The 288,358-nt window shown below is 37.2% G+C and overlaps 2 protein-coding genes across 2 annotated transcripts in view; both read left to right on the forward strand.

Annotated features, from left to right (window-relative positions):
* Nucleotides 1-13,009: 13,009 nt before the first annotated feature.
* CLSTN2 (calsyntenin 2) lies at nt 13,010-208,819 on the forward strand. The gene is made up of 16 exons (XM_050902833.1): nt 13,010-13,161; nt 113,146-113,341; nt 115,082-115,290; nt 121,997-122,146; nt 136,441-136,626; nt 142,129-142,377; nt 142,968-143,089; nt 178,324-178,486; nt 193,508-193,674; nt 197,174-197,322; nt 198,775-198,998; nt 201,735-201,905; nt 202,521-202,666; nt 204,131-204,254; nt 205,899-206,083; nt 206,732-208,819. Exons 1-16 carry the CDS (start codon nt 13,125-13,127, stop codon nt 206,939-206,941), a joined length of 2,688 nt encoding a protein of 895 aa, XP_050758790.1. The 5' UTR covers nt 13,010-13,124; the 3' UTR covers nt 206,942-208,819.
* Nucleotides 208,820-281,101: 72,282 nt separating this feature from the next.
* Nucleotides 281,102-288,358, forward strand: part of TRIM42 (tripartite motif containing 42) — a 9,201-nt gene continuing 1,944 nt past the window's right edge. Inside the window, exons 1-4 of the mRNA XM_050902634.1 lie at nt 281,102-281,457; nt 283,495-284,201; nt 285,507-286,327; nt 287,034-287,261. Of these exons, the coding sequence (XP_050758591.1) occupies nt 281,102-281,457; nt 283,495-284,201; nt 285,507-286,327; nt 287,034-287,261 (2,112 nt within the window). The remainder of the gene's footprint in view (nt 281,458-283,494; nt 284,202-285,506; nt 286,328-287,033; nt 287,262-288,358) is intronic.

The following is a 288,358-nucleotide window of genomic DNA, read 5'->3' on the forward strand; positions in this document are numbered from 1 at the left end:
AGGCAGCTGTAAAAAAAAAACCCTACAGATTAAGCCAATGTGGTGATTTCTGTTTGTAAATTGCAATTGCAATGAAATAATTCTGTTGTAAAGTTTCTATCAGGTTTGAATGGAATTTTGAGTTATTTAATATGACCTTTATTAAGGTCATTGTATAAAACACAGTGGTCTTAGGTTTCATCATAAATGTCCTGTTTAAGTGAAGAATCCAGAGAACAAGAAGCATGGGCAGAGATCCCAAGAAATCTGATCTTAGAAAGAATGTTATTTAATCTCTTGAAGAGAGGACTGATGGAACAAAGGAATTTTCAGATACATGAAAGGGTTGATAAGAGGAAGGTAGGAACATGCTTCTCTGCTCCTCAGGACTAGGACAAAGAGTAGTATTTTGAAATTATAGCAAGGGAAGTTCTGATCTATTACTATTTTTATTTTATAAAAGCCTCTGAGGTACTAAAGATGATTAACTATTAGACTAGATGGGTTAGGGAATTGTGGCATTTCTATTATTGGAAGTTTTTAAGTAGATGTTGAAAACGGTTTGTGTTAGAAATATATTTGCTTAGAGGTACAGCTGGAGTAAATAACCTCTTAAGACACCTTCCAGCCTGCTTCTGATTATTTTATGAAGGATTTGAAATTCATCATATTAAAGGGTTAAAAGCATATGGCAGGGAGTGTCCTGTGTGGTGTTGAGCAATGCAATTTCCATGACAAGAATAGAAATAGCAATTTGAAGTCTCACTGTATTAACAGCATTTTTCCACGGAAAACGGTTGTCAGTACATCACAAGAAATGAAAAAACCATTTAAATACTACAGCCTTCTCTCTGTTTTTTATCCAGTTTCCAAGATACCACACAGCAAAAAATGTAAAGCATTAAGAAAAGGCTGTTTGGATATTTCAGCATCTAATTGATTGTCCTTAAGATAGATACCATTCTTCTGTTTTAAGAAGTTTTCAAATTAGTTAAAAAGACATTTTTACATCATTTACTTTATAAAATATCTGTTTATAAAATGTCATGCGTGTCTCCATCTCCACTGTTTTTCTTTGGTGTGAGTTTTAGAGAATCACTTCCTATAACTGTATAACCTAGTTCTAATGTAACTGTGTTTTGTTTTGTTTGCTGTGTTTGTCCTGTTGTGTCATTCTGTAAGATGAGCTGTTTATCTGTCTTTCTGAAGAGCCTATGTTTTGAAGGCAAACTGCCTGGAATATTTTAATCAAATAGAAATGTAAATAGGAAAAAAAGCTATGCTAGTCTTTTTTTTTTTTTTTTTTTTTGCAACGTAAAAGTTAAAATCTCTTTTCTTAACCAGCATAATATTCAGTAACACAGTACATACCTTGAACATTAAGTCTTGTCTAGGTTTTCCAAAAGTAAATCTTGTACTTACAGGCATCTTACAATTAATTCCCTGATATTAGAACTATGGCTGTTGCATTCTGTGTTCTATCTGCAAGGGGAAAACCCAGGTATACCCCAAAGTTCCTGTCTGTTGACTGAGACATAATTTTCTCAGGAGCTTTGGGTCATTCTCAGTACAGTCAGTTAAATCTATTGAGGACTTTAAAGATGAGAAAGCTCTTGAATTTATCATTATTCAGAGAGAGACTTCTGGCAGTACAAAGCATTGGTGTGGCATGCTCTTAGTGCCCTGTGTAACTGAGCACGTCAACTTCACCGGGCTGACTTTTGAAGTGTCAGAATCTTTAAATGTCTTTATTTTTAGGCCTTTCAGTTGCGGGAACAGCTTGCTATCCTATTTGAAAGGTGTTGTATTTGCTGCTGGTCCACTGGGTCTCCACATGTTGTTTAGGATGTGGTGTTGTTTCTGAGGGGCAGAATAATAGTTCTTTCCCAAAGGTGGCACTGAGTTATAGTATTGCCTGTAAGCACTTCAGGTTGACAAGGCAATTCATGATTGAGATTTATTCTGCAAAGTGTGATTGCAAAAAAAGCACAGAAAACATCAGTGTTTTTTTTTCTTTTTGTGCAATTAAAAATGATGCTTCATGTAAATGCAAGAATTTCTGCCAATACCAGTGTCAAAGAACTCAGCCTGACATTAGGATATTTGTATGTCTACCTGAATTCCAATGTACTCTTCTTTTTTTTCCTCTTAATTTGAGCAGGGACTGGAGTATAGGTATCTCTTGCCCTTGTCCTCAAAGTGTCTATCATTTGATGACAAAATGCATCGCATTTGCAATTTCTGATCTGAGAAGATGAATTTTTCAGCAAATAAGCCAGTCAACAGGGAGATGCGAGAAATGTCCAGCCATGTTTCTAGGACATGATAATCTTGATCTTTCTCATAGTAGCAGTTTGCATTTCAATCAGCTTCTTTTAAAACTGGTAGTTGTTGAAGGCTATGATTTTGTTCAAGGCACAAGCTAAATTTCTGTGGGTTTTTTAAAAGCTCCCCACTGCAAGTAGAAGAGTCTAATTTCTTCTGCATATGTCGTGAGACTTGGTGAGTAACAGAGAAAGGTTCAAACAGATCCTGCCAGACACGCAACTAGCTAGATTTCATATTCTAAGATGGAGAGTAATAAGAGCATAGCCTATAGGCTTTGTAACAAGGACGTTGTCCTTGAGATGACGATTAGGACCTGGCTATTCTTGAAATTCTTATATTTATCTTGACTTCAGAGAATGGCATTTGCATAACTGCATTTGTTTAGAATAACTTTCTGAATTATATTGTTCATTTACTTTAGGTATATATTGTCCTAAGAGCCAAAGCATGTGTAAGAGGTGATGGCTGACAGAAGAGGAGAATTGCACTGGGAGACTGCTGAATAAGGGCTGGCTGGATGTTGTACTAAGCTATTTTTGGAAGGAAAACAGTTACTGAGCAATTAAAGATCTAATGCAGTATGGTAGGGAACTGAGTCATTTTAAAAACAGAGCTAAGTGTAAGCCATGCATATTAAGGACAGCAGCAAATACTCTTCCCTTGGTGCAATGAGAAAACCCTGTAAACCATTCCCTGGGACAGAAACTTTTGGATTCAGACCAGAATCAGATCCAGATTCAGAATCCATTCAGGGTACTATGGCTATTTTCTGACCTTTTTATCAGCTGTGGCTAAATATCATAGTCTAAAGCTTTGTTGGCATGACTTTTATAGGTGTGCTTTATTCAGACATATAATTACCTCTTAACTGTAACTATCTAAAGTAATTTCTTATGAATAGACTTAAATAATACTGTTCTTTATATTTTACTTTATATTTTACTTACTGTTCTTTCATGTTGTCTTATCTTTTAGATATTTTTTCTTTTGGTTATCCTTCACAATTTTTCTTAGCTCTTCCTGAAATTAATTGATACTAGTTGGGGAGTTGATTAGATTTTCCTTATGATTATGCAACTGTTTAATCTTTCTGGCAGCTGCTAGCCAACCCAATTGCTTATAAATTATAATGCATTATAAAGCCCTGGCTCAGAAACCTTTGCGTATTTTATATAGGAAAAAAAAAGAACATCATTTCTTCTGTATATAGTAAATAGCAAGGGTAGTTTCCCCTGAGGGCTCCCACTTATATGATAGTGGTTCACTGAATGTTTATATCTGATTTAGTAAATGGTTGGATGATAGCAATCAGGATGCTGACTGGTTGAGTAATGAGATTCTGATGACTACTAGCTCCCTGATGATAAGTGCTTCAAAACCATTAAGTGCTGTAAGATTCGTAACATGTGAAGAACGTAGAGAGCCCGTAGTATTTAAAAATTTTAGTAATTGTTTTTAATAGATTTTTTTTAATTATTCCAACAAATGAAGCTTAGTTTGCCTTCTAGTTTGTAAACTCTTGAGAATAAGGATTGTCTTTTTATTTGTGTTCTTCTCATCACTGATTAAGAAATAAGTAATAGGGTTTCTCTATGAATGCAGGGGGATCATGGCAAAATGGTGGTTAGCGTTGGCAAGCATTACTGCAGATGCACAAGCAACCCACGCATCACAAAACTATCACAGTAGTTGCATGTATTCTCTCAGATTTTTGTTTCTCTTAATGACCTTTCTGCAGAGTGGATACATTAATACAAACTTTTCCATATAGACGTGTTTTACAATGTTACCACAATTAAATATTCGATGCTATGCAGCTAGCCCTAGTGCTTGATTTATCTGTTCCTTTTTTATCAAAGTTTAGTCAATGAATACACAGTTTAAAAAAATCTTCTTAAAGAATAAATGGCAGAGATTGTGATTGCTATATATTCTGTTTATATATAATTCATTTTATCATTAGAATGCCATATCGTAACAACTAGTGAGAGCTAATTCCCTGTAATCTATTTTTTAGGTTTGCAACTGAATTTTTTACTACTTTCTTCATTTCTGCTAAGCCACACATTTTAATATCACATCTCTTGAATGTCAGGATCCTCCTTAATTTGCTAGACAGACTGTAAGAACAGAAACAAACTAAGTGAGAGAGACCACTGGTAGAGAAAATGCTGGCATTATAGTTTTTGTTTAAATATTAACTTTTGTCATTAAAATTATTTCATGCTTCTTAATTCAGCGAAATAGCTTTATGTGGTCTTATTAGGAACAGCTATTGTTTACAAGGACTGTCAGCTGCTTTTATGAACTCTTGAAGCCTTGCTGATGTAGCAGCAGACAAGTTCAGTGGAGTTTAATTAATTTTAAAAAAACAATTAAATTCCCTTTTATGAGATTATTAAATTAATATAAGTATTTAATTCATTTTAAGTTCACAAATTAATAAAAATAAAAGTGAGAAGATTAATGGGTTCCGCCATATTCCTAGACTTTATGACTTTACATTAAGCTGGGTAGTGAGCACTGAATGTCAAAATAACAGTACTTGAAATTAAAGCAGCAAAAAGGATGAACTACTGTGCTTTAGAAAAATGAGGCATATCAGCCTTTCTTTATTGAGCAGAGACATTTTAGAGTCCCAGAAATAAGTTGCATCACTTATGTTTGTGTTATGTGATGTTCGATTTTATGTGAATTATTTTTAAGGTAGCTAAAAATTAAGTCAGTTATCATATAACTACCCCTGTCTGTTCTGTCTTCAGAGCACCATTAACTACCAGTTCATTCCTTTCTTTCTGAAAAAATATTCTATAGGGTTCATACATGTACCATGTTCATGAGCTCAGAAGTCCATTTATGCCACGATACAGAGATTGAAGCTGAAGCCTAGCCCTCTTATTGAACACACTGTTAATGTCTTGGGATGCAGTCTGGGTCTGGACTGGAGTGAACCAACTGTTCAATAAATGAAGGGAGGGACTGTTTCACACTCATTTTTGTCCCTAAATGCAATAATGCCACAAGTGACTCAAGCTACTTGGCTCTGCAAACTGAAGGCTGAACATGAGCACAGCTATCAATGGCCTCTACTCCATTCAGTTGCCTGATTTTGCAGGCTGGCCTTTCTGATTGATGGCCCAGGACCAGTCTGGTTTTCATGGCTTCATGAAAAAATTAAAGTCAGAGGTTCTGTCAGATAGTTTGTTACACTCATGTACCTGTGTTGAGGATGATGGTATTAAATTAAACATTGCTGTCCTCTGGAAGCTGTCCTACTTGTGTGTCATGAAAAGAGATTGGAGTGCTAACAGCTTTTAGGGCTTCTGCATTGGCAGCTTATTGTTTAGGTGAGAGATTTCTGTGTGACCTTAGCAAAATATTGTTCTACGCTGCAGAAGGAGGAAGATAAACACTTCCTTGGTTCTTTTCCCGGGGCTCTGATAAATCTCACAGTGGATAAAGCTCCGAATCTGGTAGTAGTCTGGTGTTAGAGAGGTGAGCTAGACTTACTAACCTGGTGCTTTCAAGCCTGTAAGATGTTCCTCTACGCAATCTAACTTCTTTGGTAGAACTATTAGCTTGTGCTTCAGAGAAATGAAGAAGCAGAACATGGCATCTTTCATGTAGATGGCCCTAACTTTGTCTGGATACTCTATTCCTTCTTTTTGTGGAGACAGTATTATCTTTATGAAGTAAAGCTACCAAAAAACCTCTCCAGCTGCTCACACGTTCAGTGTTCATTTAGCTAGCTTTACAAAATGGATAATCTTTTATTAGGAATTACCAGAAAATCAAGCGATGAAGGCCAAACACCTGCAATATGATATAATGATGATATATGGGATAAAAGTTTCCCATTTCCCACTTAAAGTCTGTAGCTGGAGACTTGGAGATACTGGCTGGTTCAGCTCTATTTGAAGCATTAAAAGAGTTCTTCCCTCCCAGGAAAATCTTTCAGAAAGACTGCTGCTAGCAGTTCTCTGTATCGTTTGCGAGAGCAGGAGGCTTTACACTTAAATCTGACCTATATGTTTTTCCTGTCCTATTTTGCATTGAATACAGAGGATAGAGTTAAAAAATTAATAACAATAAAGAAAACTTGAGCCTAAAAGACCGAAAAGGAGCAGCCATATTTTTGGGAGACTCAGGCTACATAGTCCTTCCAGCTGAACAGTCGTAACCTGTTACTAACTGGCAATTCACCAGCTTGGAGTGATTTCTGTTGTTTGTGTGTGAATCAACTGCTTGTTCATAGGCAAAGACTGTATTAAAAAGTCATTGTTTGTAGAAATTGCAGGTAGGAGTATGGAGAGCATGCATTCTTCAAGGATAGTAGAGGCTACCTACACTGACAAACACTTTTAGGATTCAAGGGAGAAATAGCTGACCTCATTACCTCATCCCAGTCTACCCCTTCCTTTCCTTCAAGCATGCATTGGAGGACCAGTAGGTCTTCACTTGCCCACTTGCCATAATGCCAGATGTAGGACCCTCTGCTTTTTAGTGAAGCTTGGTGCAGATTTCTGTCATGCTGACTGCAAGTTCTCAAATAGCCCAGGTTATTTTCTGTGAATCCCGTTTTTGTATTTTGTAACCTTTAAGGATACTGTCATCCTGTTTCCAGTTAGCTTTATCACGATATTAATACTGTCAATTATCACCTGTCCTAATTTTGCTAATGTAACGTTTGGAGCTCACTAAAACATTAACACAGAGATCGTGTCGTACTTTTTCTTACAGGTTTTGACTTGGCCTATCAGCCTATAATCTTCATGATAAATCATCTGCCTGCTGTTGTCATTACACTCCTTCCCATTGTCTTATGATTTCTAATACTAGACCTGCCAGAAAAGAATAGAGAAAGGCAAAGAAATTGTGCTTCTGGAATGAAAGATTGTAAATTATAGATGTAACAGAAAGATAAAACAGAAAATAAACTTAAATAGGAGGAAAAATCAAGCAGAAAATAGAAAGATGCAATACAATGGTGAAGGGAAAATTATAGAGGGAAAAGATAAAACATTGATACCATTCTAAGTAGAGTTGTGGAAACCACTATGTTCCATTTTTTCTTTGATATAAAGCGAAGGATTTTTTTCTTTTGTTTTTATTGAGATAGATTTCATTGAGTATTACAATACTGTGCTCTTGTTCAGGCTGACATATTTCCAAGAGGACATCAGTTGAAAGCAAAGAAGAATAACAGAAAATGTTGTAGAAACTCCAGCAGTGAGGTCATTTAAGAGGTATTAATACTCTCACAAGTTTTTAGGCTGCTAGAATGTCTTCAAGTAGACCATGAATTAGGACTTACATTGAATCTAAATTCCCTTTTGTTTTTATGCAGTTGCAGCTTTCACTAACAGTACTAGTGGAGAAGCTGGAGTTTTTGTGAAGCAGCTTTAAACTGGCACTAGTACTAGCTTAATCTTTCACATGGAACAGATTTTTAGGATAAGGTATCCACTGTTTTATAACAGGTCCCACATCTCAGTGAACATGCTTGAAACATACTATATGAAATGGGCTGAAGTACAAAAGAAAAATAAAAGTAAGTGTTTGAATAGAATAACAAGGAGATGGAATGATAAAGGGTTTTATAAAATCTGGTAAGACCAACTCTTCCCCTCTCCCCTTTTTCACATGTAAACAGTCTTCTATCATAGTATAATAAAGATACTTGGATTACAGAACACTGTCCGTATGGTCCTACATCTCTCATTGACAAATGGCAGTGTATTTTAAGAATAGTGGATTTAGAGGACTTAAATATATTTCCTCCAGTTTTGGCTATACTACCGTTCTTCTCTTCTAAGAAGAACCACATGAACAAGTCATAGTTTCTAGGCTGCATCACTGTTTCCCAGGTAATAACACAGGAAATTGCAACATCAGTCACTAAGCCCTCCTTGGAGCCTGTGACAAGCAGTCAAATTGCCTTAAACCCCAGCTTTTTCAAAATAAAACATAATTGATGCAAAGGTACATATCAAGCAGAAGCAACAGATAACAAAACAGAAGTTTACATATCCAGGCCTATCTAAAGTGCATCTTTTGACTGTAGTGCATTCAAACAGCATCGCTGGCTTCCTGTAGCATTTTCTTACAACTCCTAAAGAGATTCATTTCCAAGCATCTTTACCCCCTCATTGTGTACTTTCTCTACAGAGGGATCTCTAGCAGTTTTATATTTGCTTTTATCAAGGTAAAGGCCTGGGAAGAGACCAGTTTGCTGCCCAAATAGGCAGCTAAATTATGGTTAATCTGCCTGTATTTAAGGTTTATCTCTTATAACACTTTATCTCTGTTATTGTTTTGATTGTTATTTGTATCTTCTACAAGGCTTGTTTGAATTAATTGTGCACCGACAGGCAGAACTGAAATGCATATTAGTGTCATAAAAAAATACAGATATCTACTCTTATTTCCTGAAACTTTTAAATAGAAATAATAATATGAAATATGTATTGCACTTAATGAATAATAAAAAAGGTCAAATAACCCAGTCAATATAAATAGGAGTCCTGAAGGTTTTTAGTGTTTGTGCCATCTTAGGTTATGTTTCTTGGCATGATTTGTAAACTGACCACAGCAAAATCGAGAAATTTCATGTCAGAAAAAATAAAAGCTATCTTAGTCATATCTTAAGCTGAAAATCACAAAGTCTTATGGGTTTAAATGAAATTTCACTCATTTTAATTTGAATGAGTAGTAAGATAGCCAGAGATGTCTAAATGCATTACAACTCCTGTTGACTTCCAGGAAGAATTTTGATCCTGAGGGACAGCAGCTTTTAAAAAAATTCAGTCCAGGTTCCTGTATAGCTTTGAAAATTTCAGCCTTTGTCTTTATAATGATGTTTCTACCAACACCATATTGGAAAGGCATCCATCTGAAAAGTTCCTATATCAAGTCATAAGAGTGAATCCAAATTTAGCTAATGCTACAAAAGTTTAGCTGGACCTTTTGAAGTGACCTTGTAACAACTCTACTATGTCTTTTGGAAACAGATTTAAAGCATGTTTTTTGTTCCATCTCTTTTGCAGTTAAAAGGTATGACTTTGGTTGCTTAAACCAAATTAAAATAATGACAATGTTTATTTTGAGTTGTAAGTGCAGAGAAAAGCAGGAATCTTTAGCTAGATACGACAGAATCCTGTTTCACATAGTACCCCATGATACCTGTGTTTTCTTTCCTCTACAAAGCATAGGAGAAGGGAGATAGTCCTTAAGCAAAGGGTTGTGAAAAATCCTAAACGAATTAAATGTATTTGTGTGGTCTGATCTATACTGTGCAGCTGCCACATTCGCAGTATATTAATTTAGACAGGTAGAACCTAGAAAGGCAAAGTTTGGGGCATGTGTTCAGCACAGCATTATTCCTCGCTAAATAAGTTGGAGCAAGGGTTAAAATAAGATCAATATTTTCTCCTGTTAGCTTTTCCACTTTCATTGGGAGTGTGTGTAAGCTTGTATTTGGTAGACCAAGGTAGGGATACAAACCTGATTCAGCGTTGGACTGAAAGAGAGAGATCTCGTCACAAAAGTACTGTGTTAACAGCTCAAGATTGCTTAATTTCTGTCAAATCATATTGGCAATTTCCTAGACTGGAGGTTCCTGTCAGATCATAAACCCTGCCACAGCCACACTCTGGCTTATCCTCCGAATACAAACGTGCTTCAGAGAATCAAAGCTCCAGGCCTTCTACGTGAAGGAAAGCATGGTGTCTCATGATGCTAAGCTACTGTAATGCTGCCAAGAGGCCAGAGAAATATAGAAAGAGTAGGAGCAATTATTTATTCCAGCTAAGAATTGGAGCATTCTGCATCTTCTAGAACACATGGAAATAATGATTGTCAAAGAATTGTCTAACTTTTGATGTTAGATGGCAAGGTTAAACTCCAACATTCAAGTTCTGCTTGAATGCTCTTGTAACTGAAAGTGTGTGCCAGGGAGTTAGTTACAGGTGTGCCTGCAGTTTTTTGTGTTCCTTTCAAGAACCAGTCTCACTGACCTTTAACCCTGGTGGTTGAGGGGTTTGGAGTTTTTTGGGGTTTGTTTTGTTTTGTTTTGGGGGGGGGTGGTGGGGTTGTGGATATAAACAGCTAAGTCACCAAACATTTCTAGGAGGAAAGCTTTTCATCTTGCCTAGAAGTCTGAACACCTAACATCTCTGATCACTGATGTAATAAATAATATTTTAAAGAGATTGCTAACATAGTTTTATCAGCTATTCAGTCTTATCAGCTATTCCATGTCTGAATTAAAGCATTTGCAAAAGCGAAAAGGGGAGAGCTACCTAGTCTTTGCATAAGGAATTGTGAGGGAGGAATACCTGTAAATAAGAGGTATTCCGGTGTTTTCAGATGTCTTAGTGTACATCCAAAAGGCATGTTTTTTCCTCAATAGAACATTTCTGAGTGTGGGATAAATCATTCCTGTGAAATCAGGTTAGCAGTAGGCAAAGGCAAATTAAGCTCCATCAGAGACTGAGGTATGTTCCTTCATACGTGCCAGAACTGTCTGCTCTATAGGCAATTCGTGGAAAACAGCTGACTTTCTATACTGCTTTACTTGTCATCTGAAGGACACCATGTGTATTTTAGAGATATTTTCTTCGCTTTGTATTCAAGCTAAATTCATTTAGCCACTGTACACAATGAATGCAAAGGTAAGAATTTACCCACCTTTAAAACTTCATTAAAAGTAGAGCTGTGGTGAGAGTTAGACATTATATCTGTACAAAATTGCTCTCTGTATAAAACCACAGATTTGTATAGCGAAAGTCAGTATTTTTTAGAGACGGGGAAAAAAATTTTGAGTATCATCTTTCCTGAGTTTCTGATGACTGCATTCAGACTATCACAATAAGGAAGGGGTGTGCATGTGTGAACAAACCTTTAGATACTGTTTTAACCACTAAAGATTCTTTCCTACAAACACACCTTTGTTGCCTACAGATAAGCATACATACATATTTGAGAATCCCTTCAGTCTGCTTGCAAAGATGAGTATAACTGTATTGAAAAATTAAAGCTGGTGAATGCTGTGAGGAATTTGTTGTGGAAGCACTGCAGAATGTGTTCTGTGCCAAAAGCACCAGTAACAAAATAGCACTTAGTCTGTGTGCAAAAGGGCAAGCACCCTGGAAGAATAAATGAAAAAAGAATTACATCTACACATTTATGATCATTTATATAGCAATAACACTGCTTTGACCAGCCAGTCATCTAACTAAAAAAGTCTAACATTAAAAGTGCCTAACTGCTCACCTGTTTCAGTTGCATTTAGCAAAGTGTTGCTGTGACGATGTAAAAGGCATTCCAGCTGTGATCACCTTGTGTTTTCCCTCTCACCCAACAAATTTCACTGAGTGGTAAGAAGTTAAAATATTACAAACATGAAGACTATTTAGAATATTTAGAATATTCAGGCTTCTTTTCCAAGAAGCCTGAATGAAATCATTGTAGTTCTAAAAAAAAAAAAAAAAAAAAAAAAATTCCAGTGTATGTTCCTTCTGGAAGCAGTAAGTAAAGCATACTTTGCTCTTTTCAGAGTAAACCAAAGATATGTGACACATGGATATTTGAGGAGTAAGAAATGAATTTAGTGCTTCCAGTTAGCTGTTAAGTATTTGTAGCAATCTATAAACTCTTTCTGACTTAAGAGTTGGAGAACCTCAACATTCACGGACTATATTGGCCTCCACGTAGCAAAATAGCTTTGTTTCCAGAGGGCTCCATGCCTGTCCTCAGTTCCGATTTACTTCCCAAGCTAATGGGACCCTTGGTTCATTCAAGCAGAAATATATGTTGGTTGAAGAATCTTTAACTTACATTCCCATCTCAGCACCTGTGATCTTTTCAGAAGCTGGTGCACCCCAGTGTGCCCACAGTAGGTTGGTTGTGGGGATTGGCCTTCAGTGTCAGCATGCTGCTGGTGGAGCTGAAGAAATTGGGGCACGTACTGCATCGCTTACATTGTGCACAGCCTAGAGCAGTTGCACTTCTTGTAGGACAGTTTTAGCCTGCCATTTCATGCTATCAAATATAATGGATATTGCAAAATGTGCGTGCTGAATTCTTAGTTCCTATTAATTTGGAAAAAAAATATTTAACCCCCTGCCCACTTGGAAATAACAAGGTTTATCTCTGTTATCTGAAGAACCATCACTAGTGGCTTTGCTGTAAAGCATTAGTGTAGCAAATGAAGCAAACAGAGCATTTATGTTAACTAAATTGATTGTAAAGTAATGCTTTCTTAATGTTTCATCTCACCTCTCTTCTGGGACTGACTGCTATTAAGTGTTCTGGTATTCATACATGTTTTCAGTGGAAATAAATGTGCCACAAAAGCTGTTTGTTCTGGAGAAGATTTTGCACTCAGCAGTACCAGGTGCAAATAAGACAGTGTCAGCTGGGTATTTCCAACAGACGAGGGCTCCTCCTCCTGCAGTGTGGGACACCTGGGCCCTAATGAGGCCAGGTGTGCTGGCTGGGCTGCCGGGCAGCTCAGGGAGTCTCCTCGTCCTCACAATGATGTAGCTGCCCTCAGCATTGTTTGAACCTGGGTTTCAGTGCACCACATTGAGCACAGGTGAGTCCTCGTGTATTTTCTAGACTTTTCTTCCTAATGTGGGAGGGTGTAGGAGGAGAGTTGGGGAGGAGCAGTCCCAGGACTCTGAGTGTGGGGCAAGTGCTGGCTACCCCACAGCACCCCAGGGGCTCACTGGCTCCATTTGCTGGTTGGAGGCAAGGCATCCTCTCTGGGCATTGGGGCACCTTGCACTGACCTGGAGCCGAGTGTTTCGTGCTTAATGCTTGTGCCAGCAGACGTTCCTGTTCAGCCAGGCTGTGAGTATGCTGGGGAGACTGGGCTGGGGGGCAAGAAGCAGGTTAGCTGCTGTGTGGCCCATGCCTCTGTGGGGAGCCTTCTTTGCTGAAGACCCTGAACTGTGTTAGCTTTGTGTGAAGGTAAAGCTCAGGATGGATGTTTGTCCTCAGCATTTCCCCTGAACCTGTCTTTTAATCTGCTGTTTTACTGGATTGTTTCCCCATAAAAATGCAGGAGAAAATCAGACCTACTACATTATCCTAGCAGTACTAAGAACCTGTGAGAAAAACTACCATTGCGTTTCAGGGAGCTTTAATTGAACATTATTATGTGGTCATTTTAAGGACAAGAGAAGGCTGTTATCCTTAGAAGATGAGAAAGCAGTCAGTAGTAATATGTTAAGTACAAAGAGAATGAAAGGGTAAAAGTTAGGGGAATGTATTTTTTCTTGGGTTTTTTTTTCCTCAGTAATTTAATGTGTGTCAGTTATGTTTTTTTTTTTTTTAAATCTTATTTTTGCGTTTAGGTTGTTGAAAAGGGGAGAAGGGAGTGCTTTTTGGAAAAAACAGCACTGCTGTATCATAGTAATGTTTTGTAGGTTATGAGAAAGTTTAATTTTAAAAGTTTCATGGGGGTTTTTTTACTGACTTTTGCTGCAATTTCCTAAAGCTGTTATTAAAATGGATGAAGTGCTATATCTGAACCTTTGAATTGCTTCAAAGGGAAATGTGTCATAACTTTGCACTTTCTGCAAGCTTTTCTTCATCTTGCCAGCCCTAGGTTATGGATGAACATACTTTAAGAACAACTGTGTGGTGGATTTTAAATACTTTCATCTTTAATTGGAGGAGGAGGGAGAACTGTTTAAAATGGTCATAAAATTTTTAATGTAATTTGCAGCCCATTTAGTACATTGATTTAGGCAACAACAGAAGCACAGATTCAACTATGTAGGGTGCTAAGTGACTGGAGTTTCCACACTGGGATGTTGAACCAGAAGCCTGTCATGAATGCTGGAATATTTGGCTTTCACACCTACCTAGAGAAATTCTCTTTGTAGTTTCACATGGCCTTAATTTTGGTGCTCTTGTGATACAAATAATATGTAACAGTATTAATGTTGAAATATTTACCTCGCACGAAATTAGGAGGTACCCTGGAGTGCTCTGTGATAATTCTTGTGCTTATAGTGAAGGTACGTGTTGGCTTCATGGGATGCTGCAATTGTTTGTGAAGAACTTGATCGACAACATTGTTAGACTGTGATCTAGTTTGTGTTTTCCTTCACCAACCAAATTCAAAGCTGGCAAATGTGTGTGTGTAAAACAATAAGCTTTGGCATTCTTTGATCAACACTTAACCAAAGTTCAGGCAAATACATTTCACAGTCTGAACACTTGAATGTATTTTACTTGGCTTTTTTCCTCAGTACCCATACTCATCTGCAGTGATAAGCATGAGTAAATATCAGCATTTGATGTCTATTAAAACAAAGGAAGTGGACAGAAATTTAATATTAAAGCTTGCAGTCTAAGACTTTTCTCTATTGCTAACTGCAGCATTTGTTGTTGTGGTTGACCACCTTACATTCCCAGACCTATAGCTTGTGGTTCTTGGTTTACATGACTACACCTGACATTTTGTCTTATGGATTTCTCATCACTGTACTTCAGTAATGAAAACTGATAACTTTAGAAGAGCAAGCTCTTGCTGCTCTGCACTTTGACGTTCCTTTTGACTATTTGTTTCAATCTTGGTTTTTTTCCGAAATATGATGGCCTGCTATTTGTGTTGAGGCTTATGCAGGATAAACATAAGACATGCTCTGCTACATACTCTGAATAATCTGACAACTGCTTATAGGTTTTTTTGAACACTGGGAATTTTGTAGTCCATGGTGTTGATCAGAAAAGTTTACATGGTAAATGGAGTGTATTCAGTGCAATGTTTCCCTTTAGAGTCTGCAGACAGGCAGTAGCACAGTAGCTCATTGATTTTTCAAGATGTGGTATGACAGAAGTTAGAGCCATCCCAGGATCCTTCAAAAATTTCACAAAATTGAATTTTGCAGCATTTCTGATGAGGAGCGAGATTCCTTCTTCCAAGAAAATTGAAGCAGCCAAGTGTCAGGAACAGGAACATGGGAGAGTTGGGCATGTTGTTGTGCTGCTGCAGAGGAAAGGGTAGTTAGTGTCTGTTGCCTGAGAAGCGCTGTATCCCCAAATGCTCACTGTCCCCTTACTTGGACTCACCCTTTCTTTTACAACTGGGAACCTGATATCCCTGAACTCTGGCATGGGCTAAGCAAGCTCCCCTAAGTAATGGTTCAGTTTGTCTGCGGCATAAGTTTTCTCTGGTTAAAATCAACAAAGTGTGCTTTAGAAACTTTTGTCAGCATGAATGAACCTGGCAGAAATCACCTTGGCTTCACCCTGCTGTTACGTGGAAAAATCCCATCTGTGTTGGAGCTTGTGAGACATGCTGGAGAAGGACTTGGAGAAGAACCCAAACACCAGTAGCAGGCTTTCTTCTCCCCCAGTCATGGCAGCAATAAGGTTGGTGAAGGAAAATAGGAAGAAAATATTTGCATTTTGTCAGTTAGCAGTTAGAGAGATTTAGCAAGCTTTACCAGTAGTTAGAGGGATACATATTAAAAATGAAGCCCAGAGCCTTCCTTTAAGAAACCTTAGTATGTGCAAGCAGCACAGCATCTGGCTTATCAAGTGAATAATAGCCAAAAAAAGGACAGATGCTTTGCTTTGGGTAGCAGGTGATCTGCTTTGCTTCTCTGTGATTAGCTGGGTGTCAGAGTGGACAGAATATTTGAATGAGAGAAGAATGGGAGGAACTGTTCAGAAGCAGCAAAAACTATAGCAAATTTTCTGTACTGAAGAAGTGACTGAGTGAAGTGTGAGGTAAAACTCAATAAATGGAAGTGAAAGGAAAACAGGTATTTAGATTGGTGTAAGCAAATACATAATTTGAACTGGGGAAGAATAAAAAGTGGAATCTTCATGAAGGAGGAGATAGAAGAAAAGCAATAAAATATAGCAAGTTGCCAAGTTTTTAAAACATTTATTGGCAATTTTATTTTTATAATGTGCAATAAACTGTAATCATGTTTGTAGTCTCTGGAGTTGTGGAGGATTTGAGCACAACAAGTGTGGTAGCAAATGCTTTTTTCATTTAGGTGGTGGGTATCTTTCCCTGAATCCTGTTCTGTAAATTAACCCTGGCACTACTTTAAGAAAAAACTCACCTTGAAAAATAGGAAGGTTAACACAGGATGGAGTTTTAGGTTTAATTCTGCTGTACATAAGTGTGTTTTACGGAGTCCTAATGGAATACATAAAACTAATCGTCTCAGTCATTCAGTTAATTATTTTATTTGTAACCTACCACTTTTAATATACTTCTCTGCTAAAAGTACAGTGCTAATATCAGGAGACAGTGTAAGAGGTATTCTTTATCTATAAATTTTTAATCATTGATTTTAATGCTTTATTATTAATCTCACAGACAGTAAACATTGGACATGAAAATTAAGATGCTCCTATAGTACTTCAGAAAATACTTCATTGACAAGAAAATATGTGTATGGGCAAATTATATACCTTAGTCAAACACTTTAGGTTCTTTTCCAAAGAATGGATAACCGATGCTTAATTTTGTACTTGTGAGAGCTGTTACAAATGTAAAATATATAACAAAACAATTAACAAGAATCCCAGAAATGTAATGGTTTGTCTATTGTATGTTTAAATTAGGTGCAAAAGCAGCTCCTTAATAGTAAAAATAGGTTCCCTGAAGGCTCTTTATGTCTTTATGTGTTTAGTTATTTTTCAAGCCTTATTGATCTGAACAGAGATATACAAACATATTGTCTGTTCTCTTTGAGGTATAGTACAAAATTACCCGTATAATTCATAGTATGCTATGCAGTGTTTTAAAATTAGGCAGAAACATTTACAAATCATCTTTGGAACAATTTGCATTCATTGAATTACTAATAATATTTTATATAAATACTTAACATGGTGGTATGCTGTGAGTTGGGTGCTAGTGGCTTCCCAGTGTTGCAGAGGGGAATGGGGTTACATATGTCACCTCTGGGGTTTTTGCTTGGTTTTAGGGTAAGGGATAAATGGTACGGGGGATCATAAAGTACCTATTTCCAACCCTAGTGTTTCTGCACATACCTCTACATTTATGTGTACCCTGTACATGCTTCAAGTATCTGATATAGACATTTATAGATGCATTCTGTTTTGAAGTCCTGGGGCAAAATTTCACCAGGAAAACTATATGTTCACTGATAATATTATCATCCACTTATTGGTTATAACTGAATCTGAACATACAGTGTTATGTAATCTGTGGGTTTCAAGCCTTTCTGGTTTCGCAATAGAACCTCATTACTTTGTTAGTTTTTGCTGTCATGGGAATCTGTCATATGAACACAAATAAAATTCAGACTTCTGCTGCACTTAATCAGTGCTGAATTTTGCAAGGATGTGGATCGTAGGCCAATTAAGCTCGGTTTGCCTACCATGTCACTGCAATTTTGGAAACTTCTTTTAACTACTTTGGAGAGTATGTACTGTTAAATAGATGTTTGTGTTTATCCCAGAGGTGGCTGCATTTCAGTGAAATGTAACATGATGCTGGCGTAGTCCTTAATGATCTCTTAGAAATACTTTGCTGCATAGTCTAACTTGTTTAAGATGATGTGAAAGATGCCTAAGGTAAAGCATCCTGTCGTCCCAAGTAGCATTTATTTATTGCGTCCTCCTGCATCTCAGTTTTACTGTTTTAAATTCTAAAACTTAGTTACAGGTCAGAATTAAAACTGAAAAAACAAAGGTATATAAGCTTGAATTTTTGTATTCCTTTTAAAAATGTGTTATCTGTTCCTTGAAATATGCATTACTGCATGCACTTCATGCTATGAATTTACAGTAGTTGTGGCTGTATGTTGCCAAAATAGCTAGTAAAGTATATGCTGTTAATATATGGGGTAAAATAAGCAAATATTACGGACATATCTGACTTCTACAGTACAAGAGAACTGAATTTTGTCTGTCCTTAAGGATGGAGTGACACCTGCAAACATAACATATCAGTGGGGATGTTTTTAAAATTCTTTATAGTATCTCTTCTAGATGTCTTCAAGTATAGTCTTACTTGTGTGTCAAGTGTTGGTAAACAATGTTGAAATGAGTATTGGTACTGTAAGTGTTGAGTTTATCTGTAAACCCAATAGAAATCTTACGGGGGGAAAAAAAAAAATCAATGTTTTGTAACTGTGTTGTAAAAAGCTTATAAAAGGATGTTTATGCAGAAGAGCAGTTTTTAAAATGTCAGTATCTTTAACGATTTTCTAGTGGCATGAGTGCTGCATATTTCAATCCATGGAGCAAAAGACATGACCTCTTCTGTCCAGCTTGCTTGTCTTGTAGCACTTGGAAAATCAGTTTGATGTTGGCATTTTATGCACCAGCACATCTCTTTGTTTTTAGGATTTTTTTTTTTCCTTTGTGACAACATCAAAACTTTGGGTGAAGTCAACTTATTTTTGCCAAGCTATAGTTTTTGAGGACTCCCCTCCCTCTGCCAAATGCAGAAAGGGGGATATAAACATTTTCCTGCATGCACATTTGGCATGTTCCACTGAATAACTGGCATCCCTAGGAATGGTTCCAAATTTTATACTAACTTTAAAGCAGATTCTGTAGAACTGAAGATATTTTCACACACATTAAATGGAATGCATACATTTAAAATTTTTTTAGGTCAGGTGGAAATCTTCATATTGTTTTCAGTGGCAGCGTGTTTCCTGGTTTTATTCTGTTTTTCCCGTTTCCTATTTTTTCTCTTGTCTTATGTGAATATGAAATTCACATTATTATTTTATTTTTAATTGGAAATTAATTCCAGGTTGACTGTATTCCAAATTTATGAAATGAAATTATTTGAAATTAAATGAATGAAAGCATCTTGAAGCTGAAACTCCAGTTATGTACAAACTGCCTCTGAATGTTAGTTAAACCTTAATGATAATAGTATCATTGGGGATGTAGTTCTATCATAGAATGCTTTAACAACCACATTTTTCAACAAGGGAAGCTTCAACCATAAAGCAGGACCAATCAGAGAAAAAGGCTCAAAGAGGGTTTGAGAGGTAGTTTTCAGCTAAGCCTAAAGAGAGAAGACACCTGTTCTGCGCTTCCATTATACTAGACATGGAAAAGTAGATTTTGCAATGCACAAAAGAACAGGAAAAATGCTTTGAGGATCAGAACATTAGGAGATAAAGATGTTATTCATTGTATCCTGTCAATATTTGATTTTTATGCCTCCAAATAGATGTAGACTGTTATGTCTTCATTTTACTAGTAACTTAGTTGTGATCCTAATTTGTTTACTATTTTCAAGTTCTTCATGAATAAATCAATCTGTATGTCTTCTGTGACAAGAAAAAAAAAGGCAGTGGACACTTAGATTGTTTTCTACTTAAATACATGTTGCAATCTCCTTTTGTGTGACAAAAACTATTCACTTTTAACTATTTTTATTACTATGTGATAATAAGCCCTATAACAGAATTGACGCACTTCCTTAAAGGAGATGTATCATATCTTTCTTGCAGTATCTGGTGGAATAAAGATTTTCTTTTTTCTTCAATTTTATCAGTTTGACCCTGAACCTAGAGACAGTCTGAATAGATGGGGTTAGAAGAATGTTTAGGCCAAGTTCTCAGAATCTGAAAGTGACAGGTATGAAAGGGAAGGTCAGTGGTCTTTTTGGCAGAAGAAATAGGTGATGTTATTGTACACACTGTGAGCATACTTTCAACATTCTGTGCTTAGTTGTATTTTATATCAGAGGAAAGCATTCAGCTAAATGCTTGCTGCTACAAAAGACTTGTATTCTTGCTCATATCTCTGCAGATGGGAGCACCATTATGAGTTCACAGAATGGTTTTCTGAGTTGAAATAACTCTGCAGCACTAAAATAAATACTTGGGGTTTTGATGTTCATGAACTTAAAGTAGGTACAATTATCAGCCTTCAAAAAGCACATTTATCAAACTGATAAAGAATTTGATGTTGGCCCTTATTTGAATCAAACATTAAAAACTAGAAGTGTGACTCATTTTTCCTTGCACATTTGACACTGGCTAAGGACAGAAGGCCAAGAAATAGGAAAGCATTAATTTTCAAGGCAACATGTTCTCTAGAAGGCTCCATCTTGTGAGTATCTTCGAGGATTCATCCCAGTGTACTTAGTGCCCATCTTGCAAGATGAAGCTTTGCATTTCACCAAGTCTTTTTTCCAAAACAATGCAGAAAGCATAACTTTTTTTCCCTCGTCTCAGAATCTTCCCGTATGCTATTTAGAAGTCACAATGTTATATCCATTGAAACATATCTTTAAGCTGTGGGTGTAAGAATTCTGGAAATTAGATCAGGGATGTTGATAATAGGCTTTGGATGATTTAAGAGAGAATGTCAGAATAGAATGTTGCAACGGGATAATGTCCTGCCGCTGCTAGATGCATGTCTTAGCATCCCCTTGGCATTCATAGGAAATAAATGTTGAGGTGAAGCTGACACATTTGTTTCCAAAATGGGAGTCATTTATCCTGCTAAAGCATTGTATTCCAGGGACTCTATTTCCATTACACCGAACAGTTGATGATGGAAGATGCTGTCATTTGATGGATATTGATATTGTAGAATGACAGTTGATCTTCATGTGACTTTTATGCAAAATATGCATATGTAGTTAGAATAAGAGAAATGTTGTTTCCTAATTGTCTTGGATGACAGCTCTGCATTTTGCTTTTAGCCATTCAAAATTACTTTATCGTAATACAGTAAATTTAAAATTTTATGTATTTGTCACATTGATTGAAGTACAGTTAGAAGCATCAAAGTTTTGTCATTTAATGGGTAACAAAAATATTTAATATAACTGTAGCATGTAATAGAGATGTTCTGTCGCTTAATGTAGTAGTGGCTTCCAGTAGTTCACAAATAGCTTGAGCACCGACTTGCAGCTGAAAAATTATAGCAAAGTCAGGGTTGCACTTCAGCCTATGTGAGTTCTGAATCTGATTTCAGAGCTGGACAGGCCATATTCAGCTATATAATATTAAATGATCTCCTAGTCCAGGTGTGGTCTACATGCTTGTGTCACTGATGTCTGAAGGTAACAGAAGGTAACTCAGTGTAATTTCTGTCCCAAGGAAAATCACAGGTTGAGTCCTCTTGGAAAAACATTTCTGGGTACTTGAAGGAGAAGAGGTGATTGGGAACAGTCAGCATGGGTTTATCAGGAGTAAATCATGCCTCACCAACCTGATTAACTTCTATGGTAAAATAACTTGATTTGTGGACAAGGGGAGAGCAATGGATGTCATTTACCTTGACTTTAGCAAGGTATTCAGCATTGTTTCTCACAATACACCTGTATCCAAGTTAGTGTGCTGCAGTCTGGATGGATGGACAAATAGGTGGGTATGGCCAGGCTCAGAGCGCAGCGGTCAATTCATGCTATTCTATCTGGGTAAAGTACGAAAGGGAGTATTGCCAGTGTCTGACCTGGGACCTATCCTCTTTAACATCCATAGCAGTAATCTGGTGGAGATCAATGAGTGCACTCGCATGGAGTTTGCAGATGAAACCAAATTGGAGGAACCAGTCATTATGCTCAAAGGCAGGGCTGTCATTCAGAGGGACCTAGACAGGCTATAGTTTCATACCATGGATAACTTTCAAAAAGACACATCTAATTCTACATTTTACAAAAGAGGGATGTTGTATGTAGGCGGTGGCCTACAGGACTTGTACAGTTAGTTTAATTTTTTCTTTAAAGAATATATTGTCAGGTGGAAGGCCAGGCATGCATGTACCACTCTGCCATACCACTCATTCAAGAAAACTAAGAAATCTTGTAGGATTCCTTTTCAGAAATATACTCTGATTAAATATTGCACATGTGAAAATTCTTCTTTACATTCTAAAAGGCTTAAAATAATACATAAGTTTGATAGTATACAAATTGCTTTAGAAAGTCTACTTTTCAACATTCAGTGTAATATACTGAAGGCAAGACAACTTCAAAAAATAATTATTCACTGAAAGCATATGGTACTGCTTACCTTATAATGTTCTCCTAATTAACATAACTGTAAAAAGATGACTATTGAAATTTAGATAGTAACTCTGATTGTTAAAATCCTAATTGCAGCAGTGTTAACAACTGCAGTGTGGTAATACTCTTTTATTATTAGTTCCACATCTGAGAATCAGTTCATTCACTTTCAAGGCATTTACACACCAATTTCCATGCACTTTTTTGGAAGTGAATGTGTGTAATGACTAATGAGCCAGCTAAAGCATTTATGCAAGATGACTGTTGCTATTAGGAGAAAATGGAATATCCATTTCCAGTTTAAGGTTCTGGAATATAGTGAGTTTAGGAAAATAAACTAGGTAACCTGGTTTAAATGTGTAGATGTTTAAAAATAATTTACACAGTGCTGCGTTAGAGAAACAGCATTGTTTTGAAGGGAGAAACACTGAATACAAATACAATTACAGATTAAGAGAGTTGCAGGTAGCCTGCTTATGACACTAACCAGCTAAGCATGGTTTGCAGTGTCAAGTATACAGGCTTTTGGCCAGTTTAATCCCAAGGCTAGTACAAGATTACGGATATTTTAAATTAATTCTAAAGATACAGGGAAAGAAGGAATAACAGTTTGTAACAACAACCAGCTTGATATATCTTGAGATGGTAACAACCGTTCCTTGTAGGGATGGTTGGTGAGGGAGAGTTAAAAGAGACAGTTATTTGAGAAGGACTGGAGCTATTACTGGAGTCAAGCCTACCTCTTTTATGAGGAAACAAGACAAATGCAGGTAAGGGGAGAAGAAAACAACAGTAAAAGAGAAAAAAAAAAATCCTTTTTTTTTTTTTTTCAGTCAGACTTTTACTGTAATACTACTGCTGGAGAAACATGGGCTCAGCTCACAGTCTTATCAGAAATTTTGTGATCTGACAAACTGGAATTAATGTCTAACTGTTTAGGTCAATGCTCTTGACTGCCTCATTGGTCACAGGCTCAGAGCAGTGTTGTGAAAGATGGTCTTGTTTGGATAAACCTGACACTTGCTAAACAAAAGGCAAATAAAGGATAAAAGGAAAGAGAATAGGTAGAGAAAGAAAAAGGACAAAGAAGGGAAGGTAAACCAAACTGATATTTTTAGGTCTTTCTGACTTCAAATTGAGATGAATATGTAATCTATTCACACAAGCTGTTTTGATCAGGACAGTAAAAATTCAAGGGTGTTATGAAGAATCCAAGGAGACTGGGGGAGTGGCAGCTATGCTGATAAGGCTTTCCAAAGGATTCTAAAAAGAATTAATATGTAAATTGCTATATGCCATCTTTGCAGATTGGGGTCCAATGTTGGACCTAAATCATAGATGCCAATTTCAGATTCCATGCTCTTCTGTTTAACATTGTTTCTGTGGTTTTGTCTACGTGGTACCTTCCTTGCTTCCAGTTGATATAACTTATGTGAATTTTAATAATTTTGAATATGTTTCTGTGGTAATTACTGTTATAAAGATTCCATAGGAAAAGATACCAGAGGAAAACTGATGACTGAATTGGTTGAAACAAAAATATCAGTTTTATTTTTTAATTTAAAATTAAAATTTTGCTGAGGTACAGAGTGATGATATTGGAGGACAGCTGACAGCAAAGATTAATTTTACTTTGGAGTTTTTGGTGATAAATTCCTATATTATTGAAGAATTGGCATCACTGGGGTAGCACCTGGCTATTCAGTGGATATATTTGGTAACATGTGATTAACAAAGAAGATGTACCTTTTGTTGGTATCTACAGTGCCCCCTCCCCAACATAAACTCTTCCTTTCTCTTCATTTTCTCAATCTCAGTAATTATCATTTTGTAAGATCCTTTATTCTCAACTCTAGTGCCACTGAAGAGCAGACAGTATTTAATGACCTTCTGCATCAGCAGTTTCATCTCTTGAGAAATTAAAATTGATTTGTTTTGTCTTTGATATGGAAAATCTAAAGCAGACCTTTTCTTCCTAACTTGTGTAATAGTAGCACCTGCAGTCAGGAAAGATTGGGGAAGAGGACAAAAGTTCACAGATACATTGCAGAGTTAAGGCTACTTTAAAATAAACTATGTTAACTAAAACATGGTCAAAAAAAAAAAAAAAGAAACCCCACCAACCCCACCCCCCCCACCCCCCATCACTAGATAGTTTAAAATATGTCCCTGGAAAGAATGAACACTTTTTGTCATCTCTGTAATTTTGCAGGGGTTATGTCTGTGTAAAGAAAAAAAAAATTGTTTTCATATGACTTTTTGTTGTCCTGTGTATTTCATAGGACCTAATTCCTGTTTATTTTTACCCATCCTATCTTGGAAAACTGCCAGGTTAACCTATAGGTATAAGAAACATTATGCTCCCTTAAAGGATAAATTAGCATTTGACCTCAAACACTCTACTATTTTCTGTGATAGACTGCAACTTTCAGTTTATTATTTTAACAGATCAATAGATACATTAATTCTAAGAGGAAGCTCAGACTCTCTGCCTGAAGTTAAATTTGCCAGTTTTTTTAATTAGTTTTATTCTCCCATAAGGTTGAAATTTCTTTAGGAGAATCAAAGACAGGAAAGTAATTCACTGGAGAAAAAGCAAATGATGCAGAAAATGCCAATATCAATTTCCTAAACAAGTCATAACTTGAATGCCAAGAATCTTGTTTCCGGCACTAACTCTAATAATATGAGTAATCTAAGGCACTGATCGGAAGGCACATTTTACAAACTTGTGATTTAACTTAAAAAGATGACTGAGGTAAATTAAACCTTGCTGAGCTGTGTGAGATAATGTCTTGAAGAAAAAGACGACCTTTACTCTAGAGGAAGTAATGTTGCTTGTAGCGTAATTTGTATTTTAAAGGCATTACCAACAAGGTGGATGGCCAAGTGCTGAATATTTAGGGACATTTCCAGTTGTGTTTCTATACTGCATAGTATATTTGAAGTTGGATGGAATCTCAAAACAGGCTTTTAAAATGAAGAAACTAGTTAACACAAAATAAAAATTCCTTTGTGTCTTCCACCTCAACCACTTCATACATTTTTAGAATGCATAATCCATCGCATTTTGTGGATCTAGCTGGAAATTGGGTGGCTATAATAACTTGTGGCTCAGTGGTAGAAGAATGAATGTAAAAATACTGAAGCTAATGTTGATTTCTTCAAAGACAGATGGAGAGTGTATATGAAGACAAATGTAAGGTTTCAGGTTAGCCTAAACCAATTTTTTTGTCTGCTTATCTTCTACAAACTTCACTTCTCTGTACCTTAAGAAACACTGGAAATTAAACTTTTGTTGCTGTGTAGGCTAATCTTGTGGAAAAGTGTATCTGCAGTCTTTAACCTGAATTGGCTTCTCCACAGAATGAGGAAGTGCCGTCTTCTGAGGCTCATTGACAAGAGTAGAATGTGGGCACAGTTAGCTGAATATTTTGGTGGTGTTCCTAAAAGGGGTGAAATAGCTTTGAAGAAGATTAAGATACCATTGGAAATAGATTGCTGGTGTAATTCATGAAAAGGAGGAATTCCCCAATGACAAAAAAGGTGGGGGAAAGAGATTTTCTTACTGTGTGTTAACATTTTGGAGCTTTAGGGTATTATCTGGCATAAATAGTACTTCCAATAACACAACTCACTCACTGTGCCTGCCTTCCCCCACCCTGAATTACTTCACCATTTAGTCCTACCTACATTTTTATCTGCTCTAGCTGAAATCCAGGAAATGAGAAACGTTGCAAATCAGAATTTTTTCTCCTTTTAGTTTATTGATCACCACCTTCCACAAAGTGCAGTTTTATTTCTTGTGCTTGAGCAATCTCTAAGGAAAGAACAGTTGTCTCCGAAAGTCAAATGGATCTGATCCAGTAATCCATAAGGGTATTAGGAAGTGTGCTAAAGACAGAGAGATAGCTACTGGATAAGACATAAATTCTAAGCATTTTTGGTTGCTAGAGTGCATTTTTCACAAGATGCAGTATCCTGGCCTGCTGCTTCAGTTTGGGCTGCATTTTGGCCAGAGCAGCTGTCTTGCTCCCTTCCAGTCCTTAGTCTAGAGCTGACTATTCCAGCCATAGATGAAATCCAACCTTTATTTCTCATCACACATGGACATCATGAAATGGAAATATTTCATATTAACAAAGCTTGTTGACATCCTAGGGTGAGATGTGCTGAAGAAAGCTAGATAATTTTTTTTGTACTTCATGTTATAAGAGTGCACAACAGTCATATTAGTCAGAATATCTAGATCAGCCTTTCCTGGACTAGCCATCCAGAATACAGTCATTATTTCTCATTCAAAATACCCACTGCAGAATTTAGCAGACTTTGTGTTTACATTTGTAATATTTCAGACTCAAGGGATTCTTCTGTGTTCCAGAAATTTAGACTTGCTATCAAAGATTTTCTGTTTAGGTAATATTTTTCTAGCTCTGTTTTCCTTATCAATTTTTATTGTTTTCAATTCCTTCTTGGTACTTTTTCTCTCTTTAGCAGAGGGCTGTCATATTCTGTCACACAAACAGATGTCTAAAGTCTTCTGTTTTTAGAAGAATATTTTTGTATTTGTGTGCAGAGGATCTTTATCCTCCTATAAAAAAGGTGGAGTCCTTTTCGGGTTATGTTAATAATCCCTTACGAGGAAGAGAAGCAATTCTTTGCTAAGAGAATCTTTTACTGATTTATTTTCCCATGTCATGTACTGTTCCTTCTGATGTTATTTTCTTCCAAGTTTTAGAATATAGATACATACATAGAGATATCATAGAATCATAGAATATCTCAAGTTGGAAGGGGCCCATAAGGATCATTGAGTCCAACTCCCTGCTCTTCGTAGGACTACCTAAAAATAAACTATATGACTAAAAGCGTCATCCAGATGCTCCTTGAACTCTGGCAGGCTTGGTGCCATGACCAGTTCCCTGGGGAGCCTGTTCCAATGACCAACCACCCTCTCAGTGAAGAGCCTTTTCCTAATGTCCAGTCTGAACTTCCCCTGACACAGCTTCGTTCCATTTCCTCGTGTCCTATCGTTGGTCACCAGAAAGAGCAGATCAGCACCTCCCCCTCTGCTGCCCACGTTGAGGAAGTTGTAGACTGTGATGAGGTCACCCCTCAGCCTTTTCTTCCCCAAGCTGGACAAGCCAAGTGACCTCAGCCACTACTCGTAAGTCTTGCTCTCCAGACCTTTCACCATCTTGGTCACCCTCCTCTGGACACACTCTAGTAGTTTGATGTCCTTATATTGGGGCACCCAAAACTGCATGCAGTACTCAAGGTGGGGCTGCACCAGTGCAGTGCAGAGTGGAACAGCTCCCTTGACCAGCTAGCTATGCTGTGCTTGATGCACTCCAGGACATGATTGGCCCTTTTGGCTGCCAGGGCACACTATTGACTCATATTCAATAGATCTCTTTCTGCAGGGTTGTTCTCCAGCCTCTCAACTTGTACGTATAATCAGGATTGCCGCATCCCAGGTGGAGAATCTGGCACTTGCTCTTGTTAAATTTCATACGGTTGGTGTTTGCCCAGCTCTTTAGTCTATCCAGATCTCTGTGTCTCATCATTAATTTTCAAATTAATATTCCCCTCTTTCATCTACCACAATTCTAATGGCACTAAATCAGTGCAATTACAGATGACAGTTGCTGTATGTTGAGAAATATTCAGTATAGTATCTGAAGTACCTAGCAGCCTCATAGCCCCTTTAGGCGTTTATCGTAACTTTGTGAGGCACTGGATGCATGCTAGTCATGGTTTAGTGTTGGAGACCTGAGATACAGGGCTCGCAGCTAACTTCCACCCGGTGGACCTTCCTATTTTTCTGTGAAGAGTGTAGTCTCACGTTCTGCTCACTTTCATTTCAAATCTTTCACTTACTTTTGAAACATCTCATAATGTGTAACTTATCAGAGGGAAACCTAAGTTCATTATTGCCCCTTTTTCTCCTACAAGTTTGTGAACGCTTCTGCTGTCCCATCTAAGCTCAGTGTACAAATATAGTAGCAAAATCTGGACCCTGTATCAGTTGCACCCGATGTGCATCTCTGTCCTTTTCTTGATCAAATATGGATATTGCTACAATTTTCTACAAATATCATATACATGTAAATTTCTTGGAGTATAGTTCAACTGTGCATGCTACAAGGCAATATTTAACATGGTATTGCAATGAAGCCCGTGTGATGCAGTGATCCAAGAGCAAAAATAATGCCCAATAAAGTAGCCTAGAAAATGCTTCTCCAGTCTTTTCTCCCGTTCTTGTATAATTTTTTCTGCTATAAAACAATGCTTTTGATATGCTTGCTATAAAATTCCCTTCAGTGAATTCTATCTTAAAAGGATAGAATTCTATCATAAAAGGATGTCCTCTCCTCAGAAGGACCCATCACTAAAGCCAGCAAATGCTAGCTAGATGCATAAAGCTTATATAATGTACTAGAAGGGAACAGGTCCAGTATGTTTATATTTACAGGTAAAGATATTTTACAAATTATTTCTTGTGTCATTGCAAAATCTATTATGACTGAAAAAAGGGATCTAAGAAATCTAAAAACAAAAAGTGACTTTTCTGTTACCAACTTATAAATGTTTACCTTCAGGATTCCAGATGTTTGCATTAAAGAAAAGTGAAACTGCTTTTACTTCTGTTTGCACTGTTTTGCACTGTGGCTTAAAGTTTAATCATATTTCAGTTTTAAAATATATTGTGTTCATATTTTATTTTTGAAGAGGCTATGTGTTGGATCTTTACTTGGAAGAGGAAGACATTTATAGATAGTTTCATTATTTTACCATCCAAGCAAAATGCCTTAACGATTTATTTTTTACCTTCTAATTATTGCAAATTAAGTTTTATTACAAAACAGTGTTCAAGATACTAATCACTTAGCATTATAAAGGCAACCAGTCTAGTGGAGATAGATTAGATACGATTTATAAAAAGAAAACATAAATAGGGTTTTGGAAAATAATCCTGGTTATATATGTGCAGCAACAAATAAAGTTCAGGACTGTAAGTATTCATCCCACAGGAATAAATCAGGACAAAAGGCAGCTAAGTGGAATAATTTGTAAGGTGTGCTAGTGGAAAGGAATTTTCATTGCTTTATAGCTGAAAAGCAAATATTGTTGACAGAAACTTCAGTTATTGACTTGCAGCTAATTAGCAGCTAGCAGACCAATTAGTTGGAATAGAATGGAATTTGAGAAACAAAATTTAAAAGTTTGAAGCAGTCATTAAAAACAAGGTGTTGTGTTTCAGTTTCTAGAAATACACTAGCATAATTGTCAGCCTGATGTGAGTGTTCTATACATTTAGTCTTAAGTCTTTTTCACTTACATATATAGAAGCATATATGTATAAGTAAACATATACCTGTTTAAAGAGAGACTTTAAATGAGAGAGTGTTGATTTTTTGGGGGGAAGAATTTTGGGATTATTTCCTGCCACTCCTCTCTCTTTCCCCCAGTGGCTACAGCTTCCATTGAAAATTAGACTCTTTAATCAGGTAATTTAAAAACCTACAGATTCAGAGCCAGAGATAAGAGGTTTTTCTCATTCTAAAAGTCAGGGAGATTTGATGGCAAGTAATACGTGCAGAGCATGGGAGGCTGCCCTGAAGGGTAAAGAGACCCAGGACAGCTGGTTGATCTTTAAGGATGCCCTCCTCAAAGCACGAGACTTGTCCATTGTGCAGGAGGTCAAGGAAAGCGTAGATCTGGTTTTGCTGATATTAATATAAGCTAGTGGGCTTGAATTACTCCTGCAACAAACTGTCCCGTATTAATTTGGAATTTCCTGGACTGAGCAAAATAGCTGTGATTTTGATCCCACTCGTGTGGGATCAAACAGGAGAACTACTAGGTCCACTAGTACTAGGTCAAACAGGAGAACACCTGGACCAGATAGATTGGGTCAGGCCTGATCCAGCACACGTTTGGAGACCCACTCTGTTTCAAAAGATGCCTACTGGAAAATAAACCTGTCCTTCCCAAGCAAAAACCTAGTGAGGTTAATATCGGAGGCCTGGCATGAATTCCAAACAGAGTAAGTGACCTGTGTGGATGTTTGTTGGATGCAGATTGCATTCAGATGCGTAGCAGAATGAATTTAATTGGAGGCACAGATAACAAGGTTCCACTTCACTACAAATAACACACAACTCACCTTGTGTATGTAAACTCCATAAAATGCAGTGCACAAGTGACCAGAGTACACAGCCTTTAAAAGGTAATGAACTGAGTGTGAATCAAAATCTGGTACAATCAATAACAGCACTCCAATTACACAAAATCTGCTATTAAAGTGAATGCAATTAACAATGACTTCCATATCTCATATAGCACCAGAAAAACAAATGGGCAGAAAATGTAAATAAACGTAAACTCTTCCTGATCTGTGCAATGAAGCTCTTCCATTAAAATATCCGTGGGAACAGGCAAAAAATAGTAAGAAATAATAATTATAATTTCACTCTGTGAAAATGAGAGTATTTACTTGCATGTTGATGGGAAAATTAAGAGACCCAGAAACCAAAGGCAATGCCAAGAAAACACAGGAACAGTTTAAAGTCTCATGTTTGGTTTAGGTAGTCATACCTTTAATATCTATCTTATTGTGCAATTGCTTCATTTGTATGACCAGGTAAATTTTTTTGCATGTATTTGCTCCAAAATATTGCTCCTTTAGGTTAATGACAGCTAAATTATGACTTTTGAAAAGTTCATATCTGACTGTGATGTAAACAATCATAGTCCATATATATGTAATTTGCAGGAAAGCAACAGAAATAAATAGTAACGACTACTGATACATAGATATACCCACATGCACTCACTCAGAAGATAGTAGTTGTCTTTTACCCCTCTTTTGTGAGCAGTGGTAGGGTTTAGCTGTGATTATCAAGAGGGCCTTGTGCCACAAAATCCTTGCCTGTGTCTCATGGACCTTGTATTTTCTCATGTGAGTAATCTTTTTTTTTTTTTTAAAGGAACAGATTGCTCCAAAACCATTCACTAATTATATAAGCTTGGGAAAGGTGTAGACTCTGATGTATCTGAAGCTGAATAACGTGACCTTTGCAATCAACCTCAAAAACTCTGGAGATATATGGTAGTTGAACTCTCTACCAAGGAACTAAATTTGTGGCTATTGAATACTTTCAATATTCAATATGCAGTCATAGTGGAAGCTAAATGTTTCCTCAGTCTTACAGAAGGACTAGGGGAATCAAGTTCAAATCTATAATAAAGTATTACTAATATTCTTGATGATGTACCACATTTCTTAAAATCTGCTAGTGGGTTCCTGAAGCCTTAGTGGAGATCCTAGCTGGCAGCGTAGTATGGAAGGAGCTAATGCTCACTTAAAAATTTCTACCATAATATGAAAAATGGGAAATTTTGGCATAATCAGAAAAATGAAACAGGAGGCAAGCACAGACCCCCAAGAGTGTAAAGAAAAAAGAAATTTCCTAATAATCTTTATTCTTTCCTATCAGCTTTGAAAACAAAAACTCTTGGGGAGAAAAACAGACTCATCTTGTGATGCACATTACTCAAGTACAACCTCATTGACATGGTTCCTCTTTTTTACTCCCTAAAGCTAAAAATACACTGACATCAAGTAATTCTGATGGGGTATGTGTAATTTGCAAGTACATTACAATTGAGACTAGAAGGAAACTACTGATTGTCCAGCACAAAGATCATGTTGAAACTGATGTGATCTATGTGCCTGCCTGCCCACTTGTTGAGAGCAGAAAGTTTGTTGGAATAGATACCAAACAAATGACTATAATAATACTGTGAATATTCTTCTCACTGGCAATGTACAAAGCTCCAGGAACCTAACCTTCCTGAAAGTCATGCTGTGTGTGCAGTGACATCTACAGAAATTAATTGAGAAGAATAAGGGGAACCAACTTTCTCATGAAAACAACTGATGGAAAAATAGTGTTTTACCCTGCAGGAAATTTTTTCATTTCTTTTTGTCCCACAGAACAACAGAGTTAAAGTGATGGTAATATTTTTTTTAATGTGTTTGCTTCAAGTTATTCCAAAATGAAATGGTCTGTGTGTATTAATTAAGTCAGTGTTCATCTCTATATGAGGTTAGCACTTGCATCATTGTGCCTCCTGCCTTTCAGTTCTGTGGGCCACACTCTGGAAATGTTAGTGATGCAGCCACAGAGACAGGCCAATGTCTCTATTTTGAGATACAGTTCTGCTAGGGAGGTCATGGATCCCCATCAAATAGGATTGTGAAGTTTTTCTTAGTTTTTACTGTATCCAGGTCAATTTGTTAGGCTCACCTGAAATGGAAGTTACAGTAAAATGACTTAGTTCTTCACTGACTTGCACTTCATGTTTGCATTTGGGCAACTCTCTGCCCAGCTGGAATTCTGTATTAAATAGCAGTCAGGTTTTACATTTACTTTGTACAGATGTAAGTGATTATGGCAGAAATGAAGTTTCTTATCATACCTACCACTGCCTAGCAAATAAGACTAATTACTTCTAATCATGTTGATTTTCTCATATCTGTGTATTTGGTGATGTCAGTTAGCATAGTATTTGAGCGTAACTAAAGGAATGAGCTCCTTTTCTTTGTTTTTTCTCCTCCCTTATTCCGCAATGCATCTTCCCTTTCCTCTTAATGTTAGCAATAAAAAAAATGAAGTTGTGAACTAAGCATTGCCCTAAGAAATCTATTTCTTTTGATCCCTCAGACATAGTTATCTTCAGACCAGAAGCTGTGTATGATCATAGGAAGTCTCAAGTTATGCTGTTGTTTTCTCTGTCTTGTACTGGGTGGATCACAAGCTGGATCTGTAATGGTAGTTGTTCACCATTTGCTTAATTTCAAGGCATTATTTCATAATGCTTTTTTCCCCTGTATTTAAACTTGTGGTGCAGCTAACTTTTACAATGCTTGTAGCACTACTTGTACACATGCAGCAAAAAAATTTGGAAGTGATGGAGGTATTCATTGGGTGGCAAGAATGCAGGCAGTGTTATAAAGGATTGTCCTAGTTAGAACAGACTAGATAGCTTTTAAATAATTACGAACAAAAAAAATTAAAGTAGTAACTTTTTTCCAAGGAGGCTGTAGTTGTGTGTCCAGTGTGTGTGATGCTATGAAATGTTACAGATTATGAGGGCTTGTCGTCATGTTTCTTAAACTTAAGCATGATTTACAATAAATGTTAAAAGATATTGTATTGATGTGTATATTGTAAAAAATCATGCTATTACCAAAGATCTCTTTCCAAGTTATGATAAAGTCTGCAAGTTTGCCCACTCAGTGAGAAACAATGTTTTTTTCCAATTTTGTTATACTTCGATGCAAAACATGTTGTTTTGTTACACTTATTGCTTCCTTGACTTACAAAACAAACATTTTAAAGACAACACTTCTCAGAGAGCTGCTACTAGAACTGTGCATTAATAAGCATCTAAATTACATATCTTGCCATGTAGAACAAATTGGATTTCTTTTCATTAATATCAAGGAAGCAGAAAACAAGCTGAATCCCAAGTGAATTAAATGAACATAATTATTTGCCATTTCTTTTGCTACCATAAACCAGTCTTTATTCAATTAAACAACTCATAATCAGGTACCCACTATTTCAGTGGAGTTCAAAACAGCTGGTGTCAAAATTAAGTAGTTTTTGTATACATTGTATACAGTAGTTTCAGCTGTCTATTACCCTAATCATGGCAAGTGTTCTAGTACATTTTTTTAGGCCTGAACAAACCAACAAACTGCTAGTGGTTCTGCAAAGTTTTTCCTCTACGCAAGTTTTTGAAATGATGTGGTACAATCTTTAAAACATGAATGTTTCTTTCTAAGTTTCATTGAATTCAATTGCAGTTCTAGATTAGGCTGCTAGGAAATAATCTTAAATATTCGTCCCTGTAAGGAATGTGGAGAAAAATGCAAAATAAATCACAGTCAAGTTGTGATTTCTTTTTTTGTTGTTGTTTGAGGAGCTTGATGGGGACTAAAAATCTCATAATCCCCTAAATCTTTAATTACTAACTGTGCTACTGTTTCATTCAGAGCTTTATATTACTGCCGTGGTGTCTTTACTGGTCTAATCAGTGTTGAAATGGTGAGATATTTTATAAAATACAGAACAGAAACACTAATATTTTAATCCTCAGAGATGTTTTTTCCCCTCCTTCCAATGATATGTGTCTAAATGGGGCAAGTTCTATTTTATGAGAGACCAGAGAAAAACCTCTCATTTCTGCTTCTTCAATCAGTATGAATGGGTTTGTTAATTTTTTTTGGAGAATGTTTTCCCAGAACTCCTCATTTTTGTCTCATACCTTAATGTTTCTAGCTGGTAGTTAATTGTTTATTCCTTTCAGTATCACTCTAGAGATCCTTGATGGATTAGAGCTTCAGTGCAAAACATTAACATAATAAGATAAGTCTCATAATGATACAGAAGAAAGTGTCCCAAAGTGATGAAAGTGGTTTTCCCTTAATGTTGTTATATGCAGAGACAATTTGTGATATAGCTTTTTAAAAACATATTCTGCTACCCATACTACAGAATCACAGTTAATTTAAAAAGAGCAGCTATAGCATTAGATGAATCTGCTAGGAGAGTGAATGCTTTAGCCATAAGATGCAAAAGAGATGAGAAATCTCTCCATAGCTTGGAGCCCTCCTGAACAGCTAAGATTGCAATACCAAAGCCATACAGCTGTGCCTTGGAAAACTTAGTGAGATATGAGAAGTGTTGCCATTCTCTACAGGGACAAATGGACGACTTCTCATTCTGATTGCTCAGAAGGGAGAGAGGAAAAGTGACTTGCTCCTCCTAAATCAGTTCAATTCCCTGGAAGTTACAGCATTTGGATGAAATATAATTCCTGTTTCTTGATCAGGCTACACAGACAATTGCTGTAAAATATTATTGCTCTTGAGACGTTGTTCACTGCTCTTCCAACTGAGGTTACTGCCTCCACAGCTGAATTGATGGAAAAGTTAGTTTGAATATTCTTAGACTCCTCCACAGACCAGTGGTCTTATTATTTACTTTTGAAACTGTTTTTCTTAAAGAGTAGCTGCATGAAAAAGAGTATGGTCTAATGTATACTTCAGTGATGATGACCTGAAAAGGATGCTTGGAATAATATGGAATATATCTGTACATATAGCAGTTCATTAAAATCCAAGCTTGAACAAGTTTAGGTTCCGTACTAAGCCAGAAACTGATCTGGACTTTATGTGAACTGAAAAGTTAATCTGCTTTGTTGTTATCTCTTCTATCTCTTTCTTAAATTCTTAAAATTATACTTTTTGGATTTGTTTTTCTACTCCTCTGACTTCCAGTTAGGTTCAGAAACAAAACAACATCCTAAAGCATGTGCCATCATCAATTTTTACCATCCACTATAAATTACCTCTTTCTGAGATTTAGTATCGAATAATACAATGGAGATTCTTTTTATGTGTGAAAGGACGATTAACTCTTTTTGCTTGATTTGAGCTGTTTTCTTACATGGGCAGAAATAGAATACAAAAGCCATCACTGTAGACCAGTTGTCTGCTTTTGAGTTCTGCATATTCCATAAGGGAAAAGTGTATTATTTTTTAAGATGAAAGATAAAATAACGTGAAACTGAGTATGCAGCATTATAGCATTTGATGTTTGTTGCAGGCAAGTGCTTCTGGGATAAACTTGTTTAATTTACAAGTAAAGCACTTCAGGATTTCTTGTTATTGTTGTTTTGTCAATGCTACAAGCTCAGCTTGAGATGTAAATCAAGCTGTGTTCATTCTGGTTCGTGCACTGTTGCCAATAAAATGTTTTTGGAACTGAAACTTAGCTGGCATCTCCTGGTTATTTGGAGATGGAATCCAGCTCACATTTCCATAATGGTCCTGATTCTTCAGAGCTATTGCAATAAATAGTAAAGATGCATTTTTGCTGTTTGTGCAAACAGAGCTTGAAAACACTGAGTTGAGACAGTTACCCCCAAGAGTCCTCCCAAAGTCTGCGGAAGCTGTGGAGGCTGTGTCCTCCCTCCCTGCTGCCAGCATTTGCACCAGGGTTGTTTGGAGGGCTCAGAATCGCCCAATAACCATATCGGCTGGCTGTTGCGTCAGGTAGCCTAGGGAAGTTGTTTTGTTGCTACATCATCTGAGAGGAGGTTGTGTGTGGAGTTTTTTTTGTATGGCTGCTTTTGTTTTCTGATTTTTCACAAACTGCTGAGAATGAGTAGTTGGAAATCATAGAAGCATGGTGGTTATGGTAAGGTTTGGAGCCCACAGTACTGCCAACTGGAGAGTCTATGGGTCTACGGCCAGTGTCAGTCAAGACATCAGCTTTACGTTGTCTTTGAATCTCTTTGAAAGAGATTGCTTTAGCTAGCAGACTGCTCCTGGAGGAAGGGGCCTCTTAAAAATGTTTCAGTGTAGTCACTCTTGGGCGGCATAATAAGGTCACCAGTCTGGTATTACTACTTTGTGAGGGTATATATTTAGATTTACCCTCTGAAATTATTTTAGTAATATCCTTGTTATAAAGGGTTTATGATGGGAGTATTTGGGCGTCTCTTTAAGGCTTGTGGCTTAAAATAATTTTTAGTGAACACTGAAAGAGACCCTGAATTTTCATGGAATTTATTCTGTCACAACAGTGGGGGTTTTTTAATAAAAGACCTAATATTTCTATAAAAGCATTTTATCAATAGCTTATGAAGTATATTTTTCATTAACCAGAATAAACTAGTTTCTCTTTCCAATGCCTTTGCAAAGTTCTAATGAACACAGTCTGTAGAGTCCTCAGCATTAAACAGCCTTTTGATTCTCCTTTTTAAAATGCCCATAATTATATATTTTTTGATAGTTCATAAATTGAAAACTGTATTTTTAAATCAGTTTGTTATATACTTGCATAAAACTAAAACCAAGTTTCTTGTAAACTTGTGTCTGTGTTGTGTGAATGAATATGGTACTGTAATATTTTCCTATGCCTGGTGGTAATTTTCTTCTATTTAACTTTCCTCCTAGAGGCACCCTAGAATTTTCTTTGTTGTATGAAATTAAAATGCCACTCAACCGTCCTCTCAGACTACCTTTTCATTGTGTGATGCTATAAATCAACATCATCAATGTTTTATATCATCAGGAAAACTGAGCCATAGTTATCTGTAGGCAGTTAATTATATGTAATACATAGACGTTGCGTTGAAATACTCAGATTAAAACAGAATAAAGTTAACAGGGAGTAAGGGAGGGGGAGCAGGAAATTTTTTCACCTCTCAAGTAGAGCTTAAAAAGAGTAATTGAAGCCTTGAATAATACTGTTTGACTTCCTGCAGCTTTTTCTTATACCCTCATCCTCAAAGGGCATAGAAAGCAAAAAGACAGTCCCTCTTACGGGACAGATCTCTTATGTTCTCTATGATAAGAATGAATTCTCTTAGCACTCAAGATGAAAATATTGGTGCAATGGGAAGTGATCTTTTGCAAAATAGCTGGATGTCAGTAGTATTTTGTCAGTTGGTATGCTTACTTTAATTAATAGAGGTGACTATAGTATTTTGGGATATTTGAATGGATGTTTCTCTCTTTAATAGTACACTGTTACCAGCAGCAACCCCAAATTATCCTGACTTGAGCCTGTTGCACTTGTGGAGTTTGATCCTACAAGCATAAAAATAGTTGCAGTCACTTGTCTTTGCTGAACTCTACTCATTTGAAGTCCATGAAGTAAGTCAAGGGGATCACTGAAGTGACTGGAACTTTGCTGGAATGTTTGATAGTTGTCCTAAGCTGTATATGCTTCTGTTCATGTGCCAGACAAGCTGCTAAATGCCCTCTCCATCCAAACTGCAGCTGTATCCAAAACTGGTTCGCTTGTGGTTGCAGAATCAAACTCCTAAATAATAGCCTGTCAAAAGGGGTTAATTTTCAGATCTGATACTCATGACTAAACTGTATAGCATCAATTTAAATGTCCAAACATATAAAACAGTTTGCCCTAGAAATTAAAATTAGCATATAAACTGACAAAATGTGTACTGACATGTAATTACGGTGCATAATAGGGTCTTGTTCCACTGTACTAACACTTCTTTCATTTTTATTTTTTCAGATCTCATTAATCTGGACACATAAGCTTTGTTCTCTTTTGGACTCTCGTTTGCTAAGATTATAATTCTGCTTCAAAATTCTGTTAGGGCTGATTAGCAATTTTTACTGAAAACAGTTTTCTAGTAGGTTAAGAAAGAACATTATCCAGATTCTGTCTTATCTTCATTTAAATATTGAAGCCTAAGAACAATTTTGAAGACGATTCTCTTTAATTGAAGTATCCTGGGCTGTGCCTGTTTAGCTGCCGCTTTATTTTCTGTTAATGTGCTTTCAGTAATAAGAGCCTTAGGGTGTCATCTTTTGGTTCTATCCTTTTTGTATTTCTGATTGATGGCATTTGTAGGAGTATTGATTGCATTTAGCCAGACATCTGCCATGCTGCTGCACTAGTGGCGTTGTGGGAGTTTCATTTTCACTTACCCTTGGAGCGTCTGAGCCTTGGTGATAGAGGTTACATTTCTAGAAGAGCCTGAGATCCCTAGTTTCTACATGTGATAAAAGCAGAGAAATACTATGGAGTGCTGTTGATGAGCGAGAAGGGGTGCTGTATTTTATGGCATTGTAAGGGACTGTAACAATGTAGTTGTCTGCTTTTTACCATACTTGTCTATAAGAAACATTGTTAGACATAGGTGGACTACCAGACTCATCGTAATTCTAAGATGGCTTTATTCTTCTTGGTGGGGACAGAGCAGGGTCACATCAGGGTGTTGAAAGATGAACACTAATGCTTCCCCTGAAGTCTTTAAGGACTTTTCTTAGTGACTTCAAAGGAACTAGAGTTTAATGCCTGGTGGGATATATCACTTTCTGGAGTGCATGGGCTTGAAGATTGAAGGAGCATGAATAGAAAGACATGCAATGCCATACATTTGGGAAGAAAATCTCAGGGAAACAGTCTGGGCAGGCAGATATCTGATAATTACACTTCAGGAATTAAAAAGCAAAGCAACAGTCCAATTCAGAGATGAAGGATTAAATTGATGCTTCGAAAGTGACTCCAAAGGAGATCACCAGAGCTGGGTAGGGTAGACCAACTGTGACAGATTGTATTGGACTTCTACTTTAAAATGTTCACAAGTTTCAGGAGTGATTTGCCCTGTGTTCAAAGACAAATAAACAGGATGTTATTAAACGTGGTTCAAGAGTTGTAATGACTGTGATTACCCAAAGAAATGCAGTTTTATCAAACTAATTTGAACATCAATATTTGCCCAGAAATCTACCTTTAGTAATGACAACATTTACTTATAACGTTCACAGACGTTATAACGTAGAATGAATGTGTTTACTGTGGTCCACTATAGTGAATTTAATTTCCATGCTTTCTGTTGATCTTAAATAAAAGTGGGCACTGCTGAATTGTCATCATATTAGCTGAAATACTTGCAGTAAAAATATGCCATACCATTATAGGGTGCCTAGGGCAAAATAAGTTAGAAAATAGTAAAGAAAAAAACCCAATCAAAATTTCAAAGACTATTCAGTTACTGTAGAAGGAACTTCTTATTCTTATACATATTATCCATGAAAAAACATATGTTGATATAGGACAATACTTTTATGTGTGTCTCCTAAAGCTTATGAACTTGCATAGTCTTAAGTGCTGGTATTAGAGACTTTTCCATTCTGCTGGGTATTTCTAAGACTTTGTGTAGAAGTCAGTCTGTAGCTGATACATTGTTATGTAATTCAAGTTTTTTAATGTTCATGGTAATTTCTAAGGAACTGCACCCAATTACATTCTGTAACAATTGATGATGGTTATTTGATTGTTCAAGTGAATCTACTGCAGCCACTGTCTTTGAAATGACTGTTTATGGCCTTCATTTTTGTTGGAATATAATCCAACTAACCCCCGTGTAACACCACCAGCTGGAAAATCCACATATTCTTCAGCATGATACAGTAACTATTAGTACAGCTTCCTTATGCTGGATCTGTAAAATTACATTCATTGAACCACAAGTTGGATTTTGACCTCAGAGTCATTCTGTCATTATTTCTATTTTTGTTCAGTTTCTCCTAAGAAAATGTTATTAACAGCTCATCCTTTTTTGTAATTTTGCTGTTTCCCAGGGTTGTGTCTTAAATACAGATTAGATGACAATATTTACAGTGTCTGATGAGGGTTGTAATTCTGAGGTTTAACATCTTATATTAAGACTTCTGGTTATCTGTAAAACTGGAAAGAAGAGGGGAAAAAAGAAAAAGAAAACTATCTTCCCGGAAGCCCACTTGGGGTCTCAGAATACAGTTTCCTTCACGCTATTTTTAGCTGGTAACATTTACGCTCTTAACTCACTTGGAAAACATTATTATCTTTTTTCTCATGAGTTTGTAGACTACTACTGATTTGATACAAAGGAAAGTCTTTCTTTTGTAGGAAGATAGAGTTACTAGGTTTACCATGGTTTTCTTATGTGGTTTTGTGCAAAAAAGGTGATAGGGAAAGGCTAACAGTAGTCCAAATCTTTATTGTTGATACAGAATATTCTCATCTTCTTTAGAAAAATGAACATGTAGACCAGACCATTAATGGAAAATGAAAATACATAGCCATATAATCTCTTATATATCCATATATTCTCTTATTTTCTTGATTTAATAGCCTTGGACGTTTTTCTGTGTTTTAAATAATGCTTGCAATTTTCCCTCTAATCTGTTGCATTTACAAAGAAAGTGCAGCACAGAGGTGTTCTGGAAGTATGTAATGGGTTTGCGTGGCAAGGTTTTGGTAGCGGGGGCACTACAGGGTTGGCTTCTGTGAGAAGCTGCTAGAAGCTTCCCCTATGTCCGATAGAGCCAATGCCAGCCGGCTCCAAGACAGACCCGCTGCTGGCCAAGGCCGAGTCAGTCCGTGATGGTGGTAGCACCTCTGGGATAACATATTTAAGAAAGGGAAAAAGTTACTGCGCAGCAGCAATTGCAGCTGGAGAGAGGAGTGAGAATATGTGAGAGAAAGAACTCTGCAGGCACCAAGGTCAGTGAAGAAGGAGGGGGAGGAGGTGCTCCAGGCGCCGGAGCAGAGATTCCCCTGCAGCCCGTGGGGAAGACCATGGTGAGGCAGGCTGTCCCCCTGCAGCCCATAGAGGTTAACGGTGGAGCAGATATCCACCGTGGAGGACCCCACGCCAGAGCAGGTGGATGCCCGAAGGAGGCTGTGACCCCATGGGAAGCCTGTGCTGGAGCAGGCTCCTGGCAGGACCTGCGGACCCATGGAGAGGGGAGCCCATGCTGGAGCAGGTTTGCTGGCAGGACTTGTGACCCCATGGAAAGGACTCACGCTGGAGCAGTTAATGAAGAACTGTAGCCCGTGGGAGGGACCCCACACTGGAGCAAGGGAAGAGTGTGAGGAGTCCTCCCCCTGAGGAGGAAGGAGTGGCAGAAATAACGTGTGATGAACTGACCACAACCCCCATTCCCCGTCCCCCTGTGCTGCCTGGGGGGAGGAGGTGGAGAATTCAGGAGTAAAGTTAAGCCCAGGAAGAAGGGAGGGGTGGGGGGAAGGTGTGTTTAAGATTTAGTTTTATTTCTCATTACCCTACAATGATTTTGACTGGTAATAAGTTAATTTTTTCTTTCCCAAGTCGAGTCTGTTTTGCCCATCACAGTAATTGCTGAGTGATCTCCCTGTCCTTATCTTGACCCATGAACCTTTTGTTATATTTTTCTGTCCCTTGTCCAGTTGAGGAAGGGGAGTGATAGAGTGGCTTTTGTGGGCACCTGGCATCCAGCCAGGGTCAACCCACTACAAAGTATATAAAAGAGGATTTAGAAATCGGCAAAATAAATGAAAGGAAATCAAAAGGCAGGAGTTGAATTGTTATCTTCTCTTTTTATGGATGCCTGGAAAGCAGGCTCAGTACAAGTAACTGTGTTTGCTATTGGAAAGTTCTGCTGTACTTATCCTTGATCTTCACTGTTTGGCCTCTTCCTATTCAGAACTGTTCCCTGACAGTTCTGACTATTCTAATTTTTATTCCGTATTTTTTGTTCTCTTTGATTTAGGTAATTTATGTTCTCAAGGCATTTTACCAGTTGTTTACCAAATGCTAGATGTTAATGAAATGGACAGTAACCTTAATTTTTTTAAATTATCCTGTCCTGCCTTTCCTCTAGAAACAGTTTAGAGCAAACAGTCCAAGTATAGGGCTGGGTATTGTAAGTCAGTCCTTATATATAGATTGAGAATAGAAGAAGGTGTTATCCTGTATTTAGAATTTTTACACATGGGAACAACAAAATCAGTAGAAATAGAAGATTTTTTCAGTATCTGTGAGAGCAGGAACATTCTATACTTTGAATAAGAGGGAAAAAGTAGCCTGTAGCTCCCTTATCAGTCAGATTTAGCTTGATATAGTTGATATAGAATCAAATCAATATAGTTTATTGAAGTCTTCAGAGTTTTCCAGACTATGGGATGAGTTCAAAGTCTAATCCATCTGTATCTAGTTATTCAGTAGCTCTAGATTAGTTTTTCCATTACAAATTCATTCTATACAATTTTAATGGCAATTTTCTACTTTCAGTGGAGAAGTTTCTTTGATCTTGAGTTGTCCTTCCTGGTCACAAGAGGGCAAAGAGAGTCTTAACATGAAGGATAGCACAGGCATAGTACGCAGTGCAGGCAGGCAGGAGGCTTAGGGTCAGGAGACTTTCTTGTTATGGAGTACTCAGATGAAGTCTCCAATATAAGTACCCTGCTCCATAGAGTAAGTTTTTTATCACTTTCTTCCCGTGTTATATTTTATAGAAATAATGAAATATTTATTGGAACAGGAAATTGAACCTTCCCTTCCACTATCCCAAATAGGTGCCCTCACCAGTGGACTGTAGAGAAAGTTTATATTTCTCTTTCTCCTCAGAATTAACCAAATAAAAACATCTTCAGCAGAAGAATGTATAGGACAAAGAAAATTATATTGAGTCCAGTGCTGAGAGATTTCACTTGGAATGCAGGAGACTGAGTTCAAAGTTTCTCATCTGAATCAAACAGAGGTGAAACCTGAGACTGAATTATTTATGTCACCAATTAATATGATGGTTCTTTTCTTCTTCCCCCATCTGTCTTTTTTTTTTGTTGTTGTTGTTTTTTTCCCCAAAGCATCTGTTTGGTCTCCATTTCATCCCTTTACAAGGCAAGGAAAAGTTTGCAATGTCAAAGACTCCTTCCTCCTACAGCACTCTCTCACACGTTAGTTCTTATTTTAATAGGCAGCACACAGTAATACAACAGACAGTTCTAGGCATATACAGATTTTCCAGAAGAAAAGTTAAAAGATAGCAACTAGTTTACAGCATCAGTCTACTGGAATTTATTTAATTGCACCTGCTGCAAATATGGTCATTTTTAGATTTAGCTGTGAGTGATATATGATGATTATTTATGTCTTCATGGGATCTTTTAATTCCTGAGAACCTCAGCAGCTGGGAAAGTGGGAACTGGAGTACAGTTAATATTTCTTGTCATTGGATACATTTGGAAATAGAAGTTTATGAGAAAGAATATATCCTGCTTTTTTGTTCTTTGTTTCAGTCTGCTTCCTTAGGGGAGCTTATCGAATGAAAAATGAAAAGGATATCTAGGAGCTGCTAGTCTAATTTTACACTGTTAATGTCCTGTAAATACAGGATCAACCAAAAGTTTCAGTGAAGACATTTGAGAGATGGTCTTGCCAGGTTCATGCAGCAAGCAGGAGCTCCCAGGTAACTTACATGACAGATACCTCAAGATTTTCTTAGGTTTCCAGGCAGACTCGGGTGTTACTGTGTGTATGATGTCATTGTTCAGGTCTCATAATAGTGTGAGAATATATGTTTCTTATTTCTAAAACAAACACAACAGAGTTCCTAGGATCTTTATTCAGATTTTTCAGTTGGATTTGAAGAATGAAATGAAAGATGATAAGAAGGAAATTTAATGGTTAAAAAGGTAGTTGTTTCCTAGTGAAGTGTTTTTATCTCTGTATGAAAGTTAATAGGCTATTTCATAGAACTTCACTTTGGGACAACCTTTATGCCATGTTCCTTCCCCTCCTCCCGGCACTTTGGAAAAAGAGGAAAATTTCATTTTGAGTCTCTAAATCATAGGGAGTGCTACTTTAATGGTAAAAGTGGTAGTAAAGACCTGAAACTGTTAAACATTTGAGCTGAAGTCTCATTGGTGAACCAAATATTATGATTTTTCAGGAAGAAGGCTTACGTCAAACTAGAATGCACAGCCTCTAGAAATAACCATTTGCTCTGTCCTCAAGGAATCCCTTAAAGAGACCATCCACAGGCAGTTTACTGTAAGACTGTGTTCTCCATCTGTTACTACTGAATATAGCCATCTTACTTTCTCTACTGTGATAGTAAAGCTATGATATTGAATTGGAAGAGTCTTCTAGAACAATATCACCAGGCTTTATTCTTGCAGTAGGCTTTGAATTAGTTGAGTACAAAGATGCAACATTTTTGTCGGAAATGAGTGCTTAGCCTAGCCAACTTTTTAACTAGATTTGATCACAAACATCCCAGGAAATTAATAATTCCAATAGTAAAGAGAATCATTATAATATTGTGGAAAGTCCTTGTGCTGTGTAATAGTTTCTTTTATTAAGCCATCTGTTCTTTCTTTGATATGAGCATATTTTGGATAGGGACACTTTACTAGTCATTCCAGCATCCCTCACTGTGGCTTGTCTATTACACTAATTAAAGATCAGCTTTATAAAATAAAAATATCTAACATACAAATCTGGAGCTCAACTCTCCCTTCGGCATGAAGGACCAAATGGCAGGAAGTCTTTTCATGGATTTCAGTGCAGATTTTCCTTCCCACTTGTTCTGTTTAATGTGAGGGTGATTTAAGGAAACAGCACATACAGCATAGTCGGCAATCTGTTCTCTGATTGTTTAATCCAGGCCAGGGCACACGCACTTTCTGTGCAGTAATACTTTGTATCACAATCTGCACTTCTCAGTGGGTGAGCTGGAGAGCTGCAGGCAGTTAAGAGTGTTGCCTTCATACCCAGGGAATCCTCTTCTGCACGCGACAGCAGAGTTCTGCCTCCATCAGAGCCAAATCGTGAGACCTTGCATATCAGATGTACCACAGCAGGTCATAACACTGATTTAAAGATTTGATGAGTTTTAATCCAATTTTGGAGATGTTTGGATTTTTGAACTGTTGGTGCAGTAACTACATATGCCCATGCATTTGGGGAATTTGAGCTTCTACGTAGAGTCTACATGCTTAAGAAAGGAGGGGAGACCCTTTCTTAGTGGAGGTGGGGAAGAATCCTTCAGCACCACCTTTTCACATCCAACCAAGCAGCTTCCCAGTAGGCTCCTGTTTCTGCTTCAGGAGCTTCCAGCTGTCTTCTCCTTGGGGCTGTGCCATGCTGCTGTTTTCTTCCCTGGGACACTATGCACCAGGGTGCTGATAGTGGTGAATTCCCTTTAAGTGCCTTTGCTGTTCTGATCAGTGTTACTCTCCAAACAGGTCCACGCCGGGTACCATTTCCTCTCCTACAGTGGTATCGCTTTCATTCTGGCATGCTCTCCTCACATCATATGGTGGCCTTAAACAGAATGGGAGGAGAAGGACTACAATAGGCTGAAATGACCTGGTTAGAGCGGTTCGGAAAACATTTACTGAAGCAGGTGCCTGTCAGCAGGTTATATAAGGATAATCTCTTCCCCGTATTGTAGAAGCGTGTTGATTCTGATGGTATTATTTTTTGGAATACGGGAAGAACCTTCTCCAGGTTGATAGTTGAAAGGTTGAGCATCTCATAAGTCTATGAAAGATAGCAATGCTGTGAAATCATAAGGCTTGTAAAACCATTACAAGTTTTAGCAATTTTTACATACAAAGAGATTACGTGACATTAATTCCTTTTGTCTCTTCACCCTTACACTGTGATCGAAGGATATCTGCCTCACTGCAGAGATGGAATCCCTGGTTCAGCATAACATGTACGCACTTGAAGAAACATATATGATTAAATGCTTGCCTGAATCAGAACCTTACTGAAATCATTATAAATTTTGCCTTACTGAAGGATAAATGATTTCCTATTATCTCTTCTCCATCCTGTTCAAGCCTTCCTGTAACTCTAAATCTTGCCATCTGCGTCGTTTTTTTTCAGTATTATGGTCACATTGTCATCTTTGATTTGCTCTTTGGGGCTAAACAAAGCGAAGTAGGGCAAATTGTATTACTGTCTATGTGCTTTAAGTAATCTTTTCTTCACCTCCCCCAGCCCATGAGAGACTGTGGTGGCTGCAGATGGGCAGAGAAGGGACAATTTCCTGTGATACAGTTTTTGTGTTCAAAATATTGTGGGCCATCACACACCATCCCTGGGATGTGCTGTGTAGGATGAGATCTTCAGCACGGAACTGCCTAGAAAATGCTAAGCCTTCCTCATCAGACTATACATTTTAGGATTAGAGGGTGAGTGCTCTGACACTCAGATGAAAACCAGCTTTTCTTTTGAAATAATGTAGCTCTAAAAACCACCATGTTTTAGTAGCAGACCAGTATTTGCAGGTATTTTATTCTTCCTCATTCCTCCTGGTCCTCCTTCATTAAAATAAATTAATAAATTAGACAAAGTAGATTGTAATGAAAAAAAGAAATGGCTTTAAAATGGAGATCATTCTTCTTGAAATGACAGTTTAGTTTTGTATCCTTTGAGATTACCATAGTGAAAAATGGGTCACCTGAACTATTATTGTTATGTAGCTTTCTGGAATTAGAAGTTGTTCTGGACCCCCTACTGTGAATATTTGTAGGGCAGTACTGAGTCTCGATCACTGCAATTCTTTTGCTGCCAGTAAAGGAAACAAACCATAAAATAATTAATGTGAGACAAGACACAGAGGAAACGACAAAGTGATTTTGAGGGGTTGTAAGTGACAGTATGGAACAAAACTTGATTTTGACACTGGTTTTGAAACCACTCTGTGATGTGAACCAAAGCATAGTAAGATAAGCCCATTGGGAAATTCCCTTCTAAAGCAGGCTCCTAATCTGAACTGAAATGTTAATATGAAACTAAAATAGTCAATTTTTAAAAAATAATCCCTGTAATGTAATAAATATTTCACTTTCTGAAATATGCCAGGACATTTATTACAGAATTTTTTTCTTGGCATTTTTGTGTCTCGGTACATTTCCATCTAGTAAACTTCTCAGACAGAATAGACTAATTGGCACTAAATCTTGCAAAAAGCCAAGATTTATCCTAATTTCCTGCTGATTTCATGGGAGATGAAAACAGGCAGGTAAGTAGCTAGAGAAGACAAACACCTTTTTTCCTGTAGTATTCTGTGAAAATTACATGTGATAAAAGCAAGGTATTTTATTGACCTGGAGACTCTTCATACAGAGTGTTTGATATATATATTTCTTTTAAACTTCCAACAAAATGAATTAACTTCACTCAAAGGCTTTGCAGAAAAAAAAAATCCCATTTTGATACCAGCAAAATTATATGGAAGGAGAATTAAATATTGTAAAAATGCTAAAACCAGAGTGTTCATTGCATTGAAGAGAAGTGATAAAATATAGTGCAAGTCACATCCTTTAGCAGCTGTTATATTTTATTGGATCAATGACTCTGAAGAATGTTTATTGCTTAAGTACTCTTTTGCTGCCCCTCTTCTTCCCTCCATTATTCTTCCACATTGCTGGGGAAGGAAAACCCACAGAACTTGAAATGTTATCATTGTGTTGAAGCAAAGAGTTTCATGGCAGTAATGAAATGAATTCCATTCCTATTAATAAAATGGTGTTTAAACCATTTTACATACTAATCATTAGGACTCAAAATTATATATCTTTCAAGTGTGGCAAAACTTGACAGGGAATTGTCTTTAAAGGTCAGCTGCAAGGAAAACAAGTGAAGGTTCTGAAACTCCACCTTGTAACTTTTGCAAATCCTCACTTCTCTCTGTGGAGATATAGCCTCCTTTTGCACTGTGGAAAAAGTGCGTGCTAGAATAAGGTGGGTATAAATCGTATTATGAGCTTTTGTGACTCTGTGACCTTAAGCTATGCAATACAGGCAGTCTCCTGGGGCCCATTGTTAAATGCAGTAAGTGTGCGATGTACCATATATAAAGCCTTGTGCAGTGAAGTTACAGTGAGGTTGTACAGTTTCCATTGAATCTTGCCTGGCAAGATTTTAAAACACAATAGAGAGGTTTTAGGTGTGAAATTCAAGTATGATGTATGTATGTTGCTTGGTATAGTTCATTACTTATAAGACTTACTGCTGGGAGTGAAGAATTTGCTATGAACAAAGGTATTCGCTAGGAGCACTGTTCAAGTAGTGATATTCCATGTCCCCCTAGAAGCTGAGACAGAGCTACCTGAAGACTTTGTGGCACCAAGACGAACATCTAGTGACACAAACTTTTGTAGTACTTTGTCACTGACTACAAAGGGACTTGTGGTCCCAGCAGCCTGCTCTGATTCCATCCGGGAATGCAGAGTGGTATGGACAAAAGATAGTCTTTCTGAATACCGCGGGAGTACTGGGTTGCCTCCTTTTCTTCCTGGCCTAGAAGTAGTGCTCTTCTCCATAAAGATGGAGAATCCAGTGTTGTTTCAGTAAGTCTCTGAGGTATGTCACTACAAATACAATATAGTGTGTGTGATACAGAGTTCTGAAATAGTGCCACGTAGCTTGGTATGGCAGTGTGACATGTTGCAGTGCTGGGCAGAAATCTGAAGCTCTCAAAGCAGTGCTAGTATGTAACGTCTCACTCCCATCCAAAATGCCTGCAGTCTATTCCTGCAGGCTTGGTAGAATGAATTTGCTACTAAAGAAAGAAGTATGGAAATAATAAAATTGTGATTTTAAATTCCAAATTGTTTTTACGAATGTTACCTATGTATAGGAAGCTTTTGTAAGGTCATGACCTTGTTTTAATATATGCTTAAAATGTATCTTTTAGTATATATTTGTGGGTAACAGTACAAATAACTTGAGATTTCCAATATTATGACCACATTGGATGTACAAAGATGCTTTTTCTCTCTTGATAGTATAACACCAAAAATATTGCAACAGCTTGTCTATGATTTCTTTTAAATATGTGTGTTTGTCTATTTATATATTTATATTTATGTATTTTAATCTCAGTACTTATGATCTTAAGTACTTTTTTTTTAAACTGTAGAATGAGATTTTATGGATAGTATCTACATATTTAGAGGTAATACTTTGCAATGCACAAATAGCCAAGCTTGAAATAAATGTGGCTTGGTCTGCTAGTTTTTATGGAAATTAGGTGATTGTATTGATCCTAGTAATAAGTTGAGAGGGGAAGATATTAAGATACTACTGGTGACTTATGCAAGTGTAGTAATTCCAAAGAATCTACTCTGAAAGCAACTTTTATCTAAGATTTGTGCTTTGGTCCTTTTGATTTAGAAATTGATCTTTCAAAGTGAAATGTATATGTGTGTATATATATGCATATGTATAAATTTCATGTCTTTCATATTTAATTTATATACTTCATATTTACAAAATATATAAATTATATATAAAAGTGAATTTTGGTTCCAGGGATCTTTAAAAAAAAAAGGGGGGGGGGGGAGGGTAAAATTTCATACTGAAGTGAAATAAAACACAATCTATATTCTTAAACACCTTCATCTAATCCCATTTGTGAGAAGTATTCACATTCCTAGGGTTGGATGTTAATCAGATGTTGCTAATTGGATCTACAACTGATTGTTATATTCAGTCACTTCAGATCTTTGGAATAAAATGCATTTCTCAGATTTAAAATGAAGGTATCTGTTCTTTTCATAGGCATGACGTGTGGGAGTCTTAGGTCAATGCCAAGGTCAGTGTAGTATCTTCTGCCTTCTTCACCCTTCCTAGTACCTTTTTTCCATTAAAGTCAGCAGGATATAGTATGATCAGGACTTGGCTTTTTTATTCCATTTGTTGCTAATATTGTCAGAGATGAAAGTGCAGATGTTAAGAGAACTTTTATTGAACTCACTTCTTTGTGGGAGGTTGCAAGGCCTACCTCTCCTCTTGGTTTTCCACAGATGAGAAGAACACTATAGCAATGCTAACAGTAATAATATGATAGTGTGGTTGGATAGTCCCCTGCAGCCGTCTGTGGAGTACTCTCTTCTGCTCACCTTACATTACATAGGTTTTGGTTGCAGTTGTCAGAGATTTGTTACAAGTGTGTGTGTTAGTGGTTTGGGGTTTTGGGGTTTTTTTGAGTTCTCTCTGTGTTGTGAAGTTGATCTTCATTTTATTCTCTCACATGCACAATATTTTGGAGGTGATGGGACAGAGAAGTGTGAAACAATCTAATGTGTATATCTGTAATGCTTAGTTCTAAAGTTTTGCTACCTGGAGTATGAATAAACAGTGGATGTGGTAACTTCTGTAATCATTAGTATTTGGAGTGGTCCAACCTTTTATTTCAGTTTTCATTAAATCAGTTCCACACTATAAATAATAAATTTAAAAACCAGGTTTACAGTGCTTTAGCAATGCAAGTGCCAGAAACTTTCCCATTGTTTTCCACTGTTACTTTCACCTCTTTCTTATTTTCTGCTTTATTAGCTTCCACCATATCCATAGCAATGACAGTATGGCCAAACTGTGTCTTTTATAAGCTGCTGCCTGTGGTTTATGAAGACTTTTTGGAGTCAAAAATATGCAGTTAGTCCATGTGTCTCTTCTTAAATGTAGATCTGTTAGAACAGTAGAAGGACAGGTGCATATGTATATTTTCTTTTCAAAGAGTATTCTGTTGCTCTTGTAAGTTTTTGAAAAATAGATTAATAATCTTTCCAAATATATAAAAAGTATAGCTAGAAACCAATATATTTACACATATAATATGGTGCAATTCAAAGAGATCTGAACTTCGTTGTTTGCTTAGCGTAATGTATCTGCTCTCTGTCACAATTCATTGCACTGTGTACTATAATAGAGATTTCCTCCATCATTTCTTTCCCTAGAAACCCATTTGCTGTTGGTTTCCTTTGCCTGTTTTCATGGGCCTTCTCCAGTGCTTTTCTGGGAAATCTTTACCCTCTTACTTGCTAGTGGCCATACTGACAAATGCTTGATGAGGAATGGGAACTGCCATGTTAAATTATTTTTTTCCACTCCAAGAACAAAAGAGGAATATATAAATAAACACACATATTAAAAAAAAAAAATCATAGACAAGTTGTTGCAATATTTTTGGTAAATGTTACATTTTCCAAACACAGAGGAAATACCCTCTTTGCATTGAGTAACCTTTCCAAATTTCCACAGATAAATTGTAAATGATTTAAAAGTTTGTTCAGAAGTTTAAAATCAAATGTGGTTTTTGGCCTTTTTTTATACTCTTTTCAAAACATAAAAGATAGGAATTAAGTGTCTCATACGTGTGGAGAAATCGGGGATATCCACAGTTTATATTCCAGTCTGTAGCATTTTAATTTTTAACTTGGTGTATTTCTTGATAGTTGGATATGAATTCTGCAATTAGTCAAATTTTAAATGCTTGAGTTTGTGTTTAAGTTCACATTGAAATTCAAATTCTGAGCCCTAATAAAAGTTATTTGTGGTGATCTTTACCATCTTGAAAAGATGGACCATCTTGAGTTTAATTGTGACAGTACATTGAGGCTGGCAGACGCATGTGTCTTCATGAACAGAAACTGTGTGTGAGAGGCAGCTTCCACAGAAATTTTTATAATACACCCCTTTATTCTTCCCTGGATGGTTTTGACCACTTTAATTGTGGGCATTTTGCAAATAAAAGCTGATTCTTAGAATAACACAGCAGTGGGAAATTCCCTGTAAAAGCAGGCTGGTTTGTGATGACATCTGGGCAGGGGAAGAAAAAAAAGAGACAGCATCTGTGCATATTTTAACTTGGACAGAAGACTGACTAGAAATTAAAATGGCGAATAAATAGATATTTAGATGTGTTCATGGACATATTGTCTTTGAGTGGCACTTCGGAGATTCCTGTCCTTGAATATAAATGTAGCCTATGAGAAAATAAAATATAATATCTTTACAGCAGTACATGAATAGGTGGTTACAAAACTATGCCTCAAAGTCCAGTGCTGTTGTGGCTACTTTTAGTAGAAGCTGAATTTTTGTAAATCTAGCTTTTGCCAGGTCTTTGTCAGATTCTAGAGGTTTTGCTAGGTATAAGCTCTGTGTTCCTGTACTATAATGATTCTAAAACTATGACTGTCACAAATATGAAGTATTTCTCAGTAGTATTACATTTACCAACATTATCTCCAGAATTAAAATTTGTGTTTTATGCTACTGATTTGGGCTGTTAAATAAAACTTACCATAAGCATACTGTAACTCCTAAGGATCATCTTCTCTAGCCATGTGAACACTTCTTGCATATTTAAAGAAAAATGCTTCTTCAGACATTTAAGAAATGTAGATTTCTGAAGAGTCATTTCCTTATTTTTAGTTTTCACCTTGATTTCTTCTTCTAGACATTTAATAGACATTTGCATTTTTAAAAAAATGTTGTACACGTGTAAAGTATGTAGAGTGGAGTGTAGTTTAGTAGCTTTATTTTATCAAAACAAATTTTTGCTAAATTGGGAAACAATCAATCTACATAGTTTCTTTAATTTTATATGTAAAGTATCCTGATGGGGATATAAAGCAATAATGGGGGAAAAAAGTTTATTTCTGACTACTTCTGTAAAATTCTCTGTCCTAGGATGTGGTAGATAGCATGTGGTGACACAGCACTAATTCAGCAAGAGTTAGGAGATTTTTCAACCAGTTTTGAATGAATAATTAAATGTCTGACTGTTGAGACACAGGGGCTGTTATGCATGCAGTTCTCTGATACTGGGTTTATGAGTGAAGAAGAAAGCCCTCAGTGACATAACTTTCCAGATATCATAAGATATGTGATAAAATTATCTCAGGAATGAGAACCTTCTCAGGTTATGCAGAGATAGTCAATTCTGGCCTCTTCCAGTCCTGTGGCTAAATAGAAACTTTGTGTATTCACAGAAACCTGTTAAACTTAGCAATTTTTTACAAGACCGTGAGGGCCGATCAACAGAATTAGGGCTTCTAAACATGATTCAGATGGCCTTGTCAATATTTTTTTACATTCTTCTATTCCTCATTGTTTTAAAAATTTGTAATGATTTTGGTAAACTAAGTTTTTATTTTGGTGTTAAGAGGAAAAAAATTCTTTGTGGTAAGCAAATGATTTCCCAGAGTAAGCTTCTCCTGTTATTCAAAATCCCCAATTAGGAGTCCATCAATTATTAAAATAATCACAGGGAATTTCAGCTTCCTTTTTTCAATATTTTACATAAACATATGATGTTCTTTATCTCGGAAGTATAAGCTTTTTGCCTAAATGTTTTCTGATACTGTTAAATTTTGCTGGCAGACAGTTTGTGTGTGTGTGTAAGCTATAATAGATCACATATCAGGTCTGACGCTTTACACAAAAGACAGAGAAGGGCTGGGAAAGTAAGTCTTGTTTTTTAAACAGGTATTTGGAGTGATTATAGGTGTTGCCACAAAACAAGAACTGCAAATGCTGATCTTAAACATCGTGTTTGTCCAGATATAATTAATTAGTTAATTTTTGTTTTGTTTTGCCTAGTTGTTAGTTACTAGTGTCCTCCTTGTTGATAAAGGCATTTCTGTTGACTAACTTGAGGTAACTTCTCTGAAGAACCACAGAGAAATAATTCTCAGAAACAGATTCTCAGGGTTACACACCTATTTGTGTTTCTTGGTACCAAGCATCACAAAGTGCTACTATTTTGGGGGTCTTCAGTTTACCAGTTCTTTCTTTCATAAAGCTGGTTTGCTAAATGTCATCCTCCTCCATGTAGAAAGATCTCTGTTACAGTAAACATTTGAATTTCTTCAAAAAGTGTTAGTATGTGTCTAACTGCAAGTGTACAGCATTTTTATGCAAAAGCTTCCTAGTGAATAAGTCAACAGAAAGGTCATTTCTATTTAAAGTTCCTAATCTTTCAAAGGCCTGAGAATATAGAATCACCAGACTGGGGAGAAACACATAAATTTTAAGCATACAAGTGCACTTTGTTTATTCCAAGTATAAAATAGTATAGTAGCAGAGCAAAACCAAATATAACCAACCACTACTTTTGATCAGTCTCAGATGTTGAGACTTCTTTATGATGATGTGTTACTGTTGGGGTCTCCATTGGAAAGCACGAGATTAAAGAGCTTAAGCCTTTCTGGCTGTTTATCTCCACCTTTCAGGAGGTGAGCTACAATGATCTGTGGTTATGGTAGCTAATTTCAAAAGGTCTCCCTACAGCTATGGTTACATCGCTTGTCCCTGCTTTTTACCCCCCACAAATAAAAAAAAAAAACCAAACACTTTGAGGGATGAGCGCCACTCATTGGGAATTTCTCAGGTCTTCCTTGGCAATGCAAAATGTAATTGCTTAAATAACTGTAACTGCACTGAGAATGCCGGTTGGATGGGTAATGTTTGCCTCTTGAGCTTCAAATTGTTTAATGCCTAAGCCAAAGAGGCAAACTGAACCCAGCCAAAAACTAGTTTCGTTACTATTATTTTGCTTCAGATGAACTATAATCTAGACCTGTTACTTCAAGTCTCTTGAGCACAACCTTGAATTGAGGACTGGTTCAAAAAAAGTTGTTTTTTCCTCCTGAATTGGAACTGAACCTGACTTCTTACTTAAAATTGTTGTTGAACTTGAGCCAGTCACAGGTGATCCTGAAAGGGAACTCAAATGATAGTATGCTCTTTTGAGTTCATGACTAAGCAAAAGCTTTATCTCCATCAGGAAGGTGTATTGTACATTCTGGTTAAGAAGTACGGTTCAGTGAGAGGCAGCTGTAGCCTAAGTTGACTTCATTTCCTAAGTGATTTTAGGATAAAATTCTCTGTACACCTTAAGCTGTCATCTAGCATCAGTTAAAATTCTGCATGGATTACTAAAAGAAAACATTTTATCATCACAGAATGAACTTGGCTGTACTTGCTATTTGGAAATCTAGAATGAGTCCAGAATTAAAAAAAAAAGGCATGGAAAGTAGCACTGATATTTTGGGCAGAGTTCTGGATTATCACAGTAGTAGGAAGAAGTGGAGAGGGATTCATAATGGCAGAAACTTCAGGTAACTTCTACATTTTTTAATGAGAAAAGAGATCTGTGCATTAAGAAAACTGAGAGGTTAGATGCAGTGCCTGGCTTGTTGGTTCTCTAGAAAATACATGAAAAGCTGATGGCACTGCTTGAGACTTCTCATTCAGTAAGTGCTTTATATTTTTAAGAAGGATGGACTCAGATATTGCAATACATCTTTCCCAGGTCAGATGTCAGGTTCTACATGCCCATAAGCCTGAAAAGTCAGATAACATTTGAACTGACCGTGAAACACCGCTAATTGATATTTCCAGTTCAAGCATGTTTTGAGTTTTGTGAGTTAGAAGATATAATAAGCAATCCATATGCTGACATATCCTCATAAATGTAGCATAGCAGTAGTGTTTCTACTTTACATTATTTTAAAGGTACTGAACTGAGTCTTACATAATGCAAAACTGTACAACAGTATTGTTCCTCAGTTCTCTTTTCTGGTCTGGATTAAAAACTACATTTTATTTTCTGAATCTTGATATTCTCATCAGGAAAGAAAAGAAACATTTGCCTAAGTGCTCTACTGAATGGTGATGTTTTCTTTTCTCTGGTATCAAATAAAAGAAAGTATCTAACTGATTTATTTTGAATACTGTACTGCTGACTGTCACCTACTGTATTTGACACAACTGCTGATTAACTGTGCAGCTGTTTACTTTCAGTCCTTTCTATGAATATCTGCTTGAATTCATGCATACAATTTGGTCTACAGTACTCTGCTATGTTGCTTACACAAAACTACTACACTTTTGTACTCAGATCTTAAAATGTGCGTTCTCTGTAGATATATCTCTGGGAAAAATGGTTTGGAAATAAGTCTTTATCAGCAATTGTTGAAACCACGTTCAAGCACCAGCATCACTGTTAACATCAGTTAATTCTACATTTTCATTGCAAGGGGCAAGTCTTCAAACTGCATAAAGTGGGAAGTGTTGAAGCTATCTTTCTACAATTAAGACAGACAAAACAGAATCAGTCAAATAGAGTAAGTTGCACCTAGATAAACCCCAATATTTACTTGGTTCATGGTCTGTGCTCTGCTATGGGAAGATGATCTATCTTGTCAGTGAACACAGCAGACAGTAATCTCTGTCTCCTATGACAGTGCCTTGGAATTGTAAGCAATCTTTATATTATAAGGCTGGTAAATAGAACCCATTGTGAACATTTAAAATATTTTTGAATGTCAAAATAACAAAAGTACCTTTGTAAGCTGAACTCCATTGAGGATAAAATTCATGTGAGCACCTTAGTGTATTGAAGGCATTATGTGGGCGCACTGAAAGCAGCAATATAAATCATGCCGTAGTGATGCGTAAGTATCCACTAGTGCAAAACTTGATCATTAGCAGTCATGGAAACAAAACCAACAAAGAGGGCACAGTAGTTGGGTATTCAAAAGGTACTGCTCAGCTGTCATTGCACTAACTCAAAAACAGTTTAATTAATGAGGATAATACAAGAAACTCAAATGAAGAGGCAGAGCTAAGTAGAATACATAGCAGCTTTAAATCAATAGCAGTCAGGTTGCATTATGAAGGAATTGTGAGGTGCTGTTGTTCAAGGTCTGTCAAAGTTTCTTTTGTAAACTCCTATTTTCAAGGATTTAAAACTAAGTGTAGTATCAGCTTTGAAACTTGAAGCTTGGACGTGATGGTTTAACATACCATATTTGGGAAAATATAAGGATAATCAGGGAAGCGTGTATTTCTTGAGGTTTCATCTTATTTCGAGCTGTCTCATTACCTCTAGCCTTGATTTCGTAGGGAATGTAAGTCAACTAACATCTACATCTGAAATAACATACTTCATACTTTAAGAAAGAATTGATTCGCAGGATCAAATGTTGCAACTCACGTGCATTATAGAACTTTGTAAGAATTTGACTTTGCCTAAATGGGAATATATAATCTTGAGTTTATTTAAGTGGCAAATAATTTTATCTACTTTACTACCAACTTTTAAATGTCTAGTTTTATAAGACCCTACAGGTATGAGGGCATGCACCTCAGATACTTCTAGAGCTGGGTGACAGATATCATATCTAATAAACTTTAAATTTTATGAAGAAACTTAAATTCAAAGCTTTTTGGCTTTTACTTTAATAGAATTAAGAATTTTCCCCAGGTATCTTTCTTATTCTGTCTTCATGCCTAGGTGCTCCCCATCCCCTCCTAGGCTATGTTAATTGTCAGCAGCACTTTCACTAGTTGCGAGATCAAGTTCCTCAACTTCAATCATCATCTTTTTAACTGGAGCTTATATATGCAGCGCCATACACCTCTGCTGTGGAAGTCAAGCCCGCAGTGTGCTGCCTACATGTTTTTCAGGCAAAGTTTGATGAGTGCTGTCTGCTGAGTAACATTCCTCATGCTGTGAACAGTCTGTGCTGTACGTGTCTGCATGTGGGTGTATCTGAATACGTAGCCAGCATAGTACTAAAGAGTTTCAAAATACTCTCCTTCTTACACAATTCTGTTTTAATTTTTGGTGAAGTGATAATGCTGCAGTTGATTTGTAAATATTGAGTGAATTTTTACTTATGATTTCCTGACCAGAAAGAAATGGCTTGGCTAAAATTATTTTGAAATAACGAAACAATAAATCAGATCACTTATTTAAAAACAAACAAAAAAAAATCCATCTGTTTTCAGTGATTTTTTTTTAAAGAATAAATGCATAATTTTTCAGTTCAACTGCTTATGTTTAGATTTGGATTCTGAATCAACAGACATACATTATTAGCCTTAGCATAAAACATACAGTAGCTCTAGATTTTCAGTGATGTCTGTATCGCTTATATAAAATGATGTACTCATTGAGCCTATTTGAAAGTGAGCAACATTTGGAACTGCTAGTCTGATGAAATACATAATGCTTTTTCGATAGTAATGTAACAATTTTAGGATCACCTTAACATTGGTAGTTTAAATTCCTGGTGACCTCATCTGGAGTACAGGTCAAATGCTAATGTGTTCTGAATCCCCAACTTTTGCCTTTATGGTAAGGGAGGGAGAACTCCTAAAAGAAATTAATAAGCAGGAATATTAAAGTCAAGTTTAAAGAATAGATTCCTTTATGCTCTCTATCTGTTTTACTACAGTAAGACCTGCTTTACCTGTTGGTTGTTTATTTATCAAGGTATTTATTTAATAACACTGTAAATAAAAAATGACAAAGGCTTCTTTGTCTGTTCTATAAATGCTGGTAGAACTTCAAAAATATATATGTACTGTCAAAGAGCATGTTACTGATAGCAATGGCCACATTGCTACTTATGTTAAATATTGGTGGACTTCATGAATAACAGTGTTGCTTCAGATAGATCCCATGGTGCAAAGGATGAGAGGGCAGATCTGTACTGTGTGTAGAAGAGTATCATATTAAATATAAAGTGGTTTTTGTGACATGCTTGACCAAACCAGATGGCTCAGTCTTTTGATTCACAGAAGAAATGAAAAGTTGATTCATGTTTGTCCATTGCAGAGGAAGGTAATTGGAAGAGAATATCTCTCTCTCTTCTGCTTTCTTTGAGAACCATTTCCCACTTCCTGGAAGCCAGTGTCATATGCTTCCCTTTGAAAAGGCACATCAGAATACACCGACTTAGCAAGCTATTCTATAAAGGAATATAAAGTTCTGATCTCAGTAGAGATCTCTGATCACTTATCTTTTTTTGAGCAGGCTCATACTAAAAAATGAAGAACAACAAATATGTATTTATCTTCTATTGACTTATTAGGGCTGGGCTGGGGAACAGCTACCTACTCGGCATTATGTCTGTCTACCCATAGTCTTCTGTCAGCCTGAAATCTGAAGCTGAAGGTCATGCGTACATGTTTCCATAGCCTCCTATTAGCCAGTAGAACTGGCAAAAATAATTTGGAGGGTTTTTTTCAAGATTGCTGCTTCAGGATATAAAGAAATGGTACTAATCTGTCAAAAATATTTCTGCTTATATAATTGCTTTTTTTTTTTTTTTTCCCCCTTCTGAACTTGTCCCGGTAGAGATCATGTGCCTCGGTCCCCTCTGCTTTTTCTTTTTACAGAAACAAATGTCATCAGGACACCATTTGCAATTCCCCTTGGTGGCAAAGACAACTTCTGGGCATCAAAGTCATTTTCTTACACATGGTTTAACATGACATTGTGTTTCTGCTGCATTTGCAATAGATTTTAATGTGTGGTGGTTCTTTGTGTTGAGATGGTTGTCTCTTCACATTTGTATGTCTAATTGTCACCTCAGAGACAGCTTCTGGGTGTCTTGCTGTGATAAATACTGAATCGCAGAATGGACACAGCTTCCAATTTCCTGCATGCAGGATATTATCCTTGAAATTTCTAACAACTTTCAAATAAACAATGAATTCATTATTACACTAATCTGGTTCTCTGGTCTCAAGTATAACATATCCATTCGAATATTTCTGTAAACTTGAAAGGGAGCCAGCAATTCTGTTTTCTGTCTCAGCTCATTAGTGACCTTGCTTGTTTATAGTTACAATTTAATGCCTACATAACTCATTTACGGTGCAGTCTACTGTTAGTGCCCATACAGTTACTCAAGTTTGAAGTGTATGTGAGGTGTGGTATCTAATATTTAACACCATGATGTATAAATACATAGAATAGATTTCCTTAAGGCAAATGATTGAAAGTCTGCCCTTGCTACACTGACGACTGGAAAAATGCTGACTGACTTCTATTAGAGCAAAATTAAATGTGGCAAATAGTAAGTGGGCACTATGCATAATACAGAGCTTTTAGTGTTTGAGGTCTGTTAGAACAAGTGAGGATTTCATGTTAAGCATGCTTTGGATCTCTACGAATTTACAGGACCTAGATAACCTAAATAAGGTGTTCACCTTTTAATTTGGCTAAAATGTATGATTGAGTTTGCATTTCTAGCTCCAGATTTTAAATCTGTATCTCCTTGTTGATATAATACAGAACAATAGATCAAACACATCTTCAATGGACCAAATCCATAAGCTTCTTACTGCTACATGCTACAGAGATAAGCAAGTTGCAGTAACTAATTGCAAGATAATATTACATGAGAAAAATCCAAGAACGTGTTATCCTTCCAGGCTCAGGTATGCACGAGTGAAGCAACTACATGTCATTTTGATTAAGTGTCGTGAATCCTGCCTGTATACTAAAGTGCCTGAGAAAAAATAGAGCTAACATTTACTAATGGCATATGTTTTCCTTTATAAATTTACTAAATTAATGTAAGCCTTGCTGTGAAGTTAAAGTTGTCTGCAAGCAGCATGTATATCCAGAGTAAGAAGACAGAAACATCATGGAAGCTGCTGAACAACCATTTTTCATCTTGTAGAAATGAGGATTGCCCTCATGCACGAGTATTCTCTTTTTGTAGCGGTAATGATTTACTGAACAAAAACTCTTTTTTCACATCATCCCTTCTTTCTGCATTTTTGTAAATTTTTGCCTGCTCGCCACTAGTAACTTGTGAGGCACAGATTTGAGAAGTGGTACCCATCAGTTGGATTTTCTTGAAGTTTAACACTGAAGTATACAATATCAACTCCTCAGAAAAACAAAGAAGAAAAATCCTTAATTTTGCCCTGCCATAAATGACAGGCTTTAAAAGTTACTTTAAGAGTAAGAATATGCAATATTTTCTCTAACAGAGGTTGGTTATTCTGTTGTCTTCAACTGTGGGAAGTTGTCTATCAGATAAGGAAATAAAATTTAAAAAATACCTTGAGACTCAGCAAATGAACTTCTGTAATCCTAAGCTCCATATATGATAACAGGAAAAAAGAGTGGTTGAGGAAAAAGGTGAAAGCAAAATTTTTACAAAACAGTTTTATATACAACTAGTGCCGTTTCTGTTTGTGAGTCTCTATAATCAACACTGCTTGGTAAGTAGATATGTTTTCAGAACAGTAAAATCACAAAAAAGAAACCCCAACACCAAAACCAAATAGCACTTTGTAACAGCATTGTGATAGTTTGTCTCTATCAAGTCTCAAAAACGTGACAGAATAAATGGATTTCAGATAACTAATGTAGCCTGCAGCATCGCAGGACAGTGGGCAAATTGGTTCTTGTGGGAGAACCCAAAATGACTGGACAAAGATGTTTGTGGCTCATTGCTTATTATAACTTTGTTATGTTTTACCCAATCTAGCATCACAGTACTGGTGAATTCCAGTTCAACTCAGGAAAGGTGTTTCAGTTTGTTTGTCTTTAAACAGAGAAAAATCAAATTCAGAGTCTCTTCTTTAAATGTTTCAGAACTTGATGCCATTTCAGTTGACTATAAGAAGGGAATGATGAGAGCTAGGATGACAGAAAAAGTATGTAAAACATCCAGTTGTGCAACACTTAATGGCAGGATGCATAAACAACAGACAAGAAAGCTGTTGGGAGGGTAAAATTCCCCCAAGGACTCTGTTTGGAATATCTTGCCTCATTTCCAGCTCTCTTAGGTTTTTTGCTTTCCAAATTACATGTGCAAAATGTATGAAGAATAGCTTCCTTTCTTGCTTTCATGGTCTTAGCATACTGTATACTACAGAGATGAGCAATGTGTGGTGAATAACAACAGGATGTGTTGCATGAGAAAAATGGAGGCACATATTATTCTTCTGGGCTGACATATAAGAGCAACTTCTGCTCTGTCTTCCACCGTCACAGAAATCCCAGATACGTTAGGCGTGTATGTAGTGCAGGATGTCCAGAAAGCAGAATTGGAAGTATCATCATGGTACTTACATTCTTTAACTTCTAATATGAATCATTAAACTTAGGAATTTCACAAAATGGCAGAGGGGTACAAGGTTAATAGGGCCTACTTCTGTTTCTGGGTTGCATTAATATCTTCACATAAATGGCACTGATAAATAGGAAATAAATGATAGACTTCATACCTAAAGAGGGAGTGTGTCCTTTGTTTCCTGACAGTGGACACTTCTGTAAAACACTGAGGGCTCCACAGTGAATTGCCTTTCCTCGTGATAGGAAGTATTGTCTGCTAAATTCTGCCACTACGGCTGTATCTGACTGGATAAAAGGGAAAAATTCCCCTCCAGACTCTCCCTTCCTTTTCAGATAGCTCAGCTATTAGTGTTTTGGGGGGCTGGAATTAACTAATTAATTTGAGTGTTCAGATGCCAGTGAATTTATCAGTGTTTAAGCTATAGTGTCAGTGATAGCAAATTGTTAGACAGCATTTGTGGCTATATCAGTATCTTCAATATTCGTAATAGCAAATAAAATTAACCCAAGAATAGTTCAGGTTCATAAAATCTAGGAGCAAAATTTTCTTGAATTTCATAAGGAGTAGAAAGCACCTTCTGTTTCTTAAGGTGAGTTAAATATGTACTGGAATCTTGAGGTCTCTTCTACTAGCTTTGCATTTGTATTATCTGGTATATGTTTCTTCTGCTCTTTGGTAAACTGCTTAGTGTTTGTGGGAAAGGGAGGAGGGGGAAAACTTCTAATACAAAGGGATACGTCCTTCCACTTTTGAATTGCTTCAGGTCTGTCTGTATTCAATGCAGCTGATGTCTTTGCTTTGGAAAATCCCTTTGTCAACTCTGTAGAGCATCTTTTGAAAAATGTTCTGTCTTTCCTGCGGCTCGTTAAATGCTTTACTCTGTAGTAATCCTAGCCTTTTTCAGATATGAAAAATCTGACTAAACTGTATTTGTAATCCAGATATGTTCCTTGAATTTTGTCATCACTGATAAATAAAAATTTAGGTATAGAAAATTTGTATACAAAATTTGGTCTTATACCTCTGTAGCTATGGTACCAATCTAGCAGGATTTTTCTGCATAAATTACAGAAGGACAGAAAAGCAACCCTGAAATATTTCATGAAGAATCTACAATTTGAAAAAAAGAGAGCAAAGTAAATAGGCATATAGCTAAGCGATCTACTGTACACCTGCTTGATACAAAGATTGTATCTAGATGGGAGATGAAATAAGCTTGCATTTCCCTAGTTTGTGGAAAATATCTGACCTGATGTAAGAACTTGCCTAAACTATTGCTGCTTCTAGTCAGCAGTATTAGACCCTCTGATAGCTAATCTCCCTCTCTCTACAAGGTGTAATGCTGGTAGTATTAGCTCCAAATATAGCCTGTGAATATTCTATACACTGAATTCATATGCCTGAAGGAAAAGAAGTATTACCTTGCCATTTGCAAACCTGTTGCTACATTTCTTATTATCATTTGTTTTCTCTCATAGATACATATTGCAAACTTGGTCTTGTAAATAGTAATTTGCATACTGCCTTGTTTGCTTCTAAGTGGGTCTATATGGCCTTTACTATGCCCAAAGGCTTGGAGGGGTTGGGATTCTTTTAAATTTTTTTTTTTTTTTTTTAAAGACTTCAATCTTTATTCAGTCAATACAGAGTGGCTGAGACAGTTAAACTCCTTTTTCACTGAGAAATTCTCACTTTATTGAGGAGTTTAAAGAAATAAGTACTGTTGTATTTTGTGTGATTTACAGTAAGTTTATTCAGGCTGTAAAATATGCCTTTCCATTCTCTGTTGCTGATGCTTTTTTTTCCCCTTAATGCAAGATTAAAATTCTATTACTTTTCTCCATGCATATAAAACTCATAATTTGTGTAACGATGTTTTTTTCCATGTCACTCGTGGGGGTTTTTTTGTTGTTTTGTTGTGTTTTGGTTTGGTTTTTTTAAATAAAGGAAACGTCCTTTCTAAAATGGCCCTGGATTAAACTAGGCTCCAGTCGTACTAAAATGTGAAGGAAAAGATGGTTTTTATTCCAAAGAGCTTTTCAGCAGACTAGTACTTCTAAGTTGCATGATGCTAATGACTAAAGGAAAATCTCCTTTGGAATAAAAGGTCATCTGTTTTTTTTCATACTGTTGCCAGAATTTCCAAATGGTCAAAAGATTACTAGGAAGCTCTAGCTGAGCATAGCTCTGTTGCAGTCCTTTCTATAAATAATCTTAGGGTCAAAGAAACTAACAGTACCTCTTAAGTCTCCAAATGTTGCCACATTGTGTTTTGCGGTTTTGGGGGTGGGGGTGCGAAGGTTCTCATTGTTAGAAATCAGGCAGAAAATCCGTCACTATCTAAGGACATTACTGAAAAACAAAAATCTAAATGAACACCTGCCCAAATATGACCTTAATTTTCTCCATTTGAATTCCATTCATCCAGCTTGACAGGATTAGACTAGAAGAACCTTTTAACATATGGAAATTTCAAATGTTGAGTGTGAGTTTTCTTTCTGCGGTATATAATGAATTAAGGAGTTGCATTTTGACAGCTTTTTTCCAAAGTATACATCTGTGGTTTGAATTCAAAGAAAAAAATATCCCAAAAGTTAATGACAGAGAAAATACTGGAGGTTTTTGTCTTTGGTAGCCATGGATGAATAAGCGATGTCTAAAGTTCTGCCTTTGAGGGAATATGGATGGATGCTGTGAGGGCCTTTTTGATGCTGATATTAACATGTTTCAGCATTTCTTTATTTATTTATTCTCTTGCTACCAATTGTAACCTGGATGTTTTTCCTTCACTGGTTTGAGCTTTGTTCCAACCTCCTCCCACGCTGCACCTTAAAGCCTTTTCAGTCCAGCCTCATGTTGCCTGTGCTTGCTTTCTTTCACTTTTTTTTCCTCCTTCTTAGTCACATCTGCCTGGAGAAATAATCCTCTCTGCCTCATATCAAAAGAAGTATTATCATGCAGCTCCATCCTTTGTACTGCAGACTATCTGATTATATTATTTTTCTAGATTCCCTTTTCTATTAAAATAGTTTTTTGTTTACTTTGTGTCAAATGAAGGATTTTATTTGATCATGTTCAGAGAGGTTGTTTCTGATGGGCCTGCTTAGTCAGGAAGGATTCCTTTAGTTTATGGTAAGATTCCTATGGTAGGAACCAATGACAAACCAAAAGTGAATCTTGGAAGATGCTTTGTAAAAATGAAGGTGGGGGGGGGAAAAGAGAGAAAAGTTGTTCTACAGGTGCTTTTCTATCAGTTAAAATCTGAATATCTGAATTTGCTTCGGAGGGGGGTGAAGAATATAATTCTTTAGTTACATAGCATGTAATGGTAGTAAGTGTACAATTTTCACAGCTTTGTATGTATTGCAAATGCAGTTCCTGTGTCATTAATTAATTCCTGCAACAAGCAATGTGCTGATGTGCCTGTAGTTACAAGTCAAATAAAATTATATATTCTTGATTCCTATAATTGACAGTCAAACTGATTTCGATGGATATATTTAAGAGGATTTATGACCTTTCAAAATAATCTTTTAAATAATTGTGATCTCTGCAAGTTTGATTTCTAGAGATAAAACTATGTATTATAGTGGTACTGCTCAAAACAATTAAGTTAAGCTTTTGAAATAAACATCACTGCACATTTATAAATTAAAGGTGAAAGTTCTTGCTAAGTTAACTTTTATTACACAAGATCTATGGATTTTAATCTTCACAACAATTCAAATGTAATGTAACAGTTTTCATCTTGGGGGGGGGGGGGGGGGAACAAACCGAAAAAACCCAACCAACCAACCACTGTCAGTTCTTCCGCTCTGCCACCTGCAACCCTGTCTATTAAACACCACCTTTTCAGTCTGTGACTGAAAAACTGCAAATACAGGTCCCTGAGGCTGTGAGATAGGCAAATGTACTTGTTGTGCTAACTATTCCTTTCCTTACCCAGGTTTCCAAGCAAGTGAGCAAAAGCCTTGTCCAGTGTCTAACTGATCTGTATAAACACATCAGGTTTACTTCCCAGGAGAGTTGATTAATACAGCTTCATGTGATGGTTTGGTGGCACATGTCACATACTGGGACTAGGTTTAAATTAAGTGGAAGATTGCTTCTTTGGGTGCATCGTGGATGGTGTGTGTAAACACACAAATACATGTAGGAAAACCACAGGATTTGGTGAAGGGACAGAACTGGCGAGCTTTGACTGGAACAAACACAAAAGAACAGAAGAATAGAAATTATTGGAACACAAACTCATAGACTCAGGACCCCTCTCTAATTCATCTTCCTTTGGAAGCTTATAAGAGACATCAGTTACAGGCAGGCAAACAGGAGAATGAAATATGTTCTCTTACTGACCTGGGGGCAAAGCCAGGGCACATAGCTACGCATCTTCCCTTCTTTTTTGGTACACAGCTCCCTGTGTGACTCTAACTTGCTTTATTATGAGTGCATTTCAAAAGGGCGTGTTGTCATCTATTTTTGTCTTTTTCCTGACAATTTTGCCTCTCCCTTTAGGCAAGAGAAGGAAGTATTGTCTTTTAGCCTGAGCAAAACCTCTAGCCTTAGTTTTCTTGCCTTGAGTTACTAAGTCTAACAAATTACTACAGTCGCTCTTCTGGTCAGTCTTGCCCTGGCCAGTTCATACTGGAAAGCAGAACAAAAAAATTCTACGCATTCCTATCAGGATAGTAAGTAGGACAGATAAATTGTACAGATTCCTACCATATGGTATTATGGGCTCAATTTTCAGCAGACTACTTAAAAAAACGGCTAACTTGTTTTTTATTAGATTTGTAGCAGTTGTACGTCCCGTTTTTCGCAAATATGTAGGAATTAAAAGCCTGATGAAAAAGCAGTTTGTGTAAATTTGTATTACCTACAGTATCATTGCTGCCTACAAAAAGCCCAAATATTTGGCTTTTGAAACTGATTTTTGCAGGCAAAGCAAGAACTGCAGTAGAAAGTTTTAATCTGGGATAGTCTGCACACTGAAATGTCATGCATTGTTCTGTCCTGATTATTTGCCTGTAGGAAAGCTGTGAAGTTCACTTACAGGATGCTTTCAAAGATACACAAGAGGACAATACCAGATTTCCTCGAATGGGAGCTCTGAGTCTGCCCAACTCTGCACACGTAACCCCTACCTATTAAGCTCCTTTAGAACCTCCACAGTGTGTAAGGTGTCTCTGAGGTTACTCTTTATTGAAGAACCTTAAAAAGAAATAGTTGTAGAGAAAAAAGTCGTAAAATTAATTCACAGTCCTAACTAGTCAGTAATCCTCATTTTCTGATATCCACTTATAAAAGATGGAGGGGGAGTTCGGTTCCAAGGATCCAAGGAGTTTATAGCCTGTATGTGTGATAAGCTGGAAGAGCATTACTAGCAGCATGGCACGTTGTGTTGAATGCTGTTATGGCGATTTTTTTTAATAGGATTTTGTGAAAAAGCTCTGCTCCGATGAGTGGTTTATTAAAACAGTAAAGCTGGGAGTTTGCACAGATTCACTTTTCAGGCCACGTTTATGAATTCTACACTACCCAAGAACTCCACATCTTTGGTAACTTCTGGCAGTAGGTAGTAATTGCTGTGCATTAATACCTCAAAGGTTTCATAACTCCAACTGTGACCTGAAGCACCAAAAAAAAAAAAACAAACCAAACCCTAATATGTGAGTTTTATCTTGTCTGTACCAAAAGGGAAAAAATAGCCTACAAAAAAAAAAAAGCAGAGAGGTTGTTCAGTGACTTAATCTGAAGTAACCGTGTCAATCTTTTCCATTAATTTCCTTACACTGAGGATTTCAATCTAAAGTGTAATATTATTAAAATCAATTAGTTGTTTTTTTCTCTCTCTTTCTTTTATCTTGTTCCTTTTATGGATTTATTTTTTTTGTTACCAGAGACACTTTAGTGGATACGCATATATAGACTTTATAAAATACCTAAGTATTTCACTGTGGGAATACAATTTAAGGTCACTTCTTTGATGGTGCAAATAATTGAAGAGTTTCAGATTGTATGTGAATTGGTCTGTAAAGATCCATTGTCTTGTAGTTACAGTGAGGATGTGTAAAAACAATATGAAGGCAGTAGAGATGGAAAAATACAGTCCAGTTTTGTCCTGTCCTGCACATGTAAACATTTAGTAAGAAAGAAAAGTACTTTCAGAGTGGTTTTATCAAGTGATATACCAGCATGCAATGAAAGAGTTACTGTATTTATATGTAGGATTATATTCAGAACTTCTAAACTTACATGCATCCCTAGTTTTGCTGATTGTCATTTTCTCTTTGTCCTGATTTGTGTACATCATGCTTAGCAATCTTTGCTGTCATTCATTTATCATCCCAGATCACAAAAAGCTATGTGGACAGTATGTGTAATTTTTACGTACTTGTGTGTGTCTGAAAGAGAGATAAATTGCTTACCTGTAACTGTTGTTTTCTGAAAATATATAGCAGCAGTAGGGTTCTTGCATAAAACCTCCCTGTTAAAAGCAGAACTTCCGTAATTTTAAGTTCAGAGATATTGGCAGTGATGTTTACTCTGTGTATATGCAGAATGGTCTTGTGTTCTAACAAACAGCCATCAGATAGGGAATTGGATGCTATCGATTGGCGTACCACACTGAGTGAGTTTGCATTCACCTCCCCACGTACTGTGTATATATAGATTTACCGTAAGTTTATCTTCAAAAGTTAATAGAAAATAATTAGTACCTTTCTGGAACCATTAGCTCTGTATCCCTTAGCACAAAGGCATCACAGTCTTTGGGGTTAAGCACCTAGAAATTGGCTTCTGCTTCTTAACTACTGGCACAGACATTTGGATGCTTTCTTTTCTTTCATTGGGGGTGCGTGAGGGAGGTCAAGTAACCTGACTAAAGTTGGTTTATTTGGTCCTTTGACACTGATGGAAGAATTTGAGTACCTGAATTACTGATGAACTGAAGTGTAAAATAAATGTAACAACACCCGGTTAAGTTTTCATATTCTTGGATATAATATATAGTTTTGGTAAGGATATATCTTTTAGGAGTACTTCAGTCTATGTTTTTCTTAGACATTTAGGAGGAAGAAAGATTCAGAAGTAATTGTAGGATAATTCCCATAGAAAGGAACTTTCATTCTGTGTATATATATATATATATATATATGACTAACGAATCTTCGTTTTACAATTTTGCTCAAAGATTCAATCATTATTACATAGTAATTATACCATTAGAAATTCACAGAATGCAAGTTAATATTTTAGCATTAAGTAAAGAATGTAAATAAGAAAATACAGCTTCATTCACTAACAAAGTGCCCTAATCAGTGTACTCATTTCCTGCTCTTTTGAGTCTTCTGCTTATTTCAGGGGAAACGAGTCACTGATTTACGTATCTGATGCATTTCTTTTTAAGTATATTTGATGCTTTTAGTTAGTTTGGAAACTTGCCTTATTTTCAGACCTAGTTTTAGCATTGTATAAGGTATAAGATCTAAGATTTCAAACCTTAACTTTTTCAATAGAATTATCTGTTGTACCAAGGGGATTAATGGTTTGACTTTAAATACCACATGAGAAATAGCTGGAAATCATATTTATATGTGCTTGGGAACTGTGTCAGGGTTACGTTGTGTAGAGAGATAGTATGAGATTTTGTTTATTTAAAGGTTTAAAAGAATACATTTTTGAGGAAAGAAAATCTAGTACTATTTGCATTCTCTTGGCAAATAAATGGCAACTACGGGATTACTTACATATATGAGCTAAAACTTTTAGGCCCTGCTTGATCAGGGCCTAAAAAGGTAGCTTTTAGGTAAGAATCTATACCCTTGCAGGATAAATTTTACAGCATAATAGGTACTAAGCCTTGTAAGTTTGTCTCCCCAGCAGTCAGTATTGACCACAAAACCACTCTCCAGGTAATGTATTCATTTCAGTCTCTCTGGCCTTAAATATAGCTGGTACTGCCACTCCAATGTGAAGAACTACTTTTATCTAACCTTAGTTTGTCACCTGCAGAGTAACACTGAATACAGCTTGCATCCTCAGATTTAGAAATAAAGGCTGTGCTGCAGTTGTATACAGGAGGCTTGATTTTTACTTTACTGGAGTTTTCAATGTCTTTAAAACTCTTGGAATACAAAAAGAATGTTGGAGGGTTTTTTATTCGAATAGCTTTTAATGTGCTTTTTGTCTGTGTAATTTGTCTTGTTCAGACTGTATTTTATGTACGATGTCTGTCTTCTGAGTTTTAGCTTTCAAAGTACTAATCTAAAATCTTTCCACTCTGTTTTTAACAAAGAGCTGCAAATGCTGCCTCCCCCACTCAACTGATCATGCAATTTACTGTAAATGTGTGTTTGTCTGTCTGTTGCATTCACCTACAAGAGCATAAGTTATGGTGGTTAAACACACACCACACACTGGTAAAGCATGAGCTTGTCATTGCTCCTCTCTTGCTTCTGTTCTTTCCTCTCTTTTTTGGCCTAGTGTTGCCCCCATTTACTTCACTGGCAGGAGGACTTTGTCCCAAGAGAACCGTCCACTTTAGGATGTCAGTGAAAGACACCCGGAATAAAGCGAGTGTGGAAAAACAGCATAGTTTGATGTGTGTGTCTTTACCTCAGGGCTTAATCTTTGCTCATGTTACACCTGTACCATCACTAACCAATAATGAGATCAAGGACCCATGCCCATTGAGCATAGTCTATTGCATTTATAGGAAAATATTGCGCAAAGGGGAAATATGTCTAAAATTGTGAAATATTGTTCAAAGCCATAGCGGATATGAAAGAAGCTGTGTCTACAAACAGTTCATTTTTTAGCTTATCTGCCACTGCTGCCACAAAAAGAGTCCCTTTTTACCTCTATTCTAAGACCATGAAAAGCACTTTATTGATAGTTGGGTTGTTCAGAAAATAACCACAGCATGTTGGTGGCACCACAGCTGGATTCATTTTGTTTTATCCCTTCAGAGTCTCCACTGTTTTGCTAACGTATTTTTTACTCAGTACCCCATTGAGATTATGGCATCTGAGCTCAGATATCAGTACATGCCTTTTTCCCCCCTTTCATTCACTCATCTGTCCTGTAAGATCCTTCTATCCTGCTGTGTGAGACAGTGTTATCTTCCCACTCTGGTTTCGAGCAGGATCTGTTCAAAAGTGTCAAGGCAAGAAGCTGTTGTCTCTGAATCAATTGCTGCACTCCACTGTCTGTCCATTTGATGCTCCATTCAAAAAGATGATTTACTCATTTCTTTTTGGATATACTTTTAATTCTTATTTAAGATAAAAAAATTTGTAAATCTATTAACTCAAATAACTGACAAATTTTACAATAGTTAGTAAAGAGATACAAAGGGGCTTTATTTGAGAATGGGCATTTATAGTAAGATGGATCCAAGCATTTGAAGGTAGTGTTTGACTAAAAGAATAGATCAGTTCCTAGACATGGAAAATTCAAGATGTAACTCTTGGACATTGATAGGAGAAAGTTATTACTCCTTTAATACTGCATAAGGCTTGTAAAGCTAGCAACATTTTTCCTCCACACCATTATGAGTTGGACGAGGAATTGGAATGTGACTACATTAAACATTATGAAGAAGGGACTTAACTTGAAACTCTGTACTGCTGATAGGAATCCCGAGAGCAAGAGATTACATCCTGCCTCAACTCAGTATTTCGTATATAGAATTTATAGTTCCCTGTGTCTTTTAGTAAATTAAATCAGGGAGTTGTTTGCTTTATTTACTCAATGGTAAACTGGCTTACTTCCTTCTCAGTTTTTTATTGCTGTCATTTATTGTGGATGGTCCTCCAGTGCTAAATGAAGTGAAAGCGTAATAAGTCTTCACAAAATCTAGTTTGTTTTCTCCTGCATCTACCAAACAAGACTGTCTAAGGCCGGTTTTGTTACTGCTGGTTATGCTTTTTTCTTTCTTCATTAAATAATTATTTATGTTCAAGTAGGCTTTTGTTTTTCTTTTGATACAGTGTAATTTCCTATTTCTGCATTGAGAGGCCGTTAAAAAGGTAATTGAAATTAAATGATGGGTGAACATGCAGAATACAGTGGATTGACTGCAGGTGATAGTAAGCAGAGATGTACTGTAAGATATCTATGTGCCAAAGCAGGATCCAAAGTGCCATGTTCTCGTATAAGACTGTGTTGGAACAGAGAAGAGGGGGAGAGATCCTGAGTTATAGCCTGTAATGAACAGGTATTTGTAAGTTTAATCCTGCTGACTGGAGAACATTTTTCTTCTGTATGATTATTTACTGCAGTGTCGTGGTTTAACCCCAGTCAGCAACTAAGCACCACGCAGCCACTTCCCCCTTCCCCCTCCCAGTGGGGTGAGGAGGACGAAAGAGGGGAAAAAAAAAGTAAAACTCGTGGGTTGAGATAAGAACAGTTTAATAACTAAAGTAAAATATAATACTAACAATAGTAATAATGAAATATAATAATAATAATAGTAATGAAAAGGAATATAACAAAAAAGGAGGGGGAGGAAGGGGAAAAAAAAACAAAAAAACCCCACCAGTGATGCACAATGCAATTGCTCACCACCCGCTGACCGATGCCCAGTTAGTTCCCGAGCCACGATCTGTGCTGCCCGGCCAGCTCCCCCCTGTTTATATACTGGGCATGACGTTCCATGGTATGGAATACCCCTTTGGCTAGTTCAGGTCAGCTGCCCCGGCTCTGCTCCCTCCCAGCTTCTTGCACACCTGCTTGCTGGCAGAGCATGGGAAACTGAAAAGTCCTTGGCTTAAGATAAACGCTACTTAGCAACAACTAAAACATCGGAGTGTTATCAACATCATTCTCACACTAAATCCAAAACACAGCACTGTACCAGCTACTAAAAAGAAAGTTAACTCTGTCCCAGCCGAAACCAGGACATGCAGGATTGTCTTCTCTGCAGTATTTGCTCAAGTTAATTCTTGTTGAATGAGCCTTGCCTGGTTGAAAACTGTCACGTCTTATAAAATGACACTTGAATAACAGGATGATAGGATAAACAACACAAGATGTTTTGCTGGCAGCAGATATTAGAAGACAACTCTTCCTGACATTACTAAGTTTAGTCTGAATAGCACTTGATCCATGTTCCTGACAGGTCAGCTGACTGGTCTTTGAAGTACCACTTAAAGCAAGCTAGAGACTTTTTTTGTGTATGAAAAAGTCAGATATGCCTTGTATTCACACTACACTGAAAAGGAGATAAGAGTAAGTAGGGCATAGTTTGGCCCACCACACTACAGGGCTTCAAATCTGGAAAGCAGACCAGTGCTCATCAGAATGACTTTCTTTTTTTTCTGTAGTTGATTCTCCCTTCTCAAAAGCAAAAGTCTGGAGCAAAAAATTCTGGAAGAGACTGATGAATATTTAACAAGCTATTCATGAGTGTGAGGGAAAGCTGCCTTTGTTGCTGCCTCATCATTTGCCAAAGTGCCATTTTTGGAAGTGATATAGGACTTTGCAGCTCTGTGGCTCATAAATATCTAGATCAAAGGGAAGCACAACCTGGAGGGGCTCTCCCCATGTGTGGAGGTTTTGTCTCAAGCAAGTTTCAATTTGCAGACTGTCATAGCCAGAGCTGGGCTGCAGCCATCAAAAACAAGTCCTTCACTAGGAAAGAAGAAATGGGCAGATGGCAAGTACAGTAGTGAAGGGACAAGCTGATGGCTCTGGCCAGTTATTATACACAGTGAAGCCTCATCTTTAGTGATGTGCTTCCCCAGAGATCTCTATGTATAATAGACCAAGGCAATATATGCATATATAGATATGTTTCATTAAGCTATATCCTGCTTTGTGAAGATATTGACATATCTTACAAAAATACAGTGTGTACTGATAGAAATAGCTTCCCACACAAACAGTCCAAGGGAAAAGAAGGACTTTTCACCATTATTTTTTATTACACTAGTCTTACAGATAAGCAAACTGTCTTTACAGTATAGTTATAACCAGCAAAACTAAATTAGGCTCTGAAATTGAGAGACGTTTCTTCAGCACCTTAAGACATAATCAGTGAGACAATTGCACCTTAGTACCTTCATTCATCAGAAGTATTCAGCCTGGATCCAGCAGCTGAAGGTCTTTACCAACAGTGGTCCTCAGCTACGGTGAATAAAGTTTTGTTAACTGTCCTCTGCCCTCAGACACTGATTACAGTGTTCATTATAAACAAAAAAGTGTAAGCAGAAAAGATGTTAAGGTCTTGAGAGTGAGTTTCTGAAATGGGTAGTTAAGTAAATGCTAGCACTGTTGTAAAGAAAAGGTAGTCGGCAATTTCTATGACGTAAGCACAGAGGCTGGATCTGTTGCTCAGTGCATACCCAAGTAGTGCTTCAGACAGTTTCTTCTTAGAGCCCTTGATCCCAACCATTCATCTGTATAACTATTTGTCTATCCATCTGTACTTCTTATCAGGAGTAAGCTTGTTCTTCCTCCTGAAGATAAGAAATAGTATAATATTATTGTAATAAAAGGCTTCACTGTCATAGGAGACAAAATCAAGCTGAGAAATTTACTGAGGTTTCAATGCAGAGAGAAGCTGCATCTATTTATGAGATATGTTGATCATTTCACATATAATAAACTGTTGGATTACATTTGCAGAAGTGTTTAATACCCTGTATATACCGATTGTACATTACAAAACAGTAGCAAAGAATTCAAACTTACAGCCTAACAAACATATTCATGTCTAAGAGTAGACAGAGACGAGGAGCTTTTGTTAAATATCTGTGGAAACAAATATTAGTGTTGCTGTCTAATTCAGATATGAAGCTATATGTGCTAAGAGACTTTTAAATGAGAAAGTAACTTTGTTATCTCAGTTCTGACACTCTAAGATCCATAACCTCACTGTTCTTTTGGTTTGAGTTTTTCATATGGAGTATTGAAAATAGAGGTAAACTTATAGGTAGGATAGTGAAGGAATGTTTATAATCACCAAAGAGAAGCTAAGAGAAAATCAATTATACAGACTTACCTCTTTGGTTGCTGAAAACATGAAGACCAGTACTCCATGTCCAAGCTCAGTAAATAGGAGAAAAGCAAGCACATGTGTATACTTGTAGTGTGTAAAGCAAAAGGTGCAGTTCATTGCTGGCTCTGTGCCTTGTAGTGTAGAAGAATAAAAATGCATCAGCATCATTGTTTTACTGTAGATAGTACACAATAAAAGGACATAGAGAATAAAACTGAAAACTTCCAGCAGCTAGTTGATTTTCCTGCACCTTACAATATTTGCATACTGTAAAATAATATATGAAGTGATGTAACTAACTAACCAAGTGAAGAAATTATTAAAACGTACATAACATTAGAGTAGAAACCTGGGTAATTTTTTTACAGTAGTTTGCATGGTATATGTTAATTATTTAGCAGAATGAGTTCCCTGAAATGTGTCTAACAGAAATACTTGAATAAAGAAATGCTAAAGACAAAGAAAGGAGGAAGAAAGGCAGACATTTTCAAGAGAGAAAAAGTATATTAAAATGTATGTTAAAGTATACACTTTACATATAGGGAAGCAGTGGTATAGCTGAAGTATCATTACATTTCAACTGATTTCAAATCTTAACAGTAAGCATTTTTTAACAACACTGTAACTTTAATGGTATAGGCTGTGCTTTTTAAATGTTGTCCAGCAATCCCTTCAAAATATACTCTTGCAAAATGTGTTCTAAGCATATTTTTGACAGAAAAAAGTAAAAGCAGGCCCTGTGTTTTTCCAAAAGCGTGTTTGAAAAAACACATAACCCACATTTTAGCCTTTCTGCAGAGTCCAGGAGAGACAATTGCAAAATTGATATAGGCAATATCTTGTTCCATATACACAGCTGTTCACTACTACTGAACGCTTTGAAATACATCATTATACTGGTGCTTCTATTGTTTCTCAGTCTGATATCTTTCTTGTTTTACATATGCTTTTTTGGTGTCATTCTGAATAACTTCTGACTCCCAAAACCAAGATCTCTAATACCCCTCCTAGTAAATGAATGCTCTACTTCCTCAGAGAGCAGTAACAAAAAGACAATACATGCTTTCATCCAGATTTTTGATAACTAAATTCTGTAGTGCCTGGCTTCATTTTCTTTCATTATGGTATTCATCAGAGCTGTGTGAAACTGCTCAAAATGTTTCTTTGAAGTTTTTTCCCCACAAAACTGTTTGCTATTTCATGCAATTTTGCCTCCCCTCAGATCCACTTTTCCATAAGATTTGACAAAATTGCCTTCTTATTTTTTACATCAAAAATACAAAAATGGCAAAATCAAATTCTTTATCTTGGTTTGGAATGAACAGATGGTGGTCTAATTCTACTGGAAAGGGACCATTCTACTGGTAACATACCAATTTAAATATAAAAAACCTTAACATTTCTTAATAGCATGGAGTTCCTTTGTCTTCTCACACATCCTTTAAAATAGTAATTTTTTTTTTACCTCTTTAGGGAAACGTTGTGATGTTTTAATATATGTTGAATCACTACATGCTCACACTTTTTGCTCAGTTTCAGAATATCTAGTTCCACATATTTTATACAGGATACTAAATTGTAATACAGTCTGGTCATATTTCAAGTCCAAGAAGACACATGGCTTATTTCCTACTTAAATGCCTTTCCAAGAAATCATACTATTAAATAATGAACGTGCACACATCACACATTGCTGAGGAGCTCTGCAATATTTATTTTCTCTGACTCCTTTGCTTGGCTCTGTGTTATTCTCTCCTGGTTTCCTGTTAATTATTTTCTTTCTATCCTGATAGTGAAGTGAGTCTTGTCAACACACCTGAAAAATTGTTTCTCTTTTGCAAGTTCTGACTGTCTGTAACGTCTTAATATTCCTCTTCTAAGCTTAGATGTTTCCTCTCAGTGATATAAAATGTTAGCCAAATGTACATGTGGGATGAATCCCAGGTCTAAAGTGACCACTTCAAGTATTTTATTTATCACATGCTAAAACCAATTTTGAACAGAAACGGATGGGACATGGAATTAGGTCCAAGGGGATGGATTGATCAGTTAAGCTATCTAACTTGATTATAAAGCTGAACAAACTCAGAGTTCAAACATTAAATCTAAGGTTATGAATAAACTTTCATTGTGGAAGAGGGGCAGAGGAGTCTGGAAACAGGTAGTCTTTAATCTGGCTCTCTAAATCAGAACTGTACATTATCAGTAATTCTTACCAAGCACTTATCCTGTGATGATAATTTTTAACATTATGGTCTCAGTGTTATCTTTTACATACTGGATTTTAGGAATAGCCTTCTCTGTCAACTGTTTAATTAACACACTGCCAGATATCAGGATATGTCCATTTCGTTTCACATTAAGTATATTAGCAAATGTATTGTTAAATAACACCTGACTTCAGAGATTTTAACTGAAAAGTTGTAAATTCATGTGGTTTCAAAGTCTACCACAGATGAGCAGGATGTGTGTTTTGAATTTACTTACAGGGCTTTACTATGGAAAAGGACAAGAAGGATGTGAACTTTTTTAGCAGTAGAAACTTCTGAAGAGACAACATTTGCTACAGATATTTAGTTAATTTACAAATTATTTTAAGTCAGATCTCCTACCAAGATAGATGAGTACAGTTCTTTTGCATCAACAGATCCATCAATCAGAAGCTGATAGATGATCTGGCTTATGGCTCTTTTTGTATGTACAAGGTTTTTGAAAATGTGTGCTTTTTAAGGGGAACCGTTTTGTAGGAATTGCATGCATCCCTATTCTGAAAACGTAAAGGGAAAAATACTTCAGGTAGAATAAGAACTAGATTTGACCTTTTCCCATCCTTTAACCATATCGGAGTTTTCCAGCATCACCATGTAGTTCTTGATTCCCTTCACTTCCAAGTTCTGCAGAAGAGGGATTGTGAGCTGCTGGTAAATCACAGAAGCTGCTTTAACAGTCAGCCTGCTTGTTACAGATTGAGGAAGTTTGAGATGTTTCTCCACCCCTACTGTATGTTAACATAAGTTATCTTCTTTTAAAACAGGATTTTGATAGGGAGCAGAGAGTTAGGCTCCTTATTTGCCATTTTTGTTTACTGTGCAGTAGGTCAAGTAGATCCTTCTGGGGATTAACCGAATCTGTACCTGGAATAGGTTTAGAGAGCAAGGTAGGGCATGCAGTAAGAATGGAGACTTTGAGATACTGCTTTGATAAGAGCAGGAAGCAGACACACAAGTTAATGAGAATAAGAAAAGATGCTTTACTGAAGGGGCTGGGCAAGGTTTGTTTGCAATGCAGAAAAGCTGCTAAATAAAGAGCAAGACTGAAAAAAGAGATCTACCCTGTTGTCACATGGAGAGAAAGGAGAGTTTTGTGTGCAAGTCCTTTTTACTTTCTTTTGCTTTTAAAATTTAAGTCAGAGTAGAGCAGCTTGTTATGGTTGAGACTGTCAAAGGCCAACTCTTGCTTTATTCCTGCTATTCTGACTCTGTTTTGAAGATTTCATGGAATCACAGACTGGTTGAGGTTGGAAGGGACCCCTAGAAGTCATCTAGTCCAAACTCCTGCTCAGAGCAGGGTTAGCTGAAGTAGGTTGACAGGGCCACATCCAGTTTAGTTTTGAATACGTACAAGAATGAAGACTCCACAACCTTTCTGGGCAAGCTGTTCCAGGGTTTGACCACCCTCACAGTGAAAAAGGGGGGTTTTGTGTGTTTAAATGCAATTTCCTGTATTTCAGTTTATGTCTATTTTCTCTTGTCCTTCCACTCGATACTCCTAAGAAGAGCCTGCTTTTGTCTTCTTCGCTGAGCCTTCTCTTCTCCAGGCTGAAAAATCCCTTTTCTCTCAACCTGTCCTTGTATGTCAGGTGCTCCAATCTTGTAATCATCTTTGTGGCCCTTTGCTGGACTCGCTCCATGTTTCTCTTGAACTGTGGAGCCAAGGATGAACATAGAGCTCCAGATGTGTTTCACCAGGGATGAGTAGAGAGGAAGGATCATCTCTCTTAACCTGTTGGCAGTCCTAATGGAGTCCAGAATGCCATCAGACTTCTTTGTTGCAAGGGCATGTTTCCGGTTCCTGTTCAATTTAGTGTTCACCAGGACCCAGAGGTCCTTCTCTGCAAAACTATCTTCCAACCAGTTAGCCCTCAGTGTGTACTGGTGCCTTGGGTAATTCCTCCCCAAGGGCGACTTTGCTGAACTTCATGAGATTCTTGGTAGCCTGTTTCTCCAGCCTCTCAAGGTGCCTCTGAATGGCAGCACAACACTCTGGTGTATCAGCCACTCCTCGCAGTTTTGTATCATCACCAAACTTCCTGAGGGAGCACTCTGTCCTGTCGTCCCTGTCATTAAGGACGATGTTGAACACCATTGGACCCTGTATTGACCTCTTGGGTACTCCGCTGACTGGCATCCAGGGGGACTTTATGCTGCTTATCACAAGCCTTTGAGCTCAGCAGTTCAGCCAGTTTTTAATACACCTCAGTGTCTACTTATCTAGCCTGTGCTTCATCAGTTTGTCAATGAGGATGTTATTGAATACAGTGTTGAAAACCTTCCTGAAGTCAAGATGAACCTCTACTGCTCTCCCCTTGTCTGTACTTAGGAAATAGGCTTATGATAAAGGTTACGTTGCAGAGAAATCTCAAGTGCCTTCTGTGACCTAGGAAATAACTATCTCAAATCTAGAGTATTGATTTGGAATTATTCATTAATTGTTTCTTTCTCCCATGAATGAATTTCATCTGGTTAATGAATGGTGGTGTTATGTTTGTTTATTGGAATTGGTTCATTTTTCCCATGTAAAGTTGATATTTAAAATCAAGGACTGATGTTTAAATGTCTGGCTTAAGCCAGCCTTAAATGTTTTTACAGTGTAACCGCTGTATGTACAATCTATGTGCAAACTTGAGGCATTTTTAAGAAAAATTGAAAAAAAGGGGTTGGAAGAACTGCATGCAGTTCATAACAATTTAAGTAGAAATTCTATGTGCTAAGTAAAGATGAAAGGCCAGGTGAAAGTCAAATGGCTGCTTTCTCTACTGCAAAAGCACACTTATGTACCATACTTCTGTCTGCACTTCTCTTAGCTTTTTTCTTTTTTCCCTATCTGTATTTTGTTGCACATGAGTACAGTGTGATTGTAGCAGTATTTTTCTGTTTCTTTTAACCCTGAACACTTGCATACTACATGATCAGTAGGAACAAGTTTTCTGCTCCATAGTTACAATGTATCCTATCCTTAAATTTTGTATCTTGCTGGGGTTACCATTACTGTGTTTTCTGATGTACAAACTGCACATTTGTCTCTTAGAAAAGGATGCCTAGAACTAAGGCTGTGTTTTAAATACTGAACCTACACACCGTCAGCAGCTTTCCTGCTGATACCGCTGTGCCACTGGCATTGTCAGAGGCAGCAGTCATGAAAGCAGCAGGAGCAATGGCAGCAGCAGGTGTGTGATTAACACAGTGCTGCATCTTTACACAAGAGCAAGTGGTAAATTTATAGACTTATGAAGTCTTATCTCTTTACAGTCTAGCTCCAAAGTAGGCTAAGAATTGAATTGTCTTGCTTTCCCCCGAAAAATGCTACTTAAATTTATGAGTGCAATGGTAGTAACCAAAGGGGAAGAAACACTATGTACAGGCATGAAGAATTTGCAGAAGGCACTGGAAATCACTTTGTGCTGTGGAGCTGGAAGGCTGTCCTTAACCGTGCGGTATATGTGACAAGCCCTTTTAATAAACCACCACTGTAGTTGTATGACTATTGAGTCCCTTCGTAATTTTCATGGTACTTGCTACAGAAAAGTAGAGTTTCATTTTCAGCTGAACCAGAAAGATTTTGCAGCTTCCAGACATGACATAAAAAAGAAAATAATGCCATGTACCTACCTTTACAACATTAGGGAAAATAGGTTTCATAAGAAAGTAACTGAAACTGAAAAGAACTTTCATCAGGCATTTTGCAAATATTGTCTCTCTTAATCGTATCCCAGCTCCTGCTGCACCAAACCTAACAGTCTCCTTCAGTTGAAAACTGGGCTTCTGATGTTTTCCCCTTAGTCTCATGGAGCAATCAGCATGGTGTTATGAAATATATACCTTGAACTGTGCTGATACCAAAAAACACATATTCAATTTGTATTTAGCTTTTAGGTGTACAAATACAGAATTAATGTGTTCCGCACTCGTTGCATTGTGTAAAATGTAGTTGAGGTTATTGATGGCTATTTTAATGTTGCTTAATGCATTATTAAAAGAAAAATTTTAAATAACATTTTAGATCATATATAGTATTGTTTAATGCAAAGTCAGGTACTTGTCTGAAGTTTACTTACAGGTTTAATTTGGATATATGTGCTCACAAGCCAAAATGTTTTGCTATGTGTTTCTCAACTTTTTATTTTCAATGCATTCTTTTAAGCTAAAAAGTAAAAAAATTTAAAATTAAATCCTGTATGTTTAAGCAGCACTGAGGCAGTAGCAAATGCACATCAGAATGAGTGTGTTTTTCTTTAACCTGTAGAACATCAGTAGGTATTAAGAAGCCATGGTATGCTTGCATTTAAAAGTAAAATATACCAGTCAATTCTATCTGATTATTATTAAACTTCTGATTTAACATTTTAGCTAAACATATTTTTATTGATAAATATACTTGTAACTTGCATTTTGGCAGATACCTGTAATTATCTTTAGTTGGTGTTCCTGAGGAAGAAAGGATTTTGTAATCAGTCTGCATCTCTGCCTGTCAGCCTAACAGTAGTTTTTTGGCCAGTTGTAAACAAAGTTAGTAGGGGAGTAATGTCTCAGAGACAGGAAATCTCACAAGTTTATGAAACCTGAACGTGTGTTGTAGCGTAAAATTTGGGGAGGTCCTTATCATTGCAAGGAACGTTTGAGATTCTTCAACCTTGCATGAGGACTTGCAGGCCAAACCCTTACTCATTTTAAATGGATGCTGATGCGCTGTCTTCAGGAGATCTCAGTAAATGCTGGGAGTGGGTGGGGTGGGGTGGAATTTTTAAAAGACTTTCAGCTTTAAGAAACAGCACAATGAATCATCAGGGCCACCAAGTAGCTAGGGAAAGGTATGGATAGACAAGTGGTGGAAAGGATACGGATTGGTTTTGTTTGGTTGGTTTTTGTATGAGGCAAGGAAAAGTAATATGCCCTTACACTGTAATAGGAAAGACGGAGACTTATCAGGCTGGGCAAGAAATTTGCATCAAGGGACATAAGGGGATGTGTTACTGAGGCTGATAAAAGGCTGATAAGAAGCATGTCTCTGCTTTGTGATCTGTGATGAAAGAAGACAAGGACAGAAGAATAACAGGGTAAAAAACCTGTGAGATTCTCCTGATAATATGTAAGATGGAATGGAAAATTGTGTTAGGTATTGTGAGGGTGTCAAAGGTGTTTAACAGAATTGGGGCAGTTGGCACGGAATTAAACTGATGTGAAAAATTAGAATGGCACAGTACACTTTTTGAAATAGAGCAGTACATGTCCATTTTGCTTGTTGAATTGAGAAGATTTACCGTTAATTCCCTCTATTATATATTAGACAACAAATATGTTAATATTAGGTTGTAAGAATTTAAGATTAAAAAGCCAATACAAACCCAAATAATTCTAATATGACTTTCATTAGGAAGGCACATTAGGAAAAACCCGCATTTTTATAAAGAGCATAATGTCTCTACTTCAGAAGAGTTGAAGTTTTTCACTAATAAAATATTGGATGACTTAACATTTAAAATCAAAACTATCTTAAGCTTTTAGACTATGCTTGCCTTTAGGGCCCTTGTTACTTATTTAATCCCAAAATTACCCATGATTGACACAAACATGGCATGCTATCGTTCTGTAGCTCAAAATTACAGATGCTGGAAATAGGGCTATTTACACAGAAGTAGTGAATTGCCCATAATTTTGCCATTTCCTGCTTGGATATTACGAGTTTTATCACAGATTGTGTCCCATATCTGGGCCTTGGCAGGTAGGAGTGCAAGGTTGGAATAACTCTGGTTGCTAGGAGCTGCTGTTATAAAAGTGGATGAAAGACTTTATGCCATCATCACAATCCAATTAAGCTTTTTAATACTTCTAAGAAATCATCCTTGGTTTCTTTGTAAATCAAATAAATTTTTGGCCCTCAGACAGGCACTACTTTTTATTGCAGAAGCACTACGATGAAATGTTGTTTTTACCTGTGAGACACAGACACACATGCACACATACATATTTTTTGCATCTACTTGCCATAGGTTTTCTGTGGAGTCCATTGCTCCTTTAAATACTCTGTATCTCTATGAACACAAAAAAAGAAAGAATGAAAAAGGAAAATAATGGAAACAGTGTTTTGAGTTTACTTGGATTTTGCAGAGCTAGAGGGAAATACTGGAGCACTGCACAGCTGATACAGGTACCTAACACTAAATTGCATAGGACCTCCCAAGCCAAAGAGCTGAGGATGAGCAAGCACCTATTGGACTTAATACCAGTCCTCTGTAGCAATGTACAAAAGTTGCCTTGCAGCATTATTCTCTTCCTGTTTACCCATCCCCAATTGTTGTTGTTCCTGATGAAGTGGTTCTTGAATTAGAATTTATGGATGCTTTAAATCTAAGGGCAGTTAGAAAACAGCAACAAACAACTCAAAGTGCTAAAGCTTTGTCTAGGCTGTTACTATTTCATGCTTTGTTTCATTTTTAGTGATTCTGTATTTCTTTGAATGTTTTTAATGTCCTGCATGTGAACAACAGTACAAATTCTTGCCTAGCAGCCCAACTTCTGTCATTTCAATAGAAGGCGCGTTAATGAGGATCCATTCCTAAGTGCTTTTTAAATTTTGTAAGCGTTTTATGAACATGCTGTTTTGCACTTGAAAACAAAGACTCATAAGAACTATGACTATATTGTTAGTATTCTTAGTATGCCTGTGCTGCCTTCTTATGTACTTGCCTTCTTTTTGTGTAATAACAGAGTACTTGACTTTCTATTTCAATTATTTGTAAAGCAACCCTGTTAAAAGCTTTTAGAAGGTTTAGTTTATTTTATTCAGTGCCATTGGAATTAATTTATGGGGATTTTCCTTCATAGATAGTGTTTCATTATACCGTGTCACATTCAAAGCTTTCTAAGCACTTTCAACTTCTATTTGTTTATTAAAATACAGCCAAGAAAAATGAGTGAGGTTTGAAAATAGCAATATTTTCTGAGTTACATTTCATCTACCGATCTAATTTCATGTGGATGTATCCAAGTCATCTTGAACTATACTAGCTACCCGCTGTAACTAGTACTTTTCCTTCTTTGTGTATTATATTTCAGCATAGCCTTTCCCACTGTAATTGACTGTACAGCTTCTTGCTCTTCTTACCTGACTCCGTTCCCTAAAGAAGAAGGGCTGCATGTCTGTATGATACTCTCCCTTCGCTTTTGACCACAGTTATAGGAAAAGTAGGGAAAAAAATCTCATCACTGCTTCGACGTGAGAGAGAAAGGGAGAAGCTGCATTTTCTGGCTCATAAAATGATGCGACCCTTCAGCTGAAGCAGACAGTTTTTCTCTTATGGGAAACAGCACTTAAGCATGATTTCTTCTGAAAAAGGAGCCATGTTCCATTGGCAGCAACAGCAAATCTTCTCAATTCGTACCAAAAAATGAGCACACTATGCCTTCCAAATCAAAAACCATTAAAAAAACCCTAAAATTTTCTTTGTAAGCCTGGGAACTGAAAGTCAATCTAGGTTAGCTCCTGAGACGTGCTGCTAATGATTTTCTGCCTTTAGTTATACTTAGATGTAATCTCAGAGTCTTCAGTGAGATTACAAACCTAAATTACAGTTCTTTGTCTGTGAAACTGAAGCATAGATGAGCATAAGAATTAAAGGCAACTAGTATTTGCTTTTGCATCGGTGGGTTGGTTATGGATGTGAAAACAGCATTAAAAAGGCTTTTCTAAGCCCCTGAGGGTTATGTCAAAATGTGAAGACTTGGGGTTGGTTTTTTGAGAGTTATTTTTAACCTGGCTCAGTTTGCAATTTGTTTCACAACGCATTCCCATGAGTATTTTTCTGTAAACAACTGAGGAAGAGGCATGTTGTAGCATGGGGTGAGAATGAGTGGTAAGAATAGGGCCCATGGCTGTGTGTTGATGTCACTTGGCAAGCTCAGTAAGTAGGTGTCATCTAAGAAGGGCCTTTCTACCTCACTAGGTCACTGGGGAGATAAATTCTGGGTCTCAAAAGTTTATTTGCGGTAAATAAGATGGTGAAATGAGAGGGTTGGCTTCACTGACTTCACTGTGCTATCAAATGTGGTCCCACACGCTGGAGCAACAAATACAATCACATTAAATAAATGCCAATATATTTGCATATTAATTTAAATGCAGGAGAAGGAAAGAAAATCTGTACAGGCAAAACCCAAATAAAGGTAATTCAATCAGGTAATCCTGTACACAGGGGACACGTTTTATAGGTAAATAAATAATTTTATTGATAATTTTACGTTTATCTGTGCGTTTTTTTCACATAGTAAACTGCTGTTTTGTGAGATTGTTTTACAGGTGTTTTATTTTGGTTCAAAAGATTTCTCTCCTCCTCTCTTTAATTAAGTAAAAGAAAGCCTGTTTTGGTTCTCTGCTGTAATAAAATAATGGAAAACCTTTAGGGGCAAGGGAAGATTGCTAATAATGCGAGTTTTTGCTTACAGATTTGCCTGACTCTGTATAATGAAAGAAGAGAATGCTTATTCCTTCCTGTGAGAAAGGTCTTACCTGTCCCTTTTTGTCAATCAGAAAATATGAACTCCATCTCAGAATAATTTTTATGATTTTCTGGTATATAAACAAAAGCATAATATTACTATGCTAGTAATCTGCAAACTGCCTGTGTAATATATGTTTTTGAGTAGTAAACAAATAAATATTTCAGAAGGTTTTTGTGAAATCCATAAATCACAAATTTCGAAGAATTATTTCAGGTACTATTTCTGCTTTTTAAAAGGCATTTAGAGGCAAGCACTGCTGGGCCAAAATGATCAACTTACTGGTATTAAATAATTTTTCCCATTTACTTTTCATGTTCAATTTCAGCTGGCAACACAAAAACCAATTAAAGTCTTCATGGTTTATTTCTGCAGATTTTACTTTAAGTAACTGGAGAGAGATGTAAATTATTACACTAGTAGTGTGTGTCAGGAGCTAATGAATTCCAGACAAAAAATATTTCCCCATTATGTGGGGTTGTATCTTGACATTTCTTTTCCAGCAATCATACACTTTTTATTTCTGGGCATTGGATACTCTGGTTTTGTTTATTGATTTTAAGAGATCCCAGCAGTATTAAAATACTCTTCATTTCCCGTGCAGTTTTATTCAGGACAAATGACATCTTAATGATATATTTCAACATGGAGGGAATATATCAGATCTGTCATGGTTTAAAAACAAATTATATTTCAATATGATTCATTATGTAGACCTACTGGAAGGAAAACAGTTTTACCATTACTAACAGGTAGATGTTTTCTGTCATTACGTAGGGACCTAGCCATTCTCCCAATAAGGTTAACATATGCATGTACTCTTTTATTGGGTTAAAAATACAGGGCTGAATTGTAAGCTCAGCTCCCACTGCCATCAGTGACTAACTTGTTTTTAATGGCAGTTGAAAAAAGATGGCAACTTGGGCCCTATGTATAAGGCCCTATACCTGGGGAGTTTTGGTGAAATGTTTGTGGACCTACCTGTGTCTTAGTCAAACAGTCGTTCCTGATTTTAGCCTAGAATCACACTAGTGAGCTAAAGAAGTCCAGTCATACAGAAGCTGGTTTGCATTTCCTTCCACCAGGAACAGAGAATAAATTCTCATCTCCAAGTCTTTTGCCCTTCTTCTGGCCTTGCTTTATTTCCAAAATCACAACTCAAAGCGAGAACAAGTTGGTTTAAACTCTTGAGGGACAACCTCTAGAGACCTTTCTCAATTTACTCAGGTAAGAGGAGAGAAAATGTGCCTCTCCCACCTTCCCTCTCCAGCAATTCCTTTTTCATTCTGTATCTCAGACAAAAGCCTTCCAACAGCAGAGGCTGCTTAGATCTTCTAGTGAAGTGTAGTTTGGTGCTGACTATTCCCATGTGTTTCTGTTGTCCTCCCCTTTCCCCATATTCTTTTTGTACAATTGTTTATAAAAGGAGAAATGTAGATGCTGGGTAATTGTAAGTAATTTGGCTAAAATAATAAATGATGACTTTCTTCCCAATTTATAAGTTCCTTGAGATCACATCCCAGTTAAATACAGCTCCATTTTTTAACAGAATTAAGGAATTAATGAATGATGTCAGCTGAATTTGTGGATCTTGCTACTACCTCAGTTTGATTTTTTTTTTTTTTTTTTTTTTTCTTTAGAACTACTTTTGTATTGCAGTGAACTGCCCTCTAGAGCCAATGAACCAAGGTCCATGAACCAAGCCACCAGGCTGGTTGGCTTTTGAGGTTTTTTTCTGGTCTGTGAGAGTCTGAGTCAGGGAATTCTAACACATTTTTGGAGACAGCAGTGATTTAGTCTGAATTTATAAAAGGTGAAAAGTGAAACCCAGACTCTGATAGAGCGTAATGAAAATTCATTGGACGATTTCTATACTTTCAAACTACTTTTTCAGTAGTACAACTGCTAGAAATGGATTATATTCATAAATGAATATTCCATTTATGAATACTTAATTCAAAAATGAAATATCTTTGTTTCTAGCATTTGAAGTTCATTTTCTCATGCTGAAAAGAAGCTGCAGTTTTAAATATATGGCTTCATCTAATTAAATGCAGCCATATTATACTTCCTTCCTCTGTGGAAACAAAAGCATTGACATAGTGGTTGGGGAAGTTGCATCAGGTTGGATTTTCCATTCTGCTGTGTCTTTTTACCTGTATTCAACTGGACCCTCTAGCAAGTGACTTTACTGTAGGAAATCGTGACTGACTGTCATCCTCTTCCCTGGCCAGGTCTCCAAGGTCCAGGATGGACTGCAATATTTTGTGTATATTCGCAGATTCTTTGTGAACAGTGCAGTTTTATATGAGTCCCAGTTTACAGAGCTGTCATTCCAGGATTCTGGTTGGTGGGTTGGAGGAAGAAACGTTTGTCCTAAATTTAATGGAATGAAATCTCTAAATTTGTTTTTGCATTTCCTATTTCATAGGTAGGAGTTGGCCATAGCAAAAAATCTGGCATTTATATATAGAAACTTGGTTTGAACTTAAGCCAAAGACTTACTGCAAAGTGAGAAAAAGTTGCAAGGAATCCTTTTCAACTGAACACAATTGTACTTTGAATACTGCATGAACCCCTGAAAAGTTAGAGGTGCCACATCATACTTTCCTTCTATCAATCCTCCCGGATTTGTGGAACGAACCTTGTGAAGAGGACATTGCATTCAGAGCCCTCTAATGGCTAAATGCAAGAAGGCAGCAAGTATTTAAACTGTGTCTTTACACTCTGCCCACAGAGTGACAGTTCGTTTTAAGTTCAGTGGGTTATTGGGCAGTATAAAATCTTATGTAGTATCTTATACAAAAACTCTATTGAAAAGATTTTGAAGTATGTTAGTACAACAGAGGAGGAGCAGAAAGCAGTTTTTCACTATGATTCAACATCATTTAAGTATGATTCCCTATCCATTCATCTCCCACATGAATATTCCTTTCATTATTTCTTTTAAAATACATTAAACTCCATGAATCAGGTTTTCAAAAAGATCAAGAAGATTCCGTTCTGCCATCTGCAAAATGCAGTGGATTATTCCCAGGTGTAATCCACCAAGACACAGTTGTGGTAGAACTGTGGAGTAGAGTTATTAACAAATCCAGTAGCTGGCAAATATTGACTGACTTTCTGCAATATAATTTGGTTTTAAATATCCATATACATCTGCTGCTTAACCTTTTCCTGCCTAATGGAAAACACATATCAAAATCAGTCTCCATATACTAAGAACAGCCTATCATGTAAATGAATAAATTAATGGCAACTAAAGCAGGGCCTGTCAATTACTAGGAACATTAATTATCCCATTAATAATGACTTAGTTTAGATCTTGTTTTAAAAGCATATTGGACATTGCAATTCATTAATTTCATTTGAGGTTTCAGCCATGTGTGCTAATTGAATTATATATATTTTGGCATAGCAGAATTTCCATTATGTTTCCATTCCATCTAGTTCTCATCTGTCTTTCCTGAAAAAACTGAAACCCTGCCATTAAGGACACTCCTTTGAAGCTGAATAGTGAGGCATATTAAAATATGTATTGCTGTGCAGACTGAACTGCATAGAGATGGAAAAAATGTAATTTTTCCACCCTGTGATTTTGAAACTGTGCATAGGTTTTCCCTAACACACTGCATATTTCATCTCATTTTTTTTCATTGTGGAGGAGCTAATTAAATGATAAATTAAAATCCGTGGTTATTTTGAAATACATTTCATTTCCTACTGTCTTGCTTCCCTTTTTCTCTTCATACTTTTCATAACTTCCTCTTTGGAAATTTTGCTTCCTTTTTTAAGTCATTTCTTTTAAACAGAACCCTTAAGTGTGTAATATATAGTCTATATATATAAAAATGTGTCACTAACATTACAGAAATTTTGTGCTATATATTAATCCTGTAAAATACTTTTTTCCCCAAGTTAATGAACTGGATAATTGAGAAAAGAGTTTTAGAATACATTTTAAGTTTCAATAAGTGAAAACAATTCCTAATCTGAAAAAAAAAATTCTTCTTGGAATATTCTGTTTGTCAAAGAATTCTTTACTATCCCTATTTCCTATTTTATGTAAACATGTCTTAAACAACTAGAAATGTTTAAAAGTTAAACCGATATGCAATTATATGTTCGGGAAAATACAGCTGTCACTGGGAGAACAACAGAAGTGCTCAATTCAACTGAATATATTTACTAGCATGCATTCAAGGATGTCCTTAGATTGAACAAATTGCAATGAAGACCACTTGATCATATCAAGGAGATGCCATACTCTCAAGTGCAAACTGGTCAGTGAGACATGATCCTGTTCTAGTTTAAGCTTTGTTTTAGTCTGAGAGTGAAAAATATCACTTTGCCTCAAGCCCAACTCTGAAGGCTGGGCCAAATCTTCCTTGCTATATGCTTGTTTTAGGGATTGAAGACGCAGTCTAGGACCTCATCCTGGCAGGTCCAACTTCTGTAAATGCTGAGCCACACTCAGAAGCTCACAATTCCTACAATTAAGCTATAGTTTCTTCATTTCTTTAATCTTCAGCAATCTTTGATTGCTTCCTGTCCTCACCCATACGTTGTCAGCATGGAGACCACGTAAGTGCCCTTTAGGTGTCATTGCTACCTCTTCAGCCATTTCTGTGATATTAAATTGGGTGAGGTGACCATGGCATTGATTTCATCCATGTGATCAGCACCCAACATACACAGGCATAAATTACATGTGCTGTGTGACCATAACCATGCAAGATTTCTCCAATTTATAGAAATGTTCAACATACTTTCCATATTTTTGAGGATCATAATCTGTGAAACTGTTTGTGGTAAGCTTGTTCCAGGCTTAATTGCTCCTACTCTTGTGTATGCATATGGTCCTGGTACTATGAAAGTATTTCTGATATAAGTTTATGCCCAGTTCACATTTTCATGTTTTTATGTTTTAGTTTTTCTCAAATGTCTTAATTTTCTGTGGCATTTTTGTTATTGATTTTGAGTTGACGTTGTGATTTTTTTTCCTTCCTTTTTTTTTTTTTTTTTTTTTTACAAACTTCCTTTTTGGGCTCCGTTTCGTACTCAGCTGTCTATTAGACAAGGTCTCAGAAGTACATGATCCATATTAATGGACTGCAAACTTTTTGGGTCAAGCATCTCTTTGTTATAAACATATTGTTTCTGTTTTTCCAATCAACATCCCATAAGGGGTCTAAGGAAGCCTGGTGATTAGGAAAGATTTTATCTTCCTCGGAAGCTTTCTGTGACTAGAGATTTCCATAGCACAGCAGGTGAGACCAAGATAAAAAAAAACAAAGCATGTGTTCTGAAATAGCAAATAACCAACAGTTTTAAAATGCAGTTGTGATGGCAGTGATTCAGGTAAAATTTACTGTTTCACTAGTGACTTCATTTATTTTTAAGTCATTGATGCTGTATTTTACTTCCTATTCTGCAAAATATTGCTTACAGCCTTTTATGGGGAATTGGTATGGATAAATGGATTCAAAACTGCCAACTGTTCACTAGGAAAGCTTATAGAGAACCAGAAAATAAATACTAATATAAGCAGAAATCTATTCTGAAAAATGAATCCAGAGTAGCTGGACTGATAAGATGTATTTAGTGCTGGTTTAACTATATTTAGAGCAAAGTATTGAATCATTCTTTGAAGAAGGTGATCCTGTTCTATCTGAAGAAAAACTCTCAATATATTTCATTCTTCCTTGGGTAATATTGAAGACAACGTTAAATCCACACTAGTTGGGAGCTGAAAGTTGGTTAAAAAGAAATCTTAAGAAGGATATTCTTTCCTAGGGATGTGATTTTTTTTTTTTTTTTCTTGGAAGGTCTACACCTACATATAGTCAAGACTCAGCTGTCTATATGTGTTACACAGAAAACTAGCTTTTTAATGACATTCCTACTTTAGGACCTATTTGGTGACTGTTTGGAGATGGAAAGCTAGGCTGACAGAGATTCCTATGAAACAATTTTCCTGAGTCATTAAAATGCAATAATCATTTGAAAATCTAAGAGGAAACCTTTCTCTGGTCTACAGGTCTATAATGCCCAGATATTGGAAGCTGACTCAAAGGAAATATATTCATGTCCATCCATCCTGTGAATTCAGTAGTGGACTGTTGGACATGAACAGTTTTCATTCCTTTCATAGCAAATTCATAGCAAGTATTAAAAAAAAAAAAAAAGCAGGGTAGGAGGAGGGGAACAGCACCAAAAATACTGTCTAAAAGAAAGTGTCCTATCATTTATGATGATTGGCAACTTCTTATCTCCATAGTACATTTTGGGTATTAATGTTATGCGTGCTTTAATTTTTTTTTTTTTTTCCCCTTCTGTATTCACATTTCCTTTCCTGGTTTTTTAGAATATAAAAAACACCTATCTTTTTCATCTTCAGAGCCATAATGTGCTTGAGTTCTTATTCTGAGCAGGATAGACTTGTTGAAGGAGAAAATGAGCAACCTGAGTCTTTCAGCTGTGACTGCTTTATATCCCATATGTTTTTTCACCTATTTTTGCTTCTTTATTAGCACCTTTCACTTTTGTCAGCTAGAACAGATTGAAAACTAATGGTAAGGTCCAGCTGCTAAGTTAATGCTGACAGAGAACAAAATAATTTTGGCATAGACAAGTAAATTCCTCTGTAATCTGATTCAGTACTTCTGGTATGAGAGACATTGTTTCTATTCAATTCAGGCAGAACTCTGTGGTTTGAATATGAAATACTGTAAGAAGTCAGGCTCTTTGAGTCAACTAAATCCTCAATTAAACTACATCGCCCTATTATTTGTATTTACTGCTTTTAAATCAGCTACCACAAAAACTGTTGTGGAAAGAAAGCTTCACAAGCTTACAAACAACAGAAGAGGGACTTGAATAATTTAAGCAAGCTGCATGAAGTAATTGGATGCCATGCACTGCGTATGATCAGCCACTCCAGTTCTTTTCCTTGTTGTCAGTCTTTTGATCCTTTGACTGACAGACAAAGGAGTGGCAGATACAGAAAACTAGGTAGCTGGAACAGAGAGAAATGAGCTGACAAATCAAGCACTATATCAAAAGAACTACCAAAACCCAACAAAATCGAGGTATGACTGCTTAATGTATCATACATAGAATCTGAGACTGAATAGGTCTAGTGGGAATGGTTAGTTTTCCCCTCCTCCTGTATTTTTGAACTATTTTTCTGATCCTTTTTCTCATTTTAAGAGCTTTTGTTTGGTTGGTTTTGTTTTGTTTTGTTTTATTTTTAAGAAAGGACGGACATTCCTTGTTAAAACTTCACTCACTAACAGGGAGTGAGGTTGCCAGGTCACTGTAATTGTTCTCTCACCCAGAAAAGAGAATAGTATGTCTGTATGATTAGTGTCTGTCTTATCCACTGCAAGACTGTAAGAAAGAGCGATCTTTTATGTGCTCCCACACTTCCCATATGACAACATATCCTTTTATGAGAGCCCTAAAAAAGGTAGCACTGTGTAAAGACTTGGGGATTAGTTCTGGCTTCTTACTTTTAGATCTTAGCAAATGCTCTGACTGCAGCCATTCCACAAAAAAATGACATGAAGTACTTACATGAATAAACATAAGAGTGAAATATGTCCAGCAGAAAGCATTAGCTTATATATTTTCACAACGCTCTCCTTTACGGAAAGTTATTAGAAGAATTTTAAACATGTCAGAATTAGAAAATGTCATGCAGGGAAGCACTGAGAATCTGTATTCCAGTTCTCAGGTCTAGTATGACCCTAAAGAATTCTTCAGATTAGGATAAGAAATTTCATATCAAGTCCTGCTTAGCCAATACATGCTCTTCACACCTGGGACTTGAGTGTATCTGCCAAGTTTGTCGAACGTGTCCAAATACTGATTTCCTCAGAAGATGAAAACTTGGTCAAATTTAGATAGCATAGTCCACCATCCCATTTTAAAACCTCTATTGCAAGTAAACAGAACACTGAAAAAAGGGGGGTGGGGACGCAGAACTGCTGTTAACAGAGTTTGTGTGTCTCTGTGACTTTGAACCAATTGTGATGATGTTTTTGAAGAAGAGAGCACATTAGAAGTCATGGCAGGGAAACTGAGATCAGAAAATAAAGTTATGAACAAAACAAAAGAGGGTCTAGGACCCCTCTTTATAAATAGGAACTTTAATAGGGACTTTTGTCTGACTTAAGCCATAAGCAACATAATCCGTTTCACCTTTAATCATCCTGTTGTGACTGCAAGTTTAATCATTAAGTAAAATTACTGTTTAAGAAATAGAATGGCTATAATACATAGATTTTTATGATCAACCTAGGTACTTCTTTAAAAGTATTTTAAAGGAAAGTCATTGCATGAATAACAACATTGTAAAACTGGAGATGTAGCTGCAGTGTTTATTGTGCCTCAGCAATTTCCATTTTAAATATGTTTAAGTTAGCACGTAAAAAAAAAAAGTTTCTTTTTCTGAAGTAAAACATTTAAACTTTGAATCTCTAATCTGTGGACAGATTTGCTGTCCTTAAAGATTTTGCAGACCGGATGCTGATATCTGTAATACTTGCACAATATTTTTGCCTTTAATATTTTTTGCAGAGTGTTCTGAGCATCTCATGGCAGGAGGTTCTTGGTGATACCCAAGAGGGAAGAGAGTGCAGATTCACAGAGTTCTAGATAGTGTGGATTCCTTAGCCTGAATAGGTCCTACAGAATACCTGCATCTCATTCAGGATCAGATGTTGCAATCTGTACCTCAGATAATCCCTTGATGGGACTGGTCACAAATGGCCACATTGTATTCCAAATGAATGAGATCTTTAGAGCTCATACCCCGGGGGTTGATAAAGTTATGAAAGCTTAAAAAAAAAAAAAAAAAAAAAAATATATATATATATATATATATAGGAACTTTTAGTTCCAAAATTATGTGTCTGAATTCAGGAAATCATGACATGCATAGAATAAATTGTACAATTACTGCCTTGGTGTATTCCTGATAGATTGGTAAAACCAGTTTGCTGGCTCTGACTCTTGAAAATCTAGCTGCTTCTGTATTTTCTTAAAAATGGCATGATGGCTCGGGGATAAGCTGCATATGTCTCTTGTTCCCTAGTTTCTCCATCGAAGATACTTTCCAAGAGATAGGGGTCTCTAACAACATTAGATTCTGGTATTTACTCTACATGAGGTAGGACTGGGACCATAAACTACAGGTTTCTTTATTTCCATGAGGGTTTGACAAATCTGGATTAGTCACTGCCCTCTCTTCACTATCAGTCCCTTACAGCCTCTTGCCTGAGTTGAATCTGACTGTGCCTGGCTCTGTTTAACCTGTCTTGGGGTGGAGTTCCACAGATTAATTATTCTTAGGTTACACAAATAATCTTCGATTAGAATAATAATTTTTCTGATCACTGGTTGTATTAGGTCTGTCTGTAGTCTATAGCAGGAAGACACCATGCTGCATTCTCTGCTTCCTGCCCTTTTCTCCATCAACCACCTGCTGACAACCAGCTTCTCTGTTCCTAGGGCAGGGATTTTCAACAATTCACTGTCATCTTGCTTTTAGATCTCAGCCGGGGAGTTACAGTTTCACTAGCCCTGGCTGGAAGCAGGAATCTCATTGATAACCTATTCATTGTTCATTCAAAGACCCCTCAGGTATTTCTTTGGAAGGCTTGCTTTCATCATTATTTTGTTTCTTGTTTTGCCTCATGCAGTACTATTCTTTCTGATGCAATTCTGTGTAGATAGAATGCTTTTAAAAGAGATGGAGTGAGGAACTCATATCATTCATTTAAAATAAGTCTTTGTTCTCCTGCATTAGTAGCATTTTTAGTATAGAATCCAGAAAGCTCCTCTGAATTGTTGAATATATATATTTTTTTAAAGCCATTGTAAAAACAGAGTTGAAAATACATGGAGTATCTCAGAATAATTGTTGCCAGCACCAATGTGTCTACCTTAAGCCTTGTTTGTCATTCTACCAACAACGCCACTCAGTAGCAGAAACCAAATGTGTGAGGATGATTGTGACTAAATGTTTTCAATATTGTAGCAAAACATAGGCTGCCTGGCTGCCATTGACTTCAAGGAGCTCCCTCTCCCATGGAGAACAAAGAATTAATGTAATAATGAATAATGGTTTTCCTCTCTCCACCTGTGTAATATATATTCTGTCATCAGTTTTGTGGGAAGTTGAACTTTGTTCTTGTGATTTTTGAATTAGTGCTTTCACTGTTTTAAATACGCTGTTACCTAAAGAATTTCTGATCTTTTTTATTGTTTTTTTTGCCTTATGAACCAAGACAAAGTAATCTCTCATTCCTTGATAGCACAGTCTTTCAAAGATCTTTCCAAAGCTCCTATCAAAGTAGTGCTGTGGTTGTGTTTTAATATAATCTTTTCCATGACCGTATTTTACTTCTATTTTCAGGCTAAGAGAGTAAAATTCAGGGGGAGACACTGTGGAGACTGTGTAAAAATACCTGTGTATTCCTGTGTCATGGCCATCAGAATCACTTCTTGGCTGTGGTTGTATTCATGTACCTTTTTGACTTATATGTCAAAGTACTAGTGACTGGTTAGTGGTAAAAATAACTCTTAAATTATCCTTTTGAAGTCTCCAGTGAATTTACACAGCAAGACTCTTGCACAGTTTTTTACATTTACAGTGTATATGCACTATTAAAACAATAAATGTCAGTGTGTTGCTCACATTAAAAAAAGGCATTAATGCTCTGAAATTTCCACTCAAAATGCCTCATTTGCAGCTGTTACTGGGGATTGTTATGCTTATTTCATTCCCTTACAGCTGTAAAAATAGAGAACAGTTTTCTGAGGTCAGTGGAGCAATGCTATGAATAAACTGATGTGAGAGAGAGATTTAGTTCATGATTAAAAACCAAAGTCATTATCAGTTCTGTTACCAGATTGCCCTGTACCTGGAATGTAAAGCTGAGAAGCAGAAACAACAATACGTTACAGTTTTAATAAAATATTTGATTCTTCGTGCCTCCTCACCATCCGCTGCCTCCTCCCCCCCCCCAAAAAAAAAAAAGAGGGGAAGGGAATCTCTGAAATTATGGACTAGAGCAGAGGGCAATCATGTAAGCAGCTTGTGTGTAAATGCCTGCGTGTTTACACATTTGTTCCACTGTGGAAAGTAAACCATAAGAAACCATTACAGAAGACCTACTAAGCCTGGCATGTATTTAATCAAAATTTTAGTTATTCCTCAGTGTCACTGACTTATCTGATGTTGATGAGCAGATACTAAGGATTCATCTGCTTTTGAGCTAGGATTTTTTTGGGTGGGTTTTTTTTTTTTTAATTGCTAGTATTTTTCCACCTGCTCTCTGCAGTACACATGTGTGCGCGCACACGCTCTTCTGAGAATTCCCAGAATTCTGATGAAGAGAGGGAGCTGCTACATCACCTGAAATTTATCAGATGGATTGCTTTCAGATATCATCACACAAACTTGTACCAGTGCCACAGCTGGGAAGCTTTTTTACCCCATTTACAGAACATGGTTTGTAGATGTAAAAGTTGACATACTTGATAATTCGAAAATCACAACTTGTCAAAAATGATAAATGCTTTAATAACTTTCCTTTCATTACCATCTCATTTATCAGACCTATAATATTCAAAATTCTTCAAGGGTTACTTGGCTGCATATCTCCATACAATTATGGCTGTTCAAGTAGTTATAATCTGCTAAGTGAGCTATCATAGTACCTGGATAAGTAATTTTGACAGTCATAATGTACTAATTATGTAACAACACTGGGAGGATGATGAGGGTTGTTGCTGGGTTTTTTGCCAGTTGAGGCTGCCTATTTTTCATTGACCACGAAACTGATGGTAATGCATTTTGGACTATTTGAAGAACTTCACTCAGGTGAGATTTACCTGCTAGAGCGCGCCGTGTTTCTGTTGATGTCCTGTTCCGCAGGACAGCGCCATGCCCAGAGCCCCATGAAGCAGCCAGGAAAACAAGTGGGTATACGAGTGGGCAATTTTCAGTTCTGAATCCAAGTTGTTCCCAGATGTTTGCTAGGCTTTGTGAAGGTGGCCCCCATCACCTGATTGTGTGCAACTCTGTCCTACAGACAAAAGCCTTGGCACAAGCATGGCTGCTTCCCTGTATTATTTCATTTCTAGGTGTTGTCTTCCTTTGCTGTGGGGTATCAGATGCTGTTGTAATGGTTTTTTTACCCTGATCTCTATGTTTGTTCATGGTGGTAGAAGGACCTTGGAAAGGCTCCTGAGGGACAGAGGTCACTGGGTGGGTTAGACCAGGGACAGATTTCCTACCGGAAGAGCAGTTTAACCTGTGAGAAACTGGTTAAAGTGCATATTTTGCAAAAAAATGCCCAAGTTGCAAACAGAGCTATGTATTAAGGGAAGAGTAGCTGAGTTCTTTAAGAAGTGCATTGTTTGTCTCTCTGTGTTTCATTATTTTCCTATGTATTCAGTTTGCAAACAAATCATAAGCTTTTTCTAACTGTTACATCTATAAACTCAGCCCAGTCTCACAGAGACAAAATGTTTTTTCTAAAGATTTACTGGGAATAAAGATTCCTTGGTCTTTCACTGACAACTGTTCCATCCCTCTATCTTCAAACTGTGCCCTTAAAAATACTTGTACAATCATGTTATTTTGCTCAAATACGATTATGACAGATGGCCTGGTCTTTAGGCTTTGTAACCACCTGCAGTTTCCAGTGAAGTCCAGGGGATCAGCATTTACTCAATATATCTGGAAATGAGGCTTTTAGTAAACAAGTCTGTTAATTATGTGCAAGAAACAGCATGATCCAGTTCACTCGGTTTTAGTTATGTGCTGCAGGGCTGATAGGAGAAGAAACTGTAAACAGTTATTTGTGTCGTGAGAGCAAGCAGGTATGACTTTTGAGTAAAGAAAACAAACCAGTACAGATAACACTGCCATTATTGGTCATTTCTAGAAGACAACTTTGCACTATATTCATGGCGAGAAAATACCAGTTTTTAAACAAAATCAGAATGTTCCAAAATATGTAGGCATTTTCATGGCAAAGCTAACAGAGAAGCTGTTTTCAGCAAATGCCCTGACAAGCAGAGAGTCAATTCCTCCTTCCAGAAAACCATTTGTCACCCAAAAATTCAAGTCTGTAAATGTCTGTTCTAAAAACTGTGCCGACACAGCTTTTGCTTCCCAGAGCTGGAGCCAAGCATTCACAAAGTAGTACTGCCACAGCCAGCCAAATTCTTTGTCCAGTTGTGATGGTGTAAATGCGAATACCACTAAATAGTGTGTAATGTTAACCACAAAAATGGCTTTGAATTAACTTTACATCTTGATAAAATACTTTGTTTGTGTTTCCTACCAGATATATTCAAATTAATATTATAATTTACTTCAGAAACTGCAAATATAATTTGTTTCTTTACATTGTTGAGGAGCAGTTAAATAGAAACTGTGTAGATATTTATTTGCACTTTCTAAATTGCTGAAATGATTTATTATTGTGCAATTTTCATGGCATTACATTTTTATTGCTTTATATTGCACATGTTGGGTTTTAATAGTTGCATCCTTCATTCCATTAATTTCAAATTAAACATTAAATTGCAATGAAAGTTCAGTCATAGCTCCTAAAGCATAAAAAATAAGCTTTGGTCTTCACTTTCTGGAATGAAAATGGGGATGGAATACAGACTAAGTAGAAAAATAATCTGTTTTCTCAGTAAGATCCGCGATATTATACAGAACAGCATCTGGTAACCGTGAGATCTGTATTCCTTTCTCTACTACAAGGTTTAGTTTTATTGTGCTTCAGTTAACCAAGGATAATTTAGCCTTTAGCAATTATGGATTTTACCAGTACTCAGCAAGGGATTGCCTTTTGCGATTGAAATCAATGTAAATTTTGTACATAATCATTAAGACCTAGGTTTTATTTTTTACTTCAAGTTTATTTTCAGGTAATCTTTTTTTTTTTTTTTAAATGTCGTATCTCATTTGCTCGAAAACCAGATACAGAAACGTCCTTGGGAGTTCATATTATAAAACATTTAAAGGGTTGGCTCTGCAAAGACTTATGTCTATAATTAAATTCATACCTCTCAAAACTCCCACAGAAATCTTAACTCTTAGAGATGCAAAATATGCCAAAAGAAACAAAGATTTGAAGTAATTTAAAGGAATAGATAATAAATCCAGGAACATTTCGATGTAGAGATGAAACTGAAATATGTGTCCACAGTGTGATTTGCTCTACGTTGAAATCAATTAGAATCTTTCCATTGAATTCAGTCCAGTTTTAGTCATTCCCGTGTGCATGGGCCTCAGGACTTCAGTTTTCCATGAACAGCAAGTGACTTATTCAGATGCTGATTTGAGGCAGAAGGTGAAGGAACGACCCTTGTTACATCCCCAGATACTGAAATGTTTACAAGACCATGTGTGTTTTGAGGACAAGAAATCTAGTGATTAGAAATTCCTAGGAAGTAGGAATTAAATCCAAGGATGAAATCCCAGACCCATTATAATCTATGACAAGTGCTACATGTTTTCAGAAGGACTAGCATTCCCAGTCTCTTACATGTATAAAGAAGCAAGGAAACATAATTTTTCTAAAAGGTTAAAAAAAAAAGGGGGGGGAGGGGCGGCACAAAATGCAGCTGGGTATGATGTCATGAACAGCTCTCAGACTAACATAGCCAGAAATGGGCAGCAGAGAGGCAGCAGAAATCAAAGAGAGAGAGAGCAAAGTCATTAAATATTTATAATGGAGCTGGTAAAAATATGATTTATCAAAAATACAATTTTACTGAAGTAGAAGTATTTTGTGGATGTTTTGATAGTTCTGCCATTTCTGCAGTGCTGATGGGGTTTTTGAGAGGACTGAATTGAAAATCTGACCTTTCTCTGAAAACAGCTATTTTGATGCAGCTCGGTTTCATGAAAAGTTTCAAATCGTTTTTAATTTCACATTGGGAAAAAAGCTAACATCATCTTCAAAGCTGCTGAACAATATGATTTATGCCCTCTGTATAGCTCCTGCTCAAGAGAAAAGATGATGGTAACAAATAGGATAACATCTAAGAGATACAGCAAGTAAGTAGGGTTTTTCAGTATGTTAGACGATAAAGTAGCACAAACCCCAGCATGCTGAGCTCATTGTGGCTTTGAATTTACTGTTTAAAAACCAAACCTCCTTGCATTACTGAATAATTAATATGCGTAAGATATCCCATTGTAAAAATCTTAAAAGGGACAGAGCCTCTGTTTTTACTATGGAGTTCTTAATGGTTGTTCTGTATCTGTAGGTTCAGTGCAGATGCAGTTTGTATATCCAGTATAGTTATTTCCATATCAGTGAGAGTATAAAAACTTAATCTAAGTTTCTATATAAGAAAAGTTACTTTATACTACTACTAATCATACCATTATATGAAAGAGTAATGTTTGCAATCAGCCTGAGATTTACTGGTGCACAATACCGCCTAGTGTTATAAACACTATGCCAAAGGTCTGTGCTTCTGAAATTGTTTTGGTGGCTGGAGTCCCATCTGAATCACTGAATATGTCAGGACCTGTTATGGCTGACACTCCTGCATTAAAAAGCAAGGTTCTTACTAAATTCTGAGTAGGTGTAAGTTATTGTCTCAGAAAAATCTGAGATTTTGTACTGCTTAAGTATTTGTGCTGTTATTAGCAGAATCAAAAGCTGGAAATAAGGAACAAAATATCAAGTAGCAGTTGCTCAAAGGCAGCTCTGGAAATAGCGAGGTAGTCAGCTCACACAGCTGAGGTTCTCACACCTCTAATGTGTAAAATATTAAGCAGGCTAAGGCAGTCCTACACAAAGCTGTGGTGGGGAGTCTCTCTCGAATTTCTATGCCTAAAACCCAGGCTTTCTCATGAACTGCGTGTGAGTGACAATTCACTACAAACCTTTTCTGCATAAAAATGCAGCCATTTACTCACTGAACTATGGTCAGTGGCTGGAGCCATTTGATCACTTATTGGTGATGGTGGGGGGAGCAACCGTATGCTTAAGAGCAGCACAGTAGAAAATGGCACCGATACTTGTCTTTATAAAAGCATGGTAGGAAAGAAACTATACAGAAAAAAAGAGGAGGAGATTGTAAGGCTCAGAAGAGTAAGATAAGCTGAATATGTTTTTTTAGAAATAATGATAGCAATTCTGTGTCCACACAAATTAGAGTGCAAATGATCTTCTAGTGAGAGGTCTGCATTTACTTTTTTTTTAATGACTTTATTCTCTTCCCTGTGTGATTTCCATTCTGATAAAAGGCCAGATGCTGCAATTTTGACTATGTTATTTTTCATCTGTGATGATGCTTTGTAGTAGAAGCATTTGTGTCCAAAGTAACTCATGTCTAGAGATCCAGTCCAAATTATGACTTTACACTTGGAGATGAATATTTCAGATTATTTAAAGACAGACAAGTGGAAGTAAAAACAAATGAAAAAAAGCTGTGATCAGGAGGAACCATATGGTACTCTTGTAACAATTAAACTCAGTGCTCTACTTTACTGCACCTCTGTAGGACGCACAGATTAAACCCTTGTGCCCAGGCTCCATGCCAAGATTGAATTAATGTTCCTAAGCTTTTTATTTAATCTGCTTCTGTAAGAAGAAGCCATAGCAGAGTAAACAGCTGAGTGAAAACTTGGGAATGTGTAAGTACTTTACCTCTTTCCTAACCTCTTACTCACTATGTTCTCTCTCACTTGTGTTTTTATGGGCATAAGGTGAAACACTCCTGAGATACATAATGCGCCTCTGACATATTTTACTGTGCATGTTAACAAGAGTTTAGGAGCCAGTGAAAAGATCCAAACTGCATAATTTCCTTTTATCTCACTTCATAGGCTGCCAATGCCGTGAAAATTCCACGATTATCCAAAGGTATTTTGCATTGCACCTCTCTAATGCTTATTTATGCAAACTTGACATGTCTGCATACACACTTTGGAGAAAATTCTAATAAAAATTCACTTTCTTTGTCCTCACTTCATTTAAAAAACAAAAAAAAAGTAAAAATCACAGGAGGATCTTGCAGTCCTTTCTTATGTCTTATGTGCACATCCAGAGTGCTCTCACTCCAGGCTTTCTAGCCATGAGACCGCCAGGAGTCGGCACCTGTTCACTCAAGCACAGCACCATGCTAATGTGACTACTTGGTTTCTAGCTATAGAGCTGCTGGCATCTGACTGTCTGCAGACTCCCATTTGCACACAGCCTCAAATGACCACCTGTTGCTCTCCCATGATTCTATAAGACTTTTCAACAGCATTCTGTTATCATCAACCTGATCTTTCAAATTACCAATCTGAGAAAAAAAGAGGGTGAATGGCTATCTCAAAATATTGGCATGCTGGAAGGACACAGGTCTATTGATAACAACCAATAGGCAATCCTTTATTTCTGCCTCACTTTTCTGTATAGCCCAATAGTAATTTCTGTTTTGGTCTACATATTTGGAATTATTTTACGGTTACTGTTTTTGCAAGACAGCCCTAGCTCCTACTACTTGCCTCTCCTTTGATTTGTGTGTCAAGTCCACTGCTTATATTATGTCCTAGCCAGTCCAAAGTTCCTGGTATAGTTCTCAAGTTAAAGCTGACTGATGCCTTTGAGTAAAAAGAAGCAGAAAAATGAATTGATCATTCATTGTGTGCTTTGAATTAGCCAGCTATACCCCAAAACAATACATTTAAAATTATTCAGGGGAATAATTTTAATAAATGCAACATTTGCCAAGCTTCTTTATCTCAGAAATTGTCTGCCTTGATATAGGGCCCCAGGGAAAGTGGTTTAATTAAAAAGTAAGTTTTTCTGTCAGTCTGCTGAGTCCTCAATAGGCTAAACAGCTGCTGATTTTCTAATCTGAGTGTGACACAGTGCTGTTCCTTTTCTTATTTATCTCAGTGTATCTCACAAGGGAGCCAAATCTAGCAGGTCATGTTGGTGCACCTATCCTGCTGCAGAAAATATTTGTGTTAGGTTTGCCTGCCAGAATGCAGGAATTCTCTAAGCCGTACATATTTGCTAGTCAACATTCCTAATCCTAGGTCTTTATTTAATTTCAAATTCTGGTCACATTATACATCATTAGCTACTTTTATATATTTTATTAGCATTTGTCCTTTAACAGCTCAGCAATCCTTAGTAGCTAGAAATTATTGCAAGCATTGTAATAATCTTTTTAATCTTACGTGCAGAGGCCTCTAGGTCTCTCTTATAAAAATAGGTTCACTTTTTTCAAAGGATATACACAGTAAAATGGGTCAGTGCTTCACTAGGCAAGTTATCTCCTATTTTTCTCAGTGTAGACCTCACTAATCTAAAGGTGAAATAGCCTCATGATCCATCTTTCAGACACAGATGTGGAATTAGGGCAGTGGTAGCATCTGGGCTTCTGTGTTTACTGAAAGATGACTGTCTGAAGCAAAGTGATGTTTCATCTGCTGCAGCAGCAGGAAATCTGCAATCACTGATTGCAAATGTTGCAGCCTCAAGTGTACACTAATCAAATAATGCAGGTAGAGTGTGTGAAGACGACAACCCATATACGTGTTTATGATTGTTATTGACACGTGTGAAAAAGTAGATCAGAAAATGACCCGATTGGGAACTGAGTAATTATGCTCCACTTAGCTCCCGGAGGATAAAGTTTCTTTTATTAATGTGCTTTTTTGCAGGTTTAACTGTGCAGTTGCAGGATTGTTTTTCAAATCATTCATTATGATGTGGTATTCTAAAAACTGGCAAGGCAAATATTGCTCAGTAATGATCATGTAACTGTTAAAGAGACTGTGCTATGCCTTACAGGATTCTAACTAAATTGGACAGCTGTTTCTATGTGTTGAGTGTGTGTTTGTGTGATGCTCAGATGCACTGCTGAATCCACAGGATACTTGCAAACATGAAACATGAGGTTAACAAAAGCCTTCCATTGTTGGAGGTGGGCATGGAGCTCCATATATTGATAGTATACTTTTTTAGTACTGTTCTTAAAATCATGCCTTCTTGCTTTCTTTCTCTCTTGAATCTTGCAGATTTCAGAAAGAAGAAAAGATTAATAAACGTTTGATGATGTTTACAATAGAATGTTAATTTGATATGCGTTTGACTGATGGGAGGAACGAATGACAATATTTTATATTTCTATGCTTTCAGAATAGAAGGTGTTCAAGATCTGTATAACCATTAGTTAATTAAGCACATCTTTATGTGGACAAACCTTTATCTCCTTGTTGCGTATTTTTCTGATCCACCTCAAAGTTTATTGCAGTCTTCAAATAAACATGTATCAATTCTCCATCATTTAAGCTGGAGTGCAAGGATTTCTTGTACAGATCTGAGTGCACAATGTGACGTGTTATGTATCTAAGCAGTGGTGGTCTAATTTCCAACAGAGCAACGTGGGCATATATCTCACTACAATCAGAGCATGTCCATAACGATTACACTTTTAAACAAGCTTATTTAAACAAAATTGTAGAGTAGGTTTTTCGGGTGTTTTGTTGCTGACTGCCTTCATGACCTAAGTGATTTCCCTGGGAAACTTGTCGCAGAGCCAGGAAGAAACCCGGATATGACTGCTACTTATATGCTACCCACAGAACTATCTTTTTATCCTGAGCAATTGGTCCCTGCTTCAGCAGAAGAATGAAGTCTGGTTCGTTTGGTGTGAGTTTATGGCAACAATGAATCACTTGAAGTGCAAGTGCAGTTTCCTGCACTTCCCAATTTCAAATCCATAGAATAGGAAAGGTAGCAGTGGATTTATGGTCTTGCTTTGCAGAGCTTGTTGCCCATAAAATTAGATATGAGGAAATAATAATTTTTGTATTTTATTAAGATATGAACACCTCCCTCTGTTTATGATTTCAGTATTGCTTCCTGGATTTTAGTATTTCAGTATAAGTTTAATAGCATTGACTTCAATGAGCTGCAAAAGCACATACAGTAGTTACTGCCTTAATTTTTTTTCTATCCTTAAAGATATTTTACATCTCTAATTATTATTTTGCCTCCTTCTCCTGAACAACTACCCTTTCCTCCCTCAAAATGTAACCTTCTATGTTCTGTAATTATTTAAACAGTAGCTACAGCTTATGATAGAAAAACTTGGTAAAGCGGTAAACCTTCCCAGTGGCACAGAGACACTCAAAAGGTTGGCAGCTCTGCACCGCAGGAGATATTTGCAGGATTCCAGCAGAGAAACTTGTATACAGTTGTTAACCTGGAAGGCTGGATTAAAAAAACCAAAGAGAAACAGCAACCCGTAAACAAACTTATTGAAAAACCCGACATTGACTGCACGTAGTGGGTCCATGCTGCATTTCTGAGAAAACAGACATCGAGTTGAATGGTAGTCCTAACTGCATTGCTTATTGGCAGATTTCCATCCAGCTGCCAACAGAGATCTTTGATGATCGATGTTCAAAGAACAGTGTGCCTGTGTTTGGATGTCCATCTATATGTGGAGAGAGCACATGTAAATGGTTAAAGATTCAAATTTGATTCAGACTAAGAGTACTTCAATTTTGTTGACAGGAGTGGTTTAAAACCTTTAGTTATAGCAAAAGCAAAGTCATATCCACAAGCAAATTTATATGTTTTATAAAATTCTTGGAGGCCTAGTTGTGCCACGTAGTATATGAAGAAGATTCATTACTGATGGTTGTCAAATACCTCTGTTATGACATGATGGATCCATGTAACTGAATCAAGTTCTTGAAGGACACATATAAGGAAAAAACTGTGTTACTGTCATTCATATGCAAGTCTTCAGAGGTCACAGTGATGTCTTGGTCATGGCGTTCCTGTTTCTGTTCTTCAATTTGAAACTCAAGATGCATCTGTCATGGTTTAACCCCAGCTGGCAACTAAGCACCACACAGCCACTCGCTCATTCCCCACCGCTGGTGGGATGGGGGAGAGAATCGAAGACTAAAAGTGAGAAAACTCGTGTGTTGAGATAAAGACAGTTTAATAGGTAAAGCAAAAGCCACGCGCAAGAAAGGCAAAACAAGGAATTCATTCACCACTTCCCATCGGCAGGCAGGTGTTCAGACATCTCCAGGAAAGCAGGGCTCCATCATGCATAACGGTTACTTGGGAAGACAAATGCCATCGCTCCCATTGTCCCCCCTTCCTTCTTCCTCCAGCTTTACATGCTGAGCATGATGTCATACGGGATGCAATATCCCTTTGGTCAGTTGGGGTCAGCTGTCCCGGCTGTGTCCCCTCCCAACTCCTTGTGCACCCCCAGCCTCCTCGCTGGTGGGGTGGGGTGAGAAGCAGAAAAGGCCTTGACTCTGTGTAAGCACTGCTCAGCAGTAACAAAAACATCTCTGTGTTATCGACACTGTTTCCAGCACAAATCCAAAACACAGCCCCATACTAGCTACTATGAAGAAAATTAACTCTACCCCAGCCAAAACCAGTACAGCATCTCTCCTGAACAGAGTATTTGTCTTTTCTAAGGTGTGAGTGGATTTGTGTGTGTTCGCATGGCTTTGATTCTTAGGCACTTCCGGATCTTTCATGGATACTGTGCTTGCCTCAGGAAGTACAAAACTGCAACCTTTATTCTAAATACATGATCAGCTATGTTGATTTGCGCGTCTGAGAAAAACATACATAGAAATATAATAAAAGGCTAGAGAGTAATAAAATCAGAACAGGGTATGAATATAAATGAGTAATTTTGTCAGCAGTGAACTAATGAAGCCTAGTTTCCTACAGGTTTGAGCTTCACGTTTGATTTACTGGTATCAAAAAGGTGCAATGTAGAATTGAAGCTTTTCTTGTTGTTGAGCTTTTACAAGGTCTTTGTGTGGACTGTTTGCTGTCTAGTGAGATGTGACCTCTTTGTAACCCCTACGCTATTTCTGTAGCATCTCTGTATTGTGCAGCTGCATAATTTTATGGCTATTGTGGGAAATAACTCATCTTTTTAAAATGTAGTTGAAATTAGCAAATGGTTTGGGAGTTAATGGCAGGAACAAATACATGTGCGTACACTCACGCACAGAGATGTGTCATGAACGCAGTTGTGTAAACTCTACTAGATAAGCAATCATAAGGCCAATGGAGAGGATAGAACATGCAGGAAACTCTGGTTGAAGTTAATCATAGAATCATTTAGGTTGGAAAAGACCTTTAAGATCATTGAGTCAAACTGTAAAGCTAACACTGCCAAGTCCACCACTAAACCATGTTCCTAAGTGCCACATCTACATGGTTTTTAGATACCTCCAGGGATGGTGACTCCACCACTTCCCTGGGCAGCCTGTTCTAATGCTTGACAACCCTTTCAGTGAAGAAATTTTTCCTAATATCCAATCTAAACCTTCCCTGGTGCAACTTGAGGCCGTTTCCTCTTGTCCTATCACTTGTTACTTGGGAGAAGAGACTGACACACCCACCTTGCTACAACCTCCTTTCAGGTAGCTGTAGAGAGTGCTAAGGCCTTCCCTGAGCCTCCTTTTCTTCAGGCTAAACAACCCCAGTTTCCTCAGCGGCTCTTCATAAGATTTATGCTCTAGGCCCTTCACCAGATTTGTTGTTTTTCTTTGGACACGCTCCAGCACCTCAATGTCTTGTAGTGAGGGGCCCAAAACTGAACACAGTATTCGAGGTGCGGCCTCACCAGTGTTGAGTACAGGGGGATGATCATTCCCCTAGTCCTGCTGGCCACACTATTTCTGATACAAGCCAGGAGGCTATTGGCCTTCTTGGCCACCTGGGCACACTGCCGGCCCATATTCAGCCGTCTGTCAACCAACACCCCCAGGTCCTTTTCCGCCAGGCAGCTTTCCAGCCACTCTTCCCCAAGCCTGTAGCGTTGCATGGGGTTGTTGTCACCCAAGTGCAGGACCCAGCACTTAGCCTTGTTGAACCTCGTACAACCAAATGAAACAACATTTGGTGATTGCTGATTCACGTACAACTGTTGGCTTTTATTAACTGTTGATGAAAATGATCAAATGTCAGAGATCCCAGCTTTTCACTTGAAGTTTTCTGTATTCTTGGTGTAATGAAAGCTGAAGAAAAAGCAAAGGTAGCTGTGAAAGGCAAAATAAGCATGTGATTTTTTTAATAACTTCTAAAATTGAGTTCAAGTGAATAATTCTGTGTAGTTGTTAAAGGAGTAACATTGGGGATTTTTATTTCTACTGAAAGAAGTGTGAGTTTTGTTTTTCGTATAAAAGGCAGTAATTTGTAATACAATTTTGTTGATTAAGGTTTATAATCACTAAATCTTGCATTTAAATGCTGCTGAATATGAAACATTGTCTTTTGCAATTTCTAAAGAGTGGAAAGATTTATTGGTTATATTTCAGAAATTATAAACTGTCAATAGCTTTTTTCAGGCTATTATAATTTTTACAGAGGAAATTATGTGATTATTATCCCTGCAGTAGTAATGTATGGATCTCTACCAGAGCTCTCAACTTAAAATAACGTAGGCTTCAAAATTAATAGGTGCTTATGGCTAATGCTAGTCTGAATGATTTGAAGAGAAAACATAAAGCCCAGAGTTTAATTAAAACATGTATTAAAATTAAGCAACTCTTAGTAAAGTTCAGCCCTGCAACCAGAAGATTTCATAGGAAGCAATTGGAAACCCTCAGGATGTACATCCTGGCCCTGGGAGAAGAGATATTTTCCCTCTACCCTGGACTCAATTGCTGTAGGATTTCATGGATGTGCTTCTACCTTTATGTGGTATCACCAACTTATCCCTATTTTATCAACTCACTGCCACCACCATTTTTATGATCACTAAATCCTTCATGCACCTGTTCCCAAACCATTCAAATGAAATGAAGAACAAAGCTTAGTATTTTGCTGTGTTGTCTGTTGCGAGGAAAACAATGTCCCAATTTGCACTCTAATTATTTCAACCTTACAAAGGAGGAGGAAGGTGGGTGGTGCCAAGGTCCTGAATGTGGTGGTTCTGCAACTTAAATGGTGAGCCTGAATAAGAGAGACCCTGTCTCCTTTTCCTCAAATGAGTTACATAACAATACGTATCTAAGAATCCAGTACATAAGTTTGTCACAATTCCCGTTGGCATCATGTGGGTCTGGGGTTAGCTCATCTGGGTTTAAATAAAGCCCTATAGCTCAATTTCATAATGAAAAATAGTATCTGTTATATTTTAAAGACACTACTTGTAATGCCTAGTAGTAGTAGTTCTACATATCTGTAAATGTGTGTGTCTCACAGTGTAGAGGTGGACCTTATTTAATTTTCTGCTTTGTTACAGCTGTTACAACTCTGTTATCATTTCCATTTCCAATATAGTTATTAAGGCACCTTTTTAGAATCATGATGATTACTATACATTTTCATTTTTCACCAGTTAACTCATTTCTTTTGAAACAATAGTAGAATCCTTCTAAAAAAAATTCTTACCTAATTTTTAAAAACATATACAATTGTTTTCATGTGAGTAGGTTGCTGTAGCCAGAATCTGGAAGTGTGTGTGGGTTTTTTGCAGTGTGTTTACAAATATCTCCCCATATCCATGCAGCTGTCATTATTTTATCTTTGGCAAATGAAGATATAAAAGACAAAATTAGAGTTATATATAAAGCTGGAGTATCTAGCATAGGAGCAGGATATAGAGACTTCTAAAATATTTGCTGAGAACTAATTAGAATGTGCTGCTTCTATGATTACTTTACGTCAGGCATCTGCATTTGGAGAGGAAAAAACGATAAATGTTTAGATTAAGGCTGAGAGAACTTTTTTTCTGCCCTGAGCTATTTCTATTTTTTAAGAACAGTAGGCTTGGATGTCTGCAAATGCTGTATTGTTTACAATCAAAGAGTGGATCAATAAAATAATAAACACAAAACACTGAAGTTATGATTTCTGTTGATGGGTTGTGTATCTGAGAAAAACTTTGTTATTAAGAAACTATGAAGGCCACTGTTATAGAACACAACAAATAGTATTTTTGCATTAGAATTCCCACATTTACACTGTTTTTTTTTATTCAGTTAAAATAAAACTGAAATCCACAAAATAATTTTAGATTAATGTTTCATTTTGAAGTTGCAGGGAAATTAGGATAATTTTTTTTCAAGAGTATGTGTGACAATGTTGAGATGCAAACTCAGTGATCAGTGCCCACGATCAAAGCTGAACAAACTGCTTCACTTGTGCTTTGTTTCCTATGCAACAGTTCATAAACATTGTGGAGCCTGCTTTTATGGATATGCAAAGTATTAGTGTTCTTCAGAGTCTGATCCTCAGGGTAAAATCCATTCCTTTTTCTATAGCCCAAATATTTGGACTCATTGAGAGTGAACAAAAGAGAGCCTGGAAAAGAGCACATCTTTTGTCTGTCTTGGGAAACCACACCGCCCTTTCATGCCACTTGAGTGAGGGGTTGGAGCAAGTAAATGTCCAAGCAAATACTTAATGTATTTTCCCAATGCCTTATAATTACTAAAATAACTATATGCTGATCCTGTAAAGACATTCAGAGGATTGATTACAATTGTTAAGTGTGGAATTCATCTGCCTAAATGTCAATGTATATAGCTGAGCTCAGCTTTAGCTCCCATTATAATAAAGGGAAACCTATGTGGTGGTAGTTGAGGGAATATTCTAAAAAGCCTGTATTTATCCTCTAAGTGTACCTAATCGCCACCCTCCCCCCCACCCCTTTCCCATTTTTTCTTTCTCACACGTAATAGGAATTATGAACTCCAGCAGTTTTATAAAGTCACTGTTTACTCTTTTCTGTAAAAATAAACAATATTTTCTAATAGAAAAAGAGAGAGAGGAGCCAGGCTTGAATTAGAGGTCATAGATTCAGAGTTAATTTAGAATTTGGCAGTTGACTCAAATATGGTTGGCAAGGAGATTTCCAAAAGGCTACAACTGTAAATTGGAAATAAATGGAAAAGGATTATGTGAGTGGGAGACAGCTTTGAATCTATAATGCATGTCCCAAGACTGACTTGCTCATAAAAGAGCATGTGTTTAATGTGTCATAAAAATATTTAAGCCACATTGGTCTTTGTATAAATATTTCATTTTTAAAGTTGGATTCTGGAGTGGCTAAAAATGGATTCAGCGTGCATATCCTTGCCATTAGTATGAAGAATAAAAAAAAGGATCACCACAAACTGGGGTTTTTTTCCCCCTTCCAGACTCATATTCTCACAAGATTTTTTACGTTGTCTTTTGTGTCCAAATGAATTTTTTTAGTCCTTGCTATATCATCTGTTTTGTTACATAGTATTCCTCTGAGACAAACTATGGATCTATTATATTAGGAGGCAGTTTGGAGGCAGAGTGAGTTGCTGCCAAGAAGGCATTCATGTGTGAATGTGTGAATGTGGGTGGGTGACTGAGATGTCCAAAAGGGACACTTGTCTGTGTTCCTTCAACTACTTCTCTTCCAAAGTTGATATATGTCTGTAAATAAAGCAAGATATATTTTTGAATGTGCCCATGTTCTGCATCATTAGTTTTTTCACTGTTGGGAAACTAAACTGCAAGAATCTGAACATCTGCTACCACCTGGCAGCTCAAGTGGCTCAAGGAAGGAGTGACAGCAGTTAGAAAAGACCACCTCTAAAATATTCTCTATTTTTCCTTCTGCTATTTTCTTTAACTAAATACAGTTGTCTTAATTTAGCTGAAAAATAATTTAGCTCAACACTGATGTTAGTACCATATCTAGGGAATAGTCTGTAGGGCTTTAAGAAGCCATTTAGTAATGACAGAGGAAGAGGGAAGTACGTGACCAGAGCTGCACTCACCGCATCACGCTGTATGAGCACGTGGCCAAGGGCCCTTTCGGATGTATTATAAACTGATGCCTGAGTCTGTACCTCCCCCATCTATAACAGCATGTGAAATACAAATGAGTGCTAACTTCTCCAGTGTCACTCTAGTATATAAGACTTAGACCTCCCTGGTTATGATTGTTTTATACTATTCCTCACAGGTGAAATCTGTGCTTTTAAAATCCATGGACAAGAAATGCCCTTCGAAGCTGTTGTGCTAAACAAAACGTCTGGAGAAGGTCGTCTTCGAGCAAAAAGTCCTATTGACTGTGAACTGCAGAAGGAATATACATTCATCATCCAGGCCTATGATTGTGGATCAGGACCAGGGGGAACAAACTGGAAGAAATCTCACAAGTGGGTGAAAATGAGGAGAAATATTTTTTTGCTTTGGCATACATTTGCTCTACAGTACAGATCAGATTGAAGGACTCCTTTATATATTGTAGTCAGGTTAAAAGGTAATAACCCAAGATGAACCATTGTTGCAATAGTCCATCCACTTTTTATTCCTTTTTTCTTTTAGAAAATATTTTTCTTTTTTGCCTCCTGCAATTTGACCCATTCTGCAATGGTTCCAGTTGAAGCTTTTAATAGGATCCCTGTTCAAGTGGCGAAATGCATCTCCGTTTTGATTTATTTTTCCATTCTTACTTTCACGTTAAATACATTGACTAAGCAGATCATCCAGGACATGGAAGCTAGCTTTTAATTGATACTTACAAATTCTAAATAGGTTTTCTCTCTGTTCATCTCATTTCAAATGGTAAGAAAAGAGAAATCGTCCTTTTTTTTAGTATGTGCATGTATATAAGCTGCAGCAGTGTTGCCTTTGCACAGTGTGTTTCCGACCTCAGCTTTTGGACAGCAAGTCTCAGAGGAATTCAAATCCTCTGGAAGAGGCAGGTATTGAAGATTAGTAGGTGGTACTTTTTACTGTGGAGCCAATGCCCTGCATAAGCTTAAGTGGCACAGTGCCTTTTTTCCCCTTCAATTCATGAAACCAAGCTCCAGAACATTTGTCATTAAAGATGAATTTAACGCACGTGTAGATGTATAACTGCTGTACAAATTGTTCGTTTTGCTGAGAGCCATTTAAATAAATTATTAGTAGTAATCATTCTTCCTTTTGCTCATCCAGGACACATGACAACTAAAAATTTAATTAGCTCTATAATGCTTGCTGAACTTTTTCAGGATATTTAAAAAGAATACACGTTTAGAAGGAAGCCTGCAATATCAAATAACCATCAAGTCACAGAAACAGTTTTTGCTTCATAGTATTAAATTTTATGATGTTTTTCCCTCACGTGTCAGTTACAAGCTAGTACGTTCCACTTGTGGAAAATTTTGGTCTAATCCTGACCGAATGAAATGTGGCCCATCAGGACCAGACTTTGTTATGCTTTCTTGTAGTAATTTGTATAGTAAACCACACACTAAGCTAGGCTGTCTGGGGTCCCAACCTTTACTACTGGCTCTGCCATTGATCTAAAAAGTCCCTTCACTTCTCTGTCCCTCTGTTATCTTGCCTATTTGCCAGATAGCAAATTCTTTTGGAGGAAGGCCTTTAGAGTTTGCTCATTAAATACTAAAGGACTGTTATTTTTGATCCTCAAAGGTTTACGTGTACAACGTTGTAACTAATTAAAGCATTACATAATGATAATCAGCAGAAGGTGAGAGGCTTATTTAAGATTGAAGAATGTTCATGAACTGACCATTTTTAGGTAGTGAATATGTAAGACTACTGTAATTCTCTTCCTCTTTTTTTGTTTATTAACCCATTTTACACTGGAAAGATATCATTGACTTTCTGCTGGGGTCCATTTTAAGAGGCAGACCGATTTTAATAGGGAGCACTGTGAAGCCCTCTCCCTACAAGCTGTGGCACTAGGTAAAAACCTAGTGCCACATTAAGTTATTGAATTGGGCAAATTAAACATAGAAATTCAATAATATCTTATTTTAGCAGATGTTTACATATTTTTCTAGATACGTTTTGTTAGTCTTTTGAAGTGTTTTGAAAACAAACTGTTAGTGATGTGTCATGATAAGTTAATTTTTCTCTTTGATGTCTTTATTTACCTATTTTAGGGCAGTGGTCCATATCCAGGTAAAGGATGTCAATGAATTTTCACCAGCTTTCAAGGAGAGTGTGTATAAGGCCACTGTGACAGAGGGAAAGATCTATGACAGCATACTGCAGGTAGAAGCCATAGACGAGGACTGTTCCCCACAGTATAGCCAGATCTGCAATTATGAAATTGTCACAACTGATGTTCCTTTTGCCATTGACAGAAACGGTGAGTATGGAGAAAGAGCAATTGTAAGTTCCAAGACAGATAGCAGTGATTTCTGTAGATAGTGTAATTACCTATTGATACTAGCTGGTAACCTGGCTTGAGTTTTAACTCAACAGAGTAATCCTGTTCTCTTCTCTGAGAATGAAGGAACCATTACACTGGGAAATGCCATCCCTTTTACATAAGATTTGGTCAGAAAGTGCCACAGTGGAAATTAAACCCCCAGTTTTAGATGGGCAATATCTTTCTCTGTCAAAGAGTCACTCTGTCACTCTTAATTGTCTCAGATCTAGTTTCCCATCCAAGTGATGGCATTTCCTAATGCAGCATGTAGCCCTACCTAATAGGGTTTATTCACTGGTTTGTAGCTAGTCCCATTCTTCTGAACTTTCTGGAGCAGAGTCTAAATGTAGAATTGACAATATTCTGGATAGGTTTATTGATTGTTAAAACTTTCAGGGTGTGGGTCCGCAGATCTACCCATTTGTGGTGCTTCCTGAAGCAGATCCATTATTCTGCAGTATGGAAGAAAATATGCTTTGGAGAAGTAGTATCATTTTTTATGGTTTTAGATTCTAGTTGGTTTTCTAATGTATATAATATTATAAGAAAAATAATAAACCATATTGAGTTTTCCATATACAGCAATTTTTTACCTTGGTGGCCTTGTCTGTCAGCTTCCTGCTTTTCCCAGTCAAGTTGTCACCAGGGAAAAGCACAGAACTTGACACCGAGTTTGGGAGACATGGCTGGGCTGCTTTAAAAATGTGTTGAAGATCCTCCCTCCCATTCTCTGCTTGCTTCAGACAATACAAAATAGTAGCTTTGTCTTTCAAATACTTCAGCAGTTCCATATTGGCATCACTTTCTAGATAAGAGTCCTTGTTATTGATATTCACGTGTGAACACTTGTGCAGAAGTTCAAAATGGGAATTCCTGTGCTCACAGAACTTGTTTCCCCAGAACAAGCACCCTGCGTGCATGCCCAGCAATGCTCTGATTTATCTTTCCTAACAGAAGCATTTAATCCATGTTGTATGTAGGAGGAGAATAGTCTTTGGAAGTTAAATCTGATTTTTGGCCAAATTGGAAATCAAAAGCATGCATGCAGCTACTGTTTTCTCTAAGCGGTCATTTTCATGTTGGGATGTTTTATAAAAACCTTTTCCCCTATTCAAAAATTATTCATCTTTATTTGTGCAGTTCTTGCACAATGTGCAGCCAGGCATCAAATGATAATAACCTGTTAGCATCAATAAACAGCAAATGACATAGGGGAAAAAAGCTGTCTTGTTATAATACATTGGGAGGCAAGTACACTACATAGGAGGTATAATCATAATGAGTCTGTTTCTGTTTAAGTAAATGAGGTCAGCTGGCACAGTAATCTTTTGCCAGAGCAATTGCACAAAGGATTTTTTACAGGAAGTGGGCATTTGGAAGTAGATGTTTGCGTGCAATTCGCTGGAAGCTTTTCCTCTCTATGGATTTTTTTCTAATTGTGAGATTTCCCATGTTTCTGTTTGAAACCATTATTTTTCCAGAGCTCCACATGATTTGCCAGTATGGGGCTGGTTACTTACACAAGTTGCAGGTGGTTTCATAATTTCATACCAGGTTTGTGACAGATATCATGGATAAATAATACACTGAGATTAACATGATACAGAGCAGACATTTCTATTGCTTATGCCTTTTCAGCTCCTATCACACAGTGCAGCTGGCTCATGAGTGATCATGGATTTCTTACAGTCAGAGGCATGATCAAAAGCATGTGAAGTGTCAGGAAACTTTGGTTACATCTTTGTCCTCATGTGTCTGGGACCTGCCTTTCAGCAAAGGCAATGAGAAAATCATTGATTTAGACATGACTTTAAAGCCTGCAGTGAATAATTGGTAGAAGGTTGTAATACTTGCAGTTTCTTGGTCATTAATTCAATTAATTTTTTTTAATGTATTTGTTCACTAAAAGCACAGTGCTGCCACAATCAACAGTAATTGCAGTCTAATTTGCAATTTTTTTAGCTAATGGTAATTGCTTAAACCCACTGGGATTAGAGACAGAGTTAGAATAGATGGTTACACTTTTATTTTGTGACAGAAATATGTTGCTTAGTTCCAACACATTTCACTGCTGAGAATGTCTCTCTATGCCATCTGATGCAAATTCTTTGGCATTGTGCCCATTTGTGTTACCTATAGGATGATTAAAACAGATGTATGAGATGCCTGGGACTGTCTGTTAATACTGTGCTAATTAGGGTTTTGTTTATAGGTTTTTTTACCCACTGTGAAAAACAAATCTAGGTTCTTGTGTCTTCTGCAAGTTACGATTTTTTCTGCTTTTCAGTAACATCAGTGTGGAATTTCATTGCTCAGAAAGAGTATTTAACCAGATGCTTGGAATCAAATCTAAATGTTGCATAGGGCCCCAAAAGTAGGGAGTGTGTGAGGAAAACATGCCATTATCGGTCCCAGATGGTGGATTTCTTTCACCACCAATCCGTGAAACTAACCACACACACAGGCCTTTAGAAAGATGAGCATGCTATTCCATCAGCTTTTTTCTTTTGGCAGGTCATTGTCTTTTTAGGTAAAACTTATTTCTTGTATCTAGATCAATCCAGGGAGCATTTTGTTGTCTTGAAAAATTATATTACACACTGAGGAACATCTGCAGAAAGGAAGAGAGAACCCTCCAGACTGTAGCAATGCGCAGTCTACTTCACATCACCAAATGGTGTGAGGCACAAGTTGATAGGCACCCAGCATTGGCACAGGAAGCAGCATTCAGCTCTGGTGTAGTTCTTGTAGATTTTCATAAGTTAGGCACCTTAAGGTAGGTAATACAAAGCTTCCCATTTACATTTGGTGACTTTGACCCTTGGTATGTAATTTTTTTGTGAATAAAATAATATTGTGTTATGAAACCATAACACTAATAAAATTGACTCTTGTATATGATGAGCCTAACTTGGAAGGTAATGAACTCTTGGTCATAAAATACAATTGTGTAAAGGCAAAGGACAAATTTATGCTTTGCTATGTAAAGAACTGAGACTAAAGGTGTAAGATCTAATATGTTTTAAGAGACTTTTGCATGCAGTTTAGTCTAGTTGTCTTCTTAGCAGAGAATCCCAATCAAGTGAGTTATCGTATCAATATTGTGTAGGCTTTTTTCAGGTAACAGAAAAATTAAACCACAATGCACAGATCTGTTGTAATGCCAGCAGAACAACTTTTTAATGCGTTTTCTGCCTTCATTTGTCAGGGATCATGGTCAGATGATCAGAGAATTCAGATATTCTGTCACGGCTCGGACCTACTCTCATCTCTAAAATGGGGATAACTATATTTGCTACCCACCACTGGGAAGCACTTCACAAATACATGTTCAGATTGTTCAATATGAAGACTTTGCCAAGAAAGGTTGGACTTTTGCCAAGAGAGGTTCGACCAGATGATCCTTGAGGTCCCTTCCAACCTGGTATTCTATGAAGATGAGTTACTGACGTAACTGTCCAGTCAGTACAGGTTCTATCAAGTTACATATCTTAGAAAATAGATGTGGACAGGATCTCACAAGGTCATCCTTTACAGCGCTGAGATCTGTGTTAGGAGCTATGCAAACTTCTTATTGTCAGAAAAGTAGTGAAACTTCATAGTTAAGCATTTGCATGTGACTTATTTATTAAACCACAATTTCTTTCCATTATTATTGAAAAATGCACCTTTTTGACAAGGAGCAATTCAAATCCTTCAATTGATTTATGGTCAAATACAGCTCCTGGTGGTTCTTGGCAGCTGGGAATGTTGAGCTGCCACTCCTATAAGCAGACTGAAGTCAGAAGCCACTCGTAACAACACTAGCCCTCATCTCTTGTAAGAGTTAGGAGGTTCAGTTTTACACTTCTTACACATACTGGAAGTAAGGAGTTTAAGAGGGAATTGCCATAGTAAATTAGTCAAGTCTTTCCTCGTTCTTGTGACTGCTCCAAAATAATATGAAAGACAACCATAAAAGAGGGAAGTCTGTATCAAACTATCCCCAAAACTGACCCTGAAGAAACAGAGGTGTAAATGTGTGTGTCCTCAGGCAGGAATTTTTATATTCCTGTTGTCACTTACCTGGTTTTTGTTTTTTAAATCTGTTATAGCTTTGGATATTTCCAGGAAAAGGCAGAGATTTAGAAAGACTGAAAAAAAAAAATTTTATGGCCTGATTGTGAACTGTGTAGAAAAGTACTTACTTCTCCAATTAAATTTTTCTTTTTTTAATGCTATCGATTACCTTTTTGTTTATGGGTGAGATGTAAATAGAAATTCTCAGTCTATCGTCTCTAAAACTTTAATTAGTCTGTATTTATAGTGCTTCCTTTCTGTGTCTACTTTTTAATCATATTGATTAAATTGTAAAATAACAAAGAAGCATAAAGCATCAGAGGTAACAGAAAAATAGAATAATTAGGAAATCAATAAACTATTGAGTAACATCTGCAAGACATCCAAATGACCTTTCAGAATAACACCTAATAGTCAGAATCTTTGTAATCTAAATCTTAAGAGACCATAATGAAATATAAATCTTGGAAGACAGATTTAGTGAAATGCAAATATGTTGTAATGATTTATAAATCTTAGAGGACAGTTAATGTGCCACGCAAATTCTAGCAGTCTGCTAATGTAGATTAGACAATTTTGGTTTCTTGAGAATTATCTCTGCTGATCATGGACTAAAATAATACCAAGGAGAACCAAATAGGGAAATAAAAAGATTCATGTAAGAAATAATATAATGCAGAAAGGAAAGAAAAACTGAGCAGATATTAAATGAATAAGTATACAGTGGCAGTTTTTCATTAAATCCTCTTAGGCAGGTACTAATCAAGCAACTCAAGATAGTAAAATGGGTAGATTAAATTGTTTGGCCAATTACTAACTCAGAAATAATGAAGTAGTTGATATCATTATTGCAGTTGCTTTTGTGATGGGAAGAGCTATCTACACGGTAGACTTGAAAATGCCTGGCAAGGTGAGGTGCCTGAGAGAGAGAACCAAGGAAGCTGTACGACACAGTACTGTTTCCGTATTAGCCTTCAGCAGGTCCTTCTGCTTCTCCATTTGAGACATAAAATTAGTGACAGGGCTTGTCCCCCTCTGTGCCCTGCTCAGAAAGGGAGGGGTAAAGACTCAAAGTCAACAGAAAATGGGGTATTGGGCCTGATTTATAGCTGCAGATGTAAGGGTCTATTTAAACCACAAATTTTGAACCGGAAGATGGTGATAATTGCAAAAGCAGCCTTCCTTCAGGCCTGACCTGAAAAGTTTTGCGTCAGTTTCAATTAAACTACTAAAGTTGGCTTTAATGTAGTAGTAGTCAGAAAAGTGTTGGGCTTTGACAATATAAGGAGTGTGCATCAGAGAGAGGCACCTGCTAAAATTCTTTATTTGTCAAACTAATGGAGTTGTAGTGAAAGACTTATTTAAGACATTTCTTTTGTCTGCTTTTGCCTGTCTCATTCATTTGAATGAAAAAAAAAAAAAAACCAACCCAAAAAACAAAGCCCACACCCAAAACCTCGAACAATGCCAGCATACCTAACAACAGATACTTTAACCAGCACCTATGGGAATCAGATCACTGTATTTGACTAAACTCCAGGATCTGGGTGCTCCCCATTCCAAATTTAGCCCAAACAACTTGATTTTGCAGATCCATGCTTGAAAGCAGTTGTTATGTGTAGCATTGATCCAGAGAAAGTTTGTTTCTTGAATTCTAGAACAGACATTCACATACAAAGAGATGGTGTAACAAACAGCCCTGAGCAAAAGAGTGAAACATATTAAACAGTCTCAAGTTTCAATTTGAGCAAGAAGTGCATTTCAGTGGAAACGGACAGAATTAAAATGCTGAACTTGTTTATTACAAAAACATACATTCTGCATGGTAATCTTCCAATCTTGCAGGAAGTACTCTGAGAAAGATCTTTCCATTTCCTTGTGGAAGTTGTGATGTCTTTGTTCCCGAAATAGGTAATCTGTCACCTTTATATATGTGTCAGGTTCAGCAGATAATCTCTGTTGTTGCTGACTTTTATTTTCCATGTGGTACTCTGTGCTGTCATATCAAATACTGCTAAGCGCTCTAATGTGGAAGGTGCTCCTGGGTCTTTTCCTATTTTTAAAAGCCAGGGAAAGGTATTAAAGGGCTAAAAATCTCTCTCACCTAAAAGGTAATAGCTTTAGGGAAAAAAGGAAGATAACTTAGTCTGGGGAGATGTTCAGCACTGGATCTCAGGAATGTGGCTGCCATGTTAAAGCAGTGTATTCTGGGAAGATGTGGAAAAGGAAGTTGCACCTACCTATACTTACATTTACATCTTACATGTATATCTTACATTTCAAAATGTAACTGCTGATGAGTCTTACAGTCTTACTTTAGAAAGTGTTGTTGAGCAGATGTTTTCTAATATAGACATTCCCATATTATAACCCTAGCATCTTATGTTTGCTTAAGAACTTCTTTATTTGTCTGCTGGATTGAAAGAAAATACTCCTGTTCCTCATAACTGTCCTGCCTGTGGATGTCCCATGCCCTTCGAAGAGCTTTCTGGTCACGAAGGCCTTGATTAACCAGGACCCAGATGTTATGGTTTGTATATGCTTAGCCAAGAAGTAATTTCTGAATGTTATATTGAATCTATAGGTAACATCAGAAACACTGAGAAACTGAACCATGATAAACAGCACCAGTATGAGATAATGGTAACAGCTTTTGACTGTGGGCAAAAACATGCAACAGAAGATGTCTTAGTACGAGTTAATGTCAAACCAGTGTGCAAACCAGGCTGGCAAGGTAAGGTTTAATAGTTTCTATGGTTTTAATTTTTTGTTTAAAACTCTTTTCTTTGGTGTTTTCCCTCCATCTCACGGCAAGGAAACTAGGGTGGTTATTGCAGTGGTATAGAAAACTGTTGCTATTTCCTATGCTTACTTCGTTCCAAGTTTGTTAAAAGAGTGAATAAGAATCCCATGCTTGTTTACATTTGCCATGTTTCTTCTCTATTCAGAACAAAGAACAGATTAGAAAAAAACCGAAAAGACAAATTTCTATTCTAATCAGCTATCTTATAATTCAGTCTGAATATACTGAAACATTAAAAAAAAGCTTCTGATTTGCCTTTCTCCTCCTAGTCCTTCAAATAAAACTTTTGAAGCCACCATAACAATGTAGTTTCCCCATGTGTGCCAGAGTTGTTCAGATTATCTTGTTCCGGGTACAGAACTGGGCTTTCATGTGCGTGCATGCATGAGTCAAGGCACACTCAACCAGCAGTGGGAGTGAAAGGGATTTTTTTGTCCTGATTACTGTCTTCATATTGAGACATTTCAGTAGGAATTGATTTTCTAAAAAGATTGTAAGGATCTACGGTCTACTCTGTCTAAAATGGAGAAAAACGCAGCTGGCTGTACTAGGAAGGTAGATATGCCACAAATTATAGGGAATCGAGATGAAAATGAGGGCTGGATTAGGGACAAACCAACTGGATGTAACCACATTATGCAGATGTCATTCAGGACTAACCTGACCTTCATAATTATAATTTTTAAAGAGAATGATTGAGAAGGAAAAAAAATCAATTTGGCTGTTGTACTTGAAGGTAAATTTGCAAACTGACATTTAGAAGGAAAAAAGGTTTTCTTTGTAAAATGAGAAGCCCTGGGACTTTGTAATGACATGTGTGCAATATCATGATTCCATTTTCACAGTCCTCACTTAGAGCAGAACCACATTTTAATTTTTCAGGGATGTATTAGTTCCTCACCCACCCAAGTATTTTGAAGAGCATTTTTATTAAAAAAAATAGAATACCTATGAACTATTTCCACATTTTCTGATCTTGTTGTTCAAAATCCCATGATTTATTCTATAAAACCAATATGGTCTCTGTAGAAGTGTTCTGTTTTCATTTTATGGAGTCATCTCAAAGAAATTAAATACTCCCAAATTAGCTTGGAATTAGTATTAAAATGGGTGCAATTGTTGATTTTTTAAAATTTCCATATTAATTCCATTTAAGTATTTTATTGATTGAATAATTTTTGCAAAGATACCTTACTCATGATGTGTTTATGTTGTCCAATATTGTCATACTTATTTCATAGTTCAAGCATCAATTATAGGACAGATGGTCATTGCTGGTCCCATTAGGTGGGTATAGGCATCAGGTAGCCAACAAAAGTAATAGAAACAACCTCAAATAAGGTTTGGGGTGGGGTTTTTTTTTGATGCTTTGTTCATCTTAGATCATGAAGTTTTTACAAGATATTTAAGTTTTTAACGAAAAGCTGGAATTCAGCTATTGTTATGTTATGCATGCAAAATTTATTCTCTTCTAGAAGTCAGAGCTGTATGTGGCTGATGGTTTGGTTAACACTAGGGATTTAATATGAGAGGCTACCAGCTTCATATTTTTAGTGTGATGGTGAGAAAATAGACAGGGAAAAGAGCATATATAAAGCAACAACTCTTAAAAAAAGAATGCAATACATAAGAAAGTTTAAAGCAGCTTGTCTAAAGCATCTCAGACAGGAAAGGATGTGCTTTGATAGCATTCATTATTCTTGAATTTGGGCTTTTTGTTTATTTCTGTGACAATTTGGCACAAATATCCTTTCTGCCTTCTGATCTGATAAAGTTTTATGATGGGTCTTTATCATAGGCAAGGTAAAAATATGAAACGGCTCATTATGTTCTGCTCTAGCATATTCCATGCCATTCCACATGGAATTGTACCTTTCCATCTGTCAAACAGGTGACTGCTTCACTGGCATGTCTCCAGGTCAAATGGCACAAAGTGCAAGTGGATAGAGTTTGCCTACTCGGGATATAAGGTCTTTGGGTAAACAATTGGGTAGATATGACTTTAGTTCTTAATTACCAAGTCATTAATTAAGATTTGAAAATGAGCTACAACATAATACTTCCAGAAATTTCTACATTTGTCGTAATGAGATTTTTTAATATAAAAATATCTTATTTATATAACATATTTATATAAAGTATCTTAATGAGATTTTTTTTTAAAGGTGAAGATAATCACATAGGTGATGTTGTTTTCCACTTTGAGACAATATCTGTAAAAATTAATTGTTGCTAGGAAAAAAAAAATCAAATAAGCCAAACTTACTAATAGTATTTCCAGTACTTAAAAAGGAAATCTGGAGACTGGGAATGGAGGATATTTATAGTGTTCTTTCTTCCCTGTGTCTGTCACTCTGTGACCTCCCCACAAAGAGGAAGCCAGCAGGTATGCCCCATCTTCTTTGAAATAATGATATATTTGAAAAGATTGGATGACTAAGGGAGGTACAATAATGTTTTGCTTGACAGAAAAGATGAATATTCTGAGCCTTTGGTTATAATATAGAAGTTGCCAAAATACGATATATGATTTTTTTCTTGTTCTTCAGTGTTAGCTTGAACAAATAAATACTTGGAATTTCAATTTATAGCATTGGCAGTTAGTTCTTAAAAGTTACTGGCTTTAGTAATCTGAAATATTGTGCAGTTCTTTCTGTGGCTGTTGTGAATAGACATTGTAGTAGTCTAATGCAAATTCAGTGTTAAAAATTTCAGTGCAGTAAATTTCAATGCAGCTGCCCTTCAAATAACCTCCATTGTGCAGGGGTGGGACGGGGAAGAATAGATTTACATAAAACAATGTACAAAACTATTCCTGTTTCTAGAGGCTGACTCCACATGACTGACATGTATAGCAGAGCAAATAAGACTCAACAAGCCAAGGTGCTATCCTTTAAACAATATTCCCTTGGGCTAATAGCATTTAAGTCTTCATTAAATCTAGGAGCTACTTCCCTACTCTTTGAAGATGGACATTAATATACAATCAGCAAGCATTCCCACACAGACATTTTCAGCAAATAACAAGCCTCCACTCTATTAAGAGGCTACTTTACAAACAAACTTGACCCAAACTGACATCAAACCATTCTGAGCAGACGGCTCTGAAATGTTATTAGTATCCTAAGCAAGCTAAAAATGTAAGTCAATAAACTGAATTAATTCCTAATCAGTTATTTTAACTGGAAAGTCTCATTAGTGAGTTTTGTCAACTGACTTTTACAGCTATGCTACAAATTCTTTTCATGCTGTGTGTTAATTTCCATGATTTGCAAACAATGGAGTGATCACTTACTGCCAAGTAAGTACAGAGACTAAATTATAAAGAAAAGCTAGATAATAGTATTTCTGACACCATAACAGGTAGATTTGCAGTTGAAGTTATTTCTATTTGTTGTTTAAAAATTTTTTTAAACACAATTAGTGGGTTTCCATACTAAGAAAAACCCTATTATCTTCAGCACATTCCTTGGGGTTCTGTCCATTCCTCCTGGGCTCTGCCTTTGTTTCAGTTCTATGGACACAGAGCAGATGCACTTTTTCCTGTAGATTCACTTCCAGTGTGGTTCTTTTCACTACAGTAGTTTTAATGTCACAAATATTGATTTCTGTAAAGTTACTTCTGCCTTATTCAAAGCAGGGTAGACAGACTTCTAGCAACACAGTACTAAATATCCATATGGTATTTTCATTAAAAAACATGAGGTGAAATAAGAAAGAGTCAAAAAACTGTAATCTACACCATGTTTTCTGTAGCTCATTTATGGTACCATAATATTGTCTTTTCTCGCTTCTGCTACTTTTAGGAACAGTCTTCATAAAACTGAAGAAGTTACTGTCCCCCCTAGTGGGATAACAAATGGAAAATATAAAACAATGTGCTGAAAGATGCAAGATAGCAGAAAATTTAAAACAATTATTCCTGTACTAAGCTCTCTGGTGAATGATGTACTACATGGGGCGAAAATAAAGAGGAGTTTAGCCTCAAAAAATGAAGGGCAGAATCACGTCCCCAAAAACTTAAAATACGTTTTGAGACTGCTAGAGGTCTGCTCAACTATTGACAATTAAACCAAAAGTCAGGTTGTTCCCTAAAATGCAATTGATTTCAGACAGGAAGCAGTTATCAAGGCATAAGACAAAAAAGCTCCTCTAAACCAATCAGCTGAATACCCCAATAAAGTATCAGAGGACTCTGCCTTTTCCAAAACAAACAGGGAAAGTTGAATGTGTTTCTTGGGGAGATAAGTATGTAGCAAAGACAATAGTCCAAAGATTAAAAGTCACATTGTCTCCTCTGACCAAAGAGGACTTAATTTTTTTCTGCCAAATTTAATATGGCCCTTGCATAAGCAATGCTCACTAACTTCCAATTTAAGAGAAAATTAGGACTCCGATTAGAAAACAGGATTTCACAGCATCCAGCCTGAAGTGTTTTACTAATTTGAAAAGATTTCCTACACTTATCTTCAAGTCCTATGAACCCATATACACATTTAACCTAATTACCTGAGGTAGCAATATAAAGTAGAAGTTCCTTAAAAATTCATTTAAAAAAAAAAAATGTTCCTTAAAAATTCAATGACTTTCCACTTAGTGTTTGCTTAAAAATGGTTTTGAAATAAAAGCTTCTCTTAGTTTATTTACCTAATAGACTATAAAAATATTTAATAAGAGTAGTTAATGTACCAAAGATATTGCATGTTACTTCTTTTTAAGGCATGTAGGGCTCACTAAGGTGACCTAGGGCTTTGCTACCAGCAAAAGGCACATTCTTACCGCCTTTTTAATGTTGAATAGTCATTCAGAGGCCACGTACAGGTCAGATCAGCTCGCCTTTCCTTCTGAAATATAATCTTTCTTTTGTTCAGAGAAGGGCAGGACCTTCTCTCTTATAGCAGAGTGATCTTAGATCACTTTTGAGTCAACATACTTCATAGATGCTATTTGAAGTAGAAGCTGAGTGATTTTAGAATGGTATTCATGTGGGTTTTCTAGTAAAATCCAATTACAGAGGAAAACCAAAACTATTTTGGCTTTTGAGCTGTCAGTGCTTTTAACAAGGAGCAATATGATTACTAAAGCAATTGGTTATTTGGAGGAGGGTGGTCAAGTACAGAAACCTTGCTTATGAGAATAATATTCCTAGTCGTCAGGAACAATTTTAAAAGCCCAGATATTTTCTGCAATAAATATAAATCAATTTCTATTCTTCTTGTGCACATACCTAGCAGTTTAAAATGCAATGCTTGTGTTGTCTTAGCTATATTTACCCATATTTTTAAAAATGAAATTTATTACAAAGCAGGGAGCCTTTATGCCAGTCTAATCTTGGAGCTGCGGTGCGTGCATTAGCCATACATCCTTAAAACAAGGTAATCATAATGAAATGCTTACATTCAGCTATTACCTTGAATGGCACCATTTTAGTAGAATACCCACTCTTTAAATACCCATTTCAGACATTTGAAAATTAATTGAACTTCTGAGTACTTTTCATTTTTGAGCTCAAAGTTTACATAAGTTCATACTTGTTCATGTACTTGTATCAGCATTATTTTTCTTTTGTTTTACTACCAGACATGTTTAGAGAAAGCAGTCATACCTGTTTCAATCTAATTTTTATGATTTGCTCTCCTTTCCTCAGCAAGTTCTGTGTATGTATTACAACTAAATACGTCTTTCTTGAACACTCGAGATATGGTGTTTTCACATGTTTCTTTTTACCATAGCTTCTTACTGGAAACACAGTGCTTTATATATTCCAAGACTACCTTTCTTTTGCCTGGCTATATCAGACTGGTGGCTCATGGACATGCTGTTATTGACTGAATGGAATCAGCTCTTTTTCCATGTGTCATTTTTCAGTGATGACTCACCAGTTTGCTGAAGTTCCTGAGCATGAACTGGCACTTTGTATCATTACTACAAAGCAATATTTCTATAACACCAGTTCTTATGGTCATCTTATTCTGTGCTTGGAATATCCTCTTTCTGTATTGCCTTCCAACATAGAATTGCCTTCCAGTTTTGTCGCTAGCAGAAGTAATTAACACAGTCCTGGTTTTGTGCCAAGACTGTTAATGGAAATATCAAATAACAATCCCAAGGCAGATTCACAGGGATGTTTACTAGTTACTTCCCTGTGTACCATGAACTTTACATTTTCAGAGTGACCCATTATTGCTCTCTCTCTAGGCAGTTCTGTATATATGTTACAATTGAAATACTAAAGCCTGTCTTTTCCATCTTAACTGATGCAAGGAACCATTCGTTTTAGACCAATTTAACTAGACTTTTATTTCCGTATACCTCTGTGAAAGTTCACTCCTTTGTTCACCTTCCTGCATTTACAGCTACAAAAAAAGTCTTTCCTTTTTTTAATTTTCACCACAAGATCTCCATGAGCTTCAGTGGGGCAGTTACCATTTCATTGAGAAATTTCTTACCTCTGAGATGTAGCTGACAGCTGGTAGTTCCATTAACGTTTCCTCTGCTCAAAAGTTAAAGCACTACAGGATATCCAGTTAGGTTTGAAGCTTTTCCCTATGATTTTTTTTTTCCTCTGCATGTAAAAACTTCCACATATTCTTACACCATGGGCTTAAAAATTGCAGACTTTCCACACAAGTTTTGACATGCTCAATTCAATTGATTTCAGTAACTAGTCCACGTAGTGTTTCAGAGTCTGTCTTTTGGAATTTGAGAAGCTCTTTGCGTACTCTTCAGTAGAGAAATCCCTTGGAATACCAGGATCCAAACACTAGTCACAGCCCTTGTTCTCCAGGATAACTAGGAAGCTGCCTCTTCCCATAATGACATCTTTTTGTGGTGGTTTGTCCTTCTGAAAACATTGGAGGTCTCTAACCACACCTAAACTTGGTGTCAAGAAGCAGCAAGAGCAGGGCTATTCCCTAAAGGAAGGCAAGCCAGGAGGCAATTTTGATAACAGAGCTGGCAGAGCCTTCATCACCAAGGGCCAGCCCCTCACCCAACTGAGGTGAGGGGGACAGACCCGGAGATGGGGGCCAGGTTCAGCCAAGAGGCCAGCTCCTCAGGCACGTTCATGGTTGGGAGGCAGGTCCCAGGAAGTCAATCCATAGATGAGAGTTAGGATCAGGTCACTGGGCATGTCCATAGTGATGAGGCCAGGCTGTCAAGCCAGAAAGCCAGTCCATGGGTTGACTTCTGGATAAAGGGACCCTATGGCCAGAGCTGTGGCTGAGCTAGAGACCAAAACCCCTGGAGCATCATAGGTCAGGCCAGGATTGAAGGGCTGGGGCTGAGCTTAAATAGAGCTCCTGGCCCATGGGTGCGAATGGAGGCCCCAGGTGAGGCTTACGGGGGCTTATTAGTGCACTTGGGGCTCTGACACCCAGTTTGCTGCAGGAAATACCTATTATTATTCAGATGCAATCTTACAACAAATAATAGTTTAACCTATGCTGTTGTTTCCTATTTTTTAGATTCTTATATGTTTATTTTGCATAATTAGGCACCATTAGGGCTTGGGGTTTTATCACTCGATGGAATACTCAGTGTCACTAGTTCAGGCACAACTGCTATTCCATTACGGTTCACTAACTCCTACAACAGCAGACTTTACCACTATCCTGCAGTAGTCCAAATTTCTGTGTCTTTTTTGTTGTTTTTTAAACTATCAGCATGCTGCAGAAAGAAAAGGTGTATATGGATATTTCTTTATGCTTATGAGATCTGCATTCAAATCTCTTAGCAAACCATGGTGCCTTAGCAGGGCTTTGGAAGTTAGTTTGAGTCTCCTCTTTGCTATGGAGAGGCTTTAACTGGGTCAGGCTTCGTGATTATCATTTCCTTAACAAATCAGTCATCATATTTAACATGCTTAAATTTGTACATGGCGTCAGATTTAGCAGTCCTGTCATTTGTGTGTTACTAGCTTGTAGATTAGCTGTCAAATCTAGAAATGTTTATTAGGGTTTTTTTTTTATTTTGTTATATGACTAGTGGTGCTGGATGCAAAACGATCTTTTCTCCCTTAAAAAAAATGAACAGAACTTTAAAGATTATTTTGCAGTGGTGGTTAAAAATATTCATATTTTATGTATACAGGCATATGTATGTATGTGTATGTATATATGTATTCATATATATGTGTGTACATATGTATATTATATACACATATATGTTAATTTAAAAATAGGGGGAAATATCATTTAATACAAAATATCCGAAATGGTATTTATGTGTGTTATTTATGGTATTTGTGTGTGTTATTAAACAGATGATCCATTTTAACATTAATGAAATACTTTTGCCGTGGTTTAACCCCAGTCAGCAGCTAAGCACCACGCAGCCGCTCCCTCACTCCCGACCCTGCTCCCAGTGGGATGGGGAAGAGAATCGGGAAAGAAGGTAAAACTCATGGCTTGAGATAAGAATGGTTTAATAACTAAAGTAAAATATAATACTAACAATAATAATAATGAAATATAATAATAATAGTAATGAAAAGGAATATAACAAAAAAAAAAAGAAGAGGGAAAAAAAAAGAAAAAAAACCCAGTGATGCACAATACAATTGCTCACCATCCGCTGACCGATGCCCAAGCAGCAATCCACCCTCCTGGCCCAGTTTATATACTGGGCATGACGTTCTATGGTATGGAATATCCCTTTGGCTAGCCTTGGGTCAGCTGCCCTGGCTCTGCTCCCTCCCAGCTTCTTGTGCGCCTGCTTGCTGGCAGGGCATGGGAAACTGAAAAAATCCTTAACTTAAGCGCTACTTATCAACAACTAAATAACAGTGTGTTATCAGCATTATTCTCATACTAAATCCAAAACACCGCACTGTACCAGCTACTAAGAAGAGAGTTAACTTTATCCCAGCCGAAACCAGGACAACTTTAAAATTAAAATAATAATGTTAACAATTTTGTTCACCTGTAATCTGTGTCAAGAAACAGCATTCAGAATTTCTTGAAAGGTCTGTTGCAAGGCTGAGATTTCCTTTTTTGCAAGTAAAAATTCTCCTTTTTCAGAAGTTTTGAGGACTGTTAATCAGGAAACGGGGGAGCAGAACAGATAAGGTGATTGCTTTCTGTGTCTTGGGGTTTTGTTTTTTTTCCAAATAGGAAATCAAAATCCTTTGAAAAGTTTGGTTTTGTTTTTTTTTTTTAGATTGGCACAATTTGTAAGTCCATAAATATAGAGAAAATGCTGCCCAAGAGAAAATATGCAGGAACTGTTACCCTGTGTGTGTGTCACTAAAAAATCCTTTATCTTTGGTTCAAAGTAGAAATTCAAGTACCAAAGTATGTTCATTTTGGAAATGTCTTACAGCTATTGATCTTTCACATGTGGAGAATGCCTAACTGTACAGCAGGTATTTATTGAGGTGGCTGCAGCATATGATAGTCTGGCAACATGTGCACTTGCCAGTAAATTCACGGTGTTGAAAGAAAATTGTAGTTTTGTGAGGACAGTGTACTGCTTTTCCAAATATCATTGTACAGTATCTAGTGCTGCCTGGCTGCTGCTTTTAAGATACAGGGAGCTTCATAAATCATGAAAATAAGTGTACTTTTGGCAAAACTAGAGACATTTCTGATCTTGTTTGAAATGCTTTGTGTATACTGATACTTTTATTTATTCTAGATTGTTTCAGATTTTCAAATTAATAGAGAGGAAAATGTTTAATAAAAAAAATACTTCAGCAAAGCTGTGAAGTGTACAACTTAAAAAAAAAAAAAAAAGCAGCATAATAACCTTTAGCCAAGTATCTAGCCTACATAGATAGGACAGATGCGAAGATGCGGTAGAGGAAACAGAAGATCTACCAATTACATTGCTCTGGGAACCTTATGTTCCAGCTGTTATGCAGAGATGCTGCAGAGGCTCACTAATAGCACTACATAAATTTTATCTTACATTTAGCTGCCAGGATGCACATCTTCAGTCCAACATGAGAGAAGTTTTGCATTTCACTGGCATAGTAGGAGTTGTGTTGCAATTATCTTTAATTACCTTGCCATCATTTTTAATGTCATGAGGTAGAATCAAAGTTCATGGCCACACACATGTAGGAGGAGACATGAATCAGGTCATACCTTCTCTGCACATGTGAATGCCATACTCCTTCAAGGCAAAATCAGATTAAATCATTCTTAGTGTCATCAAGCATTAGAAATGAATTAAAATATAATACACGGATCACAAGGAAAGAGAGTCATGTAAAAAACTGTTAAGTGTAGACATCAAGGAAAGACTTTATATTATCCTTCTGTTAAAAGGAAAATTTATTTAGTGCATTGGGATTTACTTTTAAAGGTTCAAAACATCACTGAATTTTGATCCGTTTTGATCCTGGAATAGTTTAAGTATCTCAGAGATCGAGATCCAAGTTTACATAGTTGTTTTATAATTGATGAAATCTGAACCACAGACTTGACGTTGTGATATTTACACTCTAAAGTTGTTATGTTGTAGGTATGATCCAGCTGGGGCTGTCTTATATTGTCTGGAAGACCTTTATACCACAAGTGGCAAGCAAAAGCCTGTTGAATTAAAAAATCCAAACAAAGGCTGTCTTCTGCAGGACTAAACAGGGCTAGTTTTATTCAAACTTTTCCCATGGGATTAGACTTCCCCCTGCCTCTACCGGGGAGACGGTGCTTACCTTTCTAAGTTTGCACTGTAATGTGGTGGTGTCTCATGACAGTTTGTGTCAAAGGAGGAACCATGTTGGTTGAGTTTAGCTAATCTAGCGCAACCTACCATTTCAGATGGGATTATATATCTTTTGACTGTTTGCATGACCCTAGACATGAGTCACATTTTAAGACACAGTTTTTAAATATCTGAAATTCAGAGGCTTTTGTAGACTCAGGTTACATAAAACTCTTCCTCTGAGTCAGTTCTAGAGGACTTGAAAAAGTGCCACCACATTCCTGAGGAGATGGTGCTGATCTTTTGAATGTGTCCAATACAGGATGTTATTCTGGGAGAAAGAAAAATAACGATCTTCACCACATTCAAAATCAAATGAAAGACTTGGGTTTTTCTCACAATAAGCTCTTCACACTGCCACCACTTCTTGTTGCTTGTCCTAACTCTGTGCACTTTCCAACATTACTGACTTTATTGGTGGTGAGATAACAGAACGTGCTGGCCTCAGCTTCAACACCTCTGGGATGCTGAAATGCCGTGGGGACAGGTACTATATAAATAAGCCAGCTGATTTGTATCAGAGCTATTGCTACCTTTAAGGACTGTCCTGCTATCACAGGATTGTATTATACTCCAGTATTGCCTCGTGCCTGCCTGGGAATGCCTTCTGCATGGAGAGGGACTCCTTGGCAGACTTCCTAAATCTGCACTAAGTCAGTGAAAGAAGTGCTAGTGGGATTTAGGATGAGGATTGGTCTATGACGCTGCAGGGGACCAAGGTACAAAGACACTAGTTCAAGTCTAGTTGATGTTTTACAATTTAGAGCTGAGAAAAATGTGAGTAATTTAGAACGTTCAGGGTTTATGATCTCTGGGTACAAATTACCATTTCTGCCAAGCTGAAAGGTAATACTGTGAAATGAAACACCTCTTCCAATCCAAGGGACATTCATGTGGCAGAAACAGAGGTCTTCCATTATTCTTCCTTGTGAGTATTGGCGTGTTTTTTATAAGACATTCTTCATATAACTGGAGGTGAGTGTGCAGTTGCGGATATTTTACAGTTAATAATTCAGTCACATCTCACAAACACTGATGAATATTTTGCATCAGTGCCGGTTAATTTGATATAGCTGAGAAATGAAGAAGTGGCTGAAACCTGAAAGCTGCTGAGATAGAAATGTTTCAGATACATATGAGACTCTCTTTATTTTTCCTTTTGGGTAGAGGTATATAATGTTTTAACTGGTGAATAAGAGACTATAAAGATCATATATTCATATATTACTAGCTTGTATACAAACCAGCGAATTATTTTATTTTTACCTTAAGTATCTGAAAGAATTTGGTGCTCTTGTTTGACTGGAAAAATGTTAACCTCGAGTTTCTGGAATGGATAGGGAACAGATATCTGTTATTGTAATGAGGTACTTTATATGATACTTGAAAGTCTAAGGGAACTGTTTAAGTTGACAATTGCAGACAAATTATGCAATACTGCAGATCAAATCTAACTTAATATGGAATGAATCGGCTGAATATTATTACCTGAAAATTACTACTGAAATAGCAACTCAGCTGATGTGTGCACAGGCAATAAAGTAGTCATAGTTGTCTTTTAGTCAGTGATGTACAAGTCCTAAAGATTTTAGTAAAAATAGATACTAAACATACTTTCAGAATGTTCCATGAAGTTTAAGCTTCCTCTTGAGAACAAAATGCTACATGATTACCATTTGGATTAAAAATAATGAAGAAAATCTGAGAATTTTGAAATGCAGATCAGTGTCTCAGCATCCTATCTCCTTTGTCTGGACTCTGGACTAATGATTGCTCTACGTTTCAAAATGTTTGCATGGACTTTCAGATTTTCTTGTAAATTTTTAATCCAGTTTAAGATGGTGGGAGAGAGAGCGCCTTTTTTCAAGCATTCTGAAAATGAGGTCTGTTGAAAAACACCAAACTCCTTCACCTACTGAGTGCATATATATATATATTTTATTACTTTTCCTTCCACTGATATTTAGAAAGAATGTCTCTGTCCATTTGCTTTAAGAGATTTCATTGACTGCCAGGACCTAGCATTTTTCCATTTATGCAGTCCTCTCTTACCTAGGACTAAAAAAGTCAGAGAAACTTCAGTTGTGTATGCAAGAGTACTTCTTTTGACAAATTTTACAGATATACACACATATACAGATGTACACATTAGGTAGCAGAGCTGAATAGTTTTGTGACTTCAAAATACTTAAGTATTTGCATCTCTGTATTAATGTGGCATTCTTATTTATGTTGCATGGTAACTTGCCTGGAGTTGGCTAAAATGTATGAGAAAGATATGAACCTGTTAGAGCAATGAGGAGAAGGAGGGCCACAAAAATGGCCAAAGGGCTGCAACATCTCTCCTATGAAGACAGGCTGAGAGAGTTGGGGTTGTTCAGCCTGGAGAAGAGAAGGCTCCAGGGAGATCTTACTGTGGCCTTTCAATACTTAAAGGGGGCTTATAAGAAAGTCAGAGAGAAACTTTTTACGAAGGCCTTGTAGTGACAGGAGAAGAGGTAACAGTTTTAAACTGAAAGGGGCTAGATTTAGATTTGCTATAGGGAAGAAAGGTGGTGAGACACTGGAACAGATTGCCCAGAGAAGGTGTGGATGCCCCATCACTGGAAGTCTTCAAGGTCAGATTGGATGGGGCTTTGAGCAACCTGATCTAGTGAAAGATGTCCCTGCCTATGGCAGGGGAGTTGGACTAAGTGATCTTTGAAGGTCCCTTTCAACCCAAACCGTTCTATGATTCTATGAAAATATGAACTGTAAAGATAGCTGAAATACATGTTTTTAATTAATGCTGCGTGTTTCTCTGAAGCAGGTTGCAAACACCATAATTAATTGGATTTAAAAATTAAACGCTTCAGTTGAGAAGCATAGTGGTATGTATGGCACGTCTAGGTGGCTGCCTAAGGCAGGTGACTCTTTAAATGTTGTGGGCTGTGAGACATCTGCATAAGCAAAACCACAGATTAGTCAGATCTGACTGAAAGCGTAGTAGTCCTTTCAGGTGTAACTTTCTGTCATTAATAATTCACAAAATTAGTAAGACATTTGAAGACAAGAAGTGGCACTACAGATGTGTTATATTTGCTTTTGGTCACAGTCCAGTAAGACTGATGTATATAGCCTGGTCCTTGGAGATATTTGTTCTGTATCACAAAACTATCAAATCCGACCAAATTCAGTACAGCAGACAGCCTCACGCCTGTAGAGCTAGCTTGTAGTCTGTCACAGGGACATGGATGTTGGAGATCCAGACTGACACCAATTAGCACTTCTTGTCAGGATATGTATGTACCCCGTGCTTGTGTGACTCTAGCAGCAGTAGTATTACTTAATTGAGCCTGACACTCTTTTACAAAGAGGGGCAAAATCCAATTTTTTTAGGACAGTAACTTATTGATGCTAAGTTCAAAAACTTATTTTTGTCTTAGACAGTGACCTTTGAGAACAATATGTCATTTAAAATTATATAACTCCCTTCCCTTTTTTAATCGCTCTCGGATCTTTTTGTTGGTTTTTTCCAGACTGGAACAAACGGATTGAGTACAAGCCTGGTTCTGGCAGCATACCTTTGTTTCCCAACATTCATCTAGAAACGTGTGATGGACCAGTTTCCTCCGTACATACCACCATTGAGTTACAGACCAATTACATTGGAAAGGGCTGTGATCGTGAAACGTACTCAGAAAAATCTCTGCAGAAATTATGTGGTATGGATATGGCTTTCAGTTGATATAATAGTAATATTTTTCTAGATAAAGCACCAGTTACTTGTGACCTGTGAGCATGCAATACATGGATTTAGCTCAGCTGGTTCATTTTGGATTGTAGCAATAAAAATGAAAGGAGTGGTGATATTTGACTGGTGCTCCATTCTTCTTTTGCATTTGTTTTCAGTCTTTGTCATACCTTCTCCCTGCTTTAATTTTTTTTTCTCCTGCTCTTCTTCCCTTCTCTATTTTTTCTCTTTCCTCATTCCACCTCTTTCTCACTCTTTCTTCCCTCTACTACTAATACGGGTGTGACAGTGTAGTGAGATTTCAGGTATAGATTTGCCATCATAGGAAGACCACAGGATTTGATGAGAATTGAATCTCCATCTTGTGTTTCAGTCTTCCTGACTCAGCTTTCTGTTCTGCTGCTAAGTACTGTGCCACAGTAAAAACAAACAAAAAGTAAAGGAACATATGGGGCAACCATTTGAGCAAAAATATTTAAGAAACATGAATTTCAGAAAATAGGTATCCTGGTGGAAAAATGTTTCCTAATTATTTTCTTCTCTCTTCCTGCTTTTTTATAACTTGGTCTAAAACATGCAAATTAATTTTAAAAGGTAGATTAAATACTTGAGGATACTGCTGTATTTTTGTGACTTTAAGATTGTGTGTATGGCAAAGCAATGGCCACACATTAAGCCATTTATCTTTTGCCTTTTGAGATCTGCTGTCTCTCCTCCTCCTCTAAAATCCTGTCTTCTTACAGTCCTCACCTGAAGCCCTGATGGTGTGGAACATTGATTCTCATCTTCTCCAAAATGTCTCTTTACCCAGCTCCTGTCTGAGCTACAGTAGCAAATGTACAACTTTTTTCCATTTAAATGCATGGATTTTGGTTTGGGGTGCTCTGCTGTATGGCTTACATTTGCTTTGATAACCATACAACAGTGTTGCAGATATGTTAAGATCAATACACTAATCTTTAAGAAATAATTTTGTAAATTAAAATTTTCAGCCAGTGTTACTAAATTATTAAAAATGGAGAGCCAATTCCCAGGGAAAAACAGTTTGCAGGTACGATTCCCAATTACCTGTGGAGATTAGCAAAGTGAGGTAAAGGTGGGTGGGAGTAGTAACATTCTCATAAAATCTGAATATTTTCAACCTGAAAATTGCTTAGTTAAGATTACAGGAACAACCATAATTTTAATCCTGTATCTTTATCCAACTAACTGGGATCCTAGAAAAGCAGGAGAAAACCCATCTGCCAACAGATGTGTCTTCATCATGTTAATGACATTAAAACTGAGAGGTTGAGCAAGGCTGTGTGACCTATCGGGAATTTGATTTCATAAAATACTAGTGTTTTAATAAAAATATATATGTTATAGCTAAAGTCAAGTACTTTTGCCTCCTTTAAGAACCTGTATTGGCAGCAAAAAGAACATTGCTTTATGCCTGTTACAGACTTGAACTGCAAATGGCACAATCATTCAGGGCAGATCACTACGTACAAGATCTAAACCACCAAAATGATTACATTGACATAAAACACTAATAGCAACTGTATCCGACAATATTATCATTTTAAGTGTAGGACCGAAAGTAGATACCTTCTGCTGGTGTAAAATTCCTTAGTTGAGGAAGGTTGTGAAAAGTTGAAGGGATTCAATTTGCAGAGTGTGGCTTGACTACTGTACCTGCTGATACTTAAGCAGTAGAAAAGAGAATTTCAAGTCTTTCTCTTTTTCTCCTGAATAAACTAGATGTTTCCCAATACTAGTCCAATATTAATTCATTGTCTGCACCATGTGTAGGCCTAAGCTGGTGAAAAGCAGAACGATCAAAAACATTTCAGCAGGTCTCTCAATGCCGTTGTAGTAGTTGCAGGCAGCCTTTGAGCAGGTGGACAGGTGTACTGTCTACATTACTGCTGAACTTCCAGTTTTTACTCAGCACATCCATGAAGGAACAGAATTTAAAGCACTTGAGAAAATAAACAGAATGTAAGAAGTATATGTAAATGAAGGGAAAAATTCTCACTGCTGAAAGAATATTTTTTTTGTCCAAGGTTTCCATATCTTCATGGAGAAGAACAGGTAGTGTAGAAACTTGTAATAGGACTTTGATAAAAAGGTTGTAAATGACAATGAACTTTACATCAGAATTGCATTTGGAGTGGCTTACACTTTGATATTTAGTAGTTATTACCATCCTTAATTTGGAGAGAACTCTTATGAAAGCAGGTTAAATTATTTCTGGAAATCAGTTTTCTCACAGAAATGACCTTATTGTATTTAATGGTTGGATGAATAAATTATTTGAAAAGGAAGAAAACCCTGATTTTTTTTCTACCAGTAAAGCACTGTGCGATTGCAGAGAGTGCAGAACTGAGCGATCACATACAAATATTCATCTGTGCCATATAAAATGCAAGATTGTCTCTCTATAATTAAAGACCCAGTTTATAAATCCTATGCTCATTTCTTCATTTATCTGTTGGAAATCTACAGAATTCAGATGCTAGGGACAGTGCATTAAAATTCATTTTTTTTATATGACTGATGGTTTAAGTCTGCTTTTCAGTAACCCAGTGATTTGTACTCACTTTGATGGTCAAGGTGGGCAGTTTAAATGATTATATTATGCTTGAGTCATTTTAAAGTCAAGGAGTTACTAGTGTTGTTACTAGTGTTGTGCCTCAAAGCATTTTAGTAAGCATTTTTTCACCTTGTCATCCGACAATAATAAAAAATGAAGAATGTATAAAAGACACAATGTGGGCTGCAAAAACATATCCAGAATAAATCTCACTTAAAAAAATAATCAGTTAAGGAGCTTAGAATGTGGTGGAAAGATGGCTATGGTGCCATCTTCTTTCCCTCTAAATGTAGATAAAATAGAAAATAATGGGATTGCTAATTCTCACATATGGCAGACGGGAAACTGAAATACGGAAACACTGAGTATCAGATTCAAGGCTATGCTCCAGCTAAGAGGGTAGATCCTGCCCTCTCTCCTTTATCCTGGGTTGTGTAGTTTTGCAGAAGGCTCAAAGAAAGTTGTTGATCTGATTGAAAAGTAATCATTTGGGCTTGGTTTTATTTGGATGGTTAGTTTCCACCTAAGCCAGCAGTCTGGTCCAATTCAGCAAGCAGCATCAGTACGTGCTTACCCTGGCAGGAAGTTTGCAGCATGAACATGCAGGGTGGGGAGCGGAGGTGGAGCCAGCTCTGTAAGTTGCTTGCGAAAACAAGCAGTTTAATATGCAAGGGGTACCTCAGGGGTCCCAGTCCAAAACCGTGCTTAATGCAGTGGCTCCTGCATTATTCTGGAAGCATTTTAGAAGGAAAGAGCATCAGCCACTACATTTTGGAAGGGCACTGATCCAGTAGCATGATAAGACTCTTCTGGGAATACCTCCAGATACATCCTGTTTGTACTGCTCCAGGTCTGTGTATGTACATGGCTGAACAGCTTGGGATGCTGGTCGGATTTATTAGGATCGAAACAGTATGATTTCTTTCAGCTAAATCTCCCAAGCACATAATCCAATAGTTGTTCTCAGAGCAGGATTAACACATGCTAACAGGATGAGGTTCCAAAGTAGCCCATAAATCTCCATAAAAATATGGGCAAATAAAGTAGAACCTGTTGAGCTTTGTACTGATTACCCAAATGCTCTTACAGAAGCCTGACCTTAAGCTGGGAAAATAAGGTAGTTTAATTGAGCATCTTGCTGAAACAGAGTTTAACAAGCAATATGAGAGACTTCCATTTTGGAGTTTTCCCACAGATTCATTCTAGTGGAAAAAATAGATCTTTCCAAATTTTTATGGCCAGAGTAGATAGAATGAGTGAGGGATGAAGCTGCTTCTTTGAGCCCATAATTTACCTAATACAAGCATTTAAAAGCATATTTCCTTTGATATAAACCATGGTGCAAGCAATTTCTGTTCCTTCTGTAAGTTTAAAAAATGACCATAAAAATTAACACAAAAATTGAAATTGATTGAGAAAATTATGGTTTTACTTGTGTCCTGTGCAAGTAATTTTATTTTTTAGTGGCTTGAATTAAAAAAAAAAATAGAAAATTTATCACAAATGGTGTCATCTGGATAAATGGATTTTGATGTATTCCTGTTGAAAACATCTGTGTATTAAGCAATGCAGTGTGGTGTATTATCCAGAATTACAATTTATAAAATAAATACACTTTGTCTCTGTGCTCAAATTCTAAACATGTAGGTGTTAGGTTTGATATTACTATCACTTCAAAATAACCTCATTTTACAATAATAAATTTTGGAGAATTGTCTTAAGAAATTCAGTTACTGAATGATATGAATGTTTTCGTATCATTACTATAATACTTTTTTAAAAACCCATAGGATACAATTCCACACACTCTTGGCTTAAAATTCTGCACTCCTGCAGAGAGTTGAGATCTTTTTTCTCTCCTTGGATGCTGAAGGAGGGTGGGATATCTTACTAGTGTGGGATTTTTTTATGCAGTTGCAGTTTGTTCACCATATTCTTACTTGACAAAGCATCAACAAGAATACAAAGATTGTTTGTGCTTTTTGCTCTGGGAAGCATACTTTCTGCTAAATGCTATCTTTCAGCAGCTAAACGAGGCACTGGGTAGCTCATTACATGTTTTTAAAAGTTTCTGACAATTGTTAAGCTGTAAGAAAACACAGAGCTGTAAAGAATTGTGCTATTTTATCAGATCTTGGCACCACCATGTTTTCCATTTCTGTTTTTTTTTCCCCAATTAATTCTAACAAACAAATACGGTGTAGCTGGGGACCACTTTGTTAATGATTTACTTTTGGGTTGGGGGCGGGGCACTAATCTGAATTGTGAGTACCACTTAAAAGTCTTGGATCTATCATTAGACAAGAACACATGGAGTTACAACCATCAGGTATCTGCCAGAAGCCGGCATTAAAGTGGTATTATCTGTTTTAAGGTGAATACTCTGTATGTATTGACGTTCATACCAACGTTATTGTGAATATCCATGGCTGTCTACTGAACATTAGGTGACTTGTCCTACATTTATCCCCACTGTACTGTATTTTGCAACACATCATCCCCACATACCATGTTATCTCCATGCTGTCAGAGAGGGAAGATGTAAAGCTTCCCAGATGGATGTAGAGAATTTGGTTTTAGTCTTAGCAGTTCTTGGAATAACTGAGGAAATGTCATTAATGAATTTTAGAAAATAATGACAAGTTTCAAGAAAGATAACTTTAAAATATTTTCTATAGTTTTCTGTGCAATACATTTAATCTAGAGAGCTCTTACTGGCTTACTATGGTCGGTATTTTATAATGTGTATGTGATTTGACAGTGAAGCTAGTAGGACCATTTGGGTAGTAAAAATAATCTAAAGAGTGTGAATCGGAACCCTGGCCTATATTAAATTAATCTTCACAGCTTTTTCATTAGTCTCTCATCATGTTATTCATTATATGTCATTTGCAGGAGCTTCCTCAGGTGCCATTGACCTGTTACCATCTCCCAGTGCAACAACTAACTGGACAGCTGGGCTTCTCATGGATAACAATGACTTGATTTTTAAATTTGATGGAAAGCAAGGAGCCAAAATCCCAGATGGAATAGTCCCGAAGAATTTAACTGATCAATTCACCATCACTCTGTGGATGAAACATGGACCTAGTCCAGGATTAAGAGCTGAGAAAGAGACTATTCTCTGCAACTCTGACAAGACAGGTGAGACTGTGTATTGAAAAAATGTTAGGCAAAGAGCATAACAAAGTTAGTAGAGTGTTACCATCTCTCCCCATTTAATCTGGTCTGGGAAAAAAGTTACTAAGCTCGGATGGTGCCACTCTAAGCATTGCTGACTTGATAGCTTATTGAGGGGACTGATGTCTACCTAAGTTTCAAGCACTGGTTCTCTTCTTGGATAATCTCTGTGAACACATCTGTAGATTTTATAGGAATTGGTTGATAAAATAATTAAATTAGGTTTAATTGTTTTATGATTTAGATTGGGAAAAACAGTTCTAATTCTTCACTGAAACTAGTTAGATTCAATATTGATTTGGATTTTATTTATTAGTTTGAACATAACACTTCCATAAACAAAATTAATACGTCATAATTCATGAAGATGCTTCCCACATGTGGCTTCCCTGGGAACCATAATGATCCATGATATTGAGAAAAGTCAATTCTTTTGGAGTCTTTTATTTGGTTGGGTTTTGTCTTTTAGGTGTATATTGCTTTCAAACACATTCGTCTAAACAAAAGTGTTGATGATAGTTCAGATCACTGATGTTATTGGTCCCTCCTTTCAGAGATGAACCGACATCACTATGCCCTGTACGTGCACAACTGCCGATTAGTATTTCTGTTGCGCAAAGACTTCGATCAGGCTGACACCTTTCGTCCTGCAGAGTTCCACTGGAAACTGGATCAGGTACCTGTGGTTTTTTCTTATCTGTAACCCATCCTTCTCTTCATCCCCTTTAGAAATCATAGAGAACAACCCAAATCCTAGCATAACTGCTTTGGGAAATTGGAAGTCTATTGCAATTACGTTGCAACTTGTAACTGTTATGACTCTAATTGGGATCCTCATAAAAAGAGATAAATGAGTTAACTTGGTTGAGTCATTTTATACAGTAGGGTTTTTTAATTGAGTCATTTTAAACGGTAAGTAGAGGTAATATCCTTCAGCAATGGATAGACACATAACATTGCATGTAGTTCCCTAAAAGTTTTCTATTTTTCATTTAAAAAAAAAAAAAAAAATCTACTTTATCAGCACAAAGTGATGGAAACCTTTTCAATAAAGAGTATGCTGACACACAGAAAGGCATTTGTAATATATTGTAAATCTAATCTGCAGACTTACTTTCATCTGCTGTTCTGTATGTAATTTCTCCTTATTATGAAGCGTATATCACAAGGAAATTATTATTAAAGAGATAAGAGTTGCCTTTCATAGATTTATTAATTCTAAGCAAGATAAGGATCATTCAGATGAAAGAAGACAGATTTCAGCAAAGTAGTATTTTCTCAAAGCAAGTTTCTTCATGTCTTTGAGTCCAAACTATGATATTGAAGATGTAGATACAGGAATGGTTACTTTCCTAATTCACGTTCAAAATGCATACAAAAAGATGATCTTTGTTGTGATTATCAGATGAATGTGGTAAGAAACCATGTGATGATCATAGCACTTGCTTTTCATTTCCATTAACCAGTTTGGAATAAGTTTCTGCTGTGCTTAATATGAAATCTTACAGTGTGTAGAAAGGGATAAATTTACATTAAATCATATTGAAGATTACAAGTCATGTGTAACTGATGTCACCTCAGATAATGCTGTTCTGAGTGCTGAAGATGGATTTGTATTTCTAAACTGTATACTAAGCATCTAAATTAATGATAATACAAAGTTTATGTAAAGTATTTTGACTTTGAAAGTTGAATACAATCAACTTCTATATCCTTACAATGACAAAGGGCCAATGTCCTCTCAATAAATGAAATTTGTGTGTAACTTTTGTAACTTAGCCATGACAAAATACTGGAAAATGTACTGTCAAAGATAATTTTCCATTGACAGGGGACGTATTTGATTGTGTGAAATAACTTTTTCATCTCTATTGCCATCTACAGTTACTTTATTCTTACTCTATTTTCTCCACATCATTTGCATACTTTAAAAAAAATAGACAGGAAAAATGGCATAAACAAGAAAGTAGAGGAATGCTAACAACTTCCTGATTTTTTTTTTCTTTCTAGTATCACAAAAAAGACAGTGTATCCTGAATCATTGTTTTTTCATATCAACCAAATTTTGTGTGTGATTAGCCTTGCACTGGAGTTTGATTAGCATCCATGTTATTGATGAGCAATGTGTACTCTTCATATTTCTATTTTGACAGTATTATTTCCTTGCAGAAAGTGCTGCTGATCTCGGAAATCTACTTCTGTGTGGTCTGTTGATTTGGGAAATATGTATGAATTTGAGGGTGCATTGTTTCAAAACAACATGCTAAGAGTGTGTGTATCTAACTAGTTAAGTACAAGTGCTATTTTTTATCTAACAAGGGATAAAGAATACCTTGGGCCAGTCTACAGATTTTGTCTGAAATTAATAAACCCAGGGGAGTGGCACCAGCAGAAAACTTCTCACATCTTCAGCTGACATTTAAGTAGAAACCCAAATATCTGGTGACAGGAACTCATTGTTTGTGATGTAAATCCTAGAGGAACGCAAAGATTTCCACTAGAGATGAGTGAATAAGTCCTTGGAGATATTTTGAGATTCAATCGATTATACTCTGAGTTATGTTTCTGGAGAGAAGTTATTTTGTTGAAGCCATCTCAGCAAAAGCATATACTAAAGGCAGTCCAAAGTAGTGCTTGACACATTAACTCTTTTCATTTCTACTGTTTGGTTCTAAACTGTGTATTTCATTGTTGTCTGCCGATAATCGTTTGCGTAACCTAAAATGTGCTCCCAAATTGTAGCACTACAGGAAAGTTGAGCTGCAGTTGGGCACTGAAGGGAGAACCTTCCTAACCGCTATTAAAAACTCCTACATGATGGAAACTAGAGATAGAAAAGATTTTTTAGGTCACATCATTCATTTCCTTTCGTTCAGCTACTGTCAATTGATTTCCACAGTATATTTTCAACTGCTCTTTCTAGCTGAAAAAGAAAGTAAGATTAAAGTATAAATAAAGTTTGTTATGGGTTGTGTAACCAGACTTCCATGATGATTAATTTATATTGTATGGTGATACTGTTGTAAGTTTTGTCATGAAGGGACCTGGTAAAGATTGCTTCTTTACCTCTTCTTCAATGCTCTATCTGGCCTATATGGTACAGTAAATTAAAAGAAACTGAAAATAAAACGTATGTGAATAATGGGCTGGTAAGGAACTTGCACGGTTTTGAAGACAAGGCAGTCAGAAATTTTCACTTCAAAGTAGTAAAATTATGCCAACTTCTAACTATCTACCTAGACTGGTCTACCTTAGAAAGCACGGGATATTTTAAAACCACATCAAAAAGCAAGTTAGCATCCCACTGCAAACTCCTTGGGATCTCAATATGAAAAGAAGCTAGGGCTAGATTTTCAAAAGTAGATTAAGTGCTCTAGACACTTCTGAAAATCCTAGCAGTCGATTATTTGCATATTTAGATACTGAAATACCTCTGGAAATCTCATCTTCAGAACTGTTCATTCTGTAGTGACATATCCTCAGATCCCTTGGGTTTTTTAAGAAAAGCAGGGGAATTAAGCTGTGCCTGACTGTTGTATGGTTTCTCACTGTCTGCACTGCACTGCGATATGGGATGCTGTAGACGACATTGCATATATGACTCCAGAAGACAGTTCAAGGTTTGGTACCAAGGACAGACATAGTAGAATAAGATGTGGCAGAGTACTTTATTGCTGAGCTCGCTTTATGATTGTGACAACAATCCATAGCTTGTTTTTGCTGAGAGAAATCCGGTGACCTTGGAATAGGGTGAAACATAAACTAGTGAAATAATTTATCATTCTTACTGCAGAGTAGTGAAATTTATTATACCAGCTGCTTTGGGCTCTACCTAGTCCACGAGACTACTCATTCTTTCAAGGCACTGACCAAGAATGTGAGCTTATTGTCATTCCAAATTTAATTTAATTCTCCAGATCCTATTTCTGTGGCGGGTGGGTGTGGCACACATCTTAGTTGCAGACTCCATTCTTGGCTGAATACAAGGAGTCACGTAACATTTTATATAGCTACACCTGAGCAGTGCATCTGAAGCCTTGTGATACAATGCAGCCGTCATAACTGTCATGCATAGCAAGTGTCTGAAACCTTCACATAGTAGTGGCTGCCAAGTCAGCTCTGGGAAGATTGTGTCTTTAAGTTCATAGAGCTAAGAATTTATTTTCAGTATGGCTTTCAGTGTATTTAGCCCCATTTGTTACATTAAACTTAACGGACTTTGCTAGGCTAATTTTTTACTTATTGTGCTGAGGATGCATGACCTGAGAGTGCCATAACCCTGGGCGTATGTGCCTTTAGTATTGAACTGCTAATACATGAGATGAGTAAGTCTGCAAAAAGTGCTAATAATCAGAGGTAACAGACTTGGAACTGAAGGTATCCTTGTTACTTATAAGAAACACGGGAAAAAAAGAAATTGATATAGTTTGGTTTTTCCCCCACTTTCATCCTTTTGGAAATTAAGTATCTTAGTTGTGAGAGAATCCATTAGTAGTAATCTGGAAGAAAAGGTATGGCAAGAACCATGTTAAAGAAAATCAGTGTCAAGTCTGTAATGCATGCTGGGTAATAAAAACTGCATGATTTTCCCAAACAACTGCAATAGGTGCCCGATTAGAGGTGGTTCCTTCCTTTTACTTATTCCGATTTCCTCGGAAGTGCAGGTGTTTCCTTTCTTTCAGAATCATGACCTTTTTTCTGAGTTTCCCATTCCCAGGTTTAAATTGTGTATCATGATGTGTTTGTCAACTTTTTTATAATTTCTTTTCTCATACTTAACTGTAAGACACTCTTTAAACCTGAGAACCTATTACAAAAAATTTTGTTACTAAAGGCAGTAAAAGGTACCTAAATCATCATCTAATTGTCTCAAATGGGTAGGAACATAGATGTGATTTTAAGTGAATGATTTAGGCAGCCAAATATAAATTTGGGCCATCTAAGAATAACATATGAAATATAAAAACTGTTTCTTTGTTTTTCTTAGAAAGCTGTGATGATTTATTTTAGGGTTCCCTTCTATTGGGATGCTCATATGCCTATATGCTCATCTTATGGACACGTGACTGGTTTTAAGAAAATGATCAGATTGTACAGCCTCCTCTTGCACACAGGAAATAACTGCACGTGGGATGGGTCAGGTAGGGGCCTGAGCTTTCCGAGCTCCATACAGCACAAAAGTACCCTTGGAGACTTGGGAGTTGGTGAACTTAACTTACATCTCTGATCACGTTTCCCTTCAGCCACTGGTGCTATGTCCAGCCTTGTCAAATTCCTTGATGCAAGTATACTAGGACTGCAAAAGAGATCAGTTTATAATGAGATTATATATATTAGAAATGAAGTTGGGTTGAAATCAGTGGGAAAATGTTCATTGATTTTAACAAGGGCAGAATTTCACCCTAGAGATGTTTAAAAAAAAAAAAAAAATCAAGACTTCTCACTTCTTTTTCTTTCAATGTAAAGATATTTCCAAAATCACTTCAGGGAGCTTTGTTAGCAACTCTGTTGTAAAGGTTCAAACTAGTGCCCCTTCCTCTCATTGTCGTCTGCAGGAAAAACCTCTTTTGATCCTTGAATTTCTGCTGTAAGAAGTGACAATTCTTGTGTGTTCCCCATTTCTGGTTAATATAGTGAGAACTCTCTCTCCCTCAATTTCTGTCCATTTTAACTGTTGTTTTCTATAGCCCACACAAAACCAAATCAAAATAATAGTTTGAATAATGAACCAAGGCATTCAAGCCTTTGGTGACAGTGGAAAACATCACATTAAATAGGACAATGCACAGTGTATTTCACACTCTGTTCATCGTGGATATTACATTTCTCATACTAATATTGAGGATAGTCAAGCCAAGAGGTGTTTTTCCTTCCCCTAAATCAACAGAATAGGAACACTTTTTTGAGTGGGAGAAGGGATCTTAGCCAGAGATGAACATTTTTTTCATGTACTTGTTTTTATTCACAATGGGAAATTATTTTCTGTTTCATACTCATGTTATCATCGTAAAAATAGTCTTCCAGCCCACAGGCAAAATTGCTATTGATCCCCTTAAAAACAGGGAATGCACTGCATGCTCTGAAGTCATTCTAAGTCAGCAAAAAATAGATAAACATGCAGAAAGTTATTGTTTCTTTTCTAAGATGAGATAAATTGCTTTGAATAATCCAAAATAAGCCTGCAGTGCTTTTCATTGTGGAAAAGCCCCAAACAATTACTTTCATAATAGGAACTAGAGAAAGAGGTTTAGATAAATCTGAATATGGTGCGTTCTATCTCTGTGTGTGCACATAGATGCAGAAGGATCAAGGCAAGGCCTCCATTTGCATTTAACCACTTCACTGACCACACACAATAGGGCCTTCTACCTGTAGAAAGCAGTCTTGTCCAGCCAAGCCCTTCGTTCCCATTTACTTTTTAAAATAAGCTACTGTGCAAGGACATGATAGAGCAGGAACTGACTTTTGAAGAAATATATGTTACATGATAAGAGGGCAAAATGAAAGGGATTTGGAATCTGGACCTTTTCTTAGTTAAATTAGCTATTTCCACTAAATTACAGCATTTATGAGTGAAAGTTGTTCTTATATGCTGGATTTTTAGAAATTGGTTAGTTGTGTGCATCTAGTTTTGAGAAGACAATCATTCACATTCTGAAAGCCCTAAGCGGCCTCCTTCTTGAGAGACTCAGAGAGAAAGAAAAAGAGTTAATATTTATGGAAAGTACATAGTATTCTCAGTCCTAGAGGGTCAAGGGTACACAGAAGAGATAGGACGGTGCAAGCTTCCATCATCTCTGTGCACTGAATTTCACCTCTAGATAAAAGACCTCAGGCTTGTCAGTCCCATACTTTCCAACATGGAAGTTGAAAGTTAACTTTTTATTATGATGGAGTTTAGTTGTTCATTTTTACTTGAAGCTCAAAAGAGTTTCTTATGCTCTTAATCACTTATTTTACAAGTTGATATGCAGACCTGGACTGCTTTATGCATACATCTTTAATGAAACTGCAGAAAGAAGTAAGTTAAGTATTTTCCTACGGAGCCAGTAAAAGATAAATGCTAAATGAATCGTGCTAATCTTGCAACAGAGATGAAATAATTTCAGGACTTAAAAAGTCTTTGCAGCATCCGCAGCACCCCAAGTCTCTTACATTATAGCTCTGTCTATTCTGATACAGTTTATTTACCAGTTTCCATCTTTAAATGCTATTTTGACAAATTTTTATTCAGCATCTTGCTTCAAAACAGCTTTTGCTAGCACAAGGACGAGTCAGCAGTGCTGATAAATGCTGAAAATATTCTTTGAGATTCCAATTGAAAGGAGGTTGTTTAATATATATTTTTAATACAACTGCAATAGCACTGCTAATAACAAAATCTTGACAAACAAATCACAGTGGCTGGCAAGAACTTGCTTTATGACATACAAAAATTCCTTTGGGCCAGCTCTGAAGTATTCCCTATAAATGGGCCTGGTTTTGTGCATTTCTGATATCTGCAGGCCAGCCCAGTGTGAAATGCAGTGACTGCTCTGTGCTTCTGTAAAACTTCTATGACCCTTAAGGAGCAACCGAGCTGCCTGCAGAAAATATTTTATAATTTATCTATTTGCATTTACTTGAAATTATTTGGACATGTTTCTGTGTATTTGTATTCTGCATTTTGCAGTTTTCTCATTTTTCTGACCATGACAGTTTTATTATAATGGTATAGGATTTTCAAACCTGTTTGTGCTGGCCTACTGTTCCCAAAGACTTAATATGAGCTAGGTTTACTCTTCTGAAAATGATACCTATTATGTGTTGTCTTTCAGCTTTTACATGAGAAAATGTTATTCACATATGTAGTTATGCTCGTTACCTAGGGAAGTTAGAAGTTAGAGCTATTGCAACCTGCAAGCCCTTTAGACCTTAAGACACCCATTTTTCAATCAAATCAAAGCAGAGGAAAAAAACAAAACAGGAAAGAAATTCTGTATAGAATGAAAAAGAATTTAAAACTGGCTATAGCACCATGAAATAATGAGAAGTATTACTCTCTTAAAGCATACTGTAGGAAGGCCCCCAAATCAATGTAATTTCTTATGTAGAGAATATGTTGATACGGAGTTATTAATATGCCTAAACAAGCTGGATTAAAGTATCTGTTAACTTGCCTTGTTTCTACACTACTCTGGGAACTCTAGAAATATGAAGTCTAGAACAGAAATTCCCAATCAAGCTACGCATGTGAAGGTGAATAGTCACATTTGTTTTCTTATTTATCGGCTATTTTTAATATTTATATTTTACACTGTGCCTGATTTATCAGTTATGCCACCAGATTTTGTAAAAAACATGCACAAACTATTTTGAAAATGTTGCTCAAGAGCAAGATCTGTTACTTGGGCAATTTCCTAGGGCCTTTATGTTCTTATCTTTCAAGAAAAGCAGGTTGGCTTTGGAGCATTCAGGCGGTGTTTAAAGCATTTCACAAAGGTAGGGCTGACATCTTTATCCTTGCAAATGCAGGTTAGGAGATAAATAGCATGTGTTATCAATAAATATAAATTCATATATCTATGTGCATGAGCTGTTTATTACAGCCTTGGAGCCATGGTTTCTGGATGTCCGCAGTTCAGGAAGAAAGTATGGTGGTGTTTTTCCATTGATGTACCTTCCGGATAGTCTCTTGGCAATAGCAAAGCCTAGAAATGCGTACGTCTAAGCACGTGATGAACAATTATGTAAAAATGCAAAACTGAGCAGCTTTCTAGTTATACAGTTAAAAAATAAACACAGGGTGCTGCCTAACTGTAGTCATCAAGTGTTACTGAACTGACATGCTTGCTCGACGCAAGTTAGCAACAAGAAAGGTGGATTATAATAGAATTATTTCATCATGAACGAACTATGGATCTAATTTACTAAGACACATTGAAGTTACAGCATGACAGCACAAAGACATGCTGCAGCTACAATACATAATCGGGGCTTTCAGGTGCTTTATCTGTCAGTATGATTAAGCAATTTCATTATTTAAAGCTGTAATTAAGCCATCCATATTTTTGAAACCTATTGTGAAAATAAGTATTACACGTTACAAGTTTCAGGGCTACAAAAGCAGCTCACAGCTTGCATGCAAAGTAGTTTGCAAACTCTTATGCTTCACTGCAGTGTTGTCACAATGCAACAGTGAATATACATTATATAGAAAGGTTCTTATTTGAAGGCTGAATACCTTATTTTCTTATGCAGTTATTTTCTTGCACCCAATAAGACAAGAAAAATAATCCTCGTTCCAGGATCTTTTTTATTGTGCTACAGGAATGCTAGATATATGACACATAAGAGTTTCATGAAGCTCATCATTGATTATTGAAGTCCATTAGGCCACAGGGCATGCAGCTGGTTATACTGCCAGGTTGGTGACTATTTGCGAAAGACACCTCAGGGCGTGCATTTCTCTGAGGTTAATGGAGTCTCTTCTTATGGAATAGAGGTTGGTAGACAGTAGGAAATACCGTGGTCTTACAGGGAAAACTTTTCTGGCCAACATCCAAAGCAGAACTAATGGCAAGAGGGAGTCATTTGCACAGCTGAAGAACAGGTGCTGGTTTGAGAAGAGCATAATATTAATAATGTGAAATTGTGGCAAATGAAATAAAATGGAAGATTACATTATGGTCAAATTCCAGTGAACTCAGTCTACGACACTTAGCAAACTGAATGGAAATCTTCCTATTGTATTGTTGTCCATAAATCCAACTTGTTATTAGACCAGGAAACTGAAGCTTACAGAAATCAAATTCTTTGCTACTGAAATGTGCATTAAAATGGAAGTAGAACTTGATCTACTAATCTTCCCTTTTTATATTTTACCCATTAAATTTTATTTTCTTGTATTTATTATTCTGATTGTAGTGGATGTACTTGGTGCAACCTTGGCAGAGAGAGGTGGACTTTAGATGTCCTCTTAAAATTCCTTCCAGCCTTGTTATGTGTGACTCTCTAATTAATGACTAATATTTTAAAAATATGTTATTGTGGTTGCTAATGGTTTAAAGAAACTTATATCAGTAAATTGTCATGTGAAAGTGACCATATAAACAACTCCACACCTAAGACTGTAGGAGACATTTAGCTTTAGTATGGATTTGTCAGTTCTCACTATACCAGCAACTGTGATCATCAAAACCAATTTTCTTATTTACAGAACTCTTGGAATGTATTAGGAATGACTGTGGTGGGTTAACCAAATGTTTATGATTTACATGATTTTGAAGATCAATCTCACTTCTCACAAGGAGCTCTACTTTTTAAAGATATTGACTGTCTTAAGACATAGATTTAAAAAACACTTTTTGTATTCACCAGACTTTCAGAAGAATTGATATCTATTGGCCATATTGAACTATTATGATATTAGTGGGCTTATTTGCTGCAGAAAGTAAAAAATTCCTGAGGGCTGCAGTAAGCATCTGCAAAACTTATAAGCCAGTGCCTCTGCTGGTGTAAATCTGCCCTGTTCTTCTCAATGCAACGGCTACTGCACTGGCTGAGAATCTAAACCTTTGCTTTCTTACCAAACAAATATACGCTCTGTAAGAGTAAAGGGAATGTCAGCAGCTTTTAAATAAGGTCAGGATAACTGTGCAGTTTTTTAATTCAACGCCACCAATTAGAAATGAAGTCTTCAAGTTGTACTTGGATCCGTGAACTTTGCCAGAGCATGACAGAGCCAGGATTACTTCAAAATTTAACATTAACCAGCATCTCAGCCCCGATTACGTTATGAATAATTGTGAATCCATTTATAGTTTAGTAGTATTATTAGTGCTGGCTAGAAAATGGAAATCCTTATGAATAATTTCATGTCTTAAAAGCATTTTTTACTTTAGAGTCACATATTCTTTGTAAGCAGGAAATGAACCCTACAGAAGCTTCCTAGGCAGGCAAAAGCAGGATCCTCACTTGAATTTTCCATTAGCGGAAATTGTTTTCCAATGAAACTGTAAGTTTCTAAGCGCAACTTTAATGTTAAAAATTGCTACTTTATAGAGTCATAATTTCAGGAAAATTACTGACATGCTTTAGTATTATTATTGATAGCTGTAATGTTTTTATTAGTACTACTTTTTTATTATTATTTGCATATTAAAGTCATAGAAGTCCTACATCAGCAGGTAAATTTCCAAAAAGAAACATCACTATGACATATCTATTGCACAAAGTTCTACTATCATATTATAGCATACCTTCCAAGTTTTAAAGTATCCTCACAGCAGCCAGTTAAGTTCCTGTTCCTAATTTACTCATGCCTGCTCAAAAATAGATGAAAAGCTGCAGGCTGACAGTGCACAGATCTTCCAAGCCCTGCGCTAGTGTTCCTCCAAATGGACAATTAATGGTATTCAAGACACTGAAGAATTTTACTGCATTTTTTCAAGCAGTTAGTCAGAGTTCAGGGTCTTGCTAAGTTATTTTCCAATCTTACAATGATTGTTTTATTACAAATTCAGCCTTTTCCCTTTCAATTTGTTTACTCCAATTAACCTGTGACTCAGGTTTGTTCAGAGAAATTTAGTGTCGTTGTGGTAATTGGATACACAGCCTGCATGGCATTTTTTATTCTTTGTGTAAGTGGCCTCAAGCTCTCTCTCACTGAGGCATCTCTGCTGACTTCATTGGATTTGGATGCACTCCTGAGTAAGGGTTTGCTGTAATGCTCGTGGCCAGCACAGAGACCCTATTTTCAAATTCAGTCTTCATTTTCTGTGTTCTGAATATTTAACTGAATGTGGCTGATTTAATGAAGATTCTTGCAGTAACTTATCACCCAGGGCTCAGCTAAAGTAAATAGAAGAAGAATTGGGATCACGGTTAAGTATATTACAATTCAAACAGAAAATGATTTTATTAATCTAACTCTAGTGTGTATGCAGTAGAAGACCATACTACTTTGTATGCAGAGGTAACAGGAAATGTCCAGTTTCCTTCAGATAACTGCTATAAGAGACCTTTCTGAATGTCGTAGTTGGGTTCCTTGCAGTACTGTTCTTCCCTTTCTTGACTGTCACTTTCTAGTTCAAGTGGACTAATTGTGTTTTGATTTCAGAAATACACAGCCCTGAGCTGGCATGCCATTTACCTATCGACTTTAAGTAATTAAGCAGTTACAGTGGTTTTCATTAAACTAGCCACATGCTTGCATATAAAAGCCATTCTAATTTGAAGGTTCAATTGCAGTTTTCATACATAGTTTGCTTTGTTTTGGAATTTAGGCATCAAGAATCAGCCCAGAAATCAATCTGCACCTACATTAATCACCAGCTAACTAAAATACAGCCATGCCTTTCTCACTCACTTTTCAGTTTTGTGTTACACATAGCAATGGCTTGGACTTATGGAAACACATTTAGGCTGGTAGATTCTTACAAGAGAGGGTTTTCCACAAAGCCTTTAATTGCTTGCCTTGGAAGTTTTCAGGAACAGAATAAAGCCTGTGTAATTGTTAACCACACAGCTTTTCATAACGGCTCAGGAAATCAGGTAATCCTCTGATTTCTTACATGCTCTTGAACTTTTTCATCAGAAATGTTGAAAAACTTTTAAGTAGGTGCCTCTTTCCTCATGACCTTGACAGTTGGGTGACTAGCCATCTTTTCAGCATTTGGAAGCCTTCTGCAATCCTTCAAGCCAATGAATCAGTCTTGATGTATACATGGACTAACGTATCTTAGAATCATCCACCAAAAAACCCTTTATCCTTTAAAATGATGTACACTCCAGTACCTTATTCCTGCTTTAATTCCTAAATGTTGTTGGCTTTACATGAAGTAACATTTGCTTGAAAATTTGAAAGAAAGATCAACAATTCAATATTTCCTGAAATTTGCACACTAAATATATCGGGTTCTGCTAGAAACGTCTGAGTTCCAAGTTGTGGAAGTGCTACTTTTAAGCTTTTGTATGAAAAAGTGTGTGTGTCTCTGACTGCTATTGATACAACTTCTATGAAAAACATCTCCCTTCAGTTTCACGCCTTCAAAAATCCTGTCTATCAGTTTCCAATTTCATGATACCTCTGCTAGCAGCAAAAATATTCAGGTGCTTATAGTTTAAGGGCATCTTACAATAATTATTTATTTTAAACTGAAATAGTAGTTTAATAGGACAGATGTGTGCTGCATAGTCAGTTGCAGAGTGTCTGTATCTGAGCTGAAGGCACAGAAGGTATTTTTCACAGTTATATTTTGAAATAGAATAGGTCATCGAAAACTTAAAAAATGTTGGTTTTTTTATTATAATTTCCAAATTTCAGTACAGCTGGTTATTTTAATTATCAGCTCAGAAAACTAAATGAAAGGTTTACTACACTGAATTATCCACACAGTCTACTGATGTATTGTATGTATTTGTATGCATTGGGAATGAAGATTATGTCTAGAGTAACAGTGTGAAACCTGCATGACTTCATGCATTAATGGTGTCTTAATCTCATACCCATAATTTGAAAATCAGAATACAAACAAGTCTTTTTGAGTAGCCAGAAGAAATGCAAATGTTGCTTTTCTGTAATTTTTTTCAGTATGCCATACTCTAAATTTGAAGTACATTATTAATTTGTACAGTCAGCAATGCTGTCCTCTGAACCTAACCAGCAACAGGAATGCTACATAAAAGTTAACAATTCCTGTGCACCAAGAGATGGGTGGTGCGCACTTGAGGGGAGCACACAGCCCCACACTGTTTGATGCTCTCACAGATTCACTTTGATAGTTGGCTGCCCCAGAGAATTGCCTTTTCTCTCATAATAAACTAGCTATGCTTTCAGCTGTGATTTTGGTATGACAGATATAGTGTAAATGTGATTTCTCACACTAAGTGCATCCTGTCTTCACACCCTTCAGACATGTTTAGTCATCATCAGGAAACACTTGATATAAAAGCCCTTTCAGGAGCTTTAGAATCTTTTCTTGTAGAGCTAAAATGTGAGAGGATAAAAATGTTAAATGAAAAAATAATACTTAAAGCTTATGATTCAGAAGATGCTTTGTCATACTTCAAGAGTAAGATTATATATTAGAGGAAAAAGAAATCGCAAAAGGAGATACAGATCTCCTCTATACACCTCCAGGTACAGATAGACAAGAGATACAGGGTTACATGTTAACATCTATATTTTGCATATATTCTTGAGATTTTAAATGATTTTTTTCAAAAAAGGCAAACCTGAGAATACTTTTTTTTAAAAAAGCAAAGTCTTATTTTATAGTATTGGTTTCATCTGCCACCCATTAATATCTGTAAGTCTGCTACTTATCTGAGTAAAAGGGAGAGGGAGGCATTTTTATGTGAACTTAATTTCCATAAAGTTTTCTGTAAAAAATTATCAAAAAAATCAGCCACCTCATAATTTTTGTTCACAACATAAAAGTTAGGTTTAAGAAAGAACATGAGTCCACGTATTTCCTGTGCAATGGTATAAAGTAGCTCAGGCTTTGTGGTGCTGCAGTGGATATTAATAACAAACCAAGCAGAGCAATTGCTAGCCTTGGGCAAGTAAATTCTGAGATAGTACTGTAATGATACATGGGTATCATTCATTAATATTCCAAATATTCTTCAGTTGCTGAGTGTAATCTACCTGTATGTCATGCTGTACATACATAAACCCAATTCTGATCTCAGTTTCATTGTGTAGAAGGAAGAGAAAAGGTCATACAACTGAACATGTGTTTCATGCATGCAAAATTCCCAATTTTAATAGCTGTAGTATATAGGGAATGACAAAAGTTCTGTATCTAAGATTGGAGTTGGACCCTGTGTGTTTCCACTTATCTTTTGGAGTTATCTACATTTGTAATGATTTATGGGGTTTATGGTCTTGATAGTAATAGATAGGCTGAACCAGAATTCTTTGGGGCATTTTGGTATGTAAGATGTATGTTCACTTTATGGTACACAGGAAAATTATTGGCTGGAGTTACTTTTACTGTTGATTTGGCTTACCTCTGTATGGTCATAATTACTTTTTAATATGTAATCTGAAGAATGCTTATTTGTGCATGATCACTTCATAGCCTTTTTTTTTCCTTATCCCTATGCGTGCTTAATCTGTTTTATAAATTAGTTTTTGGGCTCAGCACACTATATTTGAATAGGGCACAAGTGATTTCCAGTCCCTGAGTGGAATGTAGCAGCAAACACTAAAATGGTGTTGTCAATCATGAAGTGATGAGTACTTTACAAAAGAAGCAACGCAAATTCACCCTAATCCTCTCCATGAGGAGTAGTACCTATCAAAAAGCATAAAGCTGGCTCCTAGGTCTGACTGAGAGTATTGGAAGGGAGAAAAGTAGTAGTGAAGCAACAGGGTATGTTGAATATGAGGATCTCTGAATTGTACAAGAGCGAAATACAGATAGAGTTTTAGTTCTTGCTATGAAAGCATAAAAACGAAAGAGCTACTGGAAGATGCAGGGGGATGAGGTGAAGAGGCAAGGGAAGAAAAGGATGACCATAGATAGGAAGAAGGAGAAAATGAGTACAGGAAGTGGAGAGGAGAGAGGTTGACGCTGCCATCCAAAAGTTTGTGCTTTGTTTCCAAAGAATAAATTTTTACTGAAGAACCACATGATGTCATTTTGGGGAAAGCAAACTGTACTGCTGAGATACCTGAGGAAAACTGAATCACTTAGTATCTGCCATTCCTTCTTTTAATTGTGAAGTTGCTATCAGCAGAATCACAGCAAAACGAGAAGGAACAAAACTGCAGATAAATAAGCCCTTATTTCTTGTTGGTATTGAAGAAATCAAAAAGAAGTATCAGATGGGTAGTTTAATTTTGAGAGATATTTTATTTTCAAAATTCTGCTGTGACAGACAGAGTTTTCATCCCAAATTAACCTTCTGACCCTGCCAAAGGTTGTAGGGATGTTAAGAGGAAATATCTGCTCTTGTAGGAGTTCCATATGAATTGGTTTGGGTCTATTATAATATACCTTAGGGGAGCATCTTGGACTTTTTGTCCCCAATATTCAGATTTTGTTTTCCTCTTTTTTCTTTAAAAAAGTGATATACAATTTTGAAAACACCTGAACCATTTTTGCCACATTTTGGCAAACATAAAAAGGCATATTTTTCAGTGTTCTGGTTTTTTTTCTGAAGAACCAGTTGTCCCATTTCTAGCAATAGTAATTTAATTTTAGGAAGATGTCTGTAATCCAGCAGCCATTTTCCAATCAGCAAAAGAGTGCTTCACAGGGAAAATTCCAGCCAGCTCAACTGTGAATAAATGTTTGAACTTTTAGATAATTACTTTAATGATATCCATAAAACGTTAAGGGTTTGTGCAACACTGATATTGAAAATTTCTTCCTACAGTCTATTTGTTTCATGTCCCTAACGTCAACCCAGAGCTATTCTGGCATGCAGACCCTCAATGCTGACTTGTTTCCTCCCATAAAAGCACTAAGAACATGATTCTGATTAGTACTGAAAGCAAGCTATATACTGACTAAATAACAACATTCTCTGGCAAAGTCACAAGTATAGCTGATAACTAATTACCTCTGTATGGTGTATAACATATAATCAGCTTGTCTGCGAAATGCCAGCTATGTAATTAAAGGCCCAGCAGTTACTGTTTCAGTAAAGAGACTATGCATAATATTTGGGTTGTATAATTTCCTGATTTATCTTTGAGTATAAATACAGAAGCATGGCTATACGACCATTCTTCACTTTACAGAAATTATTAAGGTAGCCAAATATGACTCATTGCCACCTTTTATCTGCAATAAAAACAAAATAGCATTTGCTTTTCTCTGCATTATGTCCTAATTACCTGCTGGAACTGAAGTAAATACAACACTAATCTGTATGGGGAAGGAGCATCTATTTCTTATGTGTCTTTCTGCAGTTATAGCTCCCTCCTTCTCAGACTACAGCAATATTCAAAATTATTATAGTAGTAGGCTCCCATACAAATAACACTAAGTGATTCTCTGGAGATATCCTCTCAATTTAATGTGAGAGTTGTGTAAGAGCAGGAATTCTTTCATGTCTGATTTGCACTGTGCGCCTTCAACACAGCAAATATCTTTCAAGTAAATCACCTTTCCCAAAATGTGGAAATTGTGAAAGGATGTTTAATGCATATGTCAGCTCTATCTTCCTTTGCTGAGTACGTTTAAAGCAACTCTTGCAAGCAGCGTCAACAATTCCTTCAGAGATAGCAATCCTTTGAAGAGGGATTTGCCAGGTGATGGAAAGCCTTCAAAGAGCCAGCAGTACCATTTTCAGCAATAGAGAGATCATTAGCCCAGGGAGTATTCCGGTGGGCTTTCTTCTGTGCGTAGACTACCCAGCCCAGGAATCCTGGTATTTTCCAGGTGGTAGGTGAGAACTGAGGTGTCAAGACTGGATATTTATTTCATGAATGAAAAATAGCACATAGCACTTCCTGTGGGATTTGAATAGATAAGGGGAGTCCGGTGCTTTGGTCTAAAGAAGTGAGTGATGCGTGTAGGTGGGAATGTGTGAGAGGGAGGAGGAGGAGGAGAGAGGAGGTCTCTTCAGAATCCGGTTTTCAGAGCTGAGCCCAAGTGTTTCCCCTCAAAAGCAAACAAGCCACAACTAGCCTGTTTGCTTTGTCTCGGGAGTCTAGTTTGCATTAATCACACTCTCGGCACCTTCATAACATGTCTAAATAACTGACTGAAACAAGCATTACATTTGTTCAGACACCAACAGCTAGGGAAGGATATATCATCCTGTTTTGAACAGTGACAACCTCTTTTTTCTTAGTGCAACTTCCTTATGCTCAGAGAGAAAAAAATACTCAGTTGTTGAATACCCTTCAGGAGTATGGCCAGACTTCTCAGGTGCCTGAAATCTCAGTCCTTGGAGCAGCAGGCAGTCAAGATGCCTGACTTGAATGTAACCTTTAAAGTTTGAGTATTAGTATTTCAGTCAGGTTTTTAGAAAGCAAACTGAAAAAACTCAACATATTAATATTTGAAAAGTAATTGCAAATGATAGTCTTTTTTTAAATTAAGTATTATTAGCATACTGAAAAGTATTTCCTTGGTTTTCTAGTAAATTATACATGTTTCAGGAGGCTAGTTAAACGTGTATTTCACTTAGTTTATGACCAGAACTCCATTTGCAGACCATACATATTACTGAGCCCTCTGAAGAGTGAAAAATAAGTTCATTGCAAATCTCTTAATAGAAATATCTAACAGGCAGAATCCCTGCAAGTATCATCTGAACAGAAGGCAGATCCTGGAGATCAGAGAAAGTGATTTAAATTCCAGATAAGATTAAGTGATGAATGATGAGGCCTCATGAGTGAAATAAAGTAGAATTCTACGTATGCTGTCTTAAGGTGGGAATAAACTCACAGACCAAAAGCTCATTTCAACTATCTTCGAAGATAGTTTGCTCAAAAGCCCACACTTCTTTTCAATTTTGTTTATACATCAGTTTTAGAAAGGACATTAATAATGCAGGAATGTAAGACTAACACAATTTGGGCCTCAATGTACATGAAAAAGTTACCCCTAATCTATTTGGTCGCTTCTCATTGACGTATTCATCATCATAACGTGTACCTTTGGGAAAAAAAAAAGTTTCATGCTTTGTAAAAGCATTAATAGTCAAAATTCAAAAATTTAATTGGAAAATTCAATAAAATAATGTCAATTGGATTTCATGTCTCAGACTATGAAACAAATGAGGTATTTGGGCTATTTCAGTTAGGTAGGAGGTCAAAGGATCTGGCGGTTTTCTTTTTTTTCTTAATGTTATTCTTATTTGTTAAGTGGTAATAATGTGTTCAGTTTGTGAATAATTCTCAAAGACAATATCTCCCTAACTCTGCGTTTTTTAATCTCTGATCATATGTATAGACATTTGGATAAATAACATTTATAGTGGTTTCTGTAATTTAAAGAGATGTTTAACAGAAAATTTATACTGACAAATCATAGCATAGACCAATATCTGGCATATAAGTAAATAAAAAAATCATATAAGCCCTTTAAAGTTGGAGGCAGAAAATTAAGCTTGTAATCTTTATTCTGGCTAAGATTTCAGTTGTTCTTTTTATTCCTTGGATTCAGTTAGATAAGGGTTGATTCAACTTGATTTAAAAAAATGTTACCATGTTTCATTATTAGGTAGAAAGTGCATTCATCTCAGAACATTGATCATTCTTTCCATTTAGAAAGAAGCAGTTTCCCACCCTGATCCGACCAAGGAAATATTTTATTGAGCCTGACAAGCTGCAGCATTTCATGGTGGGAGGTATAATGCCTCTTTCTTCCCTTTCTTTTCCTGCTCTCCACAGCAGTAAATTTCAAAGGGCAAATCCATGCTGACGGTGGCCATGCTGCATTTCCGAAGCGCAGTTCTTTGCATTATCCTTAATAGTTTTATTTATTCTTTTATATGTGCAGGTAACTCATTTGTGGAATGTTGGTATAGTCAGCAGATTAATAGCAGTAACCGTCATATTAACTGCTAGATCTCAGAGCACCTTACAAAGACCATCAGCATAACTGTCCCCTTTAAAATGGAAAACATTTGGGAAGCAGTGAGTGTGTCCAATAGAATACTGCTTTTAGTTTGTCTGCTAAAAAGATATGAATGGGTAGGATGACTTTTTGAATAAAATTGACAGAGCATGATTCAAGTTCCCATGTTAATACAGCTGGGATATTATAGTTATTTTCATCCATAAATATTACGTGTACAGGAACTGATCAAATGTTAATCTTTGTTTTAAAAAAACCCACATGGATTGCTTTTCTAGATCGTCTTCTGGCTTTGTTAATAGGAGGAGCTTCCATTGGCCAAATACCGCTTTACAAAGAGTAAATTCTTCTTGTGTCAATACTGATTTTTCAAGTGTACTTAAAACTTTTCCAAACAATTAAAAAGGGGTAAAAGGGAAGCTGATGGCTTATTTGAAAATAACATGAGGTTAGCATTCCTCATTCTTGTTTTAGCATTATTTAAGCACTTGTTAAAATTAGACCGTAGCTCGTATTACTTGCTGATGTGAAGAAGGTGGTAATTGTAGAGCATGGACACATAGGGTAGCAATGAGTTTGGTGGTTCCTGTATATGTATTTTTATTTTTTATTACTGACTTAGCACCACAAATCAGCTAAAAGCAAATAATGCGAATGAGATTTAAAATTTGGTAAGTATTCATTTTATAAATTATTTGGGCTTTTTAATACGGATTTATGAGCCTTAGTAATAACCTTTATAGTATGTAGTATTTCCAATGGGTCCTCCTAGTTCTCCTAAGTTTAGTGGCACCCATTAGTATATTTTCTCCTGAAATACACAAAATATTTGTTTCTGTAAGATATTTGCCAGAAATGTTATGTGGTCCCATACTATTAGTGTATATTTAGGTTTATGCAGCATGTATAGAGTTCCTGTCTAATGCTGACTAGACCTCTTAGCTGTCTCTAACCTGAAAGCATTACGTGAATTTTCCTAGTAGTAATGCTACAAATGTGGGAGTGCCACACTTAAGCTACCTTTTGGCATTTGACTAAGACGTGTTTCGTTTGAAAAATTGCGATAAGCATTATATTAGAGTGAGAAGCTGAGAAAGCTTGTTGTTATTGTTAGGACTGCACATGATATACTTAGATAATGCAGGGCTTTATTTTTTCCATTTTGCTGAAATGTGATTGAAAAATTTTATAATGGTTTAATGCTGTATACAGCTACATTAACTCTGAAGTTGAACTTTTGTTATTGTATAATGAATATAGACAGGTGGTAAATGCATTTTTTTTGATCATACTATGTGCTTGCTTTCAAGAGGTGAGATCAGGTTAGGGTCACCTCAGCCTAGCTCAAGACACTAAATTTGGACCTCCACTTTAACTGCCTAATGTTGTCACCAGATGAGCTTTTGAAGATTTTCTGTTGATGAAACTTGAGGAGACTGGAGGTCTTTCTGAGAGTCTTCAAAGTAATATACTTTTTTGTATTGGCTCTACAGGGAATTTAGCTACCTGTTTTATGAAGAGGAGACACACTTAAAATGCACACCCAACTTAAACACCTAAATTAGGTAAATGAAATCATTGCCCCTTCCTCTAGCTCCAGGTGGCTTGTGGCCTGTATATTTATTTTTATAATCCATAAAGACAAGAGAGAAGGAGCTATAAAGTGTATGGGTCATCACTCAATCAAAGAGATCAGAAAGCAAGTGATTGGTCATAATTGGTTATGGTTTTAGTTGAGTGTGAAAAGCTAAGGACAAATTGCCTACCTTAGGTGTGGGCAATATAGAGTTTATCTACTTCTGATAAACACTGCTATATATATAGTTTACTCACCTTTTAATTTCCTGCTACTCTGTTGATGAATGAATGTGCAATTCAAAAATATTCATCTGAGCATTCTTAAAGAAAAATGTTTTGGTTTAATAAGAATGCAGGTTTTTAAGAGATTCAGTGAGCTTGTGATCTGTTGACAAATTTTGAGTAGTTCTTTTGAGATTTACAGAAGTTCTGTGTTATCAGGAACATCAGGCATAAAACTTCAACTGGATGCTGTATAAGCCTCAAATGTATGCTGTATAACATTTGGAAAACTAGTCTGAAGGAAAAGCCAGCATGCATAATTATGCTACAAAATTGAGTTTGAGCTCACAGTTTGTGGTGATACTGATGTGCAGAGTGAATCCTGAGTATTTACTGTGGGTTCTTTTGTTTTAATTTTCTACCATGTTATGTTTTATTTTGTTTTGGGAACAACTTCTGTGTAGAATGCACATGGAAACGAATGCATTTATGGAAGAGCTGCATTTGTCCTAATGAAGTTTTTTAATTTTTTAGCCACTGCTAAAGGAATATTTCATAAAATGCTAAGAAGAAAGTCTGATGACTGTGAGCTTTTTTGGTACAATGAACATTTTCTGGTACCTAGTAGACTCTTCTTCCTTAAGAGGGCTGAAAGCAAAACAGTTATCTAATACTCCTTTGGGATCACTAATTCTGACAAACAGTTGGACTACTAAGTGCTGTTTGACCTTACATCAGGGTACTTTTCTGCCTTTTGTTAGTTCATGATCAAGTGGCGTTAATTAATAGAAAAAAAAGGGGAAAAAAAAAGGAAAAAAAACACTACCAGTACGAGTTACTGTTCAGTAAAGCTTTCTGTTAAAGGTAATAAGTATTGTAAGAACAAAGAGCAACCAAAATGGAAACCTTTTTTTTAATTATTATTTAAACAATAGTAGAGAAAGTTGCTAAATGCTTATCTAACTGGTCTGCTCACCTCCTGTCTTTCTAACTTCTGCTGAAATCAGTGCTGCCTCCTTCAATGGGCAGCAGTTTCCGACAGCCTTATGAGAAGGGAATATCGCTTCTGAAACAGGGTGCCACTTCAACTGCACCCATTATATACTCTCATTTAAAGACCACCCTTCAGCCTAGAAAGCCTGGAAAGAGGGGTGGCCCAATTCAGAGCACCGTGTTCAAATAATGTTCACTAGGCTTATTTACTTGACGGAGAGGCAGGCAGAGAGAGACGGTTCAATGACCAGGAAAAATTTCCTTACTGATGAAGAATAATCAACATGTTACTTCCTAATCCCGTGAATATTTCTTTATAGGATCATTATAAGAGTTCATACAAATTATTTTACCTTGTGTTACTGACCAAGACTTTATTAGGTAGCTGAAGGAATATCGATAATAGTTTGATTTAATAATATAGTTAACAGTTATCAGTTTTCTGTTAGGTGTGTTTCACTTCAATAGTATAGTTTCAATTTCAGCCCAACTCAGTTATTAAATATTTAGTTTCTGAAAATTTTTTATATATCATTGGATGCTCTGATAATTTACCTTTTTTTAGCAGTTTTTAAATCAATTTGTTCTGTGAAAGTTCTTGTTTTGTACAAGCTGTGAAAGTACCCTGAAGTCTTTACAGCTAGAATAAGAGACTCACAACTGGTAGAATACTACAAATTGGTCTAAGAAAATATTCACGTTGATATGAGCTGTTTGGAGTTTATTCATTTTAGTGATTATACCATGTTGACATTTTGAAAACAATGTTCCCTTTTTATTTTAAAAAATTGGAAATCCATAACTGTTCTGCAAACTTGTTTTCAAATTTATTTCACTCTAGGTTGTAATAAAAAAACCCAAAGTCTGTGTGTGTATGTAAGCATATGCATATTTATATATATTATACATTCATACATACATACGTACAACTAAAAGCTAGAAAGTATGGAACCATTGGCTTGTTTTTAACACATCCTTCCCCACCCACCCATCTCTCAATCTTACAGTAATGTAAAAGTCTTTAGGTACGATACAGAGTAGTCTAGTCTTTTCTAAGAGTAAGACAGGAGAAGAATCTATCCAGGTGAATAGCCAGATATATTTCAAAATAGAATGGTTTCTGATGGAAAAGGGCCAGCAGTAATATCATGCAAGATCTTATCAGGGGACTGCAAAATGAGAAGCTAAGAGATGTCTTTGATTATTTTTTTCCCTCCCTCCTTTCTTTTTCTACAGTTAACGAATGGAGGTTTACCATTAGATTTTTTAGTTCCTTTCAGTTTTTATACTCTGAAGGTTGCTCTGCAGATGACTCAAATGTCATATGTGGTTGGAATAAAGTTGGCTTCATTAAATGATGGAGTAATAGAGTGGATATTGTGATTACAAAAGAGGGCCCAGAATACTGCAATGAAAGACAGTGATCTACTCTGCCTGGCAGAATGCCAACAGCACAAGAGAGACTAAGAGACTATGTAGCAAAGAGGTCAATGCTACAATTAACATCCTCTCTCTAGCATATGGGGCAGGTAGTTTAGACAAAAACAGATAATAAATCTTGGAAAACTCAGAGTCAGGTCTATATACTTAGCTCTTTTAAACTGAGGATGATACACAAATCGGATTAAAACTAACTCACAGTAATAAAACATTTACCCCAGTTGCCACAGGGTGACTGCAGTGTCTTTGTTCACTCTCTTTGAGATGAAAGACATTTGCTGCGTCAACCTCAAAATAAAATACACTACAGAGCTCTGCGAGATTCAGTTTTTTATCTCAGGAAAATCAAAAATCAAAACATGTCTTACATCTGTAAGTCTGGTACTAAATACAGACTCACCTCTTAGGTGCTTGCTCTTCCTTCTACATTTGTTTGAATGTACATGAAGGGGAAAGGGCTGAGGAGAAAGAAAAAGGATTGCTTTTATTTGTCACTACAAGGTAAATAGCCATTTCTGATAAAATGCAACAAGGTGTTTCCTATGGGAACATCAGTAGCTATAAAGAAGTATACTTGGCACGCATGCTATATAAATGTATTTTCAGGAATTGGTTTTGGATGAATTGGTATTCTTGGGGTATTTCTTAAGAGCAAAAAATTGTTAAAAGATGGTACTTCCCTCACCAAATTTTCTGAATGATTTAATGGACATCCACACTACTGTTTGACATGTTAAATAAACCATACTGCAGCATAAATATCAGAACTCAAGGTATTCTAATAACATATTCTACCTATATTTTCTTTGGAATACCAAACAAACCTTAGGGCTGTTTCCTAAACAGTCTGTGAAAATTTGTTTTGTTAAGTGAAAGTAAATGTCTAAATTGTATAAACATTAAGCAGAGGAAAAAACATGGACTAGACGGTGAGCAAACAGTTGAAAATATCAGTTTGGAAGGACTGTGATTAGATATGTACTTATTTGCACGTAGCATTTACTTGAACAAGGTACATGAGAAAATCCATTAGGTTTATACTCAATACATTGTACTGAATAGTTTATATTGAAATACTTGTTTTATAAGTTATGCAAAATATAATTTTAAAACAATCAGCATTAAACTGCATTATTGTCCTGGTTTCGGCTGGGACAGAGTTAACTCTCTTCTTAGTAGCTGGTACAGTGCTGTGTTTTGGATTTAGTGTGAGAATAATGTTGATAGCACACTGATGTTTTAGTTGTTGCTAAGTAGTGCTTGTCTTAAGTCAAGGACTTTCCAGTTTCCCATGCTCTGCCAGCAAGCAGGTGTGCAAGGAGCTGGGAGGGAGCAGAGCCGGGGCAGCTGACCTGAACTAGCCAAAGGACTATGCCATACCATAGGACGTCACGCTCAGTGTATAAACAGGGGGGAGTTGGCCAGGAGGGCGGATCGCTGCTCGGGCATCAGTCAGCGGGTGGTGAGCAATTGCATTGTGCATCGCTTTTTTTTCCTTTTCTGTTTTTTTTTTTTTTCCTCTCCCTCTTCTATTTTTGTTATATTCCTTTTCATTACAATTACTATTATTATTATAATATTTCATTATTATTATTGTTAGTATTATATTTTACTTTAGTTATTAAACTGTTCTTTTCTCAGCCCACGAGTTTTACCTTCTTTCCTGATTCTCCTCCCCATCCCACTGGGATCGGGGTCGGGGGGGAGTGAGGTTGCGGCTGCGTGGTGCTTAGCTGCTGGCTGGGTTAAACCACGACAATTATCTTTTCAATTAGTGAGATTATAAGGGCAAAGAAGTGCCTCTCAATTCTTCATTTCCAGTTCCTCCATCTCAAAATATACTGTCATGGAAAGTGTCCTCCTAAATAAGGTGTCAATATAGTGACATCTGAAGAGAGTTTTAGGGCCATTGCTGTCAGGGTTTCATATTGTCTGTCTATGGGCGTGTAACTGGTACCTCATCTAGGAGCTTGGACTTGCTCCACTGTCAGTAGAGCCTCAAGAACGAGATTCCTGTGGCTCTTGCCCATCTTAATATAATCCCAAGAGGTTTCTCTTCCTCTTATGCGTGCAACCAGAGGTAGGGAATACAAGCTGTGTTTCTAGTTTCCTCACCGAAAGTCCTGTGAGGAAGCAATAAGTTGCTTAAGAGTTGCATAAGGAGCAGGGAAGTCTCTCTTTTGCTTCCTTCTCTGATTAATGTCCTTCTGATACTTAGTTGAGGTTCCAGAAAGAAGGGATTAATTTGCACAATGTTCAATCTCCTTTATTCTAGGGCTGATCATACACATTCCTTTACAACTGCAGAATTACATGGCAATAAAATGCACGGATCAGAAGATATGCTGCTTCAAGGTCTTTGAAAGCTAGTTTTAAAAGAAATAAATTTAAAACACAAATATAGAAGAATTTTTATTTAACGTTCCAAATTCTCCCCGTATATGAAGCTGACATAACATCAGCATTTGTGCTAGAGACATCCAAGTTCTGATACAGATAGTAGCTATGGAAAAGCTTCCTCACAAAGGAGTACAAATTACTCCATCTAACAGCCACTACTGCTAACAATTGGAAGAGTGGTGATACTCTAGTCTCATAAGCGTAAAAGCACTGGTCCAGAGCAAAGCAATCTGGTTGGGTTTTTTTTTCCTTCACTGCCTGCCACCAGCTGTCAGAATTCAGGAACTTGCTCAGAGAGGCTTTGCGATCAAATTTGAGCAGGGCTATGCAGGCTAAGGTTCAAACTACAACCTTCTATGTGGAGGTTAAGTATGCAACAGTATTCTTCTGGAAAAAACACTGAACTTGTAGATTGTGATGATGCTTTTCAATGTATCACCCGTTAATTTAACTGGTAGGAGTATATTGATTTCTGCTTTTCCCATATACAGTATATTTTTCTTCCAGCCTGCCTTAATCACTACGTACATACTGTATCTATTACCACTTCAGAGGCAGGGCATATTGATTTTACAGACAGGAAAAAAAAAAGTGTCATGTGAGGGAGCTGCTAAAGGATAAATGTAGAAAGGGAAACCCAAAGAGATTACTTTAAAAAAACCCAGTACATAATATGAATATTTTAGAGCTTTATTTAAAGTTTTCTGAAGAGGTTGTGGAGATATTGGGGACATATTTGCAATCTACACAGCTCCACTTAGCGGACAAGAATATACTGACCCTTTGCCACAAATGTTTTAATCCTTTTCATTTTCAGCAATGCTTAGATTAAGTAAAGCCAACACATGTGGCAAATATCTGTCCTAATGCACAGAGCCTATTACTGAGGTAGAATAAATAATGCTACAAGACATAACAATTTATATTACTGGATGAATTTGATTAGTCTGTGTTTGCACTTTTCTTTATTTTCAGTAGCTCTTCCCCAAAATGAATATGCTGGCAGATTATACTGTAGCACAAAGCCAATCTGGAGTGCACATTTGTTCATTCTCACAAAAGCGAATTTTTACTATAAAGCCTGCATATTCACAGCAGAAATATATTTTTGTTCATTATGTTAGAAAACAGAAATGTACTAGGTAACCCAGCTATCCAGTGAAGTAAGCACATCCTGAATACTGAATATCTGCATACTGAATTACATACTTGCAGTCTACACTAGGACATTTTTAGCAGTATATCTTTTGTTCTTGATTGTGATGGGATAATTAAAAAAACTCCCCAAAACCCACAAAGAAATCATAAGGTGCTTATAGACAATGAGAAAAAGAGATAAAAAGTCAACTGTGTAACTTATTTCCCTATATCACTTAACCAGCTTTTGCAGGTAGCTCAGCTACTGAAATTTAAGGCAAAGATAATAGAATAAATCAAAAGAAAGCAGCAGAGTTCTAGCAAAAGCAATGCCCTAAGGTATATTCATTTCTTTTTTTAAACTAACATGCCTTAATTGTGGAAGTCTGTGGATAAGAACTGACAATAGGAAAACAATTAAGATACTAAATGAGTTTCTAAAGTAGCAGATAAAAGCTCTTTCAACAACGTCTTTAAAGTTCCCATTTGTCAGAGACAACAGTTATAAACCCCGGAGTGGGACAGGAGAAAGCTTTTTCTAAGCTCACCTTTGGATTGCCTTCATGTAAAACTCATCAATCTTGTGCATAATGACTAGACTGCCTAAAACTCTTAAGAAATTTTATTTTTATTTTGCATATGTAAATATACAACAGTTGTCTTTAAAAAATTGCAACTTTCTCACTTTTGCTTGAAATCCACTGCCAAATGTTTGCAAATCAATATCTTTTTCAGGCTTGCTGTCTTACAGCGGCACTATTTCTTAGGTCCCTATTAAAGGTGTAATGAAACTGTCTTTCAGAACCTTTAAGTCTGTTGCCTTTGAGCTCCCTGTTTATATGCAGTACAATGCTTTCTCTCAGTGCTATAAAAATATGTCAAAAATATATAATAAAAATATTTTGATATATCAAAATATATAAAAAATTCTCTATCAAAATATATTGGAACCATTTAAGTGTCTATTTAGTGTCACCGACAGAAAAGAACAATGCTGAAATTTGTAAATTTTTACAAAGCTCTTTCAGAAAGGATTATTTTGGAGATGGAAAGAAAAACGTGGTATTTTTAAAACTCAAAATAATACCCCTATCCCCATGCAAATATCATCTGCATTCTGTATTCTGAACAAGGGTAATGGGTGCTATGCTTTGAAGCAGATTTACAAAGCATGTGGCTGCTTTCAGAACAGGGCAGAGGGTTTGATCTGGGTGCTGTAACAGAGTGGATAATGCTAATGCCTTTAAGCATAAGATCAAAGGGAGATTCCCTGCATTTGTTGTCGTCTTTAGTGAAGTGAGACAAAAATGCAGAGCCTGAGTTGTCTCTGCATGTTTACAAAGTTTTCATGATGACCTCCATCAGCTCTATCGAGACATGCTTGCAAATAAGGAAACTATTCCATTGTTAAGGTTTTTGTATAAGCACTGTACATATTCTGTACAGGAGCATACAAAGAATTTGAGGTAAATGTTTTGCTTGCTGAAGGACTTGCAGATTTATAAATATAGTAAATGTATATCCAAAGAGAAAGTGTTGCTGTTAATAAAAGCATAACAATGATTAATAATATTAACTATTAATTAATAAGTATGATAATAATTCAACCTCTTAATGAAGATATGATGTGCTGCAACTCTTTATTAGTGGAAACAGTGCCTTCACCTTTTGTAGACTTTGCATTTTTCTAGACATGCACAGCCATTGCAGAGGACATTTTTGTACAGAAACCGTGACACACTAAGCATGACAGATTTTCTATTATGCTGCTTTATGCAAATATGCAATTTATAATCCCAAGTGTACTCCTGACCTCCTTGCAAGCAGAGGTAAGCATTGGTATTCTAGCTGCTTGGGTATTGTAATACCTGTGTGAATGTGGTTCTTCCTTCATTAATGATCCCATTTTGCTATAAATTAATACAATAGCCTTCTCCACTATAGTCTTGATTATAGAGCGGCCTAAATGTTTTACTCATTGAAATACTACCAAGTAGCAGAAAGTAGATTTATTGAGAGGACACAGAATTCAACTGCGATGAAGAAAAGACTGCCACTGCAGTGCTCCATGGCCTTATAAACAGTTACAGTTCTGTAAAGGCCAGTACATCTTGGAGTGACGTTCCAGCAGATGCACGTCAGTTCAGGCAGGATGATTTATATTCTCTAAAGTTAGGTTGAACAAACAGAAGTGCACATTCTTTTTTCAATTAAAGTCACCTCTGTTGATAAGAATTCAATTGTGGAAGTGAATTAATTCACTCCATGTTAATGTTTAATGGAAATCATACTTAGAATTTTTCCATAAGAAGGAAAAGAGAGGAGGAGATTTGAACACCTTTGCGATTTTTGTGTATATCTTTTATTCGCTTCCAAAAAGTTAAGCTCTGTGTTTGCAGATTTAAAACACCTCTAGTCTGTGACATAAATGAAAGTATTGGTCAGACTGGCCTCACCAGCCCTGCTATCTGCAATGACTACTACACTCTTCTTAATAAACCATCGTATTTTCAAGTTTTTAGCACATAACTCTCTGTCCGTAGTCAGTCTCTTCAGCCCAAGTACACAGGGAGTGTCGCTCTAAGGAAATGCATTATCCCCATTAGCATTTCCTTTGGCATTTGACCTTTGGGCATGAGCACCACCACAACACAGCTGGCATTCTGACCTAGTTTAGGATTTTTTTTTTTCCAGAAGATTCTAGATAATTTCTTCTCATGTGCAACTATTTAAATTTGAATCAGTTAATAAGACTGGAATTAAGCCTAATTTGCATGACAGTGAAAGAATGTGACACAGTCAGCTGACCAGTTTGTTAGCAACATAATTTAACAAAAACAAAACAGAAAGGGGGGGAAAGGACCAGAATAAAAAAAAAGCTCCAATGGTATTGAATTTATTGTTCTGATATCAATTAATATTTAAGGTGCTCTAATAGATTAAATGCTGTAGGTAAAAAGGTAAAATGCTAAAATGCATAGCAAGGGGAAAGAGTAATAACAGTACTGGAAAAAAAAAAATCTGAAAGACAGGTGGGAGGGCTGTGTATCAGAGGGATATAAGAATGAGAGAGTTACCTAGAGGATAAATTCCTCTATTGCTGCTTGCAAATACTTGAAATGGAAAATTCTTTCAGAAAAGAAAACTTAGCTTAACTCGAAGTGTTTACCACTCTGCTGATACTAGCTAAATCACAATGAAAGAAAAGATGGAAAAGAGCACTCCAGTTAGGTTGAAAGCATTTTAGCATTTTCAAGTGAAATTGTTACAGTTTGTAACTTCACCTCGTTGTTTGGTTTTTTGTTTGTTTTTTTTTTTTTAATTTTATTTTCTCTTTTCTGTCTGAAGTATATTTACAATGAAATACCGTGACTGATGAAAACCAAAAATTTGGGATTTTTTTTTTCCACAGGGAATTTAGGATTTGGGGTAATTTATTTCTAAAAGTGAATTTTAAAAATTTGTTTGGCAAAGCAGTTCTGTTCTTATTCTTGTGAGCCTCCCAGTTCACATTAGTAGTCAGCAATTAACAGAAGAAAAGTATCGTGAAGCTGGCATTAGGTAAGCAAGAGTGGAACAAAGGAAGTGACAATGTCTGTGGGTAGGGCATAGCAAGTTTTCAAAGAGGCCTTGCTTAGCCAGAAGTTGTTCTGCCTCCACCAAGGTATAGCTTTTCCAAAAGCATGAGGCTAATTTGGAAGAGGACTTGCATTCATGTTATGTAGTTACAAACACCTCCATACTAGAATATGTGCACTTTGTGCAGTCCATTGGAGTAGCCAGTAGTTGTGGTTCTGAAATGAATGCACAGATTTTATTCTCTAGACTTTCTGGACTTTTACTTCTCATCAAAGCTGGTATAAATATAAAACATCTTCTAATCTTTATGTGAAAGGAGTGCACACTTAAAATAAAGCCTTATACATTTGTCATCCTTTAAAGAGGTTCTGATTTATAAACATTCATGTTGCCAGCATCAATGACAAATGACATCCAGTTTTTCAAAACATGGTGGACTGTGCATGTAGAAATAATGTCCACATAACCTTCTCCAAATATGTCATGGTAGGAGTTGTCTATGTCAGAAAGTCATCACACATCAGAGCATGGAGACATCTTATGCACCTTTCAAGAACTTTGGAGGGGTTGGTCCTTCTTTTTCAAAATATGGCCAGAGGAAGACGGTGGTAGTGTTGCTGTTGTACCTCATAGCCTGGTGGTTACCACAGTCACTTTTAAGATAGCAAACCTGAATTGTAATTCCTGTGGCTAAGAGGATTTGAACATCTCCCATCTTTAAGAAGAATGCCACATCAGAGTGACACTGTTTCCCTTCTATCACCTTCAGTACAATGGTGTTTATGGAATCAGAATTGTAATTTAGCTGGGAAGAGACCTCAGGAGGTCTCTGGGCCAACCTCCTCCTCAAAGCAGGGGCAGCTGTGAGCTTGGACCAGGTTGCTCAGGCCTTTATCCAGACAGGTCTTGAAAAATCTCCAAGGATGGAGGCACAACCACTTTGGGCAGCCTCCTCTACTGCTTGACTGTCCACATGGTGAAATGAAGGCTTACTTTATATCCAGTCTGAACCTGTCTTGTTTCAATTTATGTCCATTGTCTCTTTGTCACAGCATGCATCACTTTGAAAAGCCTGTCTGTCTTCCTGGTAACTTCTCCCTAGGCACTGGAAGGCTGCTGTTACTGTCCCCCTAACACTGCCCCACTCTGGGCTAAACAAGCCCAGTTCCCTCGGCCACTCCTCCCATGGCAAGAGCTGGCCATTTTGTTGGCCCTCCACAGAATTCACTCCAGTTTATCAAAGTATTTCTTGTATTCAGGGGTCCAAAACTAGGCACAGTATTTTAGATGTGGTCTAATGAATGCTGACTAAGGGGGGGGTGTTGAGAGGTTCAGAGCACGTTAAGACTACCAAAGGCATCAAGAAGTGAATAGAGTGGCACGCTCTGTTTTTTAGAGCTGGATTAAGGTGCTTTCTTCAAACAACCTGTAGAAAATAACTGTTCAGACGACTTAGGCAGAAAGAAGGATTTTGTGTCTCATACCTGTGCTAAGTAGTGCTATTTATAGTAAATAGAGAGCTTTCCTTGCCTTCCTTTTCTTCTTACTGCTTTTTTGTGAATGTTTGAGTGTATTCTGAGAACACTTCCTCAGCAAAGTCACACAAACCAGAAAGATGGAAGTAATAGCTGCTTTCTCAGCTCTAAAGGGATAGACTCAAAGCACGCACTGAGTAGCACTGACAGGATGTGCAGAGCTGTTTGCATGGTCAAACTCAGTGGTCTGCTGAACATTACCTAAGGGATTTTCAGGAAGCTAGTCAGAGGGTTGCGAATATGCATGGCTCTTCAGTATTGAACTGAGGTACTGGGACACTTCTCGAAGTCCAAGTTCTCTTTGTGTATCTAGCCAAACAGGTGAATGATCCATTTTGCATGAGTATGCCCCAGCTGACCTAAGTGAGGCTAAAAAAACTGTAAGCTGTAAAGTGCGTGTTCTCATGTGTGCATGCCTAGCCCTTATGTACAAAGCCGTAAAAAGACACAATTTGCAGACCAACAAAGTCTATTTCTAAGCACTGTGTGCTTCTCAGACCAAAGGACTTTGCTTTCAGTCCATTCCTAAGCATTCCAATATAAAACAGAAAAATCTCTGCATTCTTCATCAGAAGATGCTAAGAGCTTTAGTGTCTTGGGAAACTTACTTCATAAGATTCATATTGAGTCTGTTTTCATCTATTTCATAAAAGCATATTCCAATGCAATGGCTTGTAATCAGCACTAAGACTTCAAGCTGGTTAGTTCACTGTGATTTGATTAATACATTTTAGAGGCAGACTGACATGATAAAGTGATGAGACCAACCTAGCCATCCAGCAATCTTTGAAAGCCAAGCTTACTCATCTGTAATTTTATCTCATTAGGATAGCTTTATAAATTAGATTTTTTAAAATAAAATTCTTACTTGAGATGATGAAAATTTCTTTTTTTGCCAAACTAGTATATTTTATAATTTTATTTTCATGGCTTCACTGCAATCATATTACATTCCATTGCCACTGTGGAATGCATGCAGGGAAAAAATTGGCTTCCTGTGTTAAGAAGGTGAAGAAGGTGTCTGAAATGACACCATAACAAACTACACTCCACAATTATTTATTTCATTATTTTGTTGCCTGTGAAATGGCCAGGCATGAAATACTACCTGCTGCTGAGTGACTGGGATGTATTCCAGAGTTTTTAAGTAATTTTATTGCTTCCTTGTAGAATATTTTGTTTTACACTGGGACCCGGTAGAGATACTTAAAGATCTTTTGGTGGAATATACATGTGTCTGTGTACCTAAGCTGTATTGAAATCGTATGACAATTAAGCACCTGACCAACTTGGGTGCTTTTGAAATCTCAGGAAGCACCAAGCTGAGACTTTAAGTGCCTAAATTCCCTTTAAAATAAAACTTGGTGTGTTTATGTGTTGAAATTTAAGGAAAAGCATGCAAGTGATGGTTTGAGGACTTCACCAAGCTGTCTGCACTTGCACGATCTTATGTTCCAGAAAGTATCAGAAAAAATAAAGGTTAGTAAGTACTTTGTCTAGTGTGGACATCTGCAGTTGGACATCTGCATTTTTCTTGGAAGCACTGGAGCTCAGTTGCTGGAGTCTTGAATTGTGGAATTTATGTAATCTTGTGTTTCCAGAAAGCATTTTCTTTGAAAAATGTAACTGCCCTGTTGGTCAGTTAATAGAGTAATCAGACTAGCTACACATTATCATGCTCTTTGTGTATATGACATCCCAAAATGTATGGGTTTGCTATATTAAAGTGCTCTTGCTTTGATTAAATACGAGGAGGATTGCTCACTCATTTAATAGCACTTGGGGCATTTCAAGTGATGCAGTTTAGAGTTGCAAAACAGAAATACTCTGGAACAGTTGTATGAATAGTGTCAAGCGTTAACGCCTGTAGTTTTAGTCATGCAAGGTCTCTCAAACTCAGGCACATCATTCATTTTGTTTTATATAAAATGTCTGACACATGCGGCTGTGATGCATCACATTGTAATGATCAGGTCAGGAAACCTGGCAAGCTGTTTTTCCTTGAAAGGGAGGGCTGCATAATACTATTCGTGATTGCTGTTTGTTCAATAAAGTTTTCAGTCTTCCAATTTATTTACTTTCAATTTTGATTTCAGTTCATATAACCTTCAGAAAACATTTGTGCTGTCTACTGCTTACAAAAGGAAGGCTCTAGCAGCCCCTTGCTGCATTTATCTCTTGCTGTGGAGCTAATATGTCTGCAGTAATAAATGTATCCATTTGAAATAGAAGTGATTAAGTTCTTGTTGAAATGTCTTCTGGAACAAAACATTAGCTTTTGCTTTCAAAGGGCAGATATTGCAGCAGATAGCACTTAACCTGGCCAAGGACAAAGTGTTATGTTTAAACATCACTTTTCTGCTTGCCTCTATGAAACAGCAAGGATATCTGCATTCAAGCACTTCCATTTCTTAATACATCAAAACAAGTATCCCTACAGAATTGAAAGTAGCATGATGGTAACTATGGCTTTATTTTTAAAAACAGCCCACCCATCCTACCAATTTGCTGTGATTTCTTCCTTTGAACTTCTAAATCTGAAAGATACAACAAAGGAAAAAAAAAAAAATAGGCAGGCATTGATATTTACACACTAGACTTCTGTCTTCAGAGGCACTGATTCATCTAGCTGTACATTTCTGAACTAAAACCGAGTTTGACCATCTTGCAGTAATCCCTGGTTGTCCAGCTCAGAAATTCATATGACATTTGACACTAATATTGCCATCTTGAAAGTATGTTGTAACTGTGGCCATTGCTTTTCAAAGCTGATGTATATTAGTGAAACCATATAGATCGTCATTTTGCCGACTATCTGGGAAAAAGCTCAAGGCCAAAGGATGAAGGATGGAGAAGATTTGAGTTTCGTGCCCAAATCAGGTAGACACATAGACTGCTTGTCCATCTGTGTGTATACAGAGCACAACAGAGGTCCTTCTAGCACTATGGAGGTCCTGATGTGTTGCATAGGACTTTCTAAATACTAATGCAATAAGTTAATAATGACAATTGAATCAAATCATTGATAATAACTCATCAATCTAGTGACTAAGTGCTATATATTTTCTTAATTTGAAGCTAATAGGATCCCCAGTAACTATGCTGATATATCCCAAGTATGCATCTCCTACATACAGTTTTGTATTCTCAAAAGTTGATATAGACATTAAGAAACTGATATTATGTATTAACAAATGTGAAAATACAGAGCAAATACCAAATTGTCTGATTTTTCTATTTTATACATGTCTTGTTTTCAAAGAGTATGTTTTAAGATGCGTCTATTTATCAAATATATTCTGCAATTGTACCACAAGTATTTATCAACATTGTTTTAACTTTCATTAATTTTAGTGATGTATAAATTGCAATAATGTTATTTTTTCCTATGAGTGGAATTTGGAAACAATACCGTTTAAAAAACATATGGTACATAAAAATTAGTCACCTGACAATAAGTACTAATTAATATTTTTCTCTTGCATTCTGTCTTTCAGATTTGTGATAAAGAATGGCATTACTACATTGTCAATGTTGAGTTTCCCGTTGTTACGTTATACATGGATGGAACAACATATGAACCTTACCTTGTGACCAATGATTGGCCTATCCACCCTTCACACATAGCCATGCAGCTGACAGTTGGTGCTTGCTGGCAAGGTAATATGACAGCAAAGAGTAGACAGTAGAATCATTACTTCAGACCAAAAAGAATCTTATTTGTCTCACTGATTGCATACTTAATAAATTACTAAAAGGTTGGTGGTATAAAATCAGAAGTAAATCCAGAGTTAATAATTAATCAAGTCCAAGGATAAAACAGATGAGACGTTAACAGGCTTTGCATTTCCATCATCTAAAGAAGGGTTGAATACAGTTTGTGTATTCAATGTGAAAGATTGTCTTTATCTTTTGTCTTCACTTCTTTTAATTGTTTCCCTTGTTCTCCAGCTTTAAGCAAACTATCTAAATATTTCTCTAAAGAACTCCAGCTATCTCCTTTCAGTCTCTGCCTCAAATTTCTTTCACAACTCATGGCCTGATCCTGCACTCTTCACATTGGACGTATATCAACAATAATTGGGCTAATTTAATAAATTCACCCTGTTATAGACCAGATGTAAAAGTGAGAGTAAAATAAAACCAAAGTCACAACCCCAGAGCCATACTTGTATGGGCCTTTGCTTAAATATTAGTTTTTCCTGTTTTCTACTCTTTATAATCCCATCCTTCTCATTCTTTTTTCTGGTCCTTATGCCACTGTTTCTTTTTCTGTTCTCTGCCTTACATCTGAAGCAGTCCTCTTTCTCTGCTCATCTGCTCTTGTAAAGTTGTATCCATTCCCTTTCACGTTGATTTTCTATTTATATACTGTGTCTTGTTTTCACTTAAGACAAAGTATGAAGTGAAGCAAACTGTATAATTAGGAAAAAATGCTTTAACACAGATTGTGTTTCTTCCCCACTCTTTAATGCTGGCTCACTTTCTCGTTTATTACCTTGTTTGCCAGTTTGATCTCTGCTCATTTACAATATGTTATCTGCAAAATTTGGACATCTTGCGCATGGCAGAGCTGTTCAGTGTAAATAGTATTAGAAGCAAATCCAGCTGTTAAATTATGAACACCTTGGGGTAAAGATCCAATCTTTACTTTGATGACAACATGCAGAATAAAGCCACACTAATCCTAAAACCAAGATTTGATAAGTTTTGAATATTGATCACTGTGATAGGTATTATGATAGCTAGCTAATCAGCATGACACTAGTCCCATATATTTGTAAAAGTATAGACTGATTCTTGTCTAACTGGTATTTGCACGTGTAGGCTTCCATCTCTATAGGATGATCTTTAGGTGTATGGGATTTTTTCATTGATGTTAAATATATAACAGAATACATTTAATTTTGCTTTAAGGTACTAATATTCTAAGGGAATGTTACTCTTTTTAGCTAAAAATACGTAGTGAAATACCTATCAAACTCTTGAGAAACCAGAACTTTGGTTTAGCCAGTAGTTTACTGGGATGAATAGTTGACAGATACCAATTTGATTTACATGAATTTTCTTTTAGTTTTATCTAGTTTTTTTTCTTATGTAGTTTTGGTGCAGTATTTTTAAATCAAAGTTCCAGAGTTAACAAATGCAGATGTAATTCGTGAATGGAGTAAATTCAGTTCTTTCTAGACATGAGCAAATGCCATAGGGACTGTGAATAATGATTGAGTATTGCCTTCTGAAAAATCAGCATTTCTCAGTAGCCATACTAAAGAAATTTTATTTTAATCCCTTACTTCATGTTTATTTCTAGGTTTTTCTGCATAGGTCTACGTAAATATTTTTGTCCATTGTTTATATTACTTCTGCCCATTAACATCTTTCATTCATACATTGTGGTTTTATTACTCTCTAATAGCAATCTTCAGGGTTTTTTTTTTCCTAAATGTCTCAGTATTGGTGGGAATCCACTCCCCTCTGCCCTCACCTGAATCTCATGTTAATCATCGTGCAGGTGCCAAGTTTTGAGAACTGGAGTAGTAACTTTATCTGTGGAACAGATATGCCAGTTTTGCCACAGTGCTGCATCTGTGGGTTTCATCTACCTCCAAGGCAGCTGAATACAATAAGAATAATCTTGTTTCCTTTGGATCTTTGTCTCTTTATCTCAAATTGTTAAGAGAAAGAATTAAGGTAAAACTCATATAGGCTCACAATAAATTTGGACCACAGACTATATTTAGTATTTAAGCTGTTAAACAAATAGAAAGTTTCAATCGTTTTCAGACATTTTTAGCTTTGCCTTGAACAATTTGATGACTTAATGAATAACCATTCAGGATAAGATTCTTCTTCCTTTTTGGTGAAACACCTGATTTAAACTACTGAAATTTTACCTATTGCTGCTGTCAATATTTACTGCAAGATTAGGTTATTGCTATTTTAATAGTGGAAGAATTGGAACTTGTCAAAAGTAGAAACAAATTTTCCATCTCATGAAAATGTCAAGATTTAGCTAAGATAGTGTGCTAAAGATTCTGATAAACTATCATGTGGCAGGCAAAAAGATGAACTTTTAATGCTTATATGAAACAAGATTTCCAAGATATTGCTTTTGGCAAAGCTTATCTTTTGATAAGTTTGTTTTGATCACCTCAAACCGTTTTAAATGAATGGTATGGAAAGTCACTTTGTTAATAAGATTCAGCATTCTATTTCAGTCTGTTGAATTGTAATTATTCAACACAGAAAACCAATCTATTCCGTTCAAAATGTTAATTTTCAAAATCCATACATTTCAAGAAAAAGTGGATCTATCAAACAAATAATTTGACTATAAATAGTTTCAGTGAAACTATTAACTGAGTCTACTTAGGATGATACATTTTGGCCAGTAAGAATAGTCTAAACCTTTACATTTTCAAAGCATACGAAAACTGCTTTACAACCATCTATGATTTATTTCAGTAAAAATATGCAGTGATATTGGTGTCAGAAGCCATTCAGAGGACTCCTTGTTAAGAGAATATGAGGAGTTTCTAGCTCTGGTTTGCTCAGACTTTCCTTCCCTTTTCATCAAAGCACTGGCAGAATAGGAACACAAGCTCTAACCTCTTCCTTCAGAAAGGACAAGACTTTTTCTTCTGTCTTTACTAAACTGTTTTATAGTTCTGAGTCCACAGTATCCATTTATCAAAGTCAAATTTGAAAAACAATCTCAACTCAGACAACTAAATGAACCAGAAGAAATAACATTTCTTTTTCTTACCACACCAATTCCGATTTGCTCACAGCAAAAAGTAAGTCATCTTGACTGCAGGGCAGCTTAAGAACTGGTGGGGAGGAGGAAGAGTGTATTTAGAGGGCAAAGTGAAAAATCAAGAACAAAAAGAATTGTAATTTACTCTGTTAGCACTAATAGGAAAATCTGCTACTGCTAGGAAGGATTTACCCTTTCATATATGACAATTTTCAGTTCTGTTCTGGAAACTGGGATTGTTCTGCTGTTTCTCTAGGAATCTGAGAATCCTGCAGGTTATGAGACAAGTGACTCTTTCAGCCCTGGTCTTTTCATCACTTACACTGGTACTCATCCTGAGGTTACGTAGCACATATCATGCTTGCACCTCCTTCTTGTCTTTCTCAGACTTATGTCATGCAGGAGTCTCGGGCACAGAAAGAGAATTCTTTTCTTTGAGATTAATATTTCCTATTATTAGTATTTCAATTCCAGAGTAACTCTTTTCTGACTTTTATAGCCTTGTTTATAGCATCCATTATGAAAAGTTAGGTTAGTTTTTATTTCTACCTTCAGCTGTTAAAGTGAAATATAAGAGCAGTTTAAGTTCGGTGCTGTTCTCCTGCATCTAACATGAAAACAAACCAAATGTGCAATCTCTCAGGCTTACTTGATAAATTTAAACTTTAGCCTATGATGTGCTCATTGTCCCATTTGCTTCAAACTATTTGACTTTTTTTTTTTTTTTTTTTGACATCAGCATTCTAGTTATAATGGGCAAGTCTCTCCTACATCTTTACCCCTGCCTTGGCAGTGTAAAAAGCATGCCTGATTTGTTTGTTCCTGATTTTATGCAATATTTCTTTAAATAATGTGAGCTGAGTGCTAGGACTCTCCTACAAGGAGGAAAAATTAGCCTTTTCCTGAAGAGCAGAGTCTCATCTAGGGGGCAAGAGGGTATTGGATGCAGAATTAATGGTCTCAGTGTGTGGATGGCGGCCTGGAGACAAGCAGAGAGTAAAGATGGCTGAAAGAGCAGAGAGCCAGGCTTTAAAGGTGATAGAAGAGAACCTTCCTAGGGTCTGTCAGGCACTGGGTAAAGTTTACTGCAACCCAGGAAGTCACTGAAGTACCTAAAACCAAGCCTGAGGGATAGTTTCCAGCTTTACTGACACATTGGGCATGAGGAAAGTTGAATAAAAAAATCTTTTTTACATTTTGTTCTGGCATAATCGATATGAATTTTTTCTACTTAAAATTAGGTATTCTGGATGTTACTCTAGGATAATCTTCCTTTTTTAATTGAAAAACCTTGGTTCTTTCTTCAGGGAGCTCGTTAAAGGGAAGATCTAAGCAGAGCTACCTCATTGATTTAGGGTCCTATCACAATGGTTAGCATAGAGTTAATTGTTTTTTATTTTGTGTACTTCATATTTAATACTGCTATACTTTAGGGGGGAGGAAGTTACACTTTGAGGGTGGGAGTTAAAGCATTATCTTTAGGCTAAACCGTTTGTGTTGATTCAGTTACATGTGATCCAAAAGCAGTGACAGCTGGAGACAGAAACTTCTTAACCTGTTGCAGCCTGTCTCCAACAGTCGTCATGCATGGCAAATCCTAACTTCTTAGCTGTGCTTTCAGTGACACTAGGCCTGCAAAAAGGCAATACTGCCTACAGAGCTAAGCAAACTGGACTCTTAGTGAACTAACTGAGGGCAGAAATGAACAGTTTGGAGTGCTAGTACAGCTGTTCCTGAAATTAGGCCTTTACGTATCCTGGTAAAGTTTGACAGCTTTCTCTGCAGATACTTAGGGTTAAGGATATAACTTAATTTTAACTTCTTTAAAAGGCCTTTTTTGTTCACATCAGCGGTCTCAGAGATGATTGTCAAGGGTGTGATTTTGATGTAGGTGGGGTTCTTTAGGTCCAAAGTGCTGTTCTGTCTCTAATGGTGAAAGAAATTTTGAGGCAAAATTACTCTTTCTCAAGAGTATCTATAGGACAAAATTGACTTGCTTGTATGTGTGCTTCCCAGAACAAAAGAGGCACCAAAGAGAACATGTGGGAAGTGTGACCCTGGCACTGTCTCTGAACCCCTACCTCCCTGAATGGAAGTTAGAAGCAGACATGGCCCATCAGGATAGGAGAGAGCACCTCAAGGCTGAACTTTGGCTCTCATTTCTACTCTCTTCTTCTCTAGCAATAAAAATACTCTAGCTTTGTCCTTCCAGCTCAAGATTCTCGAGAGCTTTCCAAATGATAAAGAGATAACACAGTTCTGCAGCAAGGAAGTAGAATTACACTTACTCTGTGAGGATAAAGCAGTATCAAGAGGGTAGGTGATTTTTCCTCAGGTCACTTAAAAAAGTCTGCATCACAGCAAGAATAGAATCAGACTTCCTGATCAACCACAAAATTGTTCTTATTCTCCCTTTTAGCTTTTGCAATCCTGTTTCATTCTCCTAAGCAATACAAACAAATTAAGGTTAGTTTATCCTGGAGCTGCACTTTCTGGGGGCTTACCCTAGTAAGTTCTCCTCTGAGTTCATTATTTTTGATTCAGTTTATCTGAGAACATAGCAAATGGATGCTTTTACAGAGTGAGAAATTTCTTCTATTAAACCAAGGTTCCCACTCTGATCCCTTCATTGCTGACTATTCTGTGGCAAAGGCAGCCAGAAGAAGGGAGCAAGTTACATGATTTGGTAGTCTAATCATCTTTTGTACCACAGGCTGCAAACAGACTTCCTCCAAGTTTCTCTGAAAAGATAAAGTCTTGAGTTCATACTCCTTCCCTCCCAAAATGGCTTGTTTCTTTACGTAGCTTTCCCAAAGTCCTGTCAGGAAAGTAGTGACACAAGTTAATGACTTGTCACAAGGTTATATTGTAGCTTACCATGACTGTAAGTCTTTATTTCTAATAATGCCACCCATTCTAGACCACTGGAGCTTCATAGTGTAATTATGCTGGCCACATGGCACAGGGGAAGGTCTTTAGGAGAAGCCTGTCAAAAGGCAAACTTTGTTATCATGAATATCGCAGAAGGCTATTGTAGTTCCTGTTTTCGAAGTAATTTCTGTTTTCTATTCTATTTCTCTTTTGTATTCTCCTGTCATTTTCCTCTTTCCTTAACCTAGGCTGGAGACCAATTTTTTTAGAGAGTCCTGTGGAATAACCTTATTAACCTTATAGGTCAGCACTCTGCTGACATATCAATCACAAAGTTGCAGTCAGAGAACTGACTTACTATTCAAGGCGAGAAGAATAGTATGAGTTAAAAGTTGGAGAGGGATCAGATCACTGAGAGACAAATACAGTGTGGGCAGTGTAGCAGCAGCAGCCTGTATCACTCAATCTTGGACTTCCCCCAGAAATCAAGATATTCAACAGAGAAAGATTACCCCCTACTGTGCATTCTAACGCTAGTGGATCATGCCTTGGGGCCTGACATAGCTAGCACCAACCTGAGGCCTCAGTGGAGTGATACAAGGAAACAAATTAATGCAAGACCACCTAGGTACATTTCAACATAATGTGATGCTGAATACCTGTATACTGATGCTTCTGTTAGTACAGCAGTGTTCTCTCTATATTGCCTTTCTCATCAAAAACAAGATGGACCGGATTTCAATGCACTTCACAGATCTTTGCTGGAATTTTAGCTGTAGCAGAAATACAAACATACGTGGAAGGTTAGTTTAGGAGGGTGTTTTCTTGGAGAGCTGAATTCGCATTCAAATCTGTCACTAACTCAGCATAGATATATGTCCCTTATTTAATTGAATTTCTGCACTGGGGACTATGCACCAGCACAAGAACGTTATTTGAAGAACAGGAATATAGGTTTTTCTAGGCAACATTAACATCACTCGGACTGTGATCTACTCTAAGATACATAAGACTGTAACATTTTTCCATGATTGTCAGCAGTTCCCACAGTTCCCCTAGAAATAACAAAAATGTATTGGCTTAATTGTGAGAGATTATAGGGTGTTTTTCTTGAGAAAAATTATCTTAAATAGCATAAGTTATACCACGCTTTTGATCTGTGGATCTATTGCACAGAGATAGATTAGCATATGCATACTTAAGAGCAGGTAGCCCTTAGTGTTCTCTGTACTTGTCTTATTTCAGATAATGCTTTAAAGCCTAAAGCTGTCTGTGTGAGGTCGTCAGGTTATAATATCTACCAAGAGCAGGGGCAGACTTAAATGGTGCCGTGTTTGATGAGTAATATTCTGAGTAATTTCTGTCTGAATGATATAAAAAACCCACTAAAACTTTTTTTGTGCTGAGAAGCTCTGGGAGTATAAAAACTCAAGTCACTAATTGGGACTACTCCTGAAATCTGTTAGGTTTCATCCTGTTTAACAGCCAATCTACTTGTCAGGGAATTAAACCCAGCTCCCTAAACTGCCATAATAAAAAGATGGGATAAATTTTGGGACTTGGACCTGAGGACTTCAGAGCCAGAATGTCTTGCAGCTGCTTCCAGATTCACTTCAATCTTTATGTTGGGACCCTGAATAATCGATCCTTCTTTAATTATCTGGCTCAGTATAACCAGAGTCTATAACGTCTTGAAAGAATCACATCTCAGTTGAAAATTCTCTTGATTCATCATTTCCAGTGAAAACCTCATTGTGCTTAGACTGCCCTGATAATTACTTGCTTATTATTAGGGTAGGGCAAAAGGCCTAAAAGATCTGTAAGCTCAACAAAGTCACTTGTTTTGACAAAAAGGCATGATTGCTCTTTGGAGACGAGTAAGTGAATGCAAACAGCACTTTCCATCTCTGAAGTCAAAACAACTGTAAAATTCAATGGTAATCAAATTCTGTCACACTTTATATCAACGTAATGTGAAATTAAAAAAAAAGAAACAAAAACCAAAATGGTGTCATGGAAATAGGCACTGCTTCACTAATGAATGTGCCTTAACCCCATGAAGTCTGAGCCTTGAGAATCTTCAGTTTCCCCTGGACTCTCCAATGTTATATCTAACAGAACCTCCTCATGGCTGGGATCAGAAGGTGTTTGCTAGATGACAGTCCTTAACCCCCCTAAATTGTTACTTGTCTGAGAGATTCTAGCTGTTTACGACAAGGTGACGTGTATACTAGAAGCATCTGTTTTCCTCCATGTGTATAAGGGAGTCACCCTGACTGATCTGCCCACAAGTAGGACAGGCATCTGCAACATACGCGTCTAAAATTAAGTAGGCTAATTCTACATTTGGTCTGCTGTGTTTGAAATTTCAGGCACCAACTGTAACTGTGCTTGTGACTATTTGCTTGTGACTGTTTAGGAATATGCCACACACAGTGATATTGTAAAGTCTTGCTTTCGTTGGCAGCTTGATCACTCCCCACTGAGGGCTGCTGTGTGGGTGCAGCATACTGCCTTTTCTGGTGTGTGTGTCCTCCTCCGACTTGTGCTTCCTGCTCCAGCGTGCTGTGGTGCTGAGCTTGGTATGAGTGAGCACAGGCACCAGCTGTGAATAGCATAGGAGGGAAGGAACACTCAGAAGTAGTCAGAGGGTTATAAAGTTCTTGTGGTGAGGGAACACCCTGACCCTAGTGTAGGATGTGCCCCTGCCCAACCCTACCCCTAGGCTGCAACTAATATCATGGGACATTAGTAGACCCTGATAATTCTAGTTATCTAGATAATTCCAGTAGCAGCATGCACTTTATTTTTGCAGCTCATTCTGAGCCCTGTGCCTCAGGGCTGTCTCTTTATGTCTCAGCTGTCTCTTTCTCAGAACCATAACCCAAGTGTCTGCTATAATGGTTTTAGCTGGTGGGAAGCCCAGCAGGCCAGGGCAGGAGCCGCCGCCTTCTGTATGTTTTGGTGTCAGTGTGTGCTGTACTTGTTCACCTCTACCAGCATTCACGCTTAGCAGAAAAGAAAAGTAACTCAGAAAGACTTTATCAAGGTGACCTGGGTAAAGTTCTGGTGGGAGGCACCCCTCTGCCCCTAGTGCCCAAGCTGCCCTACTTACTCTGCATTGATAGAGTTCCAAGCAGAAGAGATCAGAACCTGCACAGAAGAAGAATCCCATTCCAGAAAATAGTTATTATTTTAGCAAGTGAAAAATGTGATGAATACTACTTTGACAATGCCTAAGCAGTGAACAGCATTATAGTGAAAAATTATGTATGTCAACAGTTCCTCTGGATGCCTCCCACAGTCTGTTGACACCATCTTCCCATTACGAGGATTGAATTAATGCCAAAAAGCCAACATCCATCCTCCTGTATCTGCCAGACTTTGGGAGTGGATGTTCATGCTGGGTCAGGTGGAAAAAGCAATGCACAATTTTATCATCAAGGTCTGAATAACACTGTGGCCTGTGTTGCCTCATAACTGTGATGGTGACCGCAACATTTACATTTAAGGAAGGGAAAAAACCCAGTAGCTTCGAAAATGTGTCATGCAAGGGTCTGTAATGAGAATAAGTGATGTTGTTCTGTAGTGCTGTTTCAGTCTTTTTTGTGTTAGAGACATCAACCTAATTCCCTGACTGACAGTAGGGAAGGTTCCATTTTCCTTTATTGGTTGCATCATTTGGCTAAGTCTTAACTACTTAACTATCCCCGAAGAATTAGCACTCACAGCATATTAATCCGTAGTAATCAATAAACATAGAGCTGAGTGAAACACAACGTGTAACACAGCTGAGGAGTAGGTTTTCTTATTCTCTCAGGTCCTGATGGTATAACATTGTTGTGGAGGTGAGCTGTATCTGACTCGTAAGAAAGGGCAAAAAGACCCTGACAGCAACAAATCCCATGAAACTTGCTGAGGCAGTCTAGGTTAACTGGATGGCCTGACCTCTGGGTAGGAACTGGCAGATGCTGTGTTACAGAACACTATTTTTCACTGCACCGTGACATTGGGAAGTAGAAAAAAATCGAGGACTCAGATTACCTCAAGATCATCATCACTGGAGCTCTACTTTGTTCTCTGAATTGTTGCTCCAGAGGCTTGTGTAATCTATTTAGGTCGTCTTCATTATCTCAAAAATACTGGTGCTTAGGCTCAGTTTGCTGTCAGAACCAAGAGTTAAGTTCTAAGTGTCTTAAAGCAGTAAGAGCTGTTGGGAGTAGTTTACGCCTTTTCCTCAGTTGTTTCTTAGCATGTGGTAATTTCAGTGGTAAGTCAAATTCAGACAACAGAACTGACCATTTCTCCTGCCCAATGAAATCAGTGGCTCTGAGCTGCCTATCAGCTGCATGTGGAGCTGCACAGGCATGAAATGTATCATGCTCAGGGTCAAAGGATCTCTGTTTGAAAAGATCAGTATTTAGAAGAATTTGGATAATATTCTGTAAAAATGTTGCTATCAGCGTTAGCTACAATTACGCACTGTGCTTTAACGTGCTACAGAATTACCATTTTCATGCTGCATTAAATATATTTATACTCATCTAATCTTGGGAGCTAAGAATTTTAGAGTGACTAGGACTTGGAGATCGGCCATCCTGGGCTAAATTTGCACCCACTGAGAAGCTGAGGTCAAATACTTGAAGAATATTAGATTGCAGAAGCAGAAGGAAAGACAGCATTCAAACATACTCATGTAGTAGAACCAAGCATGAATAAACCGCTGATACAGACAGGAGTAAAACAGCCAATTGCTGAGGATTTTCAATTTATTCTAACAATTTTTTCTTCTTACATTTTTTGAGATTGAAAAACTATATTACCAGTAATCCCTTTTATCAAAGCTAGAATACAGGATTGTAGCAGATTGGCTTTAAGCCATTCCTTTAATTTTAGCGAGAGTTTTGGTTTTTGCTTCCCTATTTTGTTGCATTGGATTTTGTCCATTTGCAATCTAATAATTACTAGCAATTGAAACACATCACCAAGCTAACATACCCCACTGAGCTGAGAAGATTCTGAAATGCTGAGGTAGAAGAATATCAAAATGTCAACATGCTGCAATTACAAGCAGCTGTGATGAGTCGAATATAATGACTTCTGTTCACCTTCGAGGATAAAATTGGCAGGTATATAATTTTGTCTTTAGCTCTGGTAAAAGATGCTTATGGAAGGCTTATTTAGCAGTCTATTTTTTTCTAATAAAGTGTGAGATAGTATTCTCTCTTTAAGTGCTCATGTTTTTTCACATGGAAGAAGCTAGTATTCACACTGCCCTGGGTTAACAGGCATGTCCTATGTAAAACACATATAATATTGAGAAGAACACTAGGTTATGGTTAGTACTTCAGATAATAGCAGGAGTTCCAGGAAAAGCAACAGTGATGATCATAGTCTACAGTGTTAGGTAGAAGATGTAAAGAAAAGGCCTTGTTTAGTCTGGCAAAGGAAAAGGGAAGACATAGCCATATTTTGACAGCTCATATTCCCTATTAGGAATAAACTTCCAACTCCAAGGATCAATGGTCATTGGAGTGGATTGCTTGGGGAGCCTCTGTCTTCAGAAGAGTTTAGAACAGCTCAGGCAATTCTCAAGAATGGATTAAGTACAGCTGTTCTCGTCTTGGGGCTAGGGGACAGACTGTATCATCCCTCAGTGTCCCTTCAGACTCTGCTATTGGTTGTTCTAGTGCAATTGGCCCAGCCTGAATCACCCTGTCATAACCATGGGCATAGTTTTGCAGATTTTCTCTACTGACACAATATGAGACTAGCTAGTCCCAGCTATTTTTCACTCACGTTTTCTTGAAATACTTGCTTTTTTTACATAGCAGTTGATAATCTCTCCAGAACAAAGATTACATCACCTCCTTTACAGTCCAAAATTGTTCTATATATCTGCACAAAAACCCAACCTTAGTCCTGTGAAGAGGGTAAGTATGTAAGCCTGTTCTTCAAATACTCACTGTTTTTGTAGTGCCTATATTTGCAGAGCATTTTAAAAGCTTATTCCTGGAAACACTCATATTCTCTTCCATGCTTTTATGTTAGTGGTTGGGCAGATGACTTACAGGACAGATGACTTTAAACAAGAATTATACATCTCCAAGATGGTAATACATCCTTATTGTCGCGGTTTAACCCCAGCCAGCAACTAAGCACCACACAGCCGCTTGCTCACTCCCCACTGCCAGTGGCATGGGGGAGGGAATCGGAAGGGTAAAAGTGAGAAAACTTGTGGGTTGAGATAAAGACAGTTTAACAGGTAAAGCAAAAGCCCCACGCACAGGCAAACCCAAACAAGGAATTCATTCACCACTTCCCATCGGCAGGCAGGTGTTCAGCCATCTCCAGGAAAGCAGGGCTCCATCACACGTAACGCTTACTTGGGAAGACAAACGCCATCACTCCAAACGTCCCCCCTTCCTTCTTCTTCCCCCAGCTTTACATGCTGAGCATGATGTCATATGGGATGCAATATCCCTTTGGTCAGTTGGGGTCAGCTGTCCCGGCTGTGTCCCCTCCCAGCTCCTTGTGCACCCCCAGCCTCCTCGCTGGTGGGGTGGGGTGAGAAGCAGAAAAGGCCTTGACTCTGTGTGAGCACTGCTCAGCAGTAACTAGAACATCCCTGTGTTATCAACACCGTTTCCAGCACAAATCTAAAACGCAGCCCCATACTAGCTACTATGAAGAAAATTAACTCTATCCCAGTCAAAACCAGCACACTTGTACACCAGTGTTTTTTGCAGTAGGGCTTGGGCACAGTGAATACTCTGTATATTTAATAGGGTTTATGGGCAATTACTGTATCATTGTAAAAGACCTAGCAATGTAACTGTAAGTGCTTTGTCAGTGACACCAGAGAAGAACTAATCTAAGGTGAAAGAACAACCAATCAAAAAAAAAAAAAAAAAAAAAAATCCAAACCTGAAATTCCTATTCATGGATGTAAGCACCAGTGATGTTGCTCTATAGCTTTACTTCAACAACTGGTTTATCCTGCTTGTTTCTATCAGGCATAGCCACAGCACTGAGTTCTTTGTTCTAGCTTCTCGTCTAGTCCTTCATACATTTTAATGAGCTAGTTTCACATTTAAATACATTAGCTTATCTGAGACTGCTTCTTATTTTGCATGTCCTCAGAACTATTAAGATCCACTGGCAGACTTACTGTAGGTTTCTAAATTTCAAAGCTCCAGGATTAGTGTTGGTGTTTTAGCCTTGGAACTTGCTGTCTTCAGAATTCTGTTAGGGGTATGAGAATTTGAAGCTTCAAAGCACAGTGTGATTCCCCTCTTCTGTAAGTTCTTATCTGGTTTTCTCTCTTGGTCTCCTTTTTAGAGAGAGGTTTGCATATTTTTTTTTTATTTGGCTTACCTTTTTCTGTCCAGATACATTGTTGCTCAATTAGTGGCAACATGTACTTCTAAAGACAATGTAAACAGATAAATGGAACAACATTTTTGCTGAAAAGCCAATGTCTCCATAAAGCACTATCTATTTACCAAATAATTGTCTTGGTAAGTATCAGAAAGGCCAAAGTTACAGTACAAACTAATCCTGCACTTTAGCTGTTGCATATGTGAAAGTTTCTATGAAACTTCAAAAAAATTCTGCCCAGAGGAAGTTTTCTGTATAATGGACAAATGAATGAAAGAGTGGAGAAGAATAACCTCTCCTTGAGGATCTTTCTCTGGGGTAAAAAGAGAGGTAGTTTGTGCTGCTATGTTAACAAAAAAGAACAAAACTTGTCTACTTCTATGAAGAAACAGCATGCTTAGATACCTTCTTTTCTCTCAGTAGACCAGTGTGTATTTTCTTCACTATATAAAATAACTCGAGTCTTCTTCATAGTGCTCATACCACGCAGACTAGAAGTGATGTCTTTCAGGCTTTTAGGTAGCAACATCAGCCTAAAGAAAATTTGCCACTTCATCCCTATCCTAACCCAATCCACACACAAATCTTCAAGTTAAAGTTCAAGCTTGAGCTAGCTTTCCTGGCAGAAATAAGTTGTTAGACACTAAAGCTACAAACACTGTAGAGATGAGTTATCTACCAATTACAACAGCTTATCAGCAGCTTATCAAGTGCTAATCCAATTAGTCTGCATGGCTTCACTGTTGCATGGCGCTCTTAGTCCTCTCAGGCTCAAGGTAGGCAGTAATTCACATGCACTGATATAGCTAACACTTGCAGGAAAGACAGGCTCTAAAAATTCTCCTAGAGGAGGATGAGTATGTCACTAAATATCCCAAGAGTAATTTAGATGCTATGATCACTGGTGCAGGCAGTATGTAATCACATTTTATCGACAACTCCTAAAGATTAGTCTTCCTTTGAAGCTGCCTAGAGTGAAACCGAATAGAGCATAACTAGAGGGCCTAATGCAACACAGACCTGATCTGGCACCAAATGAGCTGCTTTGGGTAAGGGAAGCACTATAAGCCTTTTAGCATAGTGTTGTGCATTGGCCTCCGTTCACTGCTGTGAATTTACACCATATCCTTAGAGACAACCGTTTGTAGAGAGTGTGGCAGTTTGCTTACACAGAGCCATGACCCTTAGCATATCTAAGAACTTCAGGTAGTATGTTTTTTGGAGGAGAAAGGCAAAGGCTGTGTAAGTGATCTTGTAATAGAAAACTTGCAAATACGGTTTCTGTATAAATAAACGTTGCACCTTAAACATTTTTTAAATTCATGTTTGATCACTTCAATAATCTCATCAATTCATTTGTAAAACTGCTGTGCTTCCTTGGACACAGGTTTGGGAAGCTATGTTTCATCTCAGAGTATGTTATCACAGCTTTATAAACGTCTGAGTACAATACTGGAAAAACACTGACAAGAATCTTTCTTAAAGACATGCTGCTACTAGGTACCACTCAACAACCCACAAAGCTATTCCACTTATCACAATAAATGGGATCTCAAATATTCTTGGCTAAAATGGATATAAATTCTTTCAATATGTTAAAACATGAAGTGAATTATTAGATGTGTGATTTGTGTATTGGTATCAATAATCATTTTATATTCTCTTTCTTGCAGGAGGTGAAGTCACCAAGCCCAGATTTGCTCAGTATTTCCATGGCAGCCTGGCCAGTCTTACTATCCGGCCAGGCAAAATTGAGAGTCAGAAAGTGATTTCCTGTTTGCAGGCCTGCAAGGAAGGTCTGGATATTAATTCTCTTGAGAGTCTTGGCCAAGGAATAAAGGTGAGGGATGAACTGACATCATCTTTGATAAAAATTTAGAGCTGATTTATGAAGTGGAGAGCCCAAGGTAGAGTACACACAGTACAAATGTACTCCCAGAAGCAAAGTAATTTCCCATAAAGTCATGCAAAGAAAAAGCAGAACAGTAGAAGAGGTGTGACACTGCAAAGAAAAATGTTTCCATTATTGCAAAGCTAGATGCTCAGAAAGTAAGGCGCTGCTGATATTTCAGAGTGCATAAGAATTGCCAGGTTGTGTTCTCATGCTTATTTTTATCTAGTTTTACAGAAATAGACATGATTTCAAAGAATGATTTAATTTTGATCTCAAGTAGCTTTAAAGCAATGGAAAACATAAGTGGAGTATCTTTCATCTAGAGGCAACTCTGAAAGAAGTCCCAATGCAATAACATGGAAAAATTCAAAGTGTGTTCCAAGAGGAAAACATTATGGGACATGAAAATTGGACAATAAAAAAACCCACTAAAGTCAAGAAACTAAAATTTTACATTTGCATATAAATCATTATCCATCTTCATTATGCAGATGACTATCTTTACTGATATCGTAACACTTTTTCTAAGATTGGAGAACAACATCCAGAGGGAAATCGTGTTTCAATTGACATAGTGGCCAGATTGCTTTGCATTCTTTAAGACAAATTCTGTTCGTTTGGATACATATGTAGGATCTTGACTATAACTTCTATAATGCTTACATGAGGCGCATTGTCAGTTTCCCTTTACTGATACCATTATTAGATGACAGGTGTTCTTCTGCCTAATGTGTAAACACACTGTTAAGCTATTCCTAGCACACAAATCACAATACCATCTTCTAAAGGAGCTGAGCTTCAAATTCAAACTGGGAAGATACTTTGGCTGCAGACTATGCATCCTGTGAAACTGCACAGGTGTTTTTTTAGTGTGCTGTTTTTCAGTGGAGAGAGGGATGGTGCTGTAACACTTGATCTAGAGCATGCAGTGCAAGTGCCATGTACTACATTTTATTAGCTAAACCTTTTCATTGTACAAGATAGGAGACTGACCTGAAATACACTCAAATGTCTGTCTAGGTGATAAGTTGCAGTGGTGTAGTATAACTGATATGTTTTCTGAAAACAAGGGTAAAAAGGAAAATTGAAAGTGCAAAGGTAAGGAGGAATTTTGCTAGCTCTAGTTTTTACGTACGAGCAAAACACCCCAAAGAATTTTTTTTCTTCATCCTACCAAGGACATAATTGAGAATTTCACATTGTTGCTTCTCCTAGCAAAATGAGTGAAAGCTATTTTTGAAACACAATGCATACAAAGAGCAAGTAGGGTTTTCTGGAACGCAAGTGTATATGCCTACCAGTAAGTTCTTTGCTGGGATTTTACATTAATTAAAGCAGTGTACACTTGGTCCATGGTGCTTAAAAGCATAGTAATTCCTCCCCTATTGTTACACTCTGAACTTGACAGTATTTGAGTAGTCTTATTTCATGGGCTTGGAAAAATCCCTGTTATACCACCCACTGCTGCTCCAGCATGGGTGATCGGCTTCCTTACTATACTAGCAGTGCCATGAGGAAAATGAAGATGACTGATTGTTTTCTGCCTTTTCTTTCTTTAACCAAACTTCAGAACATTTTCATTTTCCAAAATACAGATGAGGCATAGTGGTTTTTTAAAGTTACTCTTTTCATTTTTACTTCCTCAGCAAGCTCAACAGTCAGTGCAACAGCAGGAGGCAAAAATGAAAGGAGCGGTCAGAGATAGATTGTGGTAGGGTTTGTTATTGGGGCTGAGAGAAAGAAGCTCAGATGAAAGCAGAACAGTTGGCACCTGACCTTGAACAGCAGATTAATAAAGAGAAAGAGTTTCTGGTGTCAAAAATAGACATACCTGATCACAGACAAGCATGTGTGACAGTTGCACAGATGATAGGTTCTGTGTGGCTATTTACATGGCCCTTAGCAGATTCAATGTTGGCAAACTGATGTTGGAAGGTGTTTCTGCTGGGCATTTTGGACTCATGGACTTCACCCTTTAGCCACCTAAGAAAGAGTAATGTAGCTGTAATACAGTTTCTGACACAGTAGTGTTGGACTTTTTTTTGTCTGCAGCCTAATTTTCAGATATCTGTAACAGCTCTCAGAAACACTGTCTAAACTGTTGCTATTTTTAGCCTTTTTTAATGAGAACGACAAAAATGGCTCAGACTAGGGCTTTCTCCAGTCCCTTTGGCAGCATTCCAGCTGTTCTGGCAGCTGAGCTATTAACTAGCTAGCTGGAGTCTCCTTTTGCTAATTGTATTCTCTACTACTGCCAGCTTACAGAAAGGAGAAAGAAGTGTATGCAGGCTGTGACTCATGTTAGTCCTCCTCTTTGTTAAAAAATATCCTTCAGTGTGTTATGACCTTCCTGCACAAGCTTTAAACCCAGTCCTCCGTGTTCTGTTCGACAGAGAACTCTGTCTTTCATTCTGTTCTTCACAGTCTATTTGCTCTTTTGCTTTTTAACCTTTCTCATTGTAAGGAAGTGTAGACAACCATTGTCTGTATATAATAGAACATGTTCATATAATCAATATCCAGCTTTGGGAAGGGACTGCATGTGAGAGAAGGGTGCATTTCTTTGTGTTTTATGCTGACAACAGCAGGCTACAAAATCAAGGGGGTTAATCTGGTTTTCTCTGCGGTGCAGATGGTTTGCTGAACGAATTAACAGACAAAAAAATGGAATCAGGATGAATTATGATGAAGATATAATCAGTCATTTGCTATGTGAATATAGTAGCAAGTTTTTTGGTCAGCACAACTGTTTCATGTTCAATGCAATGGACTAGAGAAGGATCAGGGCTACAAGAATAGCCATTGACTTTGCAAGGTTTGTTGGCTCAAATGAGCAGCTGGCTTCGTGCAAGTAGCAGCTTCATCTTCAGTCATGACACCCTTATTGATCATGAGACAGAGAAAGGAGAATCCCCTTTATTGTGTCTGACGTTAATGAAGATGTAGGAGGCAAATGTTATAATTGTTTTGTTCATTCATGTTGAAATATATCTCAGAAAGATAGCCCAGGGTAAAACTAAACAGAAAGCAGGAAAAATATGTTTCTGCATGCTACTCTGGTTTAAGCCAATATTTTTATATGGGGGATGTGTTTAACCTAAAAAAATTACATAGTAATAATAATGATGACAGTAAGTTAAGGTTTTGAACTCTACAGCTGCAGAAATAGTATCAGCAAAATTGATAAGGCTGCGCAAAGTACAGAAAATAGGGATTAGTTTACTATAAAATTAATTATAACAGTAGTTATTCACATACGAAATAGATGACTGAGTACATGTTTTAGGGAACAACATGTGGATTCAGCCAACAATAGCTACTAAGAATTTTTTTTTTCTTAACTCATTAGATTTTAAACTTACATCTGTGCAACATTCCTTAAAAATGTCTTATTTTGTACTCTGTACCTGGTACCTTAAATACTAATTATATGCATTTCCCCTAGTATCACTTCAATCCTTCCCAGTCAGTCCTTGTCATGGAAGGAGATGACATTGAGAATATAAATCAAGCTCTCCGAAAGGTCTCATACATCAACTCCAGACAGTTTCCTACTGCAGGCATACGACGTCTCAAAGTCTCATCTAAAGTCCAGTAAGTTACACTTCAGCTGAACTGATTACATTAGGAATATTTTTAATGAATTACTTTTTTCTTTGGTCATGTAAAAAGAATAATTTTGGCTAAATTACATTGCTAAATCATACTTTTATGTTATTGAGTATAAAGGATGAATTTAATTTCCTTTTATGCTGATTTACGTTGTGGTTTTCTTTTGATATTGTCCTTTTAAGAAACTTTTCTTGTTAATGTAATTTACTTGCATTCTGTTTATAGTTTGGAGCATACAGTCTGGACTAAACAGTACTTGCATTTATTGTGTTCTTATTTTACTGTTCATTTTAAAAAGTTATAGTTTCTTCTGAGATAGCTAGAGCCATGACTTTTTAAAGCAGGCCTATTACATCTAACAGATGACAGAGATGCAAGAACAGTATTTGTAGCTGTGCTTGAAATTGTCTTTGTCTGTCTGTATCCTTATATGGCTGTCATCACTGAAGTACTGGTGTTGGGTGTTAAACAGAAATCTGTGTCCTTCCATTTGCATGCAACAGTAGTGACAGAACCTGCACAATAATGTTTACAGTTGTACATAATCAAAGAGCCGTCTGCCGCTCCTGAGCCCCCCGGGATACGTCTCTGTTACAGCAAGTTGTACAGTGCAGTGAAAGCAGATCTTTAGAGTGAAAATAAACATCAGTTCTACGAACTCTCATCTACTGCGCGTACAGTTCTTACTAAGTACTAGGTTTAGTCTAGTGCTGTGGGCTGACCACACTGTTTGGAGTGCATATTCTGATGCAGTTGCACTGGAAGCAGTCCAGTTCGCAGACTCCAAGGCTGGCCCAAGCCTTGTACCACGATGAAGTAAGACAGAGTTTGTCAAGAGATTCACTTCCAAAGCACAGTGCTGGTTTAGATGAAAATGCTAATATAGGGCCCTTTTGTTCCCAGTAAATACTGGGGGGTGCCAAAATGAGTTCATGATGGGTCTAATTTAAATGGATAATTAGGCCCTTTTATTCACACATGACAAGATAACCATATTATATTCATTAGATATCGCTTTGAGAATTTAATGTTAGCTTTACTGAAGTTAGTTGTTATCATCTAATTAACTTTGATTTTTTTTAACCATTCACTACTTTGTTAAATGTCAGTTAAACATCAAAATATTATTCTCATAGTGACCTTACTAGAGGCTGAGCTTGTAATTAATCTGTTTGCTAAGCTGTCCCTACATAATTTCAGTAGTTGTGAATGTGAGAGGGCATGAGAGGAACAGAGCTGTTACTGTCACTGCTGACCTATGGACAGTGGTACAGATGCATGTCCTTATGTGTGCCAGTGTCAAAGTATGGAATAGCCTGATCTGAGACAATATAAAAGGATGAGAGCCATCAGGTCGGTTTTGGGCAATGCAAGTGCCACACACTTCTGATGTGCAATCTGTTACATGCAGTTAATGAATAATATATTTTTCAGATGTTTTGGTGAAGATGTCTGCATTAGTATCCCAGATATAGATGCGTATGTAATGGTGTTTCAGGCCAATGAGCCCAAGATTACAATAAGTGGGATGGACCACTTTGCTAGACCAGCTGCACAATTTGAAAGTGAAGGAGGTGTTATTTTGTTACCCGACATCAGGATTGTCAGCACAGTCACTAAAATGGAGCACTCAGTGGACTTAGAAGAACATGACAGAGGTTTGTGGATTTTTTTTAAATATTATTTCTTACTTTGGAACATGACCCCTCACATTTTTTTAAAGGATAGCGCAAACAAGTAACACAAAGGAAGTCACTTCACCTAGATTAGTTTAGGCAATGTTAGGCAGCAATAATGCTGTACCGAAGACATTCAATTAAACACATTGAAAAATGTGTTAAATACTGATAGATCAGTATGTCCTTCAAAAAAAGCAGCTTTTCCATTTAGTGTCTTGCCTACTTCAGAATAATGCCTTTCCGCTCTTCTTTACATATTCCATTGAATAACATTTTCATTAGAATCTCTCTATTTGTAACAGAATTTTGTTAATTGTCCCGATTAAGTGGAAAGCAGTAATTGACCAATAGTTGGAGTTTTAGTCTGTTCTTATGTTTCCGGCTCTGCTACTGAGTTGTGGGTGATACTTACGAAAGTAATCTTGTGCCTCAGTTTCCCACCTATGTAATGTAAATATAATAATTTGCAAAGATATTTTTCAACGATGAGAGTTTATTCTAATGCTGAGCAATGTGTGTATCATTATTTGACACTAGGTGAATGTTCAAAAATATAAATAAGGTTTAAAATAATTGTCTACAAAGGAATCTTCCTTTTGGATGTTTGTGTGCAAGGTAAATGAAAAGCCTAGTAATCTGAGGAATCATTCTAAACAATATTTGTTGGACTAGAATAAGCAGCAACTAGATGTACATCTCTTGAGAAGATAAAATCACTAATGATGCGCAAGTGTAGGGGCATGGATTCCCTGAAGCCATGCTCTGTAATAATGCTGCTTATCACTTGCCTGAAACTGCATCTGTCCTCTGAAGGCTGGAAAGTGTATCATATCATAATATCAACTGCATACAATTACAGTATGTAAAAAAATGAATTCTTGCATAGAAAAGAGTGATCATTATCCATCACTTAAGACACAACACATGTATGACGCTCCATGTCCCTAAATGTTATGACATCTTCAAAACTGTTCAGTGAATTGGGAACTACTGCCCTCCAGTTTAGTTCATAAATTTCGTCTATCCCAATTTCTCCCAATACAATTATTGACATAATTACTGTTGCCAGCACCTTGTAACCTAACAAGCCTGAGTCTCACCTTGAAAACGAACATAGTAGCATTTCCTAAACTACTGGTTAATTCCTTGAAAGTCAGGCACGTCCTAATGTGCCATCTCTTGGTTATTTCTGCTAAGAGTGGTTAAAATGGATAGATAATAATTAGCTTTGGGAATAACTGTGTTTTGCAAAAGATTATTGAATTCTAAGTCTCAATTCCTGCATTATAAGCTTGAATCATTATTTCCTTCAGCCCAGATACTATCTGACAAAGGGAAAGACAGCCATAAATCTTGACCTATATCTACCTATAGCTATTTTTCCACTTATTGAGAATTTACATAATTCTGTAGCAGAGATGCACATGGCAAGGCTGAGAAGGCTGATTCAGTCACCGTGTATTCCCCAGCCACAGGACCAGTTAGGGCTGTCTCTCATCAAAAGCAGATCAGGCAGTTGCCACAGGCAGCAGCATGACTATGGCTCTGAGGCCTTATTTACCTGCAGAGGGCCCCTGGAATGCCAATACTTTGCTGCTTGTCCTGCCTCAGTAGAGAAATCAGTGGGCGCCTACCAACAGCTGAATTGCTGCCCCTACCTCTCCTGCTTGCCCACTGACAACCAGAGCAGCAAAGCTGACCAGTTCAGGCTTTTCCCTTGCTCTGCAGCCCAGCTCTTGCCTGTCTTTCATAGCTTCCCATAAAATAGTCCAACTCATCAGCCTTAGCAATATTCAGATTTGCCTATCCTACAAGTTTGAGTTGGGTCTGCATTTATGGATAAGCTAGAGCTGTACCTAGAGTTCAGATACCCAAATTCACTGTACCAGGAGTTGGGAATCTAGGGCATAAGACTTTTCTGTCTGTGCCTTCCTTCCCCATACACTGTCTAAAATAAAATTTGCAAAACGGACACTAAGTTCCAAGATTGCAGTCTCTGTGTCTACAGTACCCTCAGAGAGCTGGTTAAGCAGTCTTGCCAGACGCTCGTGCTAAGTTGACCAGAGAATTAAAATATTAAATTTATATGCTACTCCTTTTCCAGCGACAGAATTATTTTTTTTAATCGCACGTACTGAAGGATAGTCAATTTACAACTCAATTCCTCCAAGTCACACAACACAGGATCTTGCCATTTATGATAATACCACATTCTTGGATAGATGGCCATGTTCTTTGTAATGCAAATTCTTTATCGGCCATAGAGTAACTGAGAGAATCATCCAAGCATAGATATATTTGACATATTTTTCCAGTTCAGTTTTCCTTGCGAAAAGAATGAATGTGTGATACCAACCTGGTATCAATACAGTATTGAAAAATAGAATTGTTTACATGAATTTACTTCCAGGATCAAATTTCAGTTTTCTATTTCCAGTACTGTTCTTGAATGCCTTTTATTACAGAGCAATATATTTGCTACCTATCTCACTAGGTATTTGTAGGCCTCCATCATCATAGCACCTGAACAGGCAAGACACTTCTCTCTTGATTTGCTTCAAGTATGCTGTATTTAATATCGGCAAAAAGCAATTCAGCCATCTTTGCAAAAATTGAAAGCCCTGATGCAAAGCACATAAAATGACTGAGCTGTTCTGCGATCATTTATCTGAGTTTCTTTCTTCTTTTTTCGTGGTATATGCCATGTGTTCACAGCCAATAAGCCAGTGGTATTACAGGAAATGCTCCACAACCTGGATTTCTGTGATATTTTGGTTATTGGCACAGAACTAGATCCTGAACAAGAGTGTTTAGAACTAGATCATGTGGAGCTTCAAGGAAAACATCTCGATGTCACAAATTCCACAGCAGGATATTCAATCTATGGTATGTTCATGGACTCTGCTTTCCCTTATTTCTTCCCACCAACAATTACATTACTGGAATGAAAGGACTAACGTGAAAGAAATTGGACAGAAATCTGTGATGTATTAGCCATAAGATATTCCAGGGGAGACAAGTCACTTCTTGATCTCTGGGTGTGCTGTGTTTATCCTTTGGAATACAGCACAGCTTTGTCTTGATCTCAGCATCCCTCCTGCTACTCCCCAAATAAGGAAAATAGCAACACTGCTTTCTTTAAATGTGGGGGTTCTTGTGGGTCATCACAGTGGAACGTGGGAATGAGGAGATTCCTCAGTGCTCCTGCACAGTGCTGGTAACCTATTGGCCATTTTTTTCGATTACTAAATAATTTATTCTAAATCTTTGCTGTTGTATTTGTTCCTCTCCATTATGGACCTACCTTCATTTCCAAAAACTATTCTCACATAATTTGCTATCAGCCAAAGGCTCTATCAGGGAATATTTGATGCACTGCCATTTTCAGATCATTTTGCCAAGTTTTGTATTTTCTGTGAACATTTGATTTCTCCTGTACTGCCCAGAGCATTTGTTACATAGCATCTTCTTGAGATTATTACTGCTCTACCACCATTTCAGGTGTGGACAGCATGCACAACTATGAACAGGTTCTTCGGCAGATTCGATATCGTAACTGGTACACTTCTGCCACCTTTGACAGAAAGTTCAGAGTCAAGTGCTCCGAGCTAAATGGACGTTACACTAGCAATGAATTTAACTTGGAGGTAAGCAATCATTTAGTCAAGTTTTCTTTTCCAGCACTGAGGCTGAGCACTAGCCTTATCTTCAGTGACATCAAGTTTTCTTTAAAATATATAAAATGATTGACACGTTCTGGTAACCATAATCAAATAAAGGAAAAATTCTAAGTTCTATTCAAATACGAAGTTGACTTCTCCTGTGGGCATTCCTCAATGTGGGGGTCTCTATTCTGCTGCATATGTAAGGAGATGACCCTTCTCTTGAACTCCACTAACACAGAGAATTACTCCTGTTCAAACAGACTGGAGGCTAAGGTCATCATCATTGTTTTTCCATGACGTAAAATCTCCTACAAGTCTTTTTGAAGATTTATACACCTGCTTAAAAGTAAATCATTACAGCCTCGTTATTTTCCTTAGATTAGTTATTTTTTTACTTAACCTGACATGCTTTTCTTTCCTGCAGCATTCACCTTTTCAGTTTTTCCAAGCACCTCCCCCCTTACGATAAGTTTTATAATTTGTTCTTCATCAGATGGAGATCATTCCCGGTAATTTACATAATTTCAGATTTCTTTGAGGAGGAAAGTCAGTATACAGGTAACAAATGCATAGGATGGACTTCATCTGTCATATTCTCTTGGATCCACTACCCAGACATGGTCAGTTACCACAGGAATATGTAGATAGCGCTCTTGAGCTTATGTGTGCTGGTACTAAGTCCAAGGCAGCACAGTGGCTCAGGGACTGAGAATTACTGCTGATGCACCTCAGCAGGAATCATGGACCTATTCTGAAGAACCAACTTATCCAGCCTAGAACCCAGGTACCAAGTAACTACAGGAAGGGGCAGGACCTTCTTAGCAATAGGCCTAAAACTTAATAATTGGTTCTGAAAGTTTTTACATGTTTATGTTGTACTGAAAATTCTTTTCACCTTAGCATTCTGCAGTCCTGACAATAACTTCAGGGTTTTGGCTTATAACATAACTATTGGTAGGATAGAGAACTGATACGGTATCTTCAAAGAAAGTCACTCTGGAAGTAGGGACGCAGGAAAAACTGCGTCCTCTTTTAATTCTCTCTTCCTGTTTCGGTTTTAAACTCAACAAGTTTGATACATTCTCTGTCAGTGTTCAGAGTGACAAATCTCCCACTAACTTTCAGGGAACATCTAAAAGCTGATTAGTACAGAGAAAAAAAGTCATTACTTATCCAGACAGGTAAATCAAAAAAATCCTTTTCGGTGCCACTTCATAGTCTACAGCTAGAAAAGTTAGAATGCATTTTTAATGCTAGAAATCAGAGATATAGTAACCTGTATATTTTTCACTGGCATAAAAAAAAGTGAATTTGGCCTTTAAGATCTGTATAGTAAAGTTCTTATCTGCTGATGAACTTCATAGTTCAATGTAATGTATGGATCCAGTAGGCTTGGAGTATAGAGCACTTCTTAGTATCTGATCTCTTATTTTTCTCTTGTGCCAGGTTAATATTCTACACAGCTCCAACTCCAACTTCATGGACCATGTAAATCATATGATAGTACAACCACAATTTCTCCAATCTGTCAACCACCCAGAGGGAAGCATAAGTGCTGTTCACAACTCAGGTATGTGATGACTTTACAGAGACTGCTCATAATGATTCTGGTATGTCAGTTCTGGTTATTCAGCCAGCTTATTCAGCCTGGTTAACAAATAAAGCCCTGAAGTCCATAGTTACAGCTTGTGAAACCTCACAGAGATCATTGCACAGGTATGAAAGAAGGTAACATTGAATTCTCTTCTTTCTTTCCGAGGAGATACTTTGTAATTAAAAACTGGTATCCTTTTTTAAAGTCTTCATTAAAGGTTATGTACTCTGACCCACATAGTTAAGAAAATGTCTAGTTTCTAGTATTGAATGGTATGAAGGATAATATTTATGCTCATATTGTCTTTGTACATCTGTATTTCTATGGCATATTAATTTCTGCCCACCCCTTTCTAAGCAAAAGGAAGAAATGTTTGTATTATTTTTTAAATATATAATTGCTGCAGTGCTTCTGTTAGCTGCTGTCCAGGCCTCAGTCTGAAGCTCTCTGGAGAGAAGATAGGTCCACCTAGCCATGTGCAGGGGGCATTAGTATATATTAAATACAGAATTTAAATTGAATTTTTAGACTATATGAATTAAAATGTATACCCAAATCTGAAGTCTTTTCAATGAAGTTAAACCCAGGGCAAAGATATCTGTTTAAATGCTGGATTCTGAAATCCTTTTAGCTGAACGATACATATGTAAACAAGTAAAGCTGATGTAAACTGTAGGTAGTTATAAATAGTTATATACAGTTATGCTTAGAAAATTACTGTATTTTTCTGTGCACTTGTTCAGACATTTTACTAATATGAAACTGAATTTTTACAAAATGAACTATTGCAAACTAGTTCTTTCTTCTTTACTTAATATTGTTCTGATTTCAGAGTTCCATTCTTACAGGCAGGGCAAGGCGATAAAATGGGGTACAGAACTACTATAGCTCCTGGAACTGCAGTACCTAGATAGCAAATGTACATAGAAAGTGGCAGCACTTCTCCACTAACCTAGTTATGGAGCTGATAATATAAGAGTAATTCAGAGAGATTTCTTCCTGTGACTAGGTGTAGACAGAGGCTTCTCAGAGTGCAACAGAACAGTAAGGAAAAATGTCTTGAATCCTCAAGAGTCTCCCAGGAAGGTTGTAACACAGGCAAATAGAGTGGCAATGTGTTATTTTATTTCTTGGAGATTGAGATTTAAATCTTGGTACAAGTGTTTGAAACCTTTGAAAATATAAGCTTTGAGATATACTTTTTCTCACAAGTGAGGTTAATGCCTCAGTTGTAATCAGAAGGGGACAACACACAGGTAAGATAACTGAACCTTATTGCAAAAACACTTGTTCTGAAACGAATTGACTCTGCACTGATTAACTACTTGTCTTCTGTAATACAATGGCTTAAAGAACAAATGGTAGGCATACTCACTTTTTAGTTATGATTTATAATATTCATTGTAAGATATCGGTAAACACCATTCGTGTATGCTCTGCCTTAGTAGGTTGGCACTTGTCAACACTTTCTATAGTCCCAGGCACATGGCAGATGGCTGTACTGATTCTCAATTCAAAGGAAGAGGTGCTGAGGGGAAAAAATAGACAATGTATTTAGTGTTTTGTAGGCAATTTGTTCCACAAATATAAGCCCATTCCCTTTTTCAACTTCTGTTCCAGTTGTTCCAAGTGTGGCTACTGTCGTTATCATAATCTGTGTGAGCATACTCATTTTCATCATAACCTTGGGGGTCTATCGAATTCGGACAGCTCATCAGCACAGCTCTGCAGACAATGAAGGAAGTAAAGAAAATGAAATGGATTGGGATGATTCTGCTCTGACAATTACCGTCAACCCCATGGAGGTACATAACTGAGGCATCGTATTATATCATGATACTACCAGGAGTTACTGTCTGGGCTGGTAGCTTACTCAGCAGTGAGTTTTAAGCCTCTTTCAGAGTACACTTGTTTAGGCTTGGCAGAACAGTTGTCTGTACGCACACTCAGGACCCCATCTCGGTTTTCAGCTCCACACACCATGATAATATATAATTGAGCACTTAATATTTGTTGTCATATGTAATTACTAAATAGGATGGCGAAGAATTCTTTGGTACAACACCACTTCCTCTCCGTCCATATTTGCACCCTAGGTACCCAAGATGATATAGTTGCTTTGTTTTTAACTTTTTAATGTAAGCACTAATACACTAAAATGAGGGGAAATGATCAGCAGTTTAAAGAAACTGACATTGAAGAGTTAAATTTTGGCAGCTTGTCTAACAAAGATACTGCTTATTGACGTTCCATTCTTGTTACAGTAGTTTTTGAATATTTGCTACTGAATTGTATCATATTTGATGCCAGTCACATAATGATAGAAAGCAGATTTTCCCAGCTTTTTAGCACTTCTAAATGTGGAATAAATGCTCACATTCTCACAGCCACTGGCTAGCAAGAAGGCACTTTTCTTCTACTGTCTCTGTTTCATTTCTTTAAATGTACTGTAGAAATACGAAAAGCCTTACCAGACAGAAGAGGAGAGTGAGGAAGACGACATAGAAGATGAAGAGGAAGACACAACCAGTGCTGAATCAGATGAAAGTGAAGAGGAGGAGGAGGAGGAGGAGGAGGAGGAAGTGATTGTCCAAAAGGGAGACAAACAGAATGCCACCAGGAAAGAGCAGTTGGAGTGGGATGATTCAACACTCCCATACTAACAGCCCTCCAGCCACATTGCTCCTTTGTAACAACCAATACAATGTTTTTTCAGAGTCTATGAATTCATTGACAGGATTTGAACTGCTGCTTGCCTGTAACTGTTTTGCCTAAAATGATCTTCTTGTAGTAATTGATAATGATAGAACTGACCCTTTTCTTACAAAGCCCAGAGAAAACATGATACAAACTTACTGGCATCACCAGTAATAAGGTAATCTAGAACTTGATCTGTTAGCAAGTGTAGTTCTCAATTTCCTGTTTCTATACCCCAGATATGTGACAAAAGTCCTGTCACTCAATCCATAGAGGTTTTTGCCTTTGCTATTTTTTTCATACAGGAGAGATTTCAGCTTGTTATGAAGAATTACTTGTGTGGGTCCAAATAACAGTTGCCATTTTACTTCACAGTCTTACAGGTGTAAAATGTAATCCACCTTCAAATTGGGGCAGAGTTTTAGTGCTACAGGTGACAGACTGAATTCCATTTGTCATCTTGTCCTGCCTTCTTGGATGTTAATGATCTTCTACAAGGGAATATCTAGGACTTGACACGGGATGCATGTGTGCCTGTGTAGAAGTGGACAGTGTATTTTTCAGGCATGCTGAACCCTCAAGACAGGGATTTTGTCTAACCCACCCACAGAAACTTAAGAGAGTTTAAAAAACCAGCAACAACAAGGGGCTGCTGAAGGTTACAAAAGAAAATCGTTCTGTGTCCACAGATTGAGTAATATGATCTTATGCAAACTGTAAATTCTCATGGGATTGATTTACTGAAAACCTGTAGAGCTGCTCATTAGTTATGGATTGAGCAATTTGCAGCAAATCAATGCTTTAAACTGTCTTGTAAAATCATTATCTTGCTGCAGTATCTTAGTGAAGTAGTGGAAAATAAGTGACCCCATTATTCCCTAGCTATGTATGGTTGGGATTTAAACAATGATTTTACATGAGGAAAATGTTCCATTTTGCTTTAGTGAATGCCAGCTGGAATTCCTGTCTGACTGCATTCTCAAAAACATTATACTCTATTTCTTCTGTAGCCTTGCCCACCTATGAGTGGCACAAAAGAAAGTGACAACATACACAACTGTCAACTCACTCTCTTTTGTGCTCATAATTCTCCCTTATTTCTTCTTCCTGAAGCCATTAATGTTGAGAAAAGGTTTTATAAAGTAAAGAAGAATAAGAACAAATAAAACCTACCTGGAACCAAAAGAAGCAAAAACAAAACCTAAACTCGTAAGAGGTTGAGACAGTATTTTAGTTTGTTATGGTAACACAGCATATTTTTCTTAAACACTGTTTAAAAAGGAAAAAAAAAAAAGCTAAGCTACATATGATGTGTTGATAAGTCTGTGTGGTGTGGTTTTTGTCCCCTTTCCTTAATTATCTTTGCATCTTCAAATGCTCTGCATACCAAATGACGCAGCACTTGCTAGGATAACTGCTCTAATGCATAAAAACCCAAAATGGCATGGAAGTGAATGCTGCCTAGGGGCTTGTCTGGTTTTTTTCCTAAGTATTTACTCTTCTTTACAATTTCATCATGGACTTTTGCTTTTCCTTTTGTAATTTGCTGTTTAAAATGAGCTGCTTCCTCTTCTCTCTCCCAGAGAAACAAGCAGTCAGTCTTGCGACACCAGGACTTTCCTGAGCACCCATGATATGGCAAAGAATAACTTGAGCAATCTTGAGGGTATCCACCTCCCTCAATACTAAATTATTAGCAGCTCCTGAACATCTTGCAATATAGAGAATATATTGTGGGTTTGGGAGTTCTTTTAATTCCGGTTTCTGCATCTGATAGGTGCAGGGAAAGACCTTGTAGTTTAATAACTAGAAAGTAAATGAAGAGACCTCTAAATTAATTTTAAAATTAGAGATCTTCACGCTCTTCTTTGTTGTGCCAACATGATTGTTGGCACATGATTTTTAAGACTGGCAATATAGAAGTTTTCTTATGTGAGCAGTCCTGTTTTATTTTTATTCTGGTCTCTCACATATATTAAACTTACAAGAATATTTGCAGAATCAAGCCCACATAAATACAATTTATCTGCGGGAATAAAGATTGTAAAACTGGCCAAAATTTCTGTTTAATAAAAAATTAATTTAAAAATTCTGAATATCTATCTCGAACGGAAATTTTAAGTTAGATCATTTTCTAGTGTCCTAGTATCCTAAATAATTTCCTAGTGTTAATTTTTGTTAGTGACATGAAGCAGGCTCTTCATGATGCTTGTTATCAGCACATATCAGCAATGCTTTCTGCTCAGAAAAAAAAAAAAGATTTAAAATTAAAAGTAGATATTTAAAAGTAAATTTCAGATTTAAAACTGGACTTAAATTATTTTTAAAGTTTCCTGATTATTATTATTATTATTGTTGTTATCACAGCAAACATTAGGGCAACCTGAAAACAGCAACTTACAACCTTATTGACAGCCTTTAATTCTTCTATATGTTCATGTCTTCATCAGTGTATTTCTCCATCTAATAGATTTTTATCTTTTTGTTACTGGAAGCAAATCTTTTCAGGTCATGCTGGTACATTACACAAGAAGCAAACAAAGTGTTTTCTCTACTGTAAATAAACCGACATTTTTAAACCTAAGCAAAGTAATACAGGCATGTGTGTTATCACTAAAATTTGGTTTGCAACAAGATACTCAGCAAATTAAAATGTATCACTATTTATTTTAGATTACTTAGAGTGCGTTATGCAGCATTTTTCATTCAAATAAACAGAAAAATCCTTTTCACAAAATGTTAGTGAGAATGAGATACTTCTGCACAAAATGAACCTTAGAATTAGAAAATTTGTATAGAAGTTGACAGCAATGGCTTCATGAGCAAAAGCCTACTAGTAGAATAACAGAAATATCACTTTTTCTGAAATAATTTTAACAATATTTCCTCCCCTCCATGAATTATTTTTGATGTAAACTACTTGCTTAAAACCAAACCAGAACACATACATATATACGTGCATACATACACACACAGAGACTTTTTTTTTTTCTTCCCCTCTAATCAAAAGCCTTTACTCTCTGAAAAAAAGTGTTTATGCTGCGAACTCGTGAAATGGCAACTGCAGTGTCTGGCTCTTTAAGATGTAATGTTTATCCTTAGCCCAGTTACAAGGTTGAGCTATGAAGACGCACAAATAAAGGTGGCTTTTTTACAAGTGCATCCAAAAAAAAATCTCTGAAGAGGTACCCATAATACATGACATCAGGAATCTGTGATGCCAGAGGTCTAAAATGACATCACATCAATGAATACCTTTAAATTTTTGAAATTCTGATCTAAGGCTGGGAAAAGCTGCAAAACTTACAAATGCAAATTCAAGATGGTGATACACTGTGTTATCTGAATTAACATAACTGCCTAGGTTGCTTTTTGTGATCGATAGCTCAGGTTTTTTTTCTCTCACTTCTACCCCCTCCACAGGTATTTTATCTTTGCAAGTAAACCTTAAAATGCACAGTTGTTGTTGAGATTAATCTCAATATTTACTGCATTGGCTGACACCAGTTCAAAGACGTGTAGGGTTCATGACATCTTTAATACTAATTAAAATAAAATGTTGTTATTTGCTCATTCAAACAGGCAATAGTATCCTGCAGTGGTGGCTTGACTGCTTTTTAACTGGTGATGATCTCCCTCGTCAAGAGCTAATGGGAAGGTGCAGTTGATTTCCCTTTCTGGTGTGTTGCGGTCCTGGGCTTGCTGCGAGCACATGCACCATCCTTCCTTCATTCAGGAAGAAAATAAGACTCAGAAAGGGTCAGAGAGTTATAAAGTTCCTCTAGTCCGGATGAAATCCACTGTCTCCATTGCAGGAGCTGTCCCTGCCTGACCCTAAGCTGAAAATAATGCCATGGCACATTAGTAGCCCCACGTTAAGGACTGGTCAGGGTAAATCTGTAGCAGCCCCTACTTTACGCTGATAACCCCTTTTGAGCTCTGCACCTAATTTGCGTCTCAGCTGTCTCTTTCCTTGACCTGTAACCTGAGAGGCAGCTCTAATGCTTTACCTGGTGGGGATCCCAGCAGGTTAGGACACAACACTTCCTCTTCTGGAAGTTTTGGTGCCAGCATGTGCACCACCCCATTCATCTCCACCACCATTTGTGCTTAGCAGAAGAGGAGAATGACAGACTTCCCTGAGGTGACAGAAGGTAAAGTTCTGGTGGAGCTGCTCCTGGTATCCTGGAATATGCATTATAATACTGAAATTAAGGATGTTTGAAAAAGCATATGGATACTTGGAGAGGGAGAGGAAATTAAACTGTGAGGACAACTTCAGGGCTTCAAAAAAGTCTCCTCTTCCCTTAATTAACACATGCTGACTAGATTAAATACCTCTATACCAGCATATCCCCACCAATTTTTTGTATGCTTATTGAAAATGACAATAAAACCTCATAGCAAATTACAGCTTCCATATAAACAATTTCCAGGAATCTAGCAGTAGGCAAAGGAGCCAAGTGCTAAAAATCTTGGTGTCTGACATCATGACTAACATCCCAATTTTTGTTTTGGCAAATTTCCTTCACCTCTGTGAAGTGTAGCTGTTTCCTGGATGTATACTGTATACTATTTCTGCACTACTCTTAAAAAGCACCAATAGGTTAACAGCAAAAGAACAGCTCATTGGGCAGAAAAATAAAGGTGTCATAGCTTGTAAAAAAGGTGTTTTAAATATACTTAGATATTTGTTTCTTCATGAAATCCTGGTGTTGAAAAAAACAATTTCATGAAATAACATTTTGGGCAAATATTGACAGTTGCCACACTGAGAAATAGCAGTGATATGAGCAGAATTTTGAAAAAAACATACACAAACTGATATGTTTGTTATATTGCATATATAATAGTTTGTATACATACAAATTTTAAGTAATAGTTTATGTGTGTGTATATATATATATATAAAAGAATATATTATCTAGATTGGAAATACACTTCTCTTGTTTATCCAGCATTTTCTGTGAAGCTGCATGGATTCAGGCAGCACCTCTAGAGTTGCTCTGAGACTATCTGGAAGTGCTAGAATTAAAGTATATAGCATCTGTGCCCTTAAAATGGGCCAATTTATGGCTTTTTAGACTCGCAGTCAGATGCTAGTCATCTTGCTGGCTAGCTGGAAATCACAGACAAATGGCCAATGAGCTCTGGTTCTGCCCTGATAAAATTACTGAACAAAAAAAAGTGGAAATATTTGGGGGAATCTGGATGTGCAGTAGCCTCATCTTGATGTTTCACTTACTTTTGACTGTAAACCTTGGGATTAATGCACCTCTGGATGAGCCCTGTAGCTGCTGACCTTTACTTAATATCTGCTTAAGGCAGTTCTCATACACCAGTTGGGCAAATCTAAGGAGGAAACAGAAATAAAAAAAAAAGACTGTCAAAGACAGCAAAAGTAAAAGCACCTTTGAAATGACTAAAAATATTACTGTTAATTGTATGTAATGCTGTGCTATATAAATATGATCTTCCTCATATTTCAACCAGTATTACCAACCATATAATAGCATTATGTTTCTGCCTCCTCAGGCTAAGCTGAGAAAGATGACAAGCTTTGTTCATGCCACATCCTCATTGCCCACAGGATCTGCAAACCTCATAGTGTAAAAGTGCCACTCCAAACAGCCATAAGAATGACAGCGATCCTTGTCCCTCAAAGATCTTAAGTAAGTGGTGCCCAAAAAACCCAACACTCCCATGCTTATGTCCAAACCATGCAACCCTTTGCAATATAATATAAATACTTTCTACAGCACCCAGAAGCAAACAGTGATCCTGTACAATCTTTGTACAGTTGGGTCAAATGTTTTTAAAAAAACAAAACAAAACAAAAAACACAAAAGAAGCATAACAAGCAGTGTGGGGAGTGTTGTAAGCTGAAAAGTATCAGGTCCCTTAATGCTGCATGTTTCAGCTTTTCAGTGAAGGAGATGACAGTTTCAGATGAACCAACAAAAGAAAGTGTATCCAATGATCAGACTGTTTGCTTTAGCACTAGGGTGTTTGTTTTGTTGTTTGGCATTTGGTTCTTTTTTGGTTAGTCTCTCCTGGAATCCAGATTCTTTTTTATTAGCGTGAAGAATAAAGACAGGTTTGAAGGATGACCACTAAAGCTACATCAGAGTAAAACATATACTCTGTTAACACACCCAATCTCAAGAAATATTTCTGCTAAATCAGGAAAATTACTCCAGCAATATCTCAGAAGGTAATTATACTTCATTACCTTTGTACGAGTAACAAGGTACAAGCCTGGTATGGGTATTTCTGTTGGTGTCTGTCCCCCGCTCCCCCCCCTGAAGAAGACACGAATATAAAATAAAAATTCACAATGCTTGAACAGAGCAAAAGTGAAAGGGGAGCAAGGGCTTTCATTTCGTAGACCTCTGTCTAACAAAGGGTTTTAAAATAATTCTTCTAACCCACATTATTGAAATGTAACACAAGAAAATGAATCCAGGAGGTTTTGTATGTTCATAACTTCACTGCTGGTGATGAAAAGGCAGTTACCAGATTGCATACCTTTTTTCCCTAGAGGCATTTTGCTGCCTTTTGAGTAGGTATCAACACTGGTTCAACTAGTTACAGTTTCCATTTCTCTGCTTGTAAATAGGAATAATGATACTGACATCCTTCGCAAAGTACCGTGAGCCCTAGAGAAGAAAAGCACTGTCAAAGAGCTTGGTGCTGTTACGATTCAATAATTCTGTTGCAGCTCTGCTTACAGCCCTCCATTGTGGAGCACCCTATACACACACAAAATGAATAACACAATGTTTACAGTCAAGAACTTTGGGCTCTTGTTTCATTAGTTATTGCCTATGAAGAAACACTCACAATAGTTTGAAACATTACAAACATTTAAAACAGTTCAGAAAAAAGCCCTCATTGCTATTTTCAACTCTCACTTGTGTGGAAATTGTGCATTCACCAGCTGTTGAAGCTACAGGGCTGTGTATTGTCAGTATTTATGCCTGTGCTGAGAACAAAGAAGCAGAAGAATTTTTTTCCCAGCTAAAAGTACGTTGTACTATAAGAAGAGTGCAGCTTTCACTAGGCAAGGTGCATAAAGCCTGCCAAATGCAAAGAGAAGCTGTCTCCAAAGGGGGACACAGGTTTTACAATCATATGCTATCCTCATACTTTAGAAACCCAGAAAATTTCATGGGGGTAAAAGGCCTTTCTGCTGTCCTACCTATTCTTTTTGTATAACTCTGGATACAGTTTTGGGTTTTCAGAGACGTTTAACTTCCTAACTAGATATCAAGTTCTTTCAGGTTCCTTTAAGCGTATTAACCCATAAAACAATGTTTGGCTGAAGTTTTCAGGATATCTTAAGGAAAAAACCCAAACAAATTGTTAAAATTACAATGTCTTTTTTCTTTCTACTCCTGCCTCCCCTAAATATATACACAGATACAAAAGATTTGCTCAGATAACTCTGACCAAGTCTGTGACTACAATGACATTTCAAACCAGTACTGAAATTGGCAACAAATTCTTGGCTACAATCTGCTTAATGTGCACACATAGAGATGAGAAGGTAGATGGTTGTTTTAACTAGGCATGATCTTTGGAATGTGGAATGGATCAACTGCAGTCAGTTCTTTTAGAAAATTGAATTATTATTTACGGAAGCATGCATAGGGAGATAGAAGAGAATAATCCATGAATAACAGACAGAAAGAATTAAAGTTTCCAGTTGATGTGAAAAAAGCTGGAATTTAATCTTCTAGAAACAAGAGAGATTAAAAGCTTGAGTGTCAAACAGTAAGGAAATGGGAACATGCTATTTTCATGTCCAGAACTGACAGCTATCAGAATCAACAAGAAGGAAAATGAATATAGGATGTTGAAGAGTTCTGAGATGACCATGTGTATATGCAAGCACGCGCGTGTGTGTGTATACATATATATACATACATATACAAAAAAATCACCTAATCTTTCCCAGTGTGGAGGTGGTCGTTGTGGTAACGAACTAGAACCTTAAGTTATTTAGCATGGTTGCTGCTGTCTGTAGCTGCTTCATTAGTTACAGTTATACTACCTCCAGCAGAGCTGGGAAGGGAGCAAGACCATGACAAATGTTGCTACACTGTGCCTACATTAAGTAGGAAATGCTTTATGGCCAAGACAGGCCCATGGTGATTTGGGCCAAAACGTTTGTCTGTAGTGACTCAAATTTAATGGCACAGTTACCACACATTTTAATTTGAGGTAAGAAACAGAACTTTTGCACACAGACAACTGTGTTGATTAGCCTTAGAGATTTTCTACAACAAACATACTCCACAGGTTGGATGAGGAACAGGGAACACCCAAGAAAGACTGTACTCCGTGTTGCAAAGGCCCTTAAGTAAACTTTTTGTAATGATACGATTTCCTAAGTGACCACATAGTTAGGAATCTTGATTTTTGAAAATACACAAGATAGATACAAAAAAATTTCAAGGATAACGATCATCCCTGGACAGTTCTGAGCACTGAAGCTATTACATCCGTTCTCAGAATCAACCATCGGCATGTTTATTGTTAGATCCTCCACAAACTGATCCAAAAAATGTGATGTACAACTCAAAAGATGTTTTTTTATATTCTGTTGTAAATACTGCACCACCAGAACCTTGAGTAAATACTTGATTGTGGTTAACAGGCAGTTCTGTTCAAAGGGTCATCACAACGGGGATGGAAAGATATACCAGAGTGGGTTGTTGCTTTGCAGAGTAATACACACTATGGTTAGGATTCCTCATAACTGTTTCATCTAAATTTCAGTGTGTTTAGAAGTTGCCGCTAGACTCATTAAATCCTAGAAATAAAGATTAGTAGACAGAAAGAAAAAGTAGTACAGGTAGAGTTTTATGCTAAGAGTGCAGAATTGTTCCCTAGAATATATTTTCTAGTGTTAGGGGTGGGGATGGGGGTGTTTCAACCTACTTAAATGTTTCTAAGCCTGGGGCTTCTATTGCTTCCCCTGGGAGATTATTCTAGAGTCTATTAGAATTCAGCTTTTCCTGATAATAAATTTAAATAATCCTTTTTGTAGTTTTTAGCTCATTAGTCCCAGTTATACCCTTTTGCACCACCCTAAATAATTCCTCTAACCATGATTTATATCCTTTGAATATTTTTAGATAGTTATCAAGTTCATTGCCTTTGGTCATTTATTAGAGAGGCTGTGAATCCCTCCTCCTCCCAATTCATTCCTTCAGTCTCACATTTCTTACCTTTTCATGAAATGTCATTAATACACAAACTAAAAAACCTGGTATTTCCTTAAATTAGTCATGGTCAGTTCACTCTGTTAAAGTGCTCTGTGTTGATGTATGTAACTGCATAGGTTGTCAAAGGTTAAACAATAAATTTATATTGAAACTTGATTTTTAAAAAATCTTTGCTGTAATCTGTGGATAAGTTCTCATATAATATAAATTTTGCAGTGTCTTTTATGTCAGTATGATTTAACAAAACCAACTGATAAACATTGGAGCCAACCAAACAATAATACAAAGTAGTAACTTGTTAAAATTTAGATTGCCATCATTAATTTGAAAACAGACATTGTCATTCATGTGCCCATGCTTTTAAGTGTCCCTACACTAGACAGTAACTATTACCAATGCATTCCTTTAAGACAGATTAGTGTATGTTATTTCTCCTCAAATCTCATTGGCAGAATGCACCTACTTTCTAAAACAAGTACTCAAGATTTCTAGCCATATGTTAACTGCTGCAAAGAAATAGAATTGTGCCAACTTTTCTGAGTATCGCCGTGCCTAACATTATATTGCAAATTTGCAATGCATATGTGGTCTCTGACTGGCACGATGACTATATGGTTAGTTTTCAAGCATGCCTCAAGCAAACCTCTGTTCTCTGGCTCAGAAGCCTGATTACACAGGCAAACAGGAAGGATGTACAAAGTCAGCTTGGGTCTTTTAATTGATGTATTTCCTTCTTCTACCCCAACCTTCTGTGCCTGAAAGCCAAAAGAGAACTGAAACCCTTGTGCTCAAAGGCCCACTGCATCACTAAGACCCAAGTAAAATAAAACTGTCTTCCTCATTTGCTCTGTCTGAAAGGATTGATGTAAAAGGGAGAGCAGGCACACTAAGCCTTCCAGTGTTGACTGAAGGGTACTATACACTTCCCTCAGCACATCTCTGTCCCTAATAGGTGTCAACTAGCATTGTACAATAATATTGTAGAGAATGACAAATTGCCATCAGCGGGTTTAGGTCACATAATCAAAGATGACTACCTTGGCATTGGCTAATACAATGGATGAGAAAAGCTAGTGGAAACACCTTTCGATTTTCTAAAAAACTCTGTATCATTATAGCTTCCTGTCACTTCTCTGCCCACCTTTCCAAAACCAGCCATTGCATGAAGAGTAAGTAAGTTAATAATTGCATGAAGAGTAACTTAAGTCTAATAGACTAGGTGGGGAGATGATTAAGCCTTGCAAGGTGAGGTTGCAACACAAAGGGAGAAAAAAAGGAAGAGGTATTCCTGAGCAAGGAACTGTAAAATATGACTTAAGTTGTGATGAGCAGCAGAGCAGGAATCAGACATTCACCCTGAATATTGTTGGAGCTTGGTGGAAGGGGTTGTTTCTAGTTAGAATTACCCATATAGTCATGAAATATCTTATATGTTATTGAGAGTGTAGGATTTTGAAGAGCTGAGAATCTCATCATGTTGAATGGAATCTGAGCTCTTAATTGGCTGGGACAATTCTATTTCGTATTTCATCATAGCTTGACAGTCAAAGCGACACTTCATCTGCCTGCAAAAATGTAGAACCTTTCACACACAGTTCATCATTTCCCAGATTTGCTTCCATGTTGGTGCATTAGTTCTTGTTGAGGAGCAGTAACTGCAGTTGGTAGCATGTATTTTGTAGCTTGGGATTGTTTCCTAGCAGTCCAATCTCTGTGTAGTTGTGGCCACTTCTACTGATAATAAAAAATATACCAGATGGGATTCAAATAAACATCCTGTATGGTTGTGACCCCTTAAGCATGTCTCAAAGCAACAGTGTCTTCAGTCCAGGAGAGATGCTCATTATATAAAATATCTTAATGTATATGTGAAACAATCATAAACCACATCTTGAAATGTCTTGTAGATGCTAAATGCATTTATGAAAGTGTGAATCTATACAATTTATGCAGAATGATTAAATGACTATATGCAATTAAAAAGGTGAATATGAAATGAAAATGATTTTTGAACACAGATACAAATCTGCTGGTTTTTTGTTTTTGTTTTTGTTTTTTTTTTAAAGCCCAGCCTTTTCTTTATGAAAATGTACAGTAAATTTTGACACATAGTAAAGTACATGAAACCTAACTTTACATATCGTGGGAATAAGTTGTACAAAACCCCTTCCATGGCATAGTGGTATATTTCATAAAAGCTATGTCAATTTGCACAGTCATTTATGAATTCAAGATTGTTAATATCCATATGTTTTCCACATGATTGATTAAATGCATAATGGAAATAGATCTGCTATTTTAAAACTTGGCCTGTACATCTATACATGTATAAAACCAGATTCATTTTTGTGGTCTCTACAGCACTTTCTGTGAATTGGCCAATAAATATAATTTTAGAATTTCACATAAAAGGTAATGTTCTGTAATCTTTATTTCACCAGTTAGTGGGATGTTCTCATTTCCTGAACAATAACCCTTAAACACTAACACCTCTGGTGGCAAAGGTTAAATATCTGGTCTATATCTGTCAGCCCTTTTGCTAATTCCTAGGGGGGAACATGCCATGTGTCAAAAGACTCAGTACCGTTTTAAAGCATCTACGTAACTTTTCATCTTGCTGAGAATATGGAAAGGGAAGCAAGGGAAAGGGAACCTTTTGAAGAGTTGTTGGTATTTACATTTAATAGCCATCTATTTTCACACTTCATTTTAGTCTGATAAAAGATGATAAAAGATTAAAGAGAAAGATGATTATACCATATATTACACACATAAACTGTGAAATGATACAAAGGGAAAAACATAATTTTGAGTCATCTGCCTATGAATTACATTTGCACGTGATACATGTGATCTCATCACATATAGGAATACACCTGACTCCTTTTTGCCTTCTGTTCTGTGTAGAGCTCCCCTCCTTGTTAGCTCCGCAGACTCAATCTAGTTCTTTAACGAGATGTTACACTGATTACATAAGGTATGATTTACAAGTCACAATACAATAAAAACTCAACATATATATTTCATTAGCCACGCTCAGTAAAGTACCCAACATGAGCTGTCTAAGATGCAATTCAGCGCTCTTGAATTTTCAGAAGGGTCCAGCTCCCACTTCAGAAGTCTCAGTGAAAGGCAAAAGCCTAACCTGAACACCTAAAAATCACTGTCTCCAACCTTTGCTGGATTGTGCTGAAAAGAACAACTGCTGAAAGCAACATTAGAATTTGCATTCCTGATTTCAGCGGCACAACACCCCATGGCTGGCTGGAATTTTGGAAAATCTCTCAGGGATAATGTTGCCTGTATCCTACACACAAGGGACAATGAACCTAATCCTGTTTTGTCACGGTTACAGAGTAGCATTACAGGTTTATAGATTTCAAGCAGAAGTCCCTGTTTCCTGCATCTCACATCCAGACAGTGGAGCCAATCACTGCAGCCTTAGCAATCCGTTCAAATTCATTAGCCAGCCTTGGTGTACCTCAGCAGCAATACTGGGAAGGATGAACATCATACAATTTAGATATGTAGAACTGGAAGGGACCTTATGAAGCATCTCCTATTCTGGCTGCTTAGTACAAGATTAACCCTACCTATCACACGCCTGGCAAGATGGCTTTCTCACCAATTCTGGAAGATCTAGATTAGAAATGATGAATTTTGTTAACAAATTCAAACAGGAAGAGTTTGACATTCTTTTGCGAGACTAGAATTACACAATACCTGAACAACAAATGACAGAGACAGATTTTCCTGTTACAGATAGCCTGTAAGGCCCCTAACAGCTGTTAAAATAAAACAACAACAAAAAAATCCCAAGCTTCCCCCCAACACAAAGAACTGGTAAATACTTTTCTACAAATGCTATTTAAATATAGTAGGTACAGTGGATATAGTATATACTTTGAAAATAGCTTTGCCAATACAATTAAGATATACATCAAAAATATCTGCATATATGAAGGTCAAGTATATGTAAAATATCATAAAATATTATCATGCTTATCTATAAACATGTGCAATAGCCTAAAGGACCTCTTACTAAACAGGACCTTTTTCCAAGTCAAAATATGTATTGACTCATTCAGAGCAAATTAAATATGTACAAACAGATGACAGATATTCATTTTTAGCATATTATTGACCTGTTGTTATTTAGGCTGCATAACAAAATTCATTTTATACATAAGAGGAGAAATATATATCTGAGTGATTGTTTCCAGTTTTGAAGACTGGCCTTAAATAGTCTATAAAATAACTTACACTTTGTCTTCTTGTGCTCATGTATGATTTTTGAGTTTACAAAAAGAATATAGCTGTATTATTACAAAATTTAAGCTAAATGCAGTCACTACATTAGCCTAAGGGAGTTGGCCAGACAGTTTTTTCTGGCTTAGAAAAACCAAAAATCTAACCTCTAAACCTCATTTATATTCCACCCTGTCTGAAAAGTCTGTTAGCAATCTGCCTCTGCCGACTAGCAGGAACCTTGCAACCAGGTGTGCATGGTCAGTCCGCCTTACATTGCAGACATATCATATGGGAATGACACCAAAGGGATGGAGGGAGCAGCTGACACACTGGAGGGCTGAGATACCATTCAGAGGGACCTCACCAGGCTGGAGAAACGGGCTGACAAAACTTTAGCAATGGCAAATGTGAAGCCCTACACCTGGGACAGAATAACTCCCTGCAACAGTGCAGGCTGGGGGCTGAAGGGACAGAAAGCAGCTTTTTGGAATAAGACTTGGGGGAGGGGAGGTCAGGTATATAAGGTGTACATGAGTCAGCAGTGTACTGTTTTGTTGGTGAGCACTTAACCTCATACTGGCTGCATAAGTAAGAGCACACTAATGGGTCAAGGGAAGCGGTTATTCCCTGTATCTGGCATTAGCAAGGCTGTATGCAAAACTTTGTGTCCCGTCAAAACCCAAAGGTTCCCCAGTACAAGACACTGACAAACTGGATAATCCAGTGGAGGACCACCAGGATTGTAAGGGATCTGGAGTACAAAACAGATGAAGAGAAGCTGAGAGCTGAATTTGCTCAGCCTGGAGTAAACAGAGGAAGGATCTAATTGCTGTTCTCAGCTACCTAATGGCCAGGCTTTTCTTGGAGACACAACTGAAAGGACAAGAGGCAACAGATGAAGTCACAGCAAGGGAAATTGTGATTAGATAGAAATTCACGATGGGGATGGTCAAACACTGGAACAGAGTGGTTGGGGAACCTCCATCCACGGAGACAGTCAAAACTTAACAAGTTGGGGCCCTGATCTGACTTTAAAGTTGGGTCTAACTTTGAAGCTGGCTCTGCTTTGAGGTGGGGAGGTGGTAGGCATTGGACCAGATGACCTCTAGAGGTCACTCCCAACATAATTTACTCTGATTCTGTGCTGTAATAGTTTACAAGGGTTACTGTGTTATGTTTATTGACTAAATGCCTCATTCTTTTACTTTAAGCAGTATTGCCCCATAGTTTTTGAGATCTACTGGTCCACAATTTCATTTTCACTAACAGCCTACTAAAGGAGTGAGTTTTACAGTAGCCAGGGCTTCATGAATCCGTCATACTCTAATTCATCTAAACTTGACTTTGGTGTAAAGTTCCACTCCCTCTTTACCTAAGGAGAGCCAAGAAGACGTATTTAAATAATCCTTCTTGCACTCCTGAAAGGTTATTCCCTTTAGTGTAACGTGATTAAATATGGTCGTTTTCACTTTTCAATAATAAAGCTTCCTGAGGGTCTGAAATATTACCTAGGAGTAGCTGTGCTGACTGCACCACCCAAGCAAGGCTGGGCCCATCATCAGTTTGCATAGCTCCAAGGCCTGTTTTCTTAATAGAAAAAAAAAATAGTTTTTAAATCTAATTATCCTTCCCTCCTTAGAGAGCAATTCCTGCCTGTCTTTCTTCTCCTCTCATCCTTCAATGCAATCTGGGTTTATACTTTTTTTGTGTGTCATTAGTTAAAACAAAAAAATAAAAGAGGAAAGAAAGAAAATTGTACCACACAGTAGTCCCAACCAGAATAACCATTAACTCCTGGCGCTCTCTCCTAATACAAAATATAGGTCTACTATGCAATGATCTGAAAAGACACGCAAGTCACTTCAGGTTTTGACCGTGCATTTTGTTTCTAGCAATTTAAAGGGCTGTAACACCTCTCAATAATTCAGGATGGGCTTTTCAGAAGTCCTGAGTCTAGACCTAATGAATCACAATGACATTGCAGTGATTCAAAGAAACAAAACAAAATGAGTTATGGGTGCTCTAGAAAAAGAGCCTAAAATTTTCCACCCTATAATTTTCCTCCTTTTGTGACTATTTGTAAATAAATATTAGAAAACATTATCTGTTAATAACTAAGACATAATGTTGTCACACATTTCATTTAGAGATTTCTTGAAGAGCTTCTGAAAAATCAGTAGAAATATGAGCTGGTGCACCTTTATAGTTTCTATAACTCTCTCTGCAAAGAATTATTTCTCATTATATATCAGACAATAATTTTTACTTATAATTTTATGAATAGTAATAATTTCTATTCATAATTTCATTCTATTCATAATTCCAAGCCTTTGTTGCCTTTGCAGGTTCTCTAACAACCTCCATGATCTTCCTTCCTGGCTTTAGAAAACCTTCAACAAATCATAGTGGTTTAGTCTGTCTAAAAAGATATCTCAAGTAGTCAAACACTGTGCTAAATCTTCTGGAATTTAGGAAGCTGAAAACCTCCTAACACAGATGCACAAAACTTCAGCATTTTTGTTCCTTAGTTCCACACACAAGATACACTAGGAAGAAAAATTGGAAATTAAAAGTTAACTGATACAAATGGCCTTTTCATTTATTTGCAAGTTATTGCTTGTACTATGACAATGTTTAAACATCAGTCCTCTCCCACACTGAAAACATGAAACTAGAAGCTGGTCCTAGCCCCGAGATCAAGTGCAAGGTAAAATAGTAGCAGGTATTATAGTAAGTGACAGAAACTAGCATTTAGCTCTTCTGTGACATATATTGATGGATCACGTATAGACAAGCGTTCATAGATTTCAATGTTTTTTAAAAGTTGTAGCTGGTCAAATGATATACTGTTACACATATGAGATGCAAAAATGTAAGCAGGAACAGATTTAGGACCAACAGATTTATATCTGCCTTCCTGTCATGATGCAGATTATTCTGCAGAGTACAGCAGTCAACAAAAGGTTTAGTGGTCCAGAGGTTTTGATTTACAGTTATTCCATTTTGACTACAACAAATTCACTGATTGTAGACTAGCAGCAGAATCTAGAGTCTTCGAGGTTTGCTGCCTTCTACCACATACACTCACTGTGGCAGCCTTACTAAAGCAATGGCCAAACATTTTCTGCTAGCTTCAACAATACTACCTGACCAGATCAGCAGTACTCAACAGTCTTCCTACCTCTTCTCTCACTCGCCTCAAGTAAGAAGTTACAGTCTGATGTTTTTCATCAAAATGGGACAGGCTAGTAAATAAGACCACAGACAGTTTTTAAATTTCCCTGGCAGCTTCTGAATGAAATGGCTTAGGGGAAAGCTCACCAAGGGAATCAAAGTGTGACTTCCAGCAGGGAAGTTCCTACAGACAGCAAATTTTTCAGCTGGGACTTGAGCAAATCCCACTAACTCCTCAATCAGAAATATCTGCTCAAAAGAAAAAAAGAAAACAACAACAACAAAAAAGGATTTATAATCATATACAAATGAGAGAAGTTGCTGCAGAAGTTCAGAGAGAAAAATTAATCTGTGTAACAGATTTTGGTAAAACACAATTAACACTCAGCTATCTTCAAATTTCCCAAGAAACTGTAAAATGCCATGGTCAGTAAAGTTAATGGTATTACAAGCAGACATTGACAGAGATGTGTACTAGACACAAAAATCAATGGAGACCTTGGAGTGAGGAAAAACAGATATGGTTTTTTGTGTTTTTAATTAGAGGGTTTGAAATGTCTTCCTATTCTGACCTTTCCAAAAAAAAAGTGTAATTTTATAACTTCCCTGAATGTAATCATGGATAAAGAGGGGAAGAAAATACTAGGCACATTATTGCGAACATCATCCTTAAAACAGAGTTCATGCAGAAATATAAGCAAACCGTTAGCATTTTAGCATTTTGTGAAAGATTTCACCTATGTTTCTGAGATTACTAAAAATTTGTAAACAGGGCTTTATTTTTAACCCTTTCTAGCTGTACTAGCTGCTTTTTCAAAGGCCTGGGTGCAGGTCGTAGCAATTTAGCAGTAAAGGAAGGATTCTGTTCTTGCTGTCTTTCAGTGTGGCGGTCACTGAAGAAAGCAAGAACTGCAGATCTTGTTTGTGAGGTTTATGTCTTCACAGAAGATAGGCAGGAATGAGATGCTGAGAGTTTCAGACTGAGAGTTTCAGGGTGATGACTCAAGCTCAGTTAAATCTTTAGAACAAGCAAAGTATTTTTCTGCTGAAGAGATGGTTGGCTTAGTTTATGGAGAGGATTGATGGTACTGCTTCATTTTACATACATTCTTGTATCTTCACCCTTACTGTGGTATCTGAGAGTTTTCTACATTTTTTAACTGCAGTACCTTTCTGTCTCATTCCTTCAAGCAGATGTTCATGACAAAAGGAATCACCATCTCAATTAGCTATACTATTAGCAACTCCAGCAAGAACCAAATACTCAATGAATCTCTTTGTAGATGAAATGCTTGGAAGATCCATCAGTAGTAACATCCATAGTCTGCCTTTCTGCAGGTAAAAGAACCCCTCTGTTTTCTGAATTTTTCATCTGTTGTCACTCATAAGAGAAAATATTATTCAAAATAGAAATGACTATTGTGTAGGGAATAAAAGTTTCAAAAATGTAATCCAAGAAACCATTTAGATCTGCATGCATGTCACACACTCATCTCTATACCTTCAAGTTTGAAATTAATAAAATGATGGCTGCTATCTTGCTATACCTGTGCATCTGCTTGACAGAGCCCTTCATGAAAAGGCACAGCACTATGTGATCATGCGGTGTGGTTACAATTTTCTTCCCACTTTGACCGGAGGTGGTGAGGTCTTTCCTTGATCATATATGGTCATTGAGGTGGGGAGGAAGAAAAAGGGATGTTTTCAGGCTTCCAGAAAATATTCAGGATACCAAAAATATTTTTCAAAAAATTCCAGTAACCACAAGTGACCTAGATTTTGAAGTGTCTTACTCTGCAATACCTTTCTACATATATTTTAAACAAAATTTTGCTGTTAATCTGCAGTGCCAAAAGTCTAAGCCACCCTGCAGAATATTCCTGCCCTGACTGTTCAAGGATGCAGATAGTCATTTCAGAGCACATGCTCTTCTGTACGGAAACACTGTCTGTCCACAGTTTCATGCAATTTGCAGAAGGTTAGTTAGACAATTGCTGCTTTGGGATGGCTCCTTATCAGGCTGCTCAGCTTTGTCTCACTGCTTTCCATTGTCTGTCTGATGTTTAGGTGCCTGTTGTGGCCTGTTTAATACTTATCTTGTAGGGTTTTGGGAGTAGTCTTTTCTACTGCATGTTTTATAGACTATAGCAGAGAGGACCTTTGGATTTAATCCCATGAATGATACCAGATAGAATGGATAACAATAATAATTACAAGTGCTACCTGGAATGTGGCATGGCAGAGCAGAGATGAGCCTCAAATATGCCAACCTAGACTCTTATTTTCCTACCCTTTTTGCCTGTCATCTTCATCCTCCTCTGTACTGCACTTTCCCCATCTATGAAATGAAACTAAAAAAACTTTTCTAGTTAGCTTTTCTAATGCATGGTGTGAACCCTGCTCGTGCTAGGTCTTACATAAAAGCTTATATAGCAAGATGACTATCCTAATATGATAACTGCAGATCATAAATATTGCTGTTGTGAGCAAATCTTGTTCTCCCACTGCTCATTTGCAGACTGAATCCGACTGCAACATCCAGCTCCGGAGTGAAAGGCTACGTCCAGGGAAAGCAGATAATTGCCGTAGTGACAATCAAGGCCTAATGAAATTCATTATTTATACTGAAATTCATTATTTATACTGAAAATATTTTTCTCCTTAAATATATGACAAATACATAAAGATATGGCAATTCCTACATATTAGGGAAAGTTTAATATAAAAAAAAAATATTGATTATTCGAGGCTACAGAAATCTCTGATTTTACAAACATTAGGACCAGATCTACAGTGGTCTACGAGACCTGTAGAAATTTGTTAGAATAAACTGCTCTACACTTGCTGAATATTAACCTGAGTATTAATAAAGCATTTCAGTCTTTCATATAAAGAGGCACAACAAACTTGCTAAAAATATTTAACAAACTAGAAATACTTTCTACCATATTGTCTATGTAATTAACCTTATGGTCCTAAATTCCACAATATATACTGGAGGTCCCAGGTTTGCACAAGCAAGAATTGAAGAGAATGTAATACTGGTGGGAGATGTCTCCTCATACGACAAAATCAAGCAGAGTAACAAGCAGTGAGGTGCAGGCAGAACAGCAAGAGGAGTTCCGAAATGCACAATTCTCATAGCTGCTTCTTCTAGCACATTATGTTTTAAGAAGTAAAATCTAAATGCTGATGAATGCTTTCACTGTGACAAGGTGATCCTCCTATCAGACAAGGCCTCATTCCAGTGATTAGTAGAATGTGACCTTTTTTTTTAAATTAGACCTACGATACTTCCAGAGACAGTTAAAACGTAAGAACGAGAGCTTCCGTCTAAGAATAAAACTGTCAGCCATCAGCATTGCATTCCCATTGTACAAATGTTTAGAACACAACAATAACCACATAGCTGGTGAGAGACTTAGAAGTGGGAAAGTAATGTAGAAATTCCTGAAATTAGCATGAGCAGAAGTTTGAGTTCAAAGGCTGTATCCCATATGTTTCTCCAGCTTAATGACAGCATTGTCGTTTTTAGGTTTCTTTTCACAATAAATAAATGCCATTTGTCCCGAATAGCTGGTTTCAGTCCTATTTAGAATAATAACTAAGAGAGCTAGTTCAGAGAATAGAGTATTGTTACAGAATGTTAGTCCTCTGCTGCTTAAGTAAATGCCAAGGCAAAGCTGAGGCATTTAGCCAAAACAATTGTTGAGGCAAAGCCTATTAAAGCAGGAAGCATCAATTTTATTTACGCTGTATCAAAAGTCTAGAGTACATATGAGTTGTTTTGCTTGCTGATTTTCAGTGAAGACACAGATATTTATTGTACTATTTTGTAAATACCTCCATTCTAAGTGGAATAATTATCATGGGGAAAATTAATCCTAACTGCTATCTTCATTTAAGGGTGACAGAGCAAGAAATTAGCTAGGATTTTGAAACATCTACTTAGTCATTCTGAAAGTGATTGCACTTTGGGGCACTTCGGTGGGGGCTGACTTTCACAAGACATTGAACAATCACCCTCTGAAAACTATTTTGACCATCATTTGACTGTCTTATCCAGAAACATCAGCCTTATTCACCAGCTGCTTCAGAAACCCTGTGTGATGAAAACAAATACCCACTGGTCAGATACACACCCAGGCACGTACACTGACAGGCAACCTGTTCTTTCTTAAAAAGCCTACTAATATTGGAGGGAAAAACAAAACAAAACAAAACAAAACACTTAAGACAGCCTCAACATTGCTATCCCACCACTTGCAGCAGTACGAGTTGTGGAGGAAGGTTCAGGACCAGTGACCAGATCTTACAAATCCTTCAACCAGACCATCAGAGGCAACAGTGGTGAATACATGACTGTAATGTGGAGATGGATGAGGGAGCATTAAAGGAAGAAACAAAAAATAAGTCAGTCAGAGTCTTGAGAGGGAAAGAGAAGGAATGACTCACTGGAGTGCTGAGGAACAAGAGTCGGCCTTGCTTTGGACACTGGGCATGACTATTAATACAGGTTTTAAAAACAATAATAGGTTAAAAAGTAGCTTTGCTAGTTGGCCTCTGCATTGAGAAACTCTCCACTTTCTTAGGCCCTTGTGGAATCACAGAAAAAAACGGGTCTTAAATACAGGGACTGCTGTCTTCTCTTGTACTTATTTTTGTGGAGATCAGATTACATAAACTAATAATTTTCTACAATTTAAAATGCAATTATTCAGCATTCAGTCGCAGTCCTCAGTTGTAATGTTCAAGTAAACAGATTTTGCTCACATGCACAGTCAACGAAAGCAATTGCGTATTCGATTATACTGGGAGTATTTGCACTTGCAGTGCAAATCTATACATAGAGTAAGAGAGGTGGTTGGTACATGTTAGTACAGCAACACTAAAGAAGCATGTGTGACAACTGAGATCACTTTGCATTTATGTGACGTTTATACACAGAAGAGCATTATGTTCATTACAGATTTTTTTTTTAAACACCACTGATTTTTTCTTTTTAAAAAATAAATATCAGTTTGCTTTAGAAAAAACAGATTCTGAGATTTCTAAAAGGTGAAATCTTAACTGCAACAACATTAATGAGAGTTGTGGTATGGGCATCTGTGGAGATCGGGAATCATCTTGGTCACTGTTGTAAAATAGTTTACAATCCAAGGAAACATAAAAATCCCTGATCAGATTACACCAGGAGATTCATAGCATAGCTAGAAATTTATGTGAGATATATAGATTCCTCAAGACCTAGAATGATTGCTACCTACTACCTCTGTTAAGACACTACAGTTTAAAAGCTAAACCATTTTACTATTGACCTGGTACTGGGTAGGTAATGGTGTTGTTAATGATGTATCACAGAATCACAGAACAGTTGACTCTGGAAGGGACCACTGGAAGTCACTTTGACCAACCCCCCTGCTCAAGCAGGGTCACCTACACCTAGAGCAGGCTGCCCAGGACCATATTCAGATGGCTTTTGCATATCTCCAAGGACGTAGACTCTACAACCTCTCTGGGCAGCCTGTGTCAGTGTTCAACAACCCTCACAGTAAAAAAGTGTTTCCTGCTATTCAGAGGGAACCTCCTGTGTTTCAGTTTGTGCCCATTGCCTCTTGTCCTGTCACTGGGCACCACTGCAAAGAGCCAGGCTCCCTTTTCTTTACACCCCCCCTTCAGATATTTGTACACATTGATGAGATCCCTCATGAACCTCTGTGAATGACAGCACTGATGCTGTTTCCCTAGTATCTAGATTTCACCTATTAGTACACTTGCTCCTGTTTTTTTAACAGCTTGGGTAAGCAAGACACTGGACTTCTGGACTTTAAAAACCTGAAGAATGCAAACTAGGCACTGTATCAACTAGGGTTATCAGATTCTGCTTACCTACATCAGTAGAATTTTTGTCTCTTTATGTACTATTCTTCCCTTCTTCTCCCATAGTTCTCATTAAATATCTAGCCTTAAACTAAGGCTCTCATTCAGTCAACAAGCAAAGATCAATAACTAGATGAAACAATACATGTGTTGCTTGTGTAATGTACTTTGCATATTGATTAGTTAACTCTTTAAAGTATTTTGCATCTTTTGGTACAGAGGATGACATGGGAATGTAAGCCACTCATTAGCCTCTCTGACTTGACAAGTACAATCAACTCAGATTAGCTATTAGCAGTTTATCTGTGAATAAACAGTACCATAGGTGAAGCAAGATGGCTTGATGCAAAGGCAGCTGGATTGGAAAGGGCTTAGAACCTCAGGTGCGCTGTCAAATAAAAGCAGGTGCACTAACTCCCTGTTCTGCCAAGAAGCAGAGCAGACGTGTTTGCAGAGCACAGAATTCAGGCTAGTCAAGGCTGCTGTGCCTGAGCTGGTTTAGGTATAAAGTCAGGCTGGGTATCTCCATACAATGCTCCACACGCTCATCTTGTGTTTTGCACAGCTTATTAGCTCAGGCTCAGTGCTGTCTGTAGTAAATGAGGATTGGCTCCACTCAAGAGTCCTTGGGGTGCTTTTCATTACCCCTCTCTGTATGCTTTTGCATTGCTCTCCCCAACAAATACTAAAAGCCCCTGGAGTATCCAAGATAGCAAAGCCCCTCAATTATCCTCTGAAATGGAGAGCTGACTATTAAAAATATTCTCCTAGCTTTTCAAAGCTGGCAGGCCGGCCTCTAACACTTGCTGGAATTTTTTCTTCCTTATTCTGTAGCATGCTTCTCTGAAAGTATTTGTGCATTATGCCTCACTGATACTGTTGTTGAAACATCCTTTGGCTCTTGTAAAGGGGTTTTCTTATCCAGAAACAGGCTTCTGCTTATGTGGGCAGTGATTCATGGGCAGTGTCATTAGGAATTGAATTGAAATCTCTGGAGTGCATCACAACTGGGCTTTGCCAGTCTTTGCTACTTGAGCCATTGTCAGACTCTGTGTGTCGAGCTGAAATTTCTATTACGCTATCTAGATTTAATAGCTGCTATTAATACAACTTATGCTTCATTAAGCATGAATTCGAAGTGAACCAGGCTCTGAAGCCCTGGTTCAATAAAGTGCTGAAGGACAAACAGAACAACTATTTTTATTCCTAAAGTGTCAGCAGAGTGGAAAAGAACATTTGTTTCCACTGTACATCCACCTCAGAACCAGGTGGCTCTTTTAGAATGACAATTCCCTCACAGATTGATTTTTTTTTTCCTTTAAATAAAACTTATCTTGTTTCAGGCTTAGAAAAAAAGACAATGGATACTGCACTGAAATACATACTTAGACTCAAATTTTTTTACAATTTCGTAGCATAAAACTTGCTACTTAAAAGAGAAAGTCCTTCTAACTTGCCTTGCACTTCCAAGTGCAACTGAGGTACCTTCATTTGAATGGGTCTGCTTTAACAATCTGCCCATTGCCAAATATGCCATACCCTCCTGCAGTCATATTAAGACGCCTGATGTCAGGCAGACATCCCAGAAGAGACTTGTGCTGCGTATTGCACAACAGGCACACCCCCAGTAAGCAGCTGTGCTGTGTCATTCTCTGGCCATGTGGATGCACAGCCATGGGTCAGCGAGCAGACTGTACATTGGCCTGGCCTGTTCTTTCATGGACAGTACAGATGTCTCATGTATTTTCTAACGTATATGCTCATAGCAAAGGCTACAAATTGACACAGAATCAAGTCACAGATGGGGAGGCAGCTCTGGTTCATCAGGTCCTCAACAGTGATTCCTTTTCTACAATAAAGAGGAAGTTTAGCTGTAACTGAAAGTAGTAGAGTGTGCTCATCTCAGGGATAAGGTTCACAGGAAGACCCCCTAAAAAGTGTGAGCCTTGGTTTTGGCTTCATACATCTTCCCTTATTCCAAAGCATGTTCAAAATGGGGTCAGATTTATGTCTCTATAAGAGTATGAGCACTACGCTAACAAACTGCCACTCTTTGGAATTTCTCACACAATAGCTAGTTACCTTGAAGTAATTTATTTCTGAGCTCATGTGTCCAGTGGGATAAGTGGAACACTCCCCCTCAGTATCACCATGGTTGGGGCCCATAAGAGCATACAAAGAAAGAGGTATTAGTATGAAAAGGCAGCAGTTTACAGAGAGACAGAGGTCCTAGTATAAAGGAGGTAGGATACTGAGGGAGTGGAGGGAAAGGGAGAAGCTGGTTAAGAGGAAGATATGAAGGCAGGGTCTGTGAGGCAAGTCACACGTGGACTGGGTGCGTAACTATGGTAATTAGTGCTGTGCAGTGGAAGGCTCTGATCGATGTTGCCTGATTAGGGTTGGCAGGCACCAGATACTTGTTTAAGTGCATTCATTTTGTGCAACTCTAGTTTACAGGAGTTGTGATTGACTTTTAAGGAGTTACCTGAATAGGCTATTCAAATGCCAAGTCTGCTTCCAGTTACTCAGCTTTCACAAATGTGAGAAAACCAGTGAGTCTTCTTTGAGTTACATCTAAATTTCTTTTTTTGCAAGCCAAGGAAAGGTTTATGTTCTTCTTTAATGGAATACTTAACTCAAAGCGTTCCTACTTTATTGTTTTTGTAGAGGGATTGTTGACCCTTAATGGCTCAAAGACCAGTATCTTCTGACATACTCTGTAGGTACGTAGCTTCCAAATAGCTTCATTATTGTGTACCAAATCCTAGCACCTGAGACTGATTTTGACTTCCTTCTATCATACATTTGTTATGATCATGCCTGCTTGAATTCTTCATTTCTCGTTAGACAAATGTCACCTCTATCTCCAATCATGCTGCTTGGCTACATAAATACTTTAAGAAGACATAGCCTATTTTGCCCATTGTACAGCAGTGAGGCAGGTAGTCCAGGAATATTACAAGTCTCAATTGTTTGAGTCTTGTAATGATAGTATGTTACTCATTCCAGAAGTCTCTCATTCTACTAAGGCTTCCATTCAGCTTGTCCTTTCTAAGACTTCCAATGTTAACTCCACAGTTACCTAAGCTTTCCAAGTAAGTAATCTGAAAGAGAACATGATTATATAGGGTATTCAAGGTCCCAGTTACGCTGTGGCAAAGCTTGACAGAAGTCCCTTAATAGTGTATTTTATCTACATCAGGCTGTATCAAGAACAGGTTTTACAAGAAACATGGAAATTATCCTTAACAGTCAGCAAAGAAAAGTAATAAACTGCAAATATTAAAAGTTCTATAGAATGGAAAGGAATAGAACCAGTTGCGAAAAACGCGTAGGAAGTAGTGGTAGGAGAGAAGCTAACCCTTCAGGATAGACTGCCTCAGGAAAGCCCCCTTTCTCTTCCCCGAGCAGCTACCATTACTTAAACATCTCCTTCTAACTACTGAATTTCCAGACAAGAGCTACTAACCATCAGAAAAACATCTAATCCTTTTGCCCTATAAAAATTTTGTATCATGAAGTGCATAGAATTTGAAATGGTTAGACATAGCACAGGAACATCTTTCTGTATAGTTTAAAACCAAAATATTCTTTAAAACATAGTTATTCATCCTGCTGTGCCTGGGCTCCACTCTACCCACTGAAACTATTTTAGAACGAGTTGCTGCCATTAACTACCGTTCAAGTTCTTCTGTGCCAGTCAAAACAGTTTTGCTGCCCACATGTGATGGCCCGTGGAAGTCAACCTAGGACTCAGCTCTCTGGCTATGTCTACATGGCACAACACAGTGCTGTGGTGAGCTACTTGAACTAGCCTGAACAAATCAGCTTGCCTACACAAAACTTCCATCACAGGGCTAATTAACAGATCTCTGTTACTTGTGCACAGATTTGAACTGTACTGAGCAAAATTCTGATAAGAGAACAGACAGAGAACACAAGAGTTATATCAGACAACTAAGTGGAATGAGTACAAACAATTTTTGGGATATACTAGAAATTCTTAGCAATTTTAAAAAAATTGTAGCCCGTCGCCATCTTAGCTATTACCCAGGCAATTTTTTGGGTACAGTATAGTAGAGGGGATTTATCAAGTATAAACATGAAGGGCATTTTTGAAGGAACCAAAATTTTGAAATTATGTGGCTCTTTTACATCAAGGTTTGGCTAGCCTATGTGAAAATACTCAGTTCTCAAATGTATCACAAAAGAAATGAGTAACTGTCCTAAAGAATATGGTCATATTGGACAAACCTACAGAAATTAATTCCTCTGGGAAATTTTTGCACAGATTTTTAAAACCAGCCTCTGAGATTTGCTAGCAGAGATATAATTATTCACGATCTTCTGAAGGATGATTAAAAAAAAAACTACAAAAAAGAGGAATTGCTCTTTTTTACATACAGTAGCTGTTTGGAACAAATTCAATAGAATCCTCTTGGTTTTATTCTTAATTGGTTCCATAGGATGTTCCCATAAGGGAAATATTTTTGAGCAAAATTCCACTGAGATCTTTTCATCATGTTTGCATAAGTCTGATCACACATCATTACTGAAAGCCTGTTATATTTCTAGCCCTAAGTCTAACGTAAAGCATTTTTTCTTTTGACATTTCTTATGTTAAGCCTCAGATGCAGAAAAGACCACAAGCAGCTCATAGGAACGTTATGTATGGTATTTGATAAGCTAGTTGTGCTTGAAGTAAGAGAATATGTAAGAAACATCCTGTGATTTATAAGTGAAAGAATGAAATCATGAGAGAAACAAATTTACAGGCAAAGAGTATCCTTATTAATTCAACAGTGCTCTCATCACTTTCACAGCTCACACTCACATTTATTACGCATTGCTTGCAACTACTTATTTTGAGAGGGAAAATTGCACCTTGCAGACACCTCCACTTTATTACTAAGTACCAAGATAACTATTTTTCCTTCCTACTTACCTCTGGTCTGAAAATTAAATAATTTTTTTTTTTCCATTTTCTCATGACAAACAAACATTAAGATTGGTCAGTAGTTACCTGAAGAAACTGCAGCTAATCCACATTGTTTAATTCACATGGCAGACACTCACACAGTTAGCAGATCCCTGAAGCTTGGTATGGGTCCTTAAAAGGACAGGACTTGCCTAAAAGGATTCTAAAGTTCTGGATCTAAACAAAATATCCAGGAAGCCCAGGTGCCAGCTGTCCTATTTCCATGTAAGTCCTGGTATAGAGACATGCCAAGAAAGAAATAGAGGTATGAAGCTACATTTCATAGGTCAATAATACAGCTTGTTGGTGAAGATCTAGACAAATCTGCAAATATTAATTCCTAAGGTACCCAATTCCTCCTGCTTTCTTTAGGGTTCTAAAGCCTTCATAAATCTGGTGATTAATACTCAGCTGTAAAAGTCCTTTCTTGGGGTTAAGCCACATGATCCAAAATGACAGAACAACCAGCAAATTGCCACTCATCATCTACAGAGTAAAATAATCAGAATGCTTAGTGCTAAAAACATGCACGTGGACATGTTAATATGCCTTAGCTGACAGATGATAACTTTTTAAGCCATCGTAACTGAATTGCCTGTTCAGACCCTAATGCTGAGATAAATATTTGTTTCAGATTGCGAGGAGAAGGAGTAAACAAACAAACAAAAACCAAGAACACCCCTAAATAGATGTTCTCATGGAGAGCTGGCAATGCCCACAGACTGATCACTAATGGAAATGTAATATGGAACAGCTGGAACCAATTGACAAACTGGCTTGATCAGGAATAGTCTTTCAATTCAAATGACACTACTTGACATGATGATGTCATCAGCAGAACAAAGAAACTTAAATAATATACACTAAAGCAAAAGTTCCTCCTCAACAATGGAACGTTAATAGGGGTTCAAGTATGTTTACCTGAAGGGACACCAACAATGTGAGAGCACCACTCTTTAGCTGCCAATACAAAATTGGTACAAAAGGGCAGAGAATCAGGACCAGTATATCCAAACCATATCTGAATGTGATCACTTCCCACACAGAATACTAAAACTGGACACCTTATGTTTATTTGGCCCTACCAATAAAAGACACAACAGTATACATGAGACTCTGCTTCCTCACCGCCCCCCCCCCCAAAAAAAAAAAAAAAAAAATCTATGTACTGTTTCTTAATCCAGGAGGAAGAGCATAAGAAAAAAACAGTTTGTAACTCTTGTCATTTTGCCTAATGCATGACTAAAAAAAAAGAAAAAAAGGAAGAGTTAATGTACCACAGTATCACACAGTATAAAGTTTCAATAAAACAGTGCAGAGGAGCATATGATCATCTTTATTCTGTATTTGAACTTGATTTTTCTAATCTCTAAGGCTCTACTAAAAGATTTTCTAATAGGAAAAGTTTTGTTCTCTTGGATAAGAATTTTCAATTGCTATGATTTTTCTCTCACTACCTCAAGGATAATTATCTTCTCTAGCCGCTGATACAATGTGTGCTTTGAATCTTCCACTTCTTTGACCAAGCAGTTTAATTTAATAGAAGAAGTTTAATCTTCCCTTCCAGGGAGTTTCAATAATGTTTTAATTTCATTTGTCTAGGAGGTGATCGACTCCAGCACTTCTATAGCTACTTTTCAGCAGCTGTCACAAAGATCAGCCTGCTGGAGATTATATCCTGACCTGTCTTTGACTATACTGTGGGATAGAGGGCTGCGCAAACTGCAACCAAGTAATAGAAACCTGTAGGCAGGAGAAATCTGTGGCAAGCATAGTGCTGCTACAAGGTCATAGAACACGAATGCCGTATGTGAAGCAGATGTTGCAGCCCCTTCCTATTTTCCCTGGGCACTCCTGTGAGGCTGTAGCATCATGTTTCATTTTCCCTACCATCGGAGGAAAAGCTAGTGCCAGTGGTGATTCCATGGATGAGACTTCCAAAGACATAGGAAAGCTCAGGGTTCAAAAAGAAATTGAACAAATCATAATGGAAAAACATCCATCAAGAGCCATTAAGTAAAAAGATATTGTCTCCAGTTCAAGATCTGCAAATTTCTGCAGGCTGGAAGATTATTCAGATGAAACCATACATTTGCATTTTTCCTATATTCTTACCTAGGCCTATGGTGTTGGCTAATGTCTGAGACAGAATACACACATAACTGGACCATGCATTGACCACACATGACAATTCTTTATGATCTTATGTGAGCACTTATTTGAATACTCATTTCTCACTAACTTTAATAATGACATTAAGAATTTAGCTCAGGAAGGAAAGAAGTTAGCTGGAATCATCACCTCAAACACGGAGCTCAAAGAGAATTCAGCCTTCCTTTGTTCCCCACCCACTGCTTTGCCCACAAGTTTCTGCTGCAGACTGAAGCCTATCTGGCACCCACAGTGGGTGCTGGATTTCTATGGATCAGGTTAATTTTGAACCAGCTCTTTACTATTGTAGCTAAACAAACTTGAATGATTTTAGAAATGAAATTATTTTGATGTTCCGAAGAGTCTTGGTATATATCATCCAACTAAACACCACAGTCGAACTCATGAATCAGGACGCCTTGGGGATTTGGAATCTCAAGGATGTTTGCATTACTGTTATGGATTTTTCTTTTCTCCTTTTCACTCTCACTATTTTTCTACTGTCTCAATTACATATGTTCTGTGCTTTATTCAAATCATCCAAACTTTTCTTCGCCTTAGCCTGGATGATGAAGACCTGATCACAAACCTAATGAAAATGATTATGTGGTGACTTTTAAAACTGCTTAGGGATGTAGATTAACACCTAGTGAGACTTTCAATAGCATCTAGGAGCCTAATTCCGATAGGGATCTACCTGTCAAAACAACTTTACAAATTTGGCTCATAAAAGCTTGTCCATTGACTTTAATGAACACAGACCGGTATCTTTAAAGAGGACGAAGAAAGAAAATTCACCATATAGTAAGAAGGTTAATAAAATATTACAATTATAGCCACATCTTAGTACCTGAACTGCTTGAAAATCCATGTTCCTTTTGTACTCATTCATTTCTCCTGAGCTCCATTCTTTTCATTTTGCTTCACTCTCCCTAACTGGTTTTGAAAACTTCCAGCCTAAGGCAGTCAGCTAGTCTCTGCAGGGACTCCTTTTACAAGAAGGCTTGATCATCTCTTGATGACATGTAGTCTAATTAGCAAATCAGGTAAGGGTGGGCAAGGCAGCAGGGACAAAACCCATTAAAAGCAACCAGTACTTGATTAATTTTCTTGGGAAAAGAAAAATTCATTTTATTATTGTTTTTTTTTCTTTTCTACAAAGTGTCTGCTTTGAAGTCTTGTGCCCTGAACCATTAATTAATTAAACTTATGGTTTCAACCAGCTCTCAAAGTAACCTGCTTAATTTCATCCTGGCTGAAGGAAAACTCCCTAGCAATTTTATATCTCCTTGACTTTCAGCTATTTAACTGTCTTAAAATCAGGAACTTTAGAATCTAATTGTGTAATAGCATAATTGTTAGGATTATTGTTACTGGCAATATTAATACATTATGCACTAAGACAGGCTATTTATTATATTTTATTTTAGAAATTAATTTAGGATTTAAGCTGTTTGTACTGAAAATCTTTTCCACTGCACCCCTTTGTTCTAGTCTATAGGTAGTATCAGGATTGTTCTGTAGTGCTGTCACTATAACAAACTATTCCTGACAAACTATTTTACCACTGCAGTCTCTAAAGTGGATGGAGTCAAACGGTCTTAATACCATCTCCTTTGCTTCATTTCTGTCCTGTAGAACAGACTTTCAGGTGGCCAGTTTTACATAGCACATGGGAGTTTCTCTTGGCCCAAAGGATCCAAGGGCATTATTTAACTCTTCCAGAGAACTCTAGCTAGGAGAATATCTCAACTGAGACAGTAGCAGCATCTAAGGCTTCAAACTACTTTGCAAGGACTAGAAAAGTGGAAGATGGAGGACAATATAAAGAGGACATATGGCTATTTTTATCTTCCCTTTAAGGTACTGCAGCAGTGGAAAAAGTCCAAGTTCAAAGATCTGGCCCATGTTTAGTTTCCTGGAATCTTTCTATTCCAATTTTCTCTGGTGCCAGAAAAAAAAATAGCAACAGGTGGACCCATACAACTGTAAATTCATAACTGGCAAGTAGAACTCAGTATTTAAAATGTATTTATTAGAAATAGAATTGCCAATTATCCTTTTATCAATGCAAAAGTGTAAAACCAGGACACCCTACTACCTAAAGCTGGTACTGTACAACTGCAAGTGGGTAAGGACTTCACTATGAATATCATCTCAGCTTTTAAATGAGTTCTCTTCTGGTCTCTTCTCACCCTGCTTCTATATTGAAAATAAGATTTCCCTGAAGTCGAACAGAATGAAATGTCACTGTGTGCTGGTTTTGGCTGGGATAGAGTTAATTTTCTTCATAGTAGCTAGTATGGGGCTGTGTTCTGGGTTTGTGCTGAAAACAGTGTTGATAACACAGGGATGTTTTCATTACTGCTGAGCAGTGCTTACACAGAGTCAAGGCCTTTTCTGCTTCTCACCCCACCCCACCAGCGAGGAGGCTGGGGGTGCACAAGGAGCTGGGAGGGGACACAGCCGGGACAGCTGACCCCAACTGACCAAAGGGATATTGCATCCCGTATGATGTCATGCTCAGCATATAAAGCTGGGGGGAAGAAGGAAGGGGGGGGGACATTGGGAGTGATGGTGTTTGTCTTCCCAAGTGGCCATTGTGCATGATGGAGCCCTGCTTTCCTGCAGATGGCTGAACACCTGCCTGCCGATGGGAAGTGGTGAATGAATTCCTTGTTTTGCTTTGCTGGTGTGCGTGGGGCTTTTGCTTTACCTATTAAATTGTCTTTATCTCAACCCACGAGTTTTCTCACTTTTATTCTTCTGATTCTCTCCCCCATCCCACCAGGGAGGGGAGTGACTGAGAAGCTGTGTGGTGCTTAGTTGCCGGCTGGCGTTAAACCATGACACACTGGTATGGATGATCACAGAACCCAAAGTTTAAACGTGCACATGCATAGATTTGCCCTAGAAATCCTAGAAATGCATTCATCCAATCAATCAAGAATAAAAGTGCCATACGTGTTCTCCCAAAAAACCAAGAGAAAAAACAGCTTTAGCGTAGAGATTGCTTATACCAAGTCCATGGTAAAGGAGAAGGGCAGAACTCTAAGCCCATAAGACTAAAAGTGTTTAACAAAATCATGAAGCTAACAGATTCAGGGGAATTGAGGTTACTGAAAGGTATCCCTTGTGCAGAGTAGAAGAGGCCATGTATACTTTGTAGATTACTTTAGCACATTATTCCCTAAAGCTTAGTCACAATATGCTTATATGTTTTCTTGCGTGGCTGCTTTGGATGACTGATGACCTCTCAGAAAGATTTTAGCAAGAGTTGACACCAGTGGTTAACTAATTACTTCTGACATTTTGCATCATGCTGTCAGCTGTCATGCATGAAGACAAACCTGTTTTCTACTAGAGAATGAGAAACCCCTGTACAGTTAGTTCTACATAACTGTATTTAAAAAAGCTATCAAAGCAAGTTAGTTCACTAGTGATTCCATCTCCAGGCATCATGTTCTTAATTTTTGTGTACACTCAGGAACAGAAATTCAACAACATAAAATAAGACAAATTAAGTATAATCAGTATTTCTCACCAAGAAATTACTGCATGAACATAAGGAAATTTAGCAAAAGCTGTGTTGCAACGGATGGCTGAACAAGATCCATCTTAAAAAACAGGAAATGCTGATATTGCCTATCTCTAAAAGCAGAAAACTATAAACCTTACGTAGAACAAGACCAGACTCTGCAGAGTATGTGGACCAGATAATAACAGAAACAGAAAAGTCCTCATCTACAGAGCAGTGGTTTAACTCACACTTCTGTCTGCTTGGGGACTGGGAAAGAGATGTGCTCCGGCCAGGGACACAAGCCTATTGCAAAGCTATTAGAATTGTTAGCTGTGAGTCTCATTAATCAGACTCCTGAGTAAGCATGAGGAATGCCTGTTAGTGAACTTACATGCTCCTTTGAGCAAGGACCTGGCTCATATCCTTCTAACTCAGAGCACAGGCAGAGCTAGATCACCTCATGCATCTGACTACATAGACATGCCTTGTCAGAGTACTGAAGAGACCCAGGTTATGGTTCTTAACACCACAGTTTTTGATCATTGTGATCTGAAGAAAGAGGATGGGAAATTACGTAGGCAGAAAGTGTCTAATATCAACAGTGCAGCAGCTGTCAGGTGAAACATAATAGATAAGGAGATAGGAAATGGGGCAAAGCTGAAATGATCATGGATCAAAGAGAAATTCAGGAGTACTGTGTCCAACAGGGTAAGCTGCAGCCATCTTCGGCTGGCTTAACTGCTTGTGTGTCCTTGGAATGAGAAAGCTAATGCTCCTCACGGAAAGGGGACAGGGCTTCTGGAACAAGCCGCATGCTGTCTGCTCTCTGAATATTTCATCGTCTTTTTTCACTGTGAGGGAATAGACATGGAGAGGGGCCCTCTATACTGCAATGCTGTGCTTTGTGTATGTTCCATGCCAGAAAGCCGAAGGAACAGCTGGCCAACAGACATCTTTAAAGAATCAGAAAAAACTGATGGAAGAAATAGATTTGGCTGGCTAAGCCATCACAAGCAATACTGCACTTCCTTTTTTCTCCCAGACTCAAGCTTCTAAAAAGCAAAGACAATGTTTTACTGATTTCTTATTTCCCCAGAGACAGGGAGCTGAAATTGTCGGAGAGAAAAGCAAATGAAAGTTATGTCTGCATATGACAACTATTGCTGAAAAAAACAATAATAAAAAAATGAATGTTTCTTGTATGTATTTGTTCAATTCCATTAGAACACAAGATGTTGGTTTGTTATAGAGTTACATTCTGCTCCATATAACAGAAGCATAAAGCTAGAATAACCCTGTTTGCATCAGACCAAAACCAATAATAATGTCCTATAAAATTAATTTCAAGCTTCTTATGAAAACAAGTCAATTTTTAATAAGTATGTCATGGCACTAGTTATTTGTTATTTTAATAAAAAATGAGCTTTGAAAATCAGGTGTATATTTGAAGAAAGAGAACAGGCTCATTTTTTGAATGCCATTTGCAAGAATAACTCCATGCAGCTATTTATGGGACATACTTTTCAGTTTCTATGCAGATTTTTTACCTTTTACTGCTATAACAACGCAGTATTACGTTTAACTACAGCAGCAACTGATATTTTCCAGTCAGTTTGCTCTGAATTACTACATGTGGATTTGATTTGGTTTTCCTCTGAAGGAAAAAAAAAATTAAAAGATGCTTGGAATATACTAGAGTATTAGTGTGAACAAAATAGTAACAGAAAAAAAATCTTTTGGTGAAGCTATAATGTCCCTTATTTACAGAAACGAAAACCTTGTCTGCCCAAACAAATAGCATTTCACCTGCCAACAAGCCATAAAAATAGCAAAAAACCCCAAAAGATAATGAAACGTGGGAGAGAATGCCTTCCCCATGCTGAAGTGAAAAGAAACTTAGAAATTTTTGAGACACATTTGCATTGCGTGTGTTATTGTTACTCACTACATCTAACCAAGTGGCATCTCAACATTTTCACTGACACTGGAACCCTATTAAAGACAGTCCCTGCCATAAAGACTAAATACAAAATCTAAGTTAAAAAAATGTTGTGATTAACCCTGTTTTACAGAACTAAAGCCCAAAGGATTGTAGGGCCAAACTTTGAGGAGTTCTGCACTCACAAAGCAGCTCTGAATTTAGGGGTCCTAAATTTTCAGTCAGAAGCATATCTACACAGCAAACTGAAGATGGATTGTAACACATGCCTGCTTATGCCGTACTTGTCTGTATGCGTAATCGTAACAATGAAGATGTAGCAACAGAAAGTTAGAATGGATTGGCAACCACAGGCTGTATAGTACAGGGCTTTCAACATAATTGCTAACACACACTAGAACAATTCATGTCCTTACATCTATCCTGATATTGCTACCCATTCTGGCTGAGTTTCATTATCCAGTCATGCCTTCATTGCACTTTGTAGTCATGTCTTCTGCAAACTCCAGGTTTTCAGAAGCCCATAGAAGCGCTACATGTAGCTTCCTTTCTCAGTTGCAAAACCAGATACATCGAAATAAAGAAACTGTTAAACCATAGAGGAACAAACAGCTCATCTTTACTTCTGCAGTAGAAGACCTACAATTATTGCATAGATAATACAACTCAGTAAAGTTTAAGGAGTTTCTGAAAAAGTAATCTTGCTTTGTTATCCCAAATTTGCAGGCTAGACCAATATATAAGTGATTTAATAACAGTGCACACAGCTTCACTAACATTTTTATGGACGGCTCAATGAGAAAAGGAGACAAAACTTACTTCTAAGATCCATTTTAATATGCTACTTCTGGCTTTAAGGCATGCAAGCAAAGAGTGTACGTGTAAGCTTAACAAGAGACGGACAGATGATAGTTGGCACCATTTTCTTCACTGCCAAAGAGAAAATAGATGGAAACATCATCTCTACAACTATATTTGAATTTTGCATTCTAGATGAGAAATTGTTGAGTCCACTTATGTGATACCAAAATTGCTGCTAACTCGTTGCTGCTAAGCAGACACACCTCAGCTCTCCCCTCCTTAGCTTTCCGATTCGTTCTTGTAGATGCCAAAAGACCTTGGTAATTTTAATTATTATTTAACTTTGTGTAGTATGTGTGGCTTCTCACAATGTGAACCAATAGCAGAACATTGTGGTGCAGACACAAAATTGTTTATCTAAATAACAAATAGAATATCTATTATTTGTTAATAAGCCAGCATTTAAGGATGAATACTGTATTACACCAGTACTGAAACTAACTTTGAGGTTTTTGAGCCTGAGCATCTGTTGTGTGTTGTATTTTAATTGGAGCTGCATAAAATCTGGCAGTTTTCATTCCTAAGGGCATGAGCAAGTATTTTCTTTGCTTTAGAATCAGGCACTTTCTCACACAATGCAGGATTTGTTGCAAGTTCTTTTAACAACAAAAAGTTGACATAGGATTATATTTTGAAGATATCTGCAGGTATCCTCTGTAATTTACAATTTATAATACTTGTCACAGTTAATGAGATTGGTATACACACAGGTTTTGTTTGAATAAGAGCCCACCATCCCGATAACTGCAGAAAAATTGTGAAAAAACTCCTTCATATCTCTGAGGATTGTCTTGTACTACAGAGTGAAATTAAGACTGGAGATAGTAGATGGCAACCAAGCCAAACTTTCAGGGCTTTTTTAGGAAATTTTTTACTACATGTCAAGATTGAGGCTCCATGAAACCATTTTCTTGTTATAGACTGAGAATCTGAGGGACAGAAGCTGACAACAGGACGTCAGAGGTGGGATAAGAATACAGACTTTCCTTCTCTTAAACAAGAACAACAACATAGGATCATAGCAAGCACATCTTGTACACATCCTCACATATATATTTCCACAGGAGTAAGCAGAGAAGCCATGCATATGTATGAGGCATGCACAAAGATCTGAATACAACAGGGGTGGAAAAGAACTTCTGACCCAAATTTATCCCATCATATTCAGTTACAGCACAACTGTTTTACTATGTCTTCACCTTAGAATTCCTGAGACAAAGAATGTTCTGAATGTAACTGAGTTGCTTTCTAAGTCATTCACAGAGATACTTCTGAAAGTAGCTTATGATCAGTCCTTTTCATGCAAACAGCATATTTCCTATGTTCATTCAGGCAAGCAAAATACATAGCACTCCTCAAAGTAGCCACTGCAGACCACTTCTGGCTTCAGATCTTCCAGGTAATTGGGAGATGCAAATAAAAAAAGCTACGATTGATGGCTATATGTATGGGCCTGTGACTCCTTGGGAGTCACCATGTAGATAGACCAACAAATGAACGATACTCCTTCAACTTTATAGCTTTTATTCATTTGTGTCTGAACAGAATTCTGACAGTAATAGTCTAAATAGAGAAGCAGCCTTAACATTTGTTTGGTGGATTCTAGGATAATATAAGCAAGTTACTAAGAAGTAAATTATAGTTTCCTTCTTTTCCTTTCCAGAATAGTTTGCAAAAGAACATGCTTTTACAAAATGCAAGAAAATTTTGAAATAATTTGTGCTCTGTGACACTTCCCTTATGAAGTGAGAGACATGTAATATTCTGGGTGCTATTTTTCAATTAAAACCAAAGAGCAATCTTGATAGATTTTTTCCTTCCAATATTATACAAGTCATCCCCTTCAACAAAGTGCTATGAACTAATTACCTCTTAGACAACAAGCAACTGCAAAACTCTTAGACAACAAGCAACTGCAAACCATGAATACAATACGCACTTCTTCACTGCAAAACATGAATAGGATATGATTGATGGAAAGATCTTTTAAGACAAATCATATCTAATCTCAGTAGAAGGATCTAGGTCTCTTCTTTCCTTCCTTTTTTTTTTTTCCCTATCTTTGAAATTAAGCTGTTGAAAATCTACTATGTCAAGCAAATATTATTTAGGGGAGCTTATACTACCTGTACTATGCACAGAATGAAAACTCTATGGGGAAGTTTATCATCATAATGCTCTGCTTAGCTTATTAGGCATTACTCTTATGATAGGAAAGGAAATCTGTTCTGGTTAGTTAGAATAAGTCACTATACAGAAATAAAAGACCCAATTACTTCAACCCACGTTTCTACAACATCTGGCACGGCTTGCACTACAAAATTTTCCCAACAGCATGGATAAGAACACACCATAATCACATCAGCACACAAACTTTGCCAAAATGAAAGGTGGAACACTTTTAACAACTTTGCTGGATTGAAAACTGTCATGTAACATTTAGTTTAACAGTCAACTTTTTTCTTTCATTTCCGCTTCCTGATCCTATTTGCATTGTAAATTGGAATGCATGTGGATACAAAGCAAAAATAGGTCAACGGCTTTGTGACATTTTTCTTCTATACGGAGCTACTCCAGTGCTTTGAATGTGTATGCGCTTTACTGAATCAGGACAACAATGAACTCTGTATAAAGCCTTAGAAAGCAAAAGTAATGGGAAGAGAGTTTATGATGAGTAAAATAACCATAAGGTAGATTTTCATTAGGATCTGCATAGATAGTGAGCTAAGTCTCAGATCTTCTTTAAACTATCCATTCCAGAATTTCCCCTCAGCTGAGAGGTATTCTGTTCAGAAACTGCACACAAAACAGAGAGATAGGCACAGTGAGAGCACTGCCTAATTTTTTACTGGTTCCAAGTCAATATCTTATCCTTGAAGCCAAAGTCAAGGTACCTATGCTGCTTTGCATCTGCTGAAACCTTTCTCTCGTTGACTTGCAACCTAGAATACAACTCCAAAGAATGATACCTCGTGTGGTGTCAAAGGAGCTAAGTTGGGAAATACACCTTGTTTGATCACATGGCCAAGAAATACCCAAGAGACATGCTGCTGAGCCAACACTAGTCTGCTAGAATTTGATAATGAAAATGGTGCTGTCAGACACTGATAAACAGCCATTTAAATGAAAGGCAAAATCAGTCATTTCACAGAAACTATTTTATACTCAGGAAAAACAAACAGCTTTGATTCTTTTCTTTTAAGGTTTTACTTCAATAATTGGTGTATTTAGGACCTGTACTTCTGCCTGTGTTTTTATTTCCAACAGTAACAGACAGTAACTTCTTCCATGCGCACCACTATGCAAGGACAAAAAGTCAGATACAGCTCTTGCAATTGGAAAAAGCATTTCCTTTTTTGATTCTTCTACCATTCATCACTGGAGGACTTTACACAAATAGAACTGAAGTCAGGTTTCAGTCCCATATATTTCAAACGCTCTATTTGGGAATCATATATACCAGCGCTCATCTACTACTATCAGGATTTAAGCTAGTTGCCGTTATTTAGCAAGTTAGTAAGAATTATACTTCAGCTGTACTTCAGTTGTACTATCAGAAAGCCAGCCAGCCATCAACACAGAACCAATCAGTGATGCTGATGCTGCTGATCTAAGGAGATGGGAACAGAACCAGCAGCCGAGATCTGTACACTACACTATCACTAACTTGCTCTAGGATGCGAAGATTGACAGTTCATCCTGCTGGGTTGCGGTCTCGTTGGTTTATATTGTGTCGTCCAAATGGTAATAAACCATGTATGATTTCTATTACATGCATGCATAGTAGCTTGCACAGTAGGAACCCAAGCTGCCTACGAGATTTCAACACATCCTAGTGTAACAGTAAACGGCCTAAGACATCACCCCCTACTATAAGTGAAATCAGTGCATTTCCCACTTGTTTACTTTTAACAGACAAATTTCCCACAAGTGCTTAACAACAAAGATATTTAAAAGTGCTAAACAGTCTGACGCAAACATACAATTTCAATAGCTACTTTCTTTGCGATGAGGAGACCTCAGTGTATGTGATAATTCATTAAACTCCTCTTTTGATTCTCGGTTCAGTTCAGCGTTCATGTTCTCATGTCACAGATTCCATGCATAGAAGCAGACAGAAATCAGGAATTTTTCTGATTGAAATCTCTCACACTCAGTATACAGCCAAAGTTGGCAAAAAATAAGACATGCTTCAGAACTTATTTTCACCTTAGCTACAAGGAATATATACTAGGAATAGATTTTTGTTGTAACAGGACTTCTACACTCTTCATAGCAATTTGGCAAATTACAAAACCATGAATGTTCCTAACTTATTAATAGTAAATTTTTATTTTGCACATACTTAGTATACCATCACAGGTTTCCCATATATCCAGATGAAACATGAGTCACTTTCACCCCTGCAAGTAAAAAGAGGTTCTTATGACAGAGGAATATTTGAATCCTTCTAATCAGTACCTTGTTTAAAAGCTACAAAACCAGGTAGGCTATTAGAGTCTTCTACCACACTGATGACTTTTCACAAATTTCTTGGGGCAAATATCATATAGATGGTGCTCCATTGTCATCTGTGTTAGACTTGCAGATCACCTTCCCTTCTAAGACTGTCTGCTTCTTTAGGTCTTTTTCACCAAATTTCTTCTTCAACAAGTAGAAGCTCTGTTGCCTTTAGAGCTTTCCCCAGTTTTGACCGCATTCTTCAGGACCAGGTCATGACCCAGACCCTTTGCAACATTATTCACATAGGCCTAACAAACAAATACATGGTCCTAGCAGAGAAGTGTTTCCTAAGCTTTACTGTGTTTCAGAGTCAGTCAGGACACCAATGACACATCAAGCATGTCTTTGCCTTCACCAGAGAGCAGTGACTGGTTTCTAGCAATTAGGACATTCCACCTGCAAGCTCCATGCCCACAATGCTACTCCCCTCGCTGGAGTGGATGTCACTCTGATTATGTTCTACAGGCACTTTTCTATGATATCTCACAAACCTTCTAATTTACCTTGAAATGTACGTGCCAACTATTTTTTTTTTTTTCATTTTATGTCTTTAATCTTCCTGTTGTTCTTTATATAGCTCCTATAACAGACTTTGGTTTGAAACAGTAATTTTTTTGAGTTTTATGGATTATCACACTCTGTTTTATCTCAAAACACACTGTGCAGGAGAAGATCTACAGAATTCAGGTGCTTCCAGCATTGAACGGCAGCTAAGGGAAGACATAAAATGTCTGTGTACTTTACTGCATCTAACTGTCACCATTCAGCACATGAATTTTTTCACCTTGCTCTCTAGTCTGTCCTGCTGATAGAAGCCAACAAGAGGTGACAACAATTCTTGCAACTACAGCTGTAGATTTTTATGTCTTTTTATGTCTAACGTCCTCTGAATTTGCTGCCCTGGGGATTTTAGAACTGTACATGGCCCTCTGACTACCAAAGTAGACAATAAAAACTACATGTAAATTCAGTTATAAAAAGCTTATCTGATTTTTATGCTGAAAGGTTATCTTTTGACCATCATGCTAGAGGAAAGCATTTGAAACAGTTTTTGTCCAGGTACATGAATTATAAAAAGAAGGCAAGAAGAACAGAGGAAAAAATAGAGGAGAATAGAGGAAAAAAATCATTACTCATGAGGAAACCACTAGAACTTGGGTCTAGTACTTTCTGAAATCAAAGTAGTTGTGTTTTATTTATACATTAGAAAAAAAATGTTTGGGAAGTTTAACACAAACATGATGGTGTACATGGAATAACTGGAGCAACACTGCAGACACATTTTCCTGTAAAAGTTTCCTTAAAATCTGGACTAGCTAAAGAAGATGGAGACAGCAATGGAGACTAATATATGATGAGTCTATCTGGCTGTAACACAGGAAAAAACTTGTATTTGCCTAATTAAAAAAAACTTGCACAGATTTTTGGTAATTTTGGGTACAGATGGGGACTTATATGTGTATGGTGACTGAAGCATGATTTTTATCTTGTGCATAGTTATGTTAACTGCAGCTACAAATTACCCACAACTGCAGAGGCATATTTGCATTTTTAATTGTTTGTGCATGATATTGAAAAGCTGGACCCATAAATGCCTATCCTTTTTAAGAGTAATGGAAAGAGGGTTTTCCTTTACCTTGTTAACGTTTCAGAACACAGAGTTGCAGCTTAGAGAGCAAAAACACTAATAAATGAAAGAATAAGTAATGACACGTCACTTCAGAAGAAAATTGGCCAGAGAGAATTCTATTTAATTTCTGTTTCATTTTAGTTTTTCAACTCATTTTCATTTCCAACATTAAAAATTTAATATGGGCACTATTTGATTTTGCTGAGAAGAAAAGAAAAAAAAGGCAAAGAGGGAGAAAGACTAAAAAAAACTCTCCAGTGTTTAATTTCTTAATTTCTCAATATGAAATACATGAGGTAGAGGGGAAAAAAAAAAAAAAGATGACCTACTACAGTCACTGGAAAAGTACTTGATCCTTACAGGATAACTGTTCAGTACTCCTGGGAGATCAGACCTTTACTGGATGCTTAAGTAGGACACCAGAAACCAACAAATTTGAAAATTTGTGCTTGTGTGTTTATTCTAGAAAATTTCTGTTTTCCTCTGATATCAAGGAACGTATGATATCTGATACAGAAAAAGAAAATCCCCAAATCTTCTGTGTTATAAAACACACAATAAGAGACCAGAGCTTATTACAAACACAGGAAAACTTCAGATAGATGATGGATAAAAAATGGATAAATATTGCAACAGTAATTAATAATTAATTAGATCCCAAACAAGACTATTACTTTTCTACATTGTAAGCAACATACATGTTTGTAGAAATTCTAATAATTTGATAACACTGGGAACTTGTTTAAATTAAATTGCCTTTGTAAACAAGGAAAGAATTAAAAGATGGCTTTAGAAGGAAAAGCTTTTAGATGTCTTGCTATTTGACCATATGTCCACTAACAGAGAATTACTGGCAAAAGTGAATTAGAGAATATGTACAAGAGAAGAATGTAAATCTCCAGTTTCAAGTTTTGAGGAATTTTATGGGTCATCAACAGAGTCATCGTTCATGTCCATATCCTCAAGAACATTTACAGATGAGTGATGAGTTTGAGCTTTGTTACTCTTCAATAACATCTATCCAGGAAATAGAATAATCTATAATTTTTAAGGCTCACATTGCAAAGAGAAAAAAAAAAAATCTATTACTTTGCCTCTGACACAGAATACATTAGAGACAAGCCAGCAAAAATGTATTTAGGGAAAAAAAAAAAGGCTTCTGATAAACATAGAGCTAGATAAATAAAAATAATAAATGCTCCAATCTGGTTGCTTAGCTCTGCTCGAGGTACCTTTTCTATTCTGGAGCCAGAAGGTAGAATTGAATCTGATTCTAGGGCTGATATCACCCACTCTGACAGCACATTGGGGGCAAATTCACACAGCCTCCTTTTTGGAAAAATGGCTGGTAAGTCAGGGGTGTGAGCATAACCAGTCTGTGTGAAAAAAAGAGCCCAAACGGTCTGAGAGGTCATTTTTCCCAAAACTTGTAACACTGAGAAAGACAATCATCAGCCACATTAAGCTGTAACAGAGACACTTTTGAAGCAAATTAGAAGTCAGCTTGAAAGAACTATAGAAGCAGCAAGGAAATATTTAACAGTGGGGAGAGAGAAAAGGAAAGAAAGCAGCATCAAAACTTGGTCTGAAAACACCAGCAGTTGCTCTGCTGGCATTGCCACTTTTGTAAATTGCTTAGATTAGTTATAGAAGAGTGTTGAGAAATCTGTGTTTATTAACATTCTGTAAGCATCTAACATTATGGTTTATTATGCTGTATTGCTAATACTGATCCTGAATGTACACTTCATTGATTGCTGTTTAATTATTGTCATTAATAAATCCATTAACTACTTTGATCCTAATTTGATTAAAACTATGTGAATTGAGCAGTTTTTTTCTATGATCAGCTCTGGTAAAATGTAGTGCAGCTTCAAATCTGATTACTTTTCTTCCCACTCTACATGGATCCCCAAAACACTACATCTGCAGATAAGCATTGGTAAAAATACCAGCTTCCAGCTCTGCTCCCATATCAGACTTGTACAGAAATCCTTATGCCAGCTTTACTTGAGGAGCCGATTGCGCTTTGCTGGGACATATAGCTGACACAGTAAAGACCACCGTAATTTCCTAAAAGACTTTTGACTCTCTGCTTGCTACATAGGTATGCAACAACAGTCACAGGATGCAATTTGCCCAAGTGTAAGGTTCAGCCAAGCTCAACTTTATGGACGTTGCTGCATAGTATCCACTGGTTCACTAGACTCTCTCACAGTTTACAAGTTGTACTGGAATCCCTTCAGAACCTGGAAAGGGCATTCAAGCACATACACAGGTTGTAAAAACCTAAGACTCTGGCAGAAATGCTCTTAGCAATCCTTGAAGCTTTGCCAGCAGCACAACGCAACACTGTATAGACAATTTCAAGAGCTAGAAATATTTTTAAAAGTGAAATCTGGAGCTAATTCTTCACCAGAAAACAACAAAATAGCGTAACAAATGCCTTAAACCTACCATTTTGGATTACACATTTTGGCTTTTTTTTTACAATGAAGAGAAAAAATAGTTTTGTCACAGAAATTCTTAGCTAAGCACTTAAACACATGGGTGAGAGTAATATCAGTAAAATGGGATACAAAGTAAAGAGAATGTCAGCTCAGATGACGTAAAGTATAAATTATCAAAACAAACGTTCAGAGATAATGGGAATAAATCTCAGAACCAGAATACAAAGTGAAAACAAAGTTTTCCCTGCTCCTCAACCAAAAAAATTGCAGTGGGCCTACTGTGAAGCCAATATGAAGCTGGCTTCAAACAGAAGCAACAACAAGAAGAGAGTATATTAATCTGAATGAGTTGAGTGAAATGAAATTTGGGAGACAGAGTAGGGATTTTTAAATAATTCCATAGGTAACAGTTACTTGCTTTTCTCAGGTGCAAAGGACATGCACGTACCTTGTGAGTTGTGCACACATCTTTATTTCATGCGCCAGTTGACAGGGATGTATGAGAACTATGCAGCTTCTGCTACTTAAAAATGAATTACACACCAGAATATCTTGATGATGGAAGAATGGTGGTAGGGGGACAGGGCAAAGAGACATGGAGAAGATTCAAGTCCTCTGGCATCACTTTGTTAAACAGCATATGTCCTGCCTTTTTTTTTTAAGAGGGGAACATGAGGTGTCTTCTCAGGAATTCAGTCTGAGGCACTGTGAAAAAGGACTACACTTTGTAGTATAGAAGGTTAATATGAACCTGTCTAAAAATGAAATGTGGCAGGTATAATCAGTCAGCATCCAGACACAGCTATGCAGCAACTTGGATAGAATTTTCTCCAGCAGCCCACGCACACCCAGCACACTGCACATGATGAATACAAAAATCAGTGTAGCTGAAGATCAAATGTTTGTCCCTTCTTATGCCACCATGTGGCAGAGCACAGCTGAATGCAACACTAAGCAGTTGAATGTGTATTAAACTGCCAGTGCTCTTAATTGAATTACTGAATTCAACGACATGCCAAAGTGCCGTTCCTTGAGCTATAATAGTCTCTTTCTTACAGTCTAAGATGGCTTTGACTTTGTGGTTGCAAAATGAAAGTCTGTTCTTCACGAATGTGAAATGTGTACAGAGGAGAGAAAAAGAGCCCTCCTGCCTGTGTTTAGGAATTGTGTGTATGAATGTACATACAATGATATGATCGCATTTCTGTTTTCAAACAGGACTGCCTATATCTGCAATTCCATCATTGAGTATCCCATTACACCTGCACTGACTTCAACCTGTGGGTGGACTGGAGATGAAAGACCCTGCACTCACAATGTGAAGAACCAACTTTAACCCTTCCAACTCACAAGTTTGTCAGATTTCTTGGAAACAATTGGCAGAAATCAATGTTGCCTTAATATTTTTCCTGTTTTAAAAGAGTAACACAATGTTTTAAGTCCTCAACTATAACTGAAATATATTTTTGTCTGAAGTGACTTGTGGATTTCCTTTGTAGTGCATTATATCCCCAGTGCAAAACAGGGACTGGCTGGAGATCACAGTTCCCTCACAGCCTTTCCCTGGGGAAACTAGGACATGATCAGGAGATGATGCCTGCATGTGGCAGGACCAGCCCCAAAATACAGTTCAGAGGGGGTTAGGTCTTCCAGTTTAATTGTAGCTGAGACTACCAACTGTTTGTCCCAAGATGAGGTCCCAGGCACAATATAAATTATCATTTAATATCCATGCCTTCAGTGCAGGGCCATGACTTGTTTTTGAGTAGGATGCTTTGTAAAACATTCTTGAAAACTAGGTTTGCCTATTCTGCCTCTCTTTCCCTAGATTTTAGCAATCTTTCTTCTCCATATCTTTCTAATCCATTTTTCTCACCTTCACCTGAAAGGTGACTGCTTTGGAGGGATGAATGATGAGATCTCCGTGGTGTCTGAAGACAATTCTAGATGAAAGATGCTGCAGGAATGCAAGTCATTGCTAGTATTGTATTTCTCTGTATTATGGTATTTTAGCCCTATTATACGTTCCGCTTTTTTCTTTGCCAGCTATTTGCACATGTGATCTCTTCTTTCAGTCATGTCCCTCTTCTCTACTTGTGTTTACCCTGCAATCTTTTCAATCAATCAATCTCTTCAGTACTCATTTCCTACTTAAAAATCCACTGTGTTTCATGGTGATTTAAAGTGACAGTAATGAGGACAACTCTCTAACTATGGTCTACAAGAGAAAACTCTTTGCTATTTACCAACATGTAAAATACAGAGATCATTACAGCAAAGAAGAGTAAAATATGCCAGCGTAATATGTGCGAAACCAGGATGCCACCTACAAATGGAGTCACCACCCAGGGAGTGGTGTCACGTTAAATAATTGGCTTTCATTTTAAATTTTCCAGGTGTCTGAAGATCATCGTTGCTGTTGGAGCTCCAGTTCTGTGCCCAATACAGAAAGCTTGTTCAAGATGTAATGGACAAGATACAGAGTAGAAGTAGTTCTCAAGCCAACTTCTAAGAATCCTCATTTGAAAAGAAGGAGACTTGGTTAGTTCTCACCATAACAGCTAGAACTATTTCCATATCTTAATCCAGTGGTGGATATGTGTTAGCACCACAACCAATATATTCACTATTAGGTACTACTACTATTCAATTTGAAACAATATCCACAGTAGTCACGAAAACCACAAAGACTCTATTCCTTTCCAGAGGGATTTATTAACCACTTTTTTCCCCTGTCTTCCACATCCACTAATCAGTCGTACGAGACTTTTTCTTTGAAAAATGAGCTATTTGTTCCTGTTTTGTCATTTAGGCTCAATGTAGAGATCTTAATTATCTTCTATCAATGGTTTGCTTGTGTCCTGGTTTCGGCTGGGATAGAGTTAATTTTCTTCTTAGTAGCTGGTATAGTGCTGTGTTTTGGATTTAGTGTGAGAATACTGTTGATAACACCCTGAGGTTTTAGTTGTTGCTAAGTAGTGCTTATCTTAAGTCAAGGATTTTTCAGTTTCCCATGCTCTAACAGCAAGCAGGTATACAAGAAGCTGGGAGGGAGCATAGCCAGAACAGGTGCCCCAAACTAGCCAAAGGGATATTCCATACCATGGAACGTCATGCCCAGTATATAAACCGGGGGGAGTCTGCTGGGAGGCGCAGCTCGCTGCTTGGACATCGGTCAACAGGTGGTGAGCAGTTGCGTTGTGCATCACTTGTCTTTTCTTGGGTATTATTTATCTTTTTTTTTTGTTATATTCCTTTTCATTACAATTATTGTTATTATATTACTACTATTATTCTTAGTTAATAGTATATTTTATTTTACATTAGTTATTAAAATGTTCTTAACCCATGAGTTTTACTTTTTTTTTCCCTCCTCCCCACCCCACAGGGAGGGGGGAGGGGGAAGCGGCTGCGTGGTGCTTAGATGCTGGCTGGGGTTAAACCATGACAGCCTGGTATCCTAAGAACTTGGAAATCTGATAATAAAGGCTCAGAGCGGAGGGAAGAAAAAAAATTCTGTAAGAGAAATATTTTTTTCTTCAACTCTAAGTATTTTGTCATCATCAACTTCCAATACATAGTACAGCACTGTTGATGAAAAACTTCTGACCTACTCTGCTGGCTCTGCATCACAAGATGTGTTTAGTATTTATGGCTACATACAGCCCCTAGATTTGCCCTAGATTGGGGCAAATTATCAAGCATTCCTGGAGATAGTCCGCTTTGGAAATGTAGGGGAAGCAGAAGCTAAGTCTATCTTTAAAGAACGCTGAAGCACACACCCATTTACCAACTGTGGAGAAAGTTAGTTGGAAGAGACTGTAGGCTAGAATGCAGGAGGTAGATGCAGCAGTACATACACTTTCTTGTTATGATAAACAAGAAAAATAGTTTCTTCCTACACTGCATTAGACACACATTTTAATGCAGCTGAACACTTTTTTCCCCTTACCTTCTTATTTATGCAGTTTCTTTAGTTTTTGATGACATGTTACGAATTTTCAAAAGGGAAAATTTAAAATGTCATCACAAACAGATGATGGCTTTTGGGCTTTATTTCAATCCATTTCATCAGGTTAAAAACAAAACAAAATCAGGAGGGAAAATACCCCACTTTCCTCAAGATCAGTTTTTCTCACTCTGGCCTCCTTACAGGTTTCCCTTGCCTTCTTCTGAAGCATTTGATGTCGGTCACTGCTGGCAAGGGCGTGCTGCGGTAGACAAATGACTGGTTTGATGCAATATAGCAGTTCCTATGCTCCCAAGTGATATAGTCAAGAAAGGAGCGGGAGCTCTTGCACTCACAAATAAGATTTTACTCAAATAAAAAATTCATTTTAATCCTACTGCCAACTTCTCACAGCTAAAAAACACTTCCTCCCCTCAACCTGCCCCGAAAAGTTACATATTTATAAAGATTGTAATAATTATTTTCATATCACAAAGCTTCAGTTGTACTAGATGATTTTAAATGGAGCTGTGTGCCTCTCCTTAAATTAACAAATATTGCTGTTTGAGAAGAGGAATGAACATACAAGTAAGCCCGGTCTCACTTTAGGCTCAGTGTAGACTAAAAATTTCCTGTTGCTGTGTAGCTGCATGCAGGTGAGCTCACTTAGTACTGCTGCTGCAACATTGTAGCTACTGCTCCCAGCAGTACAAATCACTACCTTGTGCCTTACTCCACACAATCACTCCCCTTTAGATCGCCATAGGCTCAGCTTCACTCATGCATGGCAGTGTTGCATCCAGCTCTGGAAATATATCCCTGCTTTACACGAGAAGAAAAGAGAATAGTGAGGCGGGTAAGCCAAGGAAGAGAGCACACAGGCAGATAAGCAGCAGTTGAGCTCTAGATGCAAGATAGCTTAGCTTGAAAAGCAAAGGAGAAACGCATGATACTCCACTGTACTATGCTGCTGTCACCTGTAACCAACATTTATTGCTCTGCCAAATGACTGCTGTAAGATGATAATTTTATCCCAGTGTTCACTGCAATTACGCCAAAGCATCCTTGATATAGAAAGGTGTCTGGTTTATAGAACGCTGTGATTGGGACGTGTTTTTAACTGTCTAAAACAACATAGAGCTTACCAAAACAACAACAACAACAACATCAAAGTCCTACAAACATCTTGTCTGAAAGGTTTCATCTTAATAGCTAGAATTGGAGCTGATGCTTAACAAGGGATGATTTTGGCAGGGCTTTGCTTTTCTGCACTCTGGGCAGGAAATCAATTAGAGTTTTTATTTTCCTTTTTTAAGAATAAAATTCAAAGAATACGTAATCTCTGTTTTAGTCAATACTACCATTTTGAAAGAGATTTGTAGCATAGATAAAACATTGCAATCAGACACAGAAGCCACTGACATAAGGAATAAAAATGCCACAATAACTGGCTTCTTTCAGGATACTGGGTAAACCATGTATTCCCTCAATATAAAAGTCCTCAAAGCTGTTGCAGCTCTTAAATATAGCTTTTCCATTTATTTTAATTGAGTAATAAACATTCTTCCCCTTCACTTCTTGCTTAGATTATGAACTCCTCAGGACTGGCCAGGTCATACATTTGTACAGTGCTTAGTCTACGTGGACATTTTCCTCTCATGATTTTGGGAGCAGCAACCATGTACAGCAGGGCAATTCTAAAGAGTCTAAATACTCACACATCTAACTTCCATTAAATGGAATTTTTTGAATCAATTTCTTGTGGCTCCTTTTGAGTACAGTAGCTGCAGAAAGTGCAATTATTGACTTTGAGAATGAAGGGGGGAATGGTCAGGCAGTTGGACTAGATGATCATGTAGAACCCTTCCAACTGAACTGTTCTATTCTATCTATTAGAATAACAAATTGGAATAAAATGTAGGTGGGGTCTAATTGCAGGATCTTCTAACTTCTTATGAGCAGGCAGGTTACCTGAATACCAAAACATTTGTATTGGACAAAATAATGTACTAAGTTGTTGTTTCAGACAGATAATGGAAACAAAGGCACATATACAAAAATAAAGAACTCCAAAGATGTTACTTTTGTATTACAATTTTGTTTTCCAATAGAGAAAGAGATGGAAATGTATTAAGCTTTACAAGACTCCTAGAAAATATGTATAAAATACACACATATAGGAGAGTATATTAAGATTTTGATATACAAATACAATGGTAATGCATATACTTACTGCATATACCATAAAGGATACCTTTCTTCTGCTTTGACTGCAGCAGCATCATATTTTGCTAAAAATGAAATGCCCTTGTACTTTCACCTCTACATCATTGATCAAATAAATGAAGATGCACATTGATCCTTTTGAAGAATAGAGATAGCGACCACAGTAATATTTCCAGAGGCTTTGGGCAAAAGTGGACAGATATAGGGCTTTGAAACACATTCACTTAGTGTGCCTCAGAGTCCCAATTGCCTTGAAGCATGAGATACACACTTTTTTAATACGTGATTTAGTATCCACAAACAAATTAAAAATACGAAAAGAATGGCTTTTTCTGGAAATACAGTTCTTACAATTGACTTCCAATTCTCATCTGCTACTAAGTTTTTTACTCCTTTAGTTCATTTTTTTTACACAAGTAAAAAAACTAATTAAATGGTGGTTTTCATCTTAAGTATCTTACACCACTTCATCCAAAGACCCTATTTTCCAAATCAAGTTCATCTTCTCTTCCTCACGTATTCTTCTCTGTTCAAAAAGCAAACTATCAGCCCTAGCTATTTTTGTCTAGGTTCTCCTCTGCTCTCACTAATAATTCTCTTTATCTTGTCCCCTTAATGCTTCTAAACGCCTGTAGGTCTCTACCATCCCAACTTCCATGACATCTGGGCATTTAAGCCATAGGTCTCAGTGCACCTCCCAACTCAAGTGCTTGTGAGCTGTCCTTCTTCAAATGCAATACAGGAGGTGTGAGGGAAATATTCCATTGGGACAGCTTGCCAGAGAAAACAAACATCGCACTGATTCAGTACTGTGACAAATTCTAGACTGAAAAACAGTCAATCTCATGGTAAAAGTGCAATGACACGTTAATGTAGCAGTGACACAGAACAATCTCCAGAAATCAAACAAATCCAGGTCTAAGTTGGGAGCTACAGGGAACTTCACTGTCTTCCCACCACGAGATCACATGCTAGTCTCTAGCCAGCATGAATTCACCTGCTATATGCTAGACAAGACTAAAGGACAGTAAAAACAACAACAACCACCAAAAAAACCACCAGTAACAATTTGTATTGTAGCTTAGCTAGGTCTTCTGTGGTACCTTAGTGGTACAGAATAGCTAGACATATACCCTTTTTAAACAGCTGCTAGCTACATTTGTTTCCCTTCAAGAAAATGATTGAACTGGACACAAAGCTGTAAAGTCCTTTAATCGCACCTGAACACGGATACCACAGGAATACAGAGAGAATAAAAAAGTTTTGCACATTTCACTTCCATTTTTATTCTAGTGAGCTATGACATCTACTGTTTCTAATCCATCTTTCCTCTTACCCAGACAATGATTCACTATACAGATACAGACACACTCATGTAATCACAGTAATTATCCTTAAAAACTGAATAGATGTCCTTGAAATGGAGAGCTTTCATCTTTGTTTCATTGAACTAGGACTTTAGATAAGCAACTTCACATACCTTTTAATTTTCTTTAGGCAAACCCTATTCCTTTGCAAAGTTTTTCTTTAGACAACAAAGCTGTGAGGAAGCAGGCAAAGAATTGTGTGTGACTTTTTTCTGAGTTTTGTATTATTTTGAAAAGCCTCAGAGGCATTGTTGGGAAGGAAGGAAATAGCAAACAACAACAATAAAAAATTGTATTGTCATTAAGGACATCTGAAATGACATTGTCAATGTTAAGGAAATGTCTCAGAAGTGTGTTTTTAAAGTCTTATCATTTAGGAATGCCACTGATAAATTCTCATAACTAAGTAGTACTGCAGATACAGCACTTTCCAGCTAGTCTGTGCACAAACTTTGCACCAATTGAAATTTGGTTTTGATATAATAGGTTTAATTAAGACAGAAACTATTGTGTAGCCATGAATAAATCTTTGTAATAGTGACTTTACATTGATCTTTTTTACACAGGCAAGAAATCAAGTTACGCTACATTGTTATAAATCAAATTATAGTGAAAGTCTTGGAGAATTCATCAATGGGCATGATCAATATTTTAAAAAGTACATCTCTGAGGTGCAAGTTTGTGCATCTTATTTCAAACTAGTCATCAAAGAACATGTTAGAAATCATTCTGATTTCTTTCTTTGCTTTTTGCTCTCTACACTCTTCCCCCCAAAGAAATTATGGAATTCATGGAACTCCTACATCAAGAATACTATGATATTAGTGCTGAATTCAAAACATTTTGCATTTTCTATTCTAGTGTACTTGGTTGTATCTGACTGTATGTATTTTTTGGTGTCTTGTGTTTTATGTCACCTCCATTTTGTGTTTCTTCTGCAGAACTTATATTTAAATTTTGCAGCCCTTCACCTTGCAAGGAAAGAAAACAGATTACCAGATCTATTGTGCCCTCCAATTCACAAAACTCTGTAAATGTACATTATTGTTAATAAAATCCTTACTGTTGTGCTGCCACTACAGGAAACAAGTAGGGGCACAAGGTAGCAGAAAGGGGCAGAAGGGTTAGAAATACATGGCAAGAGCTAAAGGGACACAATTTTCTTAGAGAATAAAAGGTGCATCTCTGTGTGATCTATCAGTTCCTCCTGCCATCACCACAAGCTGACCTCTGCGCTTTCTTTTCATTGTGAATATGTCCCAGCTAGGTTGATGCTATACTTCCTTCTGTCTGCAGGTCTCCCACTGAAAGAGTGGCTACCAAAGGCAACTCAAAACAGTAGGAATATTTTCTAAAACAACTGAGTCAAAATCTGGATTAGGACACAGAGAACCCAGTTTTCACTTCAAGATTTGGCTGCAACTAGATATAGATTACAGAGGGTTGAAAGACATTACCAACTTTTTTCATTCCTGTCATTGTTTTGTTACTGTTTATTAGTTCTAAGGTAAGGAAAAAAAAACCAAGCCCGAACACTTCTCATTACTATGCTATACAACTGTTATAGGGAATTTGCTGCTGAGAAGAAAGGCATGGGCTAGGCAGAATACATTTTGAGCAGCCATAGCCTGCACAATGTGTATTTAGAAAAGTCAACACTTCCACTTTTCTGTCTTATTCTTGCTATTCTTCACAGAAAAAAAAAAAGGTTTATTTCCTCAAACAAACATTAAACACTTTTTGTTTCTTTAACTGAAGTCCACAAAGTCTTCAAGTAATATCTCAGACCCCGTATTACAACTCTAGGTAATCTGTTTGCCTTTACTTTCTCCTGGCTTATACGGCTCTGCCTTTGCCAGTTACCTTCACTGTCTGTGGTATTTTTTTAATGAGACAGAAGGACTTGAATGTTCTTGTTAAGCCTGAAAAAGAGCACTTGGCAAGTCCATTGGTTTTAATGGAGCATGTCTTTGCAACCGTCTACTTCTACTCATCTGGCACATGCTGGCATTGTTCAGCATAAAAGCAGTATTTACTCTGTGCCAAAACAAAATTAAGCAGTACACTGTGATCTCATCCACAGTGAGGGATTTATGGTACAAGGCATTGTGCAAAAACAGAGTAAATGACAAGACTGGAAAACTTACCAAGCAGAGACAAGACGAGCTAAGAAGTGAGGGGAGAGAAAGAATGTGTTGGAAAAGATTCAGGGGTCTACTATGGGATACTGAAACTGAATTGCCAATGCCTTAACTGTATTTCAAATTTTGCTGTCTTTGACATTACCAAAACTGTTCCTTCTCCAATTTTTTTCTATTCCTTATCCATTCCCCTAAAGGGGATGATGATTTTTTAGCTGTTAGGATAAGACACTTCACTGAGAAACTCAGTCCTTTACGCTTATCTCAGCATTGGCTTATTCAAAACAAAAAATATTCTTCAGCTTAGGCTGCTTAACACGTTCCACATTCAGCAGCAGAAATCTGACAAATTGTACATAATCATCCTCACTTGAGCTTGGGAAAGGGATCTGAGAGTTGAATCTTGACTCCTTCTCCTGAAACTTTTTCCACATGGGTGGAAAAGATTCACATAAAAAGCTAATAATTTCCATGGGGAACAGGTTGGAGGATTGTGCCCTTTGCCAATTTATAAGCAATTAGCCACTGTAATGACCCAAGCTTATATCTATGCTCTGTTTGTTACACATGAAATATTTACATATGGATGTACAGGAATTAATTGAATTAATTGGAGGATTTTTTTGACTGATCAGTTCATTTTCTACTGAAAAAAATAGCAAGAGATAAGTAGAGACAAACAAGTATTTTTAAGAAACAGTCCACAGTGCAGGGTAGGAGGAAATAATCTAAAGAAAAATCATTTAATGATGTGTATCAACAACATTTTTCTCTTGACAAATGTTAGTTGACTACTCAGAAAAAGCTCTTCCAAATTATTTCTCAACTTTAAAGAACTGCTTCAAAGTAAGTTTACTCACCAGGTCATGTTCTTGGTTTTGTTTTCTTTTTTATTTTTATTAACTTTAATATGCCTAGATTATCTCATTGTTAGAGTATTTCTTACCATTTCTGTGCCATTCTCCCTTAGAAAAGCGAAGGTATTAAAATGCTTGCTTGTTTGTTTTTTTTTTTTAAGCAAGAGCTGACCAGCTTTTATTTCCTTCCTTTCCTTCTGTCTTCTGAAGTAAAAAATGGCCAACTTTACTGCAAAAAAAATCAGCTATCCGCAAGAGTTTGAGTTCCAGGGCCAGGGTGGGGTAGCAACTGATGGATTCAAATAGGTGTAAAGACCCAGTGAAATAAGTTGGCTGAACACTGACATTCATTCCCTTCCTTTGGGGGAAGATGTGGTATTCTAAACAGCGTTAATGGACAAATACTGTCGTTATAAAAAGAAGAGCTCTTTCATCAGCAACATAAGAGAAAAACTTGTGCGTTAGAAGGGAAGTGACTGAAGAGTAACAAGAAAAAGTTGGATTATATGGGAGCAAAGAAAGTATGCTAAAAAGAATAGACACTACACTCTGTAAAGTATCAACTTGCTCTAGTTTATACTGAAACCTGAAAGAGGAAGTGTTTATTATTTTGCTAAGTCCTTCAGAAATCTCTAATAGATGTGGAATAGATATCTGCTTCTATCATCCGAACAGTACAATTAATACACCAGTTAGTCTGAGGACACACAGCAATGAGAATAATTTGGTCATGTCTGTGAAAGTGTCCCAGGATTATACCAAACAGACCTTGCAAGTATCTAAACTCAAATGAGCTTGGCATACTGAAACCCAAAACAGAGCAACCAGCATTGTCCAGGAGTAATTCCATCAAACAGGTGAAAGGCAGTCCTTTCAGAAAATCTGCTTCTTACAGCAATGGCATGGAAGTAAATAAATGTGGAGAGCTTTTCAAATTATTATTATGCTCTAACTCATATTGTGACATAGTTTCTTCATGCACTGTATGCTGTATTAATTTTGTTGTCATAGAGATAAGTGATAATCCAGAGAAGGAAATGTTTCCAGTCTGCTGTCACCTTCTATATTACATTACGAGGTCTAATGAATCCAGAGGTATGTCATAGACTATGGACAAGGATAGGATAATGTGAACATTTCACACTTTGGGTTTAAAATGAACCGGATTTAAACTAATCTTTATTTCATAACTTACTGACATGTATAGTATGTAAGATAAAAAATAATGTCTCACATCTTCATTCAAGATACTATTGAAGCCTTATACTTTTCTTACAGACATGCTGCTTTCTTTTGTGTACAAAACAGTGGTTACAGACAGCAATTGCAATAAAAATGTCATCTTCTGTAAAAAGTTACAACACTTTTACTACCCGAAATATCAGCAGTTACAATTTTCACAGTCACTGAATTCCATAAATACTTCATAAGCTTTGTCATGTAGTTCTAAGATATTTGGTATTTATGAATTTTGTTACACTAATAACTCCGAAGGCTAGAACGGTCTATCAATGTCTTCTTTTTCTTCTCCCCCATCCCATAATGTAACTTAAAATGTTTGGAACAAAGTAGACTTTTTAAAATGTATTTCCATTATACAGATACATGTTTGTATGTATATGTGTGCATACACACACAAATAATTAATTTTAAGGCTACAAACAGTATTGCACTTTTTTTGGTTGTGGGGTTTGGTTTTTTTTAAGTGATTTCCAAGCTTCCTATCTTAATAGTTGCAGTGAAAAGGAACATGATAGAGTGTTTCATTTCCTTCGACTCTAGTTTCCTACAAATCTTTCAGGTGCTCTTTGGTCAGCTGAATGAGGTAGCAAGAGGTTGACACACGGTTTCTTCCTTCCAGTCTTTTGAGATATTTCATTGTCAGGTTCCTATTTCTGAACAGAGTTATTCCGATTTCACTCTAGTTTGATGGCTAGCATTCATTGTGGGTATGTGGACTGCATATTCACTACAAACCACAGTATGGTCTTTAAGACAGATATTAAGGATAACAAGAGTAAATCTGGAAATTATCAGTTTTGCTACCAGAACAAGAGAGAGGTGTGTATAACTTGGTATTTCAGAATGATGCCTATGGACAGGAAAAGAGATTCTTCATTTACTTTACTGAGTAACGTCATGTTGGCGTATCAGTGAGATGATCTTGCCCAGACTCATTGTTCAGTGCTAGAAGTGATTTGAGACAGTATAAAAGAGGGATGAAGAAAGTGCTGGTACGTGATCTGGTTCAGTAAGAGACAGCTCTACCCTCTGGTGGTTGGGTAGCAGCTGTTCAAGCCTGGAAGTAAAGCTAATTAAAATATTGTGACAAGGTGAGGATTGCAGTGTATGGTTATTGATGTTCATAAGAATAAAGGCACATTAAACATCACACACAAAACAAGAATTCATTAGAAGAAATGTGTTCATAAAGGAGGAACTTTCCAATGAAAGGCTGTGATAAAGCTAATACTGTAGTCACAAGTAGACCTGACAGTGTCACTGCCAGTAGAGCAGTTAAATCCCTGTTCATGGCAAAGAGAGTTTGCAGTTACTATGTAGACCTTAAACCTGAATGTAAAGACTTTACTTATGTAGTTGTTTCTTTGCAAGAGATTTCAAGCCAGACTCTGTATAATACTGAGGCACACAGGCTTCATTACACAGACCACCATCCCTCTTCCCCAACACTCCAAATATGCACTCCAATGTACAGTTCCCCACATTTTACTAGACAAATACAGCTACACCCAGTATGGAAGGACAGGAGTTAAATATCCTGAAATTAGTAAGTACTCCAAGATCCAGTCTCTGTCTTTACATAAAAAGCCATTTTTTGGTTTGCCACACATTATGACTGACAATGCTATTCCCAGATATTTAGGTCTCACTCTTTCCCTAAAATTTCTAGAACAGGCTTCAGTCTGTACAGACAACTTAGTGTCTAATGACTGTCTAAATGCAGTCAAGATGAAGAGTCCAGTTTAGATATCGTGGAACCTGGGTCTATGCTTGTATTTTATAAACCGTTATGAAACACACTGCAGTTCATCTACCTCTTTATATCATACTCAGGAGCCAAGGAATCAGAAGTGTCAGAAATATGAAGTTGTCTCATCACTGAAGCAAAGAAATAGCTTTCTCAAAGTCCGCTGCATTTGCCTACCACCTGTAGTGTTTATTCAATTATATTTAGACTATAAATTCTTTGGAATTAGTAGCAAAACTGGCAAAATTGGTCCAGCCTAGACTCATGTAAAGAGATTAAGTTTGCTTCTTGACATGAAAGGCCTTCACAATGATTTTCTCTGTGTCTTCCTAAGAAAAGCTGAGAAAAATAAGTTTCAGCCAAAATAAGAAGTTAAAATATTCTTGAAAACAAAGTAAGCTTTCCTTCTAATTTATTTTCTTGCACTGTAATATTAGAAGTGTGTGGATAGCATTTTGGTAAAAGATATTTCTTGTTTTCACACCAGCAAGGATTTATCAATCACTTGATCTATACCTGAACTTTGCAAATTTAGTACAACTTCTGAATGAAAAGAAGTTGCAGTGTTTCATCAAGAATAAATAAGAAATATGACACCGGATATGTTAAAGTCCGCTACCACCCACTCTTTGCTAGATCTTCAGAAGTTTGTTTTTGTTAATTTATTATCTACCCAACTCACTCACTTTCAGTGGTAAATTAGCTTCAGATTCATACAATGTCCTAAGTCTATGCCTGGGCTCCCTAGACTCTCTTGTAGTACAAACAATTATTCATAACAGCTACTTATGCAAAACAAATTGCTTTGTGCTTCACAGTTGCTTACACTGCCTTAGAGGATACATCCTACTGTAAAGTGGGACTAAGTGCTAAGCTGTCTGACGCAAGCAGTATTTGGTGTCTTTAGAAGAAAGGTCATCTGCTTGCTCTTACTTGGAATAAAGTAATAGCAAGTTTTGTAATAATGCATTAAATGGAAATATTGCAACACAAAAGAGGAGTTCAGAAGAGGGAAGCCAAACTGTAGACAGAAGCTGAGAGAGCAGGAGGGACCTGCAACTTATTTGTCAAACATAAAGATTCATTGTTATAAAATTACAAAATGAGAAAACATGGAGATGTAAAGATACTGTATGTGGAAGTTGAGGATTCAGATAAACTAATACTTACTTCTTTATGGAACTGGAAATAATGACAGATTTTAAAACATTCCCTAGGAATAGCCTTCAATCTCATAAGGTTGTCTGATAACAGTTTAGGAAAGCAGTATGGTCTGTTGGTTTCATTCCATTGAGAATTGGATGAATTCTCAATTTGTATTTGCTTTCCCATTTCTCTATTCAATTTTGAGCCACTCTCCAAACATTTGTATTTGTACACATACTTCAGAACAATAAAGTGACTATACCTGGTTGGCAGACAGTTCCAGAGGCTACATACTCTATAGAAACCAGCGTTAAAGTTTCTGCCCCAAACCAGACTATCTCAGCCTTATGTAAACTAAAAGGCAGACGAGTAAGATTTAAGAAGTAAGTTTTAAATATGATGGAGAACCACATCTCAGTGAGGCCAAGGAATCCAGTTTTGGAGGCAGCTGTTTTCCTAGAGTGCAGGCAAATAGCCAAGGCCCAACTTGCAATCACACACTACCTTAACAGAAGCCTGGTAATGTCAGCACAGCTCACACTCGAGCACTTATGCTGATTCAGCAGGACTCTTCAAACACATGTTCCAAACTAAAAAGTCCATTACACAGAAGCCAGTGGAGAACTTAAATGTTTTTTAAATCGATTTGCTAAATCAAACAACATGCATTTATATTCTTGCTCTAGGTGCTGACAAGACTGGCCCATAATCCGACAGTTAACATATTGGCATCTACTATAGTCATGAAAGATTAGAGTACTGATACAACATATTAAACATGGTGGGAAAATGTTATTCTCTTAAGTTTCTTTCTTTTTCCATGTGTTAATAGTTTTTGTCAGCCATTTACCAAGAAGAACAAACCACTGTGATCCCAGTCTGAAGATGACATAATTACAGGGATAAATACAATTCCTATATAATCAATTTCCTTGGTTTCTAATTGCCTGCGAAAATAAGAAAACGCTACCAGGACAAGTGCTCTTCCTTTGTTTACTTTTACAGTGAACAGATTTACTGTCACATCAACTGTGTCAACTACTGAAGTGAATGTTCCTGTCAAGGATTTGAGATACAAAGTCCTATAAAGATCATGTTTTTATTCTGAGTTGAGGCCTGATCATAGCAACTTCATGATAACTTTTTTGTGCAAATTAGCTCCTGTCAAGCAGATTCACTTTCATCAAATCACAATTCACTGATGTTTCTGGCATATAGCTTTTATGCACACCAGTATTCTCATGTGAAATAAAAAGGAAACCATATGTTTTGATTCACTTTCAGTTCTCTCTACCATATGATCTTGTATTCTAGTGACAAAATGCTTTTAATGAATAGAAAGTGTTGAAATCTATTTGCAAAAATGGGTCAAAAGTGAAATATTAAGCCCAGTTTAAGACTAAAGATCTGTATTAATACAAACATTACAGTTCTATATGAATTAACATATTTTGCTTTATTCTGTAACATGGGTTTCCATAAAGATACTTCAGGCTCTAAAAATTCATTTTGCTTTCTTGTTCTGCAAGCTTGAAGAGAGATCAAATGAAAGAAACACATCTTGGGGATGTCAGGAACTCGTTTTAAATTCTGCTTTACCAATAGCTTAAGGGCAACTACTTTTTAGGGAGCCTAGAAAAAGATTTTTTTTTCAATTAATAAAATATTAGCTTTTCAATATGCTAACTACTTTTTTGCAAGTAGTAGGTGAGCCTGCCCCCTAATTTCACTACTTTTTTTTTTTTTCTGCCTCTAACAGAAAGCTGAAAAATAAGTGTTAGACTTTATCATAGATGTCGTGGTTTAACCCCAGCCGGCAACTAAGAACCACACAGCCACTCGCTCATTCCCCCACCCAGTGGGATGGGGAGAGAATCGGAAAAAAAGTGAAACTCATGGGTTGAGATAAGGACAGTTTAATAGGACAGAAAGGAAGAAAATAATGATAATAATAATATGACAATAGTAATACTAAAAGAATTAGAATGTACAAAACAAGTGATGCACAATGCAATGGCTCACCACTTGCCGGCCGATGCCCAGCTAGTTCCCAAGCCTCCATCTCCCCTCCCAGCCAACTCCCCCAGTTTATATACTGGGCATGATGTCATATGGTATGGAATATCCCTTTGGCCAGTTTGGGTCAGCTGTCCTGGCTGTGTCCCCTCCCAACTTCTTGTGCCCCTCCAGCCTTCTTGCTGGCTGGCCATAAGAAGCTGAAAAATCCTTGACTTAGTATAAACACTACTTACCAACAACTAAAAACATCAGTGTGTTAACAGCATTATTTTCCTACTAAATCCAAAACATAACACTATACTAACTACTAGGAAGAAAATTAACTCTATCCCAGCCAAAACCAGGACAACAGACTTCTCATGGATTAGTGACACATACTCCTTTCTGAAGTAGAACATAAAATGAGTCTATATTCTTAAATTGTAACTCCACAGAAATCAGCAGCACATCTATATATTGTATTGAGAAAGAAAACAAGTCAGACTGCCTTTCCTGAGTAATATATACATTTCTATAAGAGACTTACAATTAAATCTCTGGCTACTCTCTATGTTTAAGAAAATAAAATAGCACTAGGATTGTATTATGTTTCTCACATTACACCAATACAATGGAAAATGAGTTTGCTAGTGGCTGCCCAGCTATCTTGATGGTTTTTAGCCTACGCCATTCAATACTGTACTTTCTAGTCTCAGAAATCGGAAAGAATTTGCAGTTCAGAAATTATAACCATCTTAAACACTGTTGTATGGGTTTGGTTGGGGCTTTTTGGGTTGGGATTGTTTGTTTTCTCAAATGAAATTATACAGTGAGCAGAACAATATATAATTGACATATATAATTCTAGGCTTTAAAAGCACTGTTTCTGACTGCTTCTCTACAGACTCTGCAACACAATTTCCAATCCACTGTACAATCAAACTTTTTACAAAAAAAAAGTAGTGGAATGTAGAATGTACTCCAAACGATTGTATTCAAGCAGCTCAGTCATTTTGATACCTTGCTTTACAGTGACAGTTGCATTTCAGAAGAAACAATAGGCCGGAACATCATATGCAGCACAACAGCTATACCTCTTCAGCTCAGGTTCATTTGAACTGGCAGCTTACTTCAGTGGGAATTCAGAGACCAGAGCCTTCCACTCCCCCAAAAGAAATATGACAGAGGCCCACAACTGTTTGTTTAGAATGCAATATTTCCTCCTCACATTTTTACATATACTTGTAGAGCACAACAAGCTTGTACAAACAGCAGGCAAGCTTCTTGGCTTTAAACAATGATTATTTATGCCAATTAAGGTTTTTAAGGGAAACACTCTGGTATAAACAAGTGACATATGCAGATACCAGTGAAACCATCAATTTCTGTTCAAAGTTACCCAAGAAGCAGGTCTGCAGAATAGAAGCAAAGCTTGTGCTAACTTGCCAGTTTTATTCAACGCACATTTTAAAAAAAAAGAAAAAAATCATCACATTTACCCATTTGTAAGTTCAGTAGATGGTAATCATAATCTGAAGCCTCCAGCAGATTACTCGAGGAAAAAAGATGATTGTAAACACTAACTGGTGTCTGAGTTATTTCTTCAGGCAGACTTGATTAATTTTCTGAGTGTGGTAGCAAAAGCTTTGCTTTCAAATTTTCAAGAGAAACCACAGCAGAAAATGAAAGCACAAGGAAAGACTTATTACAAATAAATGAAGATAGGTTCATGTGATTGACATTGGTCTGATTTTTCATCTGCTGCTGTTTAGATGAAGGAATACTCCACTCTTCTGTTCCTCCTTGTAAGGATGACTCTTAAAGTATTTACATTTTTATGTGGAAAGGCAACGTTTTTCTTCACAAAGCTCAAGATACTTAATTAAGATTAATTTAATAAAAATAAGTCTGCTTAGGACAAAGGAAGAATTATGTTAATTCCTTTCTAGGGATAAATACACACTAATAAATGAGAATTAAGACAAAACCCTGATCTGATATCCACTAATACCACACCAACTGCAACTCTGGAGCAGTAACTTGCCTTGTTCAACATCACATTCTCTCACCATCACTTCTGAATAGCAAATCAAGCACTCCCTTAACACAAAGGAGTGTCGTCTTGACAATACCCAAGCTTACACTCTGCACAAAAGGGCTCACACTTTACCAGTTTTAATGCCAAAACTCTTCTTATGCCATTGAACACAAAGAACGTCTTTGGTGTTCCTCCCTCTCCCTGAGGAGTTTGCAGGAACTCAGTTATAACTAATAAGGAATTTATTTCCATTAGGTACAACAACTTTTATTCCCCCCAAAAGCAAAAGCATTGTACCTAATAAAAGTAAAGTTATACTAGGAAAGATAGGGAGGACTTCAATAAAATAAAACTAGCTGCAATAAACCAGAGTAATTTTTAAGCAGTAAAGATCTCCACTGTACAATGCTATAGTGTTCACAGACCAGGGAGGAAAGAATCCAGATGAAAATACAGAAGGAAGAATATCTTCTACTGACTAGGACTAACAGTGCTAGGGATGAAACTGCCTATCAAAACATACTCTACTGTTTGTATCTTACTCAAAAGATCTGAATACCCAGTTTTATAGCAGGTCTGCATATAAAGTGATTGAATTCTTCAATTCATCGTAATCATCAGTATTCATCATCACATAGCAGGAAAGCAGACAGATTTTCCTTGCCTATTGTACCCTGCAGCATACAGGAACTTTGTGCTATTAATCCTCCTCTGCTTGATCTCCACTCATTTGTTGTTGGTTGATGGATTTTTTCAGATCAGCCAGCAAACATGAAAAAAGTTGACCAGCAGCTACTTTGTGTAAGAACACAGAAGCAGGTTCACAGGCAACAGGGAGCAATGAGCCATTTTTTTCCTATTTGAAACAAAATTATTTATACTAGCTTTCACACTCTGCTCCTTTGAGATTCCAGTCATCAGCCAAATTCTTTATTAGAATTGAATGGCAACAAGATAAAAATTGATTGAAAGAAAAGCCAGCTGAAGGAATAGAAGTGAAAAACAAAGGGATAATCATCATTGCTGGAAAGAAAGGGTCAGATATTGGTCACGGAAAGGAACTGAGATATATGATACGCATCACTGAATGAAACTTAGCTCTCTAACTCACATAGGTTTCGCTTGGACCCAAATCTGTGTGGTTTTTTTTTTTCTTATTTAATAATGGGATTATGTAAAAAAAATTGAAAGATTACAGGGAAAAAACATGTGATGCCACATAATTTTGTATAACATTTCAAGAGCATAAAGTAAAGCTAAATAACACTGCAGTACAATATTGAGCCACATTTCCATTATTAATAACAAAATAATCAGATGCAGCCTTCTATGAGACTGATTGTTAATTAAAAAAAGGAAAACATCAAGCTAGCCAAGCAATATCGAATGTATACACAGTCAATGTAGAAGGACCTAGATGTGTGACATCTTAAAGTTTCAGTCTACTACTTCAAGCAAAGCATCCCGCATGGCACTGTCAGTATTATAATTGCAGGTTGCTCCAGTACCATCGAAAGCACTGCAATCTCCTGTGGGGATCCTCTGGAAAACAACATATGCATCTCAGGAGGTGAGCTCAATGTCTAACATCTTAATTAAATGGAACAGCTTCCCATATTCTTTGTTTAGCGCCAAAAAAAAAAAAAAAAAAAAGGTAGAATTCAACATAAGGAAATCTCATGACTTAATTTACTAAACTAGCCCTTTGCATGTATATAGCCTTCTTAGGCCTATGAATCTTGAAGAGGTTAAAGTATTAAAAATTAAGCCTTGCAACCAATATCCTAAAAGAAAGTTATGCATCAAATCTATAGCACAGCAAGGTTAAGTTACTTCCTGAGGGCCATAGATCAACCGCAGTTTGTTTTTCCATTGCTCACTTTGAACTACTGAGCAGCTAACCAAAAGAGGATAGAGGAATCATTGACCATTGGTTAATATTTTGTTCATTTATAATCTAGCTGTTATTACAGTATGCTTTCTTTAAATGCCTGAGCTATACACTGTTATTTCTACTCCCAAAGCTTTATAACAGCTTAATCTCTCTCACTGTTTGATACAGTTATTTTTAACCTAAAAAGGATTTCATCCTGTTGTATGTTTTCCTCTGTCAGTTCTTCCGTCTCAGTGTCATAATCATGCTTTGGAGCAGACTGCTTTCATAGTAAAATGTTGTAGACAGTACTGAGATCAAATGAAACCCAAATTCATCCTATTGTCATAATCTTAATAAGTCAACACATTTAAGAAGCCATAACTTTTAGCATTGCTATTTCAGTGGGAAGATGGTGGCAATCAAGAAAACTGGCATGATGGGTCTTCAAATGCAAGAACCAAATGCAGAGCCAAATGCAAATTTCTTTTACATACTGTTATTATCATTCAGTATAGCGTTTGTGGTTTACCTGTGTTTTAGAAATACCTCCTTTTGTATCAGAACAGATTCCTGTGTAAGCCAGACTGTATGCTACTGATCACTTTCGTTTATTTAGAAAATTGCAAATTCATTTTCCTACTTGGAAAATTTTATCAATTCACACAGAGAAGAGAGGGGGGGAAAAAAGCTATGACTTAAGTGACTCATTATGTATTCCCACAAGTAGTGCCTGCTGCAAGTAAACTGCTTGTAGATGTAGTATACGCTGAAGTTCACCATGCAAGCCTTTCGGCAAATTCTTATAAATTAATTTGAAGAAAAGAGGATTTGTTCCATAAAGTTTCTTAACTAGAAAGTGTACTACATTTATTTACACCAGGTAATATGGGTGCATTAGTAAAAAGTCTTTCAGAAAGATGCTCAATTTTTTTATATATACTTCTGAGTATTTTCCAAGAGATGGAAGTTCAGCTTTTAGATCCCAGCCTATGAACCTGGTGAGCATTTCTATGTCTTGAAGTATCATTTTGCTTTGATAAAATAGTCCCTAGAATATGCCAACAGGTGGAAGTTTTTATTTCTTGATGTTAAACTATCTTGCTACAGCCTGAATGATATTATCCTTCTATTTGAAGGAGGTATAGCCTAAAATCCCCAAGAATCAACAGCAACCACCAGCAAACTGAAAGGTCCACAATGTCTATGGATCAGGTACTGAGGCAGACATAGAGCACACTAGCTACTAATTACACAGTATTTTCTGCAGTCAACAATGAAACAGCAAATTAAGTTAATTCCATTATAATCACCTCTAACCATAAGCCCAATGATTGTAAATGCTGCATCATTTTTCACTTACAACAGCACTGATGCATTTAGGTCCCCTACTATAATACAGTAATAAAAATACTTTAGGGAAAAAATTATTTAAATAGTTGGTATAGCAACCTAAACATTTAGGCAGAAGCATTCACTCTCTAAATCTCTGTTAAATAATTGAATGAAAAACTGTCAACAATGGAAACTTTCTTCTGTCCTGTTGTGTTATGTAAAGTAGGACATAGGACATGCACAGAAAGTCCTATACACTTCCAAAACACCAGACAGAAATATCCAAAACTTAAACTGGGAACAAAAGAAACAGCATAAGGAACAGTCTTACGCTATAAAAAGTGGGATTTCCAGTGAGAAATACAATTCATCAGACTTGTGCATCCTTAACCTTACTACTGATGAGAAAACTGGTAGAAATGAGCCTCATGCAATTACACAAACTTTTCTCTGATACTCTCATAGAAGAGGTGTATTGGGTTTGCGTGGCAAGGTTTTGGTAGTGGGAGTGCTACAGGGGTGGCTTCTGTGAGAAGCTGCTAGAAGCTTCCCCTATGTCCGATAGAGCCAATGCCAGCTGATTCCAAGACAGACTCGCCGCTGGCCAAGGCCGAGCCAATCCGTGACAGTGGTAGCGCCTCTGGGATAACAGATTTAAGAAAGGGAAAAAGTTACTGCACAGCAGCAATTGCAGCTGGAGAGGGGAGTGAGAATATGTGAGAGAAAGAACTCTGCAGACACCAAGGTCAGTGAAGAAGGAGGGGGAGGAGGTGCTCCAGGCGCCGGAGCAGAGATTCCCCTGCAGCCCGTGGTGAAGACCACAGTGAGGCAGGCTGTCCCCCTGCAGCCCATGGAGGTTAATGGTGGAGCAGATATCCACCTGCAGCCCATGGAGGACCCCACGCTGGAGCAGGTGGATGCGCCCAAAGGAGGCTGTGACCCCATGGGAAGCCTGTGCTGGAGCAGGCTCCTGGCAGGACCTGCAGACCCATGGAGAGAGGAGCCCACGCTGGAGCAGGTTTGTTAGCAGGACTTGTGACCCCGTGAGGGACCCACGCTGGAGCAGTCTGTTCCTGAAGGACTGCACCATATGGAAAGGGCCCACACTGGAGCAGTTCGTGAAGAACTGTAGCCCATGGGAAGGACTCATGTTGGAGAAGTTCATGGAGGACTGTCTCCGTGGGAGGGACCCCATGCTGGAGCAGGGGAAGAGTGTGAGGAGGAAAGAGTGGCAGAGACCACATGTGATGAACTGACCGCAACCCCCGTTCCCCATGCCCCTGCGCTGCTGGGGGGAAGGAGGTAGAGAATGGGGTGAAGTTGAGCCCAGGATGAAGGGAGGGGTGAGGAACAGGTGTTTTAAGATCTGGTTTTATTTCTCATTACTCTACTCTGATTTAATTGGCAATAAATTAAATTAATTTCCCCAAGTCAAGTCTGTTTTGCCCATGATGGTAACTGCTGAGTGATCTCTCCCTGTCCTTATCTCGACCCACAAGCCTTTCATTATATTTTCTCTCCCCCGTCCAGCTGAGGAGGGGGAGTGATAGAGCAGCTTGGTGGGCACCTGGCTTCCAGCCAGGGTTAACCCACCACAAGAGGTAAGCATACAGCAAGCAGGGGGGCATAAATAAGAGTAAAAAGCAAAGAGTTGCAAATCTGAAAGTACAACTGAAAGTTAACAGTCCGTGATACAATAGTTCCAGCACTAATTCAAGTGCAGGCTTAGACACACAGCAAGCAACTTTGCTCGAGAAGCTTTTTCATCTCTGCAGTGCATGTAGGCAGGCATATTTCCCATCCTCACTGCAGGGGTATACAAGCAACAAGCACTGTCTTCAGATTTCAATTAAAGATGAAGTGTTTACACTTGTTGTTTTTCTTGCCGGGAGCCCTTTTTTTCCTCTTCACAAGTTCTTCTAAAGAGCACTTATTTTATTTTTCTTTTACATATCTTATAAACCTTCTAAGCTGGTGAGAAGGAGAAACTTCTGGGGTGAAGGAGAAACTTCACTCCTTCCCTGATTGCAGGGAACTTCTGCTTACCATAGCTTTAATTCCCTATGCTATCTACTGCCTAAATCCATAAAGCTTTTTCTCTCACCTCCGCCCACTTCATTTGTATTTTCCCCTCTTCCCCTAGGCAGTGTGACAGAGTGAATTTTTTTTCCCTTTTTTTTCCTTTTAAGCAGAGCCAAGTTATTAACACATACTTCACTGCTCAGCTGGACCTCCTAATAAGCTAGTTACTGCTTAGAGCCAGGCTAATCGGGAGAGGAGTCAGGGTGTCCAGCAGAGAACCAACACAAGAATGAAAAATAGACTGAAAGGTGAGGCTGAAGCTAGGTACTATGGTCAGGAAAGCAGATACATCAATGGAGCAGCCTGAAGGAGGGCAAGTGCCTAATCACCAATTCACCTAATCACTACAGAGCAGGACAAAGATTTGGCATTAACAAGCTTGGTATTATTCATTTACAATTTTGTAGTAGAAAAGGATTTTTTTTTTATGTTTTTTTTTACACAAACTCAAAGAAGTTTGTCTGGTTTGTAACCACAGACAGTTGTTTAACATGCAGTCCAGCACCTTTTAACGTAGTATGGCCTTGAATTTTACATGTGTTGGTTTGCAGCTGCTACATTTGTTCTAACACTGCTTTAGCTGAAGTGCTCAAGCTAAAACCTTTGAGTTTCTTCTCTGTAGACTCAACAGCAGCACAGACACATCTCACCTTAAGGAGATGAACGCCCTTACTCTGGGAACAAGCAAGCTCAAAAAGTCAGAGCCTAAGGAAAAAGCACCCAGACACGGGGTGCGAAGGGAACTGAAGAGTGAGCCAAATCAGCAACAAAAACACATCAGGCAGAGGAAATGCATGCAGCCACCAGGATAAGGATGAAGCACACGAGGGCTGGAGTAGAATCAGCCAGAGACAGATAATACCTACCTGGTATTTCCAATCATTCTGTAAAACACTCAAACTTTTATTTGTTCCAAAGAATGACAGGTCTCGCGTTGTGACAGTAATACATAAGACAACAAGGCTTCACATAGCAGGAATAAGAAATAGGTTGTAAAAGACCATGCATGCAGACCCATAGTAACAGTATGCTGTTTTTAATATCTATGACAAACAGATCCTCTAAAGCATTTTGTAGCAATTCACTTAATACCTTTGAGATCTGTGCAAAGGGTCATGAAATGCTGTGATTTCTCTGGCATGCAAGCACTAGAAAGCCCTTGTTCTGTGGGAAATGCATCTCATCCAAAATGAGATTTCTTAGATTTTCTTCTAAATTGTGTAATCTTAAATTTCATCTAGTCCAGTACCTTTTCCAACATTTCATGTGTTTTCAAAAAAGAACTCCTAAAACCACTGTGAATATTTCAGATATTTCTCTATATTCTTTGGGTGAATTTTATTAGGCCCAGATACTTCGAAAATATTAAGTTTATTTAAGTGTGATATAGTTTTCTCTTTTATTTTTTTTATTGTATACAGTTCTTAGCTATATATTTCTCATGCTAATTGTGTTACTATGTGATCTCAGTTAAGTTTTTTAATGAAGCAATACAGAAAATGTCATTACTGAGTCCTTTTCTTTGGCATTGTCTGCTATTAGTTTTCCCTCTGGCTCAAATAATATACTCCCCAAATGCAATATTTCTCATTCCCAGTCAATCATAACAGTTGTAATTTTTGTAGTGTATAGTATTTAGAAATACTTCTGAAGTCAAAGAGAGTTTGAATGACTGTAAAACATACATTAGTATTACCTAGTCAAGGGAGTGACTACATAAATCAGATTATACTCTCTTGTACCTATAAACAAAAACTGATAAAAGAAAATTTATTATCATTTTTCCTCCATTTCTTTATCCATGGGTAAAGGCATATAGAGCTCAGTGTGATATACTTCTTATACAGCTTTAGAGCAATGAAGAAGCCTTAAGTTTACCATGTGTTTGTTGCCCTTTTGCTTTACCAGCTGCTAATCTTGATAGCAAACCATCATCCCAGCTCTGGTCTGCCTGCTGTCTCCAGTGTGTCTCCATAGCAGCCAAGCCATCTCAAACTTTCTACTCAGAAGAGGTGGAGAGCAATAGTGGAGACTTGTATATCAACTCTGCCTTTTTTCAGTAGAAGCCATCAACATATTTCTGCTGCTTGAAACATAAGTCAAGGGTAGCCATTTGGCTACAGGCGAAGGGTTGAATGAAGGAGGAACAATGAAGCTCATGAAAATGAGAAAAAAATGAATGCTGTAAACCCCACTATTTCCTAGGCATTGCCATCACTAGGAAATTGCCCTCTAACCTGTTTAAAGTGATGGTGAAAAAGAGTTAGAAACAGAGATTTTTCTTATGAAGACAGGACAGTGATGTTTTTTCCCTTCTCTTGCTAGTTGTTGTGGGCAAGCCACAGCTAGCCAAAAATAATGCTTTCAGAAGCAACTCTCAACTGTGATTGCATCAGTTTTGGGTTGTACCATGTCAGGCTTCTCATATTTCATTTTAAACCTTCCCCCCAAACCAGGCATTTCTATGTGCTGCAGCCAGTTAATCTCTTAAATCACTGCAATTTATTGAAAGAACTACTGTATCCTTTAGTGAATCCTGCTGGACTACCTAGTTTTATAGGAAGGGTCATTCCTTCCCCATCCTAAGGGAGACAACAGTTCCTTTTCCTTCTCTCCCTGACTCATAAGCTTATCTTACACCTCTAGGAGCACTTGAAGGCAGCAGGTTTTTACTGGTTTTCTACATAGTAACTGGCAGAATGAATACACTAAAAGAAATCTTTGATACCATTAGCAGACATAGAAAAGAACAATGGAGTCAGGTATTACTTTGCTGTGTTAAGAGTACAGAATATAGAGAAAAATTGTGAATTATTTTCATTAGTTTCTGTCTCTCCAATTTGAGCATGTCATTGTGGCCTGTGTAAATACGGAAAGAAAAAGCACTTTTATAAATAATAAATCCATGATTTATGTAGTGTTGTTACATACACTAGTCAAGGGTTAAGCCACTGATAGCATATGGTCTTTCTTCAAGCTTCTTTCTGCACATTACTAATCATTGCACAATCTCAAATTTGCGTTAGAAATATCAGTATTAGAAATATCAGTGAGGTATCTGGAGGTAGAGCAAAAGAGGGAAGAAAGAAGAAAAAGACAACAATATTATCTTATCTTGCAAAACAGAACAGAACAGGATAAATTGCCAAGTAGAAAATATTATACCGAGTTATTTGATAGCTAATGGAAGTACAGCATAAATGACCACACCTAACTAATTTGAACTAATTTCAACTGAACCTGTGTCCTCACCGCACTGTGCTTTTCTTTCTCTCTCACATAGGTTTTTTTGCCTCAACACCTTGCAGGGTCAAGCTTATTTGTAGGTGAAGTCAACCACATAACAGCCTAGCTATCATGAGAACTGTGATGAAAATGACAATCGGATCAAACCACAACAGAGGCATGGGGGAACATGTTTGCAAACACTATTAAAAGTCTATCAGTTTGGTTGCAGCTGTTGCATCTAATTTAGTTTCTCTGGCAGCCAGTCTGATCTGATCTTTCAATATCTGCTAGAGAATAAGCATATTAATGAAACGGGACCATCTTAGAACTGCCTGCATGCCTACAGGGATTTACAGAGGGCCACCTATACTGGGAGGAGCACAGGAATGAGGCTGTCAACGAAAGTAGTTTTGGTAAAGTAAAAACTGGAGCACTAAAACCAGCAGGAAATAAGTTATGGGAATTATATGGGGCAGAAGGCAGTTGTCCAAGACTCAATGGAAAAACACAAATCACAGAGAATCCAAGAAAAAGAAATTAGTTGCTGAGAATGATATCTGCACACGTTGCTATTTACCTCTGTATTATGTCAAAATGGAAAAGAGTGTCCAGGTATCAGCATGTGGCACACAAGACGTGCTTTTTGTTTCTTTCCTTACTCCCTCACCTTTGCTTCCTCAAAAAAACCCACATGTATTCATGAATGTTTTGCAAAAGAAAAGCAGACAAGCATCACAAGATACATTTTTTCTAATAATCAAATTCAAAAGCCTTTCAATATCCCAAAATCAAATATGCACAATAAAAAAGCATTACTGTTGATTAAACTGGAAAGACAAATGGAATAAATAACATCCATTAAAGGTCCAGGTTATACTATGGAAAGCAGTTCAGCACACAGATCTAGTACTTATGCATGAAAATCCAATTGACACAATAGGCTATAACCATTCCAAAGAATCTATTATAGCCCATCATGTAAATGGTTACACATAATGACACAGCCATTATGGTCTGTAGGGCTCTGGATCGGTGAATCAAAATTTCTCTAGGTAGAACAGACTTTGAGCAAATAGGCTCAAAGGATCTGTTGCAATAAACTGTCAAGACCTATCTTAGTAACTCCCAATTATACACTAACCTATTAACACAAGCTGAATTGCTAAATTTTGGAAAAATTTAGTTACCTACAGTACAGAAGCCAGTATGAAAAGTCAGTATTCTTGAATATGTACCATATAGATATCACTGTCCTTTACAGTTTCCAGAGAATAAGCTGTTCCAGATGTCAGTTGCAGATAACATTTAGAGGGTAAATTTCCTTTTTCAGATTCATAGAATCATAGGATCATTTAGGTTGGAGAAGAGCTTTAAGATCATTGAGTCCAACCACTTACATATAAGCGCTATAGTAAGCATGCAATATTGAGAAGCTCATGTATTTTTTACACAAATTTCATTTTTATTTAAAATTATCATATCTATAAATAGGTAAAAAATGCTATATAAATCTTGGCATAAATCAACTAAATGAAAGAAAAAGGTGCCTAATACAAACTAAAGAATAATGGAAATAATATGTCTGATATTGCATTTATAGGAGAGTGGCCAGCTTAAGGAAGGGCAAGAAACACACTTGGACTCAGCAGGAAAAGAGGTAGGTCAATAGCAAATGAGCAATAGCACTGAACTTGCGATCCGAGTCTAGTTCTTTTCTTCAAGGCCTTGGGGGAATGAATGCCATACATTGTTCAAGAGCATAAACAGTGGCAGACAAGGGCTTAACATAATTAAGACACTTACAAGGATATGCTTCAAGATGTATCTCAAGTGTAAGGTTCTTTCATGTATGCCAGTTATGCTTAAAGTCTTATAGAGGCCTGATGAGAAACCTCTCACTGTCGCTGGTTAGGGCCTGATCAAGGTGGTTTGCTTACAGCACCCAGCTGAGCCGACAAAATGCTTATGAAGTGTGTGGTCCTAACAAGATAGTGGCCTTCGGGTATCTAATCCAAGTGTATAAACTCCCCATGAAATTAACGACGAGCGAGGTAAATGCTTTCAAGGAACTCAGGAAGAACAATTATAGTTATCATGATGTACAGATGATGTAATTACTATATTGGGTACCTGTGCATAAAATTCTGCCTGTGTCCTTATTTGAATATCTCACTGTGACATCACTTTACAATTAGAATGAAGCGCATTGCCACAGCACGGAGCTTGACCCAACAGTCAGAGCTCATGCCTTTTTGGAGCTCAGTTGCTGTAGCGTGCAGAGAAGCTGAAAGGATCAATGAACTTTCTTCCAAGTATCTGACAGGGAGATGGATGAAACCGGGCATCCCTGTTCTATCTGGCCATGCTGCTCAAACTGCTGTTACCTGACTTGCCACAGCAGAAAGGAAGAATGCTGCTTGTGTTGGCGCTTCTTGTTTACCAGCGAGCAGAACTGCAGCTGTTTCCCATGTCCGTATGAAGAAGACAAACCTTGCCAGTGCTGCCACTGCTCATGTGCAGAGCACGCAAATTGCTGGTGGTGCTGCTGCTCTTGTTCAAATGACCCAGACTGCAAATTCTGCTGCTGCGGTGTAGAGAATTCAGCATGTCAGTATTATGAGAGCAAGTGCTGCAGAAGCTCTGTTGCTGAACCACTTTACTCAAGAACACCAGGAACTGTTCAGTAAGTGGAGTTAAGGGCTTTTAAAATTTCTTGGGGTTTTGTTTTTCTAATTTACATTATGTCTTAATGGATGTGTTGCATTTAGAAACATACGATCTGTTGGCATGTTGGAGCTATTTCAAATAACCACAGGATACCATTTTTCTGAGAAACAGAAAAAGTAGTTTTATCTTGATATTAGTAAAATCTTATGCTCATTACTCTCACTGGGGTAATGACTACTCCAGAATATCACTGCACTTGTAATTAGGACCACCTGATTTCCAGACAAAATCCATGAACGGCAAATGTATGCTTATACATTCTCACAGTGTAAAAACTTATATAGCGACAAGAAGGAAGACATACAGAGAACCTTAAAACAAGGAGGAAAACAGGAATGTGTTTGTAGCAAGGGGGCTGCAGGCAAGGATGCAGGGAAAATTGGAGTAAAACAAAGAGCAGTAAAACTGCTGTTAACTGGAAGTGGAAGGAAGCAGTTATATTCAGAATAAGACAAAAAGGAGACAAATTATTATAAAGGCTCAAGAAATGCCACACAGAGAATGGAAAGAAGGCATAGTAACGGTCTTAGAAGATAAAACTGGAAACCAGAAGGGAAGGGGCTGATTATTAACTATAGAAATCCTACACCAAAGAGCACTCACAAAAAGGTACGGGGAGGGGGAGGGGAAAGGGTGGGCAGAAAGGAAGTTATCAGAAGAACTCCAGACTAGAATAGAACCAATCTGAGAGGAATTGACAGGACTTCTGGAAATGCATGGTTAATTCCTACCTAGGTAAACTTTGAAGACCAGAAGGAATCCTCATAGCAACAGAAGATTCTATTCTCTTTAGTTTATTAGGGTTTTTTACTGTTGTTTAGAGTGACAGAAAAAGCAGATAACATGGTTGAACATTTGGAGAGAGAAGGTGGGAAAGAAAGCAGTAACAACATGGATGCTAACGAGAAACACAGCAGAGGGCCAGACCATAGAGGCCTAGAACCAGGTGTCCATCTTAAATAATGATTCTCATGTCAAAGCTATGGAAAATATTCAAGGAGGCATTATAAAATCAATATTGTATTTTTAAAAGGATAATGTCCCACAGAATAAGAAGCAGGTTAGGACTACCAAGATTTGAAAAGAACAGGGAGTTTTTGAAAAGAACAGAGCACATCCTGAAAATCAGTCCTCTTCTAAAATAAAATAATAATTAAATAAAAAACCCAATTTCAAAGTCTTTGCAATTAATATAAAGAATCAATGATAATAATGCTGCTACTAACACTAAGAATAAACTTAATTCATTCTAGAAATCAGAAACAATTCAGAGGTAAGTGATTGCTTAAATGACTAAAACTTAGGATGATCATATGTAAATGTGTGTTATTATGTTAAGCAGAAATGTCTTCAATACTTTTTGGAAATGGTGAAAATCTTAGTTGTGCTACTTTCTTGAGGAAATATTCCATCTTGAAAATACAAAAGAAAAACATTTTGACATTTATTGTCTCAAGTTTTCATTAAAAAGAAAATATTCTAAAAATATTACCAAAGTTATTGTAAAAGAAAACATTTAATGTCCTCTGAAACAAAATAAAGGGTTTCGTTTGAACTGCATAAAATGCTTTTCTTCACTCTAGTTATTTGTTGTTTCCATTTTGAAAAATAATCAAACAAGAAAAGGAGACAAAATACTTTCCATTTTGTACTAAACCAAACTGTATTCTTCTTTTTGTTTGGCCACCAGCAATAACTCAACAAATTCATACAGACCTACAATGACTGAGATATCTGTTTATTGTGGTTGTTGGCAACAGTATTCAACATATAGTGAAATAATTATGAAAAGGAAAAGGAAAAAAAATGGATTCTTGATAGTGATAACCCAATTGTTTAAATAAAATATCCAGTCAGAATAAAAGGATGGTTGGTATGCAAAGCAGAACAGCTTATGTTATAATTTTGTGTCTTAGATGGTACCCTAATATTGATATTTTTGTTTGAGTTCTTGGGGTTGGTTGGTTTTTTTTTTTTTTCCAATTTTATTTAGGTCAAAAGATGTCATGTCAAGATTTAGAATGAGGAATAATGCATCTGTCATTACACCAGAAAGGAATGTCTCCAGCCACGCTTTCCGTGACCAGCTTGCCTGTCCACTGTGTAAGCAATTGTTTCTCCAACCATTTATGCTGCCATGCAATCACTGCATTTGTGAGAAGTGTATAACTAAAAGCAAGACCAAAGCTGAAGTAACTGAAGACTTTTATATCATCGTATGCCCAGTGTGTAGCAAAGCACATTGCCTCCCCTACACAAATAAAATTCAGCTGAGGAAGAATTACCTCAGAGCGAAACTAGCCAAGAAATACATGCGCAGACATGGCTTTCTGAGGTGGAGATTTGACCACAGTGAAAGACCCGTCTACTGTGAAACTTGTAGGGAGAGAAGAAGAGTGGCAACCAAAAGATGTAGAACATGTGGAATTAATTATTGTAATGAATGTCTGCATTTAAATCATAGCAAGAATGGTGCTCAAGACCACATTTTCACCAAAGCACATCAAGAAGATCATGAACAGTGGCGCTGCTTACTGCACAGCAACTCAAACCTCTCTGAATACTGTCTGGATGACCACGAACTGATCTGTGGGTTCTGCAAAAACTCACTGCACAATGATCATGAGACTATTCCCTTGGCAGTCGCATGTTCAAGAGAGGCTGCTTCCCTCTTTGATACAATTGCAAAATTTAGAAAAGGTTTGTATTTCTGCTGCTTCTCACACTTCCCCATGCCTCCTCAGGAAAGAAACTTGAACATATGGTTGACAAGAGAATGACATATTCATTCTCTGCACAGCACAAGAGTCAGAAAGGTGGTGTGTTTCCCCTGTAGAAACACAAAAGGAACAAGCCCATAACTGTGGCATTGTGAGCAAGACTCAACTATTAGAGAATGAACGATGTGGGATGGAAACAGAAATGTGCATCTAGGGAGGGGAACCTTCATTTCATATTGCAGCACCCAGCATGGAATAAACACCAATTACATCTGCAGAACAAAATGGTGAATATTTTTTAATCAGAAATATATGCTTGAAGAGGAACTGCTGCTTCCCCTGCAGGCAAGTTATGAATCGTCCCTCTTCAGTCAGTTTTATGCTTATGACCATGCTGACTAAGAGGCAAAGTGGTCACGTTTTTCTGAGGTAACACAGCAATGTCACTCCTTTTAACTAAGACTTGATCCATAGCAACTAAGGGACTGAACACAGACTAGGATTTTATGAATTTCTTTTAATTTTGATCTTTGCATATAACTTCACAAATGTTGGGGACATAATGAAGTTGTATGGAAAATAACATTCAGAAAGGTAAAGTGAAACATGCACAATGAAAAACAGCTGGAAGCATTAAATTCTCAATTTTGAAACAGTCTTAAGTTTGAGAAAATATGTGACAGAGTATTTGTGCAGGATTTTGTGATGTGACATTGTTCCCTGATGTTAGCTGAATGCCACTGGAATTTACTATCAGCCTTTGGTATTTTTGATGCTGTTCCTTCACAGTTCACAATTTTTAGTGTCAGAAGAGTTAATCACACCTTCACATAACAGCCATCAGAGGAATGTACCGTCAGCCACAGACATAATGTGGGCTACGCAGGCATGTTTGCTGCCATTGTTTTAACTTCATACTGGCATAGTGAATTTTCAAAGATAATATAGAGCTACAATAAATTGAGCTTCAAGATTTCCCATGTAATGAAGTAAAAATTATCAAGTCCATTTGGGGGAAATAAATTTGAGTGAGGAAATAATAAAAAAGTAGCAATTAACTGCCAAATTTAATACACCCAAATGTGAACATTTTAACCCAAACAACTTCCCTCAGGGCTTACCAGCAGCAGGGATGAGAGAAAAATACCAGAATCCTCATTCTTGTCCCACGTTCTACCAAACCTGAAATTTTTTTAAGCTAAAATCTATCATTTTGCCTCTTGTAACCCCTACATTTTAATATGAATTTGGAACTACTGACCTGATATTTATTTTTTTTTTACAGTACGCCAAGGAGTTGATAATGATCTAATGGAAGTTATCTTGTTAAAAAATAATTTCAAGACCTATAAGGACACCAAAAGAAAGGAGATCAGAAATGGATTCTTAAAATTACGTATGGTTCTTCATGAACAAGAAAAGGAAATGATGGAGTTGCTTGAAAACATTGAACTTAAAAAACAGAAAGAAATTTCAGAATACATAAACTATACATCCAGTCAGCTATCATATATGGATGGCCTTATTCAATACTCTAAAGAGGCTCTTAAGGAGGAAAGCCAAGTTGTGTTTCTGCAATCTGCACACTGCTTAGTCAAAGAAATAGAAAATGCAGTACCTTCCATTTTCCAACCTAGTCCATGCCTAAGAGAAGATCCCTTAAGAAAACTTCAACTCAACTTTGATGAACTTTTCTCCATTTTACAGGGACTTGTCCCATCCCTTAGTGGAATAAAGCAGTCAGAAAGTAAAGCAGAAAAATATCCCTATTCTTTTAACCCAGAGATAATGGTTCCAAGGCATGTTTCAAGTACTCATGAATCCAAGCAAGAAACATTGTTCCGAAGCCCATCTTTAAATTCCTTGTTTGATTTAAGTGTGCTGTCTAAAGACACTGTCAGAAGACCAAGCTCTACACCTCCTCATCATCCTACACAGATTAATAAAGCGTGTGCATACCGGGATACAGCTTGTGAAACTCCAAGAAAAGAAAGAAAATATCAGATTGTTAACTTTTCAAGTCCAGAACCTATAGACAATGAATCAGTCCCAGTCCCAGGACCTGTTGTTATATACCAGACTGTTGTTTACTCAAGGTCTGCCAAAGTAAGACATTAATATATTCTAAATATATATATGAGAGACCATTATATTTTCAGGCTGTTATAGAGTCTGAACCCATATGAGTTTGAGTAAATAAGACTACAATATCAGTTCAAATACTTTATTTGTAGGAGACAATGCATTTCAAACTCGCCTTTTGAGATAAACTGAAGCATAAATTGAATCGTAACACATTCCTACTGTAGTCAATAGGATTGTTATATTATTGTATATGTGATATAAATACATTACATGGAAAGGTCCAATGCAGAAAGAAATAGATGTAGCATGTTTTAAATATTGTACGTCAATCAAATAATTCGATCCTGGTCTTAGCGTTCAATGTGATGACATCATATCCATGTAATTTTCCTCATTATACATTTCATAGGTGCTAACAAGATTAGGATGCCAGTTGCATAAGATCCCAAGTGCATGTTGCAAAGTGCTGACTGCTGTCAGCCAGCATTACTTTTAGTGTGTTAGAAGATGGTACTATGAAATTCCCAGGAAAAGCTTAGCATCTTCCAAGTAAGACTACAAACTGCATATCTTCCACATATATTTCATGCTATGCTTGGAATTTCAGCTGCATTGGCATTTCAAAATTGAAATCTGCCAAACAGGGGCCTTCCAAAAAAGCAAAAATGAAAATGAGCAAAAATAAAGAGTACCTAATTGTGCACTACAGACTTTTGTCTCTTCACAGATTTACTGGACTTGTCCCACAGAAGACGTGGATTTCTTTGAAGTAGAGTTTTATGAAGTTGCTGGTATTGGTCCTGGTAACATTGTCCAGACACAACTAGCTGGCCAGCTAAGCAAAATACAGCAGCAGAATCTTGAGATACATAATCTGGATTCAAATACAGAATACCTTTTTAAAGTCCGTGCTGTCAATGCAAGTGGTCAAGGAGAATGGAGTGAGATCTGTAAGGTATTGTAGATTCTTCCTGTACTTCATAAAGTTGCCTTAACTTTCTTGCCTCCACAATTGTTTTTTACCCCATCTATTTATGAGGAAGACTGCTTAAATGGAATATTGCTATTCACTTATCTAGGTAAGTGATACTAATAGTTACACTGGATTTTTCCATACATTGTTCTTTCTAGCTCAGTTTGCAACTGCTTGACCTACGTAGAATGTTTCTCATTTTTTCTAGCAGGGATGCTGTGTCATGATTGCATCAGGCAATTCATTGTAATTCATATTCAGGACTAAGACTGCCTTTGCCCTAATCTCTCTGAACACACCAAGTAAGAGTATGAAGAGTCAGATCCAAAAGCTTTTATGCTAGAACAAGGCAGCAATCATTAAAAGAGAGGAAACAAACAGAAAATTAAGAATATTCTTTGACGTCTTTGGTCATGAGTCTCCTTTATTGTGGTTTTAGAAGAGGAGGAAAAGTGTTGCAAAGATAAAAGTTAAAAGGAAAAGGTGTCAAAAGTTAAGACATTTAATGAATTCACTTTAACACCCTTTAGGCATCCCAAATCTCTTGCTGAAGTCACCTTTAGTTTTTCATGCCTTGCTGAAAAAATACATACTTAATTCATGCTTTCTCCTTGATAAATTGTCAGTAAAGGGTGTATTGAGGAGCTGCAGTGCATAAAATGCAGATGGCTTCCATGAAAAGGGTAGGTGCTATTCTCTGGTTCTAATTGCATTTCACAGCCTTTTCCTATATCAATTGTACCAAGTGCTGTCCCTTTCCAGGCCTCTTGTCCCTTGTCACATTCAGAGAGTGAAAGTCTTAACTTTGAAACAGCATTCAGACATCCCACTCACTTCGCAAGTTTTAATGACAAACAACACCTTCCTGGACTGCTCTACTTCCTATACTTAAAACACTGAGCACTGCAGTTTCTTTTTTTTATCTAACAAGTTGGAATGCTATATTGATTTTTCTTCTGAAAATTGTTCTTTCTGCAAGCAGCACAGTCACATTAATATTCCAGAGAAACACAAATTCACTTAACATCTGCTGTAATTTACGGAAGTAAAGAGTTTCATAGCAAATGAAAATGAGACAG

This window comes from Gymnogyps californianus, chromosome 10 (genome assembly GCF_018139145.2).
Source record: "Gymnogyps californianus isolate 813 chromosome 10, ASM1813914v2, whole genome shotgun sequence".
Lineage (NCBI taxonomy): Eukaryota > Metazoa > Chordata > Aves > Accipitriformes > Cathartidae > Gymnogyps > Gymnogyps californianus.

Excerpts from the sequence above, each read along its gene's own strand:
- CLSTN2 (XM_050902833.1), top strand. The coding sequence starts at position 13,125 with ATGCTTGTGCCAGCAGACGTTCCTGTTCAGCCAGGCT. Across the intron at positions 122,147-136,440 it reads GTGCAAACCAGGCTGGCAAG|ACTGGAACAAACGGATTGAG; the intron begins GTAAGGTTTAAT and ends GGTTTTTTCCAG. Across the intron at positions 201,906-202,520 it reads AGCAGGATATTCAATCTATG|GTGTGGACAGCATGCACAAC; the intron begins GTATGTTCATGG and ends CCACCATTTCAG.